This window comes from Lacerta agilis, chromosome 9 (assembly GCF_009819535.1).
Source record: "Lacerta agilis isolate rLacAgi1 chromosome 9, rLacAgi1.pri, whole genome shotgun sequence".
Lineage (NCBI taxonomy): Eukaryota > Metazoa > Chordata > Lepidosauria > Squamata > Lacertidae > Lacerta > Lacerta agilis.
The window spans coordinates 8,767,596-9,046,779 of record NC_046320.1 but is presented as its reverse complement, the minus strand read 5'-3'; the positions used below and the strand labels follow the sequence as shown (position 1 = coordinate 9,046,779).

Genomic DNA, 279,184 nt, shown 5'->3' with positions numbered 1-279,184 from the left:
ACTACTGGAAAACCATAGCTTTACCTATATGGACCTTTGTCGGCAAAGTGATGTCTCTGCTTTTTAAGATGCTGTCTAGGTTTGCCATTGCTTTCCTCCCAAGAAGCAGGCGTCTTTTAATTTCGTGACTGCTGTCACCATCTGCAGTGATCCTGGAGCCCAAGAAAGTGAAATCTCTCACTGCCTCCATTTCTTCCCCTTCTATTTGCCAGGAGGTGATGGGACCAGTGGGCATGATCTTAGTTTTTTTTATGGTGCTGTTAGGAGACCCCTATTGACCTCACGCAGCTACAGTTCCCAGAGTGCCCTGGGAAGGACTGTTAAACCACTCTGAAAATTGAAGCTCCCTGAAGCTCTCCTAACAACTCTCAGCATCTTTAACTAACTACACTTCCCAGGATGTTTGGGGGGAAGCCATGACGGTTTGCAGTGGTAGGATACTGCTCTAAGTGTGAGCTGCAAATGGATTCAGTGAAGCCCTGCTAACAGCACCATCTTCTGTGGATACAAGCTTGGCATTCACAAGAATCAGGTCTTTTCAGCAGCGGACCCACTGTTAATGGAGCGTCCTTCCACAAGAAGCTCATTAAGCCTTGAATCTTGCTTTCTTCTACATTCAGACCATGGCTCTCTGTTCCACAAAACATATTCTTATTCCTTTTTAGACTGTTACTTTTGGCATTAAAATTTTGTGAAATAAACAGATCACCAGCTGTCATATCCAGGTTCAGCTTTGAGGTTAAATTTGAACCAAGGGCTTCCAAAGCAGCCTCACACTTTTATCACTAAACTACAAAGTGTACAGAAGCATATTAAACACATGGGAATGCAGTAAACCCATTGAAGGCAATAGGACTGCAATCAGTCACTCCTTGTCTCAGGATTAATAGGGATGGAAGTCGGCAGTACTGTAGCTTTTTTTGTTGGTCAATGAGAAAGCAGACACTGTTACCATTACTATTGCCATTTATAAAATTCATAGCTTGCTTTTTTTTTTTTTACCAAAGAAACTCCAAGGGATTTGCAGTAAAAACAAGCAAGCAAACAGATACATTAAAACTGGGGATAAAAAAACAAAAAGTCTAAAAGGTAGGTGTATTTTTTAAAAGCTAAATTAAAACATTCCACCCACTCACAGAAACAGGGTAATTAAAAGCCCAAATGGCCAAAATAAAGAAACTGGGTTGTTGATTGATTCCTAAAGATATGTAATGTTGGTGCCAAGGCAAGCCACCCCTAAGAGGGAGCCACCAGTGAAAAGGTCGTGTTGCCACCTTCCAGGCCTCCTGTGGATTCTGGTTTAAATCAGGATTAACATTGCCATAGTTGTAATGCATAACAAAGTCCAGAAATTACAAAACCTATGAACCTGTACTTGCCCAAATGGTTCTAGGCCAGCACACTGTTCATCCAAGGATTGGGTGCGTAATAGCTTGCCAATGTGAATCCTCATTTTGTAACAGTAAATACAGTACTCTGCTGCTTATCAGGAGGGTGATCTTAGTTGAACTTTACTTTAGGTTTTGTAACCATCTTCTGATATTAACCAAGGTTACATTCCTCAACCCACTTTCTCAACAGCAGGCCCATGCAAAGTACTATTTCAGGAGCAACAGATCTGATGGTGCCTATTTGCCTCTGAATGTGGGGTTTTTTATGCTCAACATTGCTTTCAGTACATATAAATATTATGCAAATTTAGAATGGGATTGCTCAACAAATATTATGATCCAAAACTCATAACACAACCAGTTTCTTTTCACACTGTTCTGTACCCACCAACCTTAACCACCTGGAGGATCAAAAATAAATCACTGAATAATGTCTGGAATTTTAAGATAACATAAACCGTTACAAAGCAGAATTGTAAGAAATGTACTGCAAGGTATTTCAACTATCTGGGGAAATAAAAGCTATTTATGTAAGACAGGAAGGTTATACAAAGTTTAAATAAATACACATATAGTTAAAAATCCCTCCGAAGTAAAACAAAAACTGGAATAAGAAATTAAACAGCCACTGAAATTGTGCCACCCTAAATACAAGGAATGCTGAATAATTCTGCTATTAACGCACAAAACGCCTCTAGTCTAGATAGTTCTAAAATTTAATTTTGATACACAAGTCACATATTTTTGTGGAGTACAGTATGTACTGTAACCCATTCAAAAATGGAACATAGACATAAGATGATTTGGGCACTGAATGTTGGGTCACTATCACCTTTGTCTTCATTGCTGATACACTGGACATTGGTAGAAAGGAAAAATGGTGCTCATAAGGGTAAATGCTTGAAGACATTATGATTAGCAATGTTTAAATCATGTTCTATTCAGTAGGTGGACTAAATGCTTCTGTAAGTAACCATAAGGCCGTCCAGCCTCTGCTTAAAACCCTCCAAGGAAGGAGAGCCCACACCCTCCGGAGGGAGTCTGTTCCACTGTTGAACAGCTCTTACCACCAGAAAGTTCTTCCTGATGTTTAGAGGAATCTCATTTCTTGTCATTTGAAGCCATTATTGGTTCTCTTCCAACTCCACCATCCTCCGATTCAGACACCACATTCATTCCCGCAGCGCGAGGGGGTTGGGCTAGATGACCCCGGGGGTTCCCTTCCAACCCCGCCATTCTGTGATTCGAACGCGCTGCATTTATTCCCGCAGCGCAAGGGGGTTGGGCTAGATGACCCCTTGGGGTCCCTTCCCCACTCTGCAGTTCTCACATCTCCGACACACAGGCGACCACTATACAGCATAAGCTCCTGGGCGGCCTCCCTCTTCCCCACACGCCCGCTCCTTCCTCCCCTCCTTTTCCATCACCTTGTCCCACAGCAGCCAGTCGGACGCGGCTCCCTGGATCCGCTGGTATTCCTCCGCCTCCGCCATCGTCGCCATTCTTTCCCCTCAGAACCTGCCGCTTCGACACGAATCAGCCTCTTGCCCGGTTCCGGAGGCGCAGCAACGCGCCCAGGCCGGGAAGCTCCGCCTCCCGAAGGCGGGCACGGCCTGATTGGATGGGCCGAGTTAACCCTTTCTCCGACTTCCCCAGCGAGCGCCGGAGATAGGAGAGCCGGCGCTTCACACGTGCCGCTGCGGAAGAACTCCGAGCGTTCAGCACAGCGGCGGCGCTTCACTATTGGTAAATCTGCGAGCGCCGCCTTCGCAGAGATGGCTCAGTCGGTAGAGCTAGGAGACTCTTAATCTCAGGATCTTGGGTTCGAGCCCCGCTTTGGGGAAGAGTATTCGATTATCTGTTAGTCCTTTCCGCCTCTATGCTTAGGAAGCCTCTGTGAGTTTAAATTCGTTTTAGGGTAAGCGCCCCGGTCAGTGGGTTGGAGTGTGGGGCTGATATCACCAAGGTTGCAGGTTCGAACATCCCTGTATGGGACAGCTGCATAGCTGTCAAGTTTCGGATTTGAAAATAAGGGATCAGCACCCTCACCTGTACCGGGGGCAGTCTACGGTTCTCAGGGACAGTCACGCCGCGGTAATCCCTCCAGGCTACAAATTAATTTACACCAGGCTAAACACCATCATCCTTCCCCACATTCATATGTGGGATTTGACTGGAGTAACACATGACTGGAAAGGTTTTTCAGTTCCACAAACATAGGTGTGCACTGCCTCGAAATAAAAAGAAGTGAACAAAAGAAGGCTCACTAGGGGGGCATTGCTAAAAAAATGTCAACTTTGTAAGCAGAGGTTCAACTGAATTGAATCTGAATCATATGCACCACAAGCCTATGCAGTCTCAACTGAAGGTGGCTCCCGGCCTGGCTTTTTACAAGCCCCAGCTAACTGCACAACCTGGCCTTTGGAAAGGCCATATAGACAGATTCCTTCTGCACCCCTGCTTTGCACACCTGTCAACACAACTACATAGGCATTTTCCACAACAGCTCCGCAGCAGAAATCCCTTCTGCAGGCAGGCACCCACGCGCAAGAAATGTGCTCCGCTCCCCACAGCGGACCCATGCTCCCTCGCCCTTTCGAATTTCCCCTCTGCAACCTGAGTCCGTGGATAGAACATCGCACCTAAATATTTCCATTCTGCACAATGCGCAGCATTTCACGACCCCCTCCTGACAGCACCACACACAGAGGGATAATTCCTACACAGAGCGTGATGGGCACATGTGCAACACCCCCCTCCCTATATATATATATATCTCACAGATCTGCACCAGAGGGAATGGTATGTGCCTCTTTGTCAATTTGAGCATAGTTGTGCTATATAAGAGGCCGGGTCGTCCTCTTATATACCTGCTGGATTGAGAAGTCATCTGACCCTCACCTGAATCTCATAGCTCTCCGGTAGCTGATTGGTAGCCTCTGATTGGTTATCATTTAACTCCAGTTAACTCCAGTTGGTTATCATTCAACTCCAAGCCAAACCAATTAACCAACCAGAAGATTACTGTTAATAGCACCAGTTTTCCTATAACGTGTTGTCCTCTTATATACCTGCTGGGATTGACAAGTCATCTGACCCTCACCTGAATCTCATAGCTCTCCGGTAGCTGATTGGTAGCCTCTGATTGGTTATCATTTAACTCCAGTTAACTCCAGTTGGTTATCATTCAACTCCAAGCCAAACCAATTAACCAACCAGAAGATTACTGTTAATAGCACCAGTTTCCCTATAACTTGATATTGCTGTATAGTTTTGATCAACTGCAAAAGCATTTTTTGTTTGCTTTCTGTTGCCACACTGGAACGTTTCTTTATTAGTGCCACTTTGTTTTGTATGATTCCTTGCAAATGAAGGAAAATAACTTTTCTGCTTGTATACGTTGATAATATAATTTTGGTTACTGAGGACAAACAAGATTGTACAAAAACAACAATGGGTGCAGGCCATGCTGTAGTGTAGTGCTTATGCGACTGTGAATAAAAGGTGGCATTTTTATTTATTTCCTTTATTATATTTACATACCACCTTTCCTCATAAAATCCCAGTGCAGTTCACAGAATTTATTTAGTCTGCTCTATTATGGTTTTAGCTTTCCATATGTTTCCGTATGTTTTAAATTATGTCTGTAAGTTTTTAAAGGGAAGAAGAAGAGTTTGGATTTGATATCCTGCTTTATCACTACCTGAAGGAGTCTCAAAACGGCTAACATTCTCCTTTCCCTTCCTCCCCCACAACAAACGCTTTGTGATGTGAGTGGGGCTGAGAGACTTCAAAGAAGTGTGACTAGCCCAAGGTCACCCAGCAGCTGCATGTGGAGGAGCGGAGACGCGAACCCGGTTCCCCAGATTACGAGTCTACCGCTCTTAACCGCTACACCACACTGGCTTGTATGAGCAGTATATAATTTTAATGAAATAAATAAACAAATGAGCACAGATCGTTCAAGTTTATGTTTCCTGGGCCTGATTTGGCCCTGGCCACCAAAGTGGTTATATAATTATAATTCTTTTTTTTCAGTTTTATTCATTTTACATTATACATTTAAATTCAAACATTAATCATAACTGTCAACATTTAGGATTCCCGGAATCAATCCATAGACATCCCTCCACCCTTCCCTGGTTTCTATTCAGGCATTATCTACTGCATCATATATTTTCTCTATTTTTCTTTAAATAATCCATTATTACCTTCGTTTTTAATACATTACAAGGGTTACTCCAATCCTGCCCAAGTTTATAGTTGTTTACAGTGTTTTCTTAAGTAAATTCTAATCCCCCCCATCCCAATTCCTTATTGAAGTTTCTGTCTTCCTGGTTTCTGATTTTCCCGGTCATTTTCGCCATTTCGGCGTAGTCCGTCATCGGTTTATCTATTATTTATTTAATTAAGTTGTTAGTTGCTTTACTTTGCCCAGGGTGACCCAAAGCGACTTCTAACCAACCAAACAAAATAAGCAAAATAAAAACTTCTGTTCCTTCACATTGTGTGTTAGAGATCTTTGTGGTGCTAAAACGCCACATGATGGAGTCTTCTGCCATACACGTGATCTTGTAGAGATGGATGAGTGAATATCTTATTCAGCCATGGACTTAACAATAGAACATACCTCCATACTTTGCAATGTTGCACAATATTAAACTAGGCCAGGCCATTCTGCCAAAGGCTACGAGGAGGTGGATGAAACAGAGAGAATGCTATTGGCAATAAGTATGAGGAAATCAGCAAAGGAAATTCCCAGATCAAATGACTTGCAGGTAGGTAGTGCTCAGATGCTTCCGGGAATTAGGTTCATAGATGAGCACAGACATGCTGTTTAGGGAGGGGAAGCAAGCAGTCCTCCCATCTTTTAAATCACACATGGCAATCACACTCAGGCTAGCCTCAGAGGTGCCCTGTATCCTGCCCATAGGGTCCCACATAAGGTGCCTAAGGATGCTCACCACAACTCATTATTTACCTGTCAAGCTTCTTGCACTTTCCTGCTAACAGTGACTAGGCAACTGAATTAACAGCTGACCTCAACTCAGTAACAAAACACCTGGCTGCCAGGCCAGTGTTTATACTGGCAACCCAAAATTTATACTGGACCCCAAGGCAGCCTGCAAAACCTGCACTGGATCTAAGGGAAGGTGGGCAGGTGCTGAGATTCCAAAGAACTGGAAGAATGGGTGGAATCGGCTTAAATATCCATGCCCCCCTCCCATGTTGTCCTGGCACCCCAAGCAGCTAAGGCAGGCATAGGCAAACTCAGCCCTTCAGATGTTTTGGGACTACAAGTCCCATCATCCCTAGCTAACAGGACCAGTGGTCAGGGATGATGGGAGTTGTAGTCCCAAAATGTCTGAAGGGCTGAGTTTGCCTATGCCTGAGCCTATCCCTTCTTCCCCTTCACCTTCCCAGAATGCGAAAGCGGCTTCTGTCCTGTGCCAAAGCTCGGGCTTAGAATCTGACCAATGTCTCCTATCACATTGTCTACAGCACGGGTGGCGCTGTGGGTTAAACCACAGGGCCTAGGGCTTGCCGATCAGAAGGTCGGTGGTTCGAATCCCTGCGACGGGTAGTGCTCCCGTTGCTCGGTCCCAGCTCCTGCTGCAACCCCAGAGTCGTCCGCAAATAGACCTAATGGTCAGGGGTCCCTTTACCCTTTACCTTTTACATGTAGAAATGTTTTTTCCCATGTTTCTCCTTTGCTCTCTTGTTCAGAATACTGCCTGGGAACAGGAAAGAGAACCTTCTGCCTCAACAGCTATAAACGCTAGACCACCCTGATGTGTTCCTCTCAAAGCTTTTGAGCTCATACCTTGCTTTTAAACACTTCCATCTTAAGTACCCACACCCCACAGAGCCAAGCATTATTTCCACAGGTCCGCAAAATTATGTGCAGTAGAACACGTGCAATTGCGGGCGAGATCTGGAGATAAGGCTACTAGTCCAACATCGGTAAATTAGAAAGCAGAATAGAAGGCTATTTCTCACCCCATCCTATCACACAAAGCAACAGCTTTGGGAATGGGCAAGGCATAGCTCAACCCCACACTCCAAAGTAAACCATTGAGGTTCCTCAGGGAGGAGGTATTCAACCAAATCAGGTTGGGGAGGGTTCCATTTATTTCTTAAGATCCTATCTGGCTCATGGACTTTCATGTCCTATTTAGATACCCTGCAAACCAGAGCTTGAGAAACGCTCCTGCAACCACCAAATCTGGTATCTTTAATCTGTGATCTTTTGAAAACGGTTTTGGCTTTTTCTCAGGCTTGAAAAATAAAGTTTGCAACACACATCAATGACTAGCCGCCCTATGATGTTGGTATGAGTTTCTTATTTTAAAAACCTGCAACTCTCATAGTTCATAGACCTTCTGTTGCATACAAAAGAGAACTAGTTCTTTCGTAACCTGTTTGCTTCCGTTGATAGCCCAGCAAATGAAACAATAAAAAGGTATAAGACTACTAAGCTGGCACAGCAGCAGCACAGCATTAAAACTGCTCAGGCCTCTTAATGTGAAACTTAAAAGGCACCTGGCCCAGCTGCTTTAAAAAAAAAACAACCCAACTATTTTGACTAGTCTTTTTTTTTTTTTAAACATAGCAAGCTTAATGATAGTAAACCTGTATCAGTGAATGAGTCGGCATTGGGGTGCATCTAAAACATTTTTTCTCTAGGCAAGCCTATCCAGACCTGTAATTTCATTATGTGTATGTATGTAAAGGGACTCAGGTGGCGCTGTGGGTTAAACCACAGAGCCTAGGGCTTGCTGCTCAGAAGGTCGGCGGTTCGAATCCCCGTGACGGGGTGAGCTCCCGTTGCTCGGTCGCTGCTCCTGTCAACCTAGCAGTTCGAAAGCACATCAAAGTGCAAGTAGATCAATAGGTACCGCTCCGGCGGGAAGGTAAACGGTGTTCTGTGCGCTGCTCTGGTTCACCAGAAGTGGCTTAGTCATGCTGGCCACATGACCTGTAAGCTGTACGCCGACTCCCTCGGCCACTAACGCGAGATGAGCGCCGCAACCCCAGAGTCGGACACGACTGGACCTAATGGTCAGGGGTCCCTTTACCTTTACCTTTTACGTATGTATATATATATATATATATCTATATATATCTGTTGGTTTGATCTCCATTGTGATAATTTTATTGTCTGCTGTCTTGAAAGTCTGTTTTTATCATTATTTATAAACTAATATGTAAATTGCTTTTTTCATTACGTAGTATATGTTGTTGTTCAGTCGTTCAGTCGTGTCCGACTCTTCGTGACCCCATGGACCAGAGCACGCCAGGCACGCCTATCATTCACTGCCTCCCGCAGTTTGGCCAAACTCATGTTAGTAGCTTCGAGAACACTGTCCAACCATCTCATCCTCTGTCGTCCCCTTCTCCTTGCCCTCCATCTTTCCCAACATCAGGGTCTTTTCTAGGGAGTCTTCTCTCTTCTCATGAGGTGGCCAAAGTACTGGAGCCTCAACTTCAGGGTCTGTCCTTCTAGTGAGCACTCAGGGCTGATTTCTTTGAGAATGGATAGGTTTGATCTTCTTGCAGTCCATGGGACTACGTATATACTATATACTACATGGGACTACGTATATACTATACGTAGTATATAAATTGGGTTAAATAAATGTACACCAGGGTGGGAAAACTTGAACACCTCACTCTGGCTAGGACAAATGCCCTCTGCAAGCTACAGACCCCCATCAGCTGTGACTTCCTTCGGTGGTTTTGCCTGGGTGGGTGAACTGTGATCATTTCTCTTGCTTGTCTGGACACAGTTGTGAGTAGAAGGATATGTGCAGAGACCTCTGGCTTCCTGCACGGCTAGCATGTTGCCTGCTGTACCAGTAAGAGTCACAGCCATTGCATGTGTAATAAGAAAAAACTGCTCCCTTTCTCCAGAGCCCGTATAGAATCCTTAAGTGGGTTCCCTATCGTTAGGAGAAAAATAACAGAGGCCAACCAGAGTCTATTGAGAGGCAAAGTGGCTAGTAAGCCTATCTTTATTAAAGGAAATAAACTGTTGCAACAGAGTCCCCACTCACCACACACAGGAAAGAGAACCCCCAACAATGGTGTGCAAGCCCCTATGTAGACTTTTGAAATTGCCCACCCTGTTGCCACCCCCCCAAAAAACATACATACATCACAGAAAGAGGCAGTCTCCAGCAGAAATTTGAGAGTGTTGCTTCTCTCCTGTCTGCCAAGATACCTGATAACGCCCTACTTGGTTGCATTTTCTGGGTACCCTGGCCATTCCTTTGAGATGGTAAATACTTAACTGTACTTTTTGTGTACAGTGGTGCCTCCGGTTACGAACTTAATTTGTTCCGGAGATCCATCCTTAACCCGAAACCGTTCTTAACATGAGGCGCGCTTTCGCTAATGGGGCCTCCCGCTGCCGCCAGCGTGCGACTTCCGCTCGCATCCCGGGGCAAACTTTGCAACCAGGAGCATCTACTTCCGGTTTAGTGGAGCTCGTTACGCGAAGCATTCGTAAGGAGGGCGGTACATAACCCGAGGTTCCACTGTATAAGACTATGTTTTTTTCTTTAAAAACCATGCTAAAAAGTGGGGGTCATCTTATACATGGATAGTGCATAGGGTGGACGTTTGATTGGTTGCTGTCGCGGCTGTCAATGGCTATTGTGCGTGCTATTGGTTGCTGTGTCAATGGGTGGTGTTGATTGGCTGACGCTCCGGTAGTTGGCAATCCCCCCTAAAAGAAGCTCAACAACCCTGGGTAACTCCCCCCAAAAAACTCAACAACTCTGTGCCATCTCCCCCCAATTTCTTAAATTTGAGTCCCCCAAAATAGGGGGCATCTTACACATTGGGCGCCTTATAGACGGAAAAGTACGGTAGCTCCTGAATCTCTTATGCTCTCTTATGCGTATTGATAAGTGCGCCCAACAAATACTTGGTCAGACTGTATTTGAAAAGGGAGGTGTAAGCCCCTCCAGTCAAAGGATTTATCCCATTTCCTTCCCCCTTGCAGAGAAATATTTGAGCGTCAATTTGGGAGAGTCAAAATGGCTTCAGGATTGTTCTCCTGAACTATTTCAGACATGTGGTTTATATAATTAAGAGGTATATTACAAATGCTGACCACGGTACTCCGATATCAGAGAGGAAAACGGATTTGAGAATGGAAGAAATACTTAGGTTTATGGTAAAATGTGTTGATTTTTATACTTTTGAAGTTGGAATCAGGAGGAACAATGGCAACAGCTTTACTAAGTTAAATGAAGAAGGATATAAGAAGTTAAGATTTGGAATATGATATTATTTGATAAGAACAAGTTGTATGATTTAAGATATGTTGGTTATAATTGTAAGACTAAGATTAGATGTAAGAAATAAGATTTTACAATGTTACAAAGTTACTAAAGAAGATTAGAAATGAACGCATAAGAGAGGACGTGAGGAAGTCCCAGGCCTAGGATTTTAAAGAAGAGAAGGATTGTTAAATACAGTAATTGTGTTTTTTTTGTTGTTGTTTTTGTGTAGTGGTGTAGTGTGTGTTTTTGTATTTTGTTTAATTTGATTTTGAAAAACCCAATAAATTCATATATATATATACACACACACACACACACACTTAACGCATGTGTTTGCCTTGTACATTTATGAACGTTTGTTTTATATTTAAGACCTTAGAATGCATATAACACATGAGTCGAGTGCTGGAGCAGGCAGGGTCACTTCTAGGGGGACTAGACAGCTGAGAGTGATTCATCCTTCTCCCACTCTCAAATCTCCCCTATCCTGTTTTAACTGAGCTCCCACTTCCTCAACTAGGCCTGTCGAAGGAGCAAATGGCATGTGCAGAGGAGAACTGAAGGGTTCAGGAGGGCTTAAGCATCACTGATCCATTCCCCCCCCCACTCCCATTAGCGAATGCCCCTTTTGGAGACACACCTCTGATAACAGGTAGGGCAGCAATTAAACATCTGCTGGAATGGAAGGTTGGGGCAAGGGCGATAGTTTGGAGGCAAAACAGTTCAAGAGCAGGTCAGTAATAAGCTACCCAGATTTAGGAACCAGATCAGGTTTGCAGGTGTAAACCTATTGGTCCCAAGTTGGTAGTTCCACTAGGCCTTCTTCAATATTCACCGAGCTGGTACTGGCCAGCAGCTCGCTCCTTTGTCAATGATCTCTTAAGCTTTTCCTTTTTTCCCTAGCAATCAAAAGTTGATTTTGTGCTGAAGGGTGCCCTCTGCTGGTATCAAGCTAGCAGTTTGAGGACCTGTGCCTTCAAATATTTGCACACCATAGTTAAGTTACCCAGTGATTTGTCCAATGGATTTCAGGATGACTTAGGATAGCTATGCGTGACTAGATTGTGTACAATCAGAAACAAGTCCCCAGAGAAAACAAGGGCATTTTGTTCACTTTCAAAAGCTTCCAAGTAATTAAGTCACGGTAAATACAGCTAGATATGCCACTAACATGAAAACAATCTGCTCCTATAAAGAGAGACAGACTGCCACGCGGGGCAGTCTTTTTTCTTTTGGCACATTGTAAGCATGAATAGACGGACCCAGGTGGTGCTGTGGGTTGAACCACAGAGTCTAGGGCTTGCTGATCAGAAGGTCGGCGGTTCGAATCCCTGCCATGGGGTGAGCTCCCGTTGCTCGGTCCCAGCTCCTGCCCACCTAGCAGTTCGAAAGCATGTCAAAGTGCAAGTAGATAAATAGGTACCGCTCCGGCGGGAAGGTAAACAGCATTTCCATGCGCTGCTCTGGTTCGCAGAAGTGGCTTAGTCATGCTAGCCACATGACTCAGAAGCTGTCTGCGGACAAATGTCGGCTCCCTCGGCCTATTGAGTGAGATGAGTGCCGCAACCCCAGAGTCGGACACGACTGGACCTGATGGTCAGGGGTCCCTTTACCTTTAACTATGCATGAATAGGCATTGGAATGGTCATATGTGCAGGGAAACCTGATTATATTCCTGCCCCCTACATGGTGTGTGTTGCAGTGTGCAAATGCTACTTGAAATGCTGCAAAATGAAGCATTTTTAAGTTGCTAATGTCTACATAGCCTCGGTATTTTGTGAAAGGGGTTCATTTGGCTACTAGAAATTCAGGCATGCACATGTAGAGTGGTTTAAAATGTTCTGCCACAACAAATCCACATTTTAAAAAAAATACTTTTGGAAGTTGGAAAATGGGATAAATGATTAGTTGTAGAATCACTGCTCAAGTGAATCGGGATGGAATGAATGATGACTGTAGTGTAACCTCCCTGGAAACAAATCATAATGAATGCTCCATAAACACCGGATACAGTCTAACCTCTGCATAAATTAGTGCCAGCAAATGAAGATGAATGCTCACTAACAGGGCCATTTGGAGGAGCCCCCTGTTGAAACAGCAATACACAGGTTCAAAAGGCCATGTGGAAAAATTAACAATCAGTACTGGTTCAGAACACTTTGGTTACTCACAGAAATAGCTGCCTCATGAGATGGCCAGAACTTTAAAGAAATTGCATCTCATGTGCAGGAAAATCCTGAAGGAGGAGCTGCAATTCCACCCAAGACCCTTCTGTTGCTATGTTGCACGTGGAACTAGAATAAGCCATGCAAATAATTATTTGCAGAAGTAAGCTAGTCATTGATTTCTCTGAAAGGTCTCTCAGGGCTTTGAGGTATCCCCAGGGAGTTTTGCAGCTGAGTCACCACCCCAGAACATCGCTTTCCTTTCCTTTGTTGTGATATCTCAGTGTGAACGAACAGCAGTCTCAGCGAGGACACTCTCAGAGCAGTTTTTGCAGCTTGCTGAAGTATCTCCTATCAGTGTGTGCGCCATTTCACTTTGTGTCCTCACTGATCTGAACACTCATCAAAACAGATATTTTTGAGTATGCATACATGTAATTTACATCACCCCCTGCCATTGGCTGGGTGGCAGCTTGCAACATGAAGGTAAAAGGTAAAGGGCCCCTGGACGGTTAAGTCCAGTCAAAGGCGACTATGGGGTTGCGGCGCTCATCTCACTTTTAGACTGAGGGAGCCAGCGTTTGTCCACAGACAGCTTTCTGGGTTATGTGACCAGCATGACTAAACCACTTCTGGCACATAGTCCGGGCAAACTATGGGGGAAAAAAACTGGAACCTGGGCAAAATCGCAACAAAAGCACTATAAATGGCATTTTGATGAGAATTGGGTGTAGAATAACATATAAAAAATTAGACAAAATTAACTGACAGGAACACTGAGAAATTGTGATTTCAAAATGGCCGACCTGCTGTATCTATTTTGTTGTATGTCGATTAGTTTCCTAAACTTGATTGTGTACATCCTATGTTTTTTAATTGTTACCAACGCCAGGGAAAATAATGCAGAGTTGTCATTGATCTAGTTATTAGGCTACATAATTTCTGTATTTAAATGTTTGCTAAAAAACAACAAAGTGAAAGCAATGTTACATTGAAACAAGATCACAATAAGGCGCTTGAACCAGAACTTTTATTATGTATCACAAATAACGAAAGCAGACATCAGTCATCCATATCATCTTCTGTATCAGAACAATGTTCAATCAACAACACATTGTCACAACCAATGGTCTGGCACTGACCACAACCTGTTGAACATGGAAAACTATTTTTTTTGCACGTGCAACGGAATGCACTACAACCAGTGGTGCTGTTACAGTGGATAACTTTCAAAATTTCAGGTGCAGGGGCTATTTCTGACATCACATGGTGAAGCTGGTTGTCCTCGTTTATAATCCAACCCCACTGGCGTGCTTTTGAACTGCTAGGCTGGCAGGAGCTGGGACAGAGCAATGGGAGCTCACCCCGTCATGGGAATTCAAAACACTGACCTTCTGATCCACAAGCCCAAGGGGCTCAGTGGTTTAGACCACAGTGCCACCCTTTAGCATTTTATAGCCCAGTGGGGAAAGTTTTTGGCAGGGTGGAAAAGAGACAAATTGTCAGCACAACACAAAAAGTATCAGCATGATGCAATTGTTAGAGTATACTATAAGATTAGGACCAGGGAGACCTGAGTTCCAAAATCCCATTCAGAAGTGAACTTCATTGAGTAGTCTTGGGTCAGTCAACACTCACAGCCTAACCTACCTCACAGGGTGGCTGCATAGCTGTCAACCTTCCTTTTTCTTGCATTGGGAAACGGCCATATCTGTCAACCTTCCCTTTTTTGCAGTGGGAAACGTGCTGGAATAAGGGAATTTCCACCAAAAAAGGGAAAGTTGACAGCTATGTTGTGAAGATAAAACCATGTTATATACATTTTAACTCCGTAGAAGTAAGGCTGGATTTAAATAGAACAAATGATCCTCCGCAGCAACGAAAACAACAAGTCCAAAACTCTGCTCATCTTCCAGACCGTTGAACACGAATACTCCTGTTGGCAATTGAGGATACTCTGTTACAACAGTCTGTAGTGCTATTAGAAGTCTTTGGCAAATATCTTGCCCCAGTATGTGAACTGGCTCCAATGATTTACCAATTGCACCATTGTGCAAATGATAGGCTTTTAAACACAGACAGATACATATATTTCCAGTTTTCTGCTTGAGGTGAATAGCAAATGTGCAGAATTTTTCCATCTGCATTCTGGAATCTGACTATCCAACTGGAATTAAAACTGTCTGCCAGAATGCATTAACAAACACCAAATGGAACTGTTCTTTACTGCTCATCCCTATACACACATGCCTTAACATGCTGTCGTGGAAGTCAATAATATGCTAAATTGCCTCGAAGCCTGGATTAGTTACCAAATTATAGACCATACAACACTGTCCAGACAGCAAGCATTATAATCAAGGACTTCCCCCACAATACTTATTTTCAATTATTTAAGGGAAAATTTAAGTGTAGAGGCAACGTAGACATTCCTATATTTTTTCCTTTTTTGTGTGGAGCCAGACCAGGATGGGGAGAAGACATGATGGAATAAATATTTTATTCTGGGAACTAGTTTTAAGACTGCATACTACTGCGTGTGTATCTTGAACTCAATCCATAATAACAATCATAGTTTATAGATTGATATCTCTCTAGAATGTCTCTAGCTGGTGGGGGAAAAATGGTTCTTTTTGCCCTGTGTGTTGATGATGATGATGAAGAAGAAGAAGAGGAGGAGGAGGAGGAGGAGGAGTTTGGATTTGATATCCCGCTTTATCACTACCTGAAGGAGCGTCTCCACCCCCATCATTCAGATCCAGTGCCGAGGGCCTTCTGTCGGTTCCCTCACTACGAGAAGCAAAGCTACAGGGAACCAGGCAAAGGGCCTTCTCGGTAGTGGCGCCCGCCCTGTGGAACGCCCTCCCATCACAGGTCAAGGAGATAACAACTACCTGACATTCATAAAATACCTGAAGGCAGCCCTTTTCAGGGAAGTTTTTAATGTGTGATATTTTTGTATCTGATTTTTGTTGGAAGCCGCCCAGAGGAAATCCAGGCCAGATGGGCGGGGTACAAATAATAAATATTATTGTTATTATTATTATTACCTGAAGGAGTCTCAAAACGGCTAACATTCTCCTTCCCTACCTCTCCCACAACAAACACTTTGTTATGTGAGTGGGGCTGAGAGACTTCAAAGAAGTGTGACTAGCCCAAGGTCACCCAGCAGCTGCATGTGGAGGAGTGGAGATGCGAACCCGGTTCACCAGATTACAAGTCTGCTGCTCTTAACCACTAAACCACACTGTTGATAAAAATATTTGGGGAGGTATCCAACTAACCTGTTCTGTCAGCACAATAATTTCCTCTTGTACAACAGAACTTTCTATTAGGCATCTGGCCCAATACATTTTTATTTACCCAGCCTTTTAATCTCTGATTAATTTTGCACCACACTTCCATGCAAATTTTGAATTGAAGGGCAGTATAGAAATGTTTGAAAGTGACCAAAAGTGGAGTTGAACTGTAGAAATTACAGTACACACCTGTAGTAGTAGTAGTAGTAATAATAATAATAATATCACTGCTACAGGTGATCAAGTGACCAAAGTCTATACCATGAATGTACAGTGTGTTAATTATATAAAGACTATATCCAAAGTGCACAAACTCTGCCCGGAAAATAATACAAGACAGGAGACAATCCAGCCTAAGCATCACACAGATCTTTATTGTGTCTCTCAATAATTAGCAGGATTAGTCTTCCCACACATGGATCATAGCTTTCCGTGCTTTGTAGATAAAGTGTGGTGCTCTTGCTAGGAAAGCTCGAGAAATTCAGTCTTTGTAACTGTCCTGCTCTGCAACCCCAGAATAGTATGTGAATTGCAACAAACTTTTCTAACAAAATTTTGCACTTCTCTGAATGTTATGATGCTGTTCATGGTTAACAAAGAGAGTATTAATTAATATGCATTTAAAAGTGCAAATTTTGAGAAGAAAACATATTTAAAAATACACATTTTGGGAGAAAATTGTTTAGAGAAAAGATGTTCAAAAACATGCATTTAAACAGGTTTTTAAATGTGGATTTTCATGCAGATTTGGTAGAAGAAATGGCAGATTAATGTGGTAGTGGATGAAATGGACTGAAGAATGAATGAATACATACGAAAGTGACGTAGACTAGAAACAGAGGTGTTGGGGCTATGAGTCACATAAGGCTTTATAAATCAAAAGCAGCATTTGAATTGAGTCTCAAAACTAATCAGTAGCCAATACAGTTGGGCCAGAATATGTGTTATGCTTAGAGACCGTCTGGTCCCAGTCAAAAATCTGTCTGCTGAATTCTGCACAGGCTGCAGTTTTCAAATAATCTGCAATCATCCTTCACCTGTTTTCTCCCATCAGTGAGAGAGATGCTACCATCTCTCGGGCTGGCATCATCCTCTGTGTGTGAAATCCCCCATCTATCAGAAAGCCTAAAAATTACATTCCATTGCGAAGGAATTTGGAATGGCTAGCCAGAAGCCATAACAACATATTTCCCATCACTGCTGCTCTGGGAGATCAGAACAGCTGAAATGCCAAAGATGCCAGCTTGTTGGTACTGTACGAAGCACAAGCAGAAAGCTAACAACACATTCTGATCTTGCTCTTTTCCTTCACACAACATATATCTCCACCGCATCGTTCTGCCTGGACACTGAGGTCCAGCGCCGAGGGCCCTCTGGCGGTTCCCTCGCTGCGAGAAGCCAAGTTACAGGGAACCAGGCAGAGGGCCTTCTCGGTAGTGGCACCCGCCCTGTGGAACGCCCTCCCACCAGATGTCAAAGAGAAAAACAACTACCAGACTTTTAGAAGACATCTGAAGGCAGCCCTGTTTGGGGAAGCCTTTAATGTTTGATGGACTATTGTATTTTAATATTTTGTTGGAAGCTGCCCAGAGTGGCTGGGGAAACCCAGTCAGATGGGCGGGGTATGTATGTATGTATGAATAAATAAATAAATAAATAAGATAAACAATGGAATTATATCCCACAAGAGGCAGTGATGGCCACCAACTTGGATTACACAAATTCATGGAGAATAAGGCTTTCAATGGCTACTCACGCTGATGGATATGTTCAACCTCCATGGAGGCAGTAATACTTCTGAATGCCAGTTTCTGGAAACAACAGGAAGGAACAATGCTGTTGTGCTCAGATCCTGCTCATGGGCTTCCCATTAGGGCTTGGCGACAATTGGTTTTCTATATCACGAGATATTACCAGCTAAACATCGTGATATGTCTATATATCACGATATTTGAACTAAGGAAGGAACTACGCAGAGGCGAACAGAACAATGTCCTGGCAACTGCTACTGCTTAAGGGTTGGGCTTGGCTACCAATGGTGGAATTCAGGACAGTCCAAAGTACGGTGACGAGTCATAGTGAATACAAATAATCTGGGATAGCTAGCCAGACTGCCAGCTGGTGTGCTAGGCGGCAGAAGCGGCAGAAGCCTGGTGGCAGCAGAAATAACAACAGCAGAGGGGCGGTGGTGGTGGAGAGAAGCAGCGGCAGCCTGGCACAATAATCAGCAGACTGCCATTCCCTGTCACCGCCACAAGGCTTTGCAGGCTGCCACTGCTACTGCCACTACCTCCAGCCACCACCGCGAGGCCTCACAGGCTGCTGCTACTGCCACCATCTCCCGTCACTGCTGTGAGTTCTTGCAGGCCTCTGCTGCTACTGCCATCATTCTCTATCACCACTGCGAGGCCTTGCAGATCGCCACTGTTTGTGCCGCCACGGTTGCCACTGCTCACAAGTCACCACTGCTTGTTCTGTCACTGCGAGGCCTTGCAGGCTGTTGCTGCTACTGCTGCCCCCTTCCACTGCCTCCATGAGGACTTGCATGCCACAAGTTATTGTAGCACCACCACAAGGCTTTGCAGGTTGTCACCCCTACTGCTGACACGCACCGCGGTCATGGCAAGCTGTTTCTGCCAATGCTGCTTCTGCCTCCTAGCAGGCCTGCTGGCAGTCCCAGATTATTTGTATTCACTAGGACTCATTGGGACACGGGTGGTGCTGTGGTCTAAACCACTAAGCCTAGGGCTTGCCGATCAGAAGGTTGGCAGTTCAAATCCCACCAACGGGGTGAGCTCCCATTGCTTGGTCCTAGCTCCTGCCCACCTAGCAGTTCGAAAGCACATCAAAGTGCAAGTAGATAAATAGGTACCGCTCCAGTGGAAAGTTAAACGGCATTTCCGTGCGCTGCTCTGGTTCGCAGAAGTGGCTTAGTCATGCTGGCCACATGACTCAGAAGCTGTCTGCGGACAAACGCCGGCTCCCTCCGCCTATGGAGCAAGATGAGTGCCGCAACCCCAGAGTCGTCCGTGACTGGACCTTACGGTCAGGGGTACTTTTACCTCTTATGACTCATTGCCATACTTTGGATTGTCCAGAATGGCACCATTTGGTAGCCAAGCCCCAAACCAAAATTCCTCTTGGGTTGCAATTTTGGCTTGTCTGCTGATGAAACTGACAGTGTGGTGATTGATAATATTGTCATTGATCCATTTTAGACCTCTTAAGTAGTAGCAGTTGCCTGGACATTGTCCTGTTTGCCTCTGTATAGTTCCATCCTTATTTCAGACATTGTGGTAGATTGCAATGTTTAGCTGGTGATATTGTGAGGTTCAGCTGCTGATAACATTGCAGTGTTTAGCAGGTGAGCTATCGCGATGTTGAAAACCAGATACCGCCTAGCCCTTACACACATTGTGATTCACGATATATTGCCAGCTCTGATACTATGAAACAATGATCACGATGCAAAATTCAAACCGGTATTGGATTATATATTGATATATTGCCCAGCCCTACTTCCCATAGGCATCTGGTTGGCCACTGTGAAAACAGGATGCTGGACTAGATGGATAACTGGCCTGATGCAGCAGACTCATCTTGTTTCCTTATGCTCTTTCATCATGGTGCTTCATTTTCTGTAGTGGAAAAAAAGATTCAAAATAGTATCTCTCCACTGCGCCACTGATTCATCATAAAGCCTTACAAAAGTAATACTAGTTTGTTCTACCAACTAGTTTTTGTTTCCAAAAGCAAGATGGTCAAAATTGTCGTTCTCTTCTTTTGGCATTTTGTATGTGCATTCCAGCTTTTTTTCTTTTTTGAGTTCAAAGAAAAACAAGAAATTATTTAATGCAAAGTTTTCTCTTTTGTGCCTTGTTGCCTCTCATTGAGAAGGATTTTGTAAATACAAAGTTGAAACAGTAATTATGAAAACTTCCTATGATAAATATACTTTGTTACCAGATGAAATCCCCCCCATGCCATTCACAGGAAGCTTTTTTTTCAATGTCACATATCCTCCAAGGAAGATTTAAATAGCTTCCTTAAAAAAAAAAAGAAGACTTGTAAAACTTTTTGAAGTGCTGGTTCTTTGGAACCAATAACATGAGAAGCAAAAGCCACTGAACCAGTCATGCACAAAATATTTTGTGTGTGAAGAGTTATGTCCCCCTCGTTGTTTTTTTCTTAAACTGAAACCCCCCCCCCATTGTTATAACTTTTCCTTATAGAGGAATTGTGTGATCTTGCGGAATAAAATTGGTATTTAGGAATGGCTACTGATTACACATGGGTATGTGTTCATTACCCCCCCCCCCCCAAAAAAACAAGGTCTGTCCTAGATTTGAAACACCTATTCCAAGAAACTTGAATATCTGCCAGTGACTTGGGCATTTTGTCATGGCTAAATATCTTTTGTGCCCCTGTACCAGGAAATAACAGTAACCCGGGCTGTCCCACATTGCCAATAAGTAGAATTTATTTCAGCAACAAAATATCCCCCACCTACTGCACCCCAGTCCTTTCAACTGGAGATGTGAAATGGCACCTGGGACCTTAGACATACAGCGGGAACTGCAGCAGAATGTTGCAGTGTGGAATGCTCCCCTTCAGGATTCCAGCTGTAGCAAATGATCTATTCCCTCTCTTCCCCAACTTCCTACAGAGTCTCAGCATTGCGTGCCCACTGCGCATGCTCAGTACTCAATGGACTGTTTTTGGAGAGTTCCTTCCCCCAGGGTTTTAATTTTATTTTAATTTCTTACTTGTGCAAAAATGTTCCAAAGTATTTTAGCAGTAATGCTTCTGGGGCAGAATTCTGGGCAAATCCCGTTTTGTAATTGAAAGAGTGCCTAAGCCAGACATGATGCTGCTTTGAAGGAATGTGCCAAGTCAGCTGCATGGATGCCATGAAACCACTGAACCATTGCACTTCGTCAAATGCTTGTTTTTTCGATGTCTGCTGTAATAATATAGTTGGTATTGATGGATGCAAGCCCTCCAAACAGCCTGCTCTTGGCTACCCTGGTTGGATACATTTAAAATAACGATAAACGATAAAATGAGAGGATGTGCCTCATTTTGGATTCATTGAAAAATGAAAAAAATTACAGGAGCAAAAGCAATGCTTAGGAATGTGAGCCATAACAGAAAGCTCTTCTGGAAGCATTCGTTTGCCTAGCAGAGTTCCTTCAGAAGATACCTAACATTTTAAAATACAGTCGTAACTTGGTTCTCGAAGGCCTTGTGAGCCGAATATTTTGGCTCCCGAATGCTGCAAACCCAGAAGTGAGTGTTCCAGTTTCCGAAAGTTTTTTGGAAGCCGAACATCAGACGTGGCTTCTGATTGAGTGCTGGAAACTCCTGCAGCCAATCGGAAGCCGCGCCTTGGTTTTCGAATGTTTTTGGAAGTCGAACAGACTTCTGGAATGGATTCCGTTCGAGAACCAAGGTACAACTGTATATAGTTTAGTTTTAAGAACATAAGAAAAGCCAACTTTGTGTTTTCACAGTGGCCTACCAGATGCTCATGGGAAGCTGAATGAAAACAGGACCTGGGCGCAACAGAAAAGTTAGAGGTTGAGTAAGCCCTTGATGGAAGAGCAGCCTATGTGTTTGGTAAATGAGTAAAACAGATTCTGAGTGATCTGAAATATTAGAACCCAGCCACCTGCTAACCCAAGCTAAATATTTTATTCCAGACAAACCCATTAAATGGACAGCAGCAGTGGCGTAAGAAGGGCGGGGCGTAGGGGGCGGGCCGCCCCGCGTTCCAGAGGAGGGGGGGTGACACTCCCTTGCCCCTCCCGCCACTCCCCCGCTGCCCGGCACCCTGTCCGTGCCTCTTTACGGATGGCCGGGGCAGCCCCACGAGCCACCGTTCACTTGCTGGCTCGCCGCGGGAGCAGCAGCACCAGCCTAGATGCACTACGCATGCCCGGAAATTCTGGGCATGCACAGTGCATCCGATGTGCATCGTGACGTCATGGTGCATGTGTCGTGATGCCCTGCCCCCAGGGGGTGCCTCCGCTCCGCTGCCCTGGGTGGCGAAGAGGCTTCCTTCGCCACTGGACAGCAGCAGACCTCAATAAACCGAAAGAGGTTTGTTTCATTTTGCTTTTTAAAATGTGCTCTTAGGAGCATCACATTTTTCCTCTTAGGATTCATACAGAATGGAGACTATCAGTACACCCAGCTCTTTGTTTCCAACAGCATGACGATCGATCAGAGATTCTAAGGTGGGAGGGCAGGAAAAAAATCATTTAATTTCTGCCATAGTTTCAAAGTCTCACTTTTATTGGACAGGGTGACTGGGCCAATCCTTTTAAAGAGGATAGTCCTCTATCTGAAGGAGCCGTGAAAAAGGAGAGCAAGGACCTTGAGGTTGGCTATCAGTGGTTAGCACATGTGGCCAGTCTTTCCCACTATATAAATGCATTGTATTTACCGGTATATTTAAATTATAGCAATTATTTCTACATTTGCATCCATACATTTACATCAGAATATGCACAATCTATGCAGGCTGGGCTCCTCTTTTGCCCTTTTTGGGGGGCATGCGATGCTAAGTGGCCACCAGGAGCAGCTTACCCAGGGGACCAGAGCTGCGCTACTAGCCTCCTGGTAGGAGTAACTGTTGCTTAGTGGAAGGAGGAAGGGTAAAGCATTGATAAGGGTGGGGCTGCACAAATCCATTGGTGGAAATACCAAATTGGGTCCGCCAACCTTGCTGCCACCTCCTCCCACTTCCCCCACATGGTGAGTGGTAGTGGCGCCGCTGCTGGGAAGCTATTCCTACAGTACATCTTAAAGTGATTAAACATACGAAATAGCATATCTGATGATACGCCATTGCAGTTCAAACATACCTGCAGTGTGGAAAATGGCAGGCTGTGCACTAAAATGAGACTGTGCATTACACAAACAATTTTCTACCTGTGTTCGAGAGACAAGGAACAGCCATTGCCCACTGAGATACTGCTGTGGCTCCACCCCTCTGGGTGTCAATCAGTGCTAGCTTTTAAAGTTGTATCAGTGTCCCCTAAGCAAATAGCATGGCCTTAGAGCCATTTCCCTAAGGTTCCTTCTGGCTAAAGGTAAAGGTAAAGGGACCCCTGACCATTAGGTCCAATCGTGGATGACCCTGGGTTTGCGGCGCTCATCTTGCTTTACTGGCTGAGGGAGCTGGCGTACAGCTTCCGGGTCATGTGGCCAGCATGACTAAGCCGCTTCTGGTGAACCAGAACAGCGCATGGAAACGCCGTTTACCTTCCCACCAGAATGATACCTATTTATCTACTTGCACTTTGGTGTGCTTTCAAACTGCTAGGTTGGCAGGAGCAGGGACTGAACAACGGGAGCTCACCCCGTCGTGGGGATTTGAACTGCTGACCTTCTGATCGGCAAGCTCTAGGCTTGTTGTTGTTGTTGTTCAGTCGTTCAGTCGTGTCCGACTCTTCGTGACCCCATGGACCAGAGCACGCCAGGCACGCCTATCCTGCACTGCCTCCCGCAGTTTGGCCAAACTCATGCTAGTAGCTTCGAGAACACTGTCCAGGCTAGCTAGCTTTTAATCAGTGCTAGCTTTTAAAGTTGTATCAGTGTCCCCTAAGCAAATAGCATGGCCTTAGAGCCATTTCCCTAAGGTTCCTTCTGGCTAGTAATGTGCAAATACTCGTTTCTTTCACTGGCTTCAGCCCAGCTGCCAAACTGGTTATCACTAGACATGTGATGTGTATGTTCAGTAGCTGGGAGCCACCATTAAGTAAAAGTCTCTAACTATCTGCTTAGCAGATATGGAAGTCCAGAGATAGCTATCGCTTCATTTGGCACAACACAGCAGCACTCTAATTACATTTAAGGATGCTAATCAATTGTATGGTTCTAAATTAAGAACAGTTTTCAGTTTCCCTTTCAAGGGCATAAGGGTTTGCAATCCAGTTAGGGTAGAGCCAGAGCCAGTGAACTAGACCAGGCATAGGCAAACTCTGGCCCTCCAGATGTTTTGGAACTACAATTCCCATCATCCCTAGCTAACAGGACCAGTGGCCAGGGATGATGGGAACTGTAGTCTCAAAACATCTGGAGGGCTGGAGTTTGCCTATACCTGAACTAGACTGATATTCCCAGATTTCCCACAGATTAAAATAATGACACCTTTATAACACAACTCATACCTAAGGTCACAGCCTGAGGCCACCCGCAAGCCCTTATGTAATACTGCAAGCTCTATTCTGTTGTGTGCTGTATTCATTTATCCTTCTCCTCCACCAATTTGAAATCCAACCACACCATAACCCCAGTCTGTCTCAGACCCATCTGTACTGGTTTTTTTTTTTTTTTAAACAAACAGCTTTGCAATGCCAAACTATGTGACCAAGAGAGCACATCTAGTTTTGCTCTCATCAACTGAACTTTGTAATGCAGAAGAATTACCGCTCACTCATCAAGGCAGTGGGCAGGGTTAATGGAGAGATGGTCGGCTGGAGCCCTACAACACCTGGTCTTTGCTCCGCCCCTGGCCGGCAGCTGATTGGGTAGCCGGGGAGGGGGCAGAGCAACAGCTAGCAACAAAAAGGGGGTGTCATCCTGGCATGGGAAGCCCCCGCAGGGTCAAAAACCCCACCCACTGCCTTGATAAATGAGTGGTAACTGTCGGCAAGCAGACCTGGACTAGTCAATAACAACAACAACAACAACAACAACAACAACAACAACAACAACAACAATTTTATTATTTATACCCTACCCATCTGGCTGGGTTTCCCCAGCCACTCTGGGCGGCTCCCAATAGAATATTAAAAACAAGAAAAAACATTAAACATTAAAAACTTCCCTAAAGAGGGCTGCCTTCAGATGTCTTCTAAAAGTCTGGTAGTAGTTGTTCTCTTCGACATCTGATGGGAGAGCGTTCCACAGGGAGGGCGCCACTACCGAGAAGGCCCTCTGCCTGGTTCCCTGTAACCTCACTTCTCGCAGTGAGGGAACTGCCAGAAGGCCCTCAGCGCTGGACCCCAACATCTGGCTGGACCCCAGATTGTTGTGTGTTTGCATATTGGCAAATTCAGGTTGCACATTATAGCTTACTTTGACGTCTTGTGCAACAGAGCCTGCTGCCCCATAAGACTGGGCTCTTTCCAATAAGGAAAGTGACAGGAAACTGCATTGGAAGCTGTGGGGTAAAACTAGCTTTGATGCAAAGTTGTCTAGCCTCCCCGCAGGAAAAAAAACCCAGAATAAATGCTCAATTAAAAAGTCTAGAAGCTCCCAGTATCTCTTCTTCTAAATTCATTCACAGTGCTAAGCATTCACCCTGGTTATCTGCAGAGATCAGCTGCAGGCTTTACATTTATTGGAATATACAAATTGTAGCCAAGAAAGTTGTTTAAATTGAGTGTTCTCACATCCAGAGTTCACTCGAACCTTGTCACAACTTCCATGCGCAGTCTATCCTAAGTATGTAAACACTTGTCTTCCAGGAAGGCTGTGAGGAATGTCATAATTACTTGGCGGTGCACTGAACATTTATTCCTCACACCGTACTGCACGCTTCCTGTTTACTGGGCATTGTAACATAGCTCTCATGGAAACGCCGTCTCGAAGGAGGCAATTTAAGTCTCTTCTGTTACATGGAGAAAAAGCTGATTACCTGAAACAGAAGGGTGATGAACATAACTGCCGCATCTCAGGCAAATTGCTTATAACAGATCCTTTATACTAAGAGCGAATTAATTATTTGAGAGTCTAGATCCTTAAGCAGCCAGAATCCCGAGATTTGCATAAGTACACGTTTTAAAGAAGACGAAAAACCTTAACATGAGGGGGACCACTAGAAAAGGCCAAATGAGGCCTGAACATGCTCAGTGGAGACAGAATGCTTACTGACTGTTGCATGGGTAGAAAATTAGGAAGGGCAAATAGGATAGGATCCCTGGGATCCTAATGAGGAACACTATAGGTGAAACTCGAAAAATTAGAATATCGTGGAAAGGTTCATTTCTTTCAGTAATTCAACTTAAAAGGTGAAACTAATATATGAGATAGACTCATGACATGCAAAGCGAGATATGTCAAGACTTTATTTGTTATAATTGTGATGATTATAGCGTACAGCTGATGAGAACCCCAAATTAACAATTTCAACTTTGGGGTTTTCATCAGCTGTACGCCATAATCATCACAATTATAACAAACAAAGGCTTGACATATCTCGCTTTGCATGTCATGGGTCTATCTCATATATTAAACTCCAGTAGCCAATGAAAACAATTGCTTACATAAATGGACTTTTCCACAATATTGTAATTTTTCGAGTTTCACCTGTAAATGCTACAAAATTTTGGGCACGTGTGTGTGTGTGTGTGTGTGTGTGTGTGTGTGTGGTTGTGCATATGTGTATGTGTGCAATAGTTACACACCTACCCCATATAAAACGGGGCAATGCAAGTGAGTGAACAGGGCTATGCAGCTTGGAGAAGCATGAGCATTGATGGCTGGGGCCATGAGACTATGAGGGACAGGGAGAAGATTTGTGAGGGAGCGTCAGCAATCTATGGTGGTCAACGATCCCTCCCCATGCTGGAGTGTGGGCCATGAAAGGCGGCTGGCAGTACAAGTCCCTACCACTGGGACTACAGAAACTCCTTTCACCTGTCTACCTAGGGATGTCAGGGACTGGACTCAAGAGGGCGAGACGGATAAGGAGTGGTAGAGATCACACACACACACACACACACACCCTTTCTCCTGACACTGCAGGAGAAGAAGAATGCAGCATTGAATTACAGCAGGGGGTTGAGGAAGGACACAGCTCAGAGGGAGACAAACAGAATAGTTGGGAAGTGTTAGAAGAAAGGGGGGTTGTGATAGAGCAACCAGCTGACACATTGTCACTGGGGAGTATTTCTGATCCCCCTTCTCCCAGAACTCAGCGTTCATTAAGGGTGCAGGAACAACGGAATCAGAGACATTTGGCCACAAGCAGCCACCGTAGAGGGAGATGCTTTTGCTAGGAAGGAGGGGGAGGAGCCCAGTTTGGAGCAATGCTGTTGTTAAGGCTTGTTGCGTTCTTTTTTCTCTCGCTATTAGGATTGAATAAAACTCATTAAAAAGGACTCTCCTTGTTTTCTCTGCTCTCGCTGCAACCAGGGGAGGAATAGCTTTCCCGAAGCCTTGGCAGAACCTTGACAAGGGACCACGTTTGCAAAGTACAGTGGTACCTCTAGTTATGAACTTAATTCGTCCCGGAGGTCTGTACTTAACCTGAAACTGTTCTTAACTAGAGGCATGCTTTCGCTAATGGGGCCTCTTGCTGCTGCTGGGCTGCAGACACATGATTTTCGTTCTCATCCTGGAGCAAAGTTATCAACTCGAGGTAACTCTCCCAGGTTAGCGGAGTTTGTAACCTGAGGCGTTTGTAATTTGAGGTACAACTGTACTTCCAACATGGCATGCCCTCCAGCATGTCCCAGAGGAAAACTGGGACGTGGCATCTTTTGGGATGTCCTAGTTAAATCGGGATAGTTGAGGGGTATGAGTACAGTTTGAATCACAGCACCATTAATGTATCATGGCATTGCATAACAGGACAAGACAACTGCAATGATCCAAAAAGCATATTTTTTATATATATATTTTGGAAAGGCAGCTGAGTCCTGCAACATATGTCAGAAGTACAGCACACACCTTCTAAGTACCCCACATGTGCCTGTCTCATTGAAACACACTCACCATGTGTGTTGGCCCATCGCCATGCCACTCCCGCCTACTTTTTAGGGTTGCTGATTGCTGATATGTTAACTAGATGTTGTAATCTCATTCCATCATGATAAGGCATGTTTGGGTAAGCGCTTTCCCCATGGCTCACATCATATATAACTCAGGTCTCCTCAGTAATCGTGTCAACCTTGTCTGCACACAGGGACTCCAGGTTTACAACAAAGTGTTCTGCCAGTGTAGATTCATGCAGGAGTAGTGCTTCATGCCCATGAATTTTAAAGAACAAGGGCACAACCTGCTTGGAAGCTGTCCTATAGAAAAACAAAAACACCATTGACATTAATGGGAGCTGTAGAAGGACACAGCTCAGTGGGATTTACTTCAGTGGGGCTTAGGCAGGAAAACCTGCCAGGAGGTTATGGCCCCACTGAAGTAAATCCCACTGAGCTGTGTCCTTCTACAGCTCCCATTAATGTCAACAACAACAACAATTTATTATTTGTACCCCGCCCATCTGGCTGGGTTTCCCCAGCCACTCTGGGCAGCTTCCAACAAAAATTAAAATACATTAAAATGTCACAGATTAAAAACTTCCCTAAACAGGGCTGCCTTCGGGTATTTTCTAAATGTCAGGTAGTTGTTTATCTCTTTGACCTCTGATGGGAGGGTATTCCACAGGGCGGGCACCATTACCAAGAAGGCCCTCTGCCTGGTTCCCTGTAACCTTGCTTCTTACAGTGAGGGAACTGCCAGAAGGACCTTGGCGCTGGATCTCAGTGTCCGGGCTGAACGATGAGGGTGGAGACGCTCCTTCAGGTATACAGGACCGAGGCCGTTTAGGGCTTTAAAGGTCAGCACCAACACTTTGAATTGTGCTCGGAGACATACTGGGAGCACTAAGTCAGCATGGAATAATTATATAGGTTTCTCTGCAAAAGTATGTGTGTCAACTTAATCAGAACTGCTTGACTACAAACCCTTGACTATTTTATCATTCCTTCAAGTATCTCAGCATACAAAATCCACTGCTTATAGTACCCTGCGGTATAACTTGAGGGGTGGCTCAAAGGAAATAGATCCTATAAATCACAAGGGTCTCCGTTTCCTGCTATGAACTGGCCCTAAGTTCAGATGATGGACCAAATGTCTGGTGAGCTTGATAGCTAGTGATAGCAGATGCCTCCCCTGTGACTTCCAATGAAACTAAAACCAGACACAAATCTTGATCTCTCATTTGGGATGTGTCGTCTGTTGCTGCTGCAAGTTCACTGGACTCTCATCATGAAGGATGAATGGAACAGGACGGAACATTTCAAGAATTTGGCATTAAACTTTTAATGTAAAGGCACATTCGGAGCTGTAGGAAAACATTTTCAGAGTGTCCATGTTGTACTTTTAATAAAACTAACTGGAATCTAAATTGCACAGGCCAGTAGTTTTCCTTTCAGTGTTCCCATTCTGTAGTATCATGGCAGAAATCCAGTTCTCATTTATGAGCTGGTAAATCCCTTCAACCTGAAGCAGGAAAGGGAAGTCAGAATTAAAGAGGGGTAGCTAAATTAGTTGCTTGCAACAAAGGCTCTTGGGACACTCTCAACAAAAGACTATCTGATCTATTGTGACAAGGGACTACATCCAACAGATTAAAATATTATCTATTGCCATCCACAGGGATGCCCACAACGGAGGAGCGGTGATGGCTCAAGCAAGGGGAAGTCAATATTTCCTGGTTTCCAAGGCAAGGCAAGGCAAGGTGAGGGTCAGCACCTTGAAAGGAGAACCAGCTGTGGGTGCAGCACTGCAGAAAAGTGATCCTGCAGATGAGGACAAACATTCAAGTTGCCTCAGGAAGGTCCTGGAGGGTTTTTGCAGGCTTTTTCGATGGTGCTCCCAATAGACTCTGTGCATGGAGCCTTGGAATGTAACTCCCATGTAAAGGGGGGGGGGTTGCCTGTAATGACTCCTGGCAGAGCCAGTCCAGGATGTTTTGCTGCTTCAGGCAAAACAGAAAATGTCACCCCCCACCTCTTCTTCCTCTACGTCCACCCATTGCCATGCCCGTGTGCCGCACTGTCAGTCAGCATTCCACAGCCACTGAGCATGCTCATTTGTTTCTAAAGAGAGCCAGTGTGGTGTAGTGGTTAAGAGCGGTAGACTCGTAATCTGGGGAACCGGGTTCGCGTCTCAACTCCTCCACATGCAGCTGCTGGGTGACCTTGGGCTGGTCACACTTCTTTGAAGTCTCTCAGCCCCACTCACCTCACAGAGTGTTTGTTGTGGGGGAGGAAGGGAAAGGAGAATGTTAGCCGCTTTGAGACTCCTTCGGGTAGTGATAAAGCGGGATATCAAATCCAAACTCTTCTTCTTCTTCTTCTTCTTCTTCTTCTTCTTCTTCTTCTTCTTCTTCTTCTTCTTCTTCTTCTTCTTTTCATCTTGGGTTTCCCCCAAGTCTGCTAAAACAGGTGGCAAAATTTTTAGGCATGTCCAAATGACACGGGATTGCTGGCGCATGGGTCCTTTTGGACCTGGAAGAGGACAAAACAGGGGCGGAACGGGCTTACTCATGCTCTGCCAACATGCACGGGCGCTGGCAACGCAACCCTCACACGAAATGGTCACCACCTGTACCATCTCTTGTTCTTGGATGGTGATGCTATAGCTACATAAAGATCAGCATATGGAGAACTGTGATTGCCAATAGTATACATTTTATAGTCATCACCTTTCTAACCAACTGTCTTTGTAAAAGTCCAAAACTACCGAAGGGATGTGTAAATACACAAAGATTTAAACATAACCGTTACTGTTTATGTTAATGAAGATAGCTATTCAAAAATGTGTATATTGAAGGGGAAGTATTTATTTTGGCAACAAGGCTCTGTGCAAATGCATGACCTTTACGCATCCCAGGGAAAATAACTTTTCAGCGTTGGAACAACATGGCAAGTCTTTGACCAAGCTAATTTTGCATGTCTGTATGGGAAGTTACCTTTTGAGTGCTGTTTGAAATACCCCTCATTTGCAGAGCGTTTGAAAAAGAGTTTCAGTCTCCCTCATTGCACCAAGCACATACATCTAAGAAATAGTGAGATCAAACATAACCAGAATGCTGAAGTTTTTACGATTGGATAAAGTAAGCAAACAGATGCCTGTTCTTAGCAGAACTGCATTCCTTCTGTGCATGGGCTGAAGCAAACCAGCAAACATAATAAATTACCGTAAGGGCTTGCATCTCCTCCTATGTATTGCTGTTTTTTATGACTACAGAAAAAAGTTAATGATTCACTTAAACATATATTATGGATAAAACACTATGGCCTGCTTGTTGGATCACAAGCTAACAAACACCATTAATGAGGTTCACAGTCTACCCTCTTCTCTCAGGGAACAAAACCAAAGGGCTACATATGCCTCAGGGCCTTTCACTCACAGTTCCTACTATTTGCAAAGTATTTCCTACAGTGATTGGACATTTTTAGTTTGGCACTCTGATTTTCTTTGGCTTTTTAGAGTGGCCAGATGCAAAGAGGGAACGGGGCTCCTTCATCTCTAATAGTTTTGTAGAGGAGAGAATTTTAACAGACATTTGCATGACATGGAACACCTGAAATTTTCCCCTCCTCTGTGCAACTGCTCCAGCTGACCTTCCTACTTTTTACAGATCTTTATGTTATGGGACTTCTCCCCTCTTGAGAGCTGAATGAGCATTCTCTTGACATTTAACTGTGCAGGAAGAGTGCTCCAGATTGGCCCCCTTTGCAATTTGCCAACACGCAGAGCATGTATGTTCATGAAGAATGAAGATAGCTATTCCAAAACGTGCGTATTGAAAGGGATGTATTTATTTTGACATCAAGGGAAGGCTCTATCTGTGACCTTTAGGCATTCTAGAGAATATAATTTCCCCTTGACTACTAAGTCACCACCTTTCTCTAGGGAGCTTTGAGAAGCGCAGCTCTGTGAGGCGGCTAGGGATCTTGAATTGAGCTGTGTCAGCACCCTCTTCAAGTTACAATACCCAGAATATTGAAGCCAAGTGATTTAAAATGGTATAAAGCCAATATTAGCTTGTTGTACAGTTATCTCTAAAGCAGGGGTAGGCAACCTAAGGCCCATGGGCCGGATGCAGCCCAATTGCCTTCTCAATCTGGCCCGTGGACGGTTCTGGAATCAGCGTGTTTTTACATGAGTAGAATGTGTCCTTTTATTTAAAATGCATGTCTGGGTTATTTGTGGGCATAGGAATTTGTTCATTCCCCCCCCCCCCCCAAAAAAAAATATAGTCCGGCCCACCACATGGTCTGAGAGACGATGGACCGGCCCACGGCTGAAAAAGGTTGCTGACCCCTGCTCTAAAGAGTAAACTCCAAACTTGCATTTTACTAAATTGTAAATGTAGGGATGAAGATACCCTCCAATATTTCTCTGATGAAAATAGAGATGTCTCCTCCAACATTTCTCCAATGAAAATAGGGATGTCCTAAGGAAAAGCAGGACATTCCAAGCAGGGCCGTCTCGTCATAGGGCCTGGGTGGCGCGGCATGCCAGGGCGCCGGGCCCCCCAGGGGCGCCCCCGTGAGCCCGCCGGCATACCGGGTGCCCCCTCCCCAACCCGCCCCCACCCCCATGGGCGGGTGGGCGCTCACGCGCCGGCAGGCAAGCTGCAAGCCGGCCGCCCTCCGGAGCCCCAGCTGCAGCGCTGGGAAGGGCACGCAAAGCCCCGTGCCACTCCAGCGCCACGCCCCTCATCCCCCACTTGCCCACCCCCCCTCCCGAGGGGCGGCCAGCGCAGGAGGGAGGCGGGCGGAGAGGCGGCATGCCGGGGGCGCCGAGGGATCGTTGCGCCACGGCGGCCGATCCCTTTAAGACGGCCCTGATTCCAAGATCAAATCAGAAACTGGGATGGCTTCTGTAAATCTGGGAAACAGGGACACTTGGAAGGTCCTCATTCCTAATCGAAAAAGGTACAAAAACAGGGTTAGGAATTTAAGGAAGGATTGGGAATAAGCTCATAGTTCCCCTAATCAACTGCTTATGTGTCCAAAAGACACTTGCTCCCAATGATACCGTGTTCTGTTTATTGAATTATCACATAAATAAAATATTTAGAGCTGCCTCAGAACAACAAAGCACATTTCATATGGTGTCTATTCAGTGGCGGTGGAATAAAAGGTGCTGCGGTTTAGACATGCTGTTTGAAACACAAATGCATTTGTTTGGTGTCTAGTACCATTTCCTGGAAAATATCCTGCCTGGGGACAATGGCTGATTCTTCCTCTATTACCGTTCCAGCCAATTTCTATGGTGGCAGGCAGCATGACCCTGGATGCAAAGAGGCAGAAAAAGATTAGAGTCACACTGGATTATGTGGTTAATTGAACCTATTAGGCCCTATTATCATCTCAGGGGATGGTAAACTGTTAACAAGAGATTTGAATTGTTTCTCCTTTCGAATAAGGACCCATTCTTAAAGACATTTGATGCATTCATAATACAGGACAGTATATCTGCTGTTTGTACCTCCCCACAGCTCTTTGTTTGGATTGCTGCCACTACTTTTCACTCTTTGCAACAAAGCTGTGAGAGGTTAAATTAAGCTAAGGAAGGCAGTTAGCTTACAGTCAACTAGTGATGTTCACTGGTGAACGGGGAAACAAAGTTCCTAAGCTCCAAAGCCAGCTTTTGAGAGCCAGTGTGGTGTAGTGGTTAAGAGCGGTAGACTCGTAATCTGGTGAACCGGGTTCGCGTCTCCACTCCTCCACATGTAGCTGCTAGGTGACCTTGGGCTAGTCACACTTCTTTGAAGTCTCTCAGCCCCACTCACCTCACAGAGTGTTTGTTGTGGGGGAGGAAGGGAAAGGAGAATGTTAGCCGCTTTGAGACTCCTTCGGGTAGTGATAAAGTGGGATATCAAATCCAAACTCCTCCTCCTCCTCCTCCTCCTCTTCTTCTTCTTCTTCTTTTCCCACTGCATCACAGTGACGATATTTTCCCTCAATATTTTAAAATTCACCCTGAAACACAATTATATCCCTGGTGATGAAACTAAATAAACTAATTTATTTCAAATATACTTGAAATATACTTTTTATATTGTAAACTGCTCTGTGATCCTCGGAGGGCGGTATAAAAATTAATAATTAATAAAATATTAAAAATGTATATAACCACAATGATGGCTCCCTTTTAAGCCAATCTGACACATGGATGACTTTGTTGGTAACACCGAGATTTATATCCACCTAACAGTTGCTTTTAAAGGTTGCAATGTAAGGTTGCCCATCCGTTTTCTCACCAGCAATACAGAACTTAATTACATGATTTTCAGAACAGATAATGATAGTTTTTGAGCACAAATAATCCTTCTCTTTCCTCTTCCATTTCCGTTGATCTATACTTTGTGGTTTCTAATGATATAAACAATGTAAGCTATTGGTACTGTTCCAGACTAGTTGGTATGCAGCATGAGGCTATCAGAAAAACTGTCCCTTGCAACTCTTGTTTCACCTTCCTCACTGGTCAGTACTGGGTGCTACCAAGAGTTGCTAGACCTTTGGGGCTGATCTGAAGTCTCCAGGTTTCCCTGGCTGTCCCCAAGAGGCAGGAGGAGGTCCAGGGGAAGTGGGCAAGACCACCTTGTTTAAAATATAAACAAGTATGCACATGCAACTGGCAAACTTAAGCCTGGCAGGAGCCAAATTATTGCATAGACTCTGTGAGGAGCCTGCTCTCCTCTCCTCTCCTAGAATAAGAACTGGGATGGCCTCAAGAGAAAGAGGGAGTTATACCGGTAAGTACACATGTAGACCTGGTAAAAAGGTAAAGGGACCCCCTGACCATTAGGTCCAGTCGTGTCCGACTCTGGGTTTGTGGCGCTCATCTCGCGTTACTGGCCGAGGGAGCCGGTGTACAGCTTCTGGGTCATGTGGCCAGCATTTCAAAGCCGCTTCTGGCGAACCAGCGCAGCGCACGGAAACGCCGTTTACCTTCCCGCCAGAGTGGTACCTATTTATCTACTTGCACTTTTGACGTGCTTTCGAACTGCTAGGTTGGCAGGAGCTGGGACCGAGCAACGGGAGCTCACCGCATCGTGGGGATTCGAACCGCTGACCTTCTGATCGGCAAGCCCTAGGCTCTGTGGTTTTTAACCCACAGACCTGGTGCAGGGCTGCAAAATCAAGCAGAACACATGAGCAGCAGCAGCAGAAGAGAGCCTTTCTTGCCGAAGAATCCCTTTGGATTTTTTTTTGTAAACCAAGAAATCTCTAATAAAAAATACATTTTAAAAAAATGTGTGAACTACACAAGACACCCTTTTTTTTAGTATGAACTAACATAAAAAAAAAATTCTCAGTGTACTCGCAGTTGCAAATTAAATACAGTACATACAATGCAGGTAGGCTGTACTGAAGTTTGTAAAACGTCCTTACAGACTGTTACCAGCCCACCCCCGCCCGCCCCAAATCCCAAATATTTTATTGAAGTTGACAACCCTGCTCCCCAGAAAATGCTTTAGGGTTACAGTTGCTGCTCTCCTAGCTCGAGTAAAGTAAAGGACTTTGCAGCCTCGTGGCGAGAGAGGGCCTGACTGGACAGCGCACGACCGAGGCTGCTCGACCCCAGCTGCCTTTTCCACAGTGAAACTCCGCCTTCCCCTCAGTCTTGCCGAAGAGCGGCGCCGTCACCGCGCATGCTCAGTCGCTCTCTCTCTCTCCCCCCCCGGAGGAATGGAGAAGAGGTGGGCGGAGCCTCGACGCCAGAGCCGCGCCCGGGCGGACTAGGGAAGATTTTCTGCGCGCGCCGCAGACGCCCCAGCAGCCCAGGCGCCCAAGTGTCCCGGGACGCGGGTGGTCTCTTCGCCCAGGGATGCCTCCTCAAGGACCGGCCGCGACGCCCGCCTACCCGGCTGCTTTCTTCCAAGCCACGTCCGCCCAGGCGGGCAATCGCTCGGCTCCCGGTGGGTGCGGAAAAGGCTTCTTCCTTCTGGGCACGGACTTTTTTTTTTTTTTTTTGCATTTTGTGATGGGGAGGGGAAACACTGGGGTGCAGTTATCCTTTGCCCTCCATCGTGGGGGCTTCTCTCTCTCTCTCTCTGTCTCTCTTTCCCCTGTGAATCTCCGTTATTCAGCTGCTTTTTTTTCCAGCACTTCCAAACTTGCTGTTGATTTATTTTTTATTTTCACTCCCACCTGACTTTTGAAGCCCTCCCTCCTTCCCTCCAGCCCCGCTCACTTGCTTTTCTCTCTCACTCCTTGTTTAAGGTTGGCGCCACCTTTTTTTTTGTTTTTAATTTTCCCAACTAGGCCATCCTGTTATGCAGAAACTACCGGTAAGCTTTTGCTGCCAGATTAGCAAGCAGAAGCTTATCCCTTAGCTGTATCTCAGCTGCTGTATGTCAGGCTGCTGTGAAACCCACAGCAATGGGGCAGTTGTGTGTGTGTGTTTTAAATTGCACGTCCGATTCTAGTTCAGTCTTTTTCTTTATAGGGTTTTTTTTTTAATTTCTTTCCCCTAAATGGTTCTTCCTCAACCGGAAAGTAAATACATGATCTCCAAGGATTGGGCTTGTTACTACCTCCGCTGTGCAAAAGGGCAACATCTGGCTTCTGCCGCTAAGCAGTCCTATCCTGAGTTCAAGTTCATTTCCAGAGGCTCTTTTGACTCCCAGCCAGCTTAGCTGTGAAACTGTGCTTCAGGGCATGTGCAGAGAGCCGCTAGGCTTTCTTCAGATAACCACAGCTGTTCTTGCGCTCTCTTTGAGACTGGTCGACTCTGCCTCACCTCATAAAAAGGGGTCGAGGCAATATTTACAGAACAATCCGCAAAATTGATAGTAGACTCTGCCTCACAGGTCGTTGCATTTTTCATTCTTTTTTTTGCAACCAATCACTGGCTTCACCTAAATCTTTGTTCCAAAGAAATTATTCATCCAGAAATAGCACATTGGTGTCTTCTTTCCCCAGCCCCCTATTGCAATCCTTCCGCTGTTTCTCGCTGTGTAATTACTTCTGAATAATTTCAGTTATCCTCATCTTATTACCAGGTTTACAGTGAAAATAGTGCCAGATGTCACTGTGAGCCCAAGTTACAAGATTCCTCCATGGGAGGCACTTATTTGTAGGAATACTAGAGTGTAAATTATGTGTAGATCAATTCTCTCCAACTGTACCACATGTATGCATTTTTTCTGTATGCCAGGAAGTTCCAATTGAGTGCAATGAAACAGACGTTTCAGATTGTTGCATTTGGGAAGGCTGTCACTCAGATTGCATGCTGATTCCTTAACGTACAGGATTTATTATTTTATATTTTTTTGCAATACCACCGTTTACTTTTCCTCAGTCAAAAGTTCAGTCCACTTAATTTTGCCCCACTCAGCTACTGTTGGAGTTCATGTTCAAGATAACTAAAAAGAAATTACATAGCTGCTTAATTTTATGTGTTAACCACCTTTGTGAACGTACTTTGAAGTGTAGTTAATAGTTGTAAATTTTATTATGTTTTTCAATATATTTGTATGTGGAGCTGTGATGGAAAGATAGTTCAGTGAAGCAGCTGCAGAATTGGGTTGGTAAATGGTGGCAGATACTCTGTTAATATAAAGTAAAAAGTAGCCATTAGTGTGTCCCTCCTTTAGTATTTTTAATTCATTTCTGCCCTCTATCACCTTTTCAAGTTCTCTATTTTACAGGATACTAAGTCACGATGGCTGGAGTCTGTCTGCTTTCATAACTGTCATCCCTTCCTATAACAGCAATGGATCATAGAACTGTGACTCATTGGTGTTGTGTTATGGAAGATTAAAACGGTTACATTCTTTGGTTAATTGGGTTTTTTTGGGATGGGTTAATTTAGCGAATACTTTTTGTGATTTGCTGATAGTGTACTATGTTGCTGAAAATCAAGGGTAGTCAGTCTCTCTCTCTCTCTCTCTCTCTCTCTCTCTTGCAATCTGCTAATTCCCTATTCTGGATCTTAGACACAACACTGGTTTTTGGAATAAGGAAATCTGGCCTTGGAGTACTTGCATTTAAACCCAAACACTATTAAATTGTCTCATGTACAGCTGCTCCTTCTTTGGAGCCTACTTATGGGCTGAAACTGTGTTGGGTTTTGGAAGGTGAAAATGAAACTGTTCATTGGCTGAGTTACATTGGAAGCTGTTATTGGAAATCTGCAAAACTTTTTCTGTGGACTGATGTGGTCAGGGATCGCACAGATGGTTAAAAAGTGATTAAATTGGTGCTCATGCTTTTCTTGTGGGTATCTTGTATGACTGTATTGACACGAAGACATTTCCTGTACTTTAAAAGAAGGAGCTTATGTTTTATGTATGCATGTACCCGGCACATATATTTTGACTAAGGTTTCTTTTTTAAAGTCTGCTACAGTTTCAAATGTATATCACTGAAAAGGCAGCTTCATCTAATAGCTCAGTCGGGTCATGGGTTCGAGCCCCACATTGTGCAGAAGATTCCTGCGTTACAGGGAGTTTTGAGTAGATGACCCTCGTGGTCTCTTCCAATTCTACAATCCATTGATTAGATGGTTGTGTATGAGGGATCTGATCTGCCACAAAAGGTTGCAGTTTGAAGTTTGCCTGCCAGCCTGGTCTTTTTTCAGGGCAATGCATTATATTTCTCCCCCAAACCCAGTTTTTCCTATTTTTAGTCCTCCCAACAGACACTTGACATTGTGAGCATGCTCAGTCATCGTTTGGTTTCCTCCCAATTTAGGGTTTTTTTCTGAAACTATTTCTATTTCTGCAGTGACTTGGGCTCCCTCAGTTATGCTGATAGCTCCTTGCCTTTTTCGGCTATATAGTCATATTATTAATATTTTCTATACCACTTAATATTTTAAAGGAAAAAAAATCTCAAAGCAGTTTGCAACACATCAAACAAAACAATCCAGAATAAAACAAATTTACAATGAAAATTATTTCAATGAAAATATTTTAGATCTTTCTCTAAGTCACATTTGGCTTTCCCCATGTATATTTACCTAATTAATTTATATATTTGCACTGTAGCAGAAGTACTCTAGGAAGCCAGTGTGGTGTAGTGGTTAGAGTGCTGGCCTCAAACCTGGGAGATCAGGGTTCAAATCCCCATTTAGGCAAGAAGCTCACTGGGTGACCTTGGATCTGTCACAGTCTCTTATTTTACCTCACAGGGTTGTTGTACGGATTAACTGAGGAAGGTGTGAATCATGTATATATGCAGTGCTTTCCCCCCTAGTAAAATAGGTGCCAGTACTCGCCATGAAGTTGTTACAGTGCCACACTTTTTGACAACAAAAAGAGAGGTGCTGGTACTGTGTACCCCTGAGTACCCCCTGGAAAAAAGGACTGTATATAGGGGATATAAATGAAATAAATAAGCTCTTCTGCTTACCTGCCTAAGAAAGCTGGAGGGGCTGGCCAGCCAGCCAGAGATGTCAGTCGCCAACCTGGCATCCAGAAATCTCCACATGGTTGCAATTGGACCCATGCCACTCACAAAACATCCCTGCGCCCGGCTAATTTTGAACACTGCAGAAAAAGCTATTGCTGTTTGTTCTGATGTGGTGGCAAACAGCAGGTTTTCCTGGGAAAGTGGAAAGTGACTAGACAAGCCCTTGGACTGAATCTGTATGTTTCAGGAAAATACACATATTCCTTTACCTTTTTTTTTATTCCAGGATGGTGTTTAGGGTTCTTGGAACGACTATCAGGAAAATGATTCCGTTTCCATTCTCCATTCTAATGAAAGTTGATTGGAATAAAAAAGTGTGGCGCTTATAGTTATAGCAAGAAGGATAGCGTTTCTAATTGGGCCTACCCTCTCTGGTTCTCCTAACCATGAATTAGAAATATTTGTGGGACAGGTGAGGTTGAATGAGAAACGGTAACTGCGGGTGGGGAGGAGCCAGGCCTTGTTTCCTGAGATAAACATGGAGCTACCATACATACTGAGTGCTTTAAGGTAAAGGGACCCCTGACCATTAGGTCCAGTCGCAGACTACTGGGGTTGCGGCACTCATCCTGCTTTACTGGCCAAGGGAGCCGGCGTGCAGCTTCCGGGTCATGTGGCCAACATGACTAAGCCGCATCTGGCAAACAAGAGCAGCGCATGGAAACGCCATTTACCTTCCCGCCGGAGCGGTACCTATTTATCTACTTGCCCTTTGACGTGCTTTCGAAATGCTAGGTGGGCAGGACCAGGGACCGAGCAACGGGAGCTCACCCCGTTGCGGGGATTCGAACCGCCAACCCTCTGATCGGCAAGCCCTAGGCTCTGTGGTTTAGACCACAGCGCCACCCGCGTCCCACTGACTGCTTTGCTCGGTGTCAAAATAGAGTTTTGCCCTTTGAAAGTGAACATCAGTAATGTCTAACAGGCCAGTGTGTGATCCTCAGGTTCATTTCAATTTTCTACTCCTTTATTATATTTAAGAATGAAGTGCTGAAAAATGCTGCTGTCTTTTGCAGCCTTCAGCTTTGCTCTTAGGTTTTCTTGGCATAGTTTGATCTAATGATATTCTGCAGGGTTGATATATTTCATAACGTGCTCTTTTTGTTGTTGTAACCGGAATTTTGTTACATACGTTTGAAAGAAGAGCAGGATTTAAATAAAGCAATAAATGATTGGCCCACACTTAGTATGTTATGCATATGGCTGCTGAAACTGACACATGTTTAAATAGGAACTTGTTGTCCTTCTATGTCCACATTTTGTATTAATCTACAGTACAGTATGCACATTAATTAAATTTTTGTTCATTAGGTACTTGGTTCCAAAGGAGTGCATCTCAACAGCTTTTGGGGAGAGAAATGTGTGGCGCATTCTTTTTTCATTTGTTAATAGCTCCGTCGTTGCATTGAAATTTTTGTAAAGAATCCTCGTCATGGAGAATTTATGTTTTGGTCCCATAAAACTGTTGCATGCACATGACAGATTTATGTACTATGTTGGAACAGGATGTTTTAAGATGGGAAACTATCCATTTTTTTTTAAAAAAAAATCTATTGGCAAACAATAACAATTTTTTTTTAAAAAAATGGAGGCTTTCTTTCAATAATAAGAGGACGTGGGTGGAAAATTAGGAACAGCTTGATTTGCAAGTTTATTAATGGGTCACATGCCAGAAAATAGGTGTCAATTTATGATTCAGCGCTCTACATTGTAATTCTACAAAAAGCTGATTTGAGGGGTTTTTTAGTGGGCAAGTCTAGTCATACGTTATGCCTATTAGCTTGCTTTGTTCACCTGAAATTTCATGCATGTTTATAAGTTGATGGTTCTAATATATTGTCATCAATGGGTTTATTAGGACAGGCTTGATAAGGTCTGGTCCCCTTTTATAAACTATATGGATGATTGTGTGGATCCTCGCCTCTCTGTACCACATCATGTGAGAATGTGGGTGGGTGTGAATGTGAATTTACCTGTGGATTGTGTTGTGTGGTGATCATCGTAACAGGAAAATATCTTCCATGTTTGTATGTACATCACCTTTTAAATCACATTGTAAATGTGTTGGGTTTGAATTGTGTTGTTTAAAAACCTTTAAATAATTACAGGGGTTTTTTGGGGGGGGGGGAGAGCAATGGGTTGGATCCAAAAGTTCTCTCCTTCCAGTGGAAGTTTTCTTATGTCAGAGGAAGGGATCCTTTTGATCACCCGTTGGGCATGGTGCTTTACAAACTATATGATGACAGGTCCCTGCCCTGAGGAGCTTACAAATTTAAAAATTTACCGAGGGAAAAGAACCAAGGAAGGTGATGGAGATGGTAGGTGGGGTAAACAGGGTGAGTGCACATTTACTTCAGTTGCTGGGAGACTTTCTGGGCAGGGATGTATCAGGATATAAAAGCAAAGAGATAATCAGGGCAATGGAAACTATGAAGAACCGTGAAACTATAAATGGGGTGCTAGTTGTGCTGGATCTGGGAGTGAACAGGGTATTAGTGCAGGTGCTTATGTAGAACAATTGTGGGTGGAGTGGTGGCTGAGGGTGATGGTAGCTCAATTTTGAATAGAATTCAGAGGGCAGAGGCGAGACAAAAGAAAGCCCAAGATGAAAAGGTTGCTGTAGTCGAGATTGAGCCTTCACTAAAAACTTCTTGGGAGGAAGAGCCAAAAAAAGGGAGAAGCGTCGTGACCTGGCAGCTGGAACGAGTGGAGGGGAAGAAAAACAGGCTTGGCCTTTTCACTTGTGGCAGCATTAAAAGAATTGATAGCACAGAAATAATACTAATGGAGGATAGTATCATGAAGACCTAAGGGAACAAAGAGTGATAACTTTGGTGGATTGTCAAAGGCAGCGCAGAGGTCAGGAAGGAGGAGGAGAGGCCATACGCTGCAGAAACCCTTGGATTTATCAGTGAGGAAATGGCTAGTGGTTTCTGTGAATGGTAGAAGCTACATTGCAAGGAGAGAACAGCTAACAGGGAGAGAATAAGTTGAGACAGCAGGAGCAAGCAGCACATTTCTGTGGAGGCAAAGGACAGAAGAGAATTTGAATGGGTAGCTAGATAAGGGAGGATGGCCCATTTTAACAGTGAAGTCAAGTATGGATAACTTGATTACTATTACCTTTTGAGACTCACGTTACAGCTTTTCTTTTCTTGGCCATCACTTCCTGATCCCTAACTAACCATGCAGATGTATTACTTAATCCCTATTGGGCTAGCTAAAGGATGCAATATGAACTTAAAAGAGATTTGTGATTTTACGGTTGCCTTATGTTTGTGTGAGAAGGGAAATCTAAATAAGTTCTAAGGTTTGTTTTCTCTAAACAGCAGACTGATTTCCGCAAATCTTGGCACTAGGGTAGATGAATGTATCATTTGCTGGAATGTAGCTTTACCTGGTGTGGAGATGGTTTTTTAAAATTGCAAAGTTTGTTTTGTTTTGTTTTTAAATAATAATTCCATCACCTGCAGTTTAAAGTTCCAGAATCCAAGCTTGACTGTTTTGATTCTACAGTACTAGATTGAACACTTTGGCTTTTAGGAAAATTGCTCTCAAAAATTCTCTTGCCTAGTTTGATATAGGCCAGTATCCACACCAACAGACTGTGTACGCCAGCCATTGTCATCCTGGTGCCCTTTGGTGGTTGTGGATTACAGTGGTACCTTGGTTCTCAAACTTAATCCGTTCCGGAAGTTCGTTCCAAAACGGATTCTGGAGGGGTACCACATAGGAAGTTGCTGGTGTAAGAGGGCTTTCCCTGTAAGACCCTGTAATAATTGCAGTAGTTAACAGTCATCTACATGTTTTCCACACCTATCAGCTGATCACCCATTCCCACCACCCTTCTGAGTAATACCCCTCCCCACTCCCTCACTATATTTAAGGGTCTGGTGACTTCCGTTTCAGTGTATCTGAAGAAGTGTGCATGCACACGAAAGCTCATACCAAGAACAAACTTAGTTGGTCTCTAAGGGACCCAGGTGGCGCTGTGGGTTAAACCACAGAGTCTAGGGCTTGCTGATCAAGCGGTTCAAATCCCTGCCACGGGGTGAACTCCCGTTGCTCGGTCCCAGCTCCTGCCCACCTAGCAGTTCAAAAGCACATCAAAGTGCAAGTAGATAAATAGGGACCGCTCCAGCGGGAAGGTAAACGGCGTTTCCGTGCGCTGCTCTGGTTCGCCAGAAGCAGCTTTGTCATGCTGGCCACATGACCCGGAAGCTATCTGCGGACAAACGCCGGCTCCCTTGGCCTATAGAGCGAGATGAGCGCCGCAACCCCAGAGTCGGACACGACTGGACCTAACGGTCAGGGGTACCTTTACCTTTAAGGTGCTACTGGAAGGATTTTTTATTTTATTTTTTATTTTGTTTCTTACTAGTTGACCAGTTTAGCTGCATGTTCATTCACTTCCCTCTCCTGTCTAGAGATGTGAAGGTTCAGAAAAAACAGCCCCCCCATTTCATCCCCCCCAGGCCTCTTCCCCCATCATGTATTACTAGTGTTACGTCAGATGTAGTCATAGTTTTCTTGGCATGTACTTAATACCTTATGTTAACTTGGTAATACTTACTAGCAACCCGTAAAATAGGCCACTACTTACTCTATTTATACTCACATAACTCCCTCTCCTCCAGGGTTATCAGCTGTGTTTTTTTAAAAAGAAGCCACGATGCAGCTTTTGTTTCTGTCTGGTGTTTAGTGAATCTTGGTTGTTGTTTTTTGGAAGAGAAAGATCAGCTTTGCTGAGCGCCGAATAGCGAATTCAGCAGGAACAGAAGCATCGTGATACGCCTTACATTTTGCTGTTCTGTTAGTAAAGACAAGATCAGTTTCATCAACTATCTTTGTCCAAAAGCTGTATTTATCAGGGTCGACTTGAAAATTCAAAAAGGAAGCGAGAGCTCTTTCATGTCCCAATATTTTTCATCCATCCTGATGAGCTTTGGTGAATTTGAAACTCGGTAAACATACTCTTTTTTTTTTTAAAAAAAAAATAATTAAAAAAATTGGTCCTCCTAACCACACACTATTGGACCAACTTTGATTTATCTTTTTTTTTAATCCCTCTCGGGTTTCTCAATACTGCTTATGCATGATTTCAATCGATTTGGTTAAATTTGAAGCACAAAAGAAAATATATAAATAAAAAATGCCAGTAAACACCGAAAGTTAAAATTTGTAAATTGATAGGAGCATAGAGGCCACTCAGCAAACCGCTTCAGTTTTTGTAAGCACCAACTGCCGCAGAGCGCATGCAAAGGCTGGGCATTTGATGAGTCAAAAATACAAGTAAAATGAAGTCAGCTGTGAATTACAGAAGGGCAATTGTTCCGGGGAAACTGGGAGATTATCTAGTATTCAGATCTAGTCCATTAGGCAGGAGTGATGAACTCCTATTGTCCAGTGGGTCAGATTATTATCTTCACCCACCCTGTGGGCCAGCTTCTTCAGGTAGTTAAGACCACTCTCCTGTCCACCATCTGGTGGTGGTGGTAAGGAGAGGCATTGCTTGTCCCCCACAGGGAAGTACAGAAGGAGCAGGGCTAGCAGGATTGAACCCTCTGCTCAACAGCTGATGAGCAGAGGGTTCAGTCCTGCTAGCTGGAGGGTTCTGCTTTGCCACTGCATGGGTGACATGTTGGAGAAACAGTACCTGGCAGGATCAAACTACGAAGGTGGTTAGTGAATCAGCGGAAAACTGTTTAATCTACTGACTGCCTTAAAGTAAAACGCGAACATATATCTAGTCTATTCGCTCTTGTTGCTTTTGTGACAGAACTTATGAGCTTATCAGGATCATTTTTTCTCACCCTGGGGAAAACATTTCTTCTTGTTTGTTTCTCTGCCAGCTTCCTTTTTGTTTCTCTGCCAGCTTCCTTTTGCCTAGATTAGGAAGATGAAATGACACCATTCCTGCTATTAAAAAGCAGGAAGCCTTGTGCCTTTACTTTGAGTGGAACTTCCTCCTGATAGAAGGAGCTAGCTTTAGCCAGCTTGCACAGACAGACTTGTGGGTTAGCAGCATAAAAATCTGGCTGACTTAAATCACAAGTCTAAACTTAGGTCTCCGAGAGCAGTTTCTTCATATTTTAATGGAAAAATAAAGATACTTGGTGCTGCAGAAAGTCTCATTTTTGCAATTATAGTCAATTCAAGAGAACCGTCTCCTCTTGGCTACCCTTCAGTATACCGCATTTTTCGCTCCATAGGGCGCACCGGACCATAGGGCGCACCTCGTTTTCAGAGGAGGAAACTCAGGGAAAAATTTTTCCCCTGGTTTTCCTCCTCTAAAAGCCCTGCTTTTTTGAGGATCAGCTAAAAGTTTAGCAACTTTTTTGCAAAGGGAAAAGCCCTGGTTTTTTGAGGATCAGCTAAAAGTTTAGCAACTTTTTTTGCAAAGGGAAAAACCCTGTTTTTTTGAGGATCAGCTAAAAGTTTTGCAGCTTTTTTTTTTTGCAAAGGGAAAAGCCCTGGTTTTTTGAGGATCAGCTAAAATTTTGCAGTTTTTTTTGCAAAGGAAAAACCCTGTTTGTTTGAGGATCAGCTAAAAGTTTTGCAGCTTTTTTTTGCAAAGGGGGAAAAGCAAAGCTCCTTTTGCAAAGGGGGAAAAGCAAAGAGGAAAAGCCCCCTTTTTATGGGGTTCAACTCACATTTCTGCAGCTTCTAAAGGAAAGGGAGCCTTTTCTACAGTTTCCAGACAGATAATCTAATCAGCCAGTCACATGTCACTGGGGAAACAAACAACCTCCCTCTGCAGCACATTCAACAAAGGAGGGCGGGGCAAGAGGGTGTGGCTGAAAGGGAGCTGGGGACTCTTATCTCTCTCCCGATCTCTTGCTGATCAGCTGCTGAGCGGGGTCCTTTCAACACCCCCCTTTCTCTTTGTAAAATTAAAAAGCATGATCCTCTTTTGCCCCCTGGGCAATTCAGCTCCAGGGACCACCATTCGCTCCATGAGATGCACAGATATTTCCCCTTACTTTTTAGGAGGAAAAAAGTGCGTCTTATGGAGCGAAAAATACGGTAAACATTTGTTTTGTTGCACCTCTTCTGCACCCTAGGTATATCTGATGGGGTATATGAATCTCCAGGATGTATGGGGTATTAGGGAAGAGGAGAGAGGAACCCAAGGGGGGTGGAATGGAAACCACATCGAAACCACAGTTTTGTCTAGAGTGTGGACTCTGGCAGCTCTCATAATTTGCACATTGCAGATGAAGGCAAACCACAGCTATGAATTTCTGTCCACGTTTGATCTATCCCAAACATCGGAAGCAATGCTGGATGTTCAGTGGGAAGTCACATTTGCAGTTTTTTTTTTCAAAAATTGGGAATATATAAATATTGCTTGGGCTTTACCATTAGAAGCTCTGTGTAAATAAGCGTCTCTGCTGGTACTGTAGTTTTGTAAGGAAGGCATGATTAAAATATTAGGGTGTTAGAAATTAAGTGGCGGTGTAAAGTAGAAAGGGCAACAGCTTAGCTTCCTTCTAGAGTAAGTGAAGAATTCAAAGAAGGTGTGAACTATTCCAGTTTTACTTAAAATGTCACATTTTCTCTTTGTGTGCAAAGATAGTCTGGTATAACTTGAAATATTGCATACTACATTGGGCATTTCTGAAGCACTCAGAGACTTTATACAGGCTCAGTTTTCCTTCTTTTTTTAGCATTTGGAATAAGCAAGCTGATTTACAGCTGTTTTTCTGCTTTCATTTCAACTCTTCTCAGCACTTGGTTTTCTTAATTTCACTCCTGTTTCCATGGTGCCTTTGGAGATGGAGGCATGGCTGTGACAATGGTTTTTTCAAGGTTTTCTGGTGCTGGTTGTCATATAGAGTTGCAAACCGTTGCTGGCCATTTTTAACATCACGTCTAAGTAGTATGGTGTGATTGTATGAATTGAGTCAATAAGTTTGATTATATATTTCCACGAGCAAGGCCCACTTCTTGTTGATGAATTTGTTCTTTTAAGGCATAAAAATAACGATAAATTGTAACACATAATAATGCAATGCAGTGGATAAATCAAATTTATAATTATGTTGTTAACTCTATAATTATACTTAAGCAGAACAGCTAAATTAAAGTAATTTAAACAATTGCATTATAGAATTCAATTTTACTTGCCATCAAAATGAAATACATACTTGGCTACAGTATCCAGCTACAACCAAACTGATTTGCTTTTGGGGACCATTTAGTTTCTGGACTGGGAAGCGCTGTAGAAAGCATAAACTATCAGCATTGCTGTACAAATCTCACTAATTTTGTAGTCTTTCTCCCCCCTTGTTTCCATAGGGGGCCCTCGTACCTTGGCAAGCCGTAGCGCAGGTGATGTTGCAAATAAACCTGAAAGTGGATCGTCAGGAAATGGGCAGCACCCAGAATATATTGCATATTTCCTGATTCCTGTCTTTTTCCTCATGGGACTCCTGGGGGTTTTCATCTGCCATATGCTAAAGAAAAAAGGATATCGCTGTACAACAGAATCTGAGCAAGAGGAGGAGCAGTTTGGTGAGAAGATAGGTAGGCGACAATGATTGAAAAGACTGGTGTCTGTGCCAATATGGGAATAAGGAACAGCAAGCATTAACCCCATTTTTTAAAATAGTGTTTGGATCAGAGGCTCTCAAACTATGGTCTATATACCACTGGTAGTCAGCAAGCTGTGTTCAGGTGGACCTTGGAAACCTGCAAAACTGTGCTTAACCTTGCAGTTGATTTATTTATTTCCCTGATGACCAGAGCCAGATCATTCAGCAGGTTAGCAAGGTTCTGGCCCCAGGGCCTGTGATTTTCATAATAGGATACCTGTGTAGTTTACTAATTTACCATAACTATTTCCCGGCTAAAGGTATTACAGTCGTACCTCTGCTCCCGAACGCCTTGGGAGTCGAACGTTCCGGCTCCTGAACGATCAAAAACCGGAAGTGAGTGTTCTGGTTTTCGAACTTTTTTTTTGGAAACCAAACGTCTGGTGCGGCTTCTGCTCTTGTTTCCGGCGCGCCTGCTCAATCGGAAACCAATCAGAAGCCGTGCCTTGTTTTCCGAACGTTTCGCAAGTCGAACGGACTATCGGAACGGGTTCCATTAGACTTCCGATATACTACTGTATTGCTGAGCATGATCCAAGGCCAGAACTGATAAACATTACACCTGAACTTCACAGAATTGTCCACAAAAACAGGCCATATCCACCACACTGGAAAAACAAGACTTCAGTTATTAAAATAAGTGATGTGCATACATTTTATTTTTATGGCAGTAAAAGTAGTCTTACCTTTCACTCTGAGTAAATTTCATAAATATGTCAAATGGTAAAATGGTAAAAAGCAGTGCATCTTATGATAAAGCAGCAAAATAAAGTTTGATAAGGAGGAAAACATGGCATTATTTCAATTTTTTTATTCCTCCCCACCCCAGCCGCCATAGCTTTAACTTTACCAGATACTTTACATCTCCAGCCATTTATTTATCCAGCCCACAAGCCAAATCTTTCCTTCTCTTTCCAGAGCTGAACGAAAGTACGAATGATAATGGTGACACCGTGGGGAAAATAGTTGACTACATTATGAAAAATGAAGGTATGTGATACGGCTTTTTAAAAAATACGAATGTGCAGATCATGAGGAACCTCTGGCCCACAGCCTCCCCTCCTCACTGTGCCTCTCATCTGCAGCATTTAGGCTCATTTTTATTAAGCTTCCTTTGGCTTCAATTGGAGGCATCAGTTAGGCATGTATCTGCAGCCAGAGGGAAGGAATATTTATCAACCACCCCACACCATATGCTGCTAGATCCACAAAGATCACCACCCCCTGGCAATCGTTTTTTTTCTCTCCAATGCTTTTGTCAATCGAAATTGCTTCAAGATGTATGTGTAAATGAGAGAGAGGAGGAATGGTGGGGGCGGGGGGGGGGAAAGAGACCCCTCCCACTTGTTGAATTGTTGAATTGACTCTGCTCACCACCAATATGCAGCCTTTGGAAGATTAGCGACAATGAAATGCAGCCCTTGAGCCAAGAAGCCTGGGATAGCTCAGTTGGTAGAGCACGAGACTCTTAATCTCAGGGTCACGGGTTCAAGCCCCACATTAGGAAAACGATTCCTGCATTGCAGGGGGTTGGACTAGATGACCCTTCCGATTCTATGATTCTGTGAAAGGTTCCCTGTCCCAGATTTACCCTTTTGAACAAGCACCAATGTTTGCTTGTTTGTTTTTTAAGTAATGAAGGCTTTTAATTTAGGGCTTTTAATTCACAGCACGCATCATATACACTTTTTCATTCATATATGCCAAAGAGATATTTCCCCAAGGCTTCAAACTGCTTTGGGGTCAGGAGTAGAACTAAAGTTATTTGTCGCTTGTTATTGCAATAATTTTGCGTAATGTCCAAGTTAGGCCAGCCGTGTTCAAAGAGATCAACCCCAAAATGTTAAGTATTTCTTATTTATGTAATTCCTGCAGCGAATGCTGATGTTCTGAAGGCCATGGTGGCAGATCCTGAAAGGTAAAACCTTTTTTTTTCATTTTATGCTCCACATTCAGTGGAGACTACATGCTAATGGTTTTGGAGGTTGTTGCAGAAGGCGGTTTGTTTGAAGTTTGCAAACACAGGCTTTCTCAGACAGATTGTACTGTAATAGTGAATTTCTTCAAGCTTTGTGTATGTGTCTTTAAAAGTTGGGTGCATGTTACATTAAGTTACAGATAGTGGCATGTTTTTACAAAAATCCTGTCCATGTGAGATAATAAATATGCTCGCATATATGCATGGACTTAAAATTGCATCATCAATGCATATGGTGCCTCACAGAGTTAAGGTAAGTTCTCTGGTGAACTTTAACAATTTAAACATCCAACAGAGCAGGAGAGAGCATAGGTAAGGTGAAAGAATATGTCTGGTTACACATACTTGAACTTAGGCTGTGTACAGACACAAACATTTGATGGGGGAGAGTTGATCTGGAAGCAGACTCACTGTTCAAACCATTTTCCCTCCAGGGTCTCGCTCAGGAGAAACTGGCATTGCAAGTTTGTTGAGAAGCCAGCTGTGGATTGACTTGTGCTTGTTTTTTAAAAAATTTATAAATAAACTTTATTTAAATTCCAGATTTACGTTTTCAAATGAATACATAAAAATTACATAAACCAACATAACTTAGATAAACAAAACATAAATCCTGTATCACAATTACATTCCCTGCCCTTACCCCACCCTCCCTGATTTCCCTCCCCCCTCCCCCCTGTTACTTCTCAACCTCCCCATTACTGCATTAGTATCAATCTTTCCTCTATCTACATGCTCTTTTGTCCCTTGTATCCATCGTATTCCTTTACGTCGATTATTTGGGTCTTTAACATTCTGCCAAGAGGTCGGCCTTCTCAACATACAATTGCATATACTCTTTAAATGATTTCCAATTCTCCTCTCTCTCTATCTCACTTATCCCTTTTAACTCCTCATATTTAGATGCCAAATTGTAATATGTCAACATTTTAAAATGTCAGTCCTCTTTGTCTGGTACCCTTTGCGATTTCCAATTTTTAGCTATTAATAACCTTGCTGAAACGGTCACGTACATAATTATAAGCCTATCTTTTGCTTTGATATCCCTGTCCATCATACCTAAGAGAAACATCTCCACTTTTTTCTTAAATGAATATTTGATCATTTTCTTGAGTTCTTTATACACCATTTCCCAAAACACTTTAATTTCGTTACAATGCCACCAGATATGGATGTACGCACCTATTTCCTTTTTACAGCGCCAACATTGATTATTTGTATTCTTGTACATTTTGGCTAGCTTCACTGGCGTCAGATGCCACCTGTATTGCATCTTTAAGATATTTTCTTTTATATCATAATTTGGTGTCAGGTGGCTATCCCTCCTCCATAGATTTTCCCAATTTTCAAATATAATTGGTTTTCCCAAATCTTGCCCCCATTTTATCATAACTTCCTTAACTTGTTCATCTTCTGTCTCCCATTTTAGCAGTATATGATATTTTTTTTTATATAATCTTTTTTCTTGTCCCATAATATTTCTTCTAATTTTGATTTTTCTTTGTCAAATCCAATTTTTTTATCTTGATTAAATCTCTGATTAATTTGAAAATATTGTAACCAGCTAGTTAAATAATTTTTAATTATGCCATATTCCTTGTGCTTGTGATAGCACGCGCCCTCCATGGTTGGCATCCTCTTTAAATAGAGATTTTTAAATTGTTACCATACAGGTGATGAATGTGTACAAGTGACACTTATAAAAAGCAAATACAGTCGTAGCTCGGAGTTGAACGCCTTGCGAGTCGAACGTTTAGGCTCCCAAACGCCGCAAACCCGGAAGTGAGTGTTCCACTTTGCAAACATTTTTTTGGAACCCGAACGTCCGACCTGGCTTCCGATTGGCTGCAGGAGGTTCCTGCAGCCAATCGGAAGCTGTGCCTTGGTTTCCGGATGTTTTGGAAGTCGAATGGACTTCTGGAACGGATTCTGTTTGACTTCCAAGATACGAATGCAGTCCACATGAAGCGTGGAGGGGTGTGTGTGTGTGTGTGTGTGTGCAAGGCCAGGTTGTCAGCTAAACCAATATTTTAAGTATCTCCTGTGAATTCCTCTAGGCTCATGGTGCAAACAAACACCCCAAACACACACATAGCCTTGCGACTCCTGTTTGAAGGCTAAGCTGCATTGCACCCCTAGTTTCTTTAGGGGTGAAGACCTAAAGGGCTACATGGAAGGATTTTTGGAAAAGGTTGGGTTTGAAGGAAGAGAGCGGAATGGCACCGCATAGGTGTTCTGTGGGAGGACCCCAAATATAAGGAGCAGCGAGGGGGCAAGCTACGTTTTATTAACTACGTTTCTGTCCTGTAACGTTTGTGTTTTTTTTGCTGTTTAAATATAGCCCTACTAGTCCGACTACGCCAGGCAGTCCGACGAGTCCAGTGTCTCCCTCATCATCCGGAGGCCCTCACTTGAAACACACTTGCCGAGGCCACCATTTTCATACGGTTGGTGGAGTTGCCGGACCAGGTGACTGTAGCCGCTGCAATCAGAAGAGGTGGCACCTGTTCAGTCCGGCTAAAAAACCCAAAGAAGCAAGAAGAGCCCGGCACGGGGAAGTTACAGTGTTGTCTGTTGGAAGGTGCGCCCGTTTATAACTTCATTTTAGGTGAAACCATGACTTGATTCTCAGTGCTGTGGTGGATTCGCAGTTTCGGTGGCGTGCAAGATCGTAGTGCACCTTTACATTTAAACTCCAGTTTCGGGTTTCCGTACGTATGGGAAATCTCAGACATGTCCTCTCTTTTTTTGGGGGGGGGGTAACATGCCCATCCGGAGGGGTGGGATTTTTACATTTTAAAGGCGGTAGTGGGGTTTATAGTGAAAATGCTGGGTTGCTTTAATAGCTCAGCTTTGTCCCAACAGGTTTAGAGTCACAAAGGTGGAGCACAAATCTGCTTCCAAGGAACGTAAGAACTTGATGTCTGTCAGCGGCGTCGAAAGTGTCAACGGCGAAATGCCGGCTACCCCTGTCAAAGAAGCCTCGAAAGAGGCGCCAGTCACACCTGCTGCCAAACAGGTACCAGGTGAAAAGCATTGCACTCCTGCCAAGCAAGAAGATAGAGCGAGATCTGGCTCAGCATGACAGTTGGACCCAGAAAGTTATGGAAGTCCAAGCAGAGGTCAGTATGTTGTCAGTTTTGAACACAGGGCTTTAAATAATTTCTAAGTAGGTTTATAAAATGCAAGGTTGCCGTGTTTTCGACAAATTTCAGGTCTGTGAGGGATAATATCACAACTGCTTTCATTGTATAAACTCCAAAAGTTTATTTTGTCTCTAGGTATTAACGTTCTGTCTGTGGGTGTGCATGGAGATAAATGGTGGCATTATCACTTTGATTCAGAGCAGAGCTGTTGGAATTAATGGACCTATTTAATTTCAGTGGGTCTACTCTGAGTAACATTGTCCCTTGAAAGTGTGAGCACTGAACTGCAGAATATAGATGCTTTGTATGATGATCAAGGTTATTGGGCCAAGTTTAATATTAAAGGAACAACAACAACAGCAACAAATTTATTCCTCACTCATTGGCTGGGTTTCCACCCACTCTGGGCAGCTCACAACAGAATATTAAACAGATTAAAACTTCAAACATTAAAAACTTCCCTAAACAGGGCTGCCTTCAGATGTCTTCTAAAAGTCAGATAGTTGTTTATTTCCTTGACATCTGGTGGGCCCAACACCGAGAAGGCTCTCTGCCAAAGAGATGCACGTTGGGAAATGGCCATTTGTCCCTTAAAGTGAGGCACTTTCTGTTTCTCTTCTCTTGCAGATGGAGGCTTCTGAGGAAAAGCACACACAATAGCTTGGGGGGAAATTCAAAACTGGGGCACTGACGTCTCTGCAGAGAAGTATATAAATGCACTATTGCTGCGCAGAATGTTTGTGACTGAATCCACGCAGGTTTTGGTCCCAGGTATTTTAAGTGCTCTAGCAACTAAAATTTTAAGGACAATTTAGCTGTTTGACAAGTTACTGGAGCACACAGTCAGCAATTTTTATATTTATAAAACATTATGTTTTTCCACTTCTAATAAAGTTGAACTTAATGAATTCCTTCTTAGAAATGACAAACAATAATCGGTTTGCCAAGATGCCTCTGCTGCTGCCATCCTGCAGTGTTAAAATGTGTCGTCGTGTCTTCGATGTACCAAGGAGCAAAGTCTGATACGTTGCCTGTTTCTCTTAAGGGAGGTGACCAAAGTTGAGCTATGTTTTGCATTTATTGCTAAATGCCAATGATTGCTAAATTAAGCATTGCTTAATTGTATTTTCCCAGTATACTTACGCAATTACCATTTTTGTGCTCGACGCAACCTCTACGATCTCTAGCAACCTGTTTTGGTCATGAGCCTTGATAGATGTTGTATTAAATCCCGAAAGAACCCCAAAACACCATATTCTACTCCGGCAGATTTGTGATTGAATTACTGCAGAGGCAGTTGACGATTTTCTGCATGCATTGGCCTTAAATTATTGTCAATTTTTTTTATTGATAATTTTATCTTTTTTTGTAAACCGCTTTGAGGTTTTTGTATAATCAAGCGGTGTATAAATTTTATGAAACAAATAAACAAATGTATATATATATATAAATATAGTTACTTTGGTTGATGGTGCTTTTTCAAGGCAAACTTTGAAGGCAACGAACCTTCTGAAATTCTCCACTAGTGGCATGTTTCAGAGAAGCTGCTACTGTTCATTGCTGAATGGCCTCTAGACAACTGTGAGGAATATTTTCCATGATAGTGATAGGGCATTATCTGGGTTGATAACTGATTAGAATATCAGAGTTTAAAAAAAAACCCACTCTTTTCTTTGCAACAGATTCGCAGTATGTACATAACTAATTTTACAAAGATGCCCAGGTTAGGAAGCTGTCCACTCTAATAGTAAATAAAATCTTGTCAGCTTGAACCAATCAAAAGTAGGAGGTTGCAATTCAGAGATTTTTGCTTTTGGGGAGCACTTTCCCTACCTCGTATGTATTTTAAATTAGGATTTACTAGCAGAAATTGATTATCCAAGCACATCAAAATATATATTTGTAGCACAATGGAAATGGGCTCATATAAAAGGTGTGAGAAGTAATACTTCAATTTTAACCAGGGCTAAACCCTATAAATGTGTTTCAGGGAGGGGGTTATTGTTTCGTTTTTGTTCTTGTTTTTATTACGCATTTTTGTGTTTTTTATCTTGTATTTTTATGTTGTGAGCCACCAATAAGGTAAAATAAAGTAAATAAAACCAAAGCCTATTTTGAAAATGCTGCATGTAGTTTTAGTCCCTGCATTTAAGGTTTAATATAAAATAGCGAAAACAAAAAAACAAACCCCAAAGCCTTATTCACATAAGCATAATGCAAGTTCTGTGAGCTTCATAAACCTGAAATTTTATCATAATAACAGCAACAACACTTAACAGTAATGGCTTCAAAGCAGACGAAAATGTAGGTTGCACTGTATTGTGATAGCTCCCTTCAAATTAGGCATGACTTGGTTAAATAAACAGACCCCTTGCCAGATATCCAGTACATTTATCTAGGACTGAGCTGAACATTTATCTAGGAGGGAAGCGCTTTTTGCAGAAAATGTTTGCCCAGGAATGAGGGAATGGAGAACACCCCTTACCCCAAATTGGCTTTTTGATGTTGTCGCATACCTAAGATTGACAGTGTGGCATAGTGACCTTGCAGTGTCATAATAATTATGGTGCAAATCCAAAGAAAGTGATTGTTTATCTTAATTTATTAACTGTCCCTATAAGTCACACAAGTTAGTCACATTAAAGCACCTTTGAAACGAAGGGGGTCTGCAATGAAACATTGCTGTTCAGAGCATTCCTTTCCGTGTTCAAGTAAGTCAACTTTGCATTTGTTTGTAAGATTCCATTCCCTTTGCTGCCTGGTCTTCTGTTTGCCCTCCTACCAGTCAGTCTCCATTCCCTGCACATTGAGCATGCTTAATTCCCGCCATGTTTTTTCTTAATACTCTTTAAAGTTATGTGAAGCTTGCTCCATAGTTCCTTCTCATGCCTAGACGGTGTCCTTTGGGCTACATGAGGAACCAAACCCATCCCTTTAAAAAATGGAAGATATGATGATTTAGTCACACCTACCCATAGGACATGGTTGGCGCTGTGGGTTAAACCACAGAGCCTAGGGCTTGCCGATCAGAAGGTCGGCGGTTCGAATCCCCGCGACGGGGTGAGCTCCCGTTGCTCGGTCCCTGCTCCTGCCAACCTAGCAGTTCGAAAGCACAAAGTGCAAGCAGATAAATAGGTACCGCTCCGGCAGGAAGGTAAACGGCGTTTCCGTGCGCTGCTCTGGTTCGCCAGAAGCAGCTTAGTCATGCTGGCCACATCACCCGGAAGCTGTACACCAGCTCCCTTGGCCAATAAAGCGAGATGAGCGCTGCAGCCCCAGAGTCGTCTGCGACTGGACCTAATGGTCAGGGGTCCCTTTACCTTTACCCATAAGAGTAAAGGATCAGGGTGTAGTGTGGGGGTGCCAGGGGGGCCCCAGGCGCACAGTTTTTGAGCAGGCGTGACCAGGTGACCCCACCTGCGGCCTGGTCAGGCTCCTCTCTTCACAGACGGCTCAGCCCGGCCCTACTTTGCTCCACTGGGGGCGGGATTGCTCCAACAGTGTTTGTGGCTGTGGCGCCACCCCCCACCCAGAGCATGCACCTGCCCTGGGTGTTGGCAACTGACGCTATGCCATTGTATGGGTGGCCTAGGATTTTGGCTTATGTGATTCCTGGTTGGGTAGGATCATTTTGTCTCAGTACAGTAGAACCTCTGTTTTTGAGCATCTCGGAAGCCGAACAATTCAGAACCCGAACGCCGAGAACTCGGAAGTAATTCCTTCCGTTTTCGAATGTGCCGTTCGGAAGTCGAACAGCTTCCGAGGTGTGCTTCTCAATTTCCCCCATTGAATTTGCTGACAGCCCACTGCGCCTCTGTTGTCGAACGGTCTTCCAGAATGGATTACGTTCAACAACTGAGGTACCACTGTATCAGAAATTGCTACTTAAAAAAAAAAAAAATGGCCAGTAGAGGTGAATAAGGGTTGCTGAGAAAACATTTCACCTTCTGAAAGCACTACAGTACTGCAATTTTAATGGAAGGTATTTTAAAATGCTATTGTCTTTAACAAATGTGTAAGGTATGCAAAAAATGTGAACCCCAATTCCGGAACCTACCGGTAATCTATTATGTGGAAACAGGATGCAATCCTACCTGTGAAGGGGAACCTTTGCATCTAACACCCGATTTATCCAATGCCTCTTCAGAAGGGTCTGATTCCAGATAGGGGATTGGTGAATCTGCTTCACTTTCTCATTTTACCGGTTTTAAATTCAGTTCTCTACATCAAGTTTGCAATAACATTAAAAAAAAAAATTCTGAAAATTCATCAGCATTTTAGTGTGAATTTCTCTTACATGTTTGTATGCGATTTTGCCTAATACACATATTTTTTTGTGAGCCACATTTTCCTTATATTTACATATCCCCTAACATAATGCGATTTTGCTCATTTTCACAATTGTATCCCCGCAACGTGCATTTTTGTACACATTACTTGGCTGGAGACCTGCTTTGCCAATTTTGGAAATGTGTGAATTTTGAAAGATGGCAGTTCACATAGTGTTTTGGGAGATGTGAATTATCTTTATTTGCCTTTAAATGCGAACTGAATCAAAACGTTTCGCCATGCCTAATTCAGATTTGTGATTGGTTGGGCTAGAGCAGACTGCATTGAGGATTTGTTTAGTGGGGAAATGTTTGTGCGTACTCGTGTGTGTGTGTGTATGTATATTTGCTGAAGTTGACAAAAATATTCGGATTGCAGCTGTGGTGTCTGCTGTGCTTGAACAAGAGTGTTTCAGAACTGTCTTATAACACATGAAACTGTATCATTATGATTGTATGATATACGGACTGACATAGTAAACCTGAAGCTCGCTTTTCACATTGTGTTAAATGTATTTTAACAATATGGTTTGCATATAGATTTTGTACTACTTGAACAATAAAAATACAAAACTCTAAAAAAAAAAAATGTTCTCCTGTTGCTTTCTTTCAAGTCAGATGTCATTTGCTTTCCAATAAGATGTTGACTTTTTAAATTCCTGGGAAAGCAGGGCTGGCCTAAGTGTTTTTTAACTGAGCCAAAGAAAACCCCTAATACAACTTTTCATTGATCAAAGCAGCAGGACATAAAAAAGCACATTTCAGATAATACTGTGCATTGCCTTTCTAAATGAATGAACGTGTGGCGGGATTAAGCATGATGGATCTTGTTAATGTGACAAATGAATAGAAACTGCACACTGAACAAACGTGCCTGAAATATGAGATCAGATGTGAGTTGAGCTCCTCCTAAGGTCTGAGGCAGAAATTGCTGTTCAACTTCGATGAAACGTCTGACGCCTTGCAATCCTTTGTAGGACGTTCAGTTTCTGCTTTTAGCTTAGTCAGCGGTGGCTTCCATTCCCTGCTAGTGTGTTGCTTCAAAGTTATCCTTTTTTTTACTGTGGTTTTGTTTTTGTGGCGGTTTGAAAATTTCTCCCAAGACACCCAAAGGACGAGAGAGAGAATACTTTTTCTGCCTTCTTGTTCCTTTCCCCTCCTTTAGACCTTGGGCTCATTCCCACCATTTTGTTTTCTTATCAGCTTTCGCCTTCCCATTTGTTTGCTTTATGTAAAATACAAAAAAAAGCACAAAGATTCGTCAGATTTTCCTCTCCTCTTTCCAACCCAGGCTAGAAGAAATTTGGCTTCACTTCTTCGTCTTCCCACTGCCTCCCGCCCCACGTCCTGCAAAGCTGAGAAGCAAGCCTCATTTTTGTGCTCTCATTTGCTCCCAAAGCTTAGCAGCATTGGGTAAACGCTAGCAAAAATGGGCTGTGCCTAGAAAATTAAGCAGGTGTCTTCATGTCTCTCATGAATCGCTAAGTATCTTAAGCACACACTCTCACTGCACGGTGGCCTCTAGGAAATCTTTACACTCTTCCTTCCTTCTTTCCCTCTTCTCTCCACATCGTGAAGAAGGTGAGGGAGAAAAGGGAAGCAGCCCAGCTAGTAGGATCTCTTGGTCTTGGAGGCTTTGGTTTTTTCTGTCCTGACCTGTCTGGCAGCAACTCCTCTGTGGCCTCTAACCTCTTCAACACAACCTGCTGTTCAACGATCAGCTGCTCTATCCAGATCCAATGTAGTTAGACCTTCATGTTTGAAAATGTTTCATCACTTTTCCTTATTTTTACTATTCTTCTGTGACTTCTGTTTTCTATTTGGAATTTTTTTATCAAGGAGTTCAAAATGTTTCTTAAACTCCATTTCCTTATCACAGTTATCCTTTACATATCTGATGGTTTTGCAGGGTACAAATATTTTTATTATTATTATTATACAGTTAGTTGTACCTTGGAAGTTGAACAGAATCGGTTCTGGAGGTCCGTTCTACTTCCGAAACGTTCGGAAACCAAGGCGTGGCTTCTGATTGGTTTCCGATTGCACAAGCATGCCGGAAAAATAGCGGAAGCCGCGCTGAACATTCAGCTTCCAATTTTTTTTTGAAAACCAGAACACTCACTTCTGGGTTTTCAATCGTTTGGGAGCCGAGGTATGACTGTATTTCATTACCCCTCTGTCCTCCAGTTTTCAGTTTGCTCGCCCTTACTGTCATTCAGCATAATGCCCATAATCAGTATTCACTGATCCATTGCTGATTTTTTTTCTCCTGAGCTTCCTCACTCCCCTAAATATTTTTTTTTGTACTTTGCAAACCTCGGAATTCTCCCAGGCCTGCTAATACATCTCTCTTTTGTGTGCATGATGCTACACTGACTACATATTTGACACTCAGATAATTTAATCAGAATTAGAATCTGTAGGGTAGCAAGGGCAGCTAAATGGCACCTCCATGGTCAGAAATTATATATCCCCATACTACCATCTCTTGGAGGGCCAGTAAGAAGTTACAACCATTGAATACTTTCCCCGAAAAAAACAGGGTCCTTTCTGTTGGGGATAATTCAGACTGAAATTCCCAGGTGTCAAAAAAGGTTATTTATGTGTGCTACTACTATGGCCCTTGTTTTGTTAGCCCCCAAATGGAAAACGAGCGAGGTCCCAACCAAAGAAGGATGGCAGCTTAAGTTGAAAGAATATGCACAACTCGCAGACTTAACATATAGAATAAGAGAACAAGAAGAACATACGTTTAGAGAAGACTGGAAAACGTTTATTGAATATATGGGAAATAATTATGTACAGCTGAAAATGCTGGCAGCATTAAGATAAATTCAACAGTGCAAATAAGTTTTGATGGATGCAATAATGGCATACTGAATGGTATAGTTTTTGTAAAATATGCAGGGGTTTGTGATATGTAAAATGAACCAAGAGAAGAAGAGAAGTAATTGATACCTTATGGATGTAAAATGAGTATTTTAAATTCTAAAACAGAAAATTTAAAAGAAGAAGTGACAACCATCACTGCCATGGCCTGCTTGAGAGGGAAGGAGGACAAATGTTACGTCCACACCAGATTAGAATCACCTTTCAAATGGGATGTGTTCGCAGGAAACCATGCAAGTTCAATTAAAACTGCTGATGAACTCCAACTGTACAACTTCCTATCGTAGGGTGCACATGAAGAATGGTAATTCTGGGAAATTATGATTACCACCAGCTTCTCTTCCTGAATGCATCTTATGGCTGAAGCAGGCTGCACATTTTTCCATGACGCAATTTGGAAGACAAAATGTTGCATGGGCCAAGCTAGAGTCCCCATGCTGTGTAATAGATAGATTTAGACCAGACATTAAAAAAATAAGAGAAATAGCAAAGGAACACTTCAGTCCTGTGGGACTGATTCTCTCTCTCTGACCTTAAGGTCACTTTATATTTTAAATACAGTGATCTTAATGTTGGAAAGAGTCTCACAGGATTGAAATGTTCTGCTGCTACTTTCTCTGTGATCCATCTTTAGCGTTTGTTCTGTCTATTACATAGAGAGACCCTACGCTGACCTGTGTAACCTTTCCTCTTCGAAATTGGCCCGTGCCACAGATACAGTCTGCTTCAGCAAAAAGATAGGTAAAAATAAAAAATAAAAAACACCTGAAATCGACATTCAAATAAATAATACCACAACTGACACATACCTGGTCCTGAATTAAACACTATTCCTTTTTAGTTGTAAAGTTGTTTTTTGTTTGTTTGTTTTTTACATTTAGTTGCTGGATCTCATATATTTTCATTAAACTGGAAGCCTGAAGCTGTGTACACACTACAAAGAACTTTCAGAGCACATTCTTCTCTCCCCTCCCCATAAATTCTGGGCACTGTAGTTTGTAAAGGGTGGCTGGGAATGGTAACTCTGTGAATGGAAATTTCAGTGCCCAGGATTCTTTTGAAGGGAAGAAAGTGCTTCAAATTGCTTTAAATGTACAGTCGTACCTTCGTTGTTGAACGCCTTGGTACTCATATGTTTCGGTTCACGAACGATCGAAAGCAGGAAGTGAGTGTTCCCGTTTTTGAACTCTTTTTGGAAGTTGAACGTCCTATGGGGCTTCCGCGGTTTCTGATTGGCTGCAGAAGTTTCCTGCAGCCTATCAGAAGCTGCGCTTTGGTTTCCGAACATTTTGGAAGTCGAACGGATTCTGTTTGACTTCCAAAGTATGACTGTATAGTTATATTTAATAGCAATCAATAAACTTTGGTAATCATTAAAAAAAAAAAACCCGTTCCAGTTGCTGCTTCCGCCTTCAGAAGGATAAAAGTCCCATTTTCACAATAATGCCTCTATTTCTATTTCGAGTGTTCAATGTGGATCTTTATATAGCCAAAGCAAGTGTTGTTCGTGCACGACAGCTGTGGATGCACTTTTGTGACATTTTGGTTGGATTTTGGAGGGTTTTTTTTTTTTGCCCCTCTGTGAACCAGCACAGCTACCTTTTGCTTTTTAATGAACCTTTTGAAAGTAATGAATCCCAGCTGGTAGCCCTGGCTCTTGCTTTAATAAATGATTCGCTGCTGCCACATTAGAATTATTCCAAATGTGATAATAGCTGCAGTAATTATTCAGTCCTGCAGATGGCTCTCTCATACACCTGCAGGGATTAAAATGATCTGCAGTTTGGGCAACTATGTTAACTTGTGTGGAACATGCAAAAATACCAGATGTTTTTTTTCCTCATTTTCCTTTCTCGTAGCATTGAACCGCAAAAACATTTCCCTACATTGCTTTTTCCTAGCGTGTAGGAGAGCTCTTTGAAGGGATGCTGGATGACTGGGCTATTTTTAGGAAACAATAGTAATCTTGGCCTTCCCCCTTTTCCTTTCTTATACCCCCCCCTCCCGCATTTATTGTCTGCTCCCCTTTTTCACATATGGGGAAGATGGGGTGCAAGGAGAAATGAACGCAGAGAAAAGGCAGTCATTTTTGAAATCGTTGCTTCTGGTAAAACAACTACATTGTATGAAACAGCACCATCAGAGTACATGAGAGATCTGTATTCAAATCCTTGTTCAGTCATGAAAGTGACTGGGCTGCTGCACATTCTCACTCTCAATAAAATGGATTGCGGGAGGATGACACACAAGGACATTTTAGGGGGGAAAGAGAGGTTTTAAGATAAAAGTCAACTGACATGTCTTATTTATATTTAAAACAATTTATTAACAGTTTACAGTAGATTTTCTTGAGAAATACAAAATCAGAGCTAACGAAATGAGGTTAAATACAGTAGTTTGAAATTCCAGGGAATATCAGGCCAATAGAGAAGAAATACTTTCCGGTACGCCAAGTATTTCTCAAATATCATCAGTAAATTAAATTTGGGACCAGGTTTCTATGGCTCTACTCAAACTGTCATAGGAAAACTGCTTCATGCCCTCATGAATCCTCATTGTACTGTTTTGGAGGCTGCTTCCATCAGGACACCCTGCTTGTCCTTGCCTACTCACTTACTTTGCTGGTCAGCAACCCCCATTTTGATGCAGAAAACATGGAGGGAGGAGGGAGAGAAACCGGTCAAATCACAGAGCAGGAGAGTTCAGACAAATCGGCTTTATCTTTGTCTCTCGGCTTCTAACCTTATTGCTTACCATTCTTCCCCTTAGCCCAGACCATGGGTAGGCAAACTAGGGCCCAAGGGCCGGATCCGGCAAAATTGCCTTCTAAATCCAGATGGTCCGGGAATCAGCGTGTTTTTACATGAGTAGAATGTGTCCTTTTATTTAAAATGCCTCTCTGGGTTATTTGTGGGGCCTGCCTGGTGTTTTGACATGAGTAGAATGTGTGTCCTTTTATTTAAAATGCATCTCTGGGTTATTTGTGGGGCATTTTTGTTCACCCCCTCAAAAAAAATATAGTCTGGCCCCCCACAAGGTATGAGAGACAGTGGACAAGCCCCCTGCTGAAAATGTTTGCTGACCCCTGGGCACAGACTCAAGCTGGTGCAACAATAAATTGGTTCATCTTTAAAATGGCCCCCAGACCCTTTTGTTAGAATTGTTGCTGCACGGAGACTAACATGGCTAAACGCCTGGCAGTTTTAAAAACTGGGTGGTGGTCAACAGTTTGAGATTGAACCCCAGTAAGACAGAAGTAATGTTTCAGGGGGATAGGGATATTTCCTGGTTCTGAAAAGGGAAAATGATGTCCTAAAAGATCAGGTGTGTGGCTGCATGCTCTAGTTATCTTCTGCTTGGACTACTGCAATGCACTCTATGTAGGTGACTTGGAAACTACAACTAATCCAGAATGCGGCTGCCAGATTGGTGACTGGGAGCAGCTGCTGGGACCATGTAACACTGGTCCTAAAAGATCTACATCGGCTCCCAGTACGTTTCCGAGAACAATTGGTTGGTGCTGACTTTTAAAGCCCTAAACGGCCTCAGCCACCCCCATCGTTCAGCCCAGACACTGAGGTCCAGCTCTGAGGGCCTTCTGGTGGTTCCCTTATTGTGAGAAGTGAGGTTGCAGGGAACCAGGCAGAGGGCCTTCTCGGTGGTGGCTCCCGCCCTATGGAATGCCCTCTCATCAGATGTCAAGGAAATAAACAACCATCTGACTTTTAGAACACATCTGAAGGCAGCCCTATTTTACTGTGTTTGATGTTTTAATTTGCTGGAAACGACTATTGTTGGACAATGTCACTACTGCCTCAGCCATTCCACACGTGTGCTTCGGTTCCCCCATGATGCCTCTTTGACAACAGCTGGAAACAACTGTATGCCATCACACCAGCCCAAGTTTTGTCACTTTACCCTTGCAATTTTCCACGTTAAGGGGCCTCAAACACATTTTTTTTTCTGGAACCAAGTAACACAGAAATGGGCACTTCTTTGAGGAGCTGTGTCATACAGCTACTTCCCAAGACTTTTAAGTACTTAGCAGCACCCGTGGTTGACAGGCACCGTGATTCTGCAGCTTGCTGGTATCAATGCAGTTGCATGTGTGAATGATCAAAAACACACCGGAGGCAGAGCTTTCAAATTGTCCCAAAGGATGCTCTTGGACGGAGTCCTCTGAGGCATTCCACCGTGAGCGCACTGAGCAATAAGGACACCGGAAATCAAAATGCATGTGCAGACCTGCCCTGTGCTCGCAACCATCTGACATTTTGAGTTTCGTGTTAATTTGCACTTAATCGCACTTCAGACCGCCACATGAAAATACCTCAGTCTCGTGCTGTTTCATTCCACAGGGCGGATCTTGTGAGCTTACTGGAATGCTCGTTTCTGGCACTGCCGAGAATTAACACTTGTCATCATTAGCCCTAAGGAACCTCAGTGGCTCAATGGCACTTGCTGCCGAACGAAGGCACATTCCCAACAGAATGGGAAGCGCCATTAGAAATCAGCAGAAAGGAGGATGCAATTGGGTGGAACTTCTGTAGCACATAATTAGCATGGATTGATACTTTGGTACCAACTGGGAATGTGTAGGCAGTGGTTCAAGAGAAATGTTTAATCAAGATTTTTTTTTTTAAGTAGTTTTATAGGGGGGAAATACATGGCACTAGATGTCTCCAGCTAAATGTCTCCAGCCCTGATTTTTGTGCGGCAATCAGCCAAGCACCTACTATTTCACTGTGGCAGAAGTTTCCCCAAAGCATGCTTTGCGTGCATTCGGATGTGGGGAATATTGTATTAGTTTTCCTGATTATAATGCCAGCACTTGTGTCCCATTTTCGAATGTTCCTTTCACGCTGCAGTACCTGCTACGTTATGGAACTGTGGCTCTTCAACTGTCACGCTAAATTTCATTCACACCAGTGAACATACTGTGGCACAACAACGACTATTGTTGGACAATGTCACTACTGCCTCAGCCATTCCACACGTGTGCTTCGGTTCCCCCATGATGCCTCTTTGACAACAGCTGGAAACAACTGTATGCCATCACACCAGCCCAAGTTTTGTCACTTTACCCTTGCAATTTTCCACGTTAAGGGGCCTCAAACACATTTTTTTTTCTGGAACCAAGTAACACAGAAATGGGCACTAAACATGCACCATATTCTATTGGTTCTGTAGGGAAATGTCAGGGCAGTGGAATAAACTATCATGTGGAGGCAGCCTTAGACCGTGCAAATATCCATTTATATACCCGATGCCTTTGGGCACCCTGGTTGCGGCTGCTTCCAGCTTTCGTGAGTTAATCATTAGTGGCTGAGCAGAGAGTGTGAAGACACCATAAATCGGCGCGTTCAATTAGGTTTGGCTGTCTGGTGATGTCACTCGAGTCCTCGTAAACAAGCAAACAAACATTTTCACCTGGAGCGCGAGAAGAATGTCAAAAAGGCGAGGCATGCTCGGCGCTGCTGAAAAATCTCACAGAGAGCAGCAGTTTTGAGTGAGCCCTCTTTAAAACTGCCACTTTGCAGGTTTGCTTTGAGACACTTTGCACAGCCTGCCGTGTAAGCCCTGGTAGACCAAGAAAAGTCCTGTATAGGACAAACCTTCAACATACTGACTTCTTTGAGAGATCAATATTACTCCTTGGCGACTGGAATAAAGGGAAGGTTGGGGCTTTCCCTAACCAAATATTTCCTCCTTTTTCCTCCAGTTGGAAGCAAACCTGACCCAGAGGGCAATATTCTCCCTAGAGTGGGACATATTTGATAACTATTATTGGCAGCATTCATAGCAGTCAAGAGTGGTCATGTTGGCAAACAAGAGAGACTGCTTTGGCTGGCAGTAGCAGGTACCTCATGGTGCAGGTGGGCTGGTACGTAAGCATTAGACCGGCTGATGTGAATGGTCTGCTCTTGTTAGCTCACCTGGCCTAGTGATATATCCCCCTCTGCTATTTGTGGGAGTCCTGGGCAAAGGCTTACACCCGCGGTGGCAAGGCCTCGGAAACGCGGCATTTCACGCAGCCCCAGAACCGAGGCTTATTACTGCCGTCTTGGCTGTCACCTAATAGTCCTCTTCCTCCTCAAAATCTTCTCCTGCCGTGGCAGCCTCCAGGGCTGCGAGAGCCTCTGCTACTTCGGCATCAACCTCCTCCTCCAGTTCTCCATTAATGTCATTATGGCAATCAGATCTAGCTTCTCGCACCGCATCCGCCTTGCTCCTTGGAGACGGGACGCCGTCGGATGCATTGTCCTTGAAACACACATTTGGCGGGCCTGTCCTACAGGCTCTGTCTGTTGAATCCCAGCTTTTAGATTCACCTAATGGCATGTCCTGCTGACTGCTTAACGTGGTGTGTTTTCTCTCTGTGTGGTTATTTGATGGACTCTCATTTCCAGCAGCTCTCTGTTTTCCAGCATAGCCGCCATTTGGGGGATCAGTTGGTCCAGGCAGGTGCGTGTCATTGCCTGGAGTGCTCTGAGATCCCCCATATAGGGCACTTCCTTTTTCTGAAGATACCTTTGCGAGATCTTCAGTTTCCAGAATCTCATGGATATTGCATGTGCTTGGCTGAGGCAACCCCCCTTGGACTGAATAATCGGCTCGCTGAGCAGAGCAGGCGTGCGTGCTGATCTCTCTGTTTCGGTTTGTGCTGGGGTTGGGATGAAGGTTCACACCAGAATGGGAATGGATCCCATTTGCATTCAAACGGCACTTTTCGGCAAGATTCCCAAGTCCTTCCTCACGAGGAGCGCTGCTTCTGTGGTTCAGAATGGCGTCTTTATTGTTGTTTAATTTGTGCCTGTTTGCCGCTGTTTGTAATTCTCCGGTCTGCAGCTCGTTTTTGTGTACTTGGATGTCGTTGTTCTGCTTGCATTTGAATTTCCCTCCGTCTTGCTCATCGGACTTGTAGTTGTTTATTTCATTGATGTACCCGGATGTTGGCACGTCTTGGGGTTCAAAGATGTAGCTAGAAAAAGATGACGAGCAACGGTTAGCATTTTCTTTTTGTGATAGATTTAAAAAAGGTCAGTTTCATGCTTCAGACCTGCAGCCTTTGTTGCAAGTTTCAGAAATGCCACCAATTTTTTAGCTTAAAATAATGCTAGGGAATCCCAGGGCCTCTAGATACTGCTGTGATCTCTATTCACCTCTCACTGTTGGCTGAAGGGATCTGGATTGCAGTAACATGGGGTTGGGGCAATAGGCTTCAGAGATATCCTTAGAGATATATAATTATTATCATTTTAGCCCTAGCGCAAATGGCACTCAGCTGCACAGGTCAGTTTATAACATTAAAATGCGTTATAAAAATGTGGCACTAGATGGTGCTGTAAAGCAGAATCCAAAGTCAATGGCAATAGGAGCTTTTCCTCCCTATAATGTTTTTCCCCCATAGCATTTTTTATATCTTTATAGATCCAGCCTCAGTCTGCCTGTACCTTTGTATCATTTTACAGCACCTGCACCCCATCTGGATTCTTCTTTGTTAATTATCTGAAAAGACAGAAAACAGGCAGAGTGGACATGAGAAATCAGGTATTTCATGCATGATGTGAAGTGTCGCAAAAAGAAGCGGCAATAGCTGACAATTTTTGAATGGGCTTGTTGGATTATAGAGAATTGGCTACTAAGATTAGAAATGGGAAACCCTAATATACTGTATATTCTGGCATATAAGACTACTTTTTAATCCAGGAAAATCTTCTCAATAGTTGGGGCTCGTCTTATACGCCGGGTGGAGAATCTGCGTATAGAGTATATCTCAAACTCTATATTTTAACTGGAAAAGTTGGGGGTCGTCTTATACTCCCAGTCGTCTTATACGCTGGAAAATACGGGTAGGAATAATTATTTACTATTATTTATTAAGTTTGTATACTGCCCTCTGTCCATAGATCTCAGGTCGGCTCACAACATAAAAAATACAAAATACTAAAAACAAGAACAAAAAAAAGCCAATATCCCCCTCTCCCCACCCATTCCCACAGCACATTTAAAAGGGTACCAGTTGTTAATCAACCAAAGGCCTGGTTGAAGAGGAATGTTTTTGCCTGGCGCCTAAATTTGCACAATAATGGTGCCAGGCGAACCTCCCTGGGGCGACCATTCCACAAACAGGGAGCTACTGCTACTTTTACATAACGTATCTGCCCCATTCCTTGCAATGACAGTTGAATATGGACACATCTGGGGAATGATTTCCATGCTGGCAGTCTCACTGGACCAATTGCTCTGCCCCAGAACCAATGAGCTGGATTTAGGTCCAGCTGAAATCAGTGGGACAGTCCCAGGTCAATCAACAGCACTCAAGCTAAGTCCCATTGATTTCAACTTGTCCCATTGACAAGGCATGATTGGCTAGGTAAGTGTATGGGAAATGCACCCGGAAGAGAAAATGTATTGATCTGACACGGAGCCCTTCCTGCCTCTGTTCCTTCGCCCTCCTTCCCTCTTGTTAAGTTTTTTTGATGGTGTGAAAACAGTCTTTAGTGTCCTGTGAACAGCTGGGAGGAAGGGAAGCCCCCCCCCCAGCTACCTTGATCAGTTGGGAGGATAACGCTGGGTACCTTCTTTGATGTTGGACGTTGTTTTGAGAAAGTGAGGCATATCTATAAAACCGGAGGGTTTGGACAGAGTTTCTTGGAAGCTCGTGCACAGACTGATCGGCCACAAGGCCGTGCAAACCGAGGCTACCTGGGGGCAGTCACTATGCCGCTTCTTGAGGATTGTATGTATACATCGCTTGCTGTTTCAGAATAAAATCTTCCATCTTCTCGCTCACTTGTGTATTTTGTATTGCTTCTGAATCTCATTTTAAAAGAACCACCTTGCCTTTGGCAAGACAGCTAGGGCCACGGCTTTTAAAATGGCTCGAACTGTTGAAAATGTAGTTTGCATGTGTGTACGCTGCACTTATAGTTGGTCAGAAGGTCAGTGTTTGGATGGGAGACCTTCTGGAAACTACATGGATGCCCCTTTTGGGTTCCATGATGGAAGAAAGGCGGAATAGAAATGCAAGAAAATAATAAATAAACCTATAAAAGAAGGGTGTTGCTGAGGGTGGGAAATGGGATAACATAGCCCCACAGCGGGTTTCAATGATTTCTGAGATAAAAATCTAGGGAAGCAACAATATGAGAGCACAATCAGGAAATGCCTTGACCGGCTGGTCCAGGGGTCAGCAAACTTTTTCAGCAAACTTTTTCCCTCAGACCTTGTGGGGGGGCCGGACTATATTTTGAAAAAAAAAAAAAAGGAACGAATTCCTATGCCCCACAAATAACCCAGAGATGCATTTTAAATAAAAGCACACATTCTACCCATGTAAAAACACCAGGCAGGCCCCACAAATAACCCAGAGATGCATTTTAAATAAAAGGACATATTCTACACATGTTGATTCCTAGACCGTCCACGGGTCGGATTTAGCAGGCGATTGGGCGGGATCTGGCCCCTGGGCCTTAGTTTGCCTACCCATGGGCTGGTCTCTCTCCCAAAAATTATCTGTGCCTCTTTTTTATTTTAAAATATCCACATTCTTCCCTCATATGAAATTCTGCTAAGAGGGGAGTCCTTGGTGTGTGTGTGTGTGTGTGTGTGTGTGTACGTACTTTTAAATACAACACGATACAGAAAGAATTTAGGAACATAGATTACTAGCTGAATGATGTTGATGACTGGACTAGCTAAATATTGCAAGGGTCAAGGAGGAGATGAAAAGCAAAGGTGTTTCCTTGTTGTGCAGTGGGAGAAAACTGAAAATGGAGAGTATTTCCTTTGTTAAATATTAACCAGCGCCACCTTGCAAACAAGCCCCGAAGCAGGAGTTCAAATTAAATAGAAGTCCTTCCTGAAAAGTGAGGTGGGAGTAGGGAGATGCACATTCAGACTTCTGTAATTACATGTATGCTAATTACATTACTGCAGCACTCATTAGAAACGTTCGCCCACTCTCATTAAATAGCTGCTCCTTGCTATATGTGGCGAAGGTGTTGCCTGTTTATCCACACAACACATCCTGTGGTTTTAAAATAGAAATCAGAGAGGGAGCGTGGCAAATGCGGATATGGGGGCTGGTTCAAATTTTAACCCAGGTTGGTTGGTACGAAAGAGAAGAATTCAAATCTGAAATACTGGCACCAACCGCTTCTTACCACTTAGTGGCTTTTTGTTGGAAATGAAATAAATCTGGTGTTTCAGGCCTCCCAATTTGGAAAGCACTTCAAATCTCCCCGAGAACATTTTGAAAACGTGTAATTCTATCAGGTGTTCAAAGCTAAGGGTTTATTTTTTGGGATTTTTTAAAAAGAGCTGGATTTTTCTTTTTTTATATTTTTGTAAGCCTTTTCCTTGAATACTCAGACTTCTGAGTAACCGACACCATGTTTGCATGTAAGTTAATCTTTCACAGAGCTGCTGGTTGTCCCACTTTTATTCCCACCATAAAGCTAACAAAGGCCAGATCGTCTTTGCATCAAAGATGTGTCTAGGTGACATGGACGTCCCTGGACCACCTTTGGCCTACTGCTTCGACCCTTTGGCTGACCAAAAAAATCCCAGATAAACTCTGTGTTTTTCACAAACATACATTTGCTTTATTGCTCATTCCACTCATCTGGAGAGGTGACCTGTCTCTAGCCAGTGGGGCTACAGTGTCTAACATGGAGCCTGAAAATCTATTGGCATATTTACGCCACAGACTTAATAGCTATTTCCTCTACTCAGGGAAGAAGCTATCGCTATTATTTTACATTTCAGCCGTATACACACTATGCCTCGGAGGCACATTTTTGCCCTCAAAGAATTCTGGGCACTGTCACTGAGAATTTTAACTCGGTGAGAGGTAAACCATGGCACCTGATTATTTTTTTTGAGGGAAAGAATGTTAAAGGTAGAGAGTTTCCACAGCCCTGGAGTCTACTTTTCTCTGCACCTAGGTAGGTTGAGAAGTGGTTTTTGATCCACAGAACTGCTTTCTGGGGAAATCTTCATATATTTTCTCTTTAGTTAGCTAGCTTTGGTCTTTTAAGAGGTGCATGGTTTTGACCTTTCCTGTTACTTGTCAAATTTTTCTCCCTGAAATCGGCGGCTGCCCTAAAAAAATGCTCAACAACAACTGCTCTAATCTGAGGGTCTTAGAGGCCAGTTCCTTCACTGTTTCCTTGTAAGGGATCTCCTTCAACCAGACATAGTTCACTTTTAAGACAACCCCTTTATTGAGAATTCGTAGGTTTGCTGCACAACAGCACCAGAAACAGCTGTAGCTGCAACCACTTCAATTTCCTGGGATGTGATTTAATTCTCTCCCCCCCCCCCCCCGACTCCAAAATAGCAGGAATTTGGGAAGAGCTCAAGACTAGTGCCTCAGAGGAGGGGACAAATATTATTTCAGCAAGGCATCAAACAAGAGGGACACCTGGCATTGTAAACAAAACACACACTTTATGCAGGCCCATCGGCAGATGTAATTTAATATCCTACTTACCAATAAATCAGTGAGAGTTGAAGAACCATGATTTTAACTTCTGGCTGAGCAGAGCCATCTGAAATGACAGTGATGTGATTTGATTAGTAGATACCCATCTGCTGTAGGCATACGGCCACCCTCATGCAAGATTCCAAACTATGTGCCAGGACACAGTAGCAAGTCACAAAAATGAACTTATTCTATGCCTATTGAAGTCTGCCCGCATATTCCAAGATTTTTAGATTCCCCTGTGTTACACCTGGCAGGTGCAGGTCAACTTTTCAGCATTGCCCAGTTTCTGAGCCCTGCTGCGCTAGACAAGAAGTTGTGGCAGGATGCTGAGAGGAAATAACTGGGCTAATTTGCTGTTGCAAGAAGAGTTTGGATTTGATATCCCGCTTTATCACTACCCGAAGGAGTCTCAAAGCAGCTAACATTCTCCTTTCCCTTCCTCCCCCACAACAAACACTCTGTGAGGTGAGTGGGGCTGAGAGACTTCAAAGAAGTGTGACTAGCCCAAGGTCACCCAGCAGCTGCATGTGGAGGAGCGGAGACGCGAACCCGGTTCACCAGATTACGAGTCCACCACTCTTAACCACTACACCACACTGGCTCTTGTTGCAAGGAGGATCCCTGCCCCTCATTATTATGGGAGCGGATGTCAAAACTTTGCAAACGTCGTCTTCAGTGTAAAAATAGATACACCACTACTGTGTATTTGGAAAGCACTGTCATAAAGCACGTGTAGTCTGAATTATGTATTTCCAATCGCACATATTTGTACAGTGGAATTTCTGGTTTTGAAATTACCAGAGAAAGCGGTAAACTAGACTGAGAAGGATGAGTAAAGAAGTGTCTGCAGGATGAGCAATTTGGGAATTGACACATTGCTTCCATCATGAAGGGCTGCCATTTTATTTGTTGCCTGTGACTTCCAGAGATTCCCATCAATTTGCTGTGTCACTGTCCATGGCGGCAAAGTTAGCTCAGTGTTTCCCCAGCTGTTTTGCGAGGCCTTCTGTGTCCATTTGGTTCTAGCAAAACCAGGGTGGATAAAAATCAATTTTAAAAAAACAACCCATATTTTTAAATTTTAATTTGGATTTTTTTTTATTTAAATCAGATTTTTTTAAAAAAAAAATGCTTTTGGAGGAAAAACCTTTCTAAAGATAGTTTTCTACTTAAGTTACATTACAGTCCAAAGGCTATGCATCAGGAAATAAGGATTTGTTTGAAGTTTTCATGTGTGCTAAAACTCAGTCTGTTTTTTTTTAATTGTTTAACCACACCAGTAAACAAACACGGGTACATATGCTATAATGTTATTGTATTAGTTAAATAAATTGTTTAAAATGTTATTAAGGAAATGGTTATTTTTCTCCTTCCAATAAAGTACAGCAGAAAAGCTGTCCAAATATAAACAGTTAACTTATTAAACCTTGCAATAATTTCATCATTATCGGCCTATGTATTTCTAACAGTATAGCCAAATCAGTAATTTTTGAGATAACTGTAAAAACTACTCTGAAAATTTATTATTCCAAAAATGAAACCAGCATCTGGTTGTAAATATTAAGATGACACCAGCAAGAATGAGTCTTTCTGTTAAAAAAAAAAATGATTGAAATCAAGTCTTACTGACTAGTGATTTAAAACAAATCCACCCCTTGTGCCTCTGCTGAGAGACCACTGCAGGGGATTCTTGGGTGTTCCTTCGAGCTCCATCAGTATTCATGTAGGCTATGTTACAGGTGGGTAGCCGTGTTGGTCTGCCATAGTCGAAACAAAATAGAAAATTCTTTCCAGTAGCACCTTATAGACCAACTGAGTTTGTTCTTGGCATGAGCTTTCGTGTGCATGCACACTTCTTCAGATACACTGAAACAGAAGTCACCAGATCCTTAAATATAGTGAGGGAGTGGGGAGGGGTATTACTCAGAAGGGTGGTGGGAATGGGTGATCAGCTGATAGGTGTGGAAAACCTGTTGACGACTCTTAACGGCTGCAATTAGTCTTGCAGGGAAAGACTGGAAAGAGAAGTGGCTGAATTGCAACTAATCACCAAACTTAAAACCATGGAGAAACCTGGTCTGAACAAAGACATTGGATTCTTATCTCATTATACATAACAAAGCTATCTTTAGCCATCTCACCCCTTGCCTTTCCCTGCAAGACTAATTGCAGCTGTTAAGAGTCGTCAACAGGTTTTCCACACCTATCAGCTGATCACCCATTCCCACCACCCTTCTGAGTAATACCCCTCCCCACTCCCTCACTATATTTAAGGATCTGGTGACTTCTGTTTCAGTGTATCTGAAGAAGTGTGCATGCACACAAAAGCTCATACCAAGAACAAACTCAGTTGGTCTCTAAGGTGCTACTAGAAATAATTTTCTATTTTGTTTCGACCATGTAGGCTATGTGCATCCTAGATTCACTCAACACTCCCTTGCAGCAAGATGGTGGCCCAAGCTGTCTTTGGAGAGGAAGCTTTTTCTGCCATTACCAATCTTCTCAGTGATGAGCTTCTACAGGCCCCAGGGTCGCCTCAAATGCAGTTTGAAAAAACAACAGTAGTCTACTCAAAAGTCACTGTGATTGCTGGAAGCTCAGGCATGTGGTCTATGTAGACCAAGGGTGGTCATCAAAGCTCCAAAAATACATGACTGGACCACGCAACACAGAGCCAGTTTTGAGGTGAATCATAGCTGTGCCAGCAGAGCTACAGCCTGTTTGACTAGCATTCCTAGGGGCTGATAGCACCAATATACGGCTGTCGTATCGTTTTACCTCAGAACTGCAAGTGCTAATGGACTCGTGCGCTGCTTTTTTGTTCAGCTAACCTGTTTTTCATCGCTGTTTTGTTCGTCGGAGAGCCTTAGCTCAGCAACTGCAAAATAAAAATGGGAGCACTTAGGAGCATTTATCAGAGTAAGGGTGGCGTTTTTCTAAATAAATATATACAGTCCTACCTCGGCTCCTGAACGCCTTGGGTGTCGAACGTTCCAGCTCCGGAATGATCGAAAACCGGAAGTGAGTGTTCCGGTTTTCGAACGTTCTTTTGGAAGCCAAACATCTGACGGGGCTTCCGCAGCTTCCGATTGGCTGCATGAGCTTCCTGCAGCCAACCAGAACCTGCGCTTTGGTTTTTGAACGTTTTGGAAGTCAAACGGACTTCCAGAACGGATTGTGTTCGACTTCTGAGGGATGACTGTACATATATCTAAAAAAAGGTGAATGCTGCATTCCATTAAAGGGCCATTGGATAAGGCAAGTTAATAAATCTAATAAGTCTAATGATGTAGTCAGCTTCCGATGATACTAAAAACAAACTGTCCCTGTTTCCTTGATTCCGCTTGCCACCCCTTAGGTGCGGTATGCTGCTATTGAACTCATTCCACATGGGTTTGTCTAATCTAGTGGTAGGGGATCTTTCTCAGGCTGAGGGCCACATCCCCTTGTGGGTACCTTACCAGCTTTATTATTACAGTATTATTATTATTATTATTATTATTATTATTATTATTATTATTAGCAGTGGATGGAGCAAGGAAGATAAATTTTAGTTTTGCACAGTAGGCTAGTTTCTATATATCTCACACAACCCTCTTTATCCTCCATCCAAGCAAGCAAGAAGCATTATAGTGGTACCTCTAGATGTGGACTTAATCCATTTCCGAAAAGTCCGCAACTACAGTAGCTCTTCTGTGCATGCGTGAAGCACACAGATTGCTTCTGTTCATGCGCGGGCAGCAAACCCGGAAGTAAACACTTTCGGGTTTGCCGCATTCGTACGCTGATAGTCCATAACAAGAGTGGAACGCAACACGAGGTATGACTGTATTCGAGTTCGAGGAAAGAAATCCAGCCAGGCAAAAGCATTCAGGTAGGGATGTTGTGGGGGTGAGAGACACGGGACTCAGCTATAACTGGAGTGCAGTCTTAAAGCTTTTTCTGCATTTCCTCTCCCCGTTCAAAAGCCTTTGCAATATTCAGGAGGTCCTAGAACAGACTGTAAGATGACTTGGGTCCATTAGAATGACAGCTTGGTTAAGGGTTCGGGACAACCTGTCTATACTAATAACTTCTTCCTCTGCTAGCTCAGCTTGACACCACCTGAAGCCAGAGGCAGGGCAATAGAGCATTGGGCTGCCATGTTGCAACCTGAGCGTTAGCAGCTGATTGGTGACTTTCCCCCCTCTGGGTTGTGAACGCTCCATCTATTGCAGAAATACGCAGCAGAAGGAATCTCTCGAAGGCGCAGGAAAGAACATAGATTTCCTGATTTGCTTGATTTGCACAGGATTCCCATACAGGGCAGTTCAACATTCAGCTTGAGGAAGTCTTACCATTTTAAAGCTGCAACCCCATTTCTCCTCCAGCCTCCTCAGGCCAGTATAAATGGGGATTAAACCCCTATGTATTCCACAACAATCCTGAGAGAGGATCTCAGTGAACTTCGTAATGGAGCAGGATTTGAACCCAGGTTTCCAAGCTCAGACTTCCTTCGCTACACTACACAGCCTTCCTGCTAGAGGCTCCGGTCTGAGGTAGCCCTACTCTTTCCAGCTTTCTAATCCTGCTGTAAATAGGCAAATGAGATCGATTCTATTTGGACTCTGCTGTTTGTATTGTCAACAGAACACTGTCTTTATTTGCATTTTTGAAGCAACACGGAACTGTAACAGAGAAATACAGATTGTCGTACAGGTTGCTGAACAGAAGCAAATGCAGCTTGATGTTCAGCATGCAGCAGGCTCATGGATAAAGAATTAATATAAACAAAATCAATTTCTAATCTAAGTTTGTTTAGAAAGAGGAATGGTTTTTTTTTTCCAGCAGAAGGAGAGAATTGACCTTCAGCTGCTATTGTTCTCTCCCACTCAGACAAATAATTAGTCTGAGGTTCCAGTAGTGGGAAATATATATAATCACATATTCTATTCCCTGGACTCATAAGCACACAACAACCATCTTCATCAAGCTTAATGAGAGGATTTTGTACTGCTGACTACTTAAGGGTGCTTCTTCCAGCAACTACAGAGTTACTGGAAATGACAGGCATACTCAGATCTAGTCCAAGACATCTTAACAGCTGCAAGCAGTTGCCCTGGGAATTAGGGTTCAGCAACCTCTGCTTAGCACCAAAGGTTCCTGGGACACATCTCTTGGACCATGTGAGATTAAATGATGCTGCCCCACAATATTGGTCCCCTGGCCTGGGCAGCTTATTGGATGGCTTAATTATTATATTATCTCTTAGCAGGCTGAATCAACCCCCTGACAATATAAAGGTAAAAACAAACAAACGAAAAAGGACCCCTAGATGGTTAAGTCCAGTCAAAGGCGACGATGGGGTGCGTCGCTCATCTCGCTTTCAGGCCGAGGGAGCCGGCGTTTGTCCACAGACAGCTTTCCGGGTCATGCGGCCAGCATGACTTAACTGCTTCTGGTGCAAAGGAACACTGTGACGGAAGCCAGAGCGCACGGAAATGCCATTTACCTGCCCACCGCAGCAGTACCTGTTTACCTACTTGCACTGGCGTGCTTTCGAACTGCTGGGTTGGCAGAAGCTGGGACAGAGCAACGGGAGCTCACCCCATCGTGGGGATTCAAACCGCCGGCCTTCTGATTGGCAAGCCCAAGAGGCTCAGTGGTTTAGACCACAGGCCCCAACTGTCCCTATTAACCATTCGGCAGCCTCTATTTTCTGGAAGTTGTCCTTGGTGACATGTTCTCTATGTCACATTTTGTGAAGATGTTGGGACACCTATTAAAATTTTGATCAGTATGCATACAGCATGAGGTTGCGTTCTGTAGGTTTCAGCTCGCAATGCTGGTATCTTTCAAGAGGAGGCATGATGCGTCTTGACCCCAGCACCCATTTTATTTCTGTGTTTAGAGATTACACTTACACCTTTACCAAATGGTCACAACATGCTTTACAAATTAAAAATATCATAAACGCATGGTAAAAAAAAAAAGATTTATTTTTAAAAACCAGCAAGCCAAAATATTTACAATATCAGCAAACTGGTTTTAGCTTCCAGAGGTGTAGCGCGGGTTGTTTTTGTTTTTAAATCAAAGCCACCACCAGATGACAGAGCCTTTAAAGCCCTCCTGGTGTCCTGGTTTCACTTTCTTGGGTTCCATGATCAGTGCAGATGGTGACAGCAGTCACGAAATTAGAAGACGCCTGCTTCTTGGGAGAAAAGCAATGACAAACCTAGACAGCATCTTAAAAAGCAAAGACATCACCTTGCCAACAAAGCTATGGTTTTCCCAGTAGTAATGTATGGAAGTGAGAGCTGGACCATAAAGAAGGCTGATCGCCGAAGAATTGATGCTTTTGAATTATGGTGCTGGAGAAGACTCTTGAGAGTCCCATGGACTGCAAGAAGATCAAACCTATCCATTCTTAAAGAAATCAGCCCTGAGTGCTCACTAGAAGGACAGATCCTGAAGTTGAGGCTCCAGTACTTTGGCCACCTCATGAGAAGAGAAGACTCCCTAGAAAAGACCCTGATGTTGGGAAAGATGGAGGGCACAAGGAGAAGGGGACGACAGAGGATGAGATGGTTGGACAGTGTCCTCGAAGCTACTAACATGAGTCTGGCCAAACTGAGAGAGGCAGCGAAGGATAGGTGTGCCTGGCGTGCTCTGGTCCATGGGGTCACGAAGTCGGACACGACTGAACGACTGAACAACAACAACAAGGTGTCCTCCACAACTCCCATAAGACCAAGCCAACATGTGATGGCGGGAAGCAGTTCAAAACATCTTCATTTCCACCATGACTTACACCAAACTCTTTTGCTGGGACACTTTGATGGATTTTCTGTCACATGTTCAGTACTGGTGCTCTCATTTGGCTGCCATCTGAAAGCACCACAGCTTTCAGGCTAATCACTGTCAGGATTTCCAAGCAACAGCTCTCACCACACACAAACACACAGGAAGCATTGTTCCGAACCTGTTGGGTCAGCCACACTACTTCTGACTTCGTATCATCCTTTAAAAAAATAATAATAATTTGGGTAGCAAAATAATCCAATGATTATTACGCTTGTCGCCTTCTGACAATATAATTTCAGGTGTAAGGAAAGGCGAATCTCAGTGATGCCTGCACAAGAAGATCATTGTGTGACAAAGGATTGGCTGTTGCTATTGTTGGCATGAGTCTGTCTCCAGGGACAATGGAGTGTGCCTCTAGGGGTGAAGTCAAACCTCTGGAAAATCACAGCACCGGCTGTAGCTGCAGAGACCTTTAACTCATAACTGCCACCTCACACACAAGCCTGGGCAGTGTGGATCAAAGTGAACTCCTAGGGGCTGAGGTCCCTTCAGCTCCTAAATATCTGAGGGTGCCAGGTTCCCCCCAAAGTTGATGGGCATTGCCATTCAAATGGTTTGTGTGCACCACATCTTGTGATCAATTATGTGGGATGGGGCCTGGTAGGATCACATGGAGGAGATGGTTCTCGAGATGTCCTGGTCCCAGGTAGTTTTAAGAGCTTTGAAAGATGATAACTAAGCTAGGTCCATAATACGCAACTGCACAACCAGTTTTGATTAAAAGGCGACTATCTACAATATCTCGCAAAGTCCTAATCTTGCCAGTACTCCTTGAAGTTCTTCCAGGAAGCTGATAAGAACAGCCTTGGGCCATTTTGACAAGTTCAGAGTTATCTAGAAAAGCTATTGTTGTCTTAAGGCATACCCATTATGTTGAATATTGCTTTCTACAAGTTATAGACACAAACTTCCCCTGCTGATAAAATAAAAGATAAAATATGAAATATGTTCTTTCAGTTTCATTACAGCCCAGTGCTCTTCCTTCCTTCAACCAAATATTCCACAGACAAGTGACTGGCCAGGAACTCAATCGTTCATGTCGGAGAACTGAAGCATACCCTCCAACATTTCTCTGATGAAAAAGGACATATTACTACTACAACTACTAGGACTGCTATTATTAGGGACGCGGGTGGCGCTGTGGATTAAACCACAGAGCCTAGGGCTTGCTGATCAGAAGGTCGGCGGTTCGAATCCCCGCGGCAGGGTGAGCTCCCATTGCTCGGTCCCTGCTCCTGCCCACCTAGCAGTTTGAAAGCACTTCAAAGTGCAAGTAGATAAATAGGTACCGCTCCGGCGGGAAGGTAAACGCCGTTTCCGTGTGCTGCTCTGATTCGCCAGAAGCAGCTTTGTCATGCTGGCCACATGACCCGGAAGCTGTATGCCGGCTCCACTAACGCGAGATAAGCGCCGCAACCCCAGAGTCAGACACGACTGGACCTAATGGTCAGGGGTCCCTTTACCTTTACTACTACTATTATTTACATCCAACCCACCTGACTGGGTTGCCCCAGCCACTCGGGGCAGTTTCCAACATATATAAAACACAATAAAACATTAAACATTAAAAAAACTTTTCCTATACAGGGCTACCTTCAGGTGGCTCAGGGGTCAGATTAACTCCATACCCTCCAAAATTTCTCCGATGAAAATAGGGACATCCTAATGAAAAGTGGGATATTCCAGGATCAAATCAGAAACCAGGATGGCTTCTGTAAATCCGGGACTGTCTCTGGAAAATAGGGAAACTTGGAGAATCTGCTTAAGGCCTAACACAAGAGTTCCCTGCCCCCTACATATATAAGAACATGGGTGTGTTGCCTTGTTGTGATACTGTTTTGGAAATTTGTTTCCACCATCTGATCCTCATTATTTTATTCTGACATGCTTTTGAGCCCTGGAGGCCCCGTATGAACCAGAAAGGTGAGACACAACACATTATAATACATAAAACTCGCCCCACAATTTCAATTAAAGAGAAAAATATTTATAAGTCTGAATGCCTCCTAGAAGACTTTTCCTTACAGAAAGAAAGGGAAAATGTAGGTGTTGTTCAACTCCCATTACTCTTACTCAGTATGGCCTATAGACTGGGAGTTGGATGATGGGAGTTGGAGTTCTGCAACATCTGGAAGGTAACAGGTTTGCCCTCCATCTCTGCCTTAAGGTGAATCATTTTCATTGGCAGAAATATTCTTTCGTAGTTGGTGCTACAAAACCCACAACAGAAGATCTTCTATTCATCACTTGTTGGCAAATGACAAAATTGTTGAGTCACGATCTCTTGGCCTAAATATTACACTATGTGGAAGTTACACTTCTGAAAAACAGGAAGCTCACCAGATCATTTGCTGACTGGCAAAAGCGCTGGTGCTAGACAACAGGGCAGAGTTGGGACAACAAGCATTTGAGTAGAATAAACATGCTCAGAAATTATGCATCCTTTTTTTGGGTGGGGGGCATATTTGCCTCAAGATCACACTTGAGGAATTTCCTGCCCCTTCTCTCTCACTTCATGTTCTTTAGATTATATGTTGACAGGTTTCACTGCAGCTTAATTTGAACCATAGCTTACTCCTGGCATTTATTGTGAATGGAAAGATCTATATCTGCAATATATAAAGTAATAACAGAACATTTTTTATCTGAGTAATGCAGGCGAGCCTTTCAAGCACCATCGATTAATAGTCACTAGACCCCCACATGCCTAGGTTTAAAATGGAATGACTTTCAGAATAGAGGCCGGCTGACTTTATGCAGAACAGACCCTTTCCACCATCACTTTTTATGACTTTGAAGAGTCTGAAGACTCTGGAGTAGCCGACATGGGCTCCTCCAGTTGTTTGTGGACTACAACTCCCATCAGCCCCCCAGTCTGCATAGCCAGCAACCAGGAATTATGGGTGTGGCTGTTCAGAAAGCCCTAGACGAGCACCATGTTGGCTGCTGCTGCAGTGCATGTGTTAAGACCACATGGACCATGGATTTGCCTATGTTACCATGTCAAAAGCCTTTTCCATCATTTGATCACTGCATGGGTGGGATTATTTTTCCTACAACCACTGCGAATGACAAAAGTCCCAGAGACACTCACAATGCATTTTGAGCAGTCTTCGCTGGTTGTAATTGCCTACTGGTGGGGCAGCAGAAACCACAGAATAACTCCAGCATGGTGTCTTGACCAAGGCATGACATGAGCGGCTGACATGCAGATGCCCAAGACCTTTGACAGATGTTTGATGTCCATTGTCTTGGCCAAAATCAGTAGTGCTGCTGCTGACTTGATGTTGAGAACACGTGACCAGGGAAATTCAAAGTTCAGATTAGCGTTGGATTTCAGGCAGTGTGGGCCATTCCCCTGCACAGCGTGCCAAGCCAATGGGATGCAAAATTGAGAAGATCAATAATTGAGAAGATCCAGGTTTTTCCTCCAGCTGGAACGCACTGGAACTCACCTCTCAGGTGAGCACCATTTCCATTATAAGAGAACAAGGGAGGCATTCATGGTGATTTCCATCACCTCTTTTTCTAGAAAAATAGCACTGAGAAGATCCATTTGGGGACGCCAGATTTTGGTCTCCCACAGGGCACCATATCACAAAAAGATTACTCAAGTTCACCCCTGTTCAGATCTCACTTCAACCATATTGGACCAGGTAGGCTTGCACCAGCCACTATTATCTCAACCTCAGCCACATATCTGCATTGAAGCAATGATGATCCTAATCTACCTTGCTAGAATGCTGCAAGGTCCACCAAACAGCACGCCAGACACATGCTCTGGAAGTGACAGGCAGAAAACCTAAGGTTTACAGAGTTCCTGGGAGAAGAAAATTTGTACATGCGAAGTCATGTGGAGGAGGGCCTAGGAGCATGTGGTGCGTGATGGGCAGGTAGGTTATACTATGTATTATGAGCACATGCTCTAGATCAGGGTTTCCACAACTTGGCCCTCCAGATGTTTTTGGACTACCACTCCCATCATCCCTAGCTAGCAGGACCAGTGGTAAGGGATGGTGAGAATTGCAGTCCAAAAACAGCTGGAGGGCCACGTTGGGGAAACCCTGCTCTAGATCTTTGGTGGGAACTGTCTATGGTTTGAGAAGATGTATGGTGTGTGTGTTGTAAACTGCTGAGATTTTTTTCTGCACTTTTCTATGAGGAAATACACACACACACACACACACACACACACACGGAATTCTAGTTGATGGCAGTTCCTAGCACTTGCTATAATCTTCCATTTTGTTCCTGAATAATATGTTCTCTCCATGTCACATGGTTAAAATCTCAATGAAAAATGCTAAGCCAGCTTTGGCACTTTCCTTAGCTGCACTGCACTAAAGCTCATGTCCCCGCCTCCCCTCAAAGCATAGGAATGAACTAAATTGTTGTCATCAAAGCCGCAGTTGACTTGGCGTTTGACCTTTTGCAGTCTGTGGGGCAGGGAAGACTTGGATGTACACTGATGTGTTCAATTTTCATCTGGGATCAAATCCCAGTGTTTTGGATTGCTCAAATTGGTCTCTTTTCTCTTGCAGGCTATAGAAAGATTTCCCTGCTTTCCTAAAGGAATGCATTTCTTAAGGAAGTCTGACCCCAGACTGGGGCTCCTTTGTTATGCACAGTTACATGAAACCAGCTTGTGCTTTTCCGCAACCAAGTAGCATACCAGAATCCGTTTGAGGTAAGGATGAAAGAGGAATAATACAGAGCTTAACCTTTTCATCCCTGATGTTATGTGTGTTTGTGTGTGCGCTTCAAAAATTTATACCCCACTTTTAAAATAAAACTCAAAGCAGCTTACAAAAAGAAATAAAATATAGTAAGTACCATTCAAAGCACTAAAATCAGCCAAGGGAGCCGGTGTTTGTCCACAGACAGCTTTTAGGGTCATGTGGCTAGCATGACTAAACCACTTCTGGTGCAATAGAACACTGTGATGGAAACCAGAGCACACGGAAACACTGTTTACCTTCCCGCCGCAGTGGTACCTATTTATCTACTTGCATTGGTATGCTTTCGAACTGCTAGGTTGGCAGAAGCTGGGACAGAGCAATGGGATTCGAACCGCTGACCTTCTGATCGGCAAGCCCAAGAGGCTCAGTGGTTTAGACCACAGTGCCACCCGCATATCAGCATCATACATTGAAACCAAAAGCATGAATAAAACAATTCTGCATAAAAGCAGAGAGGCTGTACTTTAACCAATTGTGGCAACCATCCGTTTTCTATTTACACTTTGCTTGCAGTATTGCATTTTAATTGCTCACATTGTGGGAGGGTTAGTTATACATCAGCTTTTATACCTCAGTCCTTAGAGCAAGGAACTCAATGTCAGGGTCATGGGTTCAAAGGGTAAAAGATTACTGTGTTGCTGGGGGTTGCAGTAGATGCCCTTGTGGTCCCTTCCAATTCTACACTTCTCTGATTCCTCCAAACACCATTCCACACATAATATGGTAGGAAACCCAGGTATAGGTAAAAGGTAAAGGTAAAGGACCCCTGGGCGATTAAGTCCAGTCAAAGGCGATTATGGGGTTGCAGCACTCATCTCGCTTTCAGGCCGAGGGAGCAGGTGTTTGTCCACAGACAGATTTCCAGGTCATGTGGCCAGCATGACTAAACCACTTCTAGCACAACGGGACACTGTGACGGAAACCAGAGCGCATGGAAACGCCATTTACTTTCCTGCCACAGCGGTACCTATTTATCTACTTGCACTGGCGTGCTTTCGAAGTGCTAGGTTGGCAGAAGCTGGGACAGAGCAATGGGAGCTCACCCACATCACGGGGATTACAACCACCGACCTTCTGATCGGCAAGCCCAAGAGGCTCAGTGGTTTAGACCACAGCACCACCTGCATGGATCACTGCCTTGTCGTGGCGAAGGGGCTTGAATTACTCAGGGAAGCTATGGACATTTCAAGATGGACAGGTCATAGTGGAGAGTTTGGACCAAACGTGATCCACCTGGAGGAGGAACTGGCAAGCCACTCCAGTATCCCTGCCAAGAAAACTCCATAGACAAAGACAACAGGCATATAAAGGATATGACGCTGGAAGATGAGCCCCTCAGGTCGGAAGGCGTCCAACATGTTACTGGGGAAGAGCGGAGGACGACAGAGGATGAGATGGTTGGACAGTGTTCTCGAAGCTACTAACATGAGTTTGGCCAAACTGCAAGAGGCAGTGAAGGATAGGCGTGCCTGGTGTGCTCTGGTCCATGGGGTCACGAAGAGTCGGACACGACTGAACGACTGAACAACAACAAAACACCTGACAGCCAGCCAGAGCCAAGCTAGCCCTCTGATCAGCATGCCTGTGTATAATACGTATTTGTAACACTGTCATTATTGCATATTATCTTAAAATATCACAAGTTAAATGGCAGCAACAAGCATTTGTTGCCTAATATCATCAGGGAAAGGAGAGGGTTTGTGGTTTCTGGAGAAGACCTCTGGAGGCACATGTGAACCATGCTGCTGATGTCTCCTGAGTTAGATAAATGAGAAACAGAGACATCTCTTTAGTTTGTTAACATTTTTAAAAAGCTCTCCCCGATAGCTCACATCAAACCAGAAGCTGGAGCTGAAGAACTGGAGATCGGGTGGGGGCAGCAGGACAGGAATTGCTTTGTCATAAAATATACAGAGTATTTCCTGAAGATTAACGACAAGACTGCGAGAAGAATATGCCAGACCAATTTACAGCCAAGGGCTATTAACCCAAGCCTGCTGGATTCTGACCCTTTTGGGTACTATTTTATGAATCGAAGCATCTTGTTCCCACATGTGACATCCAGATAGAGGCAGGAACAGGCGCAGTTGGAACTTATCCCCCGGAGCTAAAAGCATAAAAAAAAACACACCAAGCTGGTCAGACTGCTTTCACCATTTGGCTCCTCTTGCCTGACAAGGATAGTTGCTGCCTGGCCCAGTTCCATCCCCTTTCAGAACTGGATGAATACTTGTCTATGGCAAAGCAGCGATAATAGCTGTGTACACAGACAGGGAGCCTCCTGATAGTTGCTGAAGATGGGGGCAGTACTCAGCGATCAGTTTCTACTGCTGTTGGTGAGGAAAAGAACCCCACAGCTAGTTGTGGAAACAGTCTGTGTAATAGTGGAGAATCGAGGAAAGAATATTTGTCTTCCAGGGGCTTAGTGTGACCAGAGGACAATCTTGGGTATCTAAAGCTTGCAGCGTTAATGATTTATGTTTCAATGTTGGAAAGAACAGGAGACTAATGCCTCATTACAGCAGAGGAAAACCCCCCTTTCCGGCAAAGCAGCCAGAGCCAACTTCACACATATTTGTAGGAATGGAAATATACTACTACTACTACTACTACTACTTTACTATTTATACTCCACCCATCTGGCTGGGTTTCTCCAGCCACTCTGGGCGGCTCCCAACAGAATATTAAAAACACGATAAAACATCAAACATTAAAAACTTCCCTAAACAGGGCTGCCTTCAGATGTCTTCTAAAAGTCAGGTGGTTGTTTATTTCCTTGACATCTAATAGGAGGGCGTTCCACAGGGCGGGCGCCACTACTGAGAAGGCCCTCTGCCTGGTTCCCTGTAACCTCACTTCTCGCAGGGAGGGAACTGCCCTCTGAGCTGGACCTGTGTCCAGGATGAACGGTGGGGGTGGAGACGCTCCTTCAGGTATACTGGGCCGAGGCCATTTAGGGCTTTAAAGGTCAGCACCAACACTTTGAGTTGTTCGAATATATCTGTTCTTATTCCTGCTCCGTATGTGTGTTCAGCATAAGTTGTGAAAGGGCATATGACTTTGGAAAAGGCATTCTCTAAAGATGTGGACAGGTTGCATGCATGCAGGCTTACATAAGTAAAGAACAGGAGGGAGGACCACTCCACTCATGATAACATGTGTAGAGGACCTCCAACTGATTGTGGCTTATAGCAGTGTAGAATTCTCCCTGTTGAATCAGTTCAATTAATTCCAGTTTGGATCTAGAAAGTTGTGGATCTCTCATTTATGATCGCCATTCCTGAATTTCCTAAGCACTGAAACAATGAGAAATCACTCGAGGCGACAAGTGCTAAGCTACATAGAAGTGTCCTTGGTTCAAATGTCTACTTTGTCATGAACCAGGTACAGTGGTACCTCTGGTAATGTACTTAATTCATTCCGGAGGTCCGTTCTTAACCTGAAACTGTTCTTAACCTGAAGACCACTTTAGCTAATGGGTCTCCCGCTGCTGCTGCGCCACCAGAGCACGATTTCTGTTCTTATCCTGAAGCAAAGTTCTTAACCTGAAGCGTTATTTCTGGGTTAGCGGAGTATGTAACCTGAAGCATATGTAACCTGAAGCGTATGTAACCCGAGGTAGCACCGTACAGTCAAACCTCGGTTCCCAAACGCCTCCATTTTGGAATGTTTCAGCTCCTGTATGCCAAAAACCCAGACTAAGTGTTCCGGTTTTTTAACGTTTTTTGGAAGCCGAACATCCAACGTGGCTTCTGCTTGAGTGCAGGAAGCTCCTGCAGCCACTCAGAAGCCATGTCTCGGTTGTTGAACATTTCAGAAGCCGAACGTTTGACAACCAAGGTTTGACGGTATAAGACAATAGAATGCAATAATTGCCACATCCTCTTGGATTAGCTCCTCCATGTACAGGATCACAGAATTGTAGATTTGGAAGGGACCATGTGAGTCATCTAGTCCAACCCCCTGAAACGCAGGAATCTTTCACCCAAAGTGGGGTTCAAAGTCGTTACCTTTTTAGTAGCACCTGTCTATCTTTTATGTGTCTCCTTTTTGAGATCAATTCATATTAGTTTCTGACAACAGCAGGGCGAATTGTAAATGAGGTTCTGCTGATATTCACGTAATTCCCAAGAAATTACAAGAAAGCATAATCAAATTGGTTTACTTCTGTGGGTGAGGAAACTGTATTTATGAAGGACCCTCCCTAAGATGTAATCTATTTTGGTACAGCATGGGAACAGTTCACCTTTCAGAATGTAAGGTCAGAATTTTGCAATGAATTTTTATGGGAGGGTGCACTTTGCTGACTAGTAGAAAGGCATAAGGTCTCATTTGCTAGTTTCTAATGCAGCTGCATTACAAAAGGAAAAACAAACACCAACATACATAAGTGTTGAAAGTTTGCTTGCTATGGTAAAGAAATTTATTTTGGGCACCAAGATGTTGCAAGATCAGAGCTTGCACATGTGTCCCATGGAGATTTTATTAAACAACCCACAACACATCTCGCAGCTGTGGGGACAGTTATTTCTTTTAGAAGTGCAATGCGGGAAAAAATATATAATAGTTTTGAATTCCTCTGCTGAAGAAGCCGCTATCTCCTACTCCCATAACAGACTCTTAACTAAAAAAGACAAATGACTGTTAATACACTGTGTTGCCCCATGGTCTTGAATACTTGCTAGGTATGTTTTAACACTGATCATAAAATGCTCAGATTTTATGTAGCAAATCCCAAAGTGCTTTATGTTAATTGACTTAGTAATTCTTGCAGCAGCCCTCTAAATAAATAATCGTCCCCCCTATAGTGAAGTTTTTTTCCTGTGTGTGACAAAATGAACTGGCCCAGTTATAAGAGGAGGAAGTACCATGGGTTTGTATAGAGCAATATATAGGGAAGGACAAAAAGTCTAATTTCTGTTCTCTTAAAAAATATAATTGTTGGGGTGACTGAGTGGACACTTCGAGCGTTAGCATTCCTTTGCAAAGATACCACACTGGCTTTTTATTATAATAAAAAACAAGTTCCTTGTTTCTGCATGGGAATTCCATGCTTTTTCTGCATTGTTTGCAGAACCTTTAAATAATAATAATAATAATAATAATAATAATAATAATAATAATAACTGATTTTGTTAAACAAACAAATAAACCACCACCATAGTGGGGACAAATGTTGCTCTTTGTTTTTCTATTTGAGCTGCTTTTCGGCGGGGAAAAAATGTTTCCATTTCAGTACTAGTCAACAGACATTTAAAACAATCTCTCCCCCCCACCTTGTGGGTGAATAAATTAATATATGCATGTAGGTTGTATTCTCTGCACTGTGGCTAAAGCAACAGCATTTGAACCATTTAATTCCTGCCCTGCTGGTGTAAAAGGACCACTCGGGGCAGCTTGCAACACCAAACATTAACATTTCTTTTAAAAAAAGAAACAATTGCACAAAAAAAGATAAGGGTCAACAGTTAAAATAAAGCTCATAAAATACTATCTGCCTCATAAAATAAAAGCCTGCTGGAATGAAAAGGTCTTCAGTGACGTGTAAAACAGTGTGAGGTGGGGGACAGACACATTTCATGTGACAAGGTGCTCTATAACATGGGTAAAGTCAGTTACAGGTAGGTAGCTGTGTTGATCTGCCATAGTCAAAACAAAATAAAATAAAAAATTCCTTCCAGTAGCACCTTAGAGACCAACTAAGTTTGTTCTTGGTTTGAGCTTTCGTGTGCATGCACACTTCTTCAGATACATTGAAATGGAAAAAAAGTCACTGAGAAAAGTCTCAGACGCTTGTGCACCCAGTCATTTTCACTCTAGGAAGAACGTGGAGGCAGATTTCTTCTTCTGATCTTAGGAAACAGGATAGTATTGGGGTGGTGGTGGTGGTGGTGGGGGAATCCTTAAGGTATCCTAGACCAAAGCCATTGAAGTTTAAATGTTTGCTTTCACTCTGAATCAAGTATGGCTGTATGTAAACTTCAGGAATATATATATATATATATTTAAAAGAAGCCCACCACACAAATTATTGCCATTAAATAAGCTTTTCTATATTGCTTAGTTTAAGAGTGTTTGTTCAAAGTTCTTCTCATTAGGGTTGTCAAGCAACCAGAAAACTAGCTTAGCTTAGAGGGCTTTCAAGGGCATCAAGGCAGTGTGGTTTTTCCCACGCCGGCTTATCATGAAGCCTTTTAAAATAAACATTTTCACATTTTTATTAAAAAAAAATTCTGCACAGTTGCTTTGCATTAAGTGCTGGGCTATGGATCTACAAGTTGTTGTTGTTGTTGTTGTTGTTGTTGTTGTTGTGGATGCTATTTTAATTTATTAACAAGCCTTCACCATAAAGTCATAGGGCAGGTTACAACAATCAAAACACAACATTGCCTGCATTCCAGAGGGTTGGACTACTATGATCTACAATTCTATGATTCTAACTTACAATCACAAAAATAGAGTGGGTCCTAAAACTATACACTGCAGACATCAAAATTCAGGGGAAAGAGGTGTGTCGTGCTGGAGATGTAACGAGGTTGAGGGTACATTTTATCTTATGTGGTGGACTTGTAAAAGAGTATTGGGAAATGATATATAATGAATTGGAAAAAATGTTTAAAAGTACCTTTCCCAAAAAACCAGAGTCCTTTTCGTTGGGGTTAATTCAGAGGGAAATTCCCAGGTGTAAAAAAAACTATTTATGTACACTACTACTGCGGCCCGTGTTTTGTTAGCCCAAAAATGGAAAACGAGTGAGGTCCCAACCAAAGAAGAGTGGCAACTTAAACTGATGGAATATGCACAGCTTGCAGACCTAACTTACAGAATAAGAGAACAAGAAGAATGCACGTTTAAAGAAGACTGGAAAATGTTTACTGAACATATGGGTGAATATTGTGTTCATTTAAAAACGCTGGTAGCATTAAGATAAATTCAGCAGTGTAAATAAGTTTTGATGGATGTAACAATGGATTAATGAATGGTTTAGTTCATGTGAAATATGCAGGGATGTATGGTATGCAAAAACGAACTATGGAAAGAGAAGAAGGGAAGTCATTGATTTAAGCTTGTTTAAATGAATATTTTGAAATGTAATTTAGAAAATTTAATAATATATATATATATATATAAGAAAGAAAAGAAAAGAAAAGGAAAAGAAAGAAAGAAAGAAAGAAAGAAAGAAAGAAAGAAAGAAAGAAGTGTGCCGTCAACGTTCACTGAAAATCATATCATGAAGTTTCCAGGTGCCCTTCTGTGGGGAGGGAGTCCCACAACTTAAGAGTCTGCACAGCAAATGCCCTCTTACAGGGCACCCCACCCCAAGGTTCTGGTGGAGGAACTACCAAAAGGGTTCTTTCCGTTGATAGTAACTCTCAATTATACATGCTAAGTTAGGGTAGGGTCAGATCAGGCATCAGGGTAAGAGCATCCTGTTTTGCCACCAGGTGAAATGAGAAGTGTCCCTTGTCCCGTCCTGGCTCGCCTGCTGCTGCTTGTCCCCTCTACTCTGCCTGCCATGCCACCTCCGCCTCTGGTGGAGAAGCGTGCTAATTTTGGCCGAGATCTTGCTCAAGACCATATAACACTGGTCCTGAAAGATCTACATGGGCTCCCAGTACGTTTCCGAGCACAATTCAAAGTGCTGGTGCTGACCTTTAAAGCCCTAAACGGCCTCGGCCCAGTATACCTGAAGGAGCATCTCCACCCCCATCGTTCAGTCCAGACACTGAGGTCCAGCTCTGAGGGCCTTCTGGCGGTTCCCTCCCTGTGAGAAGTGATGTTATAGGGAACCAGGCAGAGGGCCTTCTTGGTAGTGAAACCTGCCCGGTGGAGCATCCTCCCACCAGATGTCAAGGAAATAAACAACGATTTGACTTTTAGAAGACACCTGAAGGCAGCCCTGTTTAGGGAAGTTTTTAATGTTTGATGTTTTGCGTGTTCAGACCTTTTAACCTCACCCCAAATAAATTCAGACAAGGCTCAAATTATGGTTTGGTTTTTGGCAGAATTTAGGTCACAACTTTATTGATTACAGCAAGTGATTGGTTGCATAGGCTCTGGTTCAACTAGCTCCCTGCTCCACAGGTAGCGCTGACCCAGGGTTCCAGCATAGATCAGCCAAGGATGAACACCTGGATAAGCGGAAAGCTGGGGACCTGCTCTATCCGCCACCCAAATGTCCCCCCGGACTCAGGCACGGGCACAACCCCCTCTCAGGAGTTGACCAAACCATTGAGTCCCTGGATTCCGTTAACGGAATACCCTTCACATAGGGATGGCGAAAGCGTTCTCCCATCCCTATCACCTGAACCTATCCACAACCTTACAAGTTGTGACGGTTTGCTACACGGCAGGCGAAACCCAAATGGCTACAGCCAGTCAGCCAAGCGGGGAAAATTCCTGCCATGCCCCTGTCCCAACAACAGACAACACACGACGGCATAGCAAGGTCCAGCGCACAAGCCCTAAAAGTAGGGAGAGGTGGGCTGGTGTTCCGATGCATGCACCGAAAGAGGAAGCTCTGGGTCACATGCATGGGTGTTTATAGGTCCCTCAATCCGTTCAGCTTCTGTCCCATTGGCCAGATTGAACCCTGCATCAAGGGACCTACCGACTGGGTGTTGTGGCTGTCAATCATACTTACCCACAACACAGGGTTTGGTTGCCAGGTCTCACCACAATACGTGCCCTCTTTAAGGGAGGCCCCGATTTATCATATTTTTAATATTCTGTTGGGAGCCGCCCAGAGTGGCTGGGAAGACCCAGCCAGATGGGCAGGGTATAAATAATTTATTATTATTATTATTATTATTATTATTATTATTATTATTATTATTATTATTATTATTACATCTCGCAAGGTCATACACACCTTGCAAGATCTCACGCGATTTTGGGCAATATTGGCACCATTTCTGCCTTTGCGGTGAGGCTGCCTCCTCAGTCTCCCTAATGGCTTAGCTGGCCCTGTCAGGGAAATAAATAATGCCAGGGCTTCTCTGAGCCCAAGGTACTGACCTACAGAGACACTTGTCTGCTGCACCTATACACAAATGAATTCTCTGGCCTTGCTTCCTTGAAAAATAGGAAGCCGCCTTATACTGATGATTGGTCCATGTAGCTCACTACTGGTGGAGATGCCATGCATTGAACTCTTCCCCCTCCTTCCAATCTGGCTCTGAAATCCTGCTGCATCTCTGCAGTGACAGTGAATCATTCGATCGCTCCCAGTGTAAAGATGACACGACATCAAAGGTGAATGCCTGCCCATCTTTTCCCGAAAGTTTTAGGCTTCACCTAGTCAGTAGCCGGCACACCCAGAAGAGGGATTCCTGCAGAAACATGGGGGCAGCTCTTCTGAGTGTGTTTATACTCCCCAAAACAAGTCTTTTGGGGCATATAACTGAAGTGTGCTTCAAAATTTTAACTCCGAAAAGTATGCCAGACCCTCCAAGTGTCCCTATTTTCCAGGGACAGTCCCAGATTTACAGAAGCCGTCTTTGGTTTCTGATTTGATCCCGGAATGTCCCGCTTTTCCTTACGACATCCCTATTTTCATTGGAGGAATATTGGAGGACGTGGAGTTATGCAACCCCTGAGCCAAGGAGATAAGTAACTATGCAACCTTTAGAAGACATCTGAAGGCAGCCCTGTATAGGGAAGGGTGTTTTGTTTTTTTGTTTTTTGTTTTAAAAAAGTTTAATGTTTTTTGTTTTTATATATGTTGGAAGTCACCCAGAGTCACTGAGGCAACCCATTCAGATGGATGGGGTGTAAATACTGTAATGAAATTGTTAGGATTAGGATTATGAAACAGGCTGTCCCTCTTTTCATTGGAGAAATATTGGAGGGAATGGCATGCTAGCAATTAGGGCCTTGGGAAAAGCTGTGTACATTAGTCTGAAGTTACGTGGTCGCTGGAGTCAGAGCTGCTGTTCATGACAGGCAAGTGTTTTCCCTCTCTAGTTGTCTCAATTGCTTAGCAAGTCCGGCTGCATTCCAAGGGTGAAATCTCTCTCTCTCTCTCTCTCTCTCTCTCTCTCTCTCTCTCTCTCTCCTCTCCTGGAGATGCAATCTGAAGGAAACAGCTGCAGGCTCAACTGACGAAGGTGGTGTCCTCATTGTGTAAACAGCAGAGAATAAATTATCATTCCTTTAACCTCCTTCCATGTGATTCTCACCTGTTTGTCTCAAGTCGCTCTTTGTACCTTGTCATTATCCTAAAGTGGAGAGTTATTTGGGGCGTGGGGGAACTTGTGCTTGGATCGGATTCTCATTTTGTAGCTACTCCTGTATTATTAAGAGCTCGCAATTAAATAAAGTAATATCAGTCATAATTAATACTTCAGCAGGGGCGAGGTATTTGGTATTTGGTTTCCGTATCGTCTCTTTGAAGTTCCTCTGTTGGAGGAACTTCCTGTCTCCACCTTCCGTGAATATTCTGGAGATTAAGGGTGCAATTCAAAGTAGCTCTAAGGAGATTGTGCTTTCAGCAGAAGCCTTTCTGCTTGCTCCATTGGAACAAATCCCCCTCTTTTGCCCCTGCATGCTGCTTTGGGGTTTCTCCCAACCCCCCAGAGCACATCTGGAGGAGTCACAGAGGGAGCGGGGTGGAGGAAGCTCCATTGTACTGGTGCTGGGAACAAGGTACCGTATTTTTCGCTCCATAGAACGCACCGGACCATAGGGCGCACCTCATTTTTAGAGGAGGAAACAAGGGAAAAAAATATTTTTCTGGTTTTCCTCCTCTAAAAGCCCTTTTTTGTGGGGGTTTTTTTTTTGGTTTTTTTTTTTGAAGATCAGCTAAAAGTTTTGCAGCTTTTTTGCAAAGGCAAAAGGCTTTTTTAAGGATCAGCTAAAAGTTTTGCAGCTTTTTTTGCAAAGGGAAAAGCCCTGGGTTTTTTTCCCCGAGGATCAGCTAGGTTTTGCAGCTTTTTTTGCAAAGGGGGAAAAGCAAAGCTCCTTTTGCAAAGGGGGAAAAGCAAAGAGGAAAAGCCCCATTTTTATGAGGTTTAACTCACATTTCTGAAAAATCTTAAGGAAAGGGAGCCATTTCTACAGTTTCCAGACAGATAATCTAATCAGCCAGTCACATGTCCTGGGGAAACAAACAACCTCCCTCTGCAGCACATTCAACAAAGGAGGGCGGGGCTGAAAGGGAGCTGGGACTCTTATCTCTCTCCCGATCTCTTGCTGATCAGCTGCTGAGCAGGGTCCTTTCAACACTCCCTTTTCTCTTTGTAAAATAAAAAGCATGATCCTCTTTTGGCCCCTGGGCAATTCAGCTCCAGGGACCACCATTCGCTCCATAAGACGCACAGGCATTTCCCCTTAATTTTTAGGAGGAAAAAAGTGCGTCTTATGGAGCAAAAAATACGGTAATTGAAAGACTCTCTCAAGGCAAATCTTTAAAAATGTAGTATAAACACCGACAACTGGGAAACACTGGCCTGCAAGCACTCCAATTGGAGAACAGCCTTTGCCAAAGGTGTCATGGGCTTTGAAGATGCTCGAACTCAGGACGAAAGGGAGAAACTAGCTAAGAGGAAGGCACGCTTGGCAAACCCTCACCGTGATCAACTCCTACCTGGAAACCTATGTCCCCACTGTGGAAGGACGTGTGGATCCAGAATTGGCCTCCACAGACACTTACAGACTCACTGTTAAAACCGTGTTTATGGAAGACAATCTTACTCGGTTACGAGTGATCACCAAAGAAGAAAGAAGAAGTTGAATCAAGCCATATAGGTTCACACATCTAGGTACACCACTCGGTTTCTCTACATAGAGTGTAGATTGAAAGCTGTAGACTCAGTTTTTTTTTTTAAAAAAAGAATGTATGTGTGGAATGTTCCTCCTCAAAAGTTTTGGATTTCAGGTGATGTGAAGCAATACAGACACACCATCTTGTGAGCTACACCTGGTGTATCCCATTCAGAAGTGCAAGCCATCATTTGATGTTGCAAGTGATAAATAAGTTTGTGAAGCTACACAGAGACGTCAGCACTGTGACATGTGGCAGCCACCTACACTAGAAACTTTTCTCGTGCTCTGTAATTATCACACATTGTTGCGACGATCGATTTCAGTTTTAGCAAGCTACTGTTTATTTCTGCAGAGGACATTACAGTAACCAAAAGGACATTACTATAAGAATTTGTTAATGCAACAACCCGCCTTTTGACAAGGACAGGTAGTGTGGTGAACATAAATTGAAGGGCAGAGTGTCAAAGATTTGAGACTCTGTACTACATTTGCAGCAGCTTCACACTCCTGTCTCAGAGATGTCTATGTTGTCTTGGTCCTGTCTGCAGAATGGGAGATGGCAGGATCCCCAAGGATCTCTATGGGGAGCTGGCTTCTGGCACCAGGTCCCCTGGCAGACCAACTCTGCATTACAAAGATGTCTGCAAACATTACGCAAAGACTGGCAACATCAACCATTCTGTATGGGAATCACTTGAAGACAATCACAATACCTGGAGACAGAAAGTCAGGTTGTGCATCTGCAGCAATGATCAGAGGAGGAATGGCCACTGGAAGGAGCACAGAGAGAAGAAACACCACGGTGCATCTGCAGCAGCACAACCGGACACCTTCATCTGCCCCAGCTGCAACAAAACATGTCTCTCCTGTATCGGTTTCTACAGCCACAGCAGGCGCTGCAACCCGGCTTTACCTCTGAAGACATGTTCTGAGACAGACTGATGCCAACAGCAAGTGGTCTTTTGAATATAGAGCAAGTCAATCTGTTGCAAGTGGAAGAGAATGTTGGGTTTTAGGAATGCCGCTGCCTCATCAGACTTGGCTTTGGGAGAACAGAAGAAGATATATTTCTTGCTGTCTAGATACAGCAAGAAATATATCTATGCCTGAAGAATGCAAGCTTCATTTACCACTAGAGTGGAGCCTTGGTTCCCAAACTTTATCCGTTCTGGGAGTCCGTTTGACTCCCAAAATGGTTCGAGAACCAAGGCACGGCTTCTGATTGGCTGCAGGAATCTCCTGCAGCCAATCAGAAGCCGCAGAAGCCACGCCGGATGTTCAGCTTCCGAAAAACATTTGCAGACTGGTACAATTACTTCCAGCTCAGGAGCTGATTTGTTCGGCATCTAAGCTGTTTGGGAACCAAGGTTCCACTGTAGCACGAAAAGTATAGCACATATATTGTGGCAGAGGTGGTGGTTTGTAGCTTAATTCTCTGCATAGATTCCCATGTAACCTTGTGTGTGCTGCTTCCCTATAAGTCGCCTCAGTTTCTGACTCATGAATATAATAGCAATAATTAGGAATGAAAGCATTTGTGATAGTAATCACACATTTCACTGAATAATTATTACTGCTTTGGCTGTGGCTCTTGAGTAAAACACTGATTAGCACACGCTGTGCCTAAGGGAGCCAGGCCTATCGGAGGATGCATTTAGTTAACAGATATTGTATGTTTCCTGATTCTTCTGATATTACAAAACTACGCATGATCCGCAATGGACCTCTTCATAAGACCAAGGTCATGTGCATATACATTATTTGATCACTGCGACTTAATGCGATGGATTGCATGTGTGAAAGGTGAAAGGTGAAAGGTCACAGAACAGAGCCTGCATCTCACATCATCTCCAAAGTAATGCTTTTCAGTGGAGCTAGTTCCACACATTCAGCTGTACATCATCAAATCCATCTCAATCTAGCCTATCTCATTAGGTTGTCAGAATAAAAATGGGTCAGTGTTCAACAGAGTTCCTTGGTCAGCAGGATAGTGAACCGGCATTTTTTATACCCTCAGCAGTAGAGTAAATAAGGCCTGGTTTGGTTGATTATTTATGAAGTGTAGGTGGGTTCCCACAAGGCAAGACACAGTGATAACAGCAAGAATCTTTATTGAACAAACAGAACTGGACAACAGGGGCAAAGCAACTGGTTATATACATTTCTGAAGGCCTGGGCCACTCCCACTCCCAACGTGATTGGCTGTCCAAACTTCCAAGCTGCGAATCATAACTCAGAGTTTAAGGGCCAATGGCAGAGGCCCAAATCCTGAAATGTTCTGTGACTGGATATCATGAATCAGAACACAGGGGCTCAGATTCCTTAGTCCAGAGACTCCAGACTCAAGCTCAGGCAAACACAGACCACTTGAATACATAACAATTCAATTCAGTGAAGAAGAAGCAGAGGAGTTTGGATTTGATATCCCACTTTATCACTACCCGAAGGAGTCTCAAAGCGGCTAACATTCTCTTTTCCCTTCCTCCCCCTCAACAAACACTCTGTGAGGTGCATAGCTGTCAACTTTCCCTTTTTTGCGGGAAATTCCCTTATTCCAGTGCCGTTTCCCAATGCAAAAAAAAAAAAAAAAGGAAGGTTGACAGCTCTGGTGAGGTGAGTGAGGCTGAGAGACTTCAAAGAAGTGTGACTAGCCCAAGGTCACCCAGCAGCTGCATGTAGAGGAGTGGAGACGCGAACCCAGTTCCCCAGATTACGAGCCCACCGCTTTTAACCACTACACCACACTGGCTCTGTGACCACTACACCATTGAGATAAGTTGCAACTTGCTAATTTGACATTTAATTTTATTTAGTCCCTCTTTTGCTCTTAGAGCAAAGCGATATACAGTACCATGAAAGCTTAATTTAACAGAAGGAGAGACGAAATAAGACTGCTTAGTCAAAGAAATCTCTGTGATGAACTTCATTGTATTTTGAGAGCAAAAATTCATGCGTCTAGGGTCTTTATAGAACAGAATGCAACCATACTAGCTCTTTACAATGGCACCTTGGGTTACAAACACTTCGGGTTACAGACTCTGCTAACCCAGAAGTAGTACCTCAGGTTAAGAACTTTACCTCAGGATGAGAACAGAAATCACGTGCCGGCGGCACGGTGGCAGCAGGAGGCCCCATTAGCTAAAGTGGTACCTCAGGTTAAGAATGGTTTCAGATAAAGAACGGAACTCCGGAACGAAGTAAGTTCATAACCAGATGTACCACTGTACTTGGTTTAGCTCACAACTGCTGGGAGATTATCTGCACCTATTGCAAATTGAAGGTTTGGAATAAATAATTCAGTTTCAACTTGTGTTAGGAACATGAAATGAGTATCTTCAATTTTTCAGCATCTTCTCCACATCAAACTGGAACAAAATTGGGGGGGGGGGATGGGATATGCCATGAAATTTGCAGTACTAATGATTTGCAGACCCAAACATCATGAGACATGCTTTAAGAGTCTTAAACAGGATTTTGAAAGGGGGGAAATAATCCCAACTCCCTAAAAACTAAATAGGATATATAGATGGAGGCAGTGAGTGTTAGAGAAGAAAACAGTACTTTTTTGTTTTTATTTCCTAAGGAGACAGAGATAACAGCTGAGATTGCATTTTCAGTGTGACAGGTTGCAAAACTTTAAAGAGGACTGTCATTTACTACCAACTCTCAAAGCTGGAAAGTAAACAGAAATGAAAATATTTCTGGGGTTCATTGGAACGCACTGCAAGACTTTGTTCCACCTGCACTAAACCTATCGCTTCTTAGGCTAAGGAAAAAATGGGCAGGGTAGTTTAAAACAATGGCAACGACAGCAGGATAACTTCAGCTGTATCTTTCCACTAAAGGGCACAAGGCATGGAACCAATAATGGCCCCGAGGACAGAACATTCACCCTCAACTTGGGTTCAGTTCCGTGACTTAGCTATTTTCCTGTTGGATGGCCTTAGGCAAATTGCTGCTTTAGGCCATTCTTCTGCAAAGCAGGAAAATAGTGACAGAGTTACTGGCTATGAGGTAAGATAAAGACAAGCACCGAAGACATGTCCAAGTGTTGCATTGTTAACAAATCCTGGTTCTTGCACACACTCTGCAATTAAATTCTATTTACACAGTGTACAAGCGCTTTGCAATGTGAATATCCAAGATGAGTCCATGATCCATTGAGCCTACCATCTAGGGACGCGGGTGGTGCTGTGGTCTAAACCACTGAGCCTCTTGGGCTTGCCGATCGGAAGGTTGGCAGTTCGAATCCCTGCAACGAAGTGAGATCCCATTGCTCTGTCCCAGCTCCTGCCAACCTGGCAGTTTGAAAGCATCCCAGTGCAAGTAGATAAATAGGTACTGCTGCAGCGGGAAGGCAAATGGCATTGCTGTGTGCTCTGGCTACTGTCATGGTGTTCCGTTGCGCCAGAAGCAGTTTAGTCATGCTAGCCACATGACCCGGAAAGCTGTCTGTGGACAAATGCCGGCTCCCTCAGCCAGAAAGCGAGATGAGCGTCGCAACCCCATAGTCGCCATAGACTGGACTTAACTGTCCAGGGGTCCTTTACCTTTTTACCTTACCATCTAACACTCTGGAGCACTCTGGCCTAGGGGACGTTACAGACTGGTGCTTTGGGATATACACAAAACTTTCCAGTTCCTTCTGCATTTGGCACAATCCCTACGCATCCAGTCCAGCTACACACCAGCAACTGTTCAACATGGAAAGAAAGATTGCATACCCTCCAAATGTCCCTATTTTCCAGGGACAGTCCCGGAATTACAGAAGCCGCCCCAGTTTCTGATTTGATCCTGTAACGTCCTGGCTTCCCTTTTTCCTCCCTCCACACCTTGGAGAACAATTAAAAGTGGTGTGTGTGTGTGTGTGTGTGTGTGTGTGTGTGTGTGTATGTGTACAAGAAACTGAGTTCTGTTTATACTGAAAATAAAATTCCTGCACCAAATGAAGACGTACGAAGCCCTTCCTATAATTTTGAAGGAAAATGTCATTGCAATGCTTCAGCAGCCAGCCATTTTTAAGGAAACATGTGGAGTGTTAATTCCTTTACTGTAAATGGAGGCTTACACTGTCTACTGAGAAGTAAGTCCCACTGTATTCAATGGAGCTTACTCCCAGGTAACTGGGTAAAGACTGTGCAGTCTTACATTGCAATCCTAAGCATTTTTTCCTCAGAACTAAGTCCCACTGAGTTCAATAGGATTTACTTTCTGGTATGTTCCTGATCATTCTCACAGTTTCTATTATTATTATTATTATTATTATCTGCCATTTTCCATGACAGGGATTCAAGTCAGCTTACAGTTAAAACTTTATTTCATTCCATTTATCTGTGGAAGGTGTTCCACATAATTCCTTCCCTTGTACATTTTTTATTTACAACAATCCTGTGAGGTAATTTTCATTGGATAAATGTTGGAAGGTATGAGATTGTGGTCTCTCAACACTTTTCATGAAAATTGATTCAAATCGGTCTATTCCCAGCCCACCATCACGTTCAATTTTGTCTCTTTTTTATATAAAAAAGACAGGGTTTAACAACTGTGTGGAACATATAATTTAATCTGTATCTCACACCTAAGCTACTTTCCCCCAATTGATTTCTCTCTCTCTCAAAAAGAATTTCCTTGACACATTTATGAGAGATGTGACAGGAGGACTTGCATTCTTATAAAGCCACACCCATGTGGAGTAAAATGTTCAAATCCAAGCAATTGTGTCTTAGTGAATTGCAAAGCCACTTAATTGACCCAAGGGGCAGGTTGCAATCCATATATACAGGGGAAAGACTGTAACGGTGAGGCGTCTGTGAAGCACGGTTTCTATTTCCATCCTGCTATTGAATGGAAAGCTGTTTGATTTCTTTATCTTAATGTTATTTACAGTCTTTTGCAGTCCTGCACTGGAACAATGCTTACAAGCTGAAGAAAACATTTGTTCCTTTAAGAGATTTAGCATTGTCTGGAGTCCGGCCAACTAGCCATTTAATCCATTTTTTTCCCCTCTCAAGAAGAATAGGCTCTCTGTTCACCAAAAGTTACCAACAAAAAGTGAGGCTCCAGCCTAGTGAGGATAGCTTGCGATGATGCCACATGTTCAGAAGTAGTGTGCAAACTTTTCCAATGAGGTCTTGTTTTTTAACTTCACGGTACCAATGAACAGGAGTGGCTTGTATACACAGGGAAATGCTCTCCCTTATTCTTTATTCCACTCTTGTTTTTCTCTCCCCTGAGCCTTTAACAGCAGGTTGCCTCAAAACAATGACGAGGGTTGGCTCAATACATTTTGCGGCCTGAGGCAGAGCACAAAATGGTGCCAAGTCAAGGCGCATACTACCCAAGGTCAACAGGGTTATTTTGGCTTCTGAGGCAGAAAAATAACTCAAATACTTCTCCCCGCTACCTGCTGTTAAGAAGGCAACCACAGTTAAGCAACTAAGAATGAGCTACCCTTTCAAGACATTCATCTATACAGTCATGCCTTGGTTTTCAAACAGCTTAGTTCTCGAACGCTTTGGCTCCCAAACGCCGCAAACCCGGAAGTGACTGTTCCGGTATGCGAACTATTTCTGGAAGTCTGATAGGGATTCCGCAGCTTCCGATTGGCTGCAGGAGATTCCTGCAGCCAATCAGAAGCCATGCTTTGGTTTCCGATCATTTTGGAAGTCGAACAGACTTCCGGAATGGATTCTGTTCGACTTCCAAGGTATGGAAGCTCCTCTCCACTTCCATCACTGCCTGTAAAAGCTTCACTTATTTATACAGATACCACAGTATTTCCACTTTAGGATGCAAATGATAATTATGTGCCTTAACGACACTTTCCAGGACATGCAAACAAATGATCTATGGTATTCCGTGCTAGGCCAAAGGTTGGGAAGAGGTTCCATTTTTGAAGTGAAGCGACTGTAACTTTAGTCTCAGGATTATATTGTTTTAAGTTTTTTTGTTGGAAGCTTATTTTATAGGAAATTGGGAGGGAGTAAACCCAGCCTTCACTGTGATGTTTCTTCCTTGTCACAACATGATGCATTACAGGTTTCCAAGCCTACAATTTCTTGCTCCGAAATGTGTGACGCAAGGGCAAAGAGGCGATAGATTCTGCTTTTAAAAATGGTTATTTTGTTGAAAGCTCATTCACTCAGATAATTCCTGTGTTGAAACAGGGTTGCAACCCAGAGAGAGAAAGAGAAAAAAAGCACATATATTTAAATTTCCCACTGCGGATGGGGATGAACGCCCATGTGGAGAATGTCCCACCTTAACAAGGCACCTGCAGTTTCAAACCCACACCAAACTCTTGTGTGGATAAACCTGGAAAAAATAAGCAGCACAGGGCAGCCAATTCTGTGTTACCGAAAAAGAGAGGAAATGCAACATAAAGGGGGGGCAGTTTTGCATAAAATTTGCATATGCTAATTTATTTGGATAGATGTAAATTTATTAATAATTACAAAACTTTACAATGCTAACTTATATATATATATATATATATATATATATATATATATATATATGTGAACAGTTCCATGTATTCTGACAATTGAAACAAAAGCCTGACATAAACGCATCTGGTAAATTTGGTTGTGTGGGGCAAGAGAATACAAAATACAAGCATGAAAAGAATAGAACCACAAAGCAGTCAAATATTGTCTTTTCCATGCCCCACCCAGAGGAGGCAAACCAAAAATACATGCTGATAACAAGGACTTTTTTTTTTAGTTTTAAAGAGAGAATAACCTCTTTCAGACAGTAGAAGTGAAGTTTATTTATCCAGGAAAACTTTGAAATCCAGGGCACCTTATTTGGCTTCTCTTTTATGGATGTATTGTAGCACAGAATTCTATAATCAGTGCTATAATCGTGAAGGGTGATGAGGCCCAAATCCAGTTTTCCAGAAAAGAGCTCTAGAAATGGAAACAGCATTGACTATACAGCTTCATTGGTTTTCTTAGGAACCTAGAAAGTACAGCAGACCAAGGGGCAAAAAGATGGCATGATGACCTACGTTCTCATGGCTTTGCCTTTTCAATTTCAGCTTGTTATGCACTTGCTAAAAAGGCACAGGGGCCTTGTAGAAAAATGTGACCACCTGCCCAAACCTGTAGGATGCTCTCACCGAGGTCCTCCCACCACCAGACATTAGGCAGGTGGTAACTGGAAATGGCTTTCTGGGCGATTAAATATGGTGGCCTTCCCCAACCTGGTGCCCTCCAGGACTAAAGCTCCCATCACCCCCAGCTAACATGACCAATGGGATAGCAGTTATAGTTCAAAAGATCAGGAGAGAATCAGGTGGAGGAAGGCTGGCATATGGCATGCCCATCCCACAAAACGTCACCCACATGTTTATGCAGGGCCAGTCCAAGACATTTTGGCACTTGGGGCGAACTACAAAATGGCACCCAACCAGGGAAGAAGGGGTGATTGATATTAGGAACAAGGCGGGGGGGGGGGCAAGTGGAATCAAATCAATGGTTACCCAATGGCTAAAGTGGGAATCAAAGGCAGTCATGGGAGGGAAAGGGGTCCACTCTGAATAATACCAGTTGGGTGCAGAGCCCAGGAGACAAATAGAATTGTAGAACTGTAGAGTTGGAAAGGACCCTGGTCCAACCCCCTGCAGTGCAGGAATATGCAGGTGGCCCATACAGGTGTCAAACCTGTGACCTTGGTGTTATCAGCACCATGCTCTTACCACCAGAGGGCAGTCCCCACCATTTCCTCCCTGGGGGTGGGAGGAGAGAGCAGTGTCTCCTATTCACCCCAAAACTGCTGTGGAGGCAGCATGGGGGGCAGCTGCCAAGGAGGTGGCAGATCCGGCCTCCAAGGAGTGTCCCACAGCCATTGCTACCACTGTCAAAATGGCGGCAGCAGTGGGTGATACATTCCTTGGAGCTCAGATCTGCTGCCGCTGTGGATCCTGTTGCCCAAGGATCCTCACCTTGCCTCACAAGTAAGCCGGTCCTGTCTTCTGCAGGATTTTCCTGATATTGAGGCTACTTTTGCGGTTTTGTATTTATTTATTTAAATTATTGATACATCGCCTTTCTGAATGCAAATCCTTCCAAGGCCACTTACAAGTAACGGAGAACTGTTAATACGAGCAATCGCAATATTCAGATATAACAGTTCATCAGGTTCCTTCCCCCACAGCACAAAGGTAATCTGTTTACCTGCACAAGAAGAAGCCCGGCTCAGTTGGTAGGTAGAGCATGAGACTCTTAATCTCAGGATTGTGGATTCAAGCCCCATGTTGGGCAAAAGATTCCTGCATTGCAGGGGGTTGGACTAGATGACCCTAGTGGTCCCTAAGAGTGGTAGCCACTGGCTAAGAGTGGTAGCCACTGTTTTTGTTCTGCTCACAATTCTGCAGCACTGACGCTGCTGCATTCTTATGTAGCCTTAACTCCAGCTATTTCATTACATTTCCAGGAACCCATTTCTCCCAAATAACCCAGCGAAATTTAGACAAGTGGGCCATACAATGTCAACTGCAAACTCTTAACGTTTCTGCGTGTTCGTTTTGCGTACACCCAGTCTTGACTTTAATCTACTCTTTTACAGAATTGCATAAGAGGAGCCTGACGGATGGCCCATCTAGTTCAGCATCCTATCGATGCAGTGGCGGAAGAGCTTGAATACGGAACTAAAACTGAACTGTAATTCGCAGGAACGTGATTCGCAGTCGTATAACAGTACTAAAATAATAGTATTGAAATACTTCTTTAATATTAAAATAGGAGATGTAATGCCAAAAGCAGGTGAGGGAAAAAGGAAGTAAAAAACCACTCTAAATATACTAGCCCTCAGTGTTAGAATTTGAGATATGAAAGCTAGGAGCTAAATGGTACCTTAAACCTAGGTTATGGGCGCAACAACAGAACGTCCAGGCACGCTTTTTAAATAACAAGAATACAGTGGTACCTCGGGTTACGAACTTAATTCATTCCGGAGGTCCGTTCTTAACCCGAAACTGTTCTAACCCGAGTCGCGCTTTCACTAATAGGGCCTCCCGCTGCTGCCGCCAGCACGCAATTTCCGTTCTCATCCTGGGACAAAGTTCTTAACCCAAGGTACTACTTCCGGGTTAGTGGAGTTTGTAACCTGAGGTGTTTGTAACCCAAGGTACCACTGTACAAAGCTGTAAATGAATGAACTGCAGCTAAAGGCTTATATTCATTTTTCACATGGTCTAGTCCTCATCTGAAGACTGCAAAAAACAAAGCCCATACTTCCCCTGCCCGCCCCCCCTAATATTCTTACGAGGGTCCCTTCCCCAGTCCTCAGGAAGTGGCTGGAAGTGGGGAGGCAGAAAAAGGTCCTCCTTTCGTTCCAGCAGTGGCAGTTTTAATCTGAAATCTTAGGTGCGCAGTACTGCTCCCAGAACTCAGAAACTGCTCGCGTTCATGAAATTCCCTGTCACAAAACAATGGGAGTTTTGAACGCTGCTAGCCCTGAATGGCCGCCAGCTTTTTTTTTTCTTTCCTGCCAGGACTCCTGTGCCTTTAATAGCTGAATGGCAAGCAAAACACAAAAGACATACACTACAGGTGTAGTCTTACCTGGCGTGGGAATACAATGTCAGGTAAAGAATCGCCTTACTGAATTTCTACCTGTCATGCAACTGTTAAAGGAACTCTGCCAGAAGGAAAACAAAGTGCTTGCTTTGCTCTTAATCATCAACTTGCAACCAGGAAAAAGTACGGCTGGATAATCTGCTCAGCTTTTGTTTTCTGCTTTGGTATTCCGGCAGTAAGAAGCTATTCTTTGTTAATTACCACATTGTCTGCGACCATGCAGGTCACTTGCAGGGGTGTAGGTGTTGCATTTGTTGTTGGGCTTTTAAAATTTGACAGGTGCGTGGTGTTATGGGAGAAAACCATTGCTAGGTGGGCGTTAAGCTGATGTCATTGAGCAGGGAGGAAATAAGAACCACTAAGGGCATATAGCAGGTCAAGAAAAGAACACAAAATCCTTCTTTCCAACCACAGGTACCACAAACATCTCTTTAAGCAAAGGGATTTTGGGCTTTGGCAGACCTTCCTAATCCATTTAATTGCTGACGACTGCAGTCCCTCCGTGTGTAGAGTCCGCCTCATTTTAATTAATTCCTTTTATTAACTTGCTTCAACCATTTAACACCAGTTAAACCATTAGCCAGCCTGTCATGCAGACTCTCCTAGTATAAGGTTACCAGATTATTTTCAATGAATCCGGGGACACTTTTCAACTTCAATGGATTTTGTATGGGGACTGATTTGTAAATCCGGGGACTGTCCCCGGGAAACAGAGACGTCTGGTAACCTTATCCTAGTGTCCCTATTTTCCCAGGATGGCCCCGGACTTACAGAAGCCATCCCAGTTTCTGATTTGATTTCAAAATGTCCCGCTTTTCCTTAGGGCGTTCCTATTTTCATTGGAGAAATGTTGGAGGGAATGGAGTTATGTGACCCCCAAGCCAATGAAATAAGTAACTATACCACCTTTAGAAGACATCTGAAGGCAGCTCTGTATAGGGAAGGTTTTTTTATTTTAAAAAGTTTAATGTTTTATTATGTTTTTATTATGTTGGAAGCTGACCAGAGTGGCTGAGATAACCCAGTCAGATGGATGGGGTATAAATAATAAAATTGTTGTTGTTGTTGAATAAAGTTAAAGGTAAAGGTACCCCTGACCATTAGGTCCAGTTGCGGACAACTCTGGGATTGCGGCGCTCAACTTGCTCAGGCCGAGGGAGCTGGCGTTTGTCCGCAGACAGCTTCTGGGTCATGTGGCCAGCATGACTAAGCCGCTTCTGGCGAACCAGAGCAGCACATGGAAATACTGTTTACCTTCCTGCCGGAGCGGTACCTATTTATCTACTTGCACTTGATGTGCTTTTGAACTGCTAGGTGGGCAGGTGCTGGGACCAAACAACAGGAGCTCACCCCTTTGCAGGGATTCAAACTGCTGACCTTCTGATCGGCAAGCCCTAGGCTCTGTGGTTTAGACCACAGCGCCACCTACGTCCCTGTTGTTGTTGAATAAAAGGTAAAGGGAACCCTGACCATTAGGTCCAGTCACCGACGACTCCAGGGTTGTGGCGCTCATCTCACTTTGCTGGCCGAGGGAGCCGGCATACAGCTTCCGGGTCATGTGGCCAGCATGACTAAGCCACTTCTGGCGAACCAGAGCAGCACACGGAAACGCCGTTTACTTTCCCGCCAGAGCGGTACCTATTTCTCTACTTGCACTTTGTGCTTTCAAACTGCTAGGTTGGCAGGAGCAGGGACTGAACAACAGGAACTCACCCCGTCGCGGGGATTTGAACCGCCAACCTTCTGATCGGCAAGCCCTAGGCTCTGTGGTTTAGACCACAGCGCCACTCATGTCCCTGTTGTTGAATAGGACGTGCCTATTTTCATCGGAGAAATGCTGGAGGGTATGGTCATGCAATTCTTCCTCCAAGCCTTGTGCCTTTAACTACTGCACAATAACTTCCCCATCAGTGGGTGTAGGGTTCCCTCAGCACACAACAATAGGAAAATGCTGCACCTGTTGTACATCTGCCAGGAGTGCTAAATGTACGGAGCCTTCGCCCAGAAAAAAAACAGTGGCAGACGAAAGGCACCCTCAGATGATTCAAACTCAGAAACGTTAAGATTGCAATGTTTAAAGGGCTAGGTTAATCAATTAAAACTTGTTTAAAAGTCAACCAAAGTCTGATGAATTTGGGCAGTAAATATATATTTATAGAAATAATTAACTGAAGATAGCATGCGACAAGTTCCTCCTTTCCTCCTACAGGTGACATCATTGTGCCCTACCTTTTGTATATAAAGTAGAAAGCCTGAAAAGGAAGATTGCTTGTGTACACGTACCTGTGTGTCCTCTGGGTAGCAGGTTCCTATCACACAATGCTTTTATTGCTAAAAGCATTTTTCTCTGCATGTTCATCCTGAACCAACCCTCCTTTTAACTTAAGCCCAGTAGATCCAGTCCCACACTCTGCGGTAGCAGAGAATTGCCCCTTGACTCTATTTAAGATTGAACGCTAATTTTCCCGTAGCAACTAGTATATTGAACTTTTTAAACCCTTCTTTGATTTTGCACACAGATGAATGTTTCTGGAATTCATGACCGTGTGAAATGGAATGAGTGATGTGTGAGTCACAATGGAAACAATTGTTAGTGGCTACAGCAACAGATCATTTAGATTTCCCTCCTGCCATAAATTATGGTAGTGGGAAAATTAACTCATTAAAATAGAGAGCTCAGTCGGTAGAGCACGAGCCTTCTAATCTCAGGGTTGTGGGTTCGAGCCCCACATTGGGCAAAAGATACCTGCATTGCAGGGGGTTGGACTAGATGACCCTCGTGACCCCTTCCAACTCTATGATTCTATGAAAAGGCTGCTTTTCGGCTCACCACAGTCTGTAGGAGAATAATAATCACAGATAGCCAGACCAATGTGAAAATCACAGTTGTGCTGAAAGCGGGGAATTAGACAATCTGCAAAACTTTCATAGCACAGCTAACTCTCCAAGAAATACTTTATGTACATATGTACCACTGAATTCCAAAATAGCCTTGTTAAGTAGTCTACATAGTATAAACCAATTATGCGAACATCAAAATAAAAACATCCATCAGTGAAACAGATCAAAAGGCAATCCACTCTAAACAACACAGCGAGTGGACCAGGAGGCTCAGGTTGAGAGATCAAGGGAATTCCTGTGTAAATAGGCAGCGTGAAGCGGCTGCCTCAGGGAAGAGATTTTGGACCAGCATTAGTTGGCACCAAAGTGCCAAATTTATCACTGTAATTCACTGTAGAGTATTTCCAGTTCTAAGCATTTCTTTGCTCATGCAATTGTAACCAAGTCACCAGCAAGTCACCTCCTTTGTCTAGGAGGAAGGTGTTAGCAGACTCAGGGTCACTCTGAGGTTTGGAGGGGTGCACACCTTTCATTTTTAAGGAAAAAATCCTAAGAGCAGGTGAACCGCAATAAATAATGCAATGAACAACATTCAATGGCCACAGAATGACAGCACACTGGCTCCTTTCCACAACAGACAGTAAAATGTGTTTGAATTGCAATTGTGCATCTGAATTGTGTATCTGAAGAAGTGTGCATGCACACGAAAGCTCATACCAAGAACCAACTTGGTTGGTCTTTAAGGTGATACTGGAAGGATTTTTATTATTTTTTATTTTGTTTTGACTATGGCAGACCAACACGGCTACCTACCTGTAATTGTGCTATAATTAGCACTAGCAATTTCATTGTGGTATTAGGCATTTTATTAAATGTTGGTAATTTAAAAGCAGCACTCACACACCATTATGGTCAGTTTACCAACACACTTTGCTTCAAAAGCCAGAGCAGGAAATGCTATTTATTTATTTCACAAAATTTATGTACCGCTTGCTTTAAAAAAAAACACCTCAAAGCAGTTTACAAAATAAAAAAATAATCGCTAAAAAATTGACAACCATAATTCATAACATACAGAAGGTTAAAACCGCAATAAAATAGACTAAAGCAAATTAAAACTCCTACAAACTTTCTAAACGTCTGGGTAGGCACGTTTAAAGAAGAATGCCTTCAGCAGGGACTCAAAAATGTTTCTCTGCTGCAGAGAAAATGACTTGTAAATGCACAGGAAGTGGAAAAGCGATTTCTGCGTTGTGTAAGGAAGCCCTCAGGCAGGGAGAATAGGAGAGTTACAGGTACAGGAAGAGTACTTCTGGATAATATGCATTTAATATTTTCATAACTGTCAGGAAACCCCCCTCCCCACAGCAGGTAGCATCCCGGGAGAGCTTGCAGTACAGGGAACCGCCCCCTCTGTTCACCAGTTCGTCATCCCCCTCCTCTGCAGGAAGCGATCATTCCTCCAGTGGGGAGGGGGAGTTAGAGGCAGGAAGTTGGTGCAGGGGCTGTGAAGGGATGGCAGAGCCTGAGCACCAAAGGGAAAGCGGGGAACAGGGACAGTTTCCCGCGCCCCGAGTTCGCAGACAGGAAAGACGTGGAAGGGGGAGGCGGGGGTTCAGGATCCCGCACCTCTTTTGCTGGACAAAGAACCGGAAGAGTTCATTCCCGGACTCTGCAGAGGGATGAGATGGACGTTTGAACTTTTGCTCCACTGTAAATATCTGCACAATAAAGAACTTAGTTTTAGAAGTTCTGCATTTGGCTGATTTCTCATGAGCAACCACTGAACGTCCTTACAATAATGCTTTAGAGATAGTGTCCAAAAGGTCTGTTCCAATATACGCTGGAGATGGTTTATAAAAAGCCAGTTTATAAAATGCCTAATGAAAGGTTTGATAGGCAAAAGCCAGTTTATACTCAGTCCTGTTTGTTGCTTCTGAATAATGTGGGTATGAAATCCAGACTAAGACAAGATTCGTTTAGGAATGGTTTATTGGTGTTGTGCCAAAGACATTGAACAGTTGTATTTACCTCCCTGATCAAATATTTGCTATTCTCTTTTAAAGTGTTCCAGGAACATATGACGTCACTAACCATCTCTCTCACATTTACCTTTGAGTATCTTACAATGCTGGATGTCCAGGACCCGCCCAGCCACTATGTACAGTCGTTATTTAAAATAAAAGTGAAGGCACAATAAAGGAGCTTTACCCGTTGTGAGTTGGTGGCCACTCCCTCCCCATACTGGCGACGTAGCAAGCAAACAGTAGCAGCGATCGTGTGTATTTTCTTAAATAGATATATGTACAGGGGCCATTCAGCTAAGCACTCCTTGTCCCTTACTTTTCAGTGGAAAACATTTATAAGTTTCAAGAACATAAGAACTGGCTGAGAGTTCATTTAGCCTGGCATTCACATGGTTCCAAATACCTTACAAATAGGCCATAGAAAAGACAGCAACCCACTTCTGATATTTATTCCCTGTATCTGGTGTTCAGAGACTATGAAAGCAGAGATACCACTTCAGTATCATGCAAAATCGACATTGATAGATCTGTTCTTCCATCACAACCCTCACCACTGCCTCCCCACCCCCCAAGTGAGTATTTGCAACCAGTTAATAGTTCCAATCTAAGATGAAACTGATCCCGCAATACACCATCAGTTCTGGCAACAACTGCAGAGTCAAGATCTCTCCGAAGTAAAGGCTTCATCCATAGCATGCCCTAGATTTGAGTAGATTGCCAGCTTCCTCTCCTGTTTTTTTTCCTTAGTACAGTGGTACTTCTAGTTGCGGACATGATCCGTCCCGGGGTGCCGTTTGCACCCCGAAAAGTCCGCAACTAGAGCGGTGCTTCTGCACAAGTGCAGAGCGCGATAGAACGCTTCTGTGCACACATGCGCTGTGAAACCCAGAAGTATACACTTCCGGGTTTGCCGCGTTCGCAAGCCGAAACGATGCAACATGAACCTAACGCAACACAAGGTATGACTGTACTAAAAAGTGGTGCCACCATCGAGAAGGCTCTACCCTACATCAGGGGCTTCCTCTGTAGACCTCAGAAGGTTGGAGTAGGCACCTCACAAGATCCGCAGAGCCCAAGCAATATAGGGCTTTGACGGAGAAGACCAGCAATTTGAAACTCAGTTCTCCAGCATTGGGGAAATAAGCTCACTAATATTAGCATTAATTAATGACTCTGAAACAGCTGCAAGTTCCAAGCAAATTTCCAATGTAAATTTCCAAATTTCCAAGATATAAAACACTCCTTTCACTTGGCCACCACAAGGGTACTCATGAAACCAAGATGGATCCTGAAACTCATTTCAGTCTGCGGATACCTCACCTTTGGAAGAAGCATGACTTCATTTAGAATTGTCAAGATCATGGGTAGGCAAACTAAGGCCCGGGGGCCGGATCCAGCCCAATTGCCTTCTAAACCCGGCCTGCGGACGGTCCGGGAATCAGCGTGTTTTTACATGAGTAGAATGTGTCCTTTTATTTAAAATGCATCCCTGGGTTATTTGAGGGGCCTGCCTGGTGTTTTGACATGATTAGTATGTGTGCCCTTTTATTTAAAATGCATCTCTGGGTTATTTGCGGGGCATTTTCGTTCACTATACTATATATGTATAGTCCAGCCCCCCACAAGGTCTGAGGGACAGTGGACAAGCCCCCTGCTGGAAAAGTTTGCTGACCCCTGGTCAAGTTTTCTGCTCCTGAATCAGAAGCCACCAATCACCACAATCTTGGGCATCACTAGAAAAAATGGCAGGAGGTTCATGACTGGATACCACCCCCCTTTAATAATAATAATAATCAGTAATACTAGGGTTTCTGATTCAGATCAATGATCCAGGACATTAACTGATTTGTCTGGAGCCAGCATGCCCATATTGTTTATTAAACACAGGCAGCAACACTTTCTTTTTAGAGTTTTGCGAACTTCTCTAAGATGCACATCAGACCCACTACAAATAAACACATTAGCTACAGTATGTAACAGACAGTAGCTAATTTTCTGAGGGGACAACCTCAAATGTTTTATGCAAACATCTACAAGGCTGTATGTGCACAAAGTGTCTTTAAATCCCCAATGGAAATAACTGATAGAAAAATAGATACCAGGATTGTCAGACTCGGCATATAACAAGATCAGCGAGTGGAGCACGGCAAAGCACCCTTGTGTTCTAGAACAATCACAGCATTAGATTTATAGGCCTCTCCCTCCCAAAGTAGAACTGTCCAGAAGGAGAGAGGTGACTGTTGTTTTTCCTGCAACAGAACTAAGAGCCTGGCAACATCTTAAATAATAAGACTTTTATTATGTACCATAAGCTTTCGTTGGCTTATGTCTAAAGGACCATGCTAGTTCGTGAAAGCTTATGCCACAATAAGTGTGTTTCAGAGCAATCCTAAGTATAGGAAGCCAGTGGGATTTATGCTAACATAAATTCATCCCATTCCAAACTCTGTTCAGGATTGAGGCAACTGATGGCTGAGGTGGCCCAAGTCGGACAGAAAGAAAACAAGCCTTTACAATAGAACTTGATTTACAGCACTCTGTTTGCCAGTGTAAGTTCAGCTAATTTACCAATCGTGCCTGATTTAGGGTGGGCGCTGTGGGTGATTCGCCCATAAATTGCACTGAGCCAAGAGGGTGCAAAAATGGAGAAGATCCATAATTGAGAAGATCCATTTGGAGGTGCCAAATTTTGGCCTCACACAGGGCGCCATATCACGAAAGATTACCGAAGTCTACTCTTGGTTGCCATGTCACATGACTAAGCTAAAAGAGGTTTGGGAATACAGTTGTGCCTTGGAAGTTGAACAGAATCCGTTCCAGAAGTCCATTCAACTTCCAAAACGTTCGGAAACCGAAGGGTGGCTTTTGATTGGCTGCAGGAAGCTCCTGCAGCCAATCGGAAGCTGCGGATGTTTGACTTCCAAAAACAGTTCGCAAAACTGGTACAGTCGCTTCCGGGTTTGCGGCGTTTGGGAGCCAAAACGTTCGAGAATCTAAGCTGGTTGTAAACCAAGGCGTGACTGTGGTTGTAAGTCTCTCCTTTCCCATCCTGCCCCTGCTATACCCCAAACCACACTTTTTTTTGGGAGGGGGGACTTACTCCAGCGTAAGTTTCACTGGCTTATGCTGGCTGAGCCAGTATAGACCTGGCTCAGCTGGGTTGAGCGAGTTCTGCCAATTTGGCCCCAGCTGAGCTCAGCCAGGACAGCGCACAATCTGTCTGTTCCAGGCTTGATCACCCCAGCAGATCTTGGCTATGGGTTGTGTGTGCTGTTAGGTGTCAATTTTTCCCCATTCCCAAAGTGGGCGTAACAAAAACAATCTGCTAAGAGACATCAAGTTACATCAAATGAAAAGCACCGGTGGAGGAGGTGGGAGAATCTCCCTTCCTCCCGCCATTGTCCTTCCTTCATAGGACATGTAGAACTTGACAGCCGCAACTCAAGACAATTCTTGCCCAAGTTCACATTTGTACATCCACCTGATTTAGAATCAGAAGCGTGCTATTTTTTCAGACTCTATAATTATTCACTGGCCTTCTTCCTTCCAATCCCATTTACACCCCCAACCACCAGTTTCTTATGCGAGATGTTTTCGCCCACATTCCACTCATCAGAGAGCCTCATCTGTGTATCTGTTACCACGCACAAGTTTGCAAATGTGCATTTAATGCATTCACTTTTTTAAAAAAAATAATTGTAAGAAGAATTCTCTTGAATTTAATGGAATTTGAAATCAAAAGGTGAAGCTGCTTTTCTTACAAAACACATCGCAACCTTTCAAGAGACATGTGCCAAATATATGCCATCTCCCCCAAGCAATTTCCACCAATTGGTGCCCATCCTCACGCATGTTACAATTCAAAGCCAGGAGTTTATTAACCTGATATTCAGCTCCAGATTTTGGGGCTTAATTGGCAAACCGGTAGTATCACAAAGAGGTCTCTGACAACAGACGCTCCCCCCTTACGAGATCACCACCCCAAGGGTAAATCTGGATTAAATTGCCAGGGAGCGGGGAGGGGGACAGGAAATGTAGGCTGGCACCTGATGCTTTCAACATTGTGGGGGGTGCTGGAAAAAATCCTTTCATGCACGAGTAGCCCTGATCCCACGATAAACACCTGTCGGCAGCACCCGTGCCATTCAACCTCAACCCATCTGTTGAAGAAACGCACAAATGAGAAGTTTTCAAAAGTCTGGAGCCACTGATGACTAGAGGAATGTACTTGCTCATTTTAAAGTAGAACCACACAGCGCTTCTTGCAGCAACAAGTGAAACTCTTAATAGGTTTCTATCCAAAGGGAGGATCACAGTCCTTCTGCTACAACACATAACATTATGCCAGGTGTCTCAGTTTCAAGAGCCTCGCAGGGAAAGTGGCAAAAGTTTTGAAAGGGAGAAGAGCTAGTCTTACCTGCAGCTTCTGTGCTGTTGGGGAAACGAAGCTGGCTGCTGATTAGGATCTCCCATAGCTTAAGCCCGGCTCCTGCATTTGAATGCTAAATATGTAACAAATGCGTCCTTTAGCAGGCGGGAGTTTGCGTGACCTCCTAATGAGAGACACTGTCGCGAGTGTCATTGGGCACCCAGGAGTCATGTGACGGCAGATGGAAATAAAACCCTTTAAAGTTTGCATTTAATACTTCCTAGACTCCGTAACCCTTTACCTGCAAGCTAGAAAACCTGCCAAACTTCATTGCTCCTGTAGGATGGAGGGGGGGGGGGAAAGGGCAAACAAACCTCCGGCAGTCCACGTGATGGCTTTACTACACAATGGCTATTTCTGTAGCAATCCAAGCAAGTTCTTGTGACTGTGCTTTTTGTGTGTGTTGGGTACTTTGCTCCCTCTAGAAGTCACAAAATTGACAGCTCTCTTCCTGCTGGGTGAATTTACCTCAGGAACTGGAAACACCACTATTCTTGGCAGTGCTCTGTGGAAATAAAAGCTCCCCACGATCTCCTTTCCACCCAAGGGGACATCTGAGCAGACAGGTGTAGCAATGGATAGCACTGTCAGAAGTGTCTCTTGGGTCTTTCCCTTCCAAAGAATACCACCGGCATTGTTTACATGATGAGACCCTGGGACAAGGAGTGCCTTTGGGGTGTGTTATTTCTACCAGCAGTAAGTAGGGTTGTCAGGTGACCAAAACAAAACACCAGCCTGGACTTGTGACTGTTATCAGCAACTCAATGGGCTGAAAAATCATAGTATACACGTAACCACATGTGAATAACTCAAGGGCTGTGTCACATGGAAGACAGAGCTGGTTTGCTTCCTCCTGCTCTGCAGGGTAGGACTCGAACCCATGGCTTCAAGTCACAAGAAAGGAGATTCCGACTCAACATCAGGAAAAACTTTCTGACAGTAAGGTTTGTTTGACAGTGGAACGGTCTCCCTCGGGAGGTGGTGGACTCTCCTTCCTTGGATGTTTTTAAGCAGAGGCTGGATGGCCATCTGTCATGGATGATTCAGGTGAGATTCCTGCATTGCAGAGGGTTGGACTGGATGGCCCTTGGGGTCCCTTCCAACGCTATGATCTGCACATCAACTTGCTATTAAAGACATAGCTACAGAGGTGAATGAAGAGTTGGCAAGCTTATGAGAAGCAAAGGCTGGCTTCCACAGCCTTGAGCCTAGCAATGATTAATCTGCAAATTATGTGCCATTGGTTTCAGTCACATACCTCCTTCCAGGTAAGGACTGTAGCTTCAAAGAGATACTCTTGAAGGAAGTAAGGTGCACATGTCACACAAGGAACTAGGCTGCCTGAGGTGTCCTTGTGCACCCTTTGGGCATGCAAGAGTTCTACACGACTACTTGCCAAAATTTGGGTGCCGGTTTTGGCGGACGGCATGACTATAGTGTTTTTATGTTATATTGTTATGTTATGTTATGTTATGTTATGTTATGTTATGTTATGTTATGTTATGTTATGTTATGTTATGTTATGTTATGTTGTTATGTTATGTTATGTTATATTATGGTGTTTTAATATAGTTTTTTTCCCTATGGCAATATAGTGTTTTTATAGTGTTTTTCAAACAGTATTTTGAGAAATGCAACGGTTCCTTAGCTTGTGAAGGTCAAACTGCACATTACATTTTCAAGGCTTTAATAAAAGGTGTGCTTTAAATTGGCCACTTTTATTTTGAAGAAGTCGTGGCCTCTAAATTCACACTGGGCCCCGTGCAAATTTCCTGCTGCAAATAATCCTTCGTTTTGACTGTATACTCCACATTTGACTTCCTTCATATTGTTTTACTGATGTTTTAATATTCTGTAAACCGCTTTGAGATTTTTCTTAAAAATATAAAGCGGTACAGAAATGAAATAAACAAATAAAATAAAGAAAATCCCCACAGGATAGTATTTGCAGCCAATCGGAAGCCGCAGAAGCTGCGCCAGATGTTCAGCTTCCAAAAACCGTCCAAAAACCGGAACAGTCACTTCAGGGTTTGTGGCGTTTGGGAGCCAAAATGTTTGAGAACTAAGCTGTTCGAAAACCAAGGTATGACTGTATAGAATATTTCAAGGGCAGACCCAACTTGCTACAGTGATTGTGAGTTAGGTAGGCAACCTAAGGCCCGTGGGCCAGATGTGGCCCAATCGCCTTCTCAATCCAGCCCGCGGACAGTCCAGGAATCAGCGTGTTTTCACATGAGTAGAATGTGTCCTTTTATTTAAAATGCATCCTTGGGTTATATGTGGGACATAGGAATTCGTTCATTCCCCCCCCCCCAAAAAAATATAGTCTGGCCCACCACATGGTCTGAGGCACGGTGGACCGGCCCACGGCTGAAAAAGGTTGCTGACCCCTGGTTTGGACACTGACTTCAATGACAGGTAAGCAGTGCCCCTTTACTTGTGTCTTCAGTGAATATGCCGTGACAGGTGTTGAGAGAGGGGGAAACAAGTGGAATGCAAGACAACTGCGCCATCTAGCTGCAATACACAGCTGTTTACCTTTCCTCCAAAATTATTAAACCCAAACCCTCCATACGAATTGGAGAACGACATTATAATTGTGGCAAATGCATAGCAAATGCATTCCAAAGGTGGAGGCCATTGCTATCAGCCTGGTCTTAAGTCCACCAAGACCCGTTTCTCCACTGCGACCCACCGCTTTGCAATCTGTAGTCCAGGAACGTTTGCAGCGGTTCCATTTGTGAGTTGCGAAGTGGGAAGTTCACAATCAATTCCCTGGTGGCCTTAGGCAAGCCACCACGTGTTGTTGGCATCCGCCTGTCTCAAAAGACAATGGAGTGCGCCTCCGGGGGTGAAGCCAAACCTCTGCGTTAGAAGCACTGAAGTGATCTCTCCAGGGTGCAAGTCTGGGCAGTGTCTATGGAGGTCCTGGGCTGCCCAGATGACAAGCCCTCTTGGCCTACAAGGAGGCATATGATCAATACACTATCCAACTGCCTTAGGGACTCTGCTCTGGATTTGTGTAGTCTTTCCTTCTCCTGAAGATATACCACAAGGTAGCAGACGTTTAGGATCAGAGTTTTCCTTTTCCAAGAAGGGCTACCTTCCCAGGTTGATGAGCCCCACCTGCCCATCATTTCCCTCTACACCATGTGCAGAAACCACCTTCTTGATCATTGGACCCACTATTGGCCATGTCTGTGCAATCTGTTGGAGCCCATCTTTGCATGCAGAGGAAGTCTGTAACTCACTGAGACCCATTGGCTACCCTCACCTGGTTTAGCCAACCAGCTGAAGCTGCTCCCGGGGTGTGGCCACCGTTGTACACCGAGCCACAGGTGAGATCTGAGTGCAAGGTGCAGACCAAAGGTGGACTAACTACTCCAGAAGCACGATGTGTCCCCCACCAGAGGTACTAACCCACCACTAACACCCCCAAATCACAACTAGCTCTTGCTAATATGGGCACAACAGCACAAGGCTTTCTTAAAAGGGCATTTTCGTGACTGCATATGTGAAATGCTTTGGAAAGTTAAGGAAAAGGCTCGCCGTATAAAAACCATGTATTGCTATTATATTTGCAACATGTCCAACCAGGTATAAGGTAAAGGGTAAAGGGACCCTTGACCATCAGGTCCAGTCGTGTCCGACTCTGGGGTTGTGGCGCTCATCTCGCTCTATAGGCCAATGGAGCCGGCGTTTGTCCGCAGACAGCTTCAGGGTCATGTGGCCAGCATGACAAAGCCGCTTCTGGCGAACCAGAGCAGCGCATGGAAACGCTGTTTACCTTTCCGCCGGAGCGGTACCTATTTATCTACTTGCACTTTGACGTGCTTTCAAACTGCTAGGTGGGCAGGAACCGACCCACCTACCCATAGGAGGAACTGGCAGCCATTAATTTATCTCGGATAAGTAATGTAGCTAGATCAGGAAGACTAAAAGTTGTATAGTCCATTGAGTCGGGGGCTTAGCTTCACCTTAACCTTGAACCAGTGTTCCAGGTTTTTAAGAGAGCCAATGTGGTGTAGTGGTTAGGAGTGGTAGACTCATAATCTGGTGAACCGGGTTCGCATCTCCGCTCCTCCACACGCAGCTGCTGGGTGACCTTGGGCTAGTCACACTTCTCTGAAGTCTCTCAGCCCCACTCACCTCACAGAGTGTTTGTTGTGGGGGAGGAAGGGGAAGGAGAATGTTATCCGCTTTGAGACTCCTTTGGGTAGTGAAAAGCGGGATATCAAATCCAAACTCTTCTTCTTCTTAAGGGGAGCAAGTGTCCCCCCTCCATCAATCTAACCACCAGCAGCTCATGTTCTCTGTCTTATAGAACTCAGTGAGTATCATTGGGAACTGTGCTCCTCAGCTGTCTGTAAATCCTTCCATTTGATTTCATGCCTTAATATGATTTTAGCAACTTACAAAGCCTTGGGAATGCGATTTTATTCAGACTAAGTGATGATTGCTGCTCATTGCCACTGGTCAGCAAAGCACCGGCACAGAACTTTGAAAATCCATTTTTACTGCTACTTATTTGGACCTACCTACACCAGGAGGAAATTTGCTTTTTTTGAAATAAACGAGTTAGAAATCCTACCCTAGTTTCATTATGTAGTTTATATTTATTCATACAAACAATGCATACACAAGACTGTATATTGTTTGAAGACAGCAATAGATTTCTAATTTAAACAACTCTGTAACAAAATTTAACTAAATTTAACATTTATGAAAATATAAATCTCTGATTGGGTAGTTCTTCCCCAACGATACAAAGTTTACATAAAAACATTCAATATGATCTATTGGTTGCAAACAAGTTAGGAAAATCATTCAAGTCACTTGAGTTATATATATATATGTACTAGATTGGCTTTTACATAGAATAGTCACACACTGTAGTTATTCCCTAGTTTAGGTATTTGTTTCCTGGAAATTTGGTCACTAAGACTCAAAACAGAAGTGATAGTGGCAGACCCATTTGTTGAAACTCGGGTCTATCCCAAACATGCATAAAGTATGGCTTGCGTGTGTCCAAATTTTAAAGCCAACAGGTATATTATTGGGGATGCACCTATAGTTAACCTCCTCTGCCAAATGTGTTTTTTTTCCTGACTGGTATTAAGAGCCCAGCTAAGGGAAAGAAGTGACACTGGGGAAATAGTTGTTGGGAGCAAAGGTTTAGCATCTCCACTCCTGACACCGTTTTGCTTTTCTTTAAAAAAACCTTAAGAATCAAGCCACTTTCCGCCACTTTATTTGTAATTAGGGCAGACTCCAGCCTAAACAAATAGGTACCCTACTCTCGAGTAGTGCCAGAGTTCAGTTTTCAACATCTAAGAATACAAGCAAATCGGTTTCATTCACATCCTTCGAAACATGTGCCAAGGACATGCCACATTTAAGATAAGCAGTAAGGAAAACAAACCCCTGACCATTCCACAACTCCATTAAACTGCTTACAACAGACACCCTGATCCTAAATTCTTGGCACCACTGATCTGCTGTTTACACCAACTCAATGCCCCCGTAATGCTAACTTTGTGTTTCAGTTTGCTGAACATTGTGCTGGTGTAGCTGGTGTTATTGCTTATCGTATAAGCACCTGCAGCAAAATCGTTGGGCTGATTCTCACTCGCCTGTACATTCCCTTGACAATTCAGCACTTGATGAATCTCGGTGGAATGTGTGAATTATCTGAATCGAAAAATACTCAGTTTGAGTTGTCGCTGAGTGGGAGACACAAATGGTCTGCCAGTGATGAATCTGTGGTTGTGGTCAATTGGTGACACAATTGCTTGTGGGATTCAGCACCCAGCACTGCTTCCCACTGGGTTATTTCATATTTAGAGATGGATATTCTACTACAAAATGCTACCTGGCAGGAATGGCTCATGCATGCGTTATTTAGCTCTCTCACTTTGAAATACATATGAGCTGTGATTGGCCTGGATGAGGCCCCCACTCTCTCACACAAGCACACACAAGAGCCATTCAGGCTTAGGCAGCTCATGTAGTTTGCATCTCCCATAAGAAGTGTGAAAAACTGGCCACTACATTCCTAGTAATTTTTCCTTAATAGAGCCGTGGATTGGGGCATCAGGCTGTATGTAGCTCATTACTGGGTTCAACTGAGTGAACCAAGCAATCAGAAAAAAAGAAGGGTATCTCACAACTTCTGCCTTGAAATTGATAAAGGCCATGAACAGTCCTACAGCAGGAAGTGAAGAGGCATAAATACTGTATATAGAAGTAAGAAATTCATTAGAAAGTCGAACAGGAAAGAACCCTTTGGGGCAGCCAGAGTCCGTCCCCCCGCCCCCAGCACATACACAAGCATAATGTTAGTCCCAGAGTATTTGGTCATCTGATCTGTGTTTCACACAGGGAAGAACAGGAATGATAGTAAGGCAAACACTACGAGAATCAAGAGCAACACACAGCATTTCTGAATGCTTCCTGTTCAGATTTCTGCAAGGAGTGGAATATTTGGGACAACAGAACTAATGATACCGTTTTTCTGACAACAAAAGATATAATGGAACAGGGTTGGTGGGTGGGTTTGACTCTTTATCCTTAATGCCCTTTTTCGTTGAAAAAGTTATTTTATACACAGTACTAAAATACAGTGTGAAAGAGACAGAAAACAACACAATTTCCTTTCTTATATGATCTAGCAGTTCCTATGATTTATAATAGAAAAACTTGAATAGAAGTCCAGACATAGAAATTTTGTAACTTTTAGTTTGTTATTATGACTGATTTACTGTGTCACATGTGCCTATTTTTGATTTGTAGGTTATCAGGGTTGTAGCCAACCAAAGCTGTACTCAGAACAGACCCACTGAAACCATTAGTTTTAATGGGTTTACTGTGTGTATTACTAGTACTGGACACAATGCTCAGTTCTCTATTCTTTCTGTACAATGGGCACAATCCAAGCAAAGTGAAGTCTCAATGATTTTAGTGGGAGCGATTCCTATGAAGCATTTGACCCGAATGAAATCAGAGTTCTGTTTACTGACCCAATTGTGCTTGTCCCCATTTCCCCCCATAATACAAATAGCTACTACTTCAAAAGCTTACAGAATGCATCCAGGCTGACATGTGACATTGTCATCAGCACCATCAGAAGGATAAAATTTATTTTTTTGCGCATGATAGTAATTCGAAGTAGCCAGAGATTTAGGCTTATGCCCAACTGGATTTTAATATTTTTGAACCACCTCATTCCAATATGAAATGTAGTTTCATTTTTTGTTAGAAAGCTTTACAGTCGTACCTCGGGTTATGTACGCTTCGGGTTGCATACTTTTCGGGTTATGAACTCCCATAACCCGGAAGTGTAACCCGCTGTGTGTGTGCGATCTGCGCATGCGCAGAAGCGTTTTGCTCGCTTCGCGCATGTGCAAAGCGCATTTTTTGGGTTATGTACGTTTCGGGTTACGTCCAGCGACCCGGAACCAATTAAGTACATAACCCGAGGTACGACTGTACAACATTTTCTTCCTCCAACATTTTAGGTTGGCATAATAAATGATATTGCTAGAAATTTTCACTCAAGGCATTGCAGGAAGCCTTACCTTTGAATATTTTTTTCCTAAACTCTGCAGCCCACTAATTAAACTTGCTCTTTCCCGATTTGTTGGTAGTAAAATATAAATGGGATAAAGAGAGATTTGTAACGTGCAAAGGCGAACTAGTTTCTTATTAATTTATGATCAATTGTCAGGGGTGAACCCATGGCTTCTGCAATCTATGGCAGAGCACACTTTGTCATAGCAATAGTTGTGTTTTTTGGTTGGAGTTGCCTCACCTGCCTCGGGGTCTGTCACCGTGATGGGACTGTCTCTTGCAAACACCTCTGTAGACTCCCTCCATATGCAGTCTGCTGTCACCTTGAAATTATAATGGTGACACTTCGGTCTAATCACTTGTGTTGCATTGCTGAAAATCTGTCGGCTATTTGAAGTAGCAATTTTAATTTTCAGCGCTGCATCCACTCGATCCACTACAGTGTAAGTGCCTATGCTTCCATCCTCAAAGCCTACAATGATGTTCAAATGCCTCTGGGAAAGAGCAAGGAAAGTTGGTGTTTTGTAAAGGGAACAAGCACCGATGTTTTTGCCATCTGCTAGTCTCATTACAATCAAGATAGAGATTGCACCATTATCATCATCCTCTTCACCAGTGCGAAAACATATGTACACAAGGTAGCGGCCGTCCCGAGACAGCTTCTGCCTCCAGATGATACCGGAAGCATGGACAACGCGAAGTTTGCCACTGTGAAGATCAAGCACGTTGATATTCTCATCGCCGCGGGATATGATGCCCAGTTTTCCATTGGGTGATATTTCAAAATCTTCCAAAGTCTTCAAGAAAGTGTTGGGCAGTTGCACACGTCTACAAATTACTTCTTCGGTAAGACTCCAGATGTTTACAGTTTCAGCAGATGTTATGAAGACTACAATATCAGGGCAATCTGGGATCAGTTTAATGTCAACGATGGCAATGCCATCATCGCAACAGAACTTCTTGGTTATACTCCCTGTCCACAAACTCACTGCCAAGACTTTATTTTTTGTCATTCCAACTACAAATGTGTTAGCGGTAGTTATAAATGCATTCTGTAAGGCTACAAGAATATTGCAAACTCTGTGGCCTGTTGCCAGTCTCCAAACTCTTGATGCATTTTGCTCACAGAGGGAGACGACAAACTGATCGTTGTGTGTTATCAAGAGCTGGCATATCTTTTGTCCGTTGATACGGAACAGATTTTCACCAGAACCAGTGTGCCATACATACTGGCTGCATTTATCATCAGACGTAATCATCAAATCACCAGTGGAAGTCAGCACACAGTTTTCAACAATGCTTTCATGCTTAAATACAGCTTCAATGAACCCCGTGCCAAAATTCCACTTATGTATAGTTTCAGACCCATCAAGAGTATAAATCACTTCACCCCGGGCAGACAATATCAATCTTTGGATTGGCTTGCCTGTTTTGTCAATGTTGGACATAGCAGTTATGATATCTATATCCCATACAGAAAGGACACCACTGGTAGATAAGGACAGCAGCATGTTATGATGGTTTGATTTAATTAATCTGACTATGTTTCCTGAGATTTCTTGTAAGCTGGCCATGCACTGCCCCGTGTCTCTCCTCCAAACAAAAATGGCAGAGGTATTTTCAATAGAAGCAACAATACAGTCACCATTTTTGGACAGCACAGCTGATACAAATCGCTCATTATGTTTAGCTCTAAACTTTTCAACTATTTTCCACATGGCTGTGTCAAGAAGTTCTATGTTGAGGGCCTTACATATTAAAATTGCGCTTTGATCTTCAGCCAGTTCAAAACTGACAAATTCGCTGTCCCCTCTCTTGCAGTCAAAGTCATCTGTCAGTTGGGGGTTGGTGACATCCTCAGTGTTCCAGATCGAAAGACCGCCTTCACTGTCCACCATCACCATTTCTTGAGCTGTATCTAGGACAAGAAGGAACTTGACAAAGCCACCGGAAAACTCAGAGGTCACTGTGGCCAGCTTGTCCCCGCTACCTAAATGGAATATAGACGCAGTATTCAAGTACTGTCCGCAGAAGGCATACATTCCATCTGGGGAACACTGGACACTAGTCACTTCATACCAGCAATGGAACTGATAAAGTGGCCATCCATAAAGTAGATCGATCACGGTAACATCTTTGCTAGCTTCCAGCCAAGAAAGCGCATGGTTTACTGACAATGTAAATCCATTTATAAAACTAGAACCTACACCAACCCCGCCGTGTTTGGATCCCTTAATCTCTACCTCAGACAGAAGGCAGGAATTTAGGTTGTCGTAAATCAAGAGTGTGTTCTTTGTTGTGGCCACCACAAGGTATTTTTCATCACTTGTAAGCTTCATGCCCAAGATGACTGACTGAGCTGTTGTAATTTGCCTCAGTAGCTGGCGGGTCTCTACATCCCAGGTACTGATGGAGCCGTTCTCTAGAGCCACAATGACCGTATTTGGATTAAAAGTTGGCAGGATTTCTGTCACTTGAGTGCAACTGGAGGACAAAGGCAACCTCTCGGGGCTGTAGGTCACATCCATAGAGGAATGCAATGGAACAATGGAGCAATATTTAGGGCCATCTTTGTCACATTCCAGAAGAAGCTGCCTCAGTTTCGGCAAGGAGCTAGCAACCGGGAGAAGCCTCTGTTGCAATTCAGCTGAGAGAGTGCCTGGGTATTTCATCACTTTGTATTTTATAGCACGGAGAGTGGTTGCAAGGAACTTCAGCTCTTTTTCTTGTGAGTAGTTATAGGCCAACTCCACGTCAGAGAGGGCTTTGTCAAACTGCCCAATTTTGATCATGGTGTACAGCCAGCTGAAGTTCATAATGACGCCGTACAACATGTCTTCTGTTTTCCCACATCGTGTGAGGTGGTGCAGAAGCTCTGTCATTTTCCTGTGGTTGACAAAAAATATGTCAGGCTCCAAAGGGTTGCACTGGAATACCCAAGGCTGATCAGGTGACTGCCTATCGAAATTTGTCTGGTCCATGATGTGCCTCTCGTCATCATTCATGCTCCTGCTGTCGCTGTCAAGGCAACCATTCAGATATTGATCTTCACTGTAAAGAGATTTCCTTCTGCCTCCTGACCAAACACCCAGAAAATACTCTGCCATCACTGTATGCATTTCATGAATGTCTTCTTCATTGTGAAGATACATCTTTTGGGCTATAAGTTGCAGGTGCCTGTTTGCCCACACTAGTAGCGTAACGTTTTTTACTTGCCTTTCTATCAGGTATCCTGTTAGTCCTTCTTTCAGCTTTGCAATGTAGATGTAAGGTACCCTCAGAGGGTTGTGTTGCCTGATGCTTTCATTTAATTCAAACATAACCATGTTGTCAAGGGCTAAAATGTCTTCCAGTTCCATTTCACTCAGACCAGATTTTGACATGGTGATGTAGCCAAGGGCTCGTGACAAAAGCCTTGGCCCACAGCTGCTCTCTAGAGACCAGAACATCTGCTCTATGCTATCATGAACAGTAACACAGAGAGAAGACTCATCAACATCTTTGTGAGATCTCCAGTTTCGGACTTCTCGGAAGGTTAGATTTACAAACATAGGCAGTGTGCATTTGGAAAAAGCTTCATTGACATAAATTTGTTGGCCCGATGTTACTTTTCTCTTGACTTGGAGCAGCTGTTGCTTGAGGACTTGACTACACATTTTCCTGTCCCTAGGAGTCAATTCAATATAGTTATCATCGTTGTGTATAAGGCACCTCAGTTTTTGCAGTATTCCATGTTTGTTCGGCAGTGTTGACAAAATAATTCGGACTGAACGGGGCAGATGAACAGGGAGCCACCATAACTTTCTAGCATCATCAGTATCCGAAAGCTGCTCTAGAGCATCGAAAATCAGAACCAGAGGTCTATGGAATGAAGACTCATTCAAAAGGTTTATAAACAAGTCCCGAAGGTCGTGGATTTTTTTTGGGTAGCTCTGTACGAGGCATCGGTAGTTAATTGCTAACTGCTCACAAATACTTTGAAGGAGATTCCTCAGATCTGTACTCATCTCTGTGGATCCCAGAAACCTTATAACTACCACAGGGTCAGATTCTGGTCCCATTTCTTCCTTTAGCCAAGCATAAGCCTACAAATGCAGAAGTATAAATAGATTAATATGTGGACTAGCAGAGCTGATGCAAATCAAACAATAAAGAAAGAACAATAAGAATGTGACAGACATGAAGCAGTTCCACTCTGCTTTATGAACAAATATTAAGTAGTATAGATTTAAGGGAAATATCCAACTAAATCATATTCATCCAGTAAAGTCAATGACTAACTTTAAGCCCATTGATTCAAATGGATCTGTTCTGAGTGTGACTTAGTTGGATATTACTACTACTACTACTACTAATTTTATTATTTATACCCCTTCCATCTGGCTGGGTTTCCCCAGCCACTCTGGGCAGCTCCAAACATAGGACTAGAAACAGAATAAAACTTCGAACACTGAAAACTTCCCTACACAGGGCTGCCTTCAGATGTCCTCTAAAAGTCAGCTAGTTGTTTATTTCCTTGGCATCTGACAGGGCAGGAGCCACTGCCAAGAAGGCCCTCTGCCTGGTTCCCTGTAACCTCACTTCTCGCAGTGAGGGAACTGCCAGAAGGCCCTTGGAGCTTGACCTCAGTGTCCGGGCTGAACGATGGGGGTGGAGACGCTCCACCCTTAGGTTGCAATCCTAACCCCATTTGCCTGGGAGTGAGCCTCAGTGAATTTAGTAGGACTTACTTTGATTCAAGGTGTGTTGTAAGTCTGTGTTGGGGTTTTCCACTCTACTATGGAAGTAGATGCTACACAGCTAACTACCAAGCAGGTTGTGACTCTGCTCCTAGTACTTCAACCTTGTCATCACCTTCTTACTTTCCCTACCGATAACTTTGGAAGCCATAACCCACCATTTGGCTGGCCCACTGAGGAGGTGAACAACGTTGGGTGCTGGAGACCGCTAACATGATTATTATTCTATTCTGTGGTATTCAAATGAGTGACAGGAATATTGCAAGGAATATTGTATAAGTCTGCAGGTCGCTACTGCTAATTAATTACATCATGTGGCTTTCTCTTTTATTCTCTCTCTTTTTAATAAATGGAAAAGTCAGAGATGTACTATTTTTTTCTGGACATTCTATACAAGACCTTTGTATGAATTCATGTTTGGCCAGTGTAAATTGTGGCAACTAAGCAGGATCTTAGGGCTTCACCGAATGGCAGGTTCTACACGGATCCTACTGAAGTAGTCATGTTGAAAATAGTGGGTTGGATCCATTTACTCATGCAGATATATATAATTTTTAGGAAAGATAACCAAGTGGTGGTAGAACATTAGAGTTAAGGTACGTGGTTATTTCTGGGGTGAAAGACCCACCACAAGATGACCCCCTTCTCAAATTTCACGTTATAAAATATGGGGGAAACATCCTCATGTGCTACAAAATGATTTCCATAAAGCATTGACTTTACTATATTGTGCAAGATTATTTTATGTCAGGAAAGCTGAGAAGGAAAATCACTTTGTGGTGCTACTTCCACCACACAAGGCAAAGGTAAAGGGACCCCTGACCATTAGGTCCAGTCGTGTCCGACTTTGGGGTTGTGGCGCTCATCTCGCTCTATAGGCCAAGGGAGCCGGCGTTTGTCTGCAGACAGCTTCCAGGTCATGTGGCCAGCATGACTAAGCCGCTTCTGGCAAACCAGAGCAGCGCACAGAAACGCCGTTTACCTTCCCGCCGGAGCGGTACCTATTTATCTACTTGCACTTTGACGTGCTTTTGAACTGCTAGGTGGGCAGGAGCTGGGACCAAGCAACGGGAGCTCACCCCGTCACAGGGAATCGAACCGCTGACCTTCTGATTGGCAAGCCCTAGACTCTGTGGTTTAACCCACAGCGCCACCTGGGTCCCTTCCACCACACAACTGACTAGCAATTACTTCTTAACAGTATTTATAGGTTGCCCTGTGGCAAAAAAACAAAAACTCTTAGGGTAGCTCATAAGAAGAAATAAAACCATTTAGAATTAAACAACAATAAAACTAAAAATACAGGTAAAACTCGAAAAATTAGAATATTGTGGAAAGGTTCATTTCTTTCAGTAATTCAACTTAAAAGGTGAAACTAATATATGAGATAGACTCATTACATGCAAAGCGAGATATGTCAAGCCTTTATTTGTTATAACTGTGATGGTTATGGCATACAGCTGATGAGAACCCCAAATTAACAATTTCAACTTTGGGATTTTCATCAGCTGTATGCCATAATCATCACATATCATTGACATATCTCGCTTTGCATGTCATAAGTCTATCTCATATATTAAAGTTACATGTAGGTAGCTGTGTTGGTCTGCCATAGTCAAAATAAAATAAAATAAAAAATTCCTTCCAGTAGCACCTTAGAGACCAACTAAGTTTGCATGCACACGAAAGCTCATACCAAGAACAAACTTAGTTGGTCTCTAAGGTGCTACTGGAAGGAATTTTTTATTTTCATATATTAAACTCCAGTAGCTAATGAAAACAATTGCTTACATTAATGGACTTTTCCATGATATTCTAATTTTTCTAAGTTTCACCTGTATAATACAGATAAAAACATTATGTATTTACCTATATATTTTCCCTGCCCCCATGTGGAAGATCGGTCTCAATGTTAACCCTGTCCACAGTGACAAATGTTGCATGGGAACCAGTCCTCTATCACTGTTACATATGGCAAGACATTGTAAGTGCTGCTAACAATTCAAGAGCAGCATTGTTTGCAATGGAAGTGTAATTCTTGCACATTTAATGAAGTGAGTGTATGGCCACCTAGCTGGATTTATTTATTTATTTTTGCTTGTCTACACAGTGCTCTGGCTTGAGCAGGTACTCAGTTCGACAGAGGAGGAAATCTACACATGCATCTCCCTCACAAGAAATTGATGGATCACCGCATGCCAGCAATTTTAATGCCTGTGGCAGAAAATCAGGGGGCGGGGGTTCTCAACGATGAGCAAAAATAATGGCCCACAGGTTTTCCTGAAAAACAGTTTCAATGAAAGTCATAGTGGACAGTTGGATATATTCCTAGGCAAACGTTCAGTTCACAAATGGCAATGATAAGGCATAAGAAGCCAACATATTACTTTATGTGAACTGACTGGGCGTCCTAGAACATGCTCAAGAATTATCTGTGCCAGATGAGCACACAGTCAGGGGTTTCTTGGTGCAGAAAGAATAGTATTAAAAGAAGGACTATTTGCCAAACTGCTGGATATTATAAATGGGATGAAATGTACCCCTTCTTCCAAAAGATGTAAAGAAAGCAAATATGTCTTTACAAAACATACTTTTATTTTTTTTAGAAGAAGAAGAGTTTGGATTTGATATCCCGCTTTTCACTACCCGAAGGAGTCTCAAAGCGGCTAACATTCTCCTTTCCCTTCCTCCCCCACAACAAACACTCTGTGAGGTGAGTGGGGCTGAGAGACTTCAAAGAAGTGTGACTAGCCCAAGGTCACCCAGCCGCTGCATGTGGAGGAGTGGAGACGCGAACCCGGTTCCCCAGATTACGAGTCTACCACTCTTAACCACTACACCACACTGGCTCTTCATTTTAGCAAAATGAAGGATGCGATCACTAAAATAATCAACCCACCCTCAGAACTGCAGAGCATAGGAGAAAGAGGGTGTGTTGACGAATTTATGCAGTTGCAGTTTTTGTACCAATCTGCTCTAAGAATAGGACAACACTGTGGGAAGTCTTTAGGAGGACCTATAATGATAGCTTGTCGTACAAATATGGGTTTATAGATGTACTCAAATTAAAACATACTATTTTTGCAGTTAAATTCACAGCATCAAAATAAATACTCATAGGTATTTTCATGTGTTTTACCTTCTTTGCCACTTCCGCTAATAAAAATGTTTTTCCAGTGCATGGTCCTCCAAATATGACAAGAGGGTTAATGTGGCCCATTTTCCTAGGTAGAATGTATTTGTGCATAATATTCCTAGCATCACATCTGTACTCATAGAATGCAGAGTAGGTTCTACATAGTGAGGAATGTTGAAGCACTTCATCATACAGCCAATCGGTCTCTATGTCAAAATTCTGTTGCACGGTTGCCTGGATTATATCCACCATGTCTTCATAGAACTGTTTGCCAAGCCCTTCAATGTAGTGGTTCTCCACTTCTTGGGTGTAACCATGTTTGATGTCGCAATGAGTAACAGAGGTGTAGACTCTCAAATTAGATGAAGCAACAATGGTAGGAACAAATTCATCCCTGAGTTTGATGAGTTTCTCCAGCGCTTCCGGGTCCCTCAGAAACTTTCCACCCGTATGAAACACGTCCATGTATTTCTCCATCTCTGGAACTTTAACAAAACGTTCTATGTTTGCAATCTTCCGAATGTAGCAGACGCACTTCTTTAGGAAAGCCGGGGTTTGTTTTCCTAAGGCGAAATCAAATTCATCTTCGATAGCTGGGAGGGGAACAAAAGAGCAAAGAGGAAATCTAAAGTCCCCGCAAAACAGAATGGAAAGCGCTCTGTCGCATTCAAAACTGAAGCAGACCACCTAAGCCTCCTCCAACCCTTCCCTTATATTCTGTTGCTTGTGACAAGGTTCCACAAGGGAGGAATCAATGCACTTTGTAGTCTCTGCATTGCCTCTCTGTCTCTTGGTTGCTCAGCACCATGACCAAGAGACAGAAGCTAGGCATGGTCATAGTCAATTAATAATTATACATAATGATTACAATTAAAATGAAAGGAAAATGTTTCCTTTTTTTGCATGTACTTGGCTGATCACAGAAATGTATGTATGACCATCTGTACACTGCATGCCTGAATTCAATGTTTACCAGAGGAAAGATATCTCTTTGCTTGAGTGTGTTTCATTTTCCCCTTTTCATATAGCATCTTCACAGCTGTCTTAATCATCATCTTAATCTCTTCTGATATCTCCTGCCATTTGCTGTCACTGACAGGGTTCGAAGATGCTTCCATCTTTAAAACAACAACAAAAACGAATAGTTAATTAAAGCTGTAGATGCCAGCATCGATTTCTTCACCAACCACTAGGGTTGTATTTAAGAGATCAGGCAACAATAGCTAAAATAACATGGCAAAGATGAAGTTCCCCCATAGTCACACATTTCTCCTTTTCCCTTATTTCCAGGAATGCCTGGAATAGATGGGGCCTTCACCATGAAGGATAGGTAATAAGGAGTATAACACCTACTGAAAACAAGGAAAGTATCATTACAGAGCTGATCTGTACATCCATATCCCTAACAAGATTACTGAAACATCAAGTGACAAATTGAATGTTATAATTGGCTATCACATACTCTAGAGAGAACAGTGATATAATATTTCAGGCAGAACTTTCATGCTGCGTCATGTCACCTGATATGCAGTGCTTTTCAATGGAGTCAGATCATACATTTACCGTATGTTTTGCTCCATAAGACACACTTTTTTCCTCCTAAAAAGTAAGGGGAAATATCTGTGCGTCTTATGGAGCGAATGGTGGTCCCTGGAGCTGAATTGCCCAGGGGCCAAAAGCAGATCGTGCTTTTTTTTTTTTTTTTACCAAAGAGAAAAGAGGGTGTTGAAAGGACCCCACTCAGCAGCTGATCAGCAAGAGATCGGGACAGAGATGAGTCCCGGCTCCCTTTCAGCTCCGCCCCCTTGCCCAGGCCTCCATTGTTGAATGTGCTGCAGAGGGAGGTTGTTTGTTTCCCCAGCGACATGTGACTGGCTGATTAGATTATCTGTCTGGAAACTGTAGAAAAGGCTCCCTTTCCTTAAGAAGCTGCAGAAATGTGAGTTGAACCCCATAAAAATGGGGCTTTTCCTCTTTGCTTTTCCCCCTTTGCAAAAGGAGCTTTGCTTTTCCCCCTTTGCAAAAAAAACCCCTGCAAAACCTTTAGCTGATCCTCAAAAAACCCCAGGGCTTTTCCCTTTGTAAAAAAGCTGCAGAACTTTTAGCTGATCCTCAAAAAAACAGGGCTTTTAGAGGAGGAAAACCAGAAAAAAATTTTTTTTCTTGTTTCCTCCTCTAAAAACGAGGTGCGCCCTATGGTCCAGTGCGCCTTATGGAGCGAAAAATACGGTAGCTGCTGTTTGTCAAAGCTGAGTCTACACACACTTCCAGTTCAGGATTCTAGTTCAGCATTGAGGTGAAAGGGGTAACAGTACCACTTCTGCCTACACACCTTGAAGACTCTCTCACATTACAAAAATATGGAAAATAAAGGCTAACAAAGCAGGGGGGGGGGATGTTCTAGGTTAGCCCATTCCCTGCTGTGGGAGTTTTCTGTTTTCAGAAAAGCAATGCAAATTTCTCCCTCAGCTGCCTTGAGTTTGAAGTGGCCCTGTCTATCCCACTGCTTCATTCCGCTGCACACGTACATCAATCAATGTACAGAAACCGAGTTATGTACATGCAAATATGAGCGAGATTTATGATTAAGAGTGATAGGTGTGTGAGGCTTAACAGCACACAATACATCGCTACCACATATTATCATAAAATTGCACAATAACACTGTTTTGATGGAAGGAGTGAATACCCATTCTTCTGTCTCGCACACTGAAATCAACATTGCATAATAACCCGTATATTTGACTAGATTATGTCTCTAATGTCATACAGTGTTATTCAAAATACATCTACATTCAGCACAGACCTCAAGGGGGTTTGCAAGGTAACTCACAATTTCTGCAAACTTAAGAAATGTGAAAAAGAATAAAACATCTGGATAAAAACCCCCAGTAGCAAACATAGCTGAAACATTCTTTTTTTTTTTTTAAAGCAACAAAATTTATCAGTCCAAATAACAGATGTGGGGAACCTCAGGTCAAGAGGTCAAATATGACTCCCCCCCCCAATAAAAGATACCAATCGTAATCCTAGTTGTTATATCAAGGAGTCCAATTCATAAACTGTGTGGCATAATACTACACATCCCTGTACTCTCCATGCCTGAAGAAGGATCTGAGGCCTCAGTGTACTGGGCTTCTGTTTCAGGACTTAAATCTCCTGTAGCAGCTCCAGGGGCGCCAACTTGCCCCCCACATTGAGGGGGTGTGGTCAGGTGAAGTGCCACATGACATGTCACGTGACGCATCATGTGATGCCGCACAGATTATCGTGGCAGAGGGCGACCTCTGTGCTTGTTTGTCCCAGCTACCACCTGGCTCATGGGCTGCTGGGTGGAGGCTGGGGTGGGTGGTGGGTGGCACCCCCCTGAATATTGGTGTGCTGCTGCCCTCTCCCCCAAAATATTGGGGGAGCTGAAGCTCCCTCCGCCCCCTATACCTGGTGCCGCTGAGCAGCTCAAAAGCCTGACACCTCCGTATTCATCAGACTTAACCAGGTAACTCTAGTTTCAAGACAGTCATTTATGAATAAAACATAAAATATATAGTAGAAAGCTGCCTTTGTGTTTAACAACTGAACAAGTTTGAAATCAGTTTGAAGTTCAAGGGGATTTAGTTTGGCACAGTGTTATCACCCTTTGAACCTATTAGTTTACAAATTTCAACTCTGCTAGGAACTGTGGACAACTTGGGGGGGGGCAAATCCCGTTCTGCTTTACAAACGTACCTTGACTCTGTAGCTGAATAAGAGGATAATTCATTCTCACGAAACACTGGCTGTTCTGCTGAGTGCCAGGAAGAATGCCAACCAGGATGGTGTGCATGTTTCTGTTTGTGCGCTATGGACTCTTGCCAGCTGAGAACTGGATTGCAATCAACAATTTATTTTGCTCAACAGCCGCTAGATATGAATGTCTCCCTATCTCTTCAAACCAGCGCAGTGTTTGAACTTTTTATTCAAGGGTGGTCTGACTTGGGCTCTTGAACTGCACTCACAGCTCCTGGCCAGTGAACTGATGCAGAAACAGATGGAGGAATACAATGGAGATGTAACAGTAATAGAAACTAGATCATGATAACAGAAGGGCCTTTGAGATGTCTGTGTAAGCATAAATCTACACAGTAAGTTTACCAATTTAACTGCCACGACTTTCCCAATGGAATCCTGAGATCTGTAGGATGCTGAGAGTTCTCTGAGAGACCTCTAGCTTCCTTGCAGTCCTACAATTCTGACAGATTCCTGGAGAGAACTGCATGCAGAGTTCGCCTAACACGGTAAACCTCCTGGTCCCTTCCAACTCCACAATTCTATGAAGAAAACGATGATTGCTAAGTCATAGCCCAAACCTTGCTTTACACATTGTGATTTGTTTGGAGCAAAATAAATGATGACCCCCAGTTTGGGGGCAATACTAAGCCAAGCAATTTGTTCCTCCTGCTCATGCCGGGGAAGAAGCGAAGCAGAGGTCATCTCCATAAACGTGGTAAATTGTTAACTATAGTCAACTATGACATCCAATGACTATGAAACAAATGCAAACCTATACATTTCATGATTTACCATGTTGGGATTGCTCTTCGGCATTCCAGATTTTGGTTTGAGGTAATACATCGGTGGCACTGAGTTCTCATCTCTGCAATACCACTCTTCCAAAATCTTTGTTTCCAGCTTTGCCTCGATAGCAGCATCCAGGATCATTTCAAATTCAGATGCTTCCACTTCTCCTGGTATTCGGATGCTTCCATATTTTTCTCCCAAAAGGCCCTGTGTATGTGCAAGACAAAGTAAAGTTTAGTAACAAAGCTAAAGACATAGTAAGTGATGTCTGAGTTACCTAGTTTGTGCATGTCTTGCTTGCTATAAAGACACTGTTGCCCATCGGGGAGGGGAAAAAACTCTTTGTTTCTGTTGTGGTGTTCTGTTCTGCATGCTATAGTGTTAAGGTTTAGTCTTATTATAAGTATTGTAAGTTTCATTGTAAGTGCTGCAACTGGATTGTGCCAACCCTGAATGTATTGGATTTGTGACCATCGTGCTCATTTGCCTTCAGTAGCAAGTAAAGCTCTGCCGGATGAAGTACAATTGCCTCTGGTCTGTTTTTGGGGAACTCTGCATCGTGTTCATGCAAACTGACAGATACAGGCCTGGTTTGCACATTACGCTAAACCAAACCATGGCTCAACATGAACAAAGCATGGCTCAACATGAGTGTGCTGCTTCTTTGCTTCTCCTTGGTTGCTGGTCCTCCTCCCTCCCTGAAGTAAAGATGTATCGATAAATTAAAAGAAGAAGAAGAAGATTGTTGCTATCGTTTAATGCAGTGTTGCAAAATAGCAATTGTTGTAAATAGCAATCGGGCTGCTTGTGTTTGGTAAGAAGAGACCAAGGAGGGAAGCTTTACAAGATCATTTTTCTACATAATGAAGGTAACTGGTGATTCTCTCAAGCAGCTTCAATACTAGGCCACATCACACTAGGTCATAATTTACAACAAACCATGGTTTAATACGAACAAGCTGTGTGGTGATACATGCTGCTCTGAAGTCCCCACACTTCTCTAAAGCTCCCACAGTGCTCCTCATCTAGTTCTGCTATGTCGCAGATGAAACAAGCTAGAGGATGATTGTCATGCTGTCCAAACCTGGGACCATGCTTTGTTTTCCCCAAACCACAGGTGTTAAGCTAAGAACAAACCTTGCTTACCACTTGTGGTATGTTTTGAGGAAGCAAGCCATGCGCCTGAGTTTAAATGACATGGAAGCCAGCCTCACAGACTTTTGGTTAGTTAGGAAAATGGCAAGTAATGGGAAACAGGTACTTCTGACTTAAACAGCCCAAGTTAATAACTACTAAATCTACTTACCTACCTACTTAACATTTTAAAAGGCACTATTAAACAACACAGTGAATACATAAAAGTTCGAATTCCCAAGGATTTCTGAAAAGTGCCTCTTTGTCTTCTGGAAAAGTCAAACTGAAATAATTTAAAGTGCTAAGATTTTAAGCTGAAGACCATTGTTCAAAGCAATTAAAGCTAAATTACTAGGGAGCTTGAAATGATAATACAGGTGGAATCTGAAGGCGCTTCCAGATTGTCAGTATTTTGGGGAAGGGATTCGAGGGCAAAACCATGAAATTTGTGAATTAAAATGGAGTAAGGTGCTCTGTTGCTGCAGAACAACAAATCCACTTAACAAAATAATAATTGACTTTTTGTGGTTAGGAAAGTGACAGGGACATAGATATTCCACAAGCAAATCAGGATGAATGCTCTTTGCAATGTAACCTCCCCACAAACAAATCAGAAGGAATGCTCAATAAATAGATAATCTGGATGAGCCCTAAGAAAGCTTTTCATCCTGAGGTGCTTTAATATCCTGGGTGAGTCATGATGTTGATGAAAAACATCACACATACTCTACAGACTTTGAGATAGATTATCTTCCTGATTTATACGCAGATAATAGTAGCCCCTCTTGACTTGATTCCTGTACAGTTGATTATTAATGAGAGTAATCAAAGGGCAAAGTGGGACTACAAACAAGTTAGCTCCCAAAATAAAACCCGCCATAAATGTTCCTGACAGCGAAGTGAAACCAGAGCAGAATAAGGTCCAAATCTCCCAGTCACTCACAGAAAAGTAATTTATACAAATGACGGAAACAATCCCATGTAGAATTTCATGCTATTGAGTAACTGTCACCAAGTCAGGGCACTTACTTCTGTGTAAACATGCATGATTGAGTGGTAAGAATAGCGGGGTAAGGAGAGCCTGAAAATAATGCCAATATATTTCAAATCTCTCAACCCTTTGGTTTCAGATAGTCTAAAGAGCCTGGGACACAAATCTTCACAGCGCTCTAGCAGCTATGGTGGCTCATTTACCAGAAGTAATGTATTTAGTGTTAACTCTGGAAGTGTATAGAGCAAAATATACACCAGGAGGCTTAGTTTGGTCAGAATTGAGTATACATTTCCAGTATTTAACATAATGAGTAGATAGGCCCTTAAACAAATTATTTTTTTCCTCACAATCATACATGGAGCTAGCATATCATATTGAGCCACTAGATGGCATTCTATTAGAACTAGTTGATTTTTAGAAATTAAAAAAAATCATATTCAAAGAAAGTAGGAATATCTAAAAGCTGTTATGCAGATAATTATAATTATACCAGCAACTGAATTATTGAGGTGAAAAGGAAATGAGTTTCTTTCTTTTTAAACCAATTTATTATATTTTTATCTCACCATTCCTTCAAGAAATTCAAGATGGCATACCAACACCAGCCCTTATGAGGTGGGTTATTGTGAGAGAACGTAACCAGTCCAACTTCAACTACTAAGTTTCATGGTGGAGTAAGTACCGGTATTTGAACATTCCATCCACTACCACACTAACTTTAAAAACATAAAGATTATGTAAAAATGTTCTCACTGAACTACTGAAGTAGTTTTTCTTATAGAAGGTTTATAATAGAAGCTTTATATGCCAACCTTGTGCAGCTTCCAGAGTGGTTTACAAAAGCAGGATGGAATATGCAAATAACACATAGAATCAACATGTTAAAAAGAAAAGTACATTATCTAGCCGTTGAAAAACTTGAGGAAATAAAATGAATTTTCTTAGCTACTTTGAAACCACCTGTAGGAAAAGCAGATGTTTCAAATACTGCCAAAGATTTGTTAAGAGGAGGAGGAGGAGGAGTAGGAGTAGTAGTTTTGGATTTTAACAAACTGAACTTGGATACCGTTACACACACTGACCAAATTTTACATGTATCTAGAGTCTGTTGAGAACACAATGCAGATTCTCCACTCTTCCCCTTTCTATTCCTTTTGCTTCTTGTCTGTTCCACTGCAACCAGCCAGCAGGGATTTATTTTCATATTCATTGTTTAGCATTCAGAGCAACATTTAGCAATTTATAAATAATAGTAATGGTTTTACAGAAATTCAATTTTTGACTTTTAATTTTTCAGTTCCTCTCCCCTCCCTAAAAAATGACATTTGATCAAAGTGAGGGATTCCTAGGCATCGACCTTTCTGCTACAAAGAACGGAAGCATCAGTGTGTCCTTGTGATATACTGGTGTCTGTGTGTGGGAGAGAACGACAACTTCTGCACAAACTGGAATTGCAATGCTGGAAGAGCACGTGCTGCTGTACAAAAACCTGGCTCATAAAGAGATTGGACTCTCAACAGCAGTGTGACCAAAAGCTTGTAGGAAACGATTACTCCATTTGAGCAGAGCTATGGTAGCCTTTGGGATGCGGGTGGCGCTGTGGTCTAAACCACAGAGCCTAGGGCTTGCTGATCAGAAGGTCGGCGGTTCGAATCCCCACGACAGAGTGAGCTCCCGTTGCTCGGTCCCAGCTCCTGCCAACCTAGCAGTTCAAAAGCACGTCAAAGTGCAAGTAGAGAAATAGGTACCGCTCCAGTGGGAAGGTAAATGGCGGTTCTGCGCACTGCTCTGGATTTGCCAGAATCGGCTTAGTCATGCGAGCCACATGACCCGGAAGCTGTACGCCAGATCCCTTGGCCAGTAAAGCGAGATCAGCAACGCAACCCCAGAGTCGTGCGACTGGACCCCAGCAGAGTGCGACTGGACCTAACGGTAAGGGGTCCCTTTACCTTTACGGTAGCCTTATTAAGGAAAGAAACGCCTACCAACAAAGTTAAAATTATAGGCGGTAAAGAAGCAAATGGATCAAACAGCAACGGCACCACAATTTTCTCGCCAACGTTCCCGGCCCAAAGTGCCAAGGTGGCTGCCTAACTGCAGAAGATAGTATGGGCACCCAACAATCAACCATCAGCCATGCCATACACAATACATATCAAAGATGGAGGTGAGCTATACAAGCAGCTCACAATTGTTGAATGTGTTGTGAAAGAAAAAGTCATTCCACTGAATTGGTGTTGCACTCATTGGGATGGCATGAGGTCAGGTAGTCTTTGGGTCAGTTGCACACACACATATCTGCAGGAACATTTCTTCTATCCACCCCCTACCACCCAATTGGAAGGAAGAACTGTGAGGGGAGAGACTCCATCAGGCAAGGCCTCCTTCCACCTGCCTTGCCCCACCCCTGGCCCTGGGATTCTTCATAAGGGAGCTGTTCCTGAAGGAAGAACTGTGAGGAGAGAGACTCCATCAGGCAAGGCCTTCTTCCACGTGCCTTGCTCCACCCTCTAGTCTTTGCTTCTCAATTTGTATTGTATTATTTTATGTACTGTGGCTTGCCATTGTTTTATTGATTTGTTTAGAAATTGTTTATTGTATATGTTGAGTGGATTTCTGTTTAACTTTTATATGTTGGTATTATTTTATATTAGAGTAATATAAAATAATATCAACAGATATTATTAGAAAAGATATTATTAGAAAAGACCCTGATGTTGGGAAAGATGGAGGGCACAAGGAGAAGGGGATGACAGAGGATGAGATGGTTTGACAGTGTTCTTGAAGCGACTAGCATGAGTTTGGCCAAACTGCAGGAGGCAGTGAAAGATAGACGTGCCTGGCGTGCTCTGGTCCATGGGGTCACGAAGAGTCGGACACGACTGAATGACTGAACAACAAAACAACAATTGTTGAATGTTACTTTTTGATGTAGGTTGCTTATTTTAAAGTTTAGTTTTATTATCACATTTTTGTATTGCATTAGATTGTTATAAGAGGTATATTTTTTGTTTCTTCTGCTTGTAAACTGCCTTGAGTATCATAAGATAGAAATGTATATCTGAAGAAGTGTGCATGCACACGAAAGCTCATACCAAGAACAAACTCAGTTGGTCTCTAAGGTGCTACTGGAAAGAATTTTCTATTTTGATAAGATAGAAAGGCGGTATACAAATAACAATTATTATTATTATTATTGATGCTGAATTTGCTGCTATGAATAGAGAAGACACAACAAACATGAATAGAGAGATATCTTCTATTACTTTCCTATTATTTCCTGCTATTCTTTGGTACAGAGCCTTAAAGAAAAGAAAACTCACACAAAGCTATATTAAGTGCTTATCAGTGTCCTGTACTACAATTCTTCCTCCAATTTCTCCACTTTTTTTTTTAAAAAAATGAAACGAATCTGCTGCTTATAACTTTGTAATCCAGGATGCCCATTAACAGATCCAACAAGGAAAAGATATGAAAGTATCTCCACAAAACTGAGCCTGTTACAAATACTTATTGAGATGGAATAATCTATGAATGGAATTGTTCTTTTAACAACCACTGTGATTCAGCACTCTGCTAATCTCTAGACTCTGAGCATTAAAATTCTAAGTTGTGATTGGAAAATTGTTAGAAATGAGCTACAGCTCAACTTCTTTGAATGCATTAGCATAGCCAGCAATTAAAAGCAAACATAAGTCTGCATAACGCAAAAACCGCCGACAAGTGACAAAGGCAATTTCTACATTTCCCCTTCAGATCTGAAATTGTCGTGAAACTCTTTATGGGCACACAAAAATCTTAGTGAAGTTGTCTTGTTTAAGGTAACTCACTGGTTAAGAAACCTATGCTGTATTTGGCAGTTTTAATATACACCTATTGATGGTCATCTTCAAACAATAAAAAGGCAAAATGGTTCTTGAACCCCACACAAAAAACAGGTGACTCTTTGTCTCTCTAATATTAAAAGCATATATCTCTAAAAGCCACAGGCCTGCAGCATATGAAACAGCAAATGTTTCAGCTGTAGCATGCATGTGAGCAAACCATGGGTGACAATTACTAGAATATTTAGTTTATCCATTTTGGTTTATTGTTTATTTGTATACTTCTCTCTTTCACTTCACCAACTTCTTCTCTCTCTCTCTCTCTCTCTCTCTCTCTCTCTCTCTCTCTCTCTCTCCCTCTCTCTCTCCCCCCCTTCTCTCTTTGCTTATCTGCTCATTTCTTTCTTTCTCTCCTCGCCTCATTTCTCACAGCACCTATTTTCCTAACCCCCTTTCCCCCTGATCTCCTTCTTGATGCATGCAGTGTTTCTGGTAAAAATTCGCTGCCACAAGCACAATCCCTATGGTAACTTTTTCACACCTCCTGCTTATTTCCTGACACTCCCAATAAGTTCACCTGTAATATGTTCACCTGCCAGATTTCCTCCCTCGTCAAGCTGCCAAAGGGAGAAAACAGGCCAAGGCGAAGAAGGTGTTCCCAGTCCCTGTTGTGGTCAAGAAGCAGGAGACAATGGGGGCTATCAACACTCTCTTTGAGAAAAGGCCCAAGATCTTTGGCATTAGGCAAGATAGCCAGCCCAAATGGGATCTGACCCACTGTGGGAAACGGTCTTGTTAGGTCTGACCAGAGAGCCACCCTCTGCAAAAGTCTAAAGGTGCCCCTGGCAGTTAAATAGTTCCCACAAGCTACTCGGCTTCTGAAACTGGCCCACAAATGCAGGCCTGAGACAAAGCAAGAGAGGATGATTCTGGCTCGAGTGGAGCAAAACACTGCAAAGAAAGGTGATGCTTCTACCAAGAGGGCTCCTGGGCTCAGAGCAGGCACCAATGCAATTGCAACCCTGGAGGAGAACAAGAAGATACAGCTGGTGGCGATTACAGATGATACAGACCCCATTGAGAGCAGAGGTGAGAAACATGTGGCAGTTAGATTGGACTAGAAAACCTGCTGACGTGATGGAGGGAAGTCGTAGCTCGGCAGAGCGAGGATTTTTGTGTATTTGTATGTTTATGATTAGTTTAATTTGTTTAATTGGAAAATATAATAAAAAATATTTTGGAAAAAGAAAAGAAAAATAAACATGTGGCAGTTGGAATCCAACGACCATCAGCCCCAGCCAGGAAGGCCAGGAAGGACAAATTTGTTACAGCAAGGAATAGATTTCTGCTGCTGAAAATTTGCTATCCTTCTGCGTCTGTCTGTTTGTGGGTTACAACAATACAGTGGTACCTCAGGTTAAGAACTTAATTTGTTCTGGGGGTCCGTTCTTAACCTGAAGCTGTTCTTAACCTGAGGTACCACTTTAGCTAATGGGGCCTCCTGCTGCCGCCGCCGTGTTATTTCTGTTCTCATCCTGAAGCAAAGTTCTTAACCTGAGGTACTATTTCTGGGTTAACGGAGTCTGTAACCTGAAGCGTCTGTAACCTGAAGCGTCTGTAACCCAAGGTACCACTGTAGTTTTATTGTAATGGTGGCTGGTGTGGTGTCTTCCAGAGGCTGCTAGACTACAACTCCCATCATTCCTCACCACTGGCCATTTTGGCTGGGGCTGATGGAAGTTGAAGTCCCGCCAAGATCTGTAGGACTGGCTACCCCTGTTTCACCCCCATCCAAAACATCAAAAACCTGGAACAGTTGCTCTAAAAACAAATCTGCAAGCGTTACATAAATATATACTTCCTCCAATAAAGCAGCAAAGATCGACGTCAGCTCTTGTGCACCATAATTTACATAACTAATTTTCACAGAGGTGTCAGTAACATCTTGATGTTACTTGAAGAGTTGCTGATATATATACACTCTGTAGTGCCTGCGGAGTGAGGTTGTACAGAAAAATAAAGTGAACTATTAGGTTGTTTGTTAAAGGTATGTCCCGAGGAAAGCATCTATAACCACACTACGGCTTGTAGGTTAATTAGGTAAAGCATTATTTTTATACCCACAACAAAACATGGACCTGCAGATGTTTTCAAGCAATCTTCTAGGAGCTTCATACGAGTTTTCTGCAACTCTGGTGTGTCCCATTCTTCTGGTTCCACTCCCCAGTATAGGTCAATGACCTGGAAATCCAACAAACAATATGGTTGTTAATATGCTTCACAATTTAACATTCCAACATATAACGATGAAGCAATCAAGAGATTTGGTGTTGACTTTGTTTACTTGTCTGAGCTTGATCCCTCTTTTAATCTTGGGTTGTAGGGGACCCCCCAGCGGCACAGAACAAGAACACTTTGGGGGGCCCCTCCCAGAATCCTAGAGACTGAAGCTGTTGCTTGCCACCAGGAACCATTTATAACTATGAGGGCTAGAATCTTTTTAAATGAAAAAAAGATAAAGTTTCTCAGTATCCCAAGTGCCCATGAGAAAAAAAAAAGTTATTTTGTATGACATATTGCATATGCCATTCAGGTCTTGAAATAAATATATAGATATATATATATAAATGGTGTTTTCTGGGGCCTGATCTTGGTGTGGGTTCATTGAGTGGAACCATAGAGCTAGTGTTGGTTAGGTCTGAAGGTGAAGCCCAGAATTTGGGGGCAGGTGTGAGTGTGGATTCTATCACTCTGGGGAAAGATCAGCCTCACATCTGCCTCTACATTTAAGGCGAGAAGTTTGAGAAGATGGAAACAGCCTCGCTCGCTTTTGGCGGGTGGCTCAATAGTTAAAAAGGAAGAACAAACAAATGAAAGAAGCAAAGGAAAATAAAAAGAGGCCAGGTTTGAAACCTCCACTATACCTTCCATAGAAGACAAACCACCCCCATAATGCCATTTTCGCCCCGCCCCCTCCCCCAATTTAATATTTGGTTGTTTTGGAAGCAATAGTCCCAGTGAATATAAAATGACAGATGGCTTGCTGTTTAGACATTCAATTTTGCCTAAAGATCTAATTTGAATAATGTTAATAAGATGCAAGTTAGTGTACGTGTGTGTTTGTGCGCGGGGGGGGGAGTTGTTATATTTATTTAAAGAGATTAAGTGAGACAGTGTGGTATCACTTCACTTCATAATTTAGCTCAGATGAAAAAGAGGGACACTGCAGTGTTTAAAGGAGCAAAGACTAGCGAAATAATTTTGGGCAGCATATTTTGCCTATATTTGCCGCTGCTGAATTGCACCGTTTCCCCTGTGCCTGCAAATTCTTACATCCAATTTACGCATTAGGGCCCCAACGTGGAGATCAGCTAAAAAACCCAAAACCTTTCCCCATGATGAAGTATGGGGGATATTTGTGGGGTGTGGGGGCTAGGACTGTGCAACAGGAGGAACAAGGGAAGGTGTGGGCACAGGAGAGAAGTAGACTGCATGTGGAGCGATCTGAGAGGGGGTGTTGCAGCTGCTATTCTCAGCTCATCGTTTGTCTGGTGCCAACAATGTGCTATGAAATGAGTCATAACAGGAGAAAAGCTGCACTCTACAAACTTCTCGCTCTGCTATATGCTCCAGATGCCTGGAATGAAACTCCACTCTGTCATTTGTACAACTCAGGGTGGCGCTGTGGTCTAAACCACTGAGCCTAGGGCTTGCCGATCAGAAGGTCGGCGGTTCGGATCCCCGTGACGGGGTGAGCTCCCATTGTTCGGTCCCAGCTCCTGCCCACCTAGCAGTTCGAAAGCATGCCAAAGTGCAAGTAGATAAATAGGTACCGCTCTGGCGGGAAGGTAAACGGCGTTTCCGTGCGCTGCTCTGGTTCCCCAGAAGTGGCTTAGTCATTCTGGCCACATGACCTGGAAGCTGTTTGTGGACAAACACCGGCTCCCTCGGCCTATAGAGCGAGATGAGTGCCGCAACTCCAGAGTCGTCACCGACTGGACCTAATGGTCAGGGGTCCCTTTACCTTTACAACAGTACGGTCCTATGCATGCTTACTCAGAAGTTAAGTTCACAGGATGTACCCTTAAGTAAGAGAGTACAGGGCTGCATCCTTTAAAGCCTTGAAAAACTACATTATGAGATGAATTCACAATCATCATCACCATCACTGTTTATTAAATTCCTATACTGCCCTTCATCTGAGGGCAGTGTTTACAATATAAAAATGCAAAATTACACATAGTAATAAACAAAAACAATACTTCCTGCAGTTTCAAAGGACCCAATTGTTTAATTAGACAAAGAGGCCTGGGAGTTGAGGAATATTTTTGCCTGGCACCTAAAGATATGTAATGAAGGGGCTAGGCAAGCTTCCCTGGGGGGAGCAAACAGGGAGGCACTTTAGAAAAGGGCCCATTCTCACGTTGCCATCTTCCAGATCTCTCATGGAGGAGGCACACAAAGAAGGGCCTCAGAGGATGATCGCAAGGTTTGGGTCGTCTCATATGCAGAGAGATGGTCCTTGAGGCATTGCAGCCCTGTGCCATTTACAGCTTTATAGGTCAAAACCAGAACTTTTGAACTGAGCCCAGAAAGTAATTGCCAACAGCCCCCACCCTGCTAGTTCTTATCAGCCAAGAGTGTCAAGGGCCCAGAGCACAAGTGGTTGTCCCGAATGATCCAAACACCTTGTCCACATCCTCAAGCCTTACTAACTGAAACTCATCCGGCGTAACAGGACTAGGCAGTGCTCTGCACACCTCTCAAAACTCATCTGCTGTAATAGTGTAGTCAAGGTCCCTGTGGATGCAAGCAGTTTTATCCTCAAAATGCTTTGCAAACAAGCTACAGCAAAACTTCTGTTGGTTCTGCTAACTACCCTGGGCCAGACTGTAAAACGCCCCACGCTACCCAGGAAAGCTCTGCGGGGTGGCACAATGAGGATGCAAGGAAGGGAGCAAAGCCATCTTTGACAAAGTGGCATTTACATGGGAAGCTCCTTTTAAATTTGGAAAAATCTGCTGAAGAGCCTGTAGGCCACAATTTAGGGATAAGCCAATTGTGCCCTACAGCCTCAGTCCTGCCCCTAGCAGAGACCTTACCAGAAATAAGCTTCCCCCCCCCCAATACACCTTAGCTTTCTCTTGTACCACACAATAGGGCAAAAAGCTATTTCTCAGTGTGGAGAGAAAGTGGAGGTTCTCTCATAACTTTCACTGCTTATGCAGTTGCTTAATTCATATACACAAACCAAGACAATGAGAAGGAGAACTGAGTAACTCAGGAGTATTAAGAGGAGGGGTTGTGATAGAGTCCCAGGGCATAATCCTATACTGGCTGAGGAGCTACAGCAGTCCTGTCAACTTTGGGTCTCAATGCTTGCCTTGGCTTTTCTTTTTTTTAAAGGGCTTTTCTCCCCGCTGCCGGGCGGAGCCGCGCACAGGCGTGAGGGGCGGGGCAGGCCAGTGAGGATGGGGTGTCACCCTTGTGACAAGCATGACACCCCTCCTCCTCGCTGGTCGCCCGGCAGCTCCGCCCCAGCAGCGAGGAGAAAAGCCCTTTAATAATAATAATAATAAAAAGGAAAGTAGGTGCCGGCAGCTGGCTAAGCAAGCAAGCCAGCCAGCCACCGCGTGCCGCCAATCGCGTGGGGGGGGGCAGTTCCCCTAACCCCAAGTGTCACCCCCACCCCAGGGCACTGCCCGGGGCGGCCTGCCCCCCCCCCGCCCCCTCGCTACGCCCCTGATTGTAGTTAAATAATTTTTAGTTACCAACAGGGGTAATCCTATGCAAGTTTATTTGGAAAGACATGCCATGGAATATAGCGGGGCTTGTATACTACCAAGTGTGCACAGATTGCTCCTTGAATTAGTTGCAAAGATTTGCATACAACCACCAGAATGATAGCTTCTGCATTGGGTATGTGTGTGTTCTGGCTGGAAAACATAAGGACTGCAGAACAGTTTTGCTAAAGATCACGGTCTTCTTAACTGCACAGGCACTTGAACATCTTTCTTGTTTGTATTTACACCCCCACTACTGCTATTATTTTTTTTCTGATGCTCCTGGCTGAATATGGCCTACTATTGTATTCTTCAGCATCTATTGTGCATCACAAGCTTCAGCCAATGTGCTAACTCTTGGATGCAGAAAGGTTTGAATCAAATAGCTCTTTTAATTATCTCAAGGATGTGTAATTTAAAGAAGGAAAGCAGAGAATTGTGAGAGGTTGGGGACTAACTTTTTTTTTTTTTTTAATGGCATGTCTGATAAGAAACTCTATTACCAGTATCTTAATGTAGTGTAGAACCTATTGAAATAATGCTAGGATTTATTTAGGATTTCCTTTCTATTGAACATATTTTGCAGGCTAATCCCCCAAATAAGGGATCTAGTCAAGGCTTGTGGAAATAAAACCTTACGGTATGGAAGCCAATGAAGGTACCAATATTAAAAAAAACAATAATTCTCTTCTTGGATCAGATTGAGGGGCCATGTGTTCTGGTTTTCCGTTAATAGCCAGCCAGATGCCTCTGGGAGTTCCCAAACAGGGCACAGTGATAAAAGCTAAGCCCTGTTCCTTGTCACCGGCATCTGGCACTGAAAACAGGTACTAAATGTGTAAGTCAAAAGTGCAGATTTTTCCCTTTTGCCCTTGAAGGCAGCAAACCTCTGGATTTTTACTGTTGATATATTGGGAACTTCTTCCAGTAATGGGTGATTGGATTTCCTCTTAATATTCAAATTTGCTAATGTTTCTGAATCCAACAACATAACTATGTCTAAGAACCTGAAAAAATAGGTGGCATGTATAAATGCCGCAATTTATAGCATCCGACACACGTAACTGCACTAATCCTTTACATAACTGAAGGAGCGTCTCCACCCCCATTGTTCTGCCCGGACACTGAGCTCCAGCGCTGAGGGCCTTCTGGCGGTTCCCTCACTGTGAGAAGCCAAGCTACAGGGAACCAGGCAGAGGGCCTTCTTGGTAGTGGCGCCCGCCCCGTGGAATGCCCTCCCATAAGATGTCAAGGAAATAAACAACTACCTGACATTTAGAAGACATCTGAAGGCAGCCCTTGTATTTAGGGAAGTTTTTAATGTGTGACATTTTAATGTATTTTTAATCTTTGTTGGAAGCTGCCTAGAGTGGCTGGGATGGGGTACTACTACTACTACTACTACTACTACTATTATTATTATTATTATTATTATTATTATTATTATTATTATTTCGAGTTAGAAGGGAGGGTGTAAAGTAACAACAACAGCAACAAAAATCATCCCCAAAGCAACAGCTACTTAATATCAGTATTCACACAATGTGCAACTGAAAGGCAATTTGTTGACCTTTAAAAAGAGAGGAACTTGCGAACGAAAAGCCTGCCCTTCAGCATAAGTTGGCATACTACTGTCCCAGTTCTGGTTTCCATGTGCCAGGCATAATCACATCATTGCAATTCAGTATTTTTGGCCACTGAACAGCAATACTTTGATGCCTGATTAGGTATGCACACATTCTGTTGTACAACATAAGAACCTAGTCCCATTTTGTGCGTGTGTTCCTCGTTCGTTAAAAATTATGCAAAGCTGATGCTTCTGTGTCACAGCCCTGCGACGTTCATGTTGTAGGAAAGACCAACATGAGCTGAGAAGCATCTGATTCAAAATCATTTACCCCTTACGGCTGATCAGCTGAATGTTCTGGGTTTTCAAACTGATGACAAGATAAGATACCAAGCCTGTAGAGACGATAGACAGCCAAGGAACTACTGCAAATCGTACGCACGAAAGGTCCATTAAAGGTAAGATATATTGTATATATTTTCGAGGCATTTGTATAATGCTTTATGTTACCTTATTGAGTTACAATTTATATAGTTACAATATGTAACAAATTATCAAAATCAGCCTTTTTACCTGAGGATTAGAAAGTAACTGATTTTTTAAAAAATTGGTTTCAAAATAACTTTTCCCGGGTACTGGAATTACTCCCTGTAGTAATGTAACCTGCTGGTGAATGTTGACAGCATTGTAGCCAAAAAAGGGTCACTGAGAAACAAGATGAAGATATCAGCATTGTTACACTAAGCCCAGGTTTGGCAGAAGTACAAAGGCACACAGGAATGTTACTTCCGATGTCAGTGAATACTTTGAAAACAAAACAAAACATAGCACACGTAATGGAGCAAAACAAAAATGGCCCAGTGAGAACTGAGCAAGAAGGATACTGACAAGCTGGAACGTGTCCAGAAGAGGGCAACCAAAATGGTCAAAGGCCTGGAAACAATGCCTTATGAGGAACGGCTTAGGGATCTGGGTATGTTTAGCCTGGAGAAGAGAAGGTAAAGGGGTGATATGATAGCCATGTTCAAATATATAAAAGGATGTCATATAGAGGAGGGAGAAAGGTTGTTTTCTGCTGCTCCAGAGAAGCGGACATGGAGCAATGGATTCAAACTACAAGAAAGAAGATTCCACCTAAACATTAGGAAGACTTCCTGACAGTAAGAGCTGTTGGACAGTGGAATTTGCTACCAAGGAGTGTGGTGGAGTCTCCTTCTTTGGAGGTCTTTAAGCGGAGGCTTGACAGCCATCTGTCAGGAATGCTTTGATGGTGTTTCCTGCTTGGCAGGGGGTTGGACTGGATGGCCCTTGTGGTCTCTTCCAACTCTATGATTCTATGATTCTACAGAGGTCCCAGATAATGGCAACAGATATTGCCCTTCCATTGAGTACATCATATATGTGTCTTATTACAAATGAGAAAATTGTGGGTTCCCCTGCCAATGGGAATATCCCCCCCAAAAAACTAGCCCAACTAATCCACTGTCTATAAACCATGATTTCTACACATTTCATTTAGATTAGTGTTAGCCATGGCAGGTGGAGTTATTTCATTTTTTTTAATGCATTTACTTTTCTTCCTAGTTGCTTATTGTTTAGAGATTATCTTTTGATATCTTGTAATCATGTTAAACCGTGAACCATTGTAGAAAACCTAAAAGTCAAATGCATTTGGTCAAAATTCAGTATCACTGTTGTGTCCAACTCATGAATCACTTCCCCAACCTGGTGCTTTCCAGATGTTTGGAGCTACAAGTCTCATCAGCCCCAGCAATTGTCCCGGCTGGTTTGGCTGATGGGAGCTCTGGTCTGAAGGCAAATGTCTGAAGGGTGCTAGGGGAGTTGAAAATGAGCTTGTGATCTCCGTTGAGTGAAGGTGAAGCTGGCAGGAAAACTATGGTGCCCACCTAGATTTGACACAGGAACTCATCTTTCGGACAACACCTATGTATGCAGGTCAAAGCAAGTGATGGATTTAGGAGCCTTCATTATTACGCTAACCTATCTGGCTCTCAGTCACTCACAGACCACAGCATGCTGGCCATTACTTGCAACAGGAGTCCAGTGCATGTCTTGTACATGCTCATCCATTCGCCCCCCCCCTTCTCTTCTGCAAGGCCTCCTCAAATTACTGGGCTGGAGGCAAAGAAGAGGAGAGGAATGGGTGGAGGTATATAGAGGCATTTGACACTCTCCTCATGGAAGTAGTAGCCAGCGTAGTAGGATATGTCTGTAGCCAAGGGTAAGCCAGGGAGGAGGAGAGAAGAGTGGGTTGCAATGAGCCCAAGCTGATCTTTCCCACAAGTGTAGCTACACCTACGTGTGGAATGATCACACCCCTTTAAAAAAAAATTATAAAACAAATTCTGCATAGAATGTTACTTTAAGGTCCACAGTCAGCATCAATCTAAAAGATTTTTTTCTGCATGTGCATCACAACTTAAATATTTAATGAGGAAAATGCTACCTGAAATTCAAGTCCGTAGTTTTCCCTGCAGAATTCCCGTAGTTTAGGATACACATGTTCTCGTAATGCACTTCTTTCTGCTACTGTATCTGCAGGCAACAAAGAAACGGAGCTTGTTAACAAGGGTTGTGACAACTGTGTATACTTAAAAAGCGCTGTGGTTTCATGCAGGAAAGAACACTAATCTTAAAAGCTGTGAGTGCCAGCTTAATGCAGCCATCTGAATTCTATGCTCCAGGGAATAACTTGTTGAGCCAAAATGCTTGTTGTGACATTTACCAATATTTAATTTAACACTCACTCCAATAATTCAACCTTGTGCTGTTGTGTATAATACATCATCATCATCATCATCATCATTAATATTATTACAGTTAGCAAGGAAGAAGAGACATTCCAAAGGCAAGCAGCAGCTCAGCAGTTATGGTTAATAAACATTTTAAAAGATTTTCTATTATACTTTATCATTTATCAATGCTACATTTTTTTTTATAAGTATACTCTTGCAAATGTAAGCTGGGGACAAACCTGAGTTTGCAAACTAAGGTACGATACACATATAACCATTAATGCATTGGAATTGGCTGTAGCCCTGCTGAGGGAATTCCTAGCACCAGACTTGAGTTTGCTATGAGTAGTGTGTCAAACTGTCCACTATGGTACATCACTGTAGCACAATAAAAGTCGATTCGGTCTTTCCTGGTAACTACTTCAAAATGTTGTAAGAATGGGAGGTTTTTACTGAAAGAGAAAGTTAAAGTTACCTAGGTTGACAAAATCCTTAGCAAATACCCTTTGCTAGACTCTAGGATCACTCACTGGAAAAGACTCCCTGGAAAAGACCCTGATGTTGGGAAAGATGGAGGGCACAAGGAGAAGGGGACGGCAGAGGATGAGCTGGCTGGATAGTGTTCTCCAAGCTACCAACATGAGTTTGACCAAACTGCAGGAAGCAGTGGAAGACAGGAGTGCCTGGTGTGCTTTGGTCCATTGGGTCACGAAGAGTCGGACACGACTAAACGACTAAACAAGAACAGGATCACTCACAATGAGAGATCTAAAATAGAAAACTAGATATGCAATTCAGCTCAAATGTGTATCAGAATGAAACAATGATCATAAATAAATAAAGATAAAATGTTTTGAACAATCCAATAATCCACAATCAGAGTTATTCCAGCAACAATCAATGATCTGGAGAAGGTTTTGGAGTGGAAGAGGTTGAACAAGCTTAAGCTTAAGCTTAAGTGGTTCATCTGGACAGAAATGCAAGCGGTAAATTCTTTGTTTCTTCTTATGACTTCATAGTGGGCCAAGCTAAGCATGTACTCTTGAAATAGATTGAAACAATAGTTGAGAACTGAATCAAGCAGAAGGCAAGATCTTCACTCCTGCAGATGATTTTGACGGCTGGATGGGGCTACCCACCTGTCAATTACCTGTCACCATAGAATCATAAAATTATAGAGTTGGAAGGGAACCTGAGGGTCATCTAGTCCAACCTCCTGCAAGAAGAATGATCTCACTGCAAGAAAATCATTTGTGGGCATGGCTCCAGGCACACCTGCAGAGGAAGAGCCATGGCATTGCCAACTTCAATTAAAGCCAACGCAAGGAAATACTGGTGCTTAAAGCAGCGATCAGCTATGAATTGGCACTTTTGCCCATGTGTTTATTCTGCAAACCACTTAAAAGGCAGAATAACTCTGCTTAAATAGAGTGTGTTAGTGTTTCTTATATGTGGAATGTATGTTAAAAATTCCTGCACACCCTCTGTCTTTCCAGGGTCTGGTGCTTCTGAGCTTGGAAAGGAAATGACACATAATTAAGATGGAATGAACTAATTAGGTTGAATGACAGATAACCTGGTTGAATTACATACAAATCTAAACTGACTTTTCATGATAAGAAGTCTGTGGGATTAGCTCACTCTAAAATAAAACAAGAAAGAGCTGTGCCAGAAGGGAGGTTTTCAAACGCCAGCCTTCTGCAGAGGAAAATACATACTTAAATGTCCTTTTCCTGCTGCCAAAATAGAAATGGACCACAAGTTATTTTTGTATCATGTTAATTAGGCATTCTGAAATCTGCACGTTAGTGGGCATGGGAGCCTGTTTGTAAAAAAATGAATTATGTGCCAAATATCTTTGAAGTCTCAAGTCACATAAGAATGTGTACAGATAACAGGTTTTTTTTTCAGACTGGCAGTACAATCCTACAAGTTTACCACCTTTTATACTGGCCCTTTCTGTTGCAGCTTTAACAGCAGTGTGATATGCACCAATTAGCAAATGATAATGTTTCTCCACCTAATTCTGGAAGGTCATCTGCTGTTAAAAAGAAGCACAGCTACAGGGCTGGTTGAGCCGCTGAAAATCCTAAGTATGACTGCCCTACAGTACATGTTTGCACGGGGACTGTATCAGAGATGACAATATAGCAGATGCAAAAAATAAAGCAGATGCAGAAGAGAGAATTTCAGCAGATGCAGCTTGCAATGCCTGCTCTTCTATTAAAAGTGAACAAGTCCTTGTCTACATTTGCTTCTGGCCACTCAATCTCAACACTACTGCTTTTAAGATCCTGTAAAGTTATGAGACGCAGGTGGCACTGTGGGTTAAACCACTGAGCCTAGGGCTTGCCGATCAGAAGGTCGGCGGTTCGAATCCCCGCGACGGGGTGAGCTCCCGTTGCTCAGTCCCAGCTCCTGCCCACCTAGCAGTTTGAAAGCACATCAACGTGCAAGTAGATGAATAGGTACCACTCCGTCGGGAAGGTAAACAGCGTTTCCGTGCGCTGCTCTGGTTCGCAAGAAGCGGCTTAGTCATGCTGGCCACATGACCTGGAAGCTGTACACCGGCTCCCTCGGCCAGTAAAGCGAGATGAGCGCCGCAACCCCAGAGCTGTCCGTGACTGGATCTAATGGTCAGGGGTCACACTTTAAAGTTATCTTATGCTGCCTGTGTTCAACTTCCCCCACCACCCCACCAACCTATACACTGCACTGTTTGTCTCATTGCACTTAAGAGGCAAGGATCAAAGTACAGCCTTTCTCAGGATCAACAGGAGATGAAACACAAAAAACAGAACTCACAAAAGGGCTACACAGCTAGTGGCAGCCAGGGCCGTCTCAAAGGGATCGTGCGCCCTGGCGCGACGATCCCTCGGCGCCCCCGGTGGGCCGCCTCTCCGCCCACCTCCCTCCCGCGCTGGCCGCCCCTCGGGAGGGGGGGTGGGCGAGCGGGGGATGGGGGCGTGGCGCTGCAAGCCGGCCACCCTCCGGCGCCCCAGCTGGAGCGCTGGGAAGGGCGCGCAAAGCCCCACGCTGCTCCAGCGCCACGTCCATCATCCCCCGAGGGGCGGCCAGCGCGGGAGTGAGGTGGGCGAGCGGGGGATGAGGGGCGTGGCGCTGCAAGCCGGCCACCCTCCGGAGCCCCAGCTGGAGTGCTGGGAAGGGCGCGCAAAGCTCCGCGCCGCTCCAACGCCACGTCCATCATCCCCCGAGGGGCGGCCAGCGCGGGAGGGAGGCGGGCGAGCGGGGGATGAGGGGCGTGGCGCTGGAGCAGCGCGGGGCTTTGCGCGCCCTTCCCAGCGCTCCAGCTGGGGCTCCGGAGGGTGGCTGGCTTGCAGTGCCAGGCCCCTCATCCCCCGCCCCATAGGGGCGGGGGCAGGTTGGGGAGGGGGCGCCCGGTATGCCGGCGGGCTCGCGGGGGCGCCCCTGGGGGGCCTGGCGCCCTGGTGCACCGCGCCACCTGCCCCTATGAATGAGACGGCTCTGGTGGCAGCCAAGTTCAGTCCCAGCTCCAATTTGAATGACAGACTGGCAAAATAAAGCACTCACTTATCAGTCTTACCCAGTTTTCAGTGCTTCAGGCAGGCTGCTCACAATCTATCTATCTATCTATCTATCTATCTATCTATCTATCTATCTATCCATTCATCTATGCCAAATTCATCCTTGCCAATTCATTCATTAACATAACAGGTTTCCACTCCCCTAAACAAACCAGTAATTTCAGCAGGCATTTTAAGTCATTTATGATTTTATGGATAGTTTTTAATTGATTTTATCCTTACTGTATTTGTTACGTTTGTTGTACGCAGCTTAGAGATGATTACAATTGTAAGTGGCATATAAATAGCATGGGGGCTGTAAATGGTACAGAATGAAGCAGCTAGAATGAAGTCCGCTATGGTTGTAAAAACTCCTATTACACCTGAAACATCTGCACTGCCTTTTTAATATATATATGGTGGTTCCCGAATGGCTTTGTTGCCGAACAAATCGGCTCCCGAACACCGCAAACCCGGAAGTAAGTGTTCCGGTTTGTGAACGTTTTTTGGAAGCTGAACATCCAATGCGGCTTCCGCTTGAGTATAGAAAGTTCCGGCAGCCAATCGGAAGCTACACCTTGGTTTTCGAACGGCTTCAGGAGTCGAACAGACTCCCGGAATGGATTAAGTTTGAGAACCAAGGTACCACTGTACCCTGGCCTTTAAAAGTGTAGTGTGAGTCTTTCACTGACCTCTCTGTAAACGGTGTTATCAGTTACAGTTTATGCTTCATGCTTTTATTGCTGGTTTTATGGTTTGTTCATTATGCATTATTTCGTGGTTGAGTTTTACTTCATAGAACCCACCCCGGGACCTTAGGGTGAAGGGCAACTAAGAAAAACTAGGAATAAATGGGTCAGTAAATAGATCACCAATTACATTTATTAGCATATCATGCTGTGTATGCTCTATTCAGTCCACTGCTGTTTGGAACTGGGAAAGATCGGCTTGAATCTGTTGTTAAATATAGGGGGCAGGGAGTGACATTTCAATCACACACAACAATATCCAGCGACGAATAATTCCCACTAAGCAGCATTTATTTCAGAGAAATTGCTTTGTACCGCTGTGTGCTGCTCATGTTACAAAAAGCTTTTGAACACCACCGAGGAGAATAAAGCCATCAGTCTTCTAGTGTTATGGCAATGTTGTCTCTGCATATAATACCCCAATAATCACAGCTATCTGCATTTCTACACACTCTTTCATCTGAATCTCTCAACCCCCTTTCCCGACATTAGAGAAGCTGAAACTGTATGAGCTGCCATTGTATAGCGAAAACTGCTTTTTTTTTTTTTAAGGTACAGCATCCTTTCTTCAGTAGGTTCTTGAGCTCCAAAAAAGTCCAAACTCCACCTAAGGCTTCGGCGAAGCTTTCTTTCGCCCCTTTGAACCGATCTGTAAATGTAGAGCACTTGCAATTGGAAGTCACAGATACGGAAAAACATCATGGGGGAGATGTACTTGGGAGGATTTTTCTTCTCTTTTCACTGTTCTTCCAGGCTTTCTTTTCCTCCTCCCAGCTATCTTCAGATGTATGCTACCTTCAAACAAGTAAAATAATCTGAGCTGGAGGCCAAGGTGATGACCCCACAGTTCACCATACTGTGGTTGCTTGGCAATCACAGGGATTGATGGTTCACATTGCTCAAGAGGTGCCTGGTTGAAGACCCTAGCTCCCATAGCTCCAACAGGACAGACCTTACCCTGGGCTCCCAAGGACTCGGCATACTTCTGCTTTGCTTTAAGGACAGGTATACTTTCCTCCCCCCATTTCTCTCTACCTCCATCCCTTCCCCAGCTACCCAATTGGCGGCCAGCTGGGTGCGGCGGAGCAAAGACCAAGTACTGCTGGGCTCCAGCCAACCACCTCTCCATTCGGTCTCTGGAGCGTCACCCACCCACCTCTCCCTCTAATTTTAAATGTGGTTTTCTTGCAGGCTAACCTTTTCCTTTTCAGGTCCACGGGTGTTGCTACGGTCGCACGATGGTTGCTGTTTCCCAGAGCCGGGAAGGAATTTTCCCCTGGTCTGCAGGTTTTGCTTTCCCCGTAGCAACTGTCACAACTTTGGGGCGGTTTTTAGCCCTTGGATGGAATCCTATAGTCTATCTTCAGAATGGAGGGTAGCATGGTTAATGCACCCCCATGCAGCCGCATTTGCTGGGCCCATTAAAGGGTTGATTGCGGGAGTCACTGGCCCAGAGCGGCAGCGTAAGGTCAAACTCCCTACATCAGGTGTGTAAATTCTCGTTTTACAGTCCCCTTCACAACACCTGTCAGCACTGCGCATCCTCAGACCCAACTGGGGCTGAGAGGGATGCCCCCCAATGCCTAAGCCAAGGTTTCCTACATCTGAAATGAAGAAAGCCGTGGCCTAATTTAATCCCATACACTTGTTGTCTTGTCTCCTTATTTACGGGCTGGCTCCTGGGCCGGGGGGTTAGCGCATGGGCTCACAACTGCGTTGTCCTCAATCTGATAATAATAAACAAAACTCAATGGAATCTGAAGGATGTCTGTCTTTCTCCCTCCTCTTCATTCTAGAGATATTAGAGCATCAATCATAATATTCTTGATAAACTTACTCACCATGGAAGAGAATACATTGATGTTTTAGCTAAGTATTTCCCCAAACCTCTAGTAACTAATAGATGTTTTTCCCCTCTTAAAGGTGCACTTGACTAACCAAAAAGGTTGCTTTTAGAATACAAAAGCTGCTTATCCTCAGATGAATTCACTTCCTGTGCAAACTTTCCTTTCCCGAGCAGCAACCCAGGCGCAGATTAATGTTTGGAGTGACAGATTACTAAATATACCCATAGTGATTCGGGATTTTAAAAGTGCTCACAATGGGATTTTCACCTACAGCATAATTCCAGCTTGCCTGGAACATATCATATCAGAGTATCAAACATTGGTTCACTCATCACTTTTGCCCTTCCCCTTGAAAATAATGTAAAAGGAGATGAATGCTGTTTGTTTGTTTGTTTGGCTTGCTTGCATTCATTCTTTAACAAGAATTATTTTTTAAGATTCTTGTGAACCAGATATTTGTGATGTCACAGGAACAAAACAAATGACACCTTGAACAACACCCTATTCAAACTGAACTGTCCCAAAATGCTTCAGAGAACTGTGTTACATACATTAAGGCTGGGTGCAGTGAGAAGGCCACCAACTACCTCATGATCTACAAACTTTAAATGAGTCACCTGCATTTTATTACACGCTCAGAATGTCTGGCTTACTGGTGCAAAGAAAGAGAGAGGGCTGGCAGAATATTAATGAATAATAACAAAAGCATTACACTTTTGCTATGCAGTCTTTCGGGTTCCAAAATATAATTCCTTCTGTATTTTAAATACAAATAAACGATACATTGTGTCTCGTTAATTCAATAGATTTGTTCATTGCATTCACTGCAATGCTACTTCTGATTATCGTTGTGTTGTTACACATTTCTTCTCCTTTTAGAAATCACCCAGGAAACATATTCTGAGTACAAGGAGTACTCATTTTCACAAATTAATTTTGATTGCGGTATTTCTGGTCCTTGAAGACTTTTCTTCAAAGAGCTCAAGGTTCACGCTAAGGTGCCTGGTGTATGAAGGTTAGGGAAAAAGGATTCCATCAGGAATGAAGGCATGCTAATATATTAATCATATTAGTTTTATTTTATTAAAACAATTATTGATTTTATTTATACTATTTTTTGTTAACGGAGATTGTTGAATGGCATTATATAAAGGGTCATAATAAATAAATAAATGACGATAATAAAGTAGTTTGGGCTGCTGGAGCTAGCTGACAAGATGCATCTTCGAGGAGGCTCAAAGTGTGCTGTCGCATATGGGACCCGACACTGCTTTAGGACGAACACTGCCTGTTTGTGTGTCCGCTTGCTTTCTGCGTCATCTACATATTTGTAAATATATAACATTTGCAAATATGACAAACACGTAATAGATCTCCAGTGTTCTCTCTTCAGATCAATGTATTCAAATGTATTCCCACTCAAAGACCTGGGTGGGGACTAGGGTTGCTGAATAATATTGGCCTCCAGGCTGCAGTCGTGGCCAAGACAATGTCTACGTACAAGCGAGGCTGTGCCTGCAATACAATATTCTTTTCTGCATCAGGAAAGTTATATGCATCATTTTATAGGCCTGACACCAAGTGCAGGCTTTTTGGTTTCACCTGGTTTTTGGCCATCTATTGTTTCACCCAGGTTTTCCTCCATATGCAACAAGTTTCAGAAAAGTAAATAATTTGGTAAAGTAATCTCTGTGGCGGCAGGAGTCCACTGCACACTTTTAAAATGAGCAACATATGAGAATGCACATGAAATGCTAAATACAGTCAGTGAATGTAGTTGTGAAAAGTGCTCAGAGGGAAGATAATACCTTAAGAGTTTCGAGTCCCTGCTTCAGTTCAGGGATGACCTAATTACAGTGCCTTTTTTTAGTAGACTCCTAGTTTCACAATGTGCTGCCACCAGTAAAGTGTACCGGTTTATTTCCCTCAAATTTACGTCTGTCTATCTTTTCATTTTCATAATGCTGCATATCAGGCACATAAGAAGCCAAGTGTATATTCTCTGCGTACGACTAAAATTAAAGTTGGGTAAATGTCAAGTTAGGGATGTGGGTGGCGCTGTGGACTAAACCACTGATACTCTTGGGCTTGCTGATTGGAAGGTCAGCAGTTCGAATCCCCGTGACGGGGTGAGCTCCCGTTGCTCGGTCCCTGCTCCTGCCAACCTAGCTGTTCAAAAGCACATCAAAGTGCAAGTAGATAAATAGGTACCACTCTGGCGGGAAGGTAAACGGCGTTTCCGTGCGCTGTTCTGGTTTGCCAGAAGCGGCTTAGTCATGCTGGCCACATGACCCGGAAGCTGGACGCTGGCTCCCTCGGCCAATAAAGTGATATGAGTGCCGCAACCCCAGAGTCGTCCGTGACTGGACCTAATGGTCAGGGGTACCTTTACCTTTACCTTTAAGTATCAGGTTGCTTGCTCCAAACATGAACTGGGGACCCTTGAGCGGCCTAACTTAACAAAACCTACCACAGTGCAGGTTGGGATGTTCAGTTAGGCCATTGGAGATGGCCAAATCCCTGCTTCGTTGATAAAAAATAATTATGCCTACATTCCGGAAGACACACTTGCTGCACAACTCTAACCAGTCTTTTTAAATACATTTTTTATTAGATTTCTTTTGTTATACCAAATTGCAAATACAAGTATCCAATTTTACATTTTACACCTCCCCCCTGTTGACTTCCCTCATCTTCCCCTTCTGGTTTGTTACATTACCAGTATTTGTTATCTTCTGCATGTTAAATAACTTTAAGTGTTATTGCATTATCTTTCTTCATATTTTACTTGAATGAAATTGTGAATGTTTATTCAAAACCTGTCAATGAGTCCATCTCTTTTTGTTGTTTCTGCAAGTTGTGAAAGGTTCCCTTTAAAGTCACTATTGTCCTTTTCATGTAGTTTGCCTGTTAACTTTGCTAATTCTGCATAATTCATCAATTTTTCTTGCCATTGTTCTTTCATTGGTACTTCTCCAGTCTTCCAACCATGAGCTAATAAAACTCTAACCAGTCTTAAGGATTGCAACCTTAAATACCAACCTCCTTAAATACCATGTACAGCCGTACCTTGGTTTTTGAACAGCCTAGTTCTTGAACATTTTGGCTCCCAAACGACTGAAACCCGGAAGTGAGTGTTCCTGCAGCCAACCAGAAGCCGCACTGTGGTTTCCGAACGCTTTGGAAGTTGAACGGACTTCTGGAGCGTATTCCATTCAACTTCCAGGGTACGACTGTACTGAATTAGCCGATTATAAATGTATAAAAACATACCAAACTTGTTTGCAGTAAGCATGACTTAAAAATACACACACACCATAGTGGCCATAGTCAATCAAATCTTAGCTTAATACAGCAATATGTTTGAACCAGGAGTGATAGCTAATAGCTTCCAAACAAACCAGGACCTGGAAGCCAGCTTTAAACCATCACTTCATATTCGGGCTTGCTTGGAGGCTCTTCACTATAGCGTTTTTTCAGTCCTCCCTGAAGCTCATTTTGCACACTTAAAAGACACCAACTCCATATGCCATTCCCTTAAACCACATCTTTAAAAAATAATTCTAAAAGTCCACAGATATTATGTAGCATTCATAAATTGTAGCATTCTTCATTAACAATGCTAAAAGGTCCTTCCCATATATAGAAACAAAACACTAAATATAACAGGATGGATGAAAAGTTACACGTTTTTATGCTACTTGCTCCAGGAGTTAATAACAAACTGGGTGCCATTTTAGGTCAAGATCTGCCGAAAGAGAAGAGGACATAATTTATGTACGCTACTACAGCGGCGAGAATTTTGATAGCACAAAAGTGGAAGACTGGAGAAATGCCAACCAAAGAGCAATGGCAAGAAAAATTGATGAGCTCTGCAGAACTGGCTAAAATGATGGACAGACTTCGAGATAAGGACAACAGTGACTTTGAAAAAGAGTGGGAACCATTTATAATATACTTGCAGAAACAAAGGAAGACTATCGACTTGATGGCAGGATTTAAATAAACACTCACATCTTTATTATTAACAAAGGAGCAGATAAAATGATAAAGGAATGATATAGTGGATTTTTAAGAAACAGCAGCATGTAATAAAAGGGAAACAAACCAGAAGTGGAAGTTGGGGGAAGCCCAGGAGGGGGGGGGGAATGAGGTGATGTGATATAAATGTTATGGATATGAAATGTATGTAATAATAGAAAAAGAAAATTGAATAAATAACAACAGCAACAATGCAATCTCACACTCACAATGTATCCCTAACCATGTCTACTCAGAAGCAAGTCTATTTGACTTCAGTGAGGCTCACTCCAAATCTTCTCCTTGTGCCAGGTGGCCTTTGACACATATTTTGGGACCCACCCCATTCTTCTGCTTGCTGGTATTTTTTTTTTAAAGGCTGATTTTAAAATTGCATTTTTATATTTAGGGTGAAAGGTGTGGAAGAATTCCTATCAATATTATTATTAAATATCATTATTAATAATCCCAATGAAGCCACTACAAGCCCTTGGAGGAAACTGCTATGGGTGCAGTTAGCAGTTTGATGTGTGATTCCCATAGGGAAGATGTCATAGGCAAAGGGCTAAAAGCCCATTTCCATTCTCTGTAGCCCTAATCCAAATGTCCCCTGGAGTTGCTTTTAATATTGCAGATTGGTTAAAGGTGTGCAAATACTTGGTTTTGTCTGTCCTGAACCCAGTGAGCAATCCCCATGTTCCAGAGCAGCTGAGAAGGGAAAAGCCCTCTCTAATATTCCAAATAACCACTGATTTCACATATCCTTGCTATATCTCCCCTTATACCATCTTTTTATTAAAGTAAAAACACCCAAACGCTTCCACCTTTTGTTGCCTTTTTTGTTGTTCCCTTCTGCACCTTTTCCTACTCTAAATCAGCCTCTCACCAAGAGCCCACAAAAGTTACTAGCCTTCAAAGAAATTCACTAGCCTCCCGGGGGATGGCAGAAGAGGAACAGTGGGCTATGCCTTCTGGCCCCATAGCACCATACTTGTTTTCTATCATGGGTGCAAAGGAGGGACGGACGAGGTGCTAATTCCCTCTCCTACCAGCCCACTCATTGGCCTTTGTGGAATTCCTTTTCAGCTATGGCTACCAGTGCTTAAATACAGGGATGACTTAAATGTAGTTGCATGTACTTAGGCTTTGTTTCATAGGGATGCGGGTGGCGCTGTGGTCTAAACCACAGAGCCTAGGGCTTGCCGATCAGAAGGTCGGCGGTTCGAATCCCCGCGACGGGGTGAGCTCCCGTTGCTCGGTCCCTGCTCCTGCCAACCTAGCAGTTCGAAAGCACGTCAAAGTGCAAGTAGAGAAATAGGTACTGCTCCGGCGGGAAGGTAAACGGCATTTCTGTGCGCTGCTCTGGTTTGCCAGAAGCGGCTTAGTCATGCTGGCCACATGACCCGGAAGCTGTACGCTGGCTCCCTCAGCCAGTAAAGCGAGATGAGCGCCGCAACCCCAGAGTCATCCATGACTGGTCCTAACGGTCAGGGGTACCTTTACCTTTTAGGCTTTGTTTCAGTTAGGTGGGGGTTTTTTTTGGGGGGGGGGTGTTTTAAGGAGTGATTTGAGGAAGACACAAAGATGGCGCACAAGGGCCAGGAAACGATAATGGGTCATTTAAGAGCGCACTCAGCTTTTCGTGACTGCGATAAGAGTTGGATATGCAGCATATGCTGATGCCAGGAGTACATCAGGAAGCAAGGCCATCTCTTTTCTGAAGCCATCACTAGCACTGTAAATTGCAGGTACTCTGCCCCACCCCCAGGATGCCCAGTGACGACCACCAACATCACTTATGAGGCCCACATACATAAGTCAATAATTAGGCACATTGGATGATGACTCAAGTTGCAGTAAACAGAACTAAATGACCCATGAAGCCCTTTCCAACTTTATGCTTGTATGAGCTATTCTAGATTTATTTGAACATAAGCATGACTGACTCTGCCCTCCGATCTGATCCTCTGTTATCCTCCCTTAATTAAATCCCCAGAAAAGAGGATAAAGTAGCTATCTTAAACTCTGCTTACATTAAGGAAAATGCTCCAAGTTCTAAAAATATTCCTCGATTATTATTCCGGCTGAAATCATCAAACTTTTTCCTGTAACCTAGATTATAAGCACCAAAGTATCTTGAGCTACTCCAATGCTATTAGTGGAGTCATAACATGACATGTGCTAATTCTTCTGCCGTCACTAAAGGCAATGCTTACAGGGACCTACACAATGATCACATTTCCCCCCAGAAGCTTCTTTTATCAGAAGTGTATCTGCTGGGCACTTTTCAATTTTATGAAATTAAAATCAACAAAGAAAATGTCTTTCATTTCAAACTGAAAATCCTGGCGCTCAAATCATATACTTGTGTGCTCCCATAACCAGATTCCAACAATATATGGGGGCAGATAGGCACACGTCAGCAATGATGCCAAGTCAGCAATGTATAATACACAAGCAAGAATTGTTTGTATTACATGCTATTCATGGCAAATGGTAACCAGTTTAGGCGAAAAAACAGCACAAACCCATCTAAATAACAGGTGGGGGGGTTGTTAAATAACTGGTGGGGGCATGCTGTGTTTCTTCTGGGGTTGTTTGTCCACCTTTGGGCCCCACCCTGCACTCAGTTCTCACCTGTGGCTCCAAGAAGCTGCCAGCATCCGACAGTGGCCACATCCTAGCAAATTGCTTCAATTGGCTGGCTAAACCAGGCGAGGATAGCCAATGGGTCTCAAACCCTCAGTGAGTTAGGGAATTCCCCTGCATACAAAGACAGGCTCTTGTGGATTGAGCAGGTAAGACTTATAGGGGGCCCAACGGTCAAGAAGGGGGTTTCTGCATGTACTGTACAGGGAAGTGAGGGGCAGATGGGGCTCATCAACATGGGAAGTTAGTCCATCTAGAAGGCAAATTCTGATCCTAAACCTCTGCTGCTATGCGGGATATATTGAAGAAGAAGAAGAAGAGGAGGAGGAGGAGGAGGAGGAGGAGGAGGAGGAGGAGGAGAAGAGTTTGGATTTGATATCCCGCTTTTCACTACCCGAAAGATTCAAAGCGGCTCACATTCTCCTTTCCCTTTCTCCCCCACAACAAACACTCTGTGAGGTGAGTGGGGCTGAGAGACTTCAAAGAAGTGTGACTAGCCCAAGGTCACCCAGCAGCTGCATGTGGAGGAGCGGGGACGCGAACCCGGTTCCCCAGATTACGAGTCTACCGCTCTTAACCACTACACCACACTGGCACACTCATATAGAGGATGTCATATAGAGGAGAAAGGTTGTTTTCTGCTGCTCCAGAGAAGCGGACATGGAGCAATGGATTCAAACTACAAGAAAGAAGATTCCACCTAAACATTAGGAAGAACTTCCTGACAGTAAGAGCTGTTGGACAGTGGAATTTGCTGCCAAGGAGTGTGGTGGAGTCTCCTTCTTTGGAGGTCTTTAAGCAGAGGCTTGACAGCCATCTGTCAGGAATGCTTTGATGGTGTTTCCTGCTTGGCAGGGGGTTGGACTGGATGGCCCTTGTGGTCTCTTCCAACTCTATGATTCTATGAAATCTATTTTATTTTCCATTTTTACTGGTTCTCCATCTTCAGCTGTTCGTACCCTTAAGTATACCGAGTTCATCCATTACATTACATTACAAAATTACAATACCTCAGAAATGTTAAGGGCTAGTTTTATTTTATTTTTTTTATAAGATTTTTTATTATTTTTCCATTAAAACAAAGAAAGAAAAAACATAACATAAACACCAACATTAACACTATAAAAACACAATACATAAACACAATAAAACAATAACAGTATAAGCAAACATAAAGAAAAAACATATACCAACCTTAACCAACACTTATCTTTGTAATATCCTTGTTACATTCTTCTCTATTCGGGGGACTTCCCCCGTTCCCTCCACTGTCTTCAAAATCATGTATATATTCTAGGTAGCTTTATTTCCTATTCCATTAACATTTACCATATTTTATAATGCACTTAACTTTACTTAATCAAATACCTGATCATGTATAAATCATATCTTAAACACAAAATCTTAAAATATTTTTTAACAATTAAATCATTCGCACAAAAAATTTCTTCAGAACAATTTTATCTATCATAAACCTACTAAAGCCGGTCTTCTACTTAATTCTGCTCAAATTTTCAATTTTACTGATTTAGCTAAATAATCTTTAATTTTTTTCCAATCCTGTGACACCTTCTCCTCCCTCTGGTCCCGGATTCTGGCGGTCAGTTCTGCGAGTTCCATATAGTCCATCAGCTTCATCTGCCATTCTTCCACTGTTGGTATCTCTTCACCTTTCCAGGTTCTTGCCAATAAAATTCTAGCTGCTGTTGTGGCATACATAAAAAACACTGACTGGGAATCTCTTCATTGGTTATGCTCAAGAGAAATGCCTCTGGTTTCTTACTGAAGGTAACTTTCATTACCTTTTTGAGCTCATTATAAATCTTATCCCAGAAAGCATTTACCCCTGGGCACAACCACCACATATGAAAAAAGGTACCTTTCGCATGTTTACATTTCCAACATACATCTGACATTCTGGTATTCATCTTGGCTATCTTAACTGGTGTCAAATACCATCTGTAAACCATTTTCATTATATTTTCTCTTAGACTATTACAAGCAGTAAATTTAATACCTTTCTGCCACAATCTCTCCCAGTCATCCATCATAATATTATGTCCCACATCTTTCGCCCAGTCTATCATTGTCGATTTAACCAATTCATCTTTTGTATGCCACTCTAGCAAAAGATTATACATTTTGGAAAGGTTCTTAGAATTCGATTCAATCAGTTCTGTTTCCAGTTTTGATTTTTCTACTTGAAAACCAATTTTTTTATCCAATTTAAATGTTTCATACACCTGGTGATATTGCAGCCAGTCGGGGACTTGACTTTTAACTTGATCATAGCTTTTTAGCTTAAATGAGTCCCCTTCCTGCTGCAATATGTCCATATATCGTAGCCAACTTGCAGACATATTCGGTCTCTTATAGGCCTTGGCCTCCACTGGTGAGATCCATCTAGGAGTCTTTCTCTCCAATAAGTCTTTATATCTAGTCCAAACCTGGTACAGGGATTTTCTAACTATGTGAGTCTTAAAAGTTCTGTGAATTTTAACCTTGTCATACCAAAGGTATGCATGCCAACCGAACATATTATCGTGTCCTTCCAAGTCCAACACGTCCACGTTCTCTAATTTAAACCAATCCTTCAACCAGCAAAAGGCCGCTGCTTCAAAATAAAGTCTTAAATCCGGCAGAGCAAAGCCTCCTCTCTCTTTAGAGTCTGTTAAAATCTTAAACTTAATTCTAGGCTTTTTGCCCTGCCATATAAACTTCGATAGGTCCTTTTGCCATTTCTTAAAGCAATCCAGTTTATCCAAAATTGGTATGGCTTGGAATAAAAACAGCATCCTTGGTAGGACATTCATTTTAACCACTGCTATTCTTCCCATTAACGACAATTTTAATCTTGTCCATATTTCCATATCTTTCTTTATCTCTATCCACAGTTTTTCATAATTGTCCTTGTACAGGTTCAGATTTTTTGCTGTGAGATTGATACCTAGATATTTTACAGTTTTAACAAAATTGAGGCCAGTGCCTTCTTGTAATCTTTGTATCTGTTCTGCACTCAAGTTTTTACCTAAAACTTTGGTTTTCTGTTTATTTAATTTGAAGCCAGCTACAAGTCCAAATTGTTCAATTAATTCCAAGGCTTTGGGGACACTGCTTTCCGGTTCCTGTAGGGATAACATCAAATCATCTGCGAAGGCGCGTAATTTGTATTCTTTCTCTCCCACTCTAATTCCTTTTATCTGTTTATTTTTTCGTATCATATTTAGGAGGACTTCCAGGACCGTAATAAATAGTAAAGGGGAGATAGGGCACCCTTGTCTTGTTCCTTTCTCAACTTCAATTTCCTCCGATATCACACTGTTTACTATTACCTTTGCTAAGGGCTAGTTTTAAGCTGGCACCTACCGTATTGCCATTTCAGCACCAGCTTGAATCCTACTTATTTCCGCAAGCATTTATGCGATGTATGTGATGTATTTTTGGGGAACTGCCAACAGTATCTGTTGGCTTTAGTATGAATTTTTCAGGTGTGGTTATCTGCTCTTCTAGTGTATCATTGTATTATTTATAGTACGCTATGGGTTTTTATGGGTTTATAACCCACCAACAATGATGAGTGAGATATCCCACCCTCAACAACCCAAAGAAGCATTACGAGAACAATTTTATACTACCTTGTCTCCATGTACTGGTTATTAATTTGTTTTCTAAGAAAGCCAGCACAGCCAAGCAGATAGTAAAGATCTCCATGTTGCATCTAAACATAAAATATTTGTTAACAGCTTGGCATATGGCTGTTGGGGCTTTAATAAGGAAATAAATCAAAAGTTGCTTTGCTGAAGCAGCCACAGCAAAAGGAATGGAATTCTCTGCAATGTCAGTTGCTTTATTTGTGAGCTTTATTTGCATTCTGATGCTCTTGCATGCAGCTGTACATGCAGTTACGAAGAACAAACACACATGGATGTTTAAGGATGAACAGGTCCAGGAAATTCTCGTTAATTGGGCCAAAAGTGGGCCAACTATTCGGCAGAAAGGGCACTCTGTTGTAGACTTTGGGGGAAACTGGCTGTTTGTTATGATCTGCCAGAAGAGGATGTGCCCCCTTCGCTCCCTATACATTATGTCTTCCCATTAAAAGCTGGGGCTTTTGTGTTGAGGGGATTACTGAGGGGCACAAAAATCATTACCTCCCAGTGTAAAGAAAGATTGGCAGTGCTTTCTCTGTCGCTTCAGATCGATACAGATCGAGGCAGGTGCTGCTTGTGTTTATACTTCAAAAGTACCTGGAGACTGTGCTTGTATTTCTCAGAGAGAAAAAAAACCCAGGGAGAGAGCTAAAAGAATCTGGTTTCAAAGCAACTGTCAGTTTTGTATCTTCCATCATGTGGGAGTGTAGAAATCTGCACTTGGGAATTAAGAAAAAGATATGAAATAGGTGGATCTGAGAAATGCTGTAGTCAAAACCACAGCAGCCTTCTGCCTCTCGCCATAAGGAGGTAAACACAGTTAAAGATGTGAATAATATATTTCCTCTCTCTCTCTCTCTCCCCCCCATGGTTAACATCATGTTAATCTGAAGTACGATCACCACTTTTCATCTTCCAACAGAAATTCAGAGCCTTTAGCATCTAACTGACAGGCAGAAATGCAATAACTGCAGTGTTTCCTGACACAGAAATGGGAGACGACACACTTGTTGAATTTCTGTCAGCCATGCAAATATTAAAGTCACGGAGATTTTCTCAAGACAAATTGATGGCAACCTTAAGTAAGGAAGACTTACAAGTGCCAGAAAGAGTCAAACAGTAGAAGCAGGTTGTTTTTAAAAAGAGACATTTTCTACAAGTTGGAATTTTAAAATATGCTTTTCTTAAAAAAGCATAACCTACTTGTAACTTTAAAAAGTGTGTGTGTGTATGTGTGTGTAACTTTTTAAAATGGCATTTTTTTTTATTCGCCCTGCTAGGTCAGAGGTTAAGTGATGCACAGCACTTTGTCCAATGAACCCTTTCCCCATTATACCATGTTCCTTCTTTATTCTGAATGTACATACCCCTCTAAATGCAAGGGTTCCTCTTTAGCATTGCTGAAACATTGATCTGCCACAACAAACTGGAAAGGGAATTATAATTGTGGTTCCAAGTGGCACTTTTATCGTCACTAATATCCACAAAATGTGTGCAGTGGGAGAGGCAAAAGGTGGGTGGCATTGCTGACCTCGGATTTCAGCAAGTTCTGAAGAATGCTTATTAAGAAGTCCTATTCAGTGCAAAAAGACATATTTCTTAGGACTGCAGCCTCTCCTATGGTGCAGGATTTTTTTTTTTAAAAAAATTACAGTGCATTAATAAAAGTGAAGAAAAATATTATTACTCAGCATCCTTGAGCTAGTTTTATGAAGAGCTGGGGATGTTTACTCCTCCTTGTTTGTCTATACTGTGCAATGGGACTTACTCCCTGGAAGGTTTGCTTAAGTTTGCTCTTGGAGAGCAAGTCAGCCAGTGAGAACGTTGTGTGCCACCTGAAGGACAAAAAGCCACTGTCACTTGTTCCTCCTCTATTTCCTACTCTCTGGAAGGGTGCCACTATCTCTTTGTGCTGATGGTATCTCTACAATTAAACTGCAGAGAGTGCAGCAACTGTTCCTGGGCTGAAATGGGCTTCTCACTGCCTCAGGGACCAGAATCTGTAGGGTGGTCAGCGGCAGAAGAGGATCTGGATCCTGCAACTCTAATAGTTGTGAGGAAGGAATTTCAGCAGGTGTAGCAGAAGTGTAAGAGTGTGTGTGCATGTGTGCGTGCGTGCATGCATGCATGAGAAGAAAATTCAGACAGAAGGAAGAGAAAGGAGGATATATATTGTAATTTTTAAAAGTGCGTTCCATGTTTCAGGTCTGGAATGGTCTTTATGATATATATTCACTGAAGGAAAAACTTTTTTTGTTTTGTTTAAAGGCCAAAAAGGAATTTGCGTATTTAATGCTTGTTTCTGATTACTCAGAGACAATGTTGTGTTCTGTTCCATTAGGCAATGAAACATACTCTTGTGCTCTCAAAATACTGATTGAAACATTTCCTTCCTAGCTGTAAACTATGCCATTTATTATTACTACTTGAATCTTTTGTGACACTCCCTAATAAACATTTCACCACAATTTGCATGTGAAAAGATGAGAACCAAATGCTAATTGAGCCAAAGCGTGACAGCAATGTCTAACTTAACACATGATTAACAACGCACAAGCTTGATCTTCAGTTGTTATTTATCACTTTCCTAGCACTTCTTCAGCATGCAAAGCTCCAGTTCTGATCTCATTTGCATTAAGAAATTTAAATACACAACACTAAACATGCGTTGTTGGATCAAAGCAAAGCAGTCACATTTACTAAGCTCATTCATAAAAAGATTCAAAACACAGTATCCCTAAACTCCATTAGAATACTGTTCTCCAGTTTTATGCAAATTACTGAGCACAGTAGGCAGTACAGCTACATTCTCCCATAACACTAAACCATGCTTAGGAGCTACATATGTGGGTGAGCCTGAACAAAGTTTCTGGCTCACATGCGGCACCCCCATTGATACACTTCCATAGAATAGTTTCACTTTTAGCATTAAACCAGGGTTCCTGACTTAAAACAAACTCTTTAAATAAGTTTAAACTTTTAACAGCACAAAGATTCCTGACCCATGGTAGGAAATTTGGTTTGTCACGAAGCCTAACAGAGCTTGTTAAACCAGGATCCCTGGTTCGAACATATCACCAAGTCAGGAACTTCAAAAGAAAAACTCCTCCTCCCAGCTGCACAGCAGGAAGTGATGGAGGGAAGAGGAGAAGGAGTTTGAAAGCTCAACGCTTTGCTTGGGCTCATTCAGGCACTGCTAAACCATGGTTTAGTGCTCTGTACTCAGCAGGAAACGATGGTTGTTAGCATTTAGCGGGTAGTGATATGCCTGATGGGTTGAAACTGCAATGGCAGCTTCCTGGCAACATTGTCACTGCTGCTTACTGGGAGACAGAGGGACAAGGTGGCTGTGCTTGTGCGAGCACGCTGGCAGAGACCCAGCGCACTTGCACAACCTCGGCTTCGCTGCCATCTTGCTCCTGACAGCCATGCTAATGCCAGGAAGCTAGCATTGGAGCTCTACACCACCAGGCAAGATGCTTCTTCTGTATAACTATGCAGCCAATGCTTAAAAGCCTACACCACTCTATACCACCAAGGCACAGCTTCCGATTGGCTTCAGGAGCGTCCTGCAGCCAATCGGAAGCCGCGCCGGACGTTCAGCTTCTGCAAATCATTCGAAAACCAGAACACTCGCTTCTGGTTTTGATCGTTTGGGAGCCAATTTGTTTGGGAGCCAAGACATTTGAGACCCAAGGTACAGCTGTAAATGATGTCCATTTTTATCATTCCCCCCCCCCCCACAAGGCAGTTATGCTAGACTACTGAAGTTTAAGGTGCTTTTGCAATTCCAGGAATCTCTCACAGGTTGAGAATGGGATCTTGACAAACAGGCTGTGTGGTTCAGATTATTAAAATTTGTTTTAACAATGTCTCTTAGGGGCGAATGAGACCGAGAATTACTATACTAATTTGGTGTGTGCGTGGTGTATATGTGCCAAACAGCAAAACTTTACTGAGCTTGCAGGACACAGTGCTGTTTTATTGCACTCTATGTGGGGCTGCCCTTGAAGATGGTTCAGAAGCTGCAACAACTGCTGCAGGACGCGGAGGATAGGCTGCTGATAACCGTTCTTTAAAAAAAGCTGCACTGGTACTTCTGAGCACAATTCAAGATGCTTATGTTGACATACAAAGCCCTAAATAAATGTCTTGGGCTCCGAATATCTGAAGGTGCCCCTCTTCCTATATATACCTGCACAGGTGTTGAGATCTGCAGGGTAGGCCCTGCTGGCACTTTCGCTGCTCTGTGAAGCTTGTAGTACAATGGTGTGTAAGAGGGCAGCTTTGGCAGTAGGATTCTGCCATGCTTCTTCTTCCACAGTGCTGTGCTGTTATCTCTGAGCAAGCAGGTCGGAGAAGCCAGTTCCTGTTGCAGTTCCCCCCTGCACCTAATCTTATCAGTGATAACAGCTCAGCAGCAGGGAGAAGGGGCGCAAGCAGACGTGGTGGGGCCTGGGGAAAGCAGCCAGTTCTGCATCCTTGCCCTAAAAGAGGCAATTGATTTTTTTAGATTATAGTGTGTACCTGTATACTGTATCAGAGATTTGTAGTGACTTCGTCTTCTATAAACCAATTGTAAACTTCCACAGAGTTGGTGTATGTAACAGAGTGCATGTAACAGAAAAATGGCTTGAAAAGAAACCACATGAAACATTTGAGCTGCCAAGTAATTCAAGTAGCTCATTGTTGATTTGGCAGAGGGTCTTCAAAACATGGCTGAGCGGCTGATTATTCTCAACAGAACACATATAAAAATAACAGATTAAAGGCAGAGGCGTTTTAAACCATTTGTTCCAATCTAACAAAAGTTAGAAATAGGTATGGCTGCACTCCTTTGCACACTTACAGGTACTTGGTAGTGAGACTCACTGAACACAGTAAATCTACATGAAGACTTACTTCCAAGTAAATCTACATAGGATCAGGCTGCAGTTCTCACTGCCCTATAAAGGACTGCAGCCTGACAGTCAATAAATCTTAGGATCTTTGCCAACAATGACAGACTGCTTTATCATTTTAAGTAAGGTACCAGCAGTTATTGTTTTCACTATAGAGATTTTTTTGGGGTACAAGTTACTTGCGACCTCCAGCCTAATTCTATGCATGTCTGCTTGGTAGTAAATACTTATTCTGTCTAACTCCAAAATCCATGTGAACAAGCTTGCAGCCTAACTCAAGTCTCATTGATTTCAGTTGAGACTGACTTTGGCTGGATTGAAACTAACTGCCTGCTTTTAAAACTAATTCATTTCTGATTATTCCGAAGTAGCTTGCAAATGAAAATGGCAACAAGTAGCTTGTCTAATGCACGCTAAAACTAGTGAATACATAGTTGTGCTGACATATACACTGCATCCAAATATATCAAGTCTACAAATATGCAGTAGTTTCTCTTGCAGACCTATCATATGAATATAAATGATTTGGTTTAATTGGTATATGCCCTATCCAAACTGCACATGAACACCTCCCGAAATGTTTAGAAAGTTTTGTAATTAGCGATTCCAGAATTAGGATTCCCAAACACTGATGGCCGACAATGAAATTGTCTAAGTGAGTTGACAAGAAGATCAAACCTATCCATTCTCAAAGAAATCAGCCCTGAGTGCTCACTAGAAGGACAGATCCTGAAGTTGAGGCTCCAGTACTTTGGCCACCTCATGAGAAGAGAAGACTCCCTAGAAAAGACCCTGATGTTGGGAAAGATGGAGGGCACAAGGAGAAGGGGACGACAGAGGATGAGATGGTTGGACAGTGTTCTCGAAGCTACTAACATGAGTTTGGCCAAACTGCGAGAGGCAGTGAAGGATAGGCGTGCCTGGCGTGCTCTGGTCCATGGGGTCACGAAGAGTCGGACACGACTGAACGACTGAACAACAACAAGTGAGTTGACAAGATAACTTGGTTATCTTTGTGCTTGACGTATGCATGTACAATGGAAATTCCTCCTATGTTTGTGTATGCAGAATCACTGCATGACAGCCGTTAAATCTTAGGATCTTTGCTATCCATGCCTATTGCTTTATCACTTTAAGAGTAGTATTCAGTTATTGTTTGCACTATTGATATATATTTTTGACTGATGAAATCAAAGATCCTGATGAAGGCATAGCACTATGTGAAAAGCACAGGGCTTTCAATTTGAAAAGGTGTCGAAAGTCATAGGCTTGAATCCTGATTGCAGAGAGGGAACGGCTCTGACACATAACACATTTTATATGCAGAAGATTCCAGGTTCAATCCCTGTTACCTCCAGTTAGAGAACCACAGGAAGCAGGACTGCCTGATAGCCACAGCCAACCAAAATAGTCAATGAGTAGCTGTATCCGTGGTTTGGCTCAGTGGCCTATTTTGACATAACACTAAATTATGAATGAGTGGGCATTAACCTTGGGCTCATACACTCCCCTTGGCTGTGATGGTTTGGAAGCATCCATTTCCTGCCTTTCACTAACTGTTGTTTGTTGTGTCTAAAAATGGTGCCAACTATGGCTAGTTTTAACTAGTGGAGGGCAAAAACATAGACCAGGTTCTAATGGTAGTTCCCTGGATGACTTACAGGAGATCAGCAAGGGTTTCTGACTCCCAATAATTTAACCATAGCAAGTAAAAAATTATCTCCCTGCCTTTACTGACCTCGGGCTAGTCACTTATTAGTTTCTCTGTTCCTCTCCTGCAAAATATGAATATAAATCATTTGCCTTTGACCAGGTCTTTGTGCAATATTGTTGGCACAAAGTTTTGTATTCCAAACCCCAGATCTGTATGAAGATGTAGATATGTACTCATATATTCAGGTTATTTCAGTGTATGATTTATCCCAGTCAGTTCCACCCCATGAGCCACCATGTTGCACCTGGCCCTGCTTTCTAGGAAAAACACGTAGATCCCACAAGTCTGAAAAGCACTGGCTTAAATTCTAGTTCATTAACAAGCCAGGTTCATAAACCATAGTTTGAGATATGGTTTAAACTAACCACAGTCTGTGCTATTTACCCAGAAACTGCAGTTAGTGAAAAACAGGAAGTGGATGCTTTGAATTTGCTCATTGCAGCCTTCTGTGGTTTAGCATTACACCTGAAACAGGGACGTATATAGCAGATTCATAAATTCCTTACCTAGATATTACCTCTGTGTAAGAAATTCTGCCCCAATTCCTGTGTGCAACAATTACATGTTTACATATTTGGCTGATAGCTCATGTAGCAAAATATATGGATATCCAATTGAAGAAATACCGTAATGGCCCATATCTGGGTTACAATGAAAGTTCTATCCAGCTAGGAAAATGTATCACATTCTAATTTTACTAACAGTACAAACTGGACCGTAATTTGCAAATTGTTGCCACTTGGGCAGGGTTCTTGACTAGTGGATTTATTTCCTCAGATTTGGATTACTTTGTTGAATTGTTTTCATTGTGAGTTTGGGAGCTATTACAACCAAAAGGTCACCAATAAATAAAGGAACCAAAATAACAATATTTTTATATGCCTTCATCTACCTTTAATCAGTGTAATTGGTAATCAACTAAAGCGGGGTTGCTGTTACCCTCCTTTTAAAGGATTGGGCTCAAGTTGGCCAGTCATCCAAAAGCTATTTGTAAGCATGGACATTATTTATTTATTTATTTATTTATTCATTTATTCATTCATACATACATACCCCGCCCATCTGGCTGGGTTTCCCCGGCCACTCTGGGCAGCTTCCAACAAAATATTAAAATACAATAGCCTGTTAAACATTAAAAGCTTCCCTAAACAAGAGTGATCATGGCCAAAGTGGTTGTGTACACACAGAGATATACACCACAAATTCACAATACATACACACACCACACATAGATGGAGTGTCAGGGAACTGTCCCCGGCTCAGCGCAGGGTGGTGGAAGGGCTCTCGGGATGCTACAGAGAGCCTCAGCTCCACCTCACCAGTAGCACCTCCTCATCCAGCGGAGGGAGCAGCGAGGTGAGAGCCAAGGCTCTGGGGATGTTGGAGAGACCCTGCACTCCTCTCGCTCAGCAGGCGAGGAGGGAGACACGCTACTTCCGTCTCCCCGAGTACGCAGAGGGGTGAAACGAAAAGAGGGGAGGCGGAGATTTCGTATACCGAAACTCTTATGTTGGGGTCAGAATCGGAAGGGGCCACTCCCGGATTCTGCAGACGGTTGATACAGACATGAACTTTTAAGCTCTGCACTGTACATAGCATGCACAATAAAACTACTAAAGAAACAGCTGGAGTTTTGCCTGGTTTCTCATGAGCAACCACCCAAGGACCTCACACAAAGGAAAACTCTTTCACTCTCTCACACTCCTCTCTTCAAACACACATCAACTCACTTGCGCACACAACACTTGTCCCCACTGCAGTGAAGATACAAAGTGCCCCTCCCGTCATCCTAGCAATGCAATGGGGCAATGCTTCCTTCATACTGTTGAGAGGAGAACTTCACACTTCTCTTGTCGGCCTGGTGCTGTGATGGCGATTCAAATCACCGGCAGCTATCGGGCCACTTGTAGTGGCTTGGCAGGCTGGACTCAGCCTAATGGGCCACGGTTTGCCACCCCTGACCTAGCACTTTGGTTAACCAATCTAAGACTCATCTTTCCCCCCAAAATGCAGAACCACTTGTAACCTGAGCAGCGGGACTCACATTTTGGAACTATTTTTCTGTCTCTACGTTACAGGTGAACAGATGCAAAGCAGTTACAGGTGGGTAGCCGTGTTGGTCTGCCATAGTCAAAACAAAACAAAATAAAAAATTCTTTCCAGTAGCACCTTAGAGACCAACTAAGTTTGTTCTTGGTATGAGCTTCCGTGTGCATGCACACTTCTTCAGATACTTTCTTCATTCACACTTTCTTCAGATGCAAAGCAGGGCATGGCTCCTATACCTGCAACAGCTTTATGGAAGAGCGATCTTGGGCAAGTGCCGTTTGCTGTGCAGGAATGAGCAGCGAGGGAGGGTCATGAGAGTGCTAATTCAACTCAGCACTAGGGGGCTGCTTCAGAGGCAGTAACTATACAAGGAAGAACACCTACCCACACCCACACTGGTATGCTCACGTGGCTGTAGCTAAATGCACAGATGTTCCACATACTAGAACTGAGGAGGCTTCATCAAGAGAGACTGTAAGCATCTTCCTCTTATTCCCCACTACTCTTCCTGTAAGTAATGGGCTAGGCACCAGCGCTCCCTGGGGCACCATGTACTGCAGCCACCAAGGTCCCAGTTTTTAGTTGTGCTTTTGTCTCAAACTAGGAGAACGAGCATGGCAATAAAAAAAGCAGGCAAGTGAGGAGGTCTCCTGCTAGCAAGGCCACCAGACTGATTAGGATATTTCCTTTAGCGTGCTTTATCAGCCAAGGCTGAAGTAAAATGGGGATGGGGGAGTGTCTATCCCCAAAGGAAACTGACAAAGAAGGGTTTAATGGAGTTTGTCTTCTACATAGGTTCCGAAGGGATTTCAAAACTGACCTAATCTGCCCCTTTAAATATGACACTCAAGTGCCGGAGTGCTCCACAAACCTATACAGTGGTACCTCGGGTTAAGAACTTAATTCGTTCTGGAGGTCTGTTCTTAACCTGAAACTGTTCTTAACCTGAGGTACCACTTTAGCTAATGGGGCCTCCTGCTGCCGGAGCACGATTTCTGTTCATTATTTGTTTTTTAAGGTTCTTTGAATCATCCTGAAGCAAAGTTCTTAACCCGAGGTACTATTTCTGGGTTAGTGCAGTCTGTGACCTGAAGCATCTGTAACCTGAGGTACCACTGTACTAACATGCATGTCCACACAGAATAAATACTATAAACTGCCAAATGAAGTCTATTGGATTCTAACATTAGAAGGTGCTCACTGAGATACATAACAAAGTGGAATTGTAAGGCAAGCTATTTCCCTTTAAATACTGTACAAGTCCCAAGTGGTAACATGCTCTAAATCTAATGATTGCCTCACTTACTGAATGCCTTAAGGGCACTTTAATTGCAATGGTACTTTCAGGTTAGCTAGACCCTTCAAATTTGGGCCATGCACAGTCCAAGGGATCCCCCCTCCCCCCCCCGCTTTACTAGATGTTGGAAAGGGGAAAATGTGCAGATTAGAAATGGAGGGCAAGGAGGGAAATGATTAGGGTGATTCTTCCAGGCCTGGCATTCAGTACATACACAAAAAGTCTAAAGGCCCCTCCAGACTTTTGGGGGGGCAGGTGTATTCTACAAGATGTCATTGGTGCAATAATAGTGGAATCCACACATCCATCCCACTTTATTAGTTGTTCTGTTGTCACATTATTGCCATCTGGAGGGGCACTCTTGCACTATAGAGCAATAAAAGCAGGAGGGGGGTGGGAATAAACCGGAAGTTTTGTGCTATAAAAAGTTACAGGATTTCAGCAGGAAGCTGTAGGATGTGCAATGATAGCAAACAAAGGAAGTGGGATAGCTCAGTTGGAAGAGTGTGAGACTCTTAATTTCAGGGTCGTGGGTTCGAGCCCCATGCTGGGTAAAAGATTCCTGCATTGCAGGGGGTTGGACTAGATGATGCTTGTGGTAACTTCCACCCCCCCCCCCACAACACCATGAAGGCACAATAAAAAGGACACCCGGAGGAGTCCTCAGAAGATGTTCACCTACCCACATAACACAAAAACCTCACATATATACTAGGTAAAAGATAAAAAGTTTGCTACCCCCCCTTATCTCTCACCCCCCATCTCTCTTCTCCCCCAACCTTATAGTGCATACAATATTGAATATAACTGATCTGTAGAGAGGACTGTATGATCTGAAAATAGAGACAGTACATGTACAGTGCTTTTTTCTGTGGGTATGCAGGGGTATACATACCCCTAAACATTTTGTGAATCTTTGTACTTTTGTCCATTTACTGTATTTATTTCCCCCGATTTGAACTATAAAATGGTGATTTTCTTGAGCCAAAATGAGAGTACCACTAAGCGTTTTGTAAGAAAAAAGCACTGCTTTTATAACCCCAGAAAATCTTTAATAAAAAACAATTTAAAAAGGAGACGTTCCCTTTCCCTAGAAGGGGGGAGGCTAGAGGCATACCCCAAAATGATGGAACCACTTGTAGGCAACCCAGAAAGCTGAAACACGGTAGTCCACAGACACACAAATAAATAATAAAACTAGTTGGAAGTTTATCTCCAAAAAGAAAAAAGAAAAAGAAAGGAAAAGTGGTCAGAGATTTTGGAAATTGTAGTCCAAAAACAGCTGGAGACCCAAGTTTGGGAATCCCTGCTCTAGCTTCACACCATTGTTTTATCCACTGAAGTGCACATGTTGGGCAATATCGATGAGACCAGTGGCATCCCTGTTTAGGGAAGTTTTTAATGTTTGATTGTATTTTTAATATTTTGTCGGAAGCCGCCCAGAGTAGCTGGGGCAACCCAGCCAAATGGGTGGGGTACAAATAATAAATTATTATTATTTATTATTATATCTCGGGACATGAAGCTGACCTCGTGACAGAGGCCAGCATTCCATCCAGCCCCCCCCCCCCCCAGCCGCAGGGGGACAAAATGTCGCTCTGTGGGCTGTTAGAGGTGTAGCGGCCTCTCAAGGCTCGGCTGTGGGGGGTCCAGAGCATGCACCCAGCAACCCTGAGGGGCGGGGCACGTGTCTGGGCTGTGTGAAGCCTCCCACCAAGTGCAGAGCGGGCCGCTCTGAGGTAACAGTGGGGTAACTGTGCCCCTGAAGGACCAGGTGCGCAGCCTGGGAGTCATTTTGGACTCATAGCTGTCCATGGAGGCGCAGGTTAATTCTGTGCCCAGGGTGGCTGTCTACCAGCTCCATCTGGTACGCAGGCTGAGACCCTACCTGCTCACATACTGTCTCGCCAGAGTGGTGCATGCTCTAGTTATCTCCCACTTGGACTATTGCAATGCGCTCTACGGGGGGCTAGCTTTGAAGGTGACCAGGAAACTGCAATTGATCCAGAATACGGCAGCTAGACTGGGGATTGGGAACGGCTGCCGAGACCATATAACCACGGTCATGAAAGACCTACATTGGCTTCCAGTACGTTTCCGAGCACAATTCAAAGTGTTGCTGCTGACCTTTAAAGCCCTAAATGGCCGCAACCCAGTACACTGGTACCTCTGGTTAAGAACTTAATTCGTTCTGGAGGTCCGTTCTTAACCTGAAACTGTTCTTAACCTGAGGTACCACTTTAGCTAATGATGCCTCCCGCTGCCGCTGTACTGCCGCCACACAATTTCTGTTCTCATCCTGAAGCAAAGTTATTAACCCGAGGTACTATTTCTGGGTTAGCGGAGTCTGTAACCTGAAGCATTGGTAACCTGAAGCGTTTGTAACCCGAGGTACCACTGTATACCTGAAAGAGCGTCTCCACCCCCATTGTTCAGCCCAGACACTGAGGTCCAGCGCTGAGGGCCTTCTGGCAGTTCCCTCACTGTGAGAAGTGAGGTTACAGGGAAGCAGGCAGAGGGCCTTCTCGGTAGTGGTGCCCGCCCTGTGGAATGCCCTCTCATCAGATGTCAAATAAATAAACAACTACCTGACTTTTAGCAGACATCTCTGAAGGCAGCCCTGTTTAGGGAAGTTTTTCATGTTTCATGTTACATTGTGCTTTTAATTTTGTTGGGAGCCGCCCAGGGTGGCTGGGGAAACCCAGCCGGATGGGCAGGGTATAAACAACAACAACAACAGCAACAGCAACAGCAGCAACAACAACAACCATAATAATAATAATCTCCAGGCTCGGCTCCGGGGCGTCCAGAGCGCGCCCAGCAGCCCTGCGAGGCGGCGCACGCGTCTGGGCCGCGCGAAGCCTTCCGCCAAGCGCGGAGCGGCCGCTCAGAGGTAAAAAAAGGGACGGTCGACAGGGCTGCGGGCGGCCAAGACTTACGAGCCCCTCGGGGAAGCCAAAGCTTACCTTCGGGATTGGCGCTGATGAAAACCCTCACGCTTCTCCCGCTGGGCGCCAAGTGCAAGGGCAGCGCCGAGAGGTTCCCGGAGAACGCCGCCCTCCGCAGCGCCGAGTCCCGCGGGCAGGGCAGCTTGCCGGCTGCGCCGCCCGGCCACATCGCCGTCGCCGTCTCTCTTCCTCCTCCTCCTCCTCCTCCTCCTCCTCCTCCGCCTCGCCGTCCTCCTTTCCCGGCCGTCCTTTCGCGGAAGGGCGAAGGAAGCGGCGGCCGCAGCTTCCCTCAGGGCGCTCTCCAATCTTCTTCCTCCGCAGCCTGCCCAGCTCACCGCCGCCGTCGGCGCTCTCCGGCCATGCAGGTCCTGCTCAGCCCGCCGCCGCACCGTCGCCAGCTCCCCTCGGGGGCGAGCCGCGGCGGGGGCGGCGGGAGGTCACGGGGCGACCGGGAAGCGGGGAGCTTTCAGGCGGCGCTGCGGCGGCTTCGGGAGAACCGGGAGCGCATCGCTCTCGGCCGGAAAGGAGGAGGAAAAGTTTGCGCCCCGGGCCAAGCGGTGGGGCGCGTCGTCGAGGCGCGTAGGATAGTAGCAGCAGCCCGGCCGGCAGGGGCGCCTCAGGGGCGCGCTGCAATGTCAGGGCCACGCCGGGGCCGGCTTCCCTTCGGCGCCCTCGTCAACCCCGCCGCGCTCGCTGCTCTTCCAGGCCGCTCAAGTCTTGCAACTCTTGCTCTAGTTCAATGTAGCGGCGCTTCGACAGACAACACAAGTCGGCCGCTTCCTTCTTCCGCGCAAAAACGCGCAAGCAAAAAAGGGGAGAGATCTGTTTGGATCAGGTGCTGCTAGCCGCTGCTGCGGTTTCCCTCTCCGCCAGGGAGCTCGGCGCAAAGCCGTTGGGAAGGCTGCTAAATCGTTTTGCTTAATTGCAATGCCACTTCGAAATCGCCAACCAGGCAGGCAGGCAAGCCAGCCAGCAAGCTCGGGCTGAGGTTTCCTCTGGCAACTCTCTCTCTCTCTCTCTCTCGTCCAAGTCGTCTTCTCGTCGAAGTTGGTCGTGTACTGTCTCCTGCAAACGAGATATTTTTATAGTCCTGCACGGCTCGGGCGCTCCAAATTGGGGGGGGGGGAGAGAAAAGAAGAAGAGGAAAGAGTTCAGAGAACCCCCTTCGATGTTTTGTTGCAAGGGCACGGCGAGCGCGCGGAAAGCAGCAAAGGTTATGTATTCACAAAGCCAGAGAAAAGCCCGCTTTGAAGCGTAAAAGCAGGAGACGGAAGGAAGCGGCGCGCACAATGGAAGCCGGCGAGCTGCTTTGCAGCGGTCAGTGGCCGGGTATCCTGGCGAGCAGCTCCAATGAAATATGCAGAAAGGTTGTGATGTCTGGCCGGGCTCAGACAGCCGCTGCCGCCGCCGCCTTGCCAGCCTCCTTTTGCCGAGACACAAGTCCATATGCAGAGAAACACCCCTGCGCTTCCTCCAGGGGGCGGAGGCGCCTGCCCGGCCCCCAGCCGCAAAGCGTGCCAGGAAAAGACCGCGGCAAGGAGAGCCTGGCCTGGATGATCCGCTGCGAGAAGAAGGGGGCGCCGATCTGGAATCGTCTGCAGGGCTTGAGAGTATTTCCCCTTGAGACAAGAGAGAGACTGCGAGCACTGGCATCAGATCAGCTAGGCACGGGCAGGGTAAGGAAGTGGGTGCGCACCAAGCAGCCTTTGCAGTTGCTCAGTTGCTTTCGGGAGCACTTTTGGCTTTCAAGAAACCTAAACTTCGCAAGGTGAAAGTTGTGGGTGATCCCCTTGAATCTCCTAGAAATTTCATAGCAGTCAACTCCTAGGGGCTGAGGTTCCCCTCAATAAAATATTTGAGAGGGCTGAGCCCCCCCCCCCAAGCTGATGTGCATTGTCATTCAAATGGTGTGTGTGTGCGCATTGCATTTTGTGATCGATTATGTGGGGCGGGGTTTACCTGTCCCCGCTCATTTATTCAAGTTGGCACCCTTGCATAGAGTTGGAAGGGTTCCCCGAGGGCCATCTATGCCAACCCCCTGCAATGCGGGAATCCTGCCCACAGCCATCCCTGGGTGGGCTCTAATCGCCAACCTTCTGGTTAACCCATTGCGCCACAGAGATGGCTGAATGCCAGTTGCTGGGAGTCACAAGTGGCTGGTGTGCTCACACCAGAGGTGCAATTTAGGGCAGCGTGACCACACTGGGCACCGAGTCTAGGGCACGCTGCAGGGCACCACAACTATGACGTAGTGAACTGAGCAGAACAAAAGGTGAGGTGTGCGTATGGGGTGTGAATTTTGGCCTTGCACAGTGCGCCGCTGAAATCTGAAAGACCCAAAGTCGGCCCCTGCTCACGCCCGGCTTGCGGGCTTCCCATGGGCATCTGTTTGGCCACGGTGTAACTAGGAAGCCGAGCTAGATGAGATGCTGGCCTGATCTAGCAGGGCTCTTCATAATTTCTTATGTCCCTATACAAACCTAGAAGCCCTTTTTGCATTCAGTTTATAGCAGGATAAAACACAGAAGGTAGGGTTGGGCTAAGATCACAATGCAGCTAAAACGTACATTCTGCAGTAGAAGGGCTCTCGATTCCTCCCAATCCCATATTAAATCCCATACTTCAGACTTGAGCACATAACACTGGAAAGGTTCAAAGATGACATTAGGCTAATGAGCCAATGTGGACTTCGTATTATACGTCCGCCCTGTGGACCCTTACCTGGAAGTATCAGTCTTATTATTGGAGATACATATCATACAGGTATTCATATAAAGTGCTTCAAGATTACTTTTCTCTTCTAAGGAGATATTTAAATATATTTTTAAAAAGTCTCTGTAGACATATATAGAAGAAGTCTCTGTAGAAGAAGTCACACAACATCCTGAGAGATCCCACCCATCCTGCTCACAACCTTTTTGAACTGTTGCCTTCGGGCAGAAGATACAGGATAATGAAAACTCGAACCACACGCCTTCTGAATAGTTTCTATCCAAGAGCTTTGATTGCACTTAATAATGATCTCAGGGTCAGTAGTAAGTAATAGTAAGCAGTGAGTAGTAGGGAATGAGACAGGATCTTAGGTTATGCTATGCTTTTAATAGGTTATGTTATACTCTGGATTATGTTATGTTTTAATAGATTATGTTTTAATAAGGATGAGAGTGTTGGAGATATGTGCAAATGTGTATGGTAAATCCGGTCTTTGGGTGTTTGATTTTCGTTGTTGTGTATACTGTGTATATACGGACAATGACAATAAATAAATCTTAAATCTTAAATATATTAAACAGCTCGTTGTATTATCATTGTTCTTTTGAAACTTGAACTTGTGTGGCACATGGACCTTAATGTTAGAACAGTGTAGACGATGGTTGAAGGTTGAAGTGATACAGCAATCCTAGCAGTTACAAATCCAAGTCTACACCATCCTTTTATTTATGGCTGAAACAGATGACAAACCATTCAGCCAGGAAGCAGGTGGTGTTCAAGAAACAAACCAGAAGATACACTTCTTCAAATCTAGGCCCCACTTTCGGCATGTATTAAAGATGATAAAGGGACACAACAAAACTGCTTCTTCCACCCTTTTTTGTCGTTCTCTTCTTTTATTTAACCCCATTGACTTTATACTTTGCTATAAACAAAGATGTGGCCTTCAGGTGTCCTGTCTTTTAGAGAGAGCTGCTGTCACTCCCTTTGTGGCCTTGTATGAAATGGGGGGACGGGACACCTTGGTACTTCTGATGAACCAGTGAATGAAGCAGGGCTGACCTTTGCTTAGCTTTGCAGATCTAAGGCACACAATGAGATAGTAGTTACTCTAATGATGCTGTTCACTCCCCCCCCCTCATCTTACTGGGTAGTTGCATTCAGCTGCTGCTGAAACATCTTGTCAGCAACAAGTCATTTTCCTAGTGTGTTATGCCTTACCTAACAGCAACTTCTTGAAACACTGGAAACACATAATTCAGCTACATGTCATATTATTGTACTTGATGATTCAGTGCTATTTGCAGATGATTTTCTTTTTCTTCCAAGGCGGCTCAGAATGAAAGGCAAGCTGCAGTTACACAAGAGCAATGGAAGAGGTCTGTGCTTTCCCAGAGTCCAGCTGGTTGCTGGAGCTAGATCAGGGGTCAGCAACCTTTTTCAGCCGTGGGCCGGTCCACCATCCCTCAGACCATGTGGTGGGCCGGACTATTTTTTTTGGGGGGGGGAATGAATGAATTCCTATGCCCCACAAATAACCCAGAAATGCATTTTAAATAAAAGGACACATTCTACTCATGGGCCGGATTGAGAATGCGATTGAGCCGCATCCGGCCCACGGGCCTTAGGTTGCCTGCCCCTGAGCTAGATCATGTCAGAATTCACTTTCTGAGCAAGGTACAACCAGTAGTAACTATAACCTTGGGCAATGTATGAAATGCCTCATTACAAAGAATCACAGAACCGTAGAGTTGGATGAGGATCTGGTCCCTTGCAATGCAGAAATATTTTGCCCAACATGGAGCTTGAACCCATGACCCTGGGATTAATAGTCTCATGCTCTACCGACTGAGCCATGATTATTTTCGCTAGGTTTTAGTCACAATGCCTACAAGGAGTAAGAAATTCTGGAATGTTTCAGCCACGCCTGCTTAATACTAGGGCTGTGCACGGGATTTAGCCAAATTCTGAATGGAATCAGGCCGATTCAGGGAGACCTGGGCTTTGGCCAGAGGAATGGGTGGAGATAGCCCCATGTTGGGCTGCCTGGAGCAACACAGCGCTGTTGGAGGGGAGTGCATCAGGTGAGAAGGCTGCAGGCATCTGCTTCAGCAGAAACACACTGGAGAAGTCGACCCCTGCAGGACTGAATCCTTTGCTCACCAGTTGGTGACTGAAGGATTCAGTTCTGCTGGCTTCAGCATGCTCTTTCAGAGTGTTTCAGACCCCAGCAGGACTGAATCTTCCTGCTCTTGGTTGGTCAATTTCATTTGTCTCACCTTATCATTTTTTTCCAGTCTTAAATTCAGTTCTTCACCTTCTGTAGCAATTTGGATTTATTTTATTTTTTTAAAAAAGAGTCTCATGAAAAGTCAACAGCATTCTACTGCAAATTTTTCCAAATAAACACATTTTTCATATGGAGTTTTGACTAATGAACACATTTTTGCAAGCAATTTGCCCTATTGCAATGCATTTTTGTGTTATTTCCACCAATAGTTGTTTTTTTTTTTTGGCACACTTCGCAAAAACAAACTGGTTGGTCACCTGCATAGTAAAATTCAGATAAGTACTAGTTTCGAAGGATAGCTGTTTTTTGCTTCACATATTGTTTCAAAAAGTACCAATTTGTATATTGCGTGTCTGTTGTTGCTATGGCTGTTGGCTATGCGAATAAAGCTTTTATCCTATCATTGTACCAATTTGCTAGATTCCATTTTAAATGCAAACGGAATCAAATCTCTTTCCTCATCCCTACCTGGAAAACAGTTTGAAAATGTGGCATGTATGGTATGCTATGATGTGACATGGGATGAAAGTCACAACTGTTGGGAGTTGTCGACTTGCTTCGAATCCATTTAAAACCCATTTTGTGTGAGCAAACCAGAGTTTGGACTGGATTCTGGGTTTGGCATCCTAGAGATCCCTGATAGCCAACCCAGATCTTACTATTCATTCTATGTTTTAATCTCAAAATCCCGTTATCAGATTTAAGCTACAAGTGTGAGTGACTGCAGCAACCTACTTGTTTTGGTTCTTATCTTTATCCCAATGTTATTGTGGTTGGGCTGCTGTGATTAATATCTGGGATATCGGATTGATAAAAATTTAGTGAGCTGATAGGAATTTATTCCTTTTTGTTTGTCCACATTCACTTTTGTTTCTTGATGTTACACCAGTATGCTGTAGTGGTTAGTGTGTCATCTTAGGACATGGGAGACCTGGGTTTCAAATCCCCACTCAGCCATGAAGCTCACTGAGTGACCTTGGGCCAGTCACTCACTCTCAGCCTAACCTACCTCACAGGGTCGTTGTGATTATAAAAGGGGAAGGAAGGAGAACTATGCAGACCCTCTCGAGCTCCTAGGTGTAAAGTATTACTGGTAAATAGTGGGTGGACATAGCAGATGACACAGTGATTCTCCAAGCAGCTCTGTTTATTCTCAGGCTGGAACAGGACTGAACTGAAGGGCTCAGCAGCCTGCTTATATAGAACTCAGCTACAAAGCAACAGTAACAACTTTCTGTAGTTACCCAATCCCCGAACCTCACTTTCAACCCCTCATTTGCATGTGCGGACCTGAGTGAGAACTGCAGCAGGATGAACTATATACACACACCCCCCTAGTGGCCATGGGTGAGAACTCCAATACATAACAGAAAGGTTGGGATATAAATGTAGATTGTGTAATAAATAAATAATAATAATAAAATCCATACCCATTACTTACAAAGCATTTGAACTTAGACTCTAAAACAGTAGAAAATGGTTCCAACAGTAAAGTGCTTCGTTTGTGCCCTGCCAACTCAGCTGCGTTCTCGCTGACATGGCAGTACAGATAATGCTCAGCTGAAGTGTTCGACTGTAGACCCATTGAATGCCAAAGGTGGGAACATTCCCTTAAATTGTTAGCCCTCCAGGAGCAGTGGTAACTTTGGTAAAATTACAATGACCTGTGTTGAGCCCATGGGTTGTTGTTGTTGTTGTTCTTCAGTCGTTCAGTCATGTCCGACTCTTCGTGACCCCATGGACCAGAGCACACCAGGCACACCTATCTTTCACTGCCTCCCGCAGTTTGGCCAAACTCATGCTAGTCATGGGCTAGGATGGGGTATAAACACAATAACAAAATGATTAAAATGATTTTTAAAAACCCAACACTTGTAAGCTGTGCAAGAGATGTGTGAAAAATATTCCCATGAGGTCATGAAGCAATAAAACATTTCAGATCTAATATATGAATTATTTCATATTAGGAAACAGACCATACCCAAGAAGAAGCACAACAGAACTCCTCCTCTTAGCTACTGCTGCTGAAATGCAAATGCAGAAATATTGCCCTTTCATTTCTAAGTTCTAGTACGGTCTGCCAGCTGGCAGTGGTACAAGCAATGTTATTTCATCTTCAGCTTTAAAGAAAATCTGCCTTATCTTCTGTAACTGCAGAAGTGTTGGTAAAATGTCAAATGGAGTTGTTTTTCCTTTAAAAAAGGAAGGAAAGGAAGAAATGTGGCTGTCTAAAATTCTCAGCTCCCTTCGAAGCTAGGTAAGTAAAAGCTCATCGTGTTTTCCTCAAATTCTAAACGTAGGTGTTTAAATCATATCAATATGGCTCGTATCCATCCCTTTTTAACTGGTGCTTCTTCCATTCCTCCCCCTTCTCTGTTTTCTTTTTAGTCATTCCTCCCTTCCCCCTCCTACACCGGTTGTCTTCCCCAATGCCAAATTTAGACATGATCCAGCCAAAGTTAAGCGTTGAGAGAGCTTGAATAGCCATCATTTAAATCAAAGGGATTTTAAAGAACTGAATCTTGCCCTAGATTATTAACTCCTTGGGAAAGGAACCATTTGTATACTAGATATGTAAGCATTTTTATCCTTATCCCAAAAATGGTGCAGCCCAAATTATCAGAATCCCCACGCCGATCCACCCGGCGATTCCCGGACCGTCCACAGGCCGGATCCAGAAGGCAATTGGGCCGGATCTGGCCGCTGGGCCATAGTTTGCCAACCGATGGTTTATAGCTACAGTCTATAGCCTTTGTAGCACATGTTTTTCCCCCTCCTGGTGCAGGTTACTATCCCCATCTTACAGAAGGAGAAATTGAGGTTTAGAGAGGAAGTGACTTACTGAATCTGTGGCAAAGGTAGGACTTTTGACCCAGACCACACAGATTCTCTAAGGTGGCGAATCAGAGGGAATCAGAGCTCAGTTAGAATATAAAACCAGGGAAAGGAAGCTCACCAAAATGTTCTCCTGCACTTCATTCATTCTTGCTTTGTCCCCGCTATTGAAGAAAATTGTTATGGCAAGTAATCTTACAACAGAATTTGAAACGGCAATTAGGAGGATGCTAGATCCAGGGAGCACATAACATGCCTGCAGTCAAGCTAAGAGAAGACCATCTGTTATGGAGAATATCATCAGCATTTTCCTCCAGTTTAACTGAGCTGCACCTTCTGTACATTTGGTAATTTAGAGCTGCAATCCTAAACATCTTTACTTGAAGAAGAAGGGCGGTCATTTAAAACAAATGGCACCCCGACACAAATATGGTTTTGGTTTGTGGTACGTACTTAAGATAAAATAGTCAGTATTCAATTATTAAGCTTATGAGCAGAATTCAAAGCACACACTTAAAATACAGGTCAGTGTTATTATTATCATTGTTATTGTTATTACCCTGCCTTTATTTATACCTGGCCTTTTTTCCTGAAGGGACCTAAGGCAGCTTACAGATAAAAATAAGAACTGCTAAAAACATGGGAAAAAACAATAATTAAAAACAATTAAACATTGATAGAAATAAAACTATATACATATATTTTTTTAAAAAACAATGTACATATATACAATTATATCACTGTTAAATTAACTGTTCTATCATTTCTCTGAGGTTGCAATCCTTATGCACATTTATTTGGGAATAAGATCCACTATGTTCTCGAAGTGACTTGCATGAGTTTGGCCAAACTGCGGGAGGCAGTGAAAGATAGGCGTGCCTGGAGTGCTCTGGTCCATGGGGTCACGAAGAGTCGGACATGACTGAACGACTGAACAACAACAACAAGTTCCACTAAATGGGATTCACCTCCAAGTCAACAGGCTTAATGCTAGACTGTAAATAAAAGGTGGATAAAGAACCATGTCAATATCCTTCTCATGGTAGTTTCTGTGGACACCCCTGCAAAGATGTTCAGAGAAGTGTCATCATCATCATCGAAAATGTCCTGCTCATTGCTCGGGTAGCTTCTCCAGATCTGCTGAGGTTTGTGAAATCAGTTGGGGAATCCCACGCAACAGCTGCCAGAATTTTTACACTTATTTAGCTGTGTGTTTAGGTTATCTGTTTTCATTGCCTATCTCATGACTTGTTACTGCAGCTGTTCCAAAAACCCTCTACTCCTGTTCCAGATCTAGAACAAAGCACTTAATCTCAAAGACAATCCTTGCGATCAACTAGGAATTTCACTCTGTGATTCTAGGTTGTCTTCCCTCCCCCTGTGGCAGAAATAATAATCAGTAGGATTTCTGGCTCAAGTCTACTGTACCTAATAGAGATTTCTGTAAGCTGATGGAGCATGCTGCACAGCCTTACTAAATGCCATCTTGGATATGTTCTGCAAGCGTGGCTGTGCCAGAGTTGTGCTCTGAAATGTGATGAAGGAAGGACTAGGATAGGAAAAAACACTGAATCAACCATTTGCCTTCTAGCATAGCACGTGGCTTGGCTCACTTGCTCAAGACATCTGGAAAGGGTTTCCAGTTCCCCAAAAGGGAAACCTGGATATGATGAATAAGCTAGAAGTCTATCCACATTCAGTGGTCTATTTCACAAATGCCTATCTTTTGAATTTAACTGCAAAAAGCTTGCTTCAGGAAGGGAACAACATTATCCAGCTTTCTGCTCATATCATTGCAATAGAGATATGCACTGTCACAAGAGGCATGCAGTTTCTCAGACCATGTGCAATTATTACCTCTGAAATGAATAGGGGTTTTTTTTTTGGATTGGGAAACTAGTTGACACAAGGTTGTCAGAGGATAGATTCATATAAATATAACTAAACATGTGCACATACATTCTCTTGGATAAGGTTCAGCCAGTTTCACCTGAGAATGCAGACATGATGCTTGGAGAAGTCTGTTCTATAGCTTGCCTTCTACAGGGCTGGCTCTGAGGCTATGTTCCTCATCAAGAGTTGCGAATCTGTGGCCTTCCAGATGTTGTTAGGCTACAACTTTAGTTGAGATTGGACTAGATGTCTAATGCTTCTAACTCTCATCACATCTAGCCAGGACGGCCAGTGGTGAGGGATAATGCAAATTGTAAGTCCAGCAACGACTGGAGGGCCACAGGTTTAGCAACACTGTATCTGGTCTGTATCCGATATCCAGGTGGGCAGAGCTGTGTCAGGTCAAGCCCATTCTGCTCCCTTACTCAGGTCTCAGTTTGAGTTGCCCTACCTCTGTTTTTAGGATAGATGTTCAGAGACACATGGACATTCTCCCTTTGAAAATATAAAAGCCAGCAATAATTTCAGGTCTGCCTCAGCTTAGTCCTTTTTAGTGGATCGATGCCATTACCTGCAGTTCTTGATGGAACTGAGATAACTGATGCTCTGGGAAAATAACCTGGGAAGAAGATAATTGAACATGTCTCAGCAACTGATGTCTTATACAGAAGTGGGGAAAACCCATGGCCACTCCTCCTAGGTTACAGACTGGTTGGTTCTGGGTGCCATAGGTACAGAAACTGCAGCATGGCTGGCATGTTGACATTTTGGACCAGTCAGGTACTTCTCTTTCAGGTTGGACTGAGCTGTATTTCAGAGGCTGTTCTTGAAGGCTGCAGCATATGGAAAGGCCAAATGCCTCTTTGCAGTGTTTCCATTCATCATTAGCAGCCAAACCTCTAGAAAGAGCCATTTGCCCCTCTGGTTTGCAGTATGTATTTATTTGTTTGATTTCTTAACCACCCTTTACCATGAGTTCCCAGGGGCCATTTATAACAAAAAGGGGGGGGATATTAAAAAAAAATCAGTTTAAATGGTTGCAGTATCTCTGAAGAAGACAACTTATGTTGAGCTAACTTATGAGTCCTTCATCAAACATTCTATGTATTGCTGGGAAGAGTCCAGCTTTTCCTGTGGGGATGCAGAACTTTACACTGCCTACCTCCCTCTGTTCAGCTACCTCTGTTGTTGATCAGTACCTCTGCTTTTTATTATTTATAGCCCTTTATGCGATGGTCCTCTCAATCCTTCAAAGAGATTAATGAATTTGTTCTCATGCTTCCTTTCCCTTATATTAATTTTACAGACTAAACCAGAAAGTTCTTGAATATGGAATGATTCATCAGAGGAAGTGTGTACAGAACCTTTAGCCTCTCATTTTTTGCTTCACCACCTTATTTCTCAAGTAAAACTTCCTCTGTTTTTGTTACCTAGACAAGGCTGAGGACTGAATTACAATGGTTTCCAGCAAGGGATTCATGTTTCACTAGTGCCTCCTCTTTCTGAAGATCCAGAGTGGAGATTTGCACTGATCTCTACTAGGGCCCAGTGACTGAAGATACGGGATGCCGATGTTCTAGCGCTACTGGCAATGTCAAACCTGCAACAGATGTAAATCTGGCACATGCCAGGGGGAAGGAGAGGTAGAAGAAGGTTCATGTAGGCAGAAACAGTCCAGAGGTATGGAGAAATCACTTCCTGGCTTCTTTCACTGTCAGATTCAGGGAGGATAGTAGACTTCAGAGTTGTAAAATTGACACTGGGCATAAGATTGGTTCTTGGAGACTATCCAATTCAAAAGACTAGAAAGATTCAGCTCTGTGTTGTTAGGAATCACAGAATCACAGAAATGAAGAGTTAAATGTGATCCTGAGTGTCCTCTAGTCCAACCCCCTGCAATGCAGGAATCTCAGCTAGATCATACATGACAGATGACCATCCAACCTCCAGGGAAGGAGAGCCCACCACCTCTTGTGAGAGTTTCTTCCACTGTTGAACAGCTCTTACTGTCAGAACATTCTTCCTGATGTTTAGTCAGAATCTCCTTTCTTGTAACTTGAAGCCATTGATTCATGCCCTACCCTCCAGAGCAGGATAAAACAAGCTAGCTCCATCTTCCATCTTCCTTGAGATATTTGAAGATGACTATCCTGCTTCCTTTGTCTTTGTCCATGGAGTTTTCTTGGCATGAATTATGGTGCTGGAGGAGACTCTTGAGAGTCCCATGGACTGCAAGAAGATCAAACCTATCCATTCTCAAAGAAATCAGCCCTGAGTGCTCACTAGAAGGACAGATCCTGAAGTTGAGGCTCCAGTACTTTGGCCACCTCATGAGAAGAGAAGACTCCCTAGAAAAGACCCTGATGTTGGGAAAGATGGAGGGCACAAGGAGAAGGGGACGACAGAGGATGAGATGGTTGGACAGTGTTCTCGAAGCTACTAACATGAGTTTGGCCAAACTGCGAGAGGCAGTGAAGGATAGGCGTGCCTGGCGTGCTCTGGTCCATGGGGTCACGAAGAGTCGGACACAACTGAACGACTGAACAACAACAAGCCTGCTTCCTCTCAGTCTCGTGTTTACCAGACTAAATATACCCAGCTCCTTCAGCTTATAAATGATGTCACTTTTTATCAGTTTCCCTCACAAGGTAGCTATGCTATACTACAGTTCAAGGTGCTTCAGGGAGTTCAAATCAGGTTAACGTCCAAATTTTCTTAGGAAATGATTATGGTCTCTATACTAACAGAACCTTTAAGTCAGAGCAGGACAGGATATTTCAAGGCAGAATAACAAAGAAAGATAGAGCAAGCAGAAAACAGCCTCAATGTGTAATTGGAGGGTCCTCCAGTAGTGATTTTAATATAATAGGTGTTACAAAGATACAAATGTTCCTATATTCATCCATGAAATGTTGGAGGGGGGTGGATGTCAAAGAGACTGTTTGCTTAATCTTCAAGGAAGGAGGCCAGCCAAACTGCTCAGACACTGCTCTCTGCCAGAGAATCCATTGAGCAAATAGCTAAGGTTGCACGGCTGTCATTGCAAGGTTAAGACATTGTAGCTGTGATCTGGAAACATTCCTACAAAATGGCTGGAAACTGCAGGGGAGAACAAAATCCAAAAGTGTTTTCTTTTTGCAAATGAAACATTTATCTCTGTAAGTGGTTCATTAACTACTTCTGAGATCACACAAAATGTTGCTCCAGTTATTAATAATAGAACATTTTACAGAAATGTATCCTGTGTTGTGGTTTTTTTAAATAAACACTTTAAATTGGGTTTCAGTACTATAACTGTATTATTCTGACACACGTAACATTATTACAATTTAATTTATATACTGTTTACTGTATATACTTGAGCATAAGCCTAGTTTTTCAGCACATTTTTTGTGCTGAAAAAGCTGCCCTCGGCTTATACTTGAGTGAGGCGGGCGGTGAGGGCGGCGAGAAAGAAGCCCTTTCTCTCCGCTCGTGCTGCCACCCGCTCTCCCCAGTCAACCATTCCTTAAGAAGCGTACAAGAACAGTGGTTCTTTACTCTCCCCAGGCAGCTTGTTCCATTCCTGAACTGCTTGCATAAATGCAAACTTGCCAAAGGAGGAAGAGGAAGGAGCAGCCCAAAGGGCTGCTTTTGGGCTGCTCGTTCCTCCTCCTCCTCCACAGTGGCAAAGGTGAACCGGCTTATACTCGAGTCAATAAGCTTTCCCAGGTTTTTGTGGGAAAATTAGGTGCCTCGGTTTATATTCGGGTCGGCTTATATTCGGGTATATACGGTAATTGCTAAGATGGGCTTCTAAGCTGTTTACATGAAACCAGAGGCTACTTGGTTCAAATGCAAACATGCTGTCAGGGCGCAATTACGCAGTTTAACTGAAAAGTGGGTAAGAATGTTGACAATTATAGAGGTGACCACGCTGTGCTCAGCAGTGTCCCAGAAAAGGGATTGCAGCATCTCTTGTGGCATCGGCAGTGGTGGTTCCTCAGCATCCTTGGGCACCTGCTGCAGGCCCACCACTGTTGATCACTCCAATTGCCCACATTATTGGAATGATGCTATCTTGGGGGCAATTACAGCAGTGGCCATCTGGTGCTCCTCAAAAAAATGCCATTATCACTGCTTCCATCATCCCTCTGTTCAGGTAAGTCCTGCCTCTCTCTTAACATCTAGTTACATAAGAGCCAGAATGGAGAGTTAGCCGGTCACCAACATGGGGAGAGGCACAATGGGGGCTCATGCCATGATCCCCTCGAATCTGCAATCAGCCTTGAAAGATTTCCAGCTCTGGTGCTACTACAAGAGTGAAATGTGGGGGAATTGAAAAAGTGAGTCTGAAGAACAAGGCTTTCATATCTTCATATCCAGTGTGGTGTAGTGGTTAGGAGCGGTAGACTCGTAATCTGGGGAACCGGGTTCGTGTCTCCACTCCTCCACATGCAGCTGCTGGGTGACCTTGGGCTAGTCACACTTCTCTGAAGTCTCTCAGCCTCACTCACCTCACAGAGTGTTTGTTGTGGGGGAGGAAGGGAAAGGAGAATGTTAGCCGCTTTGAGACTGCTTCGGGTAGTGATAAAGCGGGATATCAAATCCAAACTCTTCTTCATCATCATCATCCATCTCTGGGTCATTGCTGGAGATGCTTGGACACCTCCTTTCCCTCCTTGGACCATCTCCTTGGGGCACAGTTCATGAACTCCATGTTTCCAAATGTATGAGTCAGGAGGAGGATTATATTTTACTTCTTGTGTCAAAATCCGGAATGCCCTCCCTTCAGTAATTGACGAGGCAGATACAGTAATGCGTGTTAAATGCTTCTTTAAAAAATTACATGTTTACTAAAGCTTTCCTAGACACTGGCTCCTAATTTTAATTTTTTGTTTTGTGTGGTACTCAATTTATTTGGGGTGTGTGTGTGTGTGTACAAGCAATAAAAACAGAACACAATAAAACTTTTAAAATATTGTCTTTTGATTGTTTTTATGTAAGCCACTTAAAGCAGGAATGGGGTACTGGAGATCTTCCAGATGCTGTTGGGCTCCAACTCCCATCAGCCTCAGCCTGCATAGCCAAGTGCTATGGAGGATGGGAGTTGTAGTCCAACAGCATCTGGAGGACCAGAGGCTTCTCACCCCTGGCTTGGAGGTTGTTAGTGTAATAACAGTTTATAACTTTAAAAAGTAATGAAATAAAAGGCAGTTGATGTTCTGATCTCTAGGTAGCTCCAATATGACCTCCAGGTAGCTGCTGGGGATAATTGCTGGAGGTAAGGGAATGTGCTTTTAAAAAGCAATTTTCCCTGGTAGAGAAGGGACTAAAAATGGTATTTTTCAAACTATGTGAAGAGTCACTTTCAACATTTATTCTAAAACACATAATTTATGAAAGAAAGCTGTGCTATGGAACATGTATTTTAATATTAAATGCTTGTGGTTTTTAAATAAATGTAGCACTTAAGGTTTGCCCGAACGTGCCCAGATTCCTGGAAAAATAATTTTGCAAAATCCCTCTAGGCATAAATCTCTGGATCAGGCTGACATTGTCTCCGGAAGTTCTGAGGAAAGGTGATTCACTCTTGCAGTGAAACTCGTTTTCAAGGTGCCATGAGATTCTGTTACTGTTTTTAAAGAATTTTCTTCATTTCAGATGGAATGCTGATGTAGCACCTCACCTCAGACTTTGCCCCTTCATAAGCAGTGGCTCTCTTCACCCCGCCACCCCAGTTTTTGGCATATCTTTTGGCACTACCAATCTCATTCTTGTTGGGTGGCTCAGGGGCGTCGCAAGCCGCTTGGCTGCCAGGGGCGGCAACCCAAGCGGCACCCCTGGGGGGCGTGGCGTCGCTCCGTGCGCATGATGTCATGACGCATGCGCACGGAGCGATGCCACCGCCTGGGCCAGCGAGGACGGGTGTCACGCTTGTGTCACCCCTCCTCGCTGGCCCGCCCCTCTCCATGTCCCGGCAGCCAACGGCAAAAGAACAGTCTTTCGCCGCTGGCTTCTGGGGCATGGAGAGGAGGGGGTGGGCCAGCGAGGAGGGGTGTCAGCCCTCTTCGATGGCCCACCCCTCTCCATGTCCTGGCTCCACTCAGGGAGCCCAGCCAGTGGGGAAAAAAGCCACTGAAAGGGGGAAAGCCCCCTTTCAGCGGCTTTCCCCCCCGCTGGCTGGAGGCGCCGGTCACGGGGGGCGGTGCCCCTCCGTGAGTGTCACCCCCCCAGGGCGCTACTCAGGGCGGCCCACACCTGCCCCTCCCTTGCTATGCCCCTGTCCAGCTTACTGGTATCTGAAGAAGTGTGCATGCACATGAAAGTTCATACCAAGAACAAACTTAGTTGGTCTCTAAGGTGCTACTGGAAAGAATTTTTATTATTTATTATTTTGTTTTAGCTTACTGTCAGTTTGTTCTCGGCTTTGTTTTAGGTACATTTCCCCACTCTTTTGATGCCAAAACGTGTTTCTCCAAGACAATGGCTTTATTAACAGCAGTTAGTTGAAGAATGCTTGGCAAATAGACGAGGTATTTTGCAGCATTTTGTTGACAACCCCCCCCCCCCCGCATTTCTCTTAAGCATGTCATCTGGTACTGCACACCCACACACCTGAACCCCCAAATGCTGTTGGGTGTCTGTATTACCTTTCATGTATCTCTCACTCATAAAAGGTGTGGGCAGGACATAGTTTCTTGCTCTCTCATTCTAGCTAGTCCTCACTTATTGACCTTACTGGGCCAAAGCAAACTTGTACGCTTTCATGGACTTATATACTTAGTATATACAGTGGTACCTTGGTTCTCAAACTTAATGCGTTCCGGAAGTCTGTTCCAAAACCAAAGCATTCCAAAACCAAGGCGCGCTTTCCCATAGAAAGCAATGCAAAATGGATTAATCCATTCCAGACTTCCAAAAACAACCCCTAAAACAGCAATTTAGCATGAATTTTGCTATCTAACGAGACCATTGATCCATAAAATGAAAGTGATAATCAACATACTGTACTATAAAATAAATAAGACACTATTGTATATGATAAAAATTGTACTGATGATAGTCATTGTTTGGATGGGGGGGGGGCTTTTATCCATTTCTGCAGTCACACAATCCATCAATCAGTAGCTGAACTGGGTTCCACACAGTCACAAAAACAAATTAACCAGAAAAGCCTAAAAAATGCAACTAGCAAAAACAAAAGCGCCAAACTTAATCTATTCCGGAAATCTGTTTGACTTCCGAAATGTTCAAAAACCAAGGTGCAGCTTCTGATTGGTGCAGGCGCCCCGAAAACAATAGCCAACAGCCGCATTGGTCATTCGGCTTCCGAAAAACGTTTGAAAACCTGGACGCTTCCGGGTTTTTGGCGTTTGAGAACCAAGACATTTGAGAACCAAGGTACCACAGAGAAGAAGCTTCTTGATGGTTGCGTACTGTGAGTAGCTGGTGCAGATGAGGTTTTAAATTTGGGGGGAGAATTGCCAAAGAGCTGTCTATATCTATCTATCTATCTATCATCTATCTATCTATCCATCTATCTGTCTGTATCTATCTATCTATCTATCTATCTATCTATCTATCTATCTATCTATCTATCTATCTATCTATCATCTCTCTCTCTCTCTCTCTCTCTCTCTCTCTCTCTCTCTCTCTCTCTCTCTCTCTCTTTCATCTATCTATCCATTGAGGCAGCACCTGATGTTGAAATTTTGCACCCCTAACAATTTTGCACCTCCTTGTGCCCCCCCCCCCCCATGTTATGCCACTGACTGCAGCCAACCTCCTCATTGTTTACTGTATGTAGAATTGTAGAATCAAAGGATCACAGAGTTGGAAGGGACCACAACGGTCATCTAGGAAACATACTGCAACGGGTACAGAAACAAGGTGTGCAATAGAGGCCCTAGGTATTTATTATCTTGTTCATGCCTCATATTGTGTTTGATATACATTCAGCTCACATTATGGCACATGCCTGTTAGGGTATTCATGGATCGCCTGCTTTAGAGGAGGTGTGAAATCTTGAAGCACACAACTGTCACTTGTTCATCTGGACGGAAAAAATAAAGTTCTATTTTTGGTTGAGTCCATTGCAAAAAAGAAGAAGGAGCACAAGGACAGTCAATGATTAATAGACACGCTCCAGGATGCTGTCAGCAGGAAGCCAATCTAAGTGCTGGGGACACCTAAATAATTGAAGGGAACAGGTGAGAGAGGCAGCCATTAGTTATAGTTGATAAGGGAGGCTTTCTGGTTGGGCAAGCTGCCCAGCTGAAAGGGCAGGTTTCCCAATTGAGAAGATTTGTCTTCATGAATGTTGTGATATGCTGCAGCACCCTTTAAAAGAGAACCCATTTTTAAATCCAGAAATCTACACACTAATTTTCCATGCAGCAGCTGTGAGCAGCTCAGCATGCTTAAAATGCAGCAAGTCAGTAGTAATAGCGGGTGAAGTTACTTAAATGAGATATTACTGTCTTGCCAGCAGATTATGTGGTGTTTTTTTTTTTTTTGAAAAATACAGTGGAACCTTGGTTCTCAAATTCAATCCATTCTGGAAGTCCGTTCAACTCCCAAAACCATTCAAAAACCAAGGCGCGGCTTCCGATTGGCTGCAGGAGCTTCCTGCACACAAGCTGCGTTGGACATTCGGCTTCCGAAAAATGTTTGAAAACCAGAACACTTACTTCTGGGTTTTCGGTGTTCAGGAGCCGATTTGTTTGTCAACTAAGCTGCTCGAGAACCAAGGTACCACTGTAATGGGTCAGCTGACGTTTGGTTTGTGACCCTCCCCCCAAAAAACCCCCATGTTAAATCAGGCCCAGGAACCCTTGATGTGTTGGCCTAGATTGACAAGAGGTCATTCTGAGCATTGACACCATTCTTTTCTTTTTCTCCAGGTTTCCTGCAATAGTATTGAGAGCTTGAGGTGGGGCATCCCTCAAGATAGTGTTACATGCCACCCCAATCACCAAGTGCTGTGAGAGTCCGGAGGTTGCAGAAGTGCTTTATCCAGGGACTGTGTTTCCTTTTGGACAATGAGGCACAGCAGAGACTGTGGTGTCTTTATGATATATGGTTTATTCACACACACACATATATACAACCTGAGCCTAGATGGAGAGAGTGCAGAGCATTCACATCCCAAGAGGGTCCTGTTCCTTCCGTTACTGCAGGCTGCAATTCCATTGTGTCTAACTCTCTCTGTAGCATAAAACCAGTGCTTTCTTTTCTTTCTTAAAAATGTTTAGAGGGTACTCTTTTTGACTCAAGAAAAATCACAATTTTATAGTTCAAATCGGGAAAAATAAATGCAGTAAATACTTCACACATTAAACGCTCGCTTCCGTCTGAGACTCAGGAAACACTGGGAAAGGAAATGAAGCAGCCATCGGAGGTGGTAACAACAACAAAACTGACCAATCACTGTGCTAATTTCCAACTCCTACTTCACACATCAAATGCTCGCTTCCGTCTGAGACTCGGGAAATGCTGTGACAGGAAATGAGGCTGCCCTTGGGGGTAGCCACGGAACTGACTATGCTATGCTATTCAACAGAACTGACGATTCACCGTGCTAGAGAATAAACTATTTTTTTTTGTTTCTTCTCCCATTAGATTTACAAAATGTTTAGGGGCATGCATACCCTGCCCCCCAAAAAAGCACTGCATAAAATAAACCACCCTCTTCTCCCTGCCCCCCCCTCTCCAGTTTGCAAAACTGACATTTTCCCCCTGTTTGCTTACGTCAGGGGTGGCCAACTCACAAGAGACTGCGATCTACTCACACAGAATTAAAAACTGGCAGTGATCTACCCCCTTTTGCGGGGGTTCAGGACAAAGTTGTTGAGCTTTTTTTTAGAAGGAAAGCCCTGTTTTGGGGGGTTCCGGTCAATGTTGTAGAGCTTTTCTTAGGAGGGGAAGCCCTGTTTCTTTGGGGTTCAGGTTAAAGTTGATTTTTTTTTTTTAGGGACGAGGAAAGCCCTGTTTCTGGGGGTTCAGGTCAAAGTTGTAGAGCTTCTTTGAGGGGAGCCAATGATCTACCTGTGATCTACCACAGACATCCAGTGATCTACCGGTAGATCACGATCTACCTGTTGGACATACCTGGCTTACGTCATCCAAACTGAAATCCTATACCCTTAAAACTCTTTTGTCTCTGTCCACTAATGCAGCAGCAGCAGCAAGTCTGTACCCTCTGTCTCCCAGGAAGAAAGAGTGTGACTCAATTCATCAGCCAGAGAAGGTGCAGATGGAGAGTTTTGTTTCCCTCCCTTTGCAAGAAAAGACTCTTGGCTCCAACTGTCAGTAGACCTGGGACTAAAGAGCAGAAGGAAAGAACATTCTGGCTCCATCCATTTGCCAAGGAGATAAGAATGGGTTGTATGGGTTTGGGTCAACAGCAGGCTGTTGTAAGTCACAGGAAGGATCATTCCATTAAAAAGTCAGATAAATATGTATATTCTAAAAAAAACAAAACCCGATAAAGAATGTATAATTGCAGCCATTGCCTTCCCCAAATCCAAATTGGGACCCCAGCTATCTCCCTGCCTCCTTTGCCAGGGGCCCAATCTGGTTTACCCTCTGCATCTGTATGTAATTTAATTTAAATATGCCAGCCACACAATTGCCAATTGATTGATTGCCATCTTGTCTAGTTTGACCCTAAAATAAATCTTGTCAAAGGTAGAAGTGCCTCCAGTCCTAATTCAGAAAAAAGCACATCTTAGTTTGTGCACAATAAATATGTTCTTATTAATAAAGAATACTGGAGGAAACACTTGTCAGTATACTTGTAGTAGTCAGATCTTGCATTCCAGTTTTTATCCGAGTGCCTGTGGGTAAAATGTCAATGTCCAGATTAGTTACCTCTTCTCAGGAAACAGGAAAAAAAATGTGTCAGGGACAACTTCAGAGGGAGGCGGTTAAAATTCAAAAGCTACCATCAGGTTGTTCATGAAAGCCTTGCATGTTTGAAGTTTTTTTTTCCAGAAATTTGAGAGGACAGCTGGTGGGAGAAAAGTACTGAACTCGAAAGAGACTCATGCATCTTCTTTTTTTCTTGCCAACCGTCAACATCAAACAGCTAGGCGTTTGAGTGACAATAGGCGATAGCACAACTCTATCCACAATGATTTGTCGCATTCACACATGCAAGCCACTCTTTTGATGTTACAGCCAATAACGGGGCAACTCCAACCATGTTTGCAGCCTAAAACTATCAACATACATGTTTGAACTGACTCTGCTAGAATTCCAGGAAGCGTTGAGCTGGAACATGCCTACTTGTCTTTGACATGTCAAAGCATACAAGCAGTGCTTTCCCCCCCTAAAAAAATGTTTAGGGGTACTCTCATTTTCCTACTATATGGAAATACTGCCCCTCAATGAGGCTAAACTTAGATTCACAAAATGTTTAGGGGTATGCGTACCCCCGAGTCTCCCCAGAAAAAAGCACTGCATACATGTAAACGTTTTCTGCCCTCCAGTTCACCCAGTAATGTTTGTAACCCTTCTCAGACTGGAAGTAAGCCCCATTGACTTCAGTGGGACTTTCTTCTCGGCAGATATGCATATGATTTCACTATTAATCATTCATCTCTATTCACCCTCAACTGATGCCGAAACATTTCTGTACATGAAAGTACCTCAGATTGTTTCCCACCTGTTTATTTTGTTTCTTTATTTTATTTTATTTACAGCTTCCACCCAATGCTACCAGCTGCAGCTCTTTTGATGCATGCTTTTCAGTAACACATATTGTAAAGGAGAACTGTTTTTGTTGTCGTGACAGCTAATGCTTGAATCCCAGAGACTGATTTCCTGAGGCATAAATCAAGTTAAGCATGGTAACTTCAATCTAAGACAGGCAAACCCATTTGGGGATGCGTCATTGTTTGTACCACTGATAACCAACTTTTGTAGACCATCAGCTGCATGTGTGAAGATTGTGGTCCTGAACCAGCAACTCGGTCCTTGTCCAAGGTCCTGATCTTCCTCACCTTATGCTTCCAGTTTATTCCAGCACCTACCAGTCTTCCTCTTGCTGGGGCCATCATATCACAATGGATCAAGAGAAACTAAAGCTTGTCTTGCAGATGTAGGGCCTTGTCCTGTGCTGGATACTGCAGACCACCGAAGTAGAAATGATAACCCACACTACCCTAACAGAAGGAGTTACAGGTGAAACTCGAAAAATTTGAATATCGTGGAACGGTTCATTTCTTTCAGTAATTCAACTTAAAAAGGTGAAACTAATATATGGGATAGACTCATGACATGCAAAGCGAGATATGTCAAGCCTTTATTTGTTATAATTGTGATGATTATGGCGTACAGCTGATGAGAACCCCAAATTAACAATCTCAACTTTGGGGTTTTCATCAGCTGTACACCATAATCATCACAATTATCTCATATATTAAACTCCAGTAGCTAATGAAAACAATTGCTTACATAAATGGATTTTTCCCACAATATTCTAATTTTCCGAGTTTCACCTGTATTTGCTCATTCCTAATTCTCCGTCAGCAAGCTTTGTGTGTAAGCAGATACAGAAGAAAATTTTCCACGAGGAACTGCTAACTAACTCCTTGCCTTGGGCTAGTTGAGACAGGTTTTGTGATGGAAATATTCTTTTAAATTCCCAGAAGCAAATAAATATATAATGGCTTAGTGGACTACAGTGTGTACATCAGGAACAATGAGAGTCTGTTCCAGATAAATTATAAATGAGACACCCAATAATTTCAACAGATGCTACCTTCAGGCCAGGGTGACACATTTCATAATTTTGTTGCACACGCTTTGTCTCTAAATAAGTGCTATGCCGAACATCTGCATGGAAGGTATCCGTCTGTTTTTGCTTTGATAGCCCAATTGGATGCCAACAGATATAGACAGCTGTGGCTACTGCCCTTGTTCTGTTTTATGCTAGCTTAGTTAGTTTCCATTTAAATTGCAGTTGTTTCGGATTATAGCGATCTTCTGAGTGATTTTGAAATGCAAGTGCATATTTGATAGGATAGACTGAAGCCACCCTGAAAAGTCCTTGGCCCCTGAACACAGGTAATGCTTTTTAAAATGAGGTTTTAAAAAATAAATCAGGAGGCCATGGTTTTTTTAAAAATCCTTTTCTTTCTTTCTTTCTTTCTTTCTTTCTTTCTTTCTTTCTTTCTTTCTTTCTTTCTTCTTCTTCTTCTTCTTCTTCTTCTTCTTCTTCTTCTTCTTCTTCTTCTTCTTCTTCTTTAAAAAAACCCAAACCCAGTAACTAAGTGACCTACTTTTCTCATTAAGTTCTTCTTGTCACAGTCCAGAAGTAGGACTGGCATCTGAAAGACTAAACGTCTGATACAATTAAAACTTAGAGACGCCACTACCATTTCAGCTATCTTATCTTCCAGAAGAACACAATACAATACAGAAGGTTCATGTGCAGAGGATTGACAAGGCAGTTTAGGACTGGATACCGTAAATGTCAATGGCAAAGGGGGAGATGGATTTCTGTTTCTCTTGCGGTTGTAAAAAAAACAAAAACAAACAAACCAAAATCCCCTTGCATGCTGTCCTTGTGATACCAGCAGGGTGGTGGGGATTGCTGCAGTGGGGACATATACTTCAGCTACTTTATGACCTTGTGACAGTGTTGCTGTTTTGTTTTGCTATAAAAATGCTTTGGAAAAATGCCTAGAATGCCCTGTCATTTTTTTTGGCAATATATTGTTTTAGGTTCTCTGTTTCTCATTTGCTAGGAAGCATAAAGCAGCCTTTGCTGGCTAAATTTTCTGTGGAGAAGGGAGCACTTGATACATATGGTACTAACTTACTAATAATCTGTTTATTTACAAATGTATAAGCAGAATCAAGCACATAGGCAGATTCAAAGCAGCACTAATCCAGATTCCTCTGGACCCCACACTGCTCTTTTATAGTTTCTGCACATGTCTTAAGAAGAAGAAGAAGAAGAAGAAGAAGAAGAAGAAGAAGAGGAGGAGGAGTTTGGATATGATATCCCGTTTTATCACTACCCTAAGGAGTCTCAAAGCAGCTAACAATCTCCTTTCCCTTCCACCCCCACAACAAACACTTTGTGAGGTGAGTGGGGCTGAGAGACTTCAGAGAAGTGTGACTAGACCAAGGTCACCCAGCAGCTGCATGTGGCGGAGCGGAGACACAAACCCGGTTCAGCAGATTACAAGTCCACCGCTCTTAACCACTACACCACACTGGGACAAGGGCATCGATTGGGGGGAACGTACTGATAATTATTGGGATCTTAGCAGCCCTGCCCCCAGCAGATCCTTTTTGTGTAGTTTGGCCTATGCTTCATTTATAACCATTTAAATATTTTTTCCATACTATTTTTCTCTTAAATTCCACTAACTGGTGGTTTGGATCTGAAGGGTGACATCAGCCATGTCTAATGACTTGGATGCACCCAGAGCAATTCTAATTTTTTTCTCTTGAATGGCTGATATTCTTGCTAAATGTGTCTGGAATCATTCTCACTGTCTGGCAGAATGCATTTTGAGAAATATAGTACAAGTTCAAGCATCCCTGGAACGACATGAGAGCTCCTTTGGTTCTAGGTCATTCTTCTTCTGAGAAGTTGTTTGAAGATTCTTGAAAACGTCGAGTGAATCAACTCATGTATCATATACACATATTGTGCCATATCCAATGTTGTCTGTCCAGTAGCATAATCAGCAGATGGCAGAGCTTAAAATGTTGGGCCACCCAGGAATCCAGTGCAACAGTTGTTCTAGCAGAAGCTTGTTGTGGAACAGTTGATTCTTGCTGTGAAATAGCTTGCACAACAATATTTGGAAAGCTATTTGTGTTTCCCCTTATGCAATAGCTGTTTCTTGTTGTGCAATCTGTTGGACAGTGCTTGATGATCACCTTGTGCAACGTTATTCTGTTAGCACAAGTTTACTGCTAAGTGACTTTAATTAATTGCTACATTGGGTACCACCCATTGCTGTTTTGTACACATTTTATTGTTTTGATTGCAACCTGCAGGCTGCAAAGATTCAGCAAAGTTTGCAGAACTATTTTGAACTGTGGATATTGTACACATATGAACCTAGAAAAAGAGACCTTTCAGCTGACCGCACAATAATCTGTATAAAGAAAATAATTGGTGACTTCTTTCTTACACAATGAATGGCCATTCTCAGCAGAACTGCAGGTGCCACAAACTGAAGTGGAACAGGATGATCTGAAATACTTTAGCAGCGATTCTTTCTTTTCTTAGGTCTCGGTATCTAGGGCATTCTTTTAGAGAAGCTGAGTTCCTACGGGCTATGGCTTTTGGCACTGCATTGTATGACAATACTTAAATTACATTTTTATTCTTGGAAAACCACATCATTTATCCTATTCTTTCAGTTGATACATTATAGGCTTGCTTTGCTGCATTCAATTGTCACACTCGGGATTTAGGTCTAAAGAGACAGGACATGTTGTATACTTCAGACTGTAGGCATTATCAGAGTGTTACACAGATCCCAGAAGCTGTCAGGCGAAATAATTTTTTTTTTTGGGGGGGGGGGGGTGTTTCAGGAAGTGAATAGGAGATGAGAGGCTAAAGTGCCAAACCAACAGCACTTGTAATAGCAAACTCAAGTCGTGCCAACATTATTCTAGCCACAACTGGGCTACAGAGACACAGGGAGGAGTCAAGGAAATGCCAAAGTTTGCACAAAAATTAGGGATAAAACCTGTAAGGTTGCAAACACACACACAAAAAAACCTTCCACAACAGCCCAATGAGGACTGAGCATGCTCAGTAGCCAAAGAATACTGGGAATTTAGGAGGGAAATGGAAAAAGGCCCCCCCCCCCAATAGAATATTTTATCATGGGAGAGGATGTGGCTGAAACACTGAACAGGATATATATTTTTCCCTGTGCCCTTTGTCTACATGGGTGGAACTGGTGATCTTTCATAACATGGTGCCCCCAAATGGATCTTCTCAATTATGGAGCTTCTCAATTCTGCACCCGCTCATGTTGGCACCCTGTGTGTGTTTGGGGGGGGGACCACCCCTAAATCTGGCACTACTTGTCTATAATTTGTTTGCCAACTGGGGCAGACTGAATATAGATGCCAAAGGGAAGGGCAGTGGCAGGGAGGACAATGAAGGAGAGAAAGAGAAGACATGATGAAATTGCACCCCGGTTTTGTGTTGTTAGTGCTTATATGGATGTGTGTGAGAGAGGACCATTGGGAGAAAGATAACCACCCCATGAAATAATGTATCTCACTGACCCCTGAAGCCTTTTTCTCTGATGTAGGAGGTGTGCACACTTATGTATACATGTACCCTGTATATGCAATGCATCTTTAGTTGCTGAGCACATAAATTTTAAAATAAAAACATATTATTGTTTTGTTTTTGCACAGTCGCTACAAATTCTGCAGGTCTCATTCTCCCCCTTCAACACTTCCCCCCCCAAAGACCTACTATAGACTGCCTCAATTTCCTCCACTACCGGCAAAGACCATTTTGCGCATGGGTTTCGTTTCCAGCCTCTGTGCGTGTTGGCACAGCGATCATAAGCACAGTCTGCCCTTCCCATGTTCCCACCCCTGTTCCGCCTCCCCAATTTCCCTCCATTCTTCCCTCTTTCTGGTCCAAAAGTACCTGTGTGTTGGTGATCACATGTCATTTGTACACGCCTAAAATGGTTGCCACTTGCACTTAAGTAAAATCACAGTCACCTGCTTAAAGAAATGACAATATCTGTTCTAACCGCTGAGTCGGTCAGAATTGGATATTTGATTACAGATGTCCTTACCGGAAACACTATACACTTAAATCATGTCTGGTGTGAATTTTTCAGACGTGTAAGAGGACGGGGGAGTAGAAACTTTAAAATTTCTGATAAAAAGTTTCAGTATTTTGTCACACTGCAGAAAAATAAGCTTACAGCGATGAGAAGCATGCGGATGCAAAGCCTTTGACAGTGCAGCAGAAGCAAGGGAGAGATGTATGGGAACCTTTCTTCTTGGAATCTGAGGTCACCTGATAATAGTCAGGCCATTTTGACTCACTGAGGTTTGCTGCTGTTGCTGCTGTAGGCGACGACAAGTTGGCTAGCTCTTTGCAAAACAATGAGAGGGGGAGCAAAACCCTGATGATTTTCACACAGGGGAAAGAGAATCTCTCGCTTGCTGGCGCACTGTGCCTCATCACCGCTATCCTTTTCTTCTCTCTAGGGTGCCAACCTTGCTTGGTGGCTGAGGACACAGTGCAGGTTGGCCCCAGCACTCATTTTTATTAGTCTTAAGTCAATGGCTGTAGCAGATGTTACGTTGGGCTCTCTCTCGACCTCCTGACAGCTAAGTCGCTGCTGCTTACCAGGAAAGAGAAACAGTGAATCGGCAGGGAGGTTGGCATGGTGCGAACGCAGTGGCGGGAGGCTGCATTGGCTCTGCAGGTGTACTTGAACTGCAACATCCTCCACACTGCTCTGCCCACTCCTTCCTGGTAAATTGCAGTGACTCAGCTGTTGGGAGGTCAGGTGAGCACTGCTGCCCCATTCTGCTATCTGCTACTGCTCAGGAGGCATTAAAAATGGGCTTGGACACTAATTCTATTTATTTTATTTCTTGCATTTGTTTCCTGTCAGATTAGCCAGCAGTAGGCTCTTGAGTCATCATTCGTTGAAATCTACAGCATTTCAGTTATCTGTATTCATGGCTGGGGCCTTAATATGAGCCTCTTGAGAGCCTAGAATTGGAAGCAGTGAATGAAGATTCCTCAGGGCATGTGGCTCCCAAGGAGAAACTCCATTAAGACAATTTGTAGCCAGAATGGCTACCAAAGAAGAACACCAATGGACTCTGGGAAGTGGGTGGGCAACCCTTTTTCTGTCAGGGGCCACATTCTGGCATTGGCCAGAGCCAGAACTTATGAAGGACAGTGCGAGAGACAATGGTATTATGGATTAACTAATCTGGACTCAAGACCACCGTGGTTCAATTTTCATCATGGCTACCTCAGATAAAATCCCCACTGGGTTTGATAGGGTAACTGTCAAAAAAGAGAAATAAGAAGGAAATTAAGAGAAGGCAGGAACTAATGGGGGCAGCATTGGGGGTTGTTGAGGCTGCATAAAATGAGGTCGACCCCCTCAGGGCTACAGGTTGTCCACTTATGTTGTAAAACACTAAGCACACTGCTGGTGCAATGTAATCAATTTATTTACTAACAGCAGGAATGCAGTGAGAAGCTCATGCTGATCACAGGAGGGCATGAAACTGGTTGTTGAGGTTTCAAAGTAACCCTGAGATTTATTGAAAGTGAAAGGAGAAATAGGTCAGGATGACCTTGAACTTTCAAGGAAGTGCTAACTTAGATGTGATGAAGACCCGGGAGGCTTTCCCTACACCACATCAAATTTGACCTTTCATCCTTGTCATCTGTTGCTGCATTACACAAGTGCATTTCCTGAGAAATTCATGTCAAACAAATATTTCCAGTGTCGGTTGTCCATGACATCTTTGGCCGAGAATGGCAAACATTGTTTTGGCTAACCAGAGTACATTTCACACAAGATAACAATCATTTTAGAATAGAACACAGTATCATTTTAGCACAATGCCTTGTGGGGAGTCATACTGATTCTGTATAATGTGGGCAAATTATCTCAAAATAGTTTACAGAAAAGAAACTGCAGCCTATTGGCAAAAGCTGCACATATATGTCTTCACTTGTTGCTGGAAAGTTACACCAGGTGGGACACTCCAGCTGAAAAATGTCCTTTCCCCAGTTGTCTGCTGTCTCAATGCTTGTCATAGGGCAGCATAAACAAATAATGTTAGTCAAAAAAGAAAAGAAAAAGAGAGCTTTTATGGTTGCTATCTGGAAACACAGAGATCCCATGTGTCTAGGACTTTCCATCAACCTTATTGAATAGTACATGGAGCCACAACTACACAGTATTTTAGTGAATGAGGATGTTTTTGCTCACATGGCTGGGATGCAGTTTTTGTTTCTTTCCTTTAGAAAAAGCACTATTCTTTCACCAGTCATGCAGTGAGTTTTGCAGCTAGCTGTCAAGGAGTCTCCTGAATGGAAGGCTGCAAAGCTATGTGGTTGCTTTCAGTGGAACATGCTGCATTAAAAGACTTGTGCTGCCTTTCTAGGTGCCATCCTGCTCAACTTGTAAATAAAAACACAGGAAGGCAGCATAAATCTCCAGTATGTGCCAGGACACCACCCCTAATAAAAGATGCACTGCTATTTTCATTTATTTATTTTCATTTTATTTTCAACATTCTTCCGCCTGGGAACATGGCAAACATGAATGACGAACATAACGTGTTGGATGGCTGAAAAGCATGTTATTGTAAGTATGAGCACTGTATAGTCTTGCATAAAACCAAGCCAGAGTGCTGAGCAGAAATTATTATTGTCTTTTCTTAAGCCAAATTGTCTTGAAGAAGCCGGTAAGAAGACATGCATGGAGATTTAGAGAACTTATTATCACATTGATAAGACTTGGATGTGTGTGGTTTTTTTTTAAAAAAGAAATACACTTTGAATTTCCACTATATTTTATATTTAACGTATTTATCTAACTTCCACTGCCTTTCCAACCATGGGACATAAACTGCATATCCTTGGCAGAGTAAAACAACAACAGGAATGTGTGCATTCGCATAGATCCATTAAGACACCCTGTTAAAAGTGATTCCAAACAGAGTTTTCAATCTGCTTTTCATTGGAAATAGTTTTCAAAATTGGGAACCATCTTTCTAATGATGCATAGAATGATGAATCTCTTTAATTTTATTTTCTTCCACTGCTGAAGAAACAGGGAAGTCTTTCTCTCTCTCTCTCTCTCTCTCTCTCTCTCTCTCACACACACACACACAGCTTGTATTCTATTAGTCTTGATTAAATAAATTTAGTATACTTATCACAAGCTAATAAATTAATTGATCATACCCAAACCACACCATTCTCCTGACCCAAGTGGAACATCTGACCAGTGTTTCAAGGTTGGTTGATGGCTCACCACTGACTTTATTTATTTATTTCTGAACATATGTATAGAGTAACCCTTGGAAGCCTATAGTTGTTACAGATGCTATTTACCATCCATATGAAGCCACTGAATCAGATGATAGTTGAATGGGGGGTAATGCTGATGAAGAATTCTCAGATCTTGGAGGAGATTAAGTTACAGGAGCTGGGGAGAGTGGTGGTATCTCCATCTGAACTTAGAGGAGCCCCAGGGGGTTGCTTTGGGTGGCATATCCCACCCTACCGTCCATAGGAGTCCAGATCAGCTAATGATAGCCAAGTGTTGTTTGGTTTTTGAAGCAAGTTTCTGATGTGGCTGCAGGGAAAGATTTCTTCTGGCAGAGTTTAGGTCTTTAGGCTCCTAAAGAAGTAGTTAGCACCTAAGAACTGTCAGGGCTGGGCTGAGGGCAGCAGCCTGAGCTCAGGCAGGAGCCAGGAGGAACTTGAGGACAAATCCAGTAGTTAGGACCACAGAGAAAACTGGGGCAAAGAACCAGGAGACAGGATCAAGATGTTCTTACAGGTACTCAACAGGAACTCATGATGCAAGGCAGCTTGAATTTCAGAACCTTGGATAGCTCCAAGTGAACAACTCTCTAGCATTGTCTGAGCTGAAGGTGAGTGCTTGACACCTGCTCTGTAGCTTCTCACTTGGTGCACTCCCTCCACCATTGAGCAGGTGAAGAGCAGGGGGCACTTTGTTCCTCAGGCAAATTGGGCTCAGGGGAAGACATCTGTGCAGCTCCATGAGCATCAGTTCAATGTTAGGAACCTGGGTCAGTCATCCATCTAGCACTATAGCAAACTTGACTGGCTCGTCCTCCTCTACTTCTGAGCCTTGACAATGACACAAAGATAACTAGATGGTGGAAGGGAGATAAAATACCAACTAAATTGGAATGGCAGGTGAAGTTATTTGAATATGTAGAATTGGCAAAGATGACAGGGGAAATCAGGAATCAAACAAACCAAGAATGGGATTTATTGAAATCATATTTCAAAGAACATTGTTCTCAGATAAAATCTTTGACATGTTTTGAGTAACTTCTGCAACGAAATATTCTACCATGAATATGGACAATTAACGATAAGGTAAAAATATGCAAATATGCAGTCAACAAGGTAATGATGGACCCATATTGAGGATGACAGAAATCACAATATATGGAAGAATCATATTTTCTATGTAAAAAAATTCTTTGTATGTGAGGTGATTTGTTTTCTTTTTTGTTGTTTTGTGGTGGAGAGATTTAATATCTAAAACCAATAAAGATTAAAATTTTAAAAAAGACAATGACATTTATTCAACATTAGACAGCACAGTAGACCTGAGGAAGATGTTGTTCAATAAAGGCTTATCTGGAACAGGAAGCCCTGGTATAGGCTGCCTTGTCCAGGAGGGTCCAAAGGCCATCAGCGTGGGTGGGGTCAATCCAGGGCTGCCTAAACCACAAAGGCAGATGCTATGACATGCATTTTAGTGGTGCACCACATGAAGCCATAGCAAGCAAACCAGCACCATGCATCCCTGCCTGGTGATAACAGACAGTGTCAGGCTTCAGGGAATCCCATGGCAGTAGATAAGCAGAATAAAGGAAAAGGAGTCTTCTTACCAGTTAGAAACTTTAATAATCACAGTGAGAGAACAAAGAACCCATCTTCCAGAATGGTGGTGCTCCCAATTAAGGATCCCATCCCCTTACGTCCCTATTAATCTATGTCACTTCTACGTCTTGTAATCTCAGCTTTGTGTGCTTTCTGCCCTGAAACATTCTGAGCTATTCTTGACCTTGGGGAGAGCAGATGAATGCTTTCCAGAGACAGTGAATCTGTGAACTCTCTCCCAGGGTTTCTTCTCCTACCTGTTCCCCATCCAGTATTTCCAAGCTTCTGCCTTCTGAACTATGTCCCTCTGCAAACCACTGTTCCAAATCTATAATGTCCTCCTGCTCCTGCGAAGATTCAGGATCAGGATCAGGGGGAGGGGGAGGCTCCCACCATTCCTCCTCAGTGCAGCCCTCCTCAGCATAGTCCCTGACAAACAGGTGCCTTCCCGGTACTCTTTACAGCACCTGCTTAACTCATTTTTGTAGAGACAAGGATGTCCAGACATGCATAGGTTATATGTGTTTTCCCTCTTTTTGGCTAGTGTTGATTTTAATTTATCTTTTGGATGCTTTTAGATACTTGGCTTTTTACTGATAATTTTAATGTTTTATTTTACATTTTTGTAAATTGCGTAGAGCTTTTGTTTAGTTTTTACAATCGGGCAGTATATCAATTTTGTTACATAACTAAAGTAAATAAACAAAAAAACCTAAAGGATCCCTGGCAGGTCCCAACAAGAGCAATACAGTCCTGTTGAATCATGATTTGGAGATCCCAATCAAGCATCTCTTACAATTTTAAACTCTTTACTGATTATTGTATTTGTACCACTCTAGCCAGGATGGGAGGACAATTCCCCCCTTTCCACTAAATGTTTTATTTTTATTTTCTTTGCTAGTCACACTGGAGTAGGGTGGATGACATGCTCCTTTTGGGTACATTGGGGAAATGAGGGGGCTTTGGATTGTGTTGGCTACCCTGACACCACCCAATCTCAGCCTCAATCGACCCCCCGTTTGCTTCCTACCACTCACAAAAGACCAGCATACCAGGTGCCCTCCTGTAGATACTGCTCTCCTCCCATGCTGTAGCAACATTTACCCAGATTCCAAAGGTCCCTTAGATGGACTCCTGGCAAACAGAGGATTGCTCTGTCACTGTTGTATCTTTCGGCAGCAATTAAATTGAAGGCAATACTGAAGTACCCATAAGTAAGCAATCCTACTGGACTGCGATCATTCCCTCTGGCATTTCCAGCAGAATAAATAAAGCAGAATGCGAGCTTCAAATTTGATTTGGAGATTAATTTCCAACTGTATTGTTGATAAGGTTGTAAGAGGATAGTTTCCTAGGGGCATATGAATGTGTTATGTGAAAGCCCAGATGGGAAGACTACAAAAGAAAACATGATACCTGAGCCTCCTTCTCTCTTTTGTAATAACTGTTGTTAATACACAGCAGCATATGGGAATCTTGTAGCACAATCAATTGCATGATATTCAAGATTCAGCATTGTTGGCCTCTCTGTATTCATTCTGCTGTTTCTTTGCAGCAATTTCTTCCAGCAGCACTCTAAGTAACAACAACCCAGAGTCCCCCTCTCTCGAAACGTTCAGCAAGCATGTTGACGTATCAGCTTCATTCAAGGTCAAAATGGCAAGAAGCAGAAGCAATTTTTATCTATCCATAATGCCAAGCCTGGATTTTCAATGAATATTGGATAATTTCGTGTGGACACAAGTTATAAACCCCGCACTGGGAATGCAGTGAGTTCACGGTAGACAAGAGTGTGAACACAGTCATACTTGAATATACTGCACCGGAATTGGCAGTAGTGGCTCATGCCTCAATAATCTATTAGTGCACAAAAATCCTTTACAAAGCTCTGCCCATGTACTGTATATACACACTCTGTTGGCTGCATCCCAGATAAAGCCACTTTGAATATCACATTGTCGCCTGCTACTCACAAACTCTGAACCACAAAAATGTCAGCAGAGGTTGTGCCTATAGCAAACTGCTTTTTTTTTTTTAAAAAAAAATATTTTAAAAAGTAAGGTAAAGAAAAGAAGGATTAAACAGCACAACATCTAAATCAATTTGCAACCTAAGTAACTACACACTGAGACGGGGTGTGTGTGTGTGAAACTCTCCAACAATCAGGTATGTAATAATAGAACCGATTTGTTCTACCAAGCTGTCAGGTAGCTAGTGGACAATTCATGTTAAATTAGAGAACAGAGACCCTGCAGTGAGACATTTTATAAGAAGTTTTACTTACCCATATAATCCCAAAGTACTAATATGCATAACCATATATGTCTGCAGCACATTGCTTAGGGGTAATCATTATGCTGTCTGTTTCTTTTTAGAACTGTTTCTTTGCCAGCTATAATAGCTGTTCTGTAAATGCCAGTGATTCCCTCCCATCCCCCACAATGTCTTACATTTCGTAAATATCTCAAACTCCAGCACACTTGGCTTAACAGAAGCTTTATGACTTCCCCTTCCAGAATTGAAAGGCCATAAATGCACACTTTCCCCGGTGACTGACACTTTTGTAGCAGCTCTGTCGCTCACCAGGTAGTTAATTCTGATTAGCGAAGCCAAGGTGCTCGGAAATTCACCTTGTTTTCACTCCACTTGGCTCCTGCTCATATACGTTCCGAAGAATTCTTGATGTTGCCATTTCTTGTATGCCAGTAAATTGTCAGTTTTAAGCTAACCCAAGTGTCATTCAAGGCCAGCTTATCTGTTAGGCAGGTTGAGGAAACTCATCCCAGCCAGCAGATTTTTGTTAAAACAGGGGTGGATAACTTTTTCTGTCCCAAGCTATGACCAAGAGAATCGCAGAGGCTGGCGAACAGCCTAGATATGAGGAAGCAGGAACAGAAATGGGACGGGCAACCAACACTTCAGTAGACAGCATAGGTGACCCGCCTTCCTCTCTAACACGAAGGTTTTTAAGGATATGAGAGGAGCGTGTGCAGAGAAAATTGTCCAAGGGAAAACTCCGTAGGAGCTGGGAAAGAGGGAAGGAGGAGCAGTCAGAGTGAGCAACGTCCTTATGACAGCAAGACATGAATTCTTGTCTGTTATCTCAGAAACTGAATAAATCATACTTAAAACTTTTCTTGTTTCCTCCTGGCTCCTTGAATCACTAGGGATGGGAGGGAGAGATTCCCCAGGCCTGACACCACCCATGCATGAAAGAATTGCAGAATGTTAATTACTTTATTTCAATTATTTTTATTTTTCCCAGAGGGCCAATTTATATTTTTATTCAGCAGGTACCAGCATACCTTGGGCAGTCTTTGATTACATCAGTGCTTAAGATACGTTTCCTGCATGCAGTGACAGCTCTGTCCATCAGGAGTGCAGTGGGAAGAGAATGTTGCTGCAAAGCAAAAATGGTTTAAACAAGCAAATAAATATGCTATAATTCTCCTCTTCCTCCTCCACGTCTCACACATCTTGTAGTATTTCAAATCTTGTAGGGAATTGAACCTGCATTCTCCACCCCACGTCCCCATCATGAAAACATAACAAGATCCCTGGTGGATCAAACAAAGGGTGCATTTAGACCAGCATTCTATTTCCAACTTTAGCCAGCCCGATTCTTCACACCCTCGAGCTATGGGTTCCATATATTACTATGTGTAAAACAGGACTTCCTTCTGTTCATTCAGAACTTGCTCTTGACCACTTTTATTGGGTAATCTTGAGTTCTGTTATTTTGAAACTGGGGGAATAAATCCCCTCATGATTGACTCTCCTCTATACCATATGCAATTTTATGGACTTCTTTTTGGTCATATTTTTTCACTAAAAAGGAAAGCTTCACATTTTAGCCCCCCCCCCCCATGTATATCCTGCTCAGATCCTTTGATCTTATTACCGTATTTTTCCGTGTATAAGACTAGGTTTCCCCCCTTAAAAATAATGTAAAAAATCAGGGGGCGTCTTATACATGGGGCCATCTCCCCCCATTTTCTTAAATCTGAGTCCCCCAAAATTTGTTGTTGTTCAGTCGTTCAGTCGTGTCCGACTCTTCATGACCCCATGGACCAGAGCACGCCAGGCATGCCTATCCTTCACTGCCTCTCGCAGTTTGGCCAAACTCATGTTAGTAGCTTCGAGAACACTGTCCAACCATCTCATCCTCTGTCGTCCCCTTCTCCTTGTGCCCTCCATCTTTCCCAACATCAGGGTCTTTTCCAGGGGCATCTTATACATAGGGGGCATCTTATACATAGGGGCGTCTTATAGAGTACGGAAAAATACGGTACTTCCCCCCCTGAAACTTTTCCAGTGCCACCGTTTCCTTTTTGAGATGAGACCACTGGAGCTGTGCATGGTTATTCCAAATACAGCCTCTTCACGTATATTTATTAATGATTTTCCACAAACAGACTTCAGAGTAATGGATGTCAGCACCCACCAGGACACCGGGAGACCCTTTAAAGTTGTTATCTGATGTCAAATCCCCAGTTATTCATGGAGCTCATCGGATGACTTTGAGCTAATCGCCCCGTCTCAGACTAACCTACCTCTCAGAGTTGCTGTGTTGCTAGCATGCATGCCACCCAGAGCTCCGTGGAAGGAAAGCAATATAAAACGTGATAAAAGTATTCTTAATAAATAACTCAGACGGGTTCTGTTGTAAAACACATCCGAATTTCAAAATGTACGAAATGTTCACGCCTCACCAACTGTGTCTTCTTTCATCCAATTTGGACCTATGTATCCGGATGGCTTACAACTAATTGATGGAGGGTGACAGGTATTAGGTAAGCTGTCACTTATTTTCCTCCAAAGAAGATTATAAAGATGGGCATAGTAATATGGTTGTCAGTCATTTTGTCATCTTAAATGTGACTGCTGCTGACAGCCTCATAAACAGCCCAGGATGGAATCCATGTTAGAATGTTAAAATGCAAATCAGTATGCTAAGAAGGGCTCTCTGTTTCTTATTCAGGTCTCCTGGACTTTAACCAGCCATTGCAGCTACAAACATTTCTTCCATCAATCACCACAATCTTAGTTTTTCCAGCAGCTGGGCTAAAATCACATCCCCAGCAATCTTCCCATGTAGGTTCTAAGACCGATATTAATTGGAACAGCATACTTGCTGTCAATCAAATATCCATCTAAATTTATTTGAAACTGTTTGAGGCAAGGATCTTTTAAAAACCCAAATTACAACGTTGGCACTGAACACCTAAGGCGTCTGGGAGGAAGGCTTGTTTCAAAAAATCTCACCAGAATCTGAAGTGGTAAAGGACCAGAACAGGATAGGAACAGAGCTTCACTCACCAGCTGCATAACAGGGGTTGTTCCTCAATTTAGGCTCTGCCAAAAGAACTTGATTATGGTACTTGTTGGTATAGCCTTTTTCGCTCAAGACTTGGGATTCTCACTGAGTTTGCCTGCTGGTCTTAGAAATCTCCATAGCATTTCTATGCCTAAAACTCCCCTTCTTGTCCCCAAATGTACTTACTGTAACATCCACCACCTAATATTAATAAAATCAGTGGTTTGGACATTCTGATCCCCTTCCTCACATAAATCAGTTCAGTGATGATGATGATTGACATTTATATACCATCCTATATCTGGGGTCTCAGGGCAGTTCACAGAATAAAATCACAATATAAAACCACAAAATACACAATAAAAACAAAAACAACAACCCAATATCCCCCCCCCCAAAAAAACGTTTTGGAAGGGCATAGGATGTAAATCAGATCAACTAAAGGCCTGGTTAAAAAGGAGCGTTTTTGCCTGGCACGTAAAGGTGTATAATGAAGGCGCCAGGTGAACTTCCCTGGGGAGAGCATTCCACAGATGGGGAGCCACTGCAGAGAAGGCCCGTTCTCATGTTGCCACCCTCCAGACCTCTCGAGGAGGGGGCACACGAAGGAGGGCCTCAGAAGATGATCTCAGGGTCCGGGTAGGTTCATATGGAAAGAGGCGGTCCTTGAGGTATTGTGGTCCTGAGCCGTTAAAGGCTTTAGAACAGGGGTCAGCAACGTTTACCTCGCCTGGGCCGGTTCACTCCAGCGGAGATTCCTCCGTGGGCCGGATCTCACGTGTGACTGCAATTTCCGGCATCTGCGCATACACAGATTCAAGTTCCGGCACTGCGGAAGAGGGTCCTCGCACCGTGCTGTGCCGGTTTAGCGGGGGCTCACCGAGCAGGCGGCTCAGTTTAAGGGTGGCTTGTGGGCTGGTTAAACAACCCTCATGGGCTGCTTGTGGCCCATGGGCCTTAGGTTGCCGATCCCTGCTTTAGAATGATGGCATGGAAAACAATAGCAATGGGAATCTACTATTGTTTGACTGGTGTTGAGATACTGCACTTTTACTTGAACAGAAACCCCAAACTCAACCAATGTTGGGTGAAATGACCGTTTTGTGATTTGGAGTTACAAGACCAAGAAAATTATTCCCATTGGCACCAGTGGAAAGTCCCTGCCCCACCAAGCTATCTGACCACTGGGGTCAATTTTTAGCTCTGATCACATTGGGAAGGGAAGAGATGAACATGCCCTCCATGCGTACTGCATTTCCAATAGGAATTGCCCGTCTTTGAAATACATGTGCAATGTGTAGTCGGGGCCTGATTTATGAGTCCAGTGGTACATTCTTGAACTAAACATTCCTATATTATCAATTTCAAAAGCAGCCAAATTTTTAGTGCATACGCATCATGCAAGTGCAACTTTCTTCACCCGTGTGTGTCATGAGCCAGGATGCACCCTTCTTTGACCAGCCAGTCTTATCACATGTGTTCTGTTTGCAAACCAAGGAAGAAGAAGAAGAAGAAGAAGAAGAAGAAGAAGAAGAAGAAGAAGAAGAAGAAGAAGAAGAGTTTGGATTTGATATCCCGCTTTTCACTACCTGAAGGAGTCTCAAAGCAGCTAACATTCTCCTTTCCCTTCCTCCCCCACAATGAGCGTTCCCCACATCAAAACTGGGTGCGCATGTTGCGGGGTTGCGAGGGGTCCCTTTGAATCACGGTGGCAGCTCCTGGCAGTTGGATTGGCTTCACCTTCCCAGGTTGGGCTACCTGTGGACTCCACCTATGCTAGCAGCCGCCCAATCCCGGCTGGGAGGTGTTGCCAAAGGGGGATTGGCCAGGTAGAGGGAGGGATTATGCACTACACACAATAGATCTTGAGTCATACCTGGGAAGCAGCCGTTGGAATCAGAGCTTCCCCACCCCCCACTCCCTCAGCTGATGCTTACTTTGCAGGTTTAACCACCCTTTTCCCACAGCCACACAGGCACGCAGGCGCTGCTATGACAAGGTCGCTGTTGAAGGGCCGGAAAGGAATTTTCCTGCATTGGCAGGTTTCGCCTTTCCCGTAGCAATTCGTCACAACTTTGGCGGTTGCAGGCCTTGGGCGGAATCCTTTAGTCATTTACAGGATTGGGGGGGGGGCGTGGGGCGGTGACCCCAGCCCCCATTGTGGCGGCGATAACAGGGTTCCCGTTAAAGGGGTCTCAGGGGGAGGCATTGACCAAACGCCCAGGGTCGTCAATGCCCTCCCCTTCCAGCGGCAGCGAACATAGGGGGGTGGGCTATCTGCTTGAACATATGTTCTCCAGACTAGCCCACTTCCCAATCATGCTGGATAACCCTGAAGGTACCCAGAACCCCGGCTGGGGGGCTGGGAAGGATAAACGCCCAATGCCTGAGCCAAGGTCTTCCTACATCTGAAATATTAATAAAGTTGTGGCCAATTTAATCCCATAGAACGTTGTCATGAGTCTTTATTTCCCTCAGGGGCTGCCCCGGGGTGCGGGGGGACTTCGCCTGACCGCGCAACAAACACTCTGTGAGGTGAGTGGGGCTGAGAGATTTCAAAGAAGTGTGACTAGCCCAAGGTCACCCAGCAGCTGCATGTGGAGGAACGGAGACACGAACCCGGTTCCCCAGATTACGAGTCTACCACTCTTAACCACTACACCACACTGGCTCTCCATGAAGAAACACTGCTGTTTGTTCCTCAGAGAACCTAGTATGTTGCAGCTCCTACCAGTCATTTTCTGTCCTTTCATTTCCCAGGCGCTGGTGGAGTTTGACTGCTTAGTAATGCCAACCACCCAGACCATGTAAGTGCAGGGGGGGGGGAAATGGAACAGCATTCAGTTTTAATTATGGACATATTCCAATTTCAATGTCTCACAGTCAGAGATGATCATACAAACAGTCTCGACTAGAAGGATGGACAACATAATTAGAAGTTTTGTTGGTGTCACTAGTCATATGCATGGCTTCATGTAGAATCATAGAGTTGGAAGGGACCCCAAGTGCCATCTAGTCCAATGCAGGAATCTCAACATGCAGTCCTCCATCAAATTTGCTTAGCTTGGCAAATGTGCTAGTAGTTTTATTGCTGAACCAGTACATTGGGCCATAGCAGGGCTGTTGCTTCAATGCAACTTGAATGCTTCCACCCACTTTCTGCTTCATCATAGCCATGGCTGCTATGGTTGCCAGCATAATGGGTTTTTACCAACAAGATCTCTATGGCAACGGCAGAAGCAATGAAATGAGGGAAGGGCAGGAATATTCAAACTGTTCCCTAGAGAGTCACCTTCCTGTGATGACACTTTAGAGAGAAACTTGAATGTCCACACTATTGTTCCAGATCTAAATACAACTAATGGAGGCGATTCTCACATGGTTCTCTTGCAAACCCAACCTTCACATTCCAACCTTCACATACTTTCCACAAACATACTGGTACTTTTTCTCCAGCATTCTGGATTGGAAGACGCTGTCTAGAACCAGAGATGGATTTAGGGAAGTGCAACTTGTTCCACCACACTGTGTGCTGAGCTGTGGGGGTGCTGCAGGGCACCACAACTGTGATGTCGTGAATTGAACAGAATGAAAGGCGAGGTGTGTATGGGGGTGAATTTTGGCCTTGCACAGGGTGCCTCTGAAATTTGAAATATCAAAGTCTGCTCCTGCCAACTAACTAGCTTGTCCCTCCTGAAATTCCTGTTTGGAAGTCCATTACAGTGGTACCTCAGTTTACAAACTTAATCTGTCCCTGAAGTCCATTCTTAAACCAAATCCGTTCTTAAACTAAGGCGTGCTTTCCCTAATGAGGCCTCCTGCTGCCAGTGTCCTTCCACCGTTCAGATTCCATTCTTAGACCGAGGTAAAGTTCTTAAACTGGGACACTACTTCTTGTTTTGCGGAGCTCGTAAACCAAATAGTTCGAAAACAGGACTGTTCGTAAACCGAGGTACCACTGTATGTCCTTTAGTGTGCTTTAACTTAATATGTAAAAAGTTATTCATTATTTTATATTAAAAAATGGCAATTAATTCAAGCAAAACCTTTCTATAATTCCCCAAAAGTAAATGTCAGAATCACAGGTTTGCTCTCCCCACCCTAAACGTGTACTGCAGTGTTAGAATTCTTCATGTTTGTGTATGTGCGTGGCAGTTCAGATTATTTTCCTAAACAAAAGCAGCAGTGTGCACATCTCCTAATTGGAGGGGTGTTTAACAATTTTGAAATATTCACAGAGATGCATGCTCACATCAGCACAGGAACTGTTTGATGCCATGTGTAATGAAAACATGTTGCTATAGCTGTCCTGTCTTTAATACCCTAAATAGATCTTGTTCACGAAATTCTTGTCAAATGGTGTCTAATTGTGAAGAGTATATTTTTAACACAGGCACAGCTTTGTAAGAACATTTCCGCATGAACTGTCCAAACTTCTACATGAATATTGATCACTGCCCCAACTTAACCTGCCTGACAGCCTTCTGAAGGACCCTGTGGATCCTGCTGGTTTAGCTATCTCCACATCCTCTTTGAACCAGTTTCTAAATGTTCTCTAGCCTGTTTCTGAAGCAACATTCACACTAAAACTTCCCTAAACAGGGCTGCCTTCAGATGTCTTCTAAAGTCATGATACACATATCGGTGAGAACTTTGGCAGCAAGGAACATTTTGTGTGTATGGAAGGCTTTACATTCTTCCATGCAATCTGGAAGCCTGGTTCAAGCAGTGAGCATCTGTCAGGAACCATGCAGAGCCACCTCCTCCCCCTGATCCTGAATCATCCCAGGAGCAGGAGGATAGTATAGATTTGAAACAGTGGTTTGCAGAGGGTCATAGTTCAGAAGGTAGAAGCTGGGAAATACTGGATGGGGAACAGCTAGCAGAAGGAAACTAGAAGAGAGAGAGTTCACAGATTCACAGTCTCTGGACAGCATTCACCCCTCATCTCCAAAGTCATGGAGAGCTCAGAAATTATTAGAACAGAAAGCTCAGAAGCTACAAGCTCAGATTACAAGATGTAGGAGTGACGTAGATCTTTTTTTTTTTTAACAAGAATTTATTGGTTTTCCACAACAAAACAAATACAAATACAATAAGACAAATACAACAACAACAAATACAACAAGAAAACAAGAATAAAAGAAAATACAAACCCACACTGGAACACCAACACTCCATACATTAATTAAAATCTTATTTCAAATCTAATTAAGGGGACTTCCCCCATTCTCTCCTGTGCTTCCAATTCTAATTTACTTTAATAACTTTCTCATCTCTGAAATTTAAATCAATTAACATCAAAATATTGAAATATAACTTCTTGATACAAAATATAACTTCTTAATACAAAATATAACTTCTTAATACAAATCTTAACTTCTTATTTCACTAAAACTGCTGCTGGTATTTCTAATTCTAACCTTATATAATATTACACTATCCTTCTTAAAAAACAGTCCAAGTATCTCTTCTCACATCCAAATCAATTTTTTTTTTTAACACTCTGACTTCGGGGTACCATGATAAGCCATCCTGATTACATCTAAAATTTTTCACCCTACCCCTCTTCTTGCCATTTTTCCTCCCCATCTCGGGATCACCCACCAGACTTCTCTCCACCCCTTTCCAAAAACATTGTCCAGAATGTCCTCTTTTTCCTTGTATCCAAAGGCCAGAGCATTGTCCAGAATGTCCTCTTTTTCCTTGTATCCAAAGGCCAGAACATTGTCCAAAAACATCCTTGCAGAGCTCTTCAGGAAATATGATACGTCACCATCCAGCATCTCCATTTCAAACTTCCCGTCATCTTCTAATTGTAATTCCCAAGATTGTTTTTCCTTCATTTCTGGGCTCCCACCCCAGAAATCGGATATAATATGTCTAAATTCAACCCTGGGCCTCTCACACCAACAGGGTTTTTCCTCTTCTTGGAGTTGCATATTCACTGTGTCTTGTTCTTCAAATATTTCCTCAAGTTCCCTAGCAAGGTTCTCCTCCAATTTAACAAAGTTCTCGGAAACCTTTCCAATTCCAAAAAACTTTTCATCGACATTCTGATTCAACAGTTCTAATTTCTGGTTTAAAAGTTCTAATTTCAAAAGGATTATCCTTTGGCCTTGGGTCATTCCCGGATCTAAAGTCATTTTAAAAGCGAAACCAAAAATGGCAGAAGTAGGCAGGAAATAACAAAGTTCAGTACTTTTCCATCTTTAAGCCACAAGTTTCAGCCACCATTTCCCCCCTAATCAGGGTGCAAAAGTTATATTCCACCAACTTCAAGAAGAAATACTTAAAAAGTCTTAATCCTCCCCTAACAGGGATTCAACAGACCGTGCTTGTCAAAGAAACTCCAGTAGAAACATTGTATTAGCTTAGTGCAGCAACAGCCAGATACATTGTTATTTTCTTCCAATTCGGCAGGGAGAGGAACGGGCTTCCTTTTAACGTTCCTCCCAAAAAGCCAATTAAATTTTTTTCAGTCCAATTAAACTCCGTACTTACGGCTTACGGGGTTCTTCTTCTTTTGCTTCAAATTAGGTAAGAACGATACGCTTGTTGCCGGCGGCAGCCGCCACTTCGATTTCCCGGATGGGGCATAGCCTCCACAGCCCCGCGCCGTTGCCCCTTCACTCCCGCGCCCCTTTTACAAGGGGGGCGAGAGAAAGGGTCAGCGCAATGGGGCCAGCTGGAGAGCCCACGCCGCGGGACGCTCAACCCGCGGTTTAACGGAGCCCGCTGTGCAGTAGCGGAGCTCCTAACCCCCAGGAAAGCCAGGGTTGTCTCGCTGCCGAGACAACCCTCGGCCGTCGGAAATGGTGTCCTCGCCGGAAGTCCTCGAGTGACGTAGATCAATAGGGATTGGGGGGGGGAATGATCCTTAGTTGGGAGCACCGCCATTTCTAGGAGATGTGTTCTTTGTTCTCGCACTGTGATTATTAAAGATTCTAACTAGTAAGACATTCCTTTTGTTTGATCTTTTGTTTACTGCCATGGGGGAGGAAGCCGATTCCCTGAAGCCTGACAGCATCACTCCTGAAGAGGGCTATTCACAATATTTGACAATGGGTTGGCTAACCTGTGACCCTCAGATGTTATTGGACTCCAATTCCTGTCAGCGCCAGCCAGCATGGTCATAATCAGAGATGGTGGGAAATGTAGGCCAACAACATGGTGTGTGTGTGTGTGTGTGTGTGTGTGTGAGACAGGTTAGCCAGCCCCATTTTAGGAATATGCCTACAGAGATCATAACTTGGAGCCAAATAATAAATCAGGTACAAATATAGTACTTCCCGGAGGCAGGAATATTTCCAAATAAATCACTTTACTGTGTATCATTATCTTCCCTTTATTTCCATTATCTTTGGCAAAAATCTTTGGCAAAATTCTGCCCCCCCCATTGTCTTCTTCCCAGAGTAATCACAGCTAACCAGGGATCACACCCTGAAATCGACAACATTACAATGTTATGTAACCACTCAGATTTAGCTGCATAATGACATCACAGAAGGCTTACAAAATTATGTTAGAGTGAAGACAGGTCACATGGGCAAGCCTAACCAATGAGGGATTATGGATTGGACAAATGAAGTCATTGAAGACAAACCGAGACTAATCCAGCAATTCTGCCTGAACAAGCAAAAAATAATAATCATTATTTTTAGAGCTCTGTCTGGAAACTTGTGGATTTTTCAACAATGATTAAAAATTGCCAATTTTAAGCCCCCCTCACATGTATAAGCAATACAAAACTGAAAACTTTAGTCACTGAACATTACCCAAAGAGATGTTAGTATTGTTTTAAGCTTAACACAAAATGAATCTCTCTGAGCACATCATAGCCAAGACATATAGCACAAATGAGATTTAAAATAAAACTAAGTCTATGTATCTATAAAATGGGCACCTGTTACCCAGCTGTCTGAAGGCATAGTAGAAAGCCTGAAAAAAGTTATGCTGAGTGGGTGGAGGCCCCCAACATTGCAGGCACAAGAAGAACGCTTGAGCCTCCTACTAAAATAAACGGATAATGAAAATGAGTGGGAACCATGAAAATCTGTGAAATTTGTCATGGAATGATTGCTCCTTTAACAAATCAAAACCAGAAAGGGCGAATATTCTAAGAGGAATGATTAAATGATCCCCACCCACCCAACTGCTGATCCCTACAGAATTACCAACTTCTGGAGGAAGCTACATTTTGTATCCCTGCCTGAGGTTCCTTCCATCTAATCAAATATCCTAAAGGCAAACTCATTAGTGCTGGTCCTTATGTAGTCAGAATCAGAAACTCTGGAGGAAGGGGAATAAAATGGCATATCCTGAAGCAGCACTACTGACTGGATGTAACTCTGACAGCAGGAGCACCATTCATGATGTTTTGTGACAGGTCCCAGTTGCCTATTCAGATGGTGATGCACCCCAATGGCAGATTTCACATAATTTCACCTGCTCATCATTCTCAAATTATGGAGTCCATATAATCTATCTTTCTAGGGGTGGCAGTTATTGCCTTTGTTTTCTTTATTCTTCTTTTCTGCCCTTTGGCCTAGATCAGAGTCTCCCAAACTTGGGCATCCACCTGTAGTTGGACTACAACTCCCATCATCCCTTAGCTAGCAGGACCAGCGGTTTAGGGATGATGGGAATTGTAGTCCAAAAACAGCTGGAGACCCAAGTTTGGGAATCCCTGGCCTAGATGATATGAATCACTGTTTTTTTTAAAGAGACTCCTATAAAAAGTAGAGCACTGTAGTACCCTTTAAAATGCACAAAAGCCATTTTAATTTAGAACATTTTCTTGTTTGTTGGGTGAAATGAGGGGTTCAGTTCAATGCTCATTCCATTCAGTACTGTCGTGCGTCATGAAGCAGAGGCCCAATGTACTCAGAAATGGCAACTGAGTTTGGAGTGCCAGCTGTCTCTGGAAAGCGAAGGGCAAACTCTGCTACCCACCACTATCTCGTCTTGTGTTGTCAGTAGATGCACACTACAAAGAAGCAAGCAAGCAAGCAAGCAAGCAAACAAGCAAACAAGCAAACAAGCAAACAAGCAAGCAAGCTGTAGGAGGAGGTAGTATGTATGTGAAATTGACCAGAGGCTTCCTATGTGACCTCAAGCAAAATTACCACCTGCAACAATCAATTTAGTTGTCATGTTTGGACATTTTCTATGGCAGTAATTCCCAAACTCTGTGCAATGAGAGAACTGCCAGGCAAAATAATAGATGAAATAAAGGCTATTACACACCCAATGTTTCCATCCACATTGGTGGCTGCAGAGGCGTGGGGTTTTTTTTTTTTGGGTAGTGAGACTGGTTCAGTCCCACTGGAGGGCCAGGGCCGCAGGAGGTGCTGCAAAAATCATGTAGAACAGAGCATGAGAGGTCGGGGGGAGCCATTGCACAGACCCCCGCTGAAATTTGAGAGCCTGAAATCTGCTGCAGGTGGCTGTGACTCACTGCTCTGTCCTTGACTCCTTCCAACTGGAGACGGATCAAGAACTCAGTGGTAGAGTACATGTTTTTCATGTAGTAGGTCTTGTAGGGTTCAGTCCCTACCAATCTCCATGTTGGGTTGGAAAAGTTCCCCATATTTTCAATACCTCCTCAGAGGGAATTGTGGCAGAGAAAAAGGACCCTAAGAACTCTCAGAACCCTTAACAAACTACAGCTCACAGAATTCTTTGGGGAAAGCCATGATGTGATGTATTGCAATTTAATTTATTGTATTTCTTAATTTTTTTAAAATAGTAAATTTTATTTGATTTTACAAATATAAAATTATAAAAATAACATAACACATATCCACAATCACAAGATTCTTCTGACTCTCTGAACTTCCAACCTTCCATTCCATGTGTTTTTGTTATTAAAATTTTCTACTGTATCTTTTTCAATTCTCTCTCTCTCTCTCTCTCTCTCTCTCTCTCTCTCTCTCTCTCTCTCTCTCTCTCTCACACACACACACACACACACACACACACACCTACCTCACAAGTGTTATTGCAATACTGCTAATGTTTTCATATGTTGACAGTGGTCTCCAAGATAAATTATCATTCCCCCCCCCCCCATTCCTTATTAAAGTTTTGGTCTTCTTGGTTCCTGAGCTTTCTGGTCAGTTTTGCCATTTTGGCATAGTCCAACAATTAAATTTTCCTTAATATATGTAGGGTTTGGTGTCAGCGTTGATTGTGTAGGTTCTCTGTTGTTCGCTTGTGTTTCTTTGGCGGTGAGAGAGGTCGGGATTGGCCATTCTGTCAATTCATTGTTATCTGCACAATCCCTTTGCCCACTGGTTTCCACTGTGAAAGTAAAAGCTCATCTGGATGCACGAAGGAACAAATATCCCCTGCAGCCCTTTGTTTGAATCCTGATCTGTAGACTCTCAACCTTGCTAAATCCTTTGTGAAGCTCAATACTCTTGGCAAAAGAATGGGGCTTGAACAAAATTGTTCCCGTCTTCAAAAGAGTGCCAAATTGGACTCAGAAACTTTTCTAAGGGAACGCTTTGATTAGATTGGATAAACGTTGTTAATAGAAAAAGAGCTGGAGCTTTAAAAAGATCACATGAGTGCATGCTTCAGCCGATGTCCCTCCAATGCTTAATAGCTACTTGGGCACTGAGTCTAAATGGTAGCTGGTGTCTATTGAATCTCTAATTGATGAAATATTGGAAATTAACTGTCAGAGCTTACCTGCTAAATGCACTTATATGGATTTCCCAGTATAGTTGGCACTGTACTGGGGGGGGGGGAGTTGGTATGATTAAGTACCATTAAAAGCATCCTAATAGGAATTATAACCCAGTTTATGTTCCGTCTGGGACAAACCGAAAGTGTTAAATGACCACAAGGTGATTACGACCATGGTTCTGGGGGCAGGGCGAAAAGTTAACAGCCTTGCCTTTTTATTTAAATGGAAGGAAACTGCTTTCTCTCTCTTGCCTGGCATGAAGTTGGAGACCCAACGTCACTCTCAGAATTCTCTGCAATGTTCAAAGGAAGAAAGGGGGCCTGTAATTTCATGCCACGTAGCTAGAGCAGGTGGCCCCGATTCATGGAATCGCATTTGTGGTTTTTGTTTTGTTTTTTGAATTTTTTATTTTATTTTGACAAAGTAATAACCATAAATAAATAAGAAAATGTGCACCCCACCACCGAGACCATTCCATTGTAACTACCCAACCTCCCAAAATTTCAAGACCTCTTGCGGTAGTTTGACCTCTTTCTGTTTTAACAGTACAAATTCTACAAACACCCTCCATATCTCCTCAGAATCATTTCTCCTGCATGTTCCCCATCATACCTTAATGGCACATGTTAGTTTATTATTAATAGCTAGATCCCACACCTCTTTATACCATTCTTCCATTTGATAGTCTGCTTGTCCCTTCCACTTCCTAGCTATCATAATGTGTGCAGCTGTCAATATATTTGTGAGCAAGTCCTTCATAGCCTGTGAACCCTCCACCCCATCATAAATTGATAATAATGCTACCTCTGGACTTTTGGTCAGCTTTAACCCAGTGATTTCTGTTATCACCTTAAACATCCCTTGCCAGAAAAATTGTACATATTTACACCCCCACCACACGTGAACATAATTCCCTGTTTCCTGGCATCCCCTCCAACATAACTCTGAATATTCCTTGTTCATTTGATTTAAGCTGACTTGCGTTAAATACCGTCTCCAAACTAATTTATAATAATCTTCTTTTATTTCTATAGACAGCATTTTCAACGTATACTTCTCCCATAATTTCCCCACACCTCTTTTAATTGATCTTCTCGATCCTCCATTTCTATGGAATCACATTTGTGTACACCTACTTCCTCGGCTTATATGGGATGCGGGTGGCGCTGTGGGTTAAACCACAGCGCCTAGAACTTGCTGATCAGAAGGTCGGCGGTTCGAATCCCCGCAACGGGGTGAGCTCCCATTGTTCGGTCCCAGCTCCTGCCAACCTAGCAGTTCGAAAGCACGTCAAAGTACAAGTAGATAAATAGGTACCGCTCCAGTGGGAAGGTAAAGGGCGTTTCCTTGTGATGCTCTGGTTCACCAGAAGCAGCTTATTCATGCTGGCCACATGACCCGGAAGCTGTACGTGGCTCCCTCGGCCAGTAACGCGAGATGAGCACTGCAACCCCAGAGTCGGCCACGACTGGACCTAATGGTCAGGGGTCCCTTTACCTTTACCTTTACTTCCTCGGCTTAAGGAGCTGGCACACACCCCAGATTGTGGTCTGTAATGCCATTCCCAGGATTGCACAAAGAAAATGTTCGAGAACGTGCTTTTACTCAGAGTCCATTAACTTTTTATCTAATAGTCTTTGAACGAGGCTGGCTAACAGTCCTGTATTGATCAAAGCAGCTTCTACTAACACACTGGTGTTTGTTAATTCTTCTTTTCTGTAACTGAAAATGATTCAGTCTGACACCAGGCAGCATTTATGCTTGTGTTTTGTGAACTGGGGCAGGAATTGTTTGACAGTTCCTTATATCTGCCTCTCTATTTTTATTTTTATTTAATCCTATGATTATAAGATGTGACTGCAGGCATGCGGGATACATTTCACAGGCTGTTTGCCAGGAGCGCTGTTACAAGACACTCACCTCTTTTTAAAACGAAAAAACAAACAAAAAAACCCCTTGCACTCTGCAACAAGGACAATGTGAGCAAGATTTGTTTGCTATTTTTAAATTGTTACTGATACCTGCCTTTCTAGGTAGCTTTCCAGGACTATAGTTTATCTTTATGCAATCCTAAGTCACTTTACCTAGGAGAAAGCACCACAGGACTTACTTCTGAGTAGACACGGTTAAGCTTGCACTGTTAGCTGTTTCTTTGCCTTTTGCGTTGTTGTGCTGATGAACTAGCAGTTTTGTTTTGTCTGCAGTCGTACCTCGGTTTAGGAATTAGGAATAATTTATTATTGGCCAAGTACATTTTCCAACATACTTGGAATTTGTTTCGGCTTCATTGCAATGTAAACATACAGACACTGTTCCTCTCACAATACAAAGAAGCAAAGAAACGCCACCCATAATTTACCTCCCCAAATTACAACTATGAATTTAACAATTTAATGGCACAAGGAAAAAAACTATTCTTGTGCCTGGCCGATTTTGTATATGAAGTCCTGTAGCGACGTCCAGATGGAAGTAAAACAAGCAGATGATGACCGGGATGTAAAGGATCTGCTACAATTCTCTCTGCTCTCTTCCTAACTCGGGTAGCATAAATTGTCTCTATTGAAGGCAAGCTAACACCAATTACCCTTTCTGCAATTCTTACAGCTCGTTGGAGCCTTTTCTTGTCTCCCTTGGAGGCTGTACCGTACCAAGCTGTTATAGAATTACAGAGAACAGTTTCAATGATGCATCTGTAGAATTGGATCAACACTTCCTGGGACAATTTAAATTTCCTTAGTTGACGCAGGAAATACAGCCTCTTTACAAACTAAATCCGTTCCAGAAGTCCGTTCTTAAACAAAAGCCGTTCTTAAACTGAGACACGCTTTCACTAATGAGGCCACCCACCGCCGGTGCCCTTCCACTGTTTGGCTTCCATTTGTAGACCGAGGTGAAGTTTGCTAACTCTGGTTTTGCGGAGTTCATATACTGAATAGTTCATAAACAGGGCTGTTCTTAAATTGAGGTACCACTGTATTAATGTAGCATTTCTATTTGTAAGCTGTTTAGAGCAGGGGTCAACAAACTTTCAGCAGGGGGCTGGTTCACTGTCCTTCAGACCTTGTGGGGGGCCGGATTATATTTTTTTTTTGGGGGGGGGAATGAATGAATTCCTATGCCCCACAAATAACCCAGAGATGCATTTTAAATAAAAGCACACATTCTACTCATGTAAAAACACCAGGCAGGCCCCACAAATAACCCAGAGATGCATTTTAAATAAAAGCACACATTCTACTCATGTAAAAACACGCTGATTCCCGGACCATCCGCGGGCCGGATTGAGAAGGCGATTGGGCCGCATCCGCCCCCCCCCCCAGGCCTTAGGTTGCCTACTCCTGGCTTAGAGCATCCCATTTGGGCAAAAGCAACAGGACAGACATTAGGACATCACTCGCTAGATGTTGAATTCAAAGTTATCAATGCATTTGCTCTAATTTATCTTGCCCCAGCAAACACAATTACTACAGGTGCTAGGAATGGTTGATGCCAAGTTTAAGGTAAATTTAAATGGATTCACATGTAAAAAAATTCGCTGCCACAACATGTTGAGTTGCTGCTAGGTGAATTGGTGTCTTTCACAATGGGATGTGGGAACTAGATGCATGGAAGGGTTTATCAAAGGCTTGTAGGCAGCTGCGCCCCAAATGACAAATATAGATGTGGATGGGCCAGTAACCTAGAACAACATTTTGTGGATCAGAAAATGTAGGGAGCCTATTTGTAAGGAAGACCTAAAATTGAACCTCAGTGATCAGTGGCAATATATTTCTGAGTTGTGTGGCTATATCCCTCCCTCCCAGGTGAATAATGACACAGGACACATTGTATCGAATTGAATGGGCGTAAAGGCCACAACTTTATTGGTTACGGATGTTGAGCGGTATTGGCTTAGGCATTGGATCCTAACCACTATATCTGACCCCCAACCCGAGTGTTGGAGGTCCGTGAAGGGTTAACCATCAAGGGTAGCACCCCTGACGCTTATCAAGGGGAACTGCCCCTGTGATCACCGTTGGGGCGTGGCTTAGGCCCTGACCTCCCTAGGCTTCAGACGGGCCACGCCCCCGGAAACCTTTAAAGGAATACCCTTCCAATGAGGGGCAGGTGATGGCGCTACCTCCCCTTTTAACCTCTATTGATGTTATCCAATGCCTAACCAATGCTCCTCCGCATTTCCATGTCAGTGTGCATTTTTTAAAAAAGTCCTTCCAAAATACCATCAATATTTGAGTATGGATTTCTCCTAATACACACATTTTTGTATGCAATTTTGCCCAATATACAGGTACATGTTTTTGCACAGCCGTTTCCCCAAATGTAATGCATGTTTGTGTGCTATTTTCTGTAATATACACACACACATGCACATTTTAAAATAGTATTTTTTCTACACTTTGCTTGGCTGGAGAACTGCCTGCAAAATTCAGAGAAATGCAAATTTTCAGAGGATGTGTTTTGCTTTACAGCTTCTTTCAGAAAGTGTGAACTAGGTAGGTTTCTCTGTAAATGCAAACTGCTGCCTCATCCTTAGCTGCAGCTGGGTGTACAGTTCTTCCCACAAAGATACAATCATCTGTCCGGGCTCTTTCCCCACAACTATCAGGGGATCAGTTGTCTTCTTTAACACCCTTCACTATCTTGACCACAGATTGTCAGCACATGGTCAAAGAGACATTGGGGAATGTTCTTCAGTGCAGTGGTCAGTACTGATTTCCAGGGTCAAATACTGTGCTAGAAACAACTTTAGTTGAGATATTAATTTCTGAGAAAGGAGTCAGGGTTACGAATCGAAGAGGGTCAATAGTGGGAGTTTCTGTTGTAGCCTAGAATAGCAAGCTCTCGTCATGCTATACAGCAAAATAAAATTATATGAAAATGATGTACCGATGGTACCAATGATATTTAACTTCTAGCAAATTAGCAAAAATGTATTTTTAAAAAATGTATCAAACATGCTCAAATGTATGCTGGAAATGTAAGGAAAAGGAAGGCACCTTTTATCATATGTGGTGGAATTGTAAGGTGGTAAAAGGATTTTGGGAAATGATATATAATGAGTTGATTTTTTAAAAATTAACCTTTGTTAAAAAGCCTGAAGCCTTCCTTTTAGGAATTCTAGGGGCCGAAATCCCAAAGGAGTAGAAAAGACTATTTATGTATGCAACCGCAGCTGCATGGATGTTACTGGCCCAGAGATGGAAAGAAGAAAAGAGAAGAATGGCAGATGAAATTAATGGACTATGCTGAAATGGCTAAATCGACCAGAAGAGTAAGAAATCAGGAAGACCAAAATTTTAACAAGGAATAGGGAAAATTTATAACTTATCTTAAAGACCATTGTAAACAGTTAAAATCATTAGTAGGATTGGAATATCACTTGTAGTTTAAGGCTGAATTCTGGACATAATGGAGATGTAAAAGATTTGGATTATCATAAAAGGGAGATGTGGGAGGAGAGGATTAATAATAGGACCCACAAAGGGGAGGATGGAAGTCCAGGAGATTCCTTGGAATCTTGTTTTTATGATTTATGTTTGATATAGCTCTGTAAAATTTTAAGTTGAAAAATCAAATAAATAAATTAAAAAAGGACAGAGGAAGAATGGACAGTGAAATTAATGGAATATGCAGAATTGGACAAAATGACGGGAAGAATCCGAGAACAGCGGATACTTTAAGCAACGATAGACTTAAGACGTATAGATTTAAGATAGAAATTTGAAAGCCATTTGGAAGGTCTGAGGGAAGTCACGGCTATGATAGCCAAAACGGATGAATGTATGTGAATTTATTTTTATTTTTTGTAGTTGTTATAGTTTAAAACAATAAAAATTGTTTATAAAAAAAATTTAAAAAAGAGAAAAGAATGGCAAACTCTCGGTGTGGTGAGAAAGAACAGCCAATGATCAAGAAAAAGACAAGTGGAGATTGTCAACATCAGAATCAATTTCTGGACAATTGATAGGCCAATCCTACACATGTTTACTCAGAAGTATTCCCACTGTGTTCAAAGGGACCTGCTCCCTAATAAGCGTGTTTAGAATCACAGCCTCAGAAAACAGACACAAAAGTGGGACTGAGGAAGGAGTCAACATTTCTCATTTAATAAAGCTGTGGATTTCGTTTGGTAACAATTACACAAAGCAAACAATTAGCCACTTTGTATTGTTGGATTAGCAACCAATTAAAGTTCATTAATGATTAACTCTCATATTGTCAACACGCTAGGATGTAATAGCTGCTGGTTGTCCTGTAGCAGTATCAAATGTCAAAGTACAGTATCACTACACAGTAGGAAACATCTCGGTGTTGAACGAATCAAGTATCTGGTGTCTGTATCTGCAATGCTGGGAAACCTGTAACGACTGTGCTCATGTTTGTGTGCAGATGCAAATCAAAATATATTTCTCTCTCTAGTATAGAGAGAAATACATTACACAAGGCAGGGAAGCCTGCGATGTGGTCAGTAGCAAGTTTGATCAGTTTGCTTTCACAGTACATGTGAAAAGGATCTAGGAGTCTTGGTAGACCACAAACTTGACATGAGTCAACAGTGTGATGCAGCAGCTAAAAAAGCCAATGCAATTCTGGGCTGCATCAATAGGAGTATAGCATCTAGATCAAGGGAAGTAATAGTACCGCTGTATTCCGCTCTGGTCACCTCACCTGGAATACTGTGTCCAGTTCTGGGCACCACAGTTCAAGAAGGATACTGACAAACTGGAACGTGTCCAGAAGAGGGCAACCAAAATGGTCAAAGGCCTGGAAACAATACCTTATGAGGAACGGCTTAGGGAGCTGGGTATGTTTAGCCTGGAGAAGAGAAGGTTAAGGGGTGATATGATAGCCATGTTCAAATATATGAAAGGATGTCATATAGAGGAGGGTGAAAGGTTGTTTTCTGCTGCTCCAGAGAAGCAGACACGGAGCAATGGATTCAAACGACAAGAAAGAAGATTCCACCTAAACATTAGGAAGAACTTCCTAACATTGAGAGCTGTTCAGCAGTGGAATTTGCTGCCAAGGAGTGTGGTGGAGTCTCCTTCTTTGGAGGTCTTTAAGCAGAGGCTTGACAGCCATCTGTCAGGAATGCTTTGATGGTGCTTCCTGCTTGGCAGGGGGTTGGACTGGATGGCCTTTGTGGTCTCTTCCAACTCTATGATTCTATGATTCTATGTGCAAACTGTTATTTTATTTATTGAATTTACATACCCAGGGGTCTCAGGGTGGTTTGCAGAACTGTTGATGGGAGACTTAACCTTCTTGCTCTCTTCTTTCTTGCTCTTTAAAACAGACTTGGACTGGGAAGCTCTTCAAATAGAGGCCTGTCCTCTGCAAAGCAGGACACATGGCCACCTTAATTAGAAGCTTCCACAACTGTGATCCACCAAGCTGAACACAGCCCATAAGGCTTACGCTATTTCCTTGTGCTGGACAACACACTCATTCTTTTTTTAAGCAGTTCTAGGCAAGCAGCAAAGAGAGGACGTTTACTGAGGTCCTCCTGGGCCACCATACTTGACTGGTCGGTTGCCATGTTGGCTCCGTGGCTCACCAGCTGTGCAGGCCCACATTCATATAGATATCTAAGCATAGAGCAACTATTTGTGTGAGCTGGTTGTGTGGAGGTTCCTTCTGAGGGGAATCACAGACTGCATTCCACTTCCCTTCTATTTCTAGGGCTCTATTGCTCTCTCTTTTTATACTCTCAGGTCTGAAGTGATGTGGAAAAGAGGCTCCTGCTGGGATGTTAAATAGCATCTCCGCAGCTTGCTGCCTCTTGAAGCTAGAGGTGATGAGCTATTAGCATTTGCCTTCCGTTAGGATTAAAACTCACAAGGTATAGCCAAAACAAACATTGTCAAATTGGCCTGTGATGAAAATTTCATAAACCCTTTCCTTTGAACCTTGCTCTCAAATCAAACTCTTCTTTATCCTTCCACGAGAGGTGGTCTGTGCAGGGAAGAGGTGATGAGCACTGACAGGGCAGCCTCTTCTGTATATTTTCCCCAAAGCCAGTAGGAGGACGGAATTCATTGTGACTGTGCTTTATTCCAGCTGGGATTTAAAAAAAGGGGGGGGGGTGTTAATTAATATGAATTATGCAATTCACAGCAAGATGGTAATGTGCCTGCTAAAAAGATAGAGGGGAGAGAGACAAAAGAGACTGTGGAGCTATAAACATGAAGTCATTCCTCTACCCCAGAAATCAACACACTAACTTTAAAACAGGGAGGAAAAAACCATCTGGTATGGTGACAAACAAGAATGTAATAAAAGTAGTAGTTAACAGTGTAGAGACAGGAAGTTGTCTTCTACTGAGTCAGGTCATTGGTATGCTGTCAGTATGACATTGCTGTCAGTATGACTGACAGCAGCTCTTCAGAGTTTCAAGCAAGGACATGCCCAAACCTATCTGGAGATGTCAGGCATTGAACTCGGGACCTTCTTATAAATAAGGTTTGCTGAAGACACTTAATTGGCAGGCTAGCTGACCTTTCACAAAAGTCCCTCTTGTAAACATACACCAGTGTGGTGTAGTGGTTAAGAGCGGTAGACTCGTAATCTGGGGAACCGGGTTTGTGTCTCCACTCCTCCACATGCAGCTGCTGGGTGACCTTGGGCTAGTCACACTTCTTTGAAGTCTCTCAGCCCCACTCACCTCACAGAGTGTTTGTTGTGGAGGAGGAAGGGAAAGGAGAATGTTAGCCGCTTTGAGACTCCTTCGGGTAGTGATAAAGCGGGATATCAAATCCAAACTCCTCCTCCTCCTCCTCCCCTTCTTCTTCTTCTTCTTCTTCTTCTTCTTCTTCTTCTTCTTCTTCTTCTTCTGTAATTCAGGGGAAAAAGGTGCCCATTTAAATCCTTCACATAGATGCTCATTTGGTAGAGAATGAGAGTCTCAATCTCAGGGTCATGGATTCTGTGGGAATGCTAAGGATTGTAGGAAAAGATATATTGAGTAAGTATTATCCTTCCTTCACTCACGCTAGTAAGTGATGTAGCAGAGCAGATCCCCCTCAATATAGCTGGAAGCTGGTTTGCAGATTCATTTGAATCTCTTAGTTAAGTTTATTCCTGGTGTCCCCTTTTGATCCCTCTTAAAAGAATAAAGATACGAGACTCTTTCCGAGTAAAGTAACAAAAAGTTTACTCACATTTCAGTTCACGATTTGATCCATGAAAGGCAGGCTTTCCTTAGTGGTTACACAAAGAAACTGTGAATTCATCTCATGGGGGACTGAACTCATGTGCTGCTGGCTGAGAGCCTGCAGACAGCAAAAAATATATATACATTAACAGAATACAAAATGGCTGCAGTAGCGAAGCATGGCAGCAAAAGAATCAAGTATCAAGGTGAACAAGAATCAAGACTGACAAAATGGCTGCATGACTCGGCTCTTTTGTGGAGTCAGCCAGAGCCACGCCCATCTCCCAGGTCACATGCAGGGAAGGAAGTTCCAGACCAGTGGAACAGGAAATTATACTGACTGGATGTCCCACTGTCTGTGCCCACTTTAGGGAAATAAGGAATGTTGCATTTGACTGCACCAATGGATTACATCCCGAAAATTCAAGCCCCACATTGGGCAAAAGATTCATGCATCTTACGGGGCAGGGGGAGCTGACCCTCATGGTCTCTTCCAACTCTACAGTTCAACTCTATGATTCTATGATCTGTCCCACACACTACATGAGATGTATGGTGATAACAGGGACATGTATAGGGTGGCTCCTTTATGTATCACCCCAAAAAAGAGTACAAAGAAAGACATACATTTGCATAAATGTTGCCTATGGTAATTTTTATGTAGACAAATTTATAAATAATTACTATAATTTAAATAGAGATGCACTGCATCTCACCATTGTAGGAAAGGCTGTTAATGTGTTTGATTAGAGAAAAATCATTAATGACATTTATCAAGGATTGGAAATTTCTTATGGACTTCTGGCGTGAAAGAGAAAATGAGCTTGTAATATCTGGATCTGAGAACTGAAAAGAAATTACTGCTTTACAGAAGATAGAATGGTTGGATCTTAATTAGTACAATACTATACTTAGCTGCAGTTTTAATATAAGGTAAAAGATAAAACGTAAAGGTCAAAGACAACTATGGGGGTTGCGGCACTCATCTCGCTTCAGGCTAAGGGAGCCGGTGTTTGTCTGCAGACAGCTTTCCAGGTCATGTGGCCAGCAAGACTAAACTGCTTCTGGCACGACAGGACACCGTGATGGGAACCAGAGCGCATGGAAATGCTGTACACCTTCCTGCCACAGTGGTACCTATTTATCTACTTGCACCAAAAGCAGTGCTTTCAAACTGCTAGTTTGGCAGGAGCTGGGACAGAGCAACGGGAGCTCACTCCATTGTGGGGATTCAAACCACTGACCTTCTTATCAGCAAGCCCGAGAGGCCCAGTGGTTTAGACCAAAGCACCACAACTGCAAGACAGGGATCCAGAAGTCCTTTTATTCTTCTTTATCTTTTAAAAACCTTCTCTTTCTCTTTCTCTTCTTTCTCTTTCTTTCTATTTAGATCTTTCTTTTCCTTCCCTTTCCCCCTTTCTACCTTTGTTCTTTTTCTTTTTAATAGACCAAACCTGTTTTATTTCAGTATATTATTTTTTAAATAATACTTTGTGATGGGGGGAAAAAGAGAGACACTTCCTCTTGATTGGGATAGGACTGTTTTAGGACAGGAATGCCATTGTCCATCTAGCCTAGTATTATCTAATCTGATTGGCTCTCCAGGGTCTCGAGCAAAGACTTCTTCCTCCCACTCTAATTCTTTTAATGAAAGATGTCAGGCTCTGACCCTGTAACCTTCTCCTTGCAAAGGGTGTTCTCTGTTTCTGAGGGATGGCTGCTCCCTCTGCCAAGCAAATGTAGGCTACCTAGTAAAGCCTGGGCACCATGAAGGGAGAGACATTTCTATCACACATACACATACATGCCTTGCCACCGCAATTGAATGTGAGCATAGGCGCCAAAGTATGTGGGGATGGGGCCTCCCCGAACCTCCCCACGGGCCTCACTGGGCCTCTCCGCAGTGGTGGCAGGCCTCTCCAGGCCTCGCAGCCTCCTTCCAAAGTGTGTGTTGCACACACACATGCACACGAAGGCCCCCCCCCCGACAATGTTGGTGGGAACTTGTCACCTCTGAAAGTGAGAACTGAAAAGCGCAGAATTAGAAACAAAATGAAGGTTCCCATTTGACCACATGGAGCATGTGGCCGATGCCCAGCCTGGCAAGACAGGAACACCAGAATGAGTTGCCCAATATGCAAGCTTAATATTATTGCCAATTAAATATTTAAAGGTCTAGAATGTCTTCAGTTTGGTTGCCAGATGGAAAATAAACACAGTTGTTGCCATGGAAATTCATTTATTTTCCATTTGTGCTTCTCTATCCCATTACCCATGATCCTTTGTGGACCAACATTACCTCTTTTTAAGAATTCTTTCCAGGATGTGCTTCCTCTGTTTCTAAAATGGACTCGTTTGTCATGTCCTGATGCTTTTTTTGTACAATTACGTTTCATCAATATTTTAATAAGGCATTATCTGCTCTGTGACTTAATCACTGGGTGGCATCCAACCGAAGTTATACTCAGAGCAGTCCCATTGGGATTAATGGATGTAAGTGAGTCATGTTCACCAGTTTCATTGTGATTTGCACTAACGTTGGATAGAGTCCTCTGGATGGTAGTCAGCTAAGTTTTACTTAGAGGAGACCCACTGAAATTTATGAACATGACTAGCTTAGGGACACTGATTTTGATACGTCTACTCTGAGTAAAACTTAGTTGAATACCACCCTCTGTGTTTACGTGTAGGGCCAAATTGTCTTTATTTATACAATAAATGTTTAAAATGATATATAGCTATATAAATAAAAACATAAAGTACTACAAAGCATGCACATGGAAGTTTGTATTTAAATATATACTTAAATACTATTGTACCATAAAATGCACATCTGTAAATATACTGTATCTCAAGGACTCAATTTCTAAACACTTTGCATCCTAAAATACACAGTTTTGATGCATTTTGGTACTTAAAATAAAATCTCTAGAATTGTATCACAAAATTTGGAAAAGTTCAAAATCTAAAGGATAATGATGTTCCATTTTGCATGTTAATCTGGTAGATGTGGAGCAGGCCAGTATTCATCGGAATTCACAGAGCTGACTTCTTCAGACTTCCCTAACTGGAGGTGCCAAGTTTCTGCATTTGCACAGATGATACCTTTAATTCCTGAAAACGTTGCTTCTGTTAACTGCCGTTGTGCAGCCAATGTTGTAACGCCTTCATTACATTTTGCAGTTTCCCTTTCACACTTGCTTGTGCCATGCCTCACAGACTGCTTTAGGCTTGTCACAAGGGTACCGGTGAAATGAAGTCATAGGATTTGAAAGGAAAGGGTCTGCATGGAGTCACTGCAGTCATGGACTGGATGAAGGCTAATGAACGGAAATGGATTCCTGACAACACAAAGTCCCGATGGATGGGTGGCTCCCCAGGTCTGGGTTGTGTTACCTGTTCTGGATTGAGTTGCACCCCCTGAAGGAACAGTTATGTAGTGTGGGTGTGCCCTTGGAGTCATCTTTGTTGTTGGAGGCCCAGGTGGTCTTGGTGGCATGGAGTACCCAATATAAACTTCAGTTCCTATGACAACTGCATCCATTCCTGGATAGGGATAGCCTGGCTATGGTGGCACATCATCATCATCATCATCCATTTATTATTTGTAACTCGCCCATCTGTCTAGGTTGCCTCAGCCACTCTGGGCAGCTTCCAGCATATACAGAAACATAATAAAACATCAAACGTTGAAAACTTCCCAATACAACGCTGACTTCAGATGTTTTCTAAAAGTTATATCTCCTTGGCATCTGTTGGGAGGGAGCCACTGCTGAGAAGGCCCTCTGCCTGGTTCCCTGTAACCTCACTTCTCACATCTGGGCTGAACGATGGAGGTGGAGACACTGCTTCAAGTATACAGGGCCGAGGCCATTTAGGGTTTTAAAGGTCAGCACCAACCCTTTGAATTGTGCTCGGAAACGTACTGGGAGCCACTGTGGGTCTTTCAGGACTGGTGTTATACTGTCCCGGCGGCTGCTTCCAGTCACCAGTCTAGCTGCGGCATTCTGGATTAGCTGTAGTTTCTGAGTCACCTTCAAAGGCAGCCCCATGCACGCTTGGGTAATTGAACAGTTGGACTACTAGAAAGGTACTAGAGTTCCTGCCCCCTTGCTTTGGAAGTTTAAGCTAGTGCATAATGCAGCAGCTAGGATACTCAGTGTATAGCCCCCTCCTATGCCTGTGCTGAAAGAACTGCATTGTCTGCCAGTAGACTCACATACAGGTGGGTAAACATGTACACACACACACAATTTTTTTAAAAATAGTGTTGTCACTTGGGGTAACTTTTAGACACTGAGTTTGGAAAGCAGTAGTATATTGTTTTCACAAAAGCTACTTTTTTGGGGGGGGGGAACCCAAGCAATTTTAGGTAAACATATAATTAGGAGCCCCTCCCAACACACTGATTAAAAAGACGACAATTCAGCCAAAAACAATACTTGCTTGTTTGAAGAATTTCTAGGCTGTGGTGCAATTCTCTAATGAGGAGAGAAACCAATTAAAAAGCTAAAAATAAACTGTGGTATGTGTACTGCTGGGGAGTTTATACTGATTGTAGAACTTCTAAGCTATGCCCTGGAAATGCAGCAGCTAAATTGTTTTCCCCTCTACCCGATTATTCAAGATGTAGGGTCCCTGCCCCCTTTTTCCATCTTCCCACCCTATGTTGCAGGTGTCAGTTGCAACCAAAAATAGCAGCTCATGTCTCTTTCTCCTCTTCTCCCCACTGGAAAACACAAGCAGTCAGCTTGAACGGGGTCAGAACGTGGGTTCATTTAGCTCAGCATTGTCTGCAGAAAGGGCAGGCAGACTTCAGGCTTGTGGGTTTTTGTTTTATTGAGATCTATCAGCTGAAGCCAGGGATGCGGGTGGCGCTGTGGTCTAAACCACTGAGCCTTGGGCTTGGCGATTGGAATGTTGGCGGTTCGAATCCCCGCGATGGGGTGAGCTCCAGTTGCTCTGTCCCAGCTTCTGCCCACCTAGCAGTTCGAAAGCACGTCAAAGTGCAAGTAGATAAATAGGTACCGCTCCGGCGGGAAGGTAAACAGCGTTTCCGTGCACTGCTCTGGTTTCACCAGAAGCAGCTTAGTGTGTATGCTGAGTGTAATTTAGCTGGATGCAACTAAGAGAGAGGGTCTTAAGTGCAGGCTTCATCAATGGACCAAATATATCAAATTTAATCAAACTATTAAATTACTTTAGGAAGCCTGTTCTGGTCATCTCGTGTTGTGTTCATTTCTAAAGGACCAGGTGCTCTGTGATGTCTCCTGTCATTTGACACGGAATTCTCTGGTAGGCATGGGTGACAACTTGAATAAAATATGGAGGGGGCAGGTAAGCCCCACCCCGCGTAATTGATCACGTGACCCAGCACACACACACCATTTGAATGGGAATCCCCATCAAATTTGTGGGGCCCTGGCCCCATCTAATATTTTATTGCCCCTAGGAGTTGGCTTTTATGCTGGTAGGTAAAGAATTCTAGTGGCATCCGTTCCTGTGTGGAACCATCCCATAAACTTCCTTTGTCCTAAACCATGAATGAGCCAAAGAGTAAAGGTGAGGAAGCAACACTTATTGATAAAACACAGATGGAAAACACTGGGATTTTGTTTCTGGTATGGTTCCCATTTGTTTATGTGTTAAATGCCATTGATTTTCGGTAGGGCATCATCATCTCAGTGCCAGACTTATAGCTGTTGAAATTCTTGCAACAAATAAATAAATAAATCTCATTGAGCTGCTGAAAAAGTTGGCCAAATGCCTAGATGAACCTGTGAATTCTCAGAGTGGTTTTGGCTATTATCCTAATGGACGGAGAGCAGAAACTGCCTTGTGCTTCCTGCTGGTCTGCATCATAATATCGTAAATGAACCTTCCACAACTTCCCTTTTGTGTGTGTGTGTTTTGGTATGTGAGTGTGGGGTGATTGGACATGCATAGGATGATGCAGTACTTATGTAATGCTGCAGATTCATTATATGACTCCTCCTCCTCCTCCTCCTCCTCCTCCTTCCCTAGCCACTCTGGTCTGCTCCCAACAAAATATTAAAAAAACGATTATATATCAAACATTAAAAGCTTCCCTATACAGGGCTGCCTTCAGATATATTCTAAAAGTCAGATACAGTGGTACCTCAGTTCTCGAACATCTCCATTGACGAACGTTTCGGAACCCCAACGCCGAAAACCTGGAAGTAAATGCTTCCATTTTCGAAAGCACCTTGGGAGTCGAATGGCTTCCGCTGTGTGTTTTTCAGTTTTCTCAGTTGAATTTGCAGACAGCCCTTTGTGCCTCAGTTTTTGAACTTTTCGGAAATCAAACAGTCTTCCGGAGTGGATTACGTTCGGGAACTGAGGTACCACTGTAGTTGTTTATTTCCTTGACATCTGATGGGAGGCCATTCCACAGGGTGGGCACCACTACCATGAAGGCCCTCTGTCTGGTTCCCTGTAACTTCACAGTGAGGGAACCACCAGAAGGCCCTTGAAGCTGGACCTTTGTGTTTGGGCTGAATGACGGAGTTGGAGACACTCCTTCAGGGGGCCAATGCAAAAGACCAGGAAGTGCAATTCTCCATTCACATCATGCACTGTTTTAAAAGCTCTTCAGAGGTAGTCAAGATGAAGACAGGCGGAATCTTCTAGAACATTTTCAGATACTGAACCACTGTAATCTGACATTGTGCTCCTGTACAAAAAGCCAATTCAATATCTCAAATGTATATAGACATTGGCAAGATCAGGTATTTCCTTTGTTCGTGGGGGAGGGGGGGCAGTCTGCCATAAAGAGAGACCTATACAGAGCAGATTCATTTATTCTGTATTCACTGGAGAAAAATGCAGCAGGCTTATCAGCTGAACATAATTCTGAAATTTGGAAGCCTGCAGCTGTATAAAGACAGCTGAGCTGGCTTCTGGTTTGCTACCACCCTGGGGTAGGGTGGGGATTCTCTGTGGTAACACATCAGGAGTAGCTGCGTGTCTGTCTTCATTGCCATTAAGCTCTTAATATGAATCATAGAATTATAGAGTTGGAAGGTACTCTGTCAGTTTGCATTTCTTAGTGCAGAAAGTATTGATTTGATGTGTAGAGATCTTTCCTATTCTACTTAATTCAAGATGGTTCTTGAAGCTTCTGGAAGCTTCTCTGTGTGAAAGAAGCAAGCAAAAGGTCCCTGGTGTTTGGGTTATTCCATCAGAGAAGCTGAGTACAGCTGGCTTAAACTGGCTTTCTTATCTCTTTCTGTCAAGGTCATGCTGACTGTAAAAGTAGGGCCAGAAGGAGCCTGGGTTTCACTTTCTCTTTCTGTCTCTCTTCCTTCTGGTGTGGTGTCCTGCACATAGTATGCTTAGTGTTAAGCTGTAGACTTGTTATAAGTTAGTGTAAGTTTGTTAAGTCTGGATTTCTTATGGACAGTGCCAATCCTGAATGTATTGGATTTGTGACCATTATGCTCATCTGCCTTCAGTAGCAGTAAAGCTCTCCTGGATGAAACACAATTGCCTCTGGTCTATTTTTGGGGATCCTGCAACGTGTTTCAGTTGTTACTCTTCTAACTATACATTGGAATCTACTCTGGATCAATACTGAGTAGAATTTGTAGAACTGGTAATATTGAAGGCAATGTTGAGTAGAATTGGTAATATTGAGTAGAATTTCAATGACAACCACTGCTTAAAAACCTCTAAGGAAAGAGAGTCCACCACCTCTTGTGCTAGTTTGTTCCGCTTTCGAATAGCTCTTACTGTCAGAGAGTTCTCCCTGGTGTTTGGTCAGGAAGATTCCTACCAAAAAATCCTTCTGGCATTGTTCAGAGTAGCAATTGCAGCTATGGAAGTAGACGGGGGGAAAGCTAAACCTCCCCACAGGCCCTGGTGCCACCATGCTAAATTCTACCTCGGTCTACTCTACAAAATTTAGTTTACAGTCCTGCTTATGTTTATTTGATTTTGTATCTGCCAGTTCCACCCAAGAGTTCCCCCATGAAATCCAATGAATTGGAGGCAATTTAAATCTCTCCTCATCCTTCTCCAGTTTGTCTGGAGGAAGGGGAAAATGAGTTGGATTTTGGATTATGAGACTGAGGGTGAGCAGCCTCATGTTGCAGGGAGTCTAATTCTTTTTTGGACAGCGAACTCAGATGATACTCTGTTTTGTTACTGTGCCAAGAGTGCCGAGTATAAGTTTTGTCCACCTGCCCAGAGCCCTTTTAAGTAAATTGGAACAGAGAGACACACATTCCAACTGCATATTTTAAAAATCGGCAGAAGAACACATTGTCCTCAGTAACGGTGATTTACGGTAACTCTCAAGTGAGAAGAAGCAGTTAACACATGGGGGGGGCGGGTTGGGCAGCATCTAGACATATAAAATTATTCAATTATTTCTACTTCATGGACTTCCCAAACTAAGGTGTGTATGAAACACTTTATTACAAACATTCTGTATAATGACTAAGAGGGGTGATTGCTACAGATTTTTTTTTTGTGGTGTTTGACTATTAAGGAAAGTGAATTGATTTCAGACTTTTTCTTAACTAAGGTAACAATTCTCTCCTGTTTCAATTACCCAACAGAAAGCATCCTTAATGAAACATGTATATCATTCCCCAGTGCAGAGAGTAAAGCTAACATTTATTTTACTACTCCCTGTAGGCATAAGCGCTGAGATTATCATATGAAACAAGTAATGCATTATGCAGTGTTTGCAGGGATACGGACAACTTTGGTTGGTATTAATTTAATGCATTGCTTCTCAGAATCTCAGAGTCCCTTGCTTATAGGATAGTCAAAGAGGTGACTGAAAATCATAATATAAAGTACATAGGGTATTGGTCTTAGTTTAGGATCAATTATTTAAGAGGGTTTCCTCTCCCTAGTGGTGATGTCTGTGTGCCAAACTGCTAATGGTGGAGGAACTGGGATTCTGGTTTTGCATTAAAAAGAGGCTTACTGAATAGAACCAGATTTCACCACCACCATCAACATTCAGTTTTTTCATATAACATTTACAGTCCAGTATCATCAGTTTAATACAGTACATACACACATAGGATTTCCTGAATCGCTGGACTTCCCCCTGCTCCATCGTGGTTTCCATTGCAAATATTTTCTCTACTGCATCTTATTGTATTTATCCAAATTTTGTTTATATCCCATTTTAACCATCAAATTCATACATTACAAGTGTTATGTCAATCCTGCTAACATTTTCAATTTTTTACAGTGTTCTTTAAGATAGTTTATAAATTTTTCCCATTCTTTATTAAATTTCTTGTCTTCTTGGTTTCTGATTCTCTTGGTCAGTTTTACCCCTTCAGCATAGTCCATCAACTTGATTATCCATTCTTCTCGGGTTGGGACTCATAGCTGTCAACTTTTCCCTTTTCTTGTGAGGAATCCTATTCGGGATAAGGGAATTTCCCTTAAAAAAGGGGGAAAGTTGACAGCTATGTTTATCCTCCTTCCATCTTTAGGCAAAAAGCATCCTCGCAGCTGTTGCCGCATACCTAAAAAGTCTTTTCTGCTCCTTTGGTATTTCCTCACCTGTAATTCCTAGTAAAAAAAGCTTCTGGTTTTCCCCCCAAAAGTTGCCTTAAACATTTTTGCCCAATTCATTATATATTATTTCCCAGAAAACTTTTGTTATTTTGCACATCCACCACATATGGTAGAAAGTGCCTTCTTTATCATTACTTTTCTAACATATATTGGTAGCAGTTCTGTACATTTTTGCTAACCTAGTAGGAGTTAAATTCCATCGGGACATCATTTTCATATAGTTCTCTTTCAGCGTACAACATGCTGTAAATTTTAAATCTTCCTTCCATAACTTTTCCCAAGATGACAATTGTACCATACCCAAGATCTTTTGACCAGTGGAGTTGGACCAGATTTCATTTGGGTCCAGTATCTAGTCCCATGTCCAACTAGATTTCTTCAGTCACAAGCAGAGTTTAAAGGTCATAGCTTCCTCTTGCTGTGTCCTCCAGCAATGACGCTCATTGGCATATTGCCTTTGAATCTGCAATCCCATATAATTACCATATTGACAGCAGCCACTGAAATACTTAACTTCCATGGATTTGCCTGATCTCATCTTAAATCTGCCTAAGCAAGTGGCTGTCATCACATCTTGTGGGAGAAATCCCATGTATTAATTATGTATTGTTTGAAAAAGTCATTGTCTGACATGACTCTGCTGCCTGCCAATCAGTTTAATTGGATGACCACAGGTTTTGCTATGTTGGGGGAGTGACGGAAATGCTTTCTTTCTTGAACCCATGAATAAGGAGGGGGTAGTCAATTTTTTTTTTAAAAAAAATGCAAACGGGGTGCATGGATGAGGAATGTAACCCCCAAGCATATATTATAACCCAAAACACGAGTTTTGCATCCCAGATCTTGACGAACAGTGATTTGTGCAAATTCTCAAATTGACATTGCTGGCTTCAGATGCCCAGTGTTTGAATCCTCGTGATGTTTTATTACAGTACTAATTAAAATTGTTTGTACACATAGAAAACTGGAGGGGAAAGGTCACAGCAACTTGAGAGCGGATGAGATCCAGGATAATGATTTGCCCTTTTCACTGCAGACAGAAGGTCCGGCAAAAGTCCACATCTTAATTCTTTGAAATGAGAAAATTTGTCACAATGCACCATCTGTACTCCTTTTTCTGCTTCTGAATTCAATGAACATTTTCATGCTGTGAGCATTTTTTTGAAGTGTTGCATGTGTTTCTCCAAAACATTTCATACTGCCATCTATAAATAACAAGAGTACTTTTCACACCATCATTGCGGGTACAATGAACACATGTGTATGTGGGAGAACTGGGATTGCTATGGCAAAGCACTGCCCCCAGAATACATATATTTATTAGATTATCTGGATGCTCCTTGTGTGCATTAAAGATGACCATGGATCAAGGTTGAATGTGCATAGGTAGTACAGAAACTTTCACAAATGTCCTGGAACCCCATAGTCACTTTTGACTGGACTTAACCATCCAGGGGTCCTTTACCTTTTACCTTACCTTACATAAGAACGTGAAAGGGACACAGGTGGCACTGTGGGTTAAACCACAGAGCCTAGGGCTCGCAGATCAGAAGGTCGGCGGTTCAAATCCCCGCAACGGGGTGAGCTCCCGTTGCTCGGTCCCTGCTCCTGCCAACCTAGCAGTTCGAAAGCACGTCGGAGTGCAAGTAGATAAATAGGTACCACTCTGGCGGGAAGGTAAACGGCGTTTCCGTGTGCTGCTCTGGTTTCGGTGTTCTGTTGCGCCAGAAGCGGCTTAGTCATGCTGGCCACATGACCCGGAAGCTGTACACCAGCTCCCTCGGCCAGTGAAGTGAGATGAGCGTCGCAACCCCAGAGTCGTCCGTGACTGGACCTAACAGTCAGGGGTCCCTTTACTTTTACCTTTACCTAAAAACGTAAGAAGAGCCTTCTTGATCAGGTCAAGGGCCCATGTAGTCCAGCATCCTGTTCTCACAGTGACCAAACCGATGCCTGTGTGAAACCAGCAAACAGGATTCGAGCACAAGAGCACAAGAGCATTCTCCCCTCCTGTGGCTTCCAGCTCCCTCCACGGCTGGAGCCTGTATTCATCTCAGTTCCAGAGGCTGAGTGCTGCTGAGCTCAGCTTCTGCTTGCGGACTTCCTGTGGGCATCTGGTTGGCCATTGTGAACACAGAGTGCTGTACTAGATGGAGCACAATCCTGATCCAGCAAGGCAATCTTATGCTCTAAATGGTGCATCTTTGCTGTGAAATAAATTCAGACTCTCAGCTTAACTAACATTCACGAGCCACTTCTTTACATTTCAAAGCAATGTTTATTTCTAACTTGTTGTTGGAAGCTAGATGGAGTAAAAAAAAAAAAATACCGTCTTGTCAGCATGGGGCAGAACTTCTAGGATATTAAATATGTATTTTTGTCCAAGGGGTTCCTCAGCTGTAAACAGCCAGGAGCTGGGTTGAAAAACAACAACCCTAGGCCACCTCACAATAAGGAGCTGGAAAGCGCGGCCATTAAAAAATGATAAGTGGTAGGTTATAAATTTTTATCACTTCCTGTTGTTAATTAACCTTTTAAAACTTATCATGTAGAGAGAGCAAAGGGTTTGGAAGCACTTTCTAGTCTGAGTACTATAATGAGCACCCAAGGACTCCTTTCTTGCCCAGTGTGAACATGACATTTTAATTCTCAGAGAGGTATGGAAAGTGCCAATTTGCAGGCTTCTAAGTATGAGCGGCAGAATCGATGTTTCCCAACTGGATGGATACATAAAAGGCAGCAATTCCTCTCTCTGGCTAATGCTCTCTCTTGAACATCATGAGAAAGACCTGTAAAATGACCCGCTGATTTACTGGGGGGGGGGGCGGGAAATAGTGGAGGGAGATACTTCAAAATAGAATGAAAGAAGAGATAACACACAGGAGTTGATGTGTTTATATCCTGATGCATCTCCATTCCACCCTCTTGTATTTCATTTTATGTCTGTGGAGGGGATATATTGATGGAAAATGTATAGTAAAGCAGACTGGTTGTTGGGTTCCTATTGAGGGTATTTGGCAAGCCAACATGACAGCGATGAGGGATTGAGGATTGGAGCGACCGTTCTATGGTATTATGGCAGTGGTCAAAACTGTAGTGTAACTTTTGAATAAAGATCCCTACCAGGGTGGACTGGCAGATTAAATTATTGGATTATGCAGATTAAACTATTGGATTATGCAGAGATGGCAAGAATGACCGAGAAAATATGAAATCAGAAGGATCGAAACTTCAATAAAGAATGGGAGAAATTTATATTATAATTGACGAACCACTGTAAACACTTGAACTCTTTGGCAGGTCTTAAATAACTCTCGTAATGTTACATAGATTTTGGATATAATGGAGGACTGAAAATTAGAAGGATTTATAATATGCAGTTGAAAAAGTTAAAGAACCCACGGAGGAGAGGAGGGAAGTCTTGAGATTTGGATTTTGTGATTATGAGTGTGAATGAATTTGTTAAAATAATCAAATAAAAACCATTTAATAATTAAAAAAAATGAATAAATGTGGTTTTTTAAAATGTATGTTTTAAAAAAACAAGTGATATTTTTTTAATGCCCCATGGTGCCTTTTAACTGATCATTAGGGTTTGCCAACCCACCAGAAAAAAGCAAAACCAGTTGGCATGTTCCTGTTTTCAACAATGATTTAAGCTGTGGAAATTGACAGGTGATGCTATCCACTGCATGTCACCTGCAAATCTAAGCTGCAGAGTAGGGGGGTGGAATTGGCATCCTTACTGATAATCAATCAGTTACATTGTTTAAAATTGTGTGCTTCCCAAGCATCAGTACAGGTGCTTTTTGAGAGCCAGAAGAAAATGTTTCCGAAAAGGGCAACCAAAACGATCAGTTCCCCTGTGAGGAAAGGTTACAGCATTTGCAGTCTTTCAGTTTAGATGAAAGGCGAGTAAGAGAGGACATGATCAAAGTGCTCAAAATTATGCATGTCGTAGGGGGGAAAAAAGAGGATAAGGTTTTTCTCCCGCTCTCATAAAGCTAGAACTTATGGATATGCAATGAGGCTGAATTTTGAAAGGAATGGATATCGGTATGCTTAATATTGTATAGCAGGAGTGGGGAGTCTGTGATCTTCCAGATATTGTTGGATTCCAGCCCCAGCCAGCATGGCCCATTGATGATGAGATTTGTGGTCCTCTTGGAATGGCTCCAGGGAATGAGAATTGGGGACGCTGTATTAGTGGTTCCAATCTGAGTCCAGAGAGTTGCGTTGAGAGAGTGCCTTTCAGCCCACTGGCTGCTGTACTGTGGGGTTCTGCAGGGGACTATCTTATCTCCAGTGCTATTTAATATCTACATGAAGCCACTTGGAGTTTCTGCTGAAAACACTCAGCTCTATTTCTCTGCAACACCTGAAAGAGGAGAGGTTGTCCTCTGGACTATTGCTTGGCTGCGGTGTGAAATGGGGGAGGAAATGCAAGCAGAGCTTGAATCCTGGCTAGATGGAGGCAGTGTTGTTGAGTAGCCCCCACGTCCGAGAAATTGGTCAGTTGCCAACTGTGAATGGGGTTGCACTTACCCTGAAGGAGCAGGCTCACAGTCTGGGGCTATTTCTTCATCCAGCTCTATCACTGAGGGCTCAGGTAATACTAATACTAATACTAATACTAATACTACTAATAATTTATTATTTATACTCCGCCCATCTGACTGGGTTTTCCCAGCCACTCTGGGCAGCTTCCAACAAAATATTAAAAATACAATAAAACACCAGACATTAAAAGCTTCCCTAAACAGGGTTGTCTTCAGATGTCTTCTAAAAGTCAGATAGTTGTTTATTTCTTTGACATCTGATGGGAGGGCGTCCCACAGGGCAGGCGCCACTACCAAGAAGGCCCTCTGCCTGGTTCCCTGTAACCTCACTTCTCAGGTGAGGGAACTGCCAGAAGGCCCTCAGTGCTGGACCTCAGTGTCTGGGCTGAATGATGGGGGTGGAAACGCTCCTCAGTGGCTAGAAGTGACCTTTACCAAATATGACTCGTTCAACAACTATGCCCATTCCTGAACCAGCAAAGCCTTGCTGCAGTAGTTCATGAGTTGGTTACCTCAAGACTGGATTGCTGCGATGCACTCTATGTGGGGCTTCCCTCGTGCTTGATCCTGAAGTTAGTGCAGAATGCTGCAATGCAATTGCTGGCAGGAGCGAGGCCTTGTCAGCATATAACACCTGGGTACAGAAAACTGCAGTGCTTGCTGATTGGCTACCAGGTGTTACTATTAGTAAACAAAACCCTTAACAAATTAGGAACACTTCATCTTACCCCACATGTGCCCACTTGACCGCTTTGATCAGCAAAATTGGCACTATTACAGGTGCCACACAATACCACTTCTGCATTTGTAGAAACTTGATCATTTAGTTTGGCAGCACCTTAACTTTGGAACTCCCTGCCTGTTGACATCAAGAAAGTGCCTTCACTTTACTCTTTCCGGCACCTGCTAAAGACATTCTTGTTTAGACAAGTCAACCCAGATGCTGAGAAAGTTGCGGTAATTTTACTCTGATTTAGTATTTTAACTTTTGTATGTTTTAAAGCATGGTTGTAATTTTTTCTTGATTTTATTGTTCCATCTTTTTGTAATCCACTTTAAGGTTTTGGGGTTTAGTTTGTTTGTTTTTTACAATCAAGTAGTGTATAGATTTTATGAACTAAAATGTAGGTGACGCTGTGGTCTAATCCACTGAGTCTCTTGGGCCTGCTGATCAGAAGGTTGGCAGTTCGAATCCGCACAACAGGGTGAGCTCCCATTACTCTGTCCCAGCTTCTGCCAACCTAGCAGTTCGAAAGCACACCAGCGCAAGTAGATAAATAGGTACTGCTCTGGCACTCGTCACAGTCCTCTGTATGCCAGTAGTGGTTTAGTCACGCTGGCCACATGACACAGAAAGCTGTCTGTGGGCAAATGCTGGCTCCCTCGGCCTGAAAGTGAGATGAGTGCCACAACCCCATAATCACCTTTGGCTGGACATAACTGTCCAGGGGTCCTTTACCATTACCTTACTTTACCTCATGAACGAACGAACAAAAAAACAAAACAGTAAAGGATTATCTCGAGGACTTTTACTTCACCCCTGTTGTATAGGAGGGTATTTTTTGTTGATATATCTGTAGATGAAACCCATGAAACCTGGGCTGTGGCAACCCTGATGCATGTACATGAAGTCACCATTCAGTTTTACAGCCATTATGTGGTGAAATATATATGTTTGAACCAGTCCTATGTCTCATTGAAATGCCTTTCAAAAAGCTCATCTAGAAAACCACTACTGGACAGCTGGGCTTACCTGTGTGACATCTGACTACTGAACATCATTAGTAACCATCAAAGCACTATCTTTTGCTTTATAACTGATCAAAATGAGCCATGAGTTTCTGCCTTTCAGCCTTTCTGTGTGCTTTGCTAAATGCACCCCATGCTAATTGGAGCCATATAAACATCTATTTCCATTTGATGCTTCCCATGCAGTACACAATCTTTTGTGCATTTATCCCTCTGACAAAAGTAAATGCATCCCTCGGATTAAATATTCATTAATCACAAATGCATTATGCTAAGAAGGCAAGCTATTATGCAATTGTAGTGATTTTCCACAAAGACTCGGCTTCCACTTTTGTTTACTGCAGTGTGCACTTAAAGCTGCAATATCCATCATGGTATGGAGAAAACTCACTTTTGATATTTTAATTAGTGCGGCTGAGTGCTATAGGGTGTGCGTGTTTTGCAAATATATTTCACCCTGTAAAAAGCCTCCCCATTAGACTCTGTTTCAAAGAGGAGAAGCACATTGGGAGAAAAAGAACAATTCCCCCATTACTCAGTCAAGCCTGATCCAGTTGCCGCAATGCCCATTGCATTGAAAGCTTTGCAGTAAATTACTTTGTGGCTTGTGGATTCAGATGCACACCCAAAAGGGCATCCACATTGTGCACCAACCGGTCTATTGTATCTGTCTACATGAAACTATACCTGGATTAACGGGGGAGGGGGAGTAAACTTTGCTTCCCAGCACCTATGATGATTGAAGCAGCCAGCACACCAAGACAAGGAAGCATCAGTTTGTTGTCTCCTCCATAATGACGATGCAAAACTTCACCCAGACATTCTGAGGGTAGGCAATGGGAGGGCTTAATTGGCCAAAAGTGGTGCTGTCACGTAGCAGAACTGACTGGCTACATGATATGGTCACGGCCAGGTTGGCATAACCGAATGAAGAAGCTCTTGCAAGTTAAAAAATGGCATTCAAGGAGAAGCAGATGGAGAGCAATGGCTGCAAACAGGTGAAAAAAAAATGCTCAAGAGAAAAGGTGGCAGGTTTGTTTGTTTTTTTAAACCCTCTCCAACATGTCAACTTTCTTAGCAAAGGTTCAGTGCAGTACCTGAATACAGTGGTACCCCGCTAGACGAATGCCTCGCTAGACGAAAAACTCGCCAGACGAAAGGCATTCGCTAGCGGAAGGCTGCCTCGCAAGACGAATTTTTCTATGGGCTTGCCTCGCAAGACGAAAAAATTGCCGATCCCCCCCCCCATCAAACTGCTCTTCCCCCGTTGGTGCTTCGCAAGACGAAATTTTCGCTATACGACAGCACTCGCAGAACGAATTAATTTCGTCTTGCGGGGCACCACTGTATTAGAAAATGAAGAAAATGCCTTGAAGAAAATTGGGTTAACTCATTCTAAAGGTAAAGGTAAAGGGATCCCTGACCATTAGGTCCAGTCGTGTCCAACTCGGGTTGCAGCGCTCATCTCGTGTTACTGACTGAGGGAGCCGGCGTACAGCTTCCGGTTCATGTGGCCAGCATGACAAAGCCACTTCTGGTGAACCAAAATAGCACATGGAAACGCTGTTTACTTTCCCGCCGGAGCAGTACCTATTTATCTACTTGCACTTTTGATGTGCTTTCGAAGTGCTAGGTGGGCAGGAGCTGGGACCGAGCAACGGGAGCTCACCCCATTGTAGGTATTTGAACCGACGACCTTCTGATCAGCAAGCCCTAGACTCTGTGGTTTAGCCCACAGTGCCATGCGCATCTCATTCTAGGGAATGCTTAATCAATGCAACTTTGAGCTTTCTATATGCTCATTTCAGTGGTGATCAACAATGTAATATTTTTAGTTGCTTTATTCATAACGTTTTAGATGCCACCATTTAAAATAAATAGACCTGAAAATACTGGGAGGCAGGTGGGCCCTACCAAAAGACTTCTGCACCCATGGCCCCTTGGCAACTAGACCTGGCTGTGCTTGAATATGAAAAAAATGAAGGGTATGAATGAAGCTTGTTCAGGGTATGAATGAAGCTGGAGGTGCTTCATTGCCTAGGATCTTGGAGATGAAGTTCAGTGTGTCTCTGTGTGCCTATATACTCACAATGGGTTCCAACCATGAACTGGCCACCATTGCTTCTTAGCCATTTTGCAACTTTATTATAAAGCCAATTCAGTCTGTGCAGTCACATTAAATAAAATACAGTTAAGTCAAAATATGAGATTTCTCTCTCTCTCTCTCTCTCTCTCTCTCTCTCTCTCTCTCTCTCTCTCTCTCTCTCTCTCTCTCTCTCCCACACCCACCCACACCATACACTTAAAGTACATTTCTCTCTCCAAAGAATCCTTGGGGCTGTAGTTTGTTAAAGATGTGGGGAACTGTAGCTCAGTGATGGGGGAAATGTTCTTTAAATGTATGGTGTGCATAAAGCCCATTCTCTTTTAGTATAAAGCAAAAGTATCCCTCCATTCCAAAATATCTTTATTTCCCCATTTTAATCTTTTCTTGTTTCATTGAGAAAGGCCAAACAGCATTTGACACGGCTGGTCTATGGTTTCTGAATGGTAACAAAAATAACTTCCTCTAAGACCTGTGTGTGTGTGCACATCTGAAGTGCTAACCCTTTACAACATTTTGCAAAAAGCTACTTACTGTGCCCTTTCAGTGACTTTTGAGTTGACTGTAGCACATAGTGAACAAAAGGTGTTCTAGAAGCCAGCTATCGTCTCCTCCCTCCCTGTGCTCTTCATTGCCAGTTAATGATCCAACAGTCATGCGTGTACAATTGCATCACTTTCTCACCTTGTTGCTTTTTTGGGTACCTCTTTCCACAGATGGGGGAAGAAAAAGGAAGAAATCTCTTCAGAAGGCTTTTTTGTGCCCCAATTGCCACGTTTCCATTTGGGCATCTCTGCTCAGCAAAGGAAAGCAATAACACAGGAGTCTCACCTGATCGAGCTGTATGGTCCATTGACCTATGGAAGCATCATTGGAATAGGTTTCTGGTGTGTTCAGGTTGCAGGGCTGGGTAATTGTAACAAGAGGGACATACATCTTTAAAATAGCCAAGGGTTAGAACTCTGGTCAAGGCTGCTGAGCTACAATTAGGTCTACAATGAAGCTAGGAGACAGGGCTGAGTCAGTCACCTTGGGTGGTGGAACGTCAAGACTGCCTACCCTACTGGCTCTGCAAGTTCTTATGAGATCTTGCAAGAACTCTGTGAGATCACAGGATCTCACCAGAGCCCACTGCTGTTGTTGCTGCTTTTTTTGGGGGGGGGGGCTGCCACATGGCCCAGGTCAGGAAGGTTTTGGTTGGGGCAGGGTTGTGTGGCATCACCTTCCTACTTCACGTAAGGCAGTGAAACAGGATGTCCTGCTTGGATGGAGATGCCTATGACGAAAGTGGACCCTGTTGGGAAGGGGCCATAGAACACACATTCTGTCCACAAGAAATCTTACTTGCAGGCTTCCCCAAGGCATTTGGTTGGCCACTGCGAGAACAGGATGGTGGGATAGATGGGCCTTTGGTTTAGCCCAGTAGGGCTCGTTCATTCTTACAGATTTTCAGCAACCCTGGTTAAAGTACCTCAGCTGGCAGATCTGGGATATTCCCAGTGGCATAGCATGGACTGCCAGGGCCTGGGGCTTTGTGGAGGGTGGGTGTGGGTGGGAGGGGAATGGACGGAGTAGGAGTATGCATGCACATTCGACTACCTAATGGCATCCATGTCACCCAGGAGATCACAGCCACAAAGATAAGATAGGAAGAGCTGCTCCATTGTCTGGAGAGGTCACTTCCTGGTTTGCATGGAGAAGCTGTTTTCAACAGAGCCCAGTGATGGAAGCACACAGCTGTATTGAGGCAGCACTGGGTGTTGAAATTTTGCACCCCTGTGCCCCCCATGCCCCCCATGGATATATGTCTGACTGAGACTTGTAAAGTAGCTACCAGCCAAAGTTGATTGCACTGGGCTAGACCAATATTCTGACTCAGTTATAGTAAGCTTTACATGTTTATATAGGAAACCATATGCTGTACAGTTTTTGGCAGTGAGCTTTTAGGTAAGGAGATTCCCTTAGGCAGGCATTCGAAAGTGTTAGATAAAATCTTTCTTTTTTTAAAAAAAAAAATGTAAGTATCATATTGGTGAGTTTCCCAATACTTATCAGTAGAGAAACAGAAGGTTGATTAGGTTCAGAAACGAATGTAGATGACTGCAGCATTACAAGGGATCATTCTCTAGCTTTCCCTCAAGTTTATTTTTTCTTGATCGGTCACAAATTCTACAAATGGCAGCCAGCCAAGGAAAAGCTCATTAGAAGTCTCCATCTGCCAGTTTTGTGCAGCCCTCCATATCTCATTGAGTGTGCAGTTTTTTCTTGTTGTGTGTGTGTGTGTGTGTGTGTGTGTGTGTGTATAGTTAGATAGATAGATAGATAGATAGATAGATAGATAGATAGATAGATAGATAGACAGACATCCACGCTGCTGGAACCCCATTTCGGCCACAAGCGTTGTACCCCAGCGTGCCAATATTGCTTTGCAAGCGGCGAGGTTGATGTTCTGTGACCTTCTCCCATCCCTGCCACAATTGCTTGCATGCGTTCAAATTAAGCCTGTAATTATGTGTCAGTTATCTGGAAGGCTCTCACACATTTCCACAATGGCAGCTGAAGAGCCAGCGTCCTGTTCGCCTGTTTGTCAAAAAGAGCGCTTGGGCACACTTCCTCGACTGCTGTCGGACTGTGACCTTCATTCCTGCCACAATTGCTTGTAGGCATTCATACTAAGCCTGCAATTATGAGGCAGCTATACGGAACAGCAAAGCTTGTTTCTCTACTACAGAGCCAGTCCTCTGTTCCTTCATTAGTTGAAATATAGGTTTTGCACCAATTTTGGCAGTTGTTGATACTTGCTCTTCACAAGCGAAGATCCTCATGTGCTCTTCAGTGGGGAGAGCCATAGAATCAAAGCACACATTACATTTTTTTTTAGAAGTGCTTAAACAACACCTCTGGGGGCAAATAGAAGCAGCAGTGGTGAGAAAGGGTATTATTTTATCAGGAAATTGCTGCAGCTAAGGATGTGAGAAAGCATTGCTTTGCCTTCCAGTCTATTTTGGTTGCATGCAACGCTGTCTCCATTCCACTGCAGTTAGTGTTCCATCAAAAAACCTACACTATTTGCTTCGTTGTCCGCAGTGGTGAAGTTACATAACTTGTGTAATTTACATAATTAATTAGATAAATTATGCTGGCATTACATTATTTTGCTCCACTCCTTTCAAACGGGGAAGCATAATCAATTGCATATCATTTGCACACCGAAAGCAGCAACAGCAGTGTATATCAATCTATACCAGACAGTGGACAAATAAGGTCGGCAGTTTGAATCCCCGCAACAGGGTGAGTTCCCGTTGCTCAGTCCCAGCTCCTGCTAACATAGCAGTTCGAAAGGATGTCAAAGTACAAGTAGATAAATAGGTTACCGCTCCGGCGGGAAGGACACGACCGGACCTAACAGTCAGAGGTCCCTTTACCTTTTTTTAAAAAAATATAGATTATGAAATAATACGCAGTTGGAAATGTTGACAATAGGACTCAAGGAGGGAATGGTGGGAAGTCTCGAGATTCAGAGAAATCTCTTTATACGGATATGTATTTGGTATTGTTATAACTTTTTATGTGTAAAATCAAATAGAAAATGATTTTAAAATGTATGGGTTGAATGTAGCCTTTGTTGTAGCTAAACCAGAACACACCAATTCTGGATAAATTAACCCTTTCATGTTTTGTTCTTCTCTTCTCCTTTTTTTGGCCTCTCTCTTCTATGATCCAGTCCGCTGCTGGATTCGTTTTGACCAGAGAAAGACTAATACTACGTGTTTTACACTGAGGTGAGTTGAGGGCACTTGGACCTGCCAAATGAGCATTTCCCTGCAGGTTCTCAACACCTGCCAACAGATTTACCTCAGAATCGCTCAGTTGTTCCATTACTCACTGCTCTTTGCTCCCTGCTTCTGTCAAAGCCAGTGTTTCCTCTTTGTTCCACAGTTTCTACAGCCTCTCTTTTTTTCCACATGCAACAAGTCCAGTCATCAGGCAATGGCAGTCCATAGAAGCACGTCAGTGAAAAGTAGCCAAGCAAGCCCTTCCATGCCTAAGCAGATCTTTTGCCTCAAGCTGAAACACTGGATTTCAGCAATTTGTGACAATTGTTATAACAGTTAAACGGACCTGCTTGTGTCAATTGAAGCAAAGTGTTTACCAAGAGTGATGGCACTTTACCTGGGATGGCACTTCCTCTAAACCACTGAGCCTCTTGGGCTTGCCGATCAGAAGGTCGGTGGTTCAAATCCCGGCGAAGGAGTGAGCTCCTGTTGCTCTGTCCTAGCTCCTGCCAACCTTGCAGTTTGAAATAATAATAGTAATAATAATAATAATAATAATAATAATAATAATAATAATAATAAATTAATTATTTCTACCCTGCCCATCTGGCTGGGTTTCCCCAGCCACTCTGGGCGGCTTCCAACAAAAGATTAAAAATACATTAAAAACACCAGTTCAAGTAGATAAATAGGTACTGCTGCGGTGGGGAAGGTAAACGGCGTTTCCGTGTGCTCTGGTTTCTGTCACAGTGTCCCATTGTGCCAGAAGTGGTTTAGTCATGCTGGCCACATGACCCAGAAAGCTGTCTGTGGACAAACGCCAGCTCCCTTGGCCTGAAAGCGAGATGAGCGCCGCACCCCCATAGTCGCCTTTTACCTTGTGCAATGGTCTTGAGAGGCCCACCTTCTCTGGGGTCATTTTGGAGCTAGTAGAAAACTTTGTCCCAGATCTTTTAAAAATTGGTGTTTTTAATGTAAGGAACCACTGTTTATACGCTATATATTTGTTAGTTTGATTTTATTCTTCTCATTGCTGGAATTTGTATTAATGCAAATGTTAGATTTAGGCCAGGGTTTCAAAATGTTGTTTGGCTACAACTTTCATCACCCTTGACCATTGTTCTTCTTGCCTGGGGCTCATGGGAGATGGAATCCAACAGCATTTAGGCTGGTGTGTTTTTGATGGTATGTTAAAAATCATTTTATGGCCTTGGCAGTCCCAGGAACAATGTTATTGGGTAGCTTTATATAAATATGGTAAATAGAGATAAATAAATACTAGGTATGCTTGCTGAAGGCCAAAATATCTGTGTTGGTTTTTTTTTAAAAGGAGAGAGTGCCCAGTTTATGTTCACAAAATTGATACCATTATTTTATGGCATAAGAATTATTAGAAGGTATAGAATGTAATCACAGCATATGCTCTTAATATTTTCAGGAGCAGGCCTTTTAAATCTTGCTGAGAATTTTGCTCTCCACAGTGAATCACTCTGTCTCTGAAATTGGAAATTGTGCTCCAGACATCCAGCTTTTTCCTAGGAGTCAGTGCTGACCTGATCAAATTAATAGCAAAAAAAGGTCCTGACATTGAGTTTGAAAGACTTTGACCACGATCAGCTCCTAGCTACAGCAAAGATAATGGTTATAAAAAGGGATTTATATTTTTGAAGGATCCTTATTGGCTTTTCAAAGAATTCCAAGCAGTGACATTAATACTTCATAATTACCTGCAATTCTTTCTTAACTTCTTAGCCTCATCCCAGCAAATTACTCAAGGGAAGAAAGTGAAAGGAGCACAGACAGAAGTACATGCATGCCGTGACTGATTTGGGAACTTTTATATATTTATCAAAAGAGCACATCTACTACCAAAGTCTTAAAGAACAAATTCTAATTAAGCTTGCATTATAAATCATATGTTTCTCAACATCAACTCAAACTGTTAAAATAATCAAATTATCTTTCAGACCACGTTCCTTATATTGCTTTGAACACCTCTTTTTGTGCATTCATATATTTAATTTTTGATTCCACTACCGAATCAATGATGCCTTGACTTTATTTCAGAGAGTCTAAAAAGTGAAGACATATATGCAATGTTCATGGAGCGCTTGGTTTGGAAGTATTCATACTTCATTAAATCTACATCCATTTATACTCCAGGGTTGAGCTGAGCTCTGGAGGGGTTTTTTTTTTTTTTGAAATTCCTACAAGTGTGCACCTGTGCATGGCACTGATTGGCTGTTGCCCATGGTGTCACCAGGACCCCACCCCCAGAACAGTTTTGCAATTTTTATGAAATTTTTTTTTTTATTAGAAAAAGAAATCAAGGAATGAATATATAACTTGGTAAATGTCTCAGAATTTTAATAAAGAATGGGAATGTGTTGAAATATATATGGAGAAGTTTGGAAAGGTAATGTAAATAGTAAATTTACTAGCTGTATATCGCAAGGTGAATGAATAATAATAAGAAGAGAATGAGTTTAGTAAAGGAATTTAAATAACACAGCAGAATAAGATAATATAAGAACAACAAGATTTTAGGTAGGTGAGGGAAGTTTGGGGGGGAGGAAGGGAGGGGGAGGGGAGAAGAAATATCAAAGAATAAAATAATATAGGACGTAGCATGGGTTTGTTTGATGATCTGTATGTTTTGTTTTGTTTGTATGTTTTGTGATATATTTCAATAAAGATTATTTTAAAAATAAATAAATAAATTGGTAAATGTATTGCCATAAGCAACAGCAACTATGATTAGACACTCCCCCAACCAAAAAAAAAATCTGATTAATTTGTCTTATAGAAATATAATGTATGGTTTTGTGAAAGTCAAAAGAAGGGGACAAACATGGCTGACAATTGTATTTTCCAGATTCACAGAGTTACCAGTGAAATAGTAAACACTCAAATATCAAATTGCACATTGGGGCTTATAAACTATTCAAAACATCAACACACAAAGCTCTAATATGTCATGTCTGTTATCTTCCACAAATCATCCTTCATGCAATAGACAAGCGAACCTTTCAAGATGCAACTGTAGCAATAGTGTCTCGGTGAAAAATATGAAAATAGTCTGTACAGTGGTACCTCAGTTGTTGAACTTAATCTGCTCCGGGAGTCTGTTCAAAAACCGTTCAAAAACCAAGGTCTGGCTTCTGAATGGCTGCAGGAGCTTCCTGCACTCAATCAGAAATCCTTGGAAGCCTTGGAAGCTGCGTCAGATGTTCGGCTTCCAAAAAATGTTTGCAAACCAGAATATTTACTGTACTTCTGAGCGTTCGGAAGCCAATTTATTTGGCAGCCAAGTTGTTTGACAACCAAGGTACCGCTGTATCTTCATTTCACACGAAATGGCAATTTTTTATATTGTGTACTAAGACACTTTTTACAAATGCAAGACTGCCCATTTCCACCACTCTCTTAAATGATATGCTATGGGGCCCCTTTATGTGGGAAAAATGTTCAAATGGTTGTTTGAGTAGGCCTTTCCCATTGCTGGTGTTGCTTCTGTGGGAGATGCTAACATGATCAATTGTGCCAATGTAGTTGCAAAATTCAGACAAAAGGCCCCACCACACACAATATACTCATATCAAAGTGCTTCTTATGTGGAAGGAGCAACATGCAAAGTGAAAGTCTTAAATATATACCCATGCAATCACTGAGATAATTGGAGGAGACACTATTGACCATTCTGCAAACTGTAGACTTCCATATCGGCCTGAAGGAGCGTCTCCACCCCCAGCATTCAGCTTGGACACTGAGGTCCATCTCCGAGAGCCTTCTGGCAGTTCCCTCACTGTGAAAAGTGAGGCTACAGGGAAGCAGGCAGAGGGCCTTCTCGGTAGTGGTGCCCAACCTGTGGAACGCCCTCCCATAAGATGTCAAAGAGAAAAACAACTACCAGATTTAGAAGACATCTGAAGGCAGCCCTGTTTAGAGGATTTTTAAATGTCTGATATTTTATCATTGCTTATTATTATTATTATTATTATTATTATTATTTAGTGGAAATATTGAAATGGATATTTTCTGTGGTGTCCCCTGCCCTTTGGAATGCTGTCCCTGTTGCCACCTGGGAGGGACTCCCTTGTAGTGTGATTCAAATGCTTGCTGAAAATTTATATTTTTGTCTGGGTGTTGAAGTCTGGATTATTTTACCATTGCATATATATCTCACCTTTCCTCCAAGGAGCTCAATGTGATATACATGGTTGTCCACTTTCTCACAACAACCCTGTGAGGGAGGTTAATCTGAGATTGTGTCTGGCCCAAATGAACTATGTTCTCCCAGGTTCCCTAGAAATAAAGCTTTTCCACAGAGTTTACTTCCTTATATGTATGCTTACAACTGCAGCCTAAATGGAATTAAATAGAAAGGTCATCAGAAAACTTGAGATTAATTATTTAGATGCACAACTTTTGAGATTGCATACTCCAAGCATACACACACACACACACACACACACACACTTAAAAGCCATTCAACAGCTCAAAAGAATTTATGAACCGAAGTCTAACCTTGATAATGCATCTCCCCCAACAGCGTGCAACTTAGCCAAGAAGAATAAAAAACAGAGAAAGATGGAATTATTAATAGCTGTGTACTTTAGATTTTCCTTCACTAGGCTCATTGGGCGCTGAAAACAGGTGCAACTACAACTGGCAAGGAGCACAAAAAAGTTGGTCATCACTAAAGGGGCAGTTGTTTCACCAACGCTGCCTAATTTGATGGTTGTAGTACTGACTGGAAAATAAGGCTTGATGGAGCACTCTGTCAGCCTGAAAAGTACAGGTGTGCTTCCACTTGCATGGGGGGTGGGTGGGTTATGTTCTGGGCCCCCACATGCATAAGTGAAATTGAGTGAAGTAGAGAGCACCCTCTGAGAGCCCTTTAAACACCTTCTCACCTTCTCTGCCAATCTATTTTCAATCCATACCCAAAAGTTCTGTATCCCAAAACATCCACAACTAGAATTGAAGCTTTGGGGCTGGCAGGAGACTGGAGGACGAGTGTTAGGCAGGGAGGCTGAGCAGCCTAACAAAGCCCCGCTGCATCTCTAGTCTCTTTGGGCTTCCTCTGCCCTCACTGACATCGTCTTCGGGCTCTGGGTCTCCTCATGAGCCACAAGGACTCTCCAGCTCCTACCATTTCTGGGTTTGAATTGAATTATGTAATTATTTCTTGGCACTGCACATATACGTGGTTGCGTGTGAGTAAGTTGGGAGACACCTGTATGGTATCCCCTGAGTTGGGAGCAAGAACAAAGGAGTAACCTGAAAAACAGGGATAATATTAAGATGTAGAAGGCAATGCTTCAGGACCAAGGACAGATCCCAAGGACTACTTCAGCACTAAGGATAGCTCCCAGGAAAGGCAAGCTGATTATACAGAGCCATGGAAGCAGGGGGAAGAAGTCAGAAGGATAATGGCGCTGGGAAAATCAAAACAGATTGAAAGATTCATCCACACAGACATGGTAACATGAAGAGACACACAGAGAGACAGAAAGGAAGGAAGGAAGGAAGGAAGGAAGGAAGGAAGGAAGGGAGGGAGGGAGGGAGTGTAGCATATACTACTATAATTCTGAAACTCTATCTTCTTTTGTCTCTGGCTGCAGACACCACAGGCAAGTGGTTCCTGAAATATTGCTTCTGAGGGAATGTGTCCCCTGATTGAAAAAAGGATCCCTATGTTTTGTCCTGAGAAATTAGTCTGGCAAAGAAGTCATCATGGTTTTCGTGACACATGGCCAAAAAAGCCCATGAGCATGTGACTTGTTCCTGCTTCTGGAAAGGTGTCAGCAGCCCGGAAACCCACCATGTAGACACCTTTTCCATGTGAAAATGGTCATGGATGATTTTTTTTTCTTCTACAGAGCCCACACTGATCTTGACATCTGCAGCTAGTTGGTGAACGGTTATGAGGCGAGCTTCCAAAATGGCAGCCTCCACTTGCTGGATTGTGTCTTCATTAATGGTGGACTGTGGTTTCCCAGGAATGGGAACCGTTCCACCAAAGTCTGACCACACTTGAACTGATGATGCCACTGCTTGACTACATCATACGATGGGGCATCCTCCCCATAAGTCCCTTTCATCTCATCAAACGTTTCCTGTGGTGTGCACCCTTTCAAGTACAGCAACCTGATGACTGCTCTGCATTCTACTGGTTCCATTATCAGACATTACTCCACGTTAGCACCTGTAGCAGATAAACCGTTAGGAGTTCAGAGCTACAAATTACCATGTTACCTAGGGAGAGATGTATCATTATACATATGCAATTTCATCCTCCTATGATAACCGGAAGTGGTTCAGGGGAAATCTTTACTGAGCGACCCTCCTAGAAAGCAGCAAGGAAATGGGAAGCGCCAGCAAGGATGCTTTTGAAATTGTGCCTCAGAAAAGTTCACCAGGAAAGGCTTCCGTCATTATATTACTGACAGGGGAGGCTTCCCTTCTGTGCACCCTTTATCGCTACAGAAACTAGATATCTGGATCTTCAGGAACCTGAGACTTCACCCGGTCTTTTTTCTTTTTTGGTCCACATGGCTGTTAGAGAGCAATGCATCCCTCCAACGGTGAATGCATGTTATCTGTGGGAGAAAGATACCTGCTGCTTACCAGCACACATGGGCAAATATGATATGATTTGGGATAAGGATCAGCACAATAGTTGCACAGTGTGCTAAAAGCTCCAGTTAAATGCTTCCTAAATGGGGTTAAAAAGTGGCATGTCTCTCTCCGGGTGGGCTTTGTGCATGGACTGGCTTGTATGAATAAGGAAGGTTAGCAAACAACTTGCTTGGGAAAGGCAGTATTTATTGACATTTGCTCGTGAGCAGGATCAAAAGCTGCAGAGCTGCCTTGCTCATGGTATTTGCGTCAGCTTCTGATAAATGGGAATATGTGTATGTATTTCTACCTTCAGCTTCATTCAAGATGCATCCTATGCACCGTTTTCCAGGGGTGGCAGGAGGGAAACAAATGAAAAGCACCAGCTATCCAGACTGGGCACATCTAGTTCATTTGCAAGAGCATCCATTAAGAGAACCATCACCCAACTATGACATTTGAGGTTTGGTTTTTTTTTTTAATTTAATAGTATCTGGCAGAGCAGTCCTATGGTCCTTCAGATGTCAACAGATGCTAATGCTTGCACGGCGCAGTTGGATCAAATATATTTCAATCAGCAACATGATATCACTTTGCAGGAGAGATAATGCCGCAACGCTGGCAGACTCACCACGGCAACACTCTTTCCTACCAATTATACTCTTGTGCGCCAATGGCACTCCTACATAAGCCATGCATCGACTGAACCAATAATAATAATAAAAACTGAACCAAGGCAAAATACAGTGATACCTTGGGTTACAGACGCTTCAGGTTACATACGCTTCAGGTTACAGACTCTGCTAACCCAGAAATAGTACCTCGGATTAAGAACTTTGCTTCAGGATAAGAACAGAAATCGTGCTCTGGCAGCGCAGCGGCAGCAGAAGGTCCCATTAGCTAAAGTGGTGCTTCAGGTTAAGAACAGTTTCAGGTTAAGAACGGACCTCCGGAATGAATTAAGTACTTAACCAGAGGTACCACTGTAACCCCTTGACATTGTCTTACCCAGTGCATGGACAACTTGGCAGCAATGACTCTATAGCATACACATCTAATCAGTGCATACAATGACACAGCAAGAAGGAACCTAGCCATGGGAGACAAAGGATGAGCAAGTAAAATCCTCAATGACACACTGGGAAATAGATATCGGTCATAATATAGATATGGAAGCATGGGAACGATTGTGGAATATGGCTATAAAATTTACAGCATGTTATGGTTTAAGAGAAAATTATATGAAAATGATATATTGTTCGTATCTAACACCAAGTGAACTGGCAAAAATGTATAAATCTAAATCAAACAAATGCTGGAAATGTAAAGAGAATGAAGGTTCTTTTTATCATATGTGGTGGTCTTGTAGTAAGGTTAAAGCTTATTAGGAAATGATACATAATGAATTGAAAGGGATGTTCAAAATGGTTTATTGAATGGAAATGGAATGGTTTATTGAATATTTACAGATTAATTTTTTTTTAATTAATTTTTATTATTTAGATCACCAACAACCCAGACAAAAACAGTGAATTTCTCCCAGGCGGTCAATACATCGGAAATACATGAACAATGAAACATATTCAAATCAACCATATGTACAATTCTATATATATTAACAATCCACAAGGTTTATTTAGCTTTTAACATTTTGATTACCCCAAATTGTTCAAACCTACCCAAATAATTCAGTAGGTTCTCAAGCCAATCCTCCTCTTTCTCACTGACTTTAAACCCTTTCATTCTGCGTATCTTCGCAGTTAGGTATTCTAAAATTATATTATTCAATTTTTTCCTCCATTGGTTCACTCCTAGCTGTTCTGCATTTTCCCCAATTACTTGCTATAACCTGTCTGGCTGCAATTACCATCAAATTTACCCATTTGCGTTCCTCTTTTGTTTTTAACCCGGTGCTACCCAGGCTAATGAGAACCAGTAATTTAGTATTTCCACTTTCCTACCCACAATTCCCGATATTTCAATACCAATCTGTTTCCAAAAATCATTAACTAAAGGACAATCCCACCACATATGACTTTACGTTCCCATCACTCCACATTTCCTCCAACAGTTTTTACTTCCTGACTTTGTGATATGATACAACCTTAATGGCGTATAATACCATTATTGTACCAGCTTCAACCCCTGTTTCTGGATTATCCTAGAGGTTGAAACAAAGGGCGGTTGCCTAAAAATTCTTGAATATTTACAGATAAATTGTAAACAGATAAAAACATTACCAGGGTTATCGTAATTAACCGCAGTTTTATAAGAGAATATATATTTACAGTAGACAATTAAATGAGCAAATTACAGGAATTTGGATATTAAAAAATAAATTTAAGGAACCGCAGAAAGAGGGGGATGGAAGTCAAATTCTGAAATGTTAAATTGATTGTAAAGCTAATGAAATGTATAAATTTGGAAAAGTATAAATAAAAAACTAAAAAAAGAAGAAGGAACCTAGCCAGTAACCTGACACCAGCACGCATTGTTTTTGTTTGTTATGATGATATACGTTTTTGTGTTTTTATATTGTGAGTTGCTGATAGACCGCTAGACACATAAAGTGGGCTGCAGATAAATTGGGATCCTCTATGTACCACTGTACCATGTGACCCACAAACCTCAATACCCAAGTTTGACTTGGTAGGTCACACGTCTTGCAGGCTTCCTCTAAAACCTGAGACTTTTAGAAATGCCAGAAAAGGTAACCACATAACACCCCCCCACACACACACCTGCTCTTTAGATGAGCCACGATTTTGCTTTCCTCTTTCAGAGTAATCCAGGCAGGCTTGGAGGAAGCCGCCCGGCTACCTGGGGTGGCAAACCTGGAAGCACCCAGGGGGGTGGTTTCGCTCCCAGTACGCATGCGCAGTGTGTGTACGATGCATGCGTCGGACGCACCCTGCGCCTGTGCGCTGGGAGCGGCACGTTGCCAGCGGGTGAGCCCCAGACCGGCTTGCTTGGGGCCTGCCTGCAGTGCACAACACTCCGTAGCGGCATGCTGCCGGCAGGAGAGCCCCGAGCAAGCCCGTCTGAGGCTGGCCCGTTGGCAGTGCGCCTCTCCCAGTGCACAGGCGCATCGTACAATGCATGCATCATACACACACTGCGCCTGCATGCTGGGAGCAGTGCGCTGCTGGTGGGCCAGCCCGGGACGGGCCTGCTTGGGGTGCGCCGGTGGCGCGCAGAGCTCCATAGTGGCGTGCTGCTGGCGGCCGAGCAAGCCCGTCTGGGCAGAGGCGAGCCAGGGAGGGGTGCCCAGAGAGTCACTCTCTCCAGGGTGGTACCCGGGGCTCCCCTCCCCCTCCGCCCCCTCCCTCCGCCACTGAATCCAGCCATCACTTCTGCATTACTTCTCAGCAAGGTCAGTCGAGGCCGCGCGTGTAGTTGTGCGTTTCTTTAAAAGCATTTCAAAGATGCTTGCCCCAATATGCACCCATTTCCCTACTGGATCTGTTTACTTGGGAACAGGCAAAGAGAGGGAGAGAGAGAGGGAGAGAGAGGGAGAGAGAGGGAGAGAGAGAGGCTCAAATATAATTTGCCAGAACTAAATTAGCATGTCTCTTGGGAAATGCCTCTGACCTTAAAGAGCTGAGGCTTGCAGTCTGAAGATGTTTAACCTTAACCAGATGAGACACTGAAAGTATATTCTCCCCCCCCCCAATATACCTGTACAGTAGATTTACATCACGCCCTGTATTGAAAGTGGAAGGACTGATGCAAAAAGGTCACGAGAAGTGAACTTGTTACATGCATAAGGAAATGTGTTTGGCTTGGCTCGATGCCTTTGCCTAGCCTCAGACTTGTTGTCGAACCCCACACTTCCCTTGCCACGGGGCTCATTCACCACCCGATATTCATGGCAGCTTTGTCATGATTTATTAAATAATGCTGCTGTCACCACAGAGTACGGCGAGGAGTCGTACTGCATGTGTTCACAAACATTAGCGACCCCATGAATCAAAGCTGCTTTCAGCACTTGCTCTGTCAGAAGAGGACTCCCCTCTCCACTTTCTACCAGATAATGGAGAACTAAGCTGAGCAAAAACAGTAACAATAGAAGTCTCCGTGCTCTCATGGTAGCCGGAGTGGTGACACGGCGGCCATAGTTTGGATGTCTACCTTTTCAGGGGCACACCCAGAACACACATTTAAAGCACAGGGCTTTCCCCCAATGAATCCTGGGAATTGTAGTTGGTTAAGGGTGCTGGGAATGGTAGCTCTGTGAAGGAGAAATCACAGTTCCCAGCATTCTGGGGGGAAGCTAGGTCCTTTAAGTGAAAGGTGCAAATGTGATGGTTCCATCAGCACAGGGTTCATTTATTTATGACATTTATATGCCAAAAGAACCACAGGTTAGGTTTTCAATTGTCGTTCAGTTGTGTCCGACTCTTCGTGACCCCATGGACCAGAGCACGCCAGGCACGCCTATCTTTCACTGCCTCCCGCAGTTTGGCCAAACTCATGCTAGTAGCTTCGAGAACACTGTCCAACCATCTCATCCTCTGTCGTCCCCTTCTCCTTGTGCCCTCCATCTTTCCCAACATCAGGGTCTTTTCTAGGGAGTCTGCTCTTAGAATCATAGAGTTGGAAGAGACCACAAGGGCCATCCAGTCCAACCCCCTGCCAAGCAGGAAACACCATCAAAGCATTCCTTCTCATGAGGTGGCCAAAGTACTGGAGCCTCAACTTCAGGATCAGGTTTTCAATACAGTGACATAATGAACAACATAATGTAAATATAACTGGAGATGTGTGACCCTTCAGATTCTGTGCTGGTTCCTGTAAAGGTAAAGGTAAAGGACCCCCTGGACAGTTAAGTCCAGTCAAAGGCAATTATGGGGTGCGGCGCTCATCTCACTTTCGGGCCGAGAGAGCTGGCGTTTGTCTGCAGACAGCTTTCCGGGTCATGTGGCCAGCATGACTAAACTGCTTCTGGCGCAACGGGACACCATGACAGAAACCAGAGCTCATGGAAACACCACTTACCTTCCCACCGCAGTGGTACCTATTTATCTACTTGCACTGGTATGCTTTCAAACTGCTAGGTTGGCAGGAGCTGGGGCAGAGGAATGGGAGCTCACCCCGTCGCAGGGATTCGAACCACTGACCTTCCCAAGAGGCTTGGTGGTTTAGACCACAGCGCTACCTGCATCCCTGTAAGCACCACTCACTTCCACAAACCAGGACTTTGAGCTCTTCATCAAAGTCTCTTGTCCACATTCCCCCAGTGAGGGAGGTATGGTGGAAAGCTTTGAAGAAAAGGGTATTTTTTAGTCAGGGCACCCCAACTTTGGAAAACCTTCCTTCTGCAATATATTGCATTGCTATTTTCACCATTAACTACTTATTCTATTGCTTTTGGGTCCCATCAGTTTTTTGTGCAAATTGGGGGACCTTCTCCTTTGCATTTGTGTCTCCTTCAGGATTCAGGAGGCCCCATGGGGGGGGGGGAGTGTGGTGTCATCTAGCAGAGTGGGCTTCACAAACATGGAGGCACATCAGCTCAGGTATCACACTGCAGAGTAATGTACCCATATATGTCACACAGAAAATCAATGACAGATGCAGCTTTAAAAGACAAAAGAAGTCCCTTTCCCTTGCGACGTGAGAACATTTTGTTTCCCATTCCTTCAGAGTGAAACCGTGAGCAAAGATCATTGCTACGCTATGAGGAACATTTGGCAGAGCAGTCAACGACCAGATAGATTTTCTTTAGGGAGCTGCCACAGCCTGAACACAGCCAGCTGGCCCAACCTGCCTTAGAACACTAAACTCAAATTATTGTAAAAGCTCGTCTGAGTCAGCAATTAAAAGCACAGACAAAGGGCCTGAAAATGCACGTTTAGGAAAAGCCAAGCCCTAGCCTACCCCAGGAGAAGCTAGAGTAGCTGATGTTTCATTAAAGGAGCATGGAACTGTTTCAGACATGTCCGCACCAAAGACTTTTGTCTTCCATTCTCATGACCCCCATCCCTTATGCTATAACAGTGTTTCCCAAAGTGGGCGATACTGCCCCCTTGGGGGGCGCTGGAACAATCCAGGGGTGGTGGTGGTACTCAGTGCTTTTTTCTGGGGGGATGCAGGGGTACGCATACCCCCTAAACATTTTGTGAATCTTTGTCCATTTGTCCAATTACTGTATTTATTTCTCCCGATTTGAACTATAAAATGGTGATTTTCTTGAGTCAAAATGAGAGTACCCCTAAATATTTTTTTTAGGGAAAAAAAGTACTAGTGGTAGTAACCAAAAGTGCAGTGTGTGTGTGTGTGTGTGTGTGTGTGTGTGAGTGAGCAGTGAATAAAAATAAGGGGACAATGGAAGCATAAAGAAAGAAGAGAAGAGATTTTTGAAAAACCATATATGTTTCAGGTGCTGTTATGAGATGGCGACAATGCCTCTCCTGGTTTTGGCTGTTGTGCTGGAGGTGAGAGGTTTTCCTGGGCTCGGGTGAACCCTTTTCAGTTTGCCTATTTTAGCTGAGTTTTTTTGGGGGGGAGGGGCAAAGTTACTGAGCTGGTTTTTTTTTTTTTTTTTTGCAAAATCTCAAAAAAAGAAAAGAAAAAAAGAGAAGTTTTGGAGCTACTGTATTTTTAAGGAAATCCACCTATACCTAGACTTCCGACATAGGTTGCCAAACATCTGGATTTTTCCTGACATTTCAGCGATTTCCACCCAGACACTTTCCAACTATCATATGCATCGTGGCTATGTCTGGGAAATCCCAGACGTATGGAAGCCCTGGCCAATGGCAGGCAGACTTCACTCTGGTCTGCACCATGGGGTTTTAATCTTTCTTTACTATGTTGTAGGACATAGGTAGAAATACAGATACAATGCAAATTTGTCACTGCATCTTTCTGTTTGTTTGCTTAAAGAGGGTAGATTTCCAGGGTACTGCTGAGTAATTTTTTCCCCCTGAAAAGGGGGCGGTAGGCCAAATAAGTTTGTGAACCTCTGTCCCAAAACATCCCTGCCTGAGGAGGGCTTTAGTTTGCACTAATTGGCTCTGGGACAGGAAAAGGCTGGTTCACATGCACATGTATATGACTTGATGGCTCATCACTTTGAGGTTTGATTGCTTCCGGACTCAGAGCAAAATGAGCAATCCGACTTTGGCACTGGATGAATGTGACAAATGAACTTGCAATAGCTTATTCGCACCTGGAAGTCCTCAACCAAACCTACAGTTAGTGAGCGATAAAACGTTGGATGCGAAACAGCCCCACAGCCCCGGGGAAAATCTTCACTTAAAGGACAGAAGGTGCCTAACTACTTCAAAAAATAAAAAAAAAATAAAAATAAAAATGTGGCTGGAATAAGCAGCATGTGATTACAAACCATTTTTATCACTGTGTTTGACAGTAAGAAAGGGCAGTGAGGCAATTTCCATCTAATGATGAAATTATTATTATCATTATTATTATTTTTAAAAAATTATTAAAGATTTTCCTCGTTTAGAAAAGCACATGCATTGTCTCTTTCTTCAGGTTGTGTTTTCTACAGATCAGTTGCATTCGTTGTGAGACATTGGTGATATATGTAGTACAGTGGTACCTCAGGTTACAGACGCTTCAGGTTACATAAGCTTCAGGTTACATACTCCACTAACCCAGAAATAACGCTTCAGGTTAAGAACTTTGCTTCAGGATGAGAACAGAAATCGTGCTCTGGCGGCGCAGCGGCAGCGGGAGGTCCCATTAGCTAAAGTGGTGCTTCAGGTTAAGAACAGTTTCAGGTTAAGAATGGACCTCCAGAACGAATTAAGTTCTTAACCCGAGGTACCACTGTATAGGGTTGGGAAGAAAAGGGGTGGGGGTGGGGGTGGGAGAGAGGGGGTGGGGTCTCCCTTGGGAGGTGGTGGAATCTCCTTCCATGGAGGTTTTTAAACAGAGGTTTTTAAACAGAGTAGCATATACTTTGGTTGAGGTTCCTGCACTGCAGAGGGTTTGGACCAGATGACTCTTGGGGTCCCTTCCAACTCTACAATTCTATGATTCTATCCCAACATGGGTTCCCTTGCTCTTAATGCCATTCAAAGAGAAAGGCTCCTTCCTAATCCCTTCCTATGTCTTTAATTCCACTATATCACTATGATTTGAGCTATCTAAGGTGATGCAATATAATTAGCATGTATAAATAGGTCGTCTCTGTCCATTATGCATAATCACTCAACATCATTCACATACTTGGATATCCCCACAGCTACTTTTTCCCACCCGATCTTTGCCTAAAACTTAGAAATAGACTGACTTTTCTTTCTGTTTTTAAAATTAGACCCAAGATATTCCAGCACTAACCACAAAGGTTGCCCAAGAAGGCGAAGAGAAACCCCCATTTCTTGCTTACTGACAAATGTCACCCTTGCTCCGTGTCACCTATGAGGTTTAAGAAACACAAGCTATTTAACCAAATTAAATATTTCCAATCCATCTACCGGTAATCCATGGGTAGGCAAACTAAGGCCCGGGGGCCGGATCCGGCACAATCGCCTTCTAAATCTGGCCCGCGGACGGTCCGGGAATCAGCGTTTTTTTACATGAGTAGAAAGTGTCCTTTTATTTAAAAATCTCTGGGTTATTTGAGGGGCCTGCGTGGTGTTTTGACATGAGTAGAATGTGTGCCCTTTTATTTAAAATGCATCTCTGGGTTATATGTGGGGAATAGGAATTCATTCATCCCCCTCACCAAAAAAAATATAGTCCGGCCCTCCACAAGGTCTGAGGGACAGTTGACCGGACCATGGCTGAAAAAGTTTGCTGACCCTTGATAATCAATACTATGGATATTTGGAACTCCTACAATGGTTAGGACTGTCCTGTTAGTCCTACGTTCAGTTGACCCATCAATTTGAATGGTTCTGCTTTAAGTATAACTACATACGACCATGACCACTACTCCACGAAAGAAGTTTGCTTATCAAGGTATGATTTTTTATTTCTCTTAATAATGTATTTTTCTCTAACTGTATTTTTTCTGGACTCTTGTTGATGCTGAGTATTATCCCTTATATGATATAATTGTTTATATGTATATATTTTGTTTTGCTATTCTTTATAGTTATGAACTGAAGAAGACATACCGAAACAGTGCACTTACCCGGAATGCTGTTTTCGTTGCATATTATTTGACATTATAAAAGTTTGCTGTATATTTTTGACATTACAAGAAACATTTTGCCCTATACATTGGTTTACGTGTTGCCTTTTTTCATATTCTGCTTAAGTATAACTAAGTCTGGCTCGAATTCTATGATCGCAGTGCCTCAATGTTTGCTTCGAGGGAGAATGCAGCTGTGAAGGGGAACAAATCACTTACAAATCACTATGTGGAAGTCTCTTTCACTGATTTCTATGGGGAAGTCAAGTCTACTCCAAAAGCTTTTTTTTGGTTTGTTTGTTTAGAAGGAGTGTGGGAGAGAAATAGCCCTCAAAGGCATTTTGTGGCAGGAGGAAATATATAATTTCCCATTTATAGCAGCAGCAGCCCAATAATTATATCAATGGAGTCTCCCAACAGCTGCAGAGCAGAATTGCAGCTGGGAGCCCAATGGGATGCTCAGAAGCAGATGTTGGCAAAACCCAGCCAAATCACAATTTGCGATATTGTTTCCAGAGCCCTTTTGGCGACTGCTTGCTCCCTCTCACTTGGCTTGTGTCAAATGGCTTCTCAAGAACGTGAATTGCAGTGGCGTCAAATAAGTGGACACAAAAATCGGGGAGCCTACTTACAGGCAACTAAATAATGGAAACATATGATCTGCGGTTGGCTTGGAAGTGAAGTTCTCTGTGCTATTTTAAATTCATGAAACATGATCAGTCTCAAACTGTTTCTTCTTCTTTACTTCCCACTCTGTTTTTATCCAACAACTCCGGTTAAATAAATAAGCTGTGCAAATAAGTAGATAAAAACATGGTGTGTCAAATTTTAATTTACTCCGCACTTTCATTCACAATATTAAAGTCATTTAACACAGTTGAATAAGGGTGAACGATATGCAACAAATTTCCTTCCTTCACAATTAAGATTATCTCCGTCAACAGTTACTCTTCCTCACATTTTCCTCATTCATGGCATGTAAATGGTATCCACTGAGCACACTAAAAAAGGAAACATTTTGTGAAGACATTTGAAACTATAAACAATTTTAACCCCAGTGAAACAGCAATGTTCCATTTGCCCTGTCTCTGATGCCATAAAGAAAAAGGAGATTGTGTAAGCTGATGGACTACACCAAAATGGAAAAACTGACCAGAAAGCTCAGGAACCAAGAAGACAAAAACTTTTAGAAAAAATGGGGGAAATTTACAATTTATCTAGGAGACCACTGCAAGCAGATGGAAACGTTAGCAGGATTTTAATAACACTTGTAATGTAACAAGTTGTTGTTGTTGTTGTTTAGTCGTGTCCAACTCTTCGTGACCCCATGGACCAGAGCACGCCAGGCACTCCTGTCTTCCACTGCCTCCCGCAGTTTGGTCAGACTCATGTTGGTAGCTTTGAGAACACCATCCAACCATCTTTCCCAACATCAGGGTCTTTTCCAGGGAGTCTTCTCTTCTCATGAGGTGGCCAAAGTACTGGAGCCTCAACTTCAGGATCTGTCCTTCTAGTGAGCACTCAGGGCTGATTTCCTCCAGAATGGTTTGATCTTCTTGCAGTCCATGGGACTCTCAAGAATCTCTTCCAAAACCATAATTCAAAAGCATCAATTCTTCGGTGATCAGACTTCTTTATGGTCCAGCTCTCACTTCCATACATCACTATGGACAATATGCAAAGATGTAAAATGTGGATTATGAAATAATATGCAGCTGAAAATATGACCAAAGGAGGGGATGGAGGGAAGACTAGAGATTCAGAGGAATTTCTAAATGTTGACATTCATTTGGTATTCTTATAACTCTACACTTGTAAAATCAAATAAAAATTATTTTCAAAAAGAAAAAGGAGCTGTGAATGTTTGGGAAATGCTTCGCGAAGATTTTCGAAGATGGTCGTGCTCCTCTACTGCCTTCACTGGTGCATGTTTGGAACTCACCAACATTTGGGGTTTGGGGTCACCAGTCTTAAGTTGTGCGTTCATTTTTAAAGCTAGCGAAAAACAAAATGAATGGATCCCATTATTCACCAACTTATAGCTAAGTTATAAAAACAAACTGGAATACAAACGAAAGAGTAAAGCTTTTTATTTTGTTCCAAGGAATGCATTTCTTTCTCATTTGTTTCTATTGGGATGAAAAATCAAAGCAGCTTGGAACAGCCTGTGAGTTACAGGGTGGGCGGTGGCGGAGGTGGAAGAGTTTGGGGTGGAAAGCATTGCAATCGAATGATTTGAAAGCTGTCCAATCTTTAGCAACCACACATTTCAGCAAGCTCTCTGAGAAAGGCTCCAGCAATAGGTCTTCGTTTCATCCAACCCCACCTTCCAATCGCAGATGCAATGCAGCAATTTGCTCTTCAACTCGAATCTTAAAAACCAAAGTGTTTCTGGGTCTATGATATATAATTATGGCAATGAAGTGAAGCTGAACTCAGAAGCCTGTTAGGTGAAAGAAAGAGCTGTGTGTGTGTGTGTGTGTGTGTGTGTGTGTGTATAGTATGTAATTCTGGCTGCTCAGAGATAATGGTAGCACATTAGGGAATCTTTCAAGGTTTATTCATCAGCAGAAGGCCTGGGAGGTATACCACAAAGCTGTTAGCGATTCACTTGAGGAAGATACAAATAAAACATTTTTACCTATGAGTGTGAGGGCTCCACCTACTGTTTCAATAGAAATCTACAGCCACGCCCCTGCCCGAGCAAGGAGACAGAAATTTCAAGGAGTTGTTGATCATCTGATGAACAAATTTAACCCCAGTGAAACAGTAGTGATCTTCTTTTTTAAAATAATATTTTAATTTCATTTTTAAAATATTTTTTATACATTCACAACATTTTCAAATTTTCCACTCTTGAGACTATTAGAATCCCTCAGACTCCCCTCCCCCACCCCAGTTTCCAAATTTCTCCTCATTTCTTTGCATCTAATTACAATTTTTCTAATTTATTTTGTCACTTCTTTTTTCTTTTCCTTTTAACTAATATCACATTACAGGAGTTACAATAATCCTGCTAACGTTTTTAACGTTTTCAGACCTCACCTGGAATACTGTGTCCAGTTCTGGGCACCACAGTTCAAGAAACATACTGACAAGCTGGAACGTGTCCAGAAGAGGGCAACCAAAATGGTCAAAGGCCTGGAAACAATGCCTTATGAGGGAGCTGGGTATGTTTAGCCTGGAGAAGAGAAGGTTAAGGGGTGATATGATAGCCATGTTCAAATATATGAAAGGATGTCATATAGAGGAGGGTGAAAGGTTGTTTTCTGCTGCTCCAGAGAAGCGGACACGGGGCAATGGATTCAAATGACAAGAAAGAAGATTTCACCTAAACATTAGGAAGAACTTCCTGACAGTGAGAGCTGTTTGACAGTGGAATTTGCTGCCAAGGAGTGTGGTGGAGTCTCCTTCTTTGGAGGTCTTTAAGCGGAGGCTTGACAGCCATCTGTCAGGAATGCTTTGATGGTGTTTCCTGCTTGGCAGGGGGTTGGACTAGATGGCCCTTGTGGTCTCTTCCAACTCTATGATTCTATGATTCTAAGTCTTTAAGATATTCTATAATTTCCCCCCACTCTTGGTTAAATTTCTTGTCATCTTGGTGTCTGATCTTCACGGCCATCTTTGCCATTTTGACATAGTCCATCATCTTGGTTTTCCACTCTTCTTTAGTCAGGACTATTTCTTCCTTCCCCTTCTGGGCAGGTAGCATTCATGCGGCTGTTGTCGCATACATAAATAATCTTTTTAATTCTTTTGCTATTTCGTCTCTTGTTAATCTGAGTAAAAAGGCTTCTGGCTTTTTGATAAAAGTTATCTTAAACATTTTTTTCAGTTCATTATATATCATTTCCCAGAAGTCTTTTACTATTTTACATGTCCACTGCATGTGGTAGAAAGTACCTTCTTTATTTTTACACCTCCAACATAGGTTGGAGGTGTTTTATACATTATTATTTTTTGCTAATTTTACTGGAGTAAAATACCTACGGCACATCATTTTCATGTAGTTTTCTTTCAATGTACAACAAGCCAAAACAGTAGTGATTTTCAGTTTAACTCATGAACAAGGAGGTCTGCATAGATAGTAGGAGAGGTTATAGCAAAACGAGAAGAAGCTTCCTCCAAGTTATGATGCTGCTGCAATTGTGAAACATATAAGGACAAGCTTATATGTGGAATCAATGATGATAAATGCAGAGGAGGCTGCTATCTGAACCACACAGGACTGGTCCTGCCATTAGGCATAGTGAGGTAGCTGCCTCAGGTGATAGGGCATTGGGGGCAGTGGCAAGGTGATGGGAGACACGGTTGTTTGTGGCACACACTCTGCTTCCCTGCGCCCTTTGAGCTAGCCTGCTGCCTTCAGGTGTGTCCCCTTCCTCCTTCTCCTTCCCCAGAAGGTCAAGAAAAGACTCTATTGCCACCACCTACTGGCAACAGCTGTGGTCAGCAAGGTTTACCTTGCCTGGGCTGGTTCACTCCAGTGGAGATCTGTCCATGGGCTGGATCGTGCCCCCCTCCCTGATTTCCAGCATCGGCGCCTGCGCAGACGTGATTTCTGGTGGCGCAGAAGCGAGTCCCTGTGCCGCACTGCGCCGGTTTAGCGCAGTGGGCGGGGGCTCGTCAAGTGGGCAGCTTGGTTTGGGGGCAGCTCGGGGGCCGGTTAAATGACCCCCCTGGGATGCTTGTGGTCCATGGGCCTTAGGTTACCAACCCCTGGGCAACAGTATGATCACATTTGTGCTACAGCCTTGCATGAAG

At 43.3% G+C, this 279,184-nt stretch overlaps 3 protein-coding genes across 4 annotated transcripts; 1 reads left to right on the top strand and 2 right to left on the bottom strand.

The window, feature by feature from the left end:
- The first annotated feature begins 35,622 nt into the window (after window positions 1-35,622).
- On the top strand, window positions 35,623-53,951 carry RELL1 (RELT like 1). The gene is made up of 7 exons (XM_033160664.1): window positions 35,623-35,823; window positions 47,624-47,851; window positions 48,838-48,909; window positions 49,795-49,837; window positions 52,239-52,478; window positions 52,763-53,019; window positions 53,671-53,951. Exons 1-6 carry the CDS (start codon window positions 35,733-35,735, stop codon window positions 52,980-52,982), a joined length of 894 nt encoding a protein of 297 aa, XP_033016555.1. The 5' UTR covers window positions 35,623-35,732; the 3' UTR covers window positions 52,983-53,019; window positions 53,671-53,951.
- A 10,969-nt stretch (window positions 53,952-64,920) lies between these two features.
- On the bottom strand, window positions 64,921-115,249 carry C9H4orf19 (chromosome 9 C4orf19 homolog). Its single transcript, XM_033160785.1, has 4 exons — window positions 114,968-115,249; window positions 71,761-71,818; window positions 67,715-67,769; window positions 64,921-67,242 (listed from the first exon to the last, which is right to left on the bottom strand). Exons 3-4 carry the CDS (start codon window positions 67,744-67,746, stop codon window positions 66,336-66,338), a joined length of 939 nt encoding a protein of 312 aa, XP_033016676.1. The 5' UTR covers window positions 67,747-67,769; window positions 71,761-71,818; window positions 114,968-115,249; the 3' UTR covers window positions 64,921-66,335.
- A 7,420-nt stretch (window positions 115,250-122,669) lies between these two features.
- On the bottom strand, window positions 122,670-180,759 carry NWD2 (NACHT and WD repeat domain containing 2). 2 transcript variants are annotated; one of them, XM_033160144.1, is made up of 7 exons: window positions 180,426-180,759; window positions 150,750-150,838; window positions 143,057-143,173; window positions 134,984-135,187; window positions 131,397-131,541; window positions 130,427-131,016; window positions 122,670-126,633 (listed from the first exon to the last, which is right to left on the bottom strand). In XM_033160144.1, exons 1-7 carry the CDS (start codon window positions 180,574-180,576, stop codon window positions 122,695-122,697), a joined length of 5,235 nt encoding a protein of 1,744 aa, XP_033016035.1. In that variant the 5' UTR covers window positions 180,577-180,759; the 3' UTR covers window positions 122,670-122,694. The 2 variants fall into 2 exon arrangements, with proteins under 2 accessions (XP_033016035.1, XP_033016036.1); XM_033160145.1 differs by lacking the exons at window positions 150,750-150,838; window positions 180,426-180,759 and having other exon boundaries at window positions 143,071-143,176.
- Window positions 180,760-279,184: the final 98,425 nt, after the last annotated feature.

Coding starts and splice junctions, on each gene's coding strand:
- C9H4orf19 (XM_033160785.1), bottom strand. CDS start 67,746: ATGGGGTGCAGGTGCTGTAAAATGATACAAAG. Junction 67,243..67,714: donor TGCTGTAAAATGATACAAAG/GTACAGGCAGAC, acceptor ATCTTTTTCTAG/CTACATCTTTGAACCCCAAG.
- NWD2 (XM_033160144.1), bottom strand. CDS start 180,576: ATGTGGCCGGGCGGCGCAGCCGGCAAGCTGCCCTGCCCGCGGGACTCG. Junction 143,174..150,749: donor ACTACGGACTTGAATTTCAG/GTAGCATTTTCC, acceptor TTGGATTTCCAG/GTCATTGACCTATACTGGGG. Junction 135,188..143,056: donor CTGCAGGTCCATGTTTTGTT/GTGGGTATAAAA, acceptor GCACATACACAG/GGCCTTTTGGGAGAAAAATA.
- RELL1 (XM_033160664.1), top strand. CDS start 35,733: ATGCCTCCTCAAGGACCGGCCGCGACGCCCGCCTACCCGGCTGCTTTC. Junction 35,824..47,623: donor GGGCAATCGCTCGGCTCCCG/GTGGGTGCGGAA, acceptor TTGTTTCCATAG/GGGGCCCTCGTACCTTGGCA. Junction 49,838..52,238: donor ATGGTGGCAGATCCTGAAAG/GTAAAACCTTTT, acceptor GTTTAAATATAG/CCCTACTAGTCCGACTACGC.